Source organism: Homalodisca vitripennis, chromosome 3, assembly GCF_021130785.1.
Source record: "Homalodisca vitripennis isolate AUS2020 chromosome 3, UT_GWSS_2.1, whole genome shotgun sequence".
NCBI classification, from domain to species: Eukaryota; Metazoa; Arthropoda; class Insecta; order Hemiptera; family Cicadellidae; genus Homalodisca; species Homalodisca vitripennis.
In genome coordinates this window covers 193,952,753-194,209,167 of record NC_060209.1, presented here as the reverse complement: position 1 = coordinate 194,209,167, position 256,415 = coordinate 193,952,753, and the positions used below count along the sequence as shown (strand labels likewise).

Here is a 256,415-nt window from a genome sequence, read left to right as displayed (position 1 = left end):
TACATCATGAATAGTTTGACTATTTGCATGTTCACAAGCAATATATTCTATACTCCTTCGTTGGAACTTTTAATTGCTTTTAGATGTGGTTCAAAAGTATTTAAAAAAAAATACTATTTTCAAGGAATGTACATAACAGTATATTTTTTTACTAATTTTTATCTGTTGGTAATTAGGTAAATGTGTTTTGTATTGTTCAGTTAGTGACTTACATTAGTGTGTGTGTGTGTTAGATGGCCACCTCGTTATTCAGTCTGTGATGGATTTGATTGCCTTGGCACCGAAATGATTATTTTACCTTTATACTACTCTACTATACATATACATATATATATTTTGTTGTAAATCAGTCCTATTTAGTATATACATAATATTTTAAGTGTACATAAACTGTTATTAAAATGAAATATGTAAGTATGTTATATTTTGTATGTTTAACCGATGTTTGTATTCATGACAATATTTTGTGTGATTTCAAATTCACTGAATAAATTGTATATTTTATTGTGTTCTTGATATTGTACATTAGATGAGTAATAGATATTTTCATTACGTTTCTTTGTGATGCTTTATTTACCAAAGTTGTTGGGGTGGGGGGGGGGGGGGGTGGGGGGGGGGGGGGGTGGGGGGGGGGGGGGGTGGGGGGGGGGGGGGGTGGGGGGGGGGGGGGGTGGGGGGGGGGGGGGATAATAAATAACATATTACTTTAATATGATTATTTTACAAAAATGCCATTCCTTTAAGTTATAATCATTAAACAGATGTCATTTTACAAAGTTGCCAGTCACACACATACTGAAGACAATAACACTTATCTAGAGCTTGGTTAAAGAACTGCCTACTTCAAATTCCTAGTGGAGCGATAGCATTTTATCGTATTCAAGATAGTACAAGCGTCAAACTGAAATTGCAAAATACACAACCAAAGATTTCATCACATTAAAAGTTCCAGTTCTGGTGACACGTCTCCTAAAATCTTCGAACTCCCAAGTTCTTTTTAACACACCCCGTCGTTCAACGAATAACTAAATTATACGTCACAGACTGACTGGAGATGTGTGGAAAAACACCGGGTAGAATAAAGTGAAACATCTGCACAAAACCAATAGAGCGCTCAGACGTGACACCGGCTAGAGATATCTCTGCTCCCTAGAAGCCGATAAGAAGAACAAACGGGAGAATTTAAATAGAACAAAGAGTACTTGTGAAATATTGTTTACACTGTGACTGACAGACGCTGTACAGTAGACTGCACGGTGATCTGACGTCTAGGGCACATCTCTCGGTTCCTCAATATTTGTACAGCAGACGCGACTTATTCACTGTGTAAATGTTTCACTATGTGTTTCAATCGTAGCGATTTCCCTCAAATAGTCATCAAACAATCTTCAAAGCCAACGTATCTCGTACAGATGCGGCGCTCAGATAAGAACAACAAAGTTATACAGTGGTTTTTTTTTTTAACCTGAACCTTTATAAATAAATAAATAAGTTCTTTATTTAGTAAGCGTTCATCAGTACAAAGTGTTTGTCCACACAAGTGTTTTTATGACGAATCTTGTCAGACGAAAATTCAAATAAAGCATGAAATCATAACACAAATGAAAAATAATAAATCAACATAAAAATAACAATGTATATACATAGGTTAAATAAACCTTTCTTCGCACTTTCTTTAAATTTCCGACAGCTACAAATGGGTTGAAAGCATGGTACCAATTTGGACCAAAGTAACTAAAACCCTTTTTTCCAGCTTTCTCTTTGGCAGATGCTATAAATAGGTTGTCCTGTAGGGCACTGAGCACATTTGTTTCATGCCTAAACACCAGCTTTTTTCCTGAGGCATGCATTTATTCCCGCCTGAAGAATTTCATAGAACAAATCGACGGTCTGTAAATCGGAAAAACCCATACTTGACACCGAATACTTGTACTCGCTAATGCGGGTCAAACATCTTCAGATCGGAATCTTAGCGTTCTATTCTGCACCCGGGTAAGGGTCATCAGATTTTCCTGCCAGACAACAAGCAAAAGCTGGAAGAGCATAATGTATTGCAGGGTTGAACGAACAACTTCCAGTTGGGAAGGTTCTGGCACAATTGTGCTTAATCTGCAAAGATACGTAATATAGATACAAACAATGAATCACAAAAAGTACTTGCTCGCCGGGACCAAAAGATATCAAAATTCTAATGTTTGTGTAAACATATACTTCCCTGGGAGGGGGGAGGCATTTTTGTATCAAAAGTTCACCCCCTTCTCAAAATTGAAAAATTCAAATAGCACTCCCATGCGAAAAGTCGAATTAGAGGAAATTAAGAGAGAAACTTCTGGTTACAACTTCAATATAACAAATACGTCAAAAACGACCTGGTTAAATTTGTGTTTCTTTTTGAATCCCCTTTAATTTGATACATCACATGGGGCACTTTGCTATTTTAATTTTTCAATGTTTGGATCGAGGAGAATGGGGTGTTGACTTATAATATAAAACATTTTCGTTGTGGAAGAAGATATTTGCCACAAACTGCATGTTTCTATCTCTAAAAATTTAAACAAACAATCTGTTTAAATACGGGGTTTTTATTCAATTCGTGCGAGACTATATTAGACACAATAATTTTATTTTTTGCATTTTTAATTATAGCGTTAATGATACAGATAAAAAGCTACTTTTCTCGCAATTACAAACTGTACGACTTTAACACGTTCACTGATCGACAGGCGGGGAGGGGGGGGGAGCGACAGGCGTGATATGTCACAACCCGCGCGCGTTCGCCCGCCCGCCCAAATAGCTCAATTAAACCGTTCACAATAAAAACTGCGCTGTAACTGAGTGTACCGGTAACCTTTCCCGCGAGCAGCGACGGAAACTGTGCACGTTACAATCTGCAGTGTCTAACAAAGAGTTTTAACAGTTGTGGTTCTACTGATGAGTGACAACTGTGGCACTGAAATACCGACAACAGAATAGAACATCTCGCTCTTCTGCAGCACACGCTGTAACTGAGTGTACCGGTAACCTTTCCCGCGAGCAGCGACGGAAATTGTGCACGTTACAATCTGCAGTGTCTAACAAAGAGTTTTAACAGTTGTGGTTCTACTGATGAGTGACAACTGTGGCACTGAAATACCGACAACAGAATAGAACATCTCGCTCTTCTGCAGCACACGCTGTAACTGAGTGTACCGGTAACCTTTCCCGCGAGCAGCGACGGAAACTGTGCACGTTACAATCTGCAGTGTCTAACAAAGAGTTTTAACAGTTGTGGTTCTACTGATGAGTGACAACTGTGGCACTGAAATACCGACAACAGAATAGAACATCTCGCTCTTCTGCAGCACACGCTGTAACTGAGTGTACCGGTAACCTTTCCCGCGAGCAGCGACGGAAATTGTGCACGTTACAATCTGCAGTGTCTAACAAAGAGTTTTAAACAGTTGTGGTTCTACTGATGAGTGACAACTGTGGCACTGAAATACCGACAACAGAATAGAACATCGCGCTCTTCTGCAGCACACGCTGTAACTGAGTGTACCGGTAACCTTTCCCGCGAGCAGCGACGGAAATTGTGCACGTTACATTCTGCAGTGTCTAACAAAGAGTTTTAACAGTTGTGGTTCTACTGATGAGTGACAACTGTGGCACTGAAATACCGACAACAGAATAGAACATCTCGCTCTTCTGCAGCACACGCTGTAACTGAGTGTACCGGTAACCTTTCCCGCGAGCAGCGACGGAAATTGTGCACGTTACATTCTGCAGTGTCTAACAAAGAGTTTTAACAGTTGTGGTTCTACTGATGAGTGACAACTGTGGCACTGAAATACCGACAACAGAATAGAACATCTCGCTCTTCTGCAGCACACGCTGTAAACTGAGTGTACCGGTAACCTTTCCCGCGAGCAGCGACGGAAATTGTGCACGTTACATTCTGCAGTGTCTAACAAAGAGTTTTTAACAGTTGTGGTTCTACTGATGAGTGACAACTGTGGCACTGAAATACCGACAACAGAATAGAACATCTCGCTCTTCTGCAGCACACGCTGTAACTAAGTGTACCGGTACCGGTAACCTTTCCCGCGAGCAGCGACGGAAACTGTGCACGTTACAATCTGCAGTGTCTAACAAAGAGTTTTAACAGTTGTGGTTCTACTGATGAGTGACAACTGTGGCACTGAAATACCGACAACAGAATAGAACATCTCGCTCTTCTGCAGCACACGCTGTAACTGAGTGTACCGGTAACCTTTCCCGCGAGCAGCGACGGAAACTGTGCACGTTACAATCTGCAGTGTCTAACAAAGAGTTTTAACAGTTGTGGTTCTACTGATGAGTGACAACTGTGGCACTGAAATACCGACAACAGAATAGAACATCTCGCTCTTCTGCAGCACACGCTGTAACTGAGTGTACCGGTAACCTTTCCCGCGAGCAGCGACGGAAATTGTGCACGTTACATTCTGCAGTGTCTAACAAAGAGTTTTAACAGTTGTGGTTCTACTGATGAGTGACAACTGTGGCACTGAAATACCGACAACAGAATAGAACATCTCGCTCTTCTGCAGCACACGCTGTAACTGAGTGTACCGGTAACCTTTCCCGCGAGCAGCGACGGAAACTGTGCACGTTACAATCTGCAGTGTCTAACAAAGAGTTTTAACAGTTGTGGTTCTACTGATGAGTGACAACTGTGGCACTGAAATACCGACAACAGAATAGAACATCTCGCTCTTCTGCAGCACACGCTGTAACTGAGTGTACCGGTAACCTTTCCCGCGAGCAGCGACGGAAACTGTGCACGTTACAATCTGCAGTGTCTAACAAAGAGTTTTAACAGTTGTGGTTCTACTGATGAGTGACAACTGTGGCACTGAAATACCGACAACAGAATAGAACATCTCGCTCTTCTGCAGCACACGCTGTAACTGAGTGTACCGGTAACCTTTCCCGCGAGCAGCGACGGAAATTGTGCACGTTACAATCTGCAGTGTCTAACAAAGAGTTTTAACAGTTGTGGTTCTACTGATGAGTGACAACTGTGGCACTGAAATACCGACAACAGAATAGAACATCTCGCTCTTCTGTGTTTTCCAGTTTAGAACGTTCTATTGTGAAATAAAATGATAAACAAAATGTAACAAGCAAGTTCTTATATACATTTCATATGTTTGTCCTACAGTCTTGTAATTTTTACATTAATTAATAAAGATTTTATGTCCTGTTTTATCCTGAATCAACAACTGGTCATTAAATTTGAATATTTAAGTAATTGTTTTCTATTGCTTTTTACTTCATACCCACTTTTTCCTTTTACTATTTATTGATAGTCTTTTTACACTACACTTTTTTACTGTGTATTTAAATGTTTTAAACAAATTCGTTCCATCACATTGGAGGAGAAGTTAAAAATTTATTTCAAATTAAACACAACGAAATATATATACAAATACATTCAATATTTGTGTTTTAATATTCAATCTTGGCCTTATTTTTGACTTCATTCCTACTAGTTTTGCATGAACACATAAAGCATTGAGTTTAAAGTACCATATGTGTTAAAGACATTAAATTTGGTTCACCTGAAAATATCGGGGTGGACACAACAGAAAACGTATAAAATGCGTGTTTCATAATCATCCACAAATTGTATGCACCAATGACAAAAATCTAACATCCGAATATATACAATTTAAAACGGAGATACACTATAATCTAGAAGGTTATCTAACTATGAATTTTCTTTCTGATTCTTAATGTACCATTGGGCTTTAGAAAGTTACTTAAAATATCTAAATTAATTTCCAATACATAAAACATTTAAAAAGACTTTAAAATTAAAATTATTTCCTAATGAATTTAAAATCCAGCTTGTTTTTACGACAAAATATATGTATTTTTACCCGTAAAAGATCAATGTAAATTCACATGCACTTTACGCTCTTATTTTAGGCAGTAGCGTTATAAGAGATGTCTCATTTTGAAGAGAGTATTAGTACACATCCAAATGCTTTTTTAGTTTACACTTTTTTATTATTTAAATAAAGAAGAAATCTGATTATTTTCTGAATAACAAATAAAAATATCTAAAAACCTAAAATCACATTTGGATCCGTGTTAACTATATCTATAAAATGAGACATCCATGGTAATACGACTAAAATTAAGTTCTAAAAATTACATGAGTTTATAAACATAGTTCGAGTCTGCAGCCAGTACTATCAGATGGAGCAACCCACACTCGTGTAAACACGCGTATCACAACATTCAATAAATGCACTCACGTTCTGCAAGAAGAATCCGTACACAGCGTGCATATACGTACCTAGAACAAGAAAATATGAGTCAATATAGTGCCACAATAAGCAATATATTTATAACCACCATTGCCTTACATCACGGTGTTACTGACGAAAACATTTAGTTTAACTAATGTTATTTCTCACCTGTATTCTACCTTTATTGTTTCTGTGGTTTCCATTCAAATAAACTAGACAAAAAGAGGTGTACAATATTTCTTTTTTTGACTGCTATCAACCAGAAATTATAGCTAGTCTCCTGATAGTTAAACTGCGGTGACAGCAACCAGAAAGTATAACTGGTCTCCTAATAGTTAAACTGCGGTGACAGCCACCAGAAAGTATAACTGGTCTCCTAATAGTTAAACTGCGGTGACAGCAACCAGAAAGTATAACTGGTCTCCTAATAGTTAAACTGCGGTGACAGCAACCAGAAAGTATAACTGGTCTCCTAATAGTTAAACTGCGGTGACAGCAACCAGAAAGTATAACTGGTCTCCTAATAGTTAAACTGTGGTGACAGCAACCAGAAAGTATAACTCGTCTCCTAATAGTTAAACTGCGGTGACAGCAACCAGAAAGTATAATTGGTCTCCTAATAGTTAAACTGCGGTGACAGCAACCAGAAAGTATAACTCGTCTCCTAATAGTTAAACTGCGGTGACAGCAACCAGAAAGTATAACTGGTCTCCTAATAGTTAAACTGCGGTGACAGCAACCAGAAAGTATAACTGGTCTCCTAATAGTTAAACTGCGGTGACAGCAACCAGAAAGTATAACTGGTCTCCTAATAGTTAAACTGCGGTGACAGCAACCAGAAAGTATAATTGGTCTCCTAATAGTTAAACTGCGGTGACAGCCACCAGAAAGTATAACTGGTCTCCTAATAGTTAAACTGTGGTGACAGCAACCAGAAAGTATAACTCGTCTCCTAATAGTTAAACTACAACATTATAAAATGAGAGCAATTAACTGTGAAGGTACAAACGACCTTTCTGTGGTCGCCACTTAATGCAATGTGAAGACTGTTTTATCTTCTGAACAGTGCCAGCTGACTATCTGCACTATTTATAAACCTATGAGATCCTCGTGGTTTTAACTGTTTGGATGAAAAGCAATAGGCACAGTACAAACAAGTGTGTAACTCTTCTTCTTGGACGATTAACACACTGATTTGGTTTCTACTTGAAATGACTTTGATGGTGTTGACTGACATTTAGGTTTGGCCGTTACTGTGTTTCTCTAGCAGCTAGTGACGTTATTGACTTACTAATAAATATTGACGCCCTGCAAGAATCACACCACCGCTAAACTATTTGTGGAGTATTCTCCAAACTCGCTAGTTCCACAACACAGGCTAGAGCGGCGCAGGCCAGGACATCTGGCGGCTGCGGCGTAACGGGATGGAAATGGCAGAAACGTGAACGCTGACATTCCACTGTGGAGAGCAGCATTTGCATAAACAGCGGTGGGGCCGAGACCTCGGGCTGGCAGCCTGCACTCTGTGTTACAATGTTGCTGTGTAACAAGAAATTGTCATATAGCGGTGATGTAAGTCCGATTCATCCTTTAGCAAATGTTTGAGTACAACAAAATTGCGTTCTATAATAAAAACGAGGGGTAGAATTGGGTATCATGGCAACAAAGTTAAGCTTTACATAGAAGAAATGCTGTGTACTAGAGGCAAAGACAAACGTTCAATCACCAATCAGACACTAATGTAGTTTAAGAGTGCAGATTGCGTATTATGAAAATATAATACGAGCACAAAAAGAATATACTTGTTACCATAATTTTGTTTAACATTTGTAAAATTTAAATAGAGAGAAAGACGAAGTTTCTGTAAACTTCTAGTGATAGAAATAAATAACGTCTATGTTCAGCAAGCGTTCTTCCAAGTTGCGTGTACAGACTCTGATTTACAAGACAAACTCTTGTCATGACATACAGATAAATAATCACCATTCAAATCTAAAACTAAATAAAATTACATAAACATCTTTTTGACATGATTTTTAAACGAACGGTAACTAAGGCTCTTCACAGCAGTGGGTAAAGTATTGTATATTCCCTTGTCCATTGTATCCGGTAAAAGCTTTCTTGCCGATTTCTAGACGGACTCTTGGCAAATGAAGTAGGCTGTCCTGTCGAGTACTGCGAGTGTGTATTTCATGCCTGAAAATAAGCTTATTCCTGAGATATTCAGGCTTGCCGGTCTGAATAACTTTGTAAATAAGTTAAAACAATCTTTAATTGATAACACCTTAGAACTTAACCTAAATTCACTGATGTGATCAAATTCTTTTGAGACTGTAGACAAATCTCAGAACTCTGTTTTGCAATCTAGTGAGAACCATCACATTTTCCCGAGTAAAGCAACGAGTGAAGATCAAAGAGCACAGTACACAGTAGGAAGAATTGTTGAGCGGACAATTTCCAACTTAGCAGACACTGGCGGTATTTTATACAAGAAGCCGAGCACCTGAGGTTGGTGGTGTCCTCGGCAGACGGCAGAGGTCACAGCCAGGGCGAGGGCACTCATGCGGACTGAGGCCCGGCCTTGGCAACGCTCTGGTGGCCGGCTCACGGTTCACCTCTGCTCCCCGACCGCCTCACTCGGTACTTCACGTCCATCAGGGGAAGATCAGAAACTTTTCCGACTCGGCCTTGGCAACGCTCTGGTGGCCGGCTCACGGTTCACCTCTGCTCCCCAACCGCCTCACTCGGTACTTCACGTCCATCAGGGGAAGATCAGAAACTTTTCCGACTCGGCCTTGGCAACGCTCTGGTGGCCGGCTCACGGTTCACCTCTGCTCCCCAACCGCCTCACTCGGTACTTCACGTCCATCAGGGGAAGATCAGAAACTTTCCGACTCGGCCTTGGCAACGCTCTGGTGGCCGGCTCACGGTTCACCTCTGCTCCCCAACCGCCTCACTCGGTACTTCACGTCCATCAGGGGAAGATCAGAAACTTTTCCGACTCGGCCTTGGCAACGCTCTGGTGGCCGGCTCACGGTTCACCTCTGCTCCCCAACCGCCTCACTCGGTACTTCACGTCCATCAGGGGAAGATCAGAAACTTTTCCGACTCGGCCTTGGCAACGCTCTGGTGGCCGGCTCACGGTTCACCTCTGCTCCCCAACCGCCTCACTCGGTACTTCACGTCCATCAGGGGAAGATCAGAAACTTTCCGACTCGGCCTTGGCAACGCTCTGGTGGCCGGCTCACGGTTCACCTCTGCTCCCCAACCGCCTCACTCGGTACTTCACGTCCATCAGGGGAAGATCAGAAACTTTCCGACTCGGCCTTGGCAACGCTCTGGTGGCCGGCTCACGGTTCACTCCTCTGCTCCCCAACCGCCTCACTCGGTACTTCACGTTCATCAGGGGAAGATCAGAAACTTTCCGACTCGGCCTTGGCAACGCTCTGGTGGCCGGCTCACGGTTCACCTCTGCTCCCCAACCGCCTCACTCGGTACTTCACGTTCATCAGGGGAAGATCAGAAACTTTCCGACTCGGCCTTGGCAACGCTCTGGTGGATGGCTCACGGTTCACCTCTGCTCCCCAACCGCCCTCACTCGGTACTTCACGTTCATCAGGGGAAGATCAGAAACTTTCCGACTCGGCCTTGGCAACGCTCTGGTGGCCGGCTCACGGTTCACCTCTGCTCCCCAACCACCTCACTCGGTACTTCACGTTCATCAGGGGAAGATCAGAAACTTTCCGACTCGGCCTTGGCAACGCTCTGGTGGCCGGCTCACGGTTCACCTCTGCTCCCCAACCACCTCACTCGGTACTTCACGTTTCATCAGGGGAAGATCAGAAACTTTCCGAATCGGCCTTCAACTCGCATTGAACCTCTCCACACCTGCATGTCCGGGGCCCCAGCGAGGATAACAGGTCGGTATCCCAAGGGAAACGACAAGTTGACTTTGGGTGAGTTCGCGGAATAATAACGTGCAAGGTACAGACCTACTTCAGGTGACAACGAACACACCGGTATCAACACCTGTGCGTGTGACAAACAGCCACTTACGTCACAGTTGACACGCCTACTTTGTGTCACGCTGTGTATGTTTGTATTAGACAAATATACACGGCCGTTAGTAAGGCATTTGTAATGTGTAAAGTTTTTATTTTCTAACATTTATACATAAGGAAAGTCAGTAAATTATCCACTTTCCTTTCTCATAAAATTGGTATCCTGAAAGAAAGAAAATACTGTTTAGTAGTAAATAATCGCTTTGACATTATTTGTAATTACTGTATGACACACTTACCTTGACAGAATTTCTAAATACAATGAGATGAACTGTGTTATAAATCATGACTTTTAAGAGATTCGCAAGCTCCTAAAATTAAATACAATACTGGTCAGTTTTGTAGCTAATGAAACCTGATAACTTCTATTTTCATCCTTTGTTTCTCTCTAAGACCTAGCGAGCACTGCTAAGATTGTTGTAGTGCTTTGACTGAGATGGGATATTCAATGTACTGGCCAGTTTTTGAGAACCACACACGACTTGGTGCAACTGAAATCCCTACTCTGGCAGTACAGTCCATTGGCCAGCCCAACTGGATGTGGATGGCGGTTTCATCCTGAAAAGGAATTTCTAGAATGCTCTGGTGGAGGAGTCGCAACAGCCACTGATTGTTTACCAGTTAGAAATTAAATTTATGATGGCTGTACTATGTCGAACACTGAAGACGTGCTGGACCTCTTAATCCACCATCCACTAATAACAGATTCAAAATAAATTAAGCTCTTGAACTTACAATTCTCTTTTATTTAGAAACAACGAAATTCCTTATACGGCATTACATCGCATCGCCATAAACTGAGGTTGCCACCTCTCATCACCCATGACGAACCCTTGCGTAATCGGTCTGGACAGACCCCGGTGTCGAGGGACTGTTGATGTGTCCACCGCGAACTTGAACCGTGGAACCTGGAAAGTGAGTTTGGCGGCGGTATGATGTAACCGCGCCAACACTGCGGCGGCAAGGAATGTTGTGATTCACGTGGCCGAAATACCGCCGGCCGTCACTCTCGTACCAGCCTCCGCCTAGCCATTGATCGCGGGTCTGGATACCAGGGAAGTGGCTGAAGGCATTAAAAGGTTCTAATAAAGACAATAAATAGATAAGGGATTCCTCCTGATGATAAATCCATATACATCAAATGATAACAACAGCCACTGACTGTTCACCAGTTGGGATTTTTATTTTATGGTGGTCATAAGAAGACCAACCAACATTGGTGATGTACCGGCCCTTATGATCTACCTGAACCCAACATAACATAATTTTCAACCGACAAAGATATCGATATACTGGGTATACTAGCTAGAGTAGAGCAGAATAACAGTACTAAAAGCAAAGGATATATATCCACCACGGCTTCCTAGATGTAATCAACAGTAACACACCAAACATCAGAGACCCGTCTGACTGAGAGCATGGAAATTAACGTGTTGTGCCACACAAGGGCAGTGAAAGCGAGCAGTAAAAATCGCCATTAGCAGCTCAAGGTCGGCCAACACGGCTTCCTAGATGTATTCAATAGTAACACACTAAACATCAGAGACCCGTCTGACTGAGAGCATGGAAATTAACGTGTTGTGCCACACGAGGGCAGTGAAAGCGAACAGTAAAAATCGCCATTAGCAGCTCAAGGTCGGCCAACACGGCTTCCTAGATGTATTCAATAGTAACACACTAAACATCAGAGACCCGTCTGACTGAGAGCATGGAAATTAACGTGTTGTGCCACACGAGGGCAGTGAAATCGAGCAGTAAAAATCGCCATTAGCAGCTCAAGGTCGGCCAACACGGCTTCCTAGATGTATTCAATAGTAACACACTAAACATCAGAGACCCGTCTGACTGAGAGCATGGAAATTAACGTGTTGTGCCACACGAGGGCAGTGAAAGCGAGCAGTAAAATCGCCATTAGCAGCTCAAGGTCGGCCACTACACGGCTTCCTAGATGTATTCAAATAGTAACACACTAAACATCAGAGACCCGTCTGACTGAGAGCATGGAAATTAACGTGTTGTGCCACACGAGGGCAGTGAAAGCGAGCAGTAAAATCGCCATTAGCAGCTCAAGGTCACTACTCCACGGCTTCCTAGATGTAATCAATAGTAACACACCAAACATCAGAGACCCGTCTGACTGAGAGCATGGAAATTAACGTGTTGTGCCACACGAGGGCAGTGAAAGCGAGCAGTAAAATCGCCATTAGCAGCTCAAGGTCGGCCAACACGGCTTCCTAGATGTATTCAATAGTAACACACCAAACATCAGAGACCCGTCTGACTGAGAGCATGGAAATTAACGTGTTGTGCCACACGAGGGCAGTGAAAGCGAGCAGTAAAATCGCCATTAGCAGCTCAAGGTCGGCCACCACGACTTCCTAGATGTATTCAATAGTAACACACCAAACATCAGAGACCCGTCTGACTGAGAGCATGGAAATTAACGTGTTGTGCCACACGAGGGCAGTGAAAGCGAGCAGTAAAATCGCCATTAGCAGCTCAAGGTCACTACTCCACGGCTTCCTAGATATATTCCTGGCGTCACGCTTGTTACTTCACTGCTCATATATATTTATCATTACAGACACACCCATTAGACTATACCCACTCTTAGTGACATCGGTAAGTGTTCACTGTAAATGCGCCGAACGCTGTTTTATAAAGAATTGATGTCTGTACTAGTGCAATGGCAACTATTATCATTATCTGTGCTTGTCAATTTCATCAATGTCATTCAATTATTTTGCACCTGGGATCATATCTGATTCTTGCCTACGTGTCAGTTGCAGTAAACAGATATTATTTTACAATACTGGGTACTTTTGTAGGTAACGAGACTTGACAACTTTAATTCTCTTCCTTTGTTTCTCAAAGACCTAGCGTGCACTCCAAGGTTTTGCTGTAGAACCTTGAATTAGATGAGTTATCTAATATAGTGGGCAGTTTTTGAGAACCACACATGCCTTGTGGCACATGGTGCAGATGAAATCCCTACTCTGGCAAAGCAGACCATTGGCCAGCCCGTCTGGATGTGGAAGGCAGGTTCATGGCTCTGAAAAAGAATTCCTAGAATGCTCTGAAGGAGGCGTCTTTCAGTAGGCATGGGTGGTGATGCGGGCACCATCCATTGACCTTCTGACCTCACCTATTGTGAGTGTGGCTCAAGTGGTCAAAACGGCCACTGATTGTTAACCAATGGTTAGGGATTACATTTCTGATGGCTGTATTATATCCAACACTAGAAATGCTGTATCTCTTAATCCACCATCGACTAAAAACAGATTCAAAGTTAATGTAATTCTTGAACTTTCATATACCATAATTGTAATTTCTTAGTTATAAACTAAACATACAACACTCAAATTTAGTAACTGCCTTCAGCTCTTAACAAGAGCATCTCGTAAGGTGTAGTGGGCCTTACAAATCATATAACCCTCCATAGCTCTTTACAAGTATTTGATATTTCCAAGGTGTAACATCATAGGGTAAAATATTGAAGTATTTTACATAGAAGAGCAATATTTTTAATGTCGAAACATTATAACAAATCTGTCTTGTTCGGCGATATGATTTGGAGTTCTGAAAAGTGTGGAAACCCCAAGTGAAAAGTTAGAACGCACGGAGTGTAGTGGGTGTTGGGCCGGGGGAAGCAGTGTGAGTGACCTTGACAAGTGTAACAGGCGGGGTGAGATAGCGAGTCGCTGTGTTGCCGAACTGTGGAAACCCCAAGTGAAAAGTTAGAACGCTCGAGTGTAGTGGGTGTTGGGCCGGGGAAGCAGTGTGAGTGACCTTGACAAGTGTAACAGGCGGGGTGAGATAGCGAGTCGCTGTGTTACCAAACTGTGGAAAACCCCAAGTGAAAAGTTAGAACGAACGGAGTGTAGTGGGTGTTGGGCCGGGGGAAGCAGTGTGAGTGACCTTGACAAGTGTAACAGGCGGGGTGAGATAGCGAGTCGCTGTGTTACCAAACTGTGGAAACCCCAAGTGAAAAGTTAGAACGCACGGAGTGTAGTGGGTGTTGGGCCGGGGGAAGCAGTGTGAGTCGACCTTGACAAGTGTAACAGGCGGGGTGAGATAGCGAGTCGCTGTGTTACCAAACTGTGGAAAACCCAAGTGAAAAGTTAGAACGCACGGAGTGTAGTGGGTGTTGGGCCGGGGGAAGCAGTGTGAGCGACCTTGACAAGTGTAACAGGCGGGGTGAGATAGCGAGTCGCTGTGTTACCAAACTGTGGAAACCCCATGTGAAAAGTTAGAAACGCACGGAGTGTAGTGGGTGTTGGGCCGGGGGAAGCAGTGTGAGTGACCTTGACAAGTGTAACAGGCGGGGTGAGATAGCGAGCCGCTGTGTTACCAAACTGTGGAAACCCCAAGTGAAAAGTTAGAACGCACGGAGTGTAGTGGGTGTTGGGCCGGGGAAGCAGTGTGAGCGACCTTGACAAGTGTAACAGGCGGGGTGAGATAGCGAGTCGCTGTGTTACCAAACTGTGGAAACCCCAAGTGAAAAGTTAGAACGCACGGAGTGTAGTGGGTGTTGGGCCGGGGGAAGCAGTGTGAGCGACCTTGACAAGTGTAACAGGCGGGGTGAGATAGCGAGTCGCTGTGTTACCAAACTGTGGAAACCCCAAGTGAAAAGTTAGAACGCACGGAGTGTAGTGGGTGTTGGGCCGGGGGAAGCAGTGTGAGTGACCTTGACAAGTGTAACAGGCGGGGTGAGATAGCGAGTCGCTGTGTTACCAAACTGTGGAAACCCCAAGTGAAAAGTTAGAACGCACGGAGTGTAGTGGGTGTTGGGCCGGGGGAAGCAGTGTGAGCGACCTTGACAAGTGTAACAGGCGGGGTGAGATAGCGAGTCGCTGTGTTGCCGAACTGTGGAAACCCCATGTGAAAAGTTAGAACGCACGGAGTGTAGTGGGTGTTGGGCCGGGGGAAGCAGTGTGAGTGACCTTGACAAGTGTAACAGGCGGGGTGAGATAGCGAGTCGCTGTGTTACCGAACTGTGGAAACCCCAAGTGAAAAGTTAGAACGCACGGAGTGTAGTGGGTGTTGGGCCGGGGGAAGCAGTGTGAGTGACCTTGACACGACTTGTAAAACCTGTTGCTGGCAGCAGCCAGGCACAACATTGACCACATTCGCTCAGTCCACCGTCGCTGCATGTCAAACGTTTACACAATATTGAGAACTACACCAAAATGCTACAATTCACAATAGATTTCCAATATAGTCTTCGTAAAAATGTGGTTATAGTCATTGCTCAATAGGCAAGCTGGGTTAAGATCATTTCCGTCGCTTCCGTTAAGATGGCATTAGATTTAGACAAGAATTCCATACCGGACGGGTTAATAAGTAACCATTATGTAATCCTAGTCTTCCGCATAGTCTTCAGTTATAGCCTGGATAAAAGAAACACGTAATTGAAATTAATGACAAAAATCATAAGAACATTTGTTGCTCACATTTGAGATTAAAAATCCCAATTAAAGAATAAAAGCACTGCATGTATGACGTCTAATTTGTGTAGTTTTGAATTCAATTAAACTTCTTGGTCATTTAACTAAACATGTTTAAGGTCGAGTGGGAGCAACGACAAATCTGTTTAATGGCGTGTCGCATTGTTACGCAAATTCTGCAAACTTTTCCTCAATCAACGACGGCTGACGATGTACTCGTATATTTGCCACAGCAAGAAAGTACACAGTAACTCGACTGGCCTGTGTTCCTAACAGAATGCCCCGCAAGCTCGGTACGTAAGCGGATTACGTCGATAACAAGCACCGAACATTGTGCACTACGCCGCACCAATCCCTCTGTGCTTTGTCGGCCGTGCTTTTTGTCGTGCTTGTTTATTCAAAACTTTTTTACTTACATCGAGAACAATGGGGATTATTTTTCGCCATAAATGAGGGGGGAAATGCTAACAGTAAGAGATTATGTAAGTTCACCCTCACCTTGCAGTACTTGTACTGTACAATAATTTGGATGTCTTGAATAAAATTATTTCTTTTTCAAATTATTGTTTTCTTCAAGTTGTTATGGAATTTATAATTTGAATCAACATCTCGGTGATAAATAAGACTTAGGGAATACAGTGGACATAACGAAACGTTCGTAGGACGAGAGTGAGAACAGAGGTATCGCGCTTCATTTAGAATTTTTGTAAACAATCTACAGGTCCTTTGTTTAAAGTTCGTTACTGACGATGGAAGGTTTAAAAGGTTTAACAGGATTTCGGACGGACATTTAGGCCATCGTTATAGGTTACAAAACAACACAAAGTGTCGAGGATTGGAATCTATCATCTTCGTCAGCAGCCTCCCTCACCTGAGGAAGAGGATAGATTTCAATCCTCGAAACGTTGGGTTACACTTTTTATAACCTATAACTATGGCAGATGTCCGAAATCCTGTTATCCTTTCAATCTACAAGTGTAAGAATTCGTAAACTGTGAAGATTATCATTTTCAAAACACTACCAGTTGAGTAGTCTATGAGTAAAAAAATCGTATCAATGAAAAACCGGCATAAGGTGAAAGAAAAATTGACAAACACCTTTGTTTCTATAACAATAAAGAAAACCTAATATTAGCCTGATAGCATATTGTCGTTAGTAGGCGGTTCTCAGTAAATCCTTACGTCAGAGAATAACTAGAACCGATCGGTCGGCCATGGGAACAAGGGTTATATCAAGTAAGGCGGGCCACAAAAGGTAGGAAGGAAAGATCGAGGGGCCCAGAGCGCATACCTGCGGTAGTCCCAGCGGCGCGGCGACGGTGGCGCAACCTGCAGCTGTACCAAACCAAATTGATTGCAGCTTCCGGCAGTCAGTAGGGGACACGCCCGATCCGTTCCGGCCGCCTCAGACACTGATACTAGCCCACATTATATTGTTACATGGTCCGCTGCCCCGATATTCTATTGAGATACAATCATACTTCTCGCCACGGAGACCCGAGCGCTATCTACTTGCGATATTTTTGTAAATCGCGATTACGACACGGTTGTTCGATTTCTTCTCCACTGTGTTAACCTAAGACACTGCCGAGATCGGCTCGAATCTACGATTATTACTCGATTATGTACGGTAGGTACACAAGTAGCCCGATCTTGCCAATAGGTGGGCAATCTTGAAACAGAACGACCGATCATCTGAATAAGTAGTAACCAGAAGGCAACACCGGATGAATTCCTAAGCACACCAATGGTATTGACACATTAATAAGTAACGTGTGTAACAAAACAAAACAAGGAAAGGAAATACTCGTGCAGGAAGAATACTGATCCATTTCATAGGTGAATCGTGAGTCTTCCTCCTGTGTACGACGTCACACGTATTTGTGACGTAACCCTGAGCTTACAGCAGTCCTCCTTGACTTTTCACTTACGGCGAACCAATCAGCTGTGTGCCAATATCGCTGTCAGCTGATAACTAACAATATTGTACTTTTAAACTACAAACATTAATTCTGTTTTGTAGTTACCGTATAATAACGTTGGTAGGTAGGACGACGTATTGTTTGTGCTGTCTTTATCACTCATTACAGAGGGTATAGTCCATGTCGTTAGTTATATCACACAGAGGATTAGTCATAAATAATTTAATCACACAAAAGAACATGCACGTTTTATGCGTGTGTTAACAGTTGTTATCCATTAAATCCCTAAACCAACTTAAAATCACAAAACAAATATTTGACATTATATCATGACAGATTTATCGTAAACAAAGTGTGAAATGTAGACAATGACTAATGTTTGTACTGCTGAGATCACACTGTCAACTCAGATGACCCTAGCAGATTGCAGAAAGCGCTTCCAACCATGTAGCTCTTGACTTTCCCATGCTAGCGAACACGCGCCCACTAGCCTGAACTTTACGGTACTTCGGTAGCCGACCATTAAAAAGTCTGGATATCAACAATAAGTCACAGAGTAATCATAGAAGATCCAAGACAGACAAGGCGATGTGACCAGAACCCTACAGTAACTGTGGTAGAGGGTCCACCAATCAGAGCATGAAACTGCACCGATGCTAGCGAACACGCGCCCACCAGCCTGAACTTTGCGGTACTTCGGCAGCCGACCATTAAAAAGTCTGGATATCAACAATAAGTCACAGAGTAATCATAGAAGATCCAAGACAGACAAGGCGATGTGACCAGAACCCTACAGTAACTGTGGTAGAGGGTCCACCAATCAGAGCATGAAACTGCACCGATGCTAGCGAACACGCGCCCACCAGCCTGAACTTTGCGGTACTTCGGCAGCCGACCATTACAAAGCCTGGATCTCAGTGGCAGGGTAATCATAGAAACTCCAACTTTCCAACAACTCCAGAATTCTATTTATATCTCTTAAAGAGGCTGGGTCTAAGCATTAACTTTTTATATGATTTGTATTTGAATGAAATTGTCCGGTATGATAATGTGTCTGAAGTCTACAAATTATTTCACATAAACTTATTATTTATAGATATTTTGTAATAATCTATGGTTTTTTTCTATATAAATCAAATTATTGGGATATTATAACTATTTTCGAGTCAAGTTGTTTGTTTTTTATGGTTGAATTTTGAGTGAATGCGCATTAATTTTAAAACAGTTGCCAAAATCTGAACTTTAAATGTTACTCGGCGTACAAATAAAGAAAGGCCTTTTCTTGGTACGTAAAAATGTAAATCCTCATGAAGTAATAGAATTTGTTATCTATCTCAAACCACTGGATTGAGTAAGTAGTTCAGTGAAGGCTGAATAAAAGTGAATTCATTAGAATTTGGTTCTGATTTGACACAAAATATTTTTATGGATTAACAGTTCGACATTACCATGCCACGAAATCAAACTGTTTAAATACGGCGAATTCTGTCAATGTTTACAAGAAAGACACACTTGATCGTAATCTGACAAAGTATCCCTGATAAAAAGATATTCCTCAAAACTGAGCTGAGACACTAACACGTTATCACCATTATCGAGGAGGGGAATGCCATACAACACCTGAGCATCAGTATACTGATAAAGCACAAAGAAGTCGTTACACTGATAAGAACTATCAGTGTCAGTGCCGATGATAACGTTTCCCCGCGGGACCCCCCTGCGGCCACGCCACTTCTACTGAACTGAACGTACTCTGCAACGTCCAGGACGTGTAGATCGTATTGTAAAACTATACTGTGGCCTTGTGTACGGCAAAATCTGGACCATACGAGTATACTAAAATATTTAGTTTCGGAAATTGAATCTTGAAACTCAACATAATTTGCTTTGTGGAAGCTAGGCCTACAAAATAGCAGATTCCATACGCTTCAACAAGTTCAGTTTCTTGTGAATTTTAATAATTTTACTATTCGTTTTGGTAGGAATTTGAATTACTCGTGTAACTGGTACAACACATTAATTCTTCAATATATTTGCACGTATGGTAATTAATATAATATATCATTAGGTGGTTGTTAGACGAATGCAGACGTATTGTAATCTGTATTTAGTTCGGTTGTAGTAATTAGTGTTGTGTTTAGGTTGGTTATTTACCTGAAGAAGACATCAGATTGCAGATATAGAAACGTAGTGTTACTGATTTTTTTATTTCACTGAACGATCGAAATGTCCGGAAAATTCTGTTTCCTTCAATATTCAGTTCTTGTGAATTCTAATAATTTTACTATTCACTTTAAGGAATTTGAAATAGCCTACCCATGTAACTGGTACATCACATTAATTCTTTATTATATCTGCACACAGGGTAAGTAACATAATATATATTTTCAATACCGTACAAAGAGGATCGCAGTAGATTGAACGTCTTATACCATTTTACATTGCCAATGCCATAACTATGTAAACTTTAACTACGTATATACCAGCCGCTCAATTACAAGACCCAGTGGTCTTAGGTAATCAAGACGCGGCGAGACCTTTTTCCTCTGAGCATAATGCCAACTCAATTTCCGAGACAACAACACTTAATTTGAAAGGCCAGAGTCGGAGACAGCTGTCTTAATACCGGTACAGCATTGTGTACATGCTAATCTAATGCAGGTACACGCGTTGTAATGGTCTTTACGTAAGTCTTGAGTCACAACACAATAACAAGCTGGCTTTGCAACTAATCCACTGGAAGAACATTCTTCTGAAAGCAACTTCAACTACCACTCAAAAAATCGCTTTCACGATCAATTCACACGCAATATTTCCGTATTTCAAAACGTATTTACAACCCAAGGAACACTCGGAGGGTGGGGAAGGGGGGGCATCGACTTGCACGTCACCATAGCAGATTGGAAGATATCGGAAATAACGACAGTTGAGATTTTATCTTTTAAAAACTATAATTTGATCAAACCGGTTGCGGGATGAAATAAAGTGGCCGGCAACGTCCTCGAGGCGGAGATTCGCGGAGCAAATTGCCGCCGGATGTTGCCCGTAATTGGCGAGAGTTATTGGCCTTATTAAAACCCGGCCGACTAAAAAAACTAACCGTTGCACCAGACTTCCTCGGTCTCGCCATGGCAATGACGTCAGCACTGGGCGCTTCGTGCGGACCAGAAATGAAGTCCCCACAGAAGTCTGATCCAATATTCTTGTGAGTGCAAAGCGTCCTCATTTGTGATTAGCAGCTAGACTAAACCTGAGCAGCGTGCAAACACAGACCACTCACTATACCTAAGTGCCAAAAGCACACACTATTTGCTGCTACATAGACGTCCCTTTAGGAGTGCGACAGTGGAGCATCCGTGGCCTATGCAGCATCACGACCACGGCAGTCGTTGACTCACTTTGCATTACACGAACAGCAGTAACACAGATAGTATTATAATATCATACGCGGGCACTGCATTCGACATCTAAATTTAATATTCATTTGATGTGCGTAATAATGACAATTTAACCTCGCATATACTTGAAGAAAGAGTTACGTTCAAAAGTGCAAAGATAAATTCCCAAAAGAATGTACACACACATCAAAATACTCCACACAAGACATGGAAATATGACAAAATGTTGTCATCCCAAACTAGCCATACGTCACAGTTTATTAATTACTCAGATTAAATCTTGTTTACAAGCACGTTTCGCATGGATGGACTTCTAGACTCCTGTATTCTCGGTTAGTTTTACTTCAAAATAACATATTAGACATTTTTAATGCGATTTTGGAAAAACTAGAAGGAGCGACATAGGTCGAAAGTTTACCGGTACCCACTCCATTACATTTTTATGGTGACAGCTTTTTTCGGCATTGGCAAGGTGAGGGGGAACTAGGAAGGCTGCGGATGGCGATGGAGGCTAACCACTATCCAGTCCTGACTGTAGAAGGCAGTGGTCTCCGAGTCTCCGGTTACAGTTACCGTTATTGGCCACTTGTCATGCCGAGAGAGTCAGACTGGACCGCTAACCGCAGCCCGCCTCCACACCCTGTACTTCCCCAACTTTTGTCAACTTCTCGGCGTGATGTAACAGCAATTACTACACCAACACAGAATCCTATTTCACAGCCCACCTCCACACCCTGTACTTCCCCAACTTTTGTCAACTTCTCGGCGTGATGTAACAGCAATTACTACAACAACACAGAATCCTATTTCACAGCCCACCTCCACACCCTGTACTTTCCCCAACTTTTGTCAACTTCTCGGCGTTAAGTAACAGCAATTACTACAACAACACACAGAATCCTATTTCAAGTAACAGCCTACACCACAGCCCACCTCCACACCCTGTACTTCCCCAACTTTTGTCAACTTCTCGGCGTTAAGTAACAGCAATTACTACACCAACACAGAATCCTATTTCACAGCCCACCTCCACACCCTGTACTTCCCCAACTTTTGTCAACTTCTCGGTGTGAAGTAACAGGAATTAACTACACCAACACAGAATCCTATTTCACAGCCCACCTCCACACCCTGTACTTCCCCAACTTTTGTCAACTTCTCGGTGTGATGTAACAGCAATTACTACACCAACACAGAATCTTATTTCACAGCCCACCTCCACACCCTGTACTTCCCCAACTTTTGTCAACTTCTCGGCGTTAAGTAACAGGAATTACTACATCAACACAGAATCCTATTTCACAGCCCACCTCCACACCCTATACTTTCCCCAACTTTTGTCAACTTCTCGGCGTTAAGTAACAGCAATTACTACACCAACACAGAATCCTATTTCACAGCCCACCTCCACACCCTGTACTTCCCCAACTTTTGTCAACTTCTCGGCGTTAAGTAACAGCAATTACTACACCAACACAGAATCCTATTTCACAGCCCACCTCCACACCCTGTACTTCCCCAACTTTTGTCAACTTCTCGGCGTTAAGTAACAGCAATTACTACATCAACACAGCCCACCTCCACACCCTGTACTTTCCCCAACTTTTGTCAACTTCTCGGCGTTAAGTAACAGCAATTACTACACCAACACAGAATCCTATTTCACAGCCCACCTCCACACCCTGTACTTCCCCAACTTTTGTCAACTTCTCGGCGTTAAGTAACAGCAATTACTACACCAACACAGAATCCTATTTCACAGCCCACCTCCACACCCTGTACTTCCCCAACTTTTGTCAACTTCTCGGCGTGATGTAACAGCAATTACTACAACAACACAGAATCCTATTTCACAGCCCACCTCCACACCCTGTACTTCCCCAACTTTTGTCAACTTCTCGGCGTTAAGTAACAGGAATTACTACATCAACACAGCCCACCTCCACACCCTATACTTTCCCAACTTTTGTCAACTTCCCGGCGTTAAGTAACAGCAATTACTACACCAACACAGAATCCTATTTCACAGCCCACCTCCACACCCTGTACTTCCCCAACTTTTGTCAACTTCTCGGCGTTAAGTAACAGCAATTACTACACCAACACAGAATCCTATTTCACAGCCCACCTCCACACCCTGTACTTCCCCAACTTTTGTCAACTTCTCGGCGTTAAGTAACAGGAATTACTACACCAACACAGCCCACCTCCACACCCTGTACTTCCCCAACTTTTGTCAACTTCTCGGCGTTAAGTAACAGGAATTACTACACCAACACAGAATCCTATTTCACAGCCCACCTCCACACCCTATACTTTCCCAACTTTTGTCAACTTCTCGGCGTTAAGTAACAGCAATTACTACACCAACAAAAAATCCTATTTCACATCCCACCTCAAATTATGTGAAATTCATCAAACAGCAGCTCGTGCTGTTTTTCGCTCAAAAATAATTTCATTTAACCAGCTCTTCATTTAAAATCCCTTTTGTGCATAAAATACTAATCAAGTCCTTTTTAATGAACCGCAAAGATTGATGAACTATAACTTTAGTGAAATTCTCGTTTCGTGGTGTATTCCTATTTAATGAACCGGAAAGACTGATGAACTGTAACTATAGTGACATTCTCGTTTCGTGGTGTATTCCTATTTAATGAACCGGAAAGACTGATGAACTATAAATTTAGTGAAATTCTCGTTTCGTGGTGTATTCCTATTTAATGAACCGGAAAGATTGACGAACTACAACTTTAGTGAAATTCTCGTTCTACCGAACCAATCAACAGAGTAGTAGAGCTAACAACAGACCACATAGCTCGTGTGTGGCAGTTGAAGCCTAGCCCTAGCAGACAATAAAGCCATAACCTCGCAACCTTCACATTCCGTTCCGTTCACCGTATAACAGTAAAGTTGTCTCTCGACTCGGTTATCTGGTTGTGGTTGACATTGCTAGCACAATGTTTACGTGTACTTGTTCTAACTGAACATGTTCATTCGATCTGTTCACTTCCTGTTGATGTTCCTGGTACTTTTGGTGTTATCCGTAGACCATTGTTTTCTAAAAGTTTTTCTTGTTGGGGACCTAAAAATACTAAATTATTAGAAATAGTAGACTTTATTTGACTTACTGTGAAAACCACGTCATTATGAGGATCGGATCTTGATTTCTGCCTTCCGAAAGGAAGCTATGTCGGCGAGGAGTGCACTTTGTGGCCTCCGGAAAATACTCTTTTCGCTTTCAAGAAAAAGCTACAGATATAACTGTCCTGTCCACATAATACCGGAATGTAACGAGTGCATACGCTATCTCCCGGTATACCACAGTGGGAATACGACACATCAAAAACACAAACTAAAATGAGTTTTAAAGATTTCTGACCTCTAAATTAACCGGTTTCAAGTGTAGAAGATGGAGGTTTTGACAAGAAGCGTCACAAAAGTTTACACCCCACGCAAGTTATTACAAGCTGATCCAAGGTTAAGTCCTGAGTTGTTCTACTAAAAGCACTCTAGTAACCTTGGTGTGTACTACAAATACAGCAGCTACTGTCCAGGTCATTAATATTAATAAACTTGCGCCCATGTAAGTGATAAAGTGCTACTGTGAATAGTAATGAGAAATGGACCTAAAGCAGAAGTCGATGCAGGATGCAGGAAATTTGCAGCAGATCCCCAATATTAAGAGTGCATTTGAATCTGTTTCAACTAAATTAATAGAACTTCCGGTTCTTGGATATGTTTCAGGTTCTTTACTAGTTGCAAAACTAACCAAACTTAAAACAATTGTAATAGAGATAAACACATATTTGCAAAATTAATTTTTAATCAGTATTAACTTACTAATGTTTTGAAGCTCATCTGATGGCTTCCATTTTAAAGTTCTATACATTAATTGTTGTTAAAACCAATTTTATTTGCTCAGCTTATATAAAGCTTTTCCTACAGGTTAACCTTGTAAATTCGACATCAGCTTGTTTCCCTATATGTATGTCTAATGACTAACAAATCTTCACACATAGAAAATACATTGTTTACTTTACTACAATCAAACTGCTTGCATAAAAAAGCCTCCGGATAGCATATTTTTTGATAAGAAGTGCATTAATTGGATGGAGTGACAAAAATACTATTTTTACCAAATTTGGGGGGGGCTCTGTAAGGATACATTTTTTAAATTGAGAAGTATTATTTTTATTCCTGGAATACATCCTTTAATTTCTTTGACATCAATGTTAGAACACGCCAGAGAAGAAACTCACCTTTTGAATCCAAAACAATGACAAAATGATTCAGAAAGGACTTTGACATGAAAGTCAAACAAATCTTGTTGGGTTATAAGACACCTACCTGCCCATATACAGAGGGAGCAAGGTGATAACCGCTAACGGTCAGGGGATTCCTGGTAAACTTCAAGCTACTGTAGCCCAACATGAATTACAAATAGAACAATAATCTCAAAATGATGAGTCAGCTGACTATGAAGGAAATCCTATATGTCCTTCAGGTGATTTTTTAGATCCTGCCCTTGCAAGCGGCCAGCCTGCCTGGCCATTGGTGGTGGTTCGGAAGTCACCTTTAAGCCGTTGGTCCCCAGGTTAAGTGTTAGAGAGGGCTTCTTAGCCCTAACTTCGCCTGGTAAAATAAGACATTCTTTATTTTACTTTTTTACATAGGCTGGCATTTTTGAATACAAACACCACCGGATTAGGACTTGCACAGTTGGTATTCGTGTAAGATTGCAAGGTGTATTGCAGTGCCAACCAAGCCTCCCACGCTGACGTTAAGTCTGGCAAGAGCTTATTTTGTTGATAAACAAACGTTTGCAGCACAGCAACTGTTCTGAGTCACTAAATTAATAAAATACATAACATCATTATTGTGAGAAGCTAAAAAAGGAAAACAGCAGATACTAACACTCCTGTAAACAGCTGTTACGTCCTCACAGAACGATGTAGACCCATTAAATTCAGATTCATATATGTGGAAATATTAAGGGATTTACTTGATTTTAATAGTCACAGGAGTTTTGAGTCCCGATATATTTAGACCTGTCCTTGAATGAATGCCAAGTCTTTCATTTCTGGGTCTGTTCTATTGGTTTTATGTTGAAAATAAGTGCTTCCTTCACTATAGCCACCAGTGCAGAGTAAAATATGAGTTTAGTATTCCTCTGATGTACAAATAATGTTTTACGATTAAATTTGTATTATTTTACAATCAGCTAGATTCACAGTGAATAAAAATCACATGAATATAAAATTAACACGAAATAAATAACTATTAACTAACTGTATCAACAAATACACAAAAGGTTTTCTTTTTTCAGTTTAACACTTGTTGACTGAAAATTGTTCTCTATTTTTATGTTAAACTGAAGATATTTTACAAGCAATGTTTCAAATCAGTGTGAACCAGAAGATTTGATGTGAGTTATATTTACCAACAAGTCCATCGAGTACAAAAACTTTTATGTTTGATGCTCAAAACTCATATTTTGACCACTGTCACTTTTATTGAAGGTATAAATCAATTGATATGTCTAGTTTGCTGCGGAGAATGTACACTGGAGTTAATAGAGTTACATAAAGGTACATAACAAAACCTGGGTTATAACATTTTTGCCAAATACATAAATGAAATGTTTGGATTGAATATAATTTAACAACAGCATTCAAATTTTTAACAATGACCCCTTATTTATATATTTAGCCAGAAATGTACGACAGTACTGTAAATATTTTAATCTTGTCACAGTTATATACTTTTTTTGAAAACCTCAAAAAATACCTAATTTTTCAGTAGATAGGTAGTTACTATTAAGTCAACACAGGCTACTTGAAAAAAAAACTTTAAACACCAAAAACCCATTTAAGTGTTAATTAGAAAAATAAAAAATTAGTTCCAAATAAAACAATATTTTAAAAGTCACAATTTATTAAAAGTATTGACTAGGTAGTATTACTGATTTTCTACAATTTTTTTAACCCTATGTATGCCTCGGTGAGTTTAAAACATATTTGTAATGCAGGAAGATTACTGAAAAAGTTTTAGAAACACTGGCAAATAATAATTTTTAGGTATTTAAATATATGAAAAAAATTTATTACACAGCCTTCATATTAATATTTTATAAAATATAAAAAATCATGAAATTTTTAAATTGCATTGTAGTACAAGTACTAACTTAAATTTCAGATGTATAATTAAAGTAAAGTATGTTTCAATTCCTTCCCTAATTTAAACAATCAAATAAACAGGGGCAGGTATACAAAATAATGTGTAGCTACACAGTACAGAAAGCAAACAAAACCTGTCCCTTGATATATAAAGTGAAGTGATGATTGTAAAATGTTGCCATAGCCTGCACTTGATCTAGGCCTTGGGATTTTTATGTTAGTCTAACACATACCGTACTATTTCATGGGATGTTTTGTGAAATCATACAATAATTAGGCTAGCGTATACATTAAAAATAATGTCTAAAATGATTAGTTACTAATTTAAAAAATGAAAAATTTAATTACTTAACCCTTTGAATCCTGTGAATTCACCAGCAGTAACACTCCTGGCCCAGGTACTTTTCCAAAAAAATGTAAATTTTTCTTAATATAACTTAGATATAGAAATAATAGATTGGAAGAATCGGGTTCTGGTTCCTTCAGCTGTCCAGAACTACTTTTTTTTTGCCATGAGATTCTAAGCAACCTAGCACTCGTACCACAGCGCAGCGGCACGCCTGCATCACTTGGTGAATAGGCTACCTTACCACTTGGACAATGTTTGCGATGTCTGAGATGGTTTTTAAGGAAAAACTTACTGAATTCTTTTCATAATGGAGTTTGTGTTACTGTAAAGTACATATTGTGTGCTAAGGGTACGGTCCAATAAGCGGACCCGGTTTTTTTATATCGAAGAATATAATCATCGATACCTAATATTCGCATATCGAATCATAGACTATCAATCGATATAAAAGTAATAACAATCATATGTTTAAATTAAAATGTGAATTTAATGATAACAAATAATAAATGAACATAACCAAAATCAGGGAAACTCATAACTTTAACTAAATGAAACAGAACGAAAACGTTTTTACTAAAGTTGTGTCCACCATTACCTTCTTTTTTTGCATCTGAAGACGACCATGTTAGCTCCTCTGACAGTTACATTTGTTACCTTTCCACAAATATCACATAATGGATTCTTAGGTACTAACCCAACATCCTGAAGCCATAAAAAACACATTTTATCGTCTTTTAAAGCAATTTCGTGAAGCTTCCTAAGATTGACGGCCATTTTAATACACAATGTTACGTGAAATTTAAAATATTACCTTAATTGTATTATTTGAAAGTGTTTACAGCTGTTCATATAGATTATTTAAGTTGTTAAAAATAATTCATCAGTATCGATTGATTATATTGATGGTTATGATTAAGTAATATCGTTTTGCCAATTTCGATATAAAAAAACCGGGTCCGCTTATTGGACCCTACCCTGTGCTAAAACATCCACATGTATGCACACACTTACGCACAAACTTAGGCACACACTGGGTTGATGAGTAATGCCATCAGTACTGTACGGGACAGCACTGAAGGCGATGAATGAAAAACATCCCTCGATATAGTACTGATCAGTAGAATACAAAAACTCACCCAACGATATTATTCTAAGTAGCAGGATAATTGACTATACTATTAAATTTCACAAAGATTAAAATCCCCGTTACAATGCAAGAGAAAACAACATGTATTTCTTGCTCATTTTGATACAATAACTTAATAATAGTCTCCTTTTAAGTGCACTAACCAAACCAACTTTTAAATTGAATTATGCAGGAACACATTGCTCACTAGCACTACGAAATAGAAAGAACATCCGTTTCTTTAAATTTAACTACACAACCAAATTCAACCCATGAAGAAATGCAACACTAAGACGTCCACAGAAGTTGTTCAATGGCAAACAAAACTGTAATAATAAAGGAAAAATAATAAATAAATTTCACCATAGAGGTGACCAAAACGATGAAAAAACAGGGAAAAGTAGGCTACTGACAAACTTCCTCAAACATACTAAAGAAAAACCCTGAAACACAGTTTGTAGACTTAATTTCCCCGCTCAAATTCCTACCCTTTCCTCGTGTGAATTTTGATAACCCTTTTATCACCTCCTCTTATACCTATCATCTTGGTTCCCTAAACCGATGGACTTATAGTAGTATAACCTACATTCAAAAGCGTTTATAATTTTTGTGCAATATATGGTTTGTCAGTGCATACAAATTCTTTATGGAAATAAGAGTATATACTCTTTAAGATATTGTTAAGAGTTTTAGATATTAGATGGTTTTAGGTTAAGTGGCTAAAGGGGTAGACAATAAGTGGCCTAAACTTGTTATTTAGTTGTTTTTATCAAATATTTTCAGTTGTTTTTATGAAATAAATAATTTGATAGGCCTACTACAATTTATTTAACTACACATATGATTTCAACTTCTTAATTATAGAATGTTTAATGTAAACAATAAACTACAAGAAGAATAAACTAAATTATGAAGAATTTACGTGATGAATATGAGTATATTGTGTGAGATAAGCAACTAAAAGTTGTTGACGAGCAGTTAAGAGAAGTTTGGAGGAGTGGAATACCAGCACACTGTCTAGCAGACGATCTTTATGAATTTTTTCACAGCAGAGAAGTGCATCTGTCTGGGGAGAATCTTTTCCTCCATTTCACAAAAGCGGTTACTAACTGATATTTGGGCAAGCTATAAATACTGTAATCCTCTGAAACGTAGGTCTATGGAAAAGTTAGTTTTTGTTATTTTAAATTTTATTGTTAATTTATTTTCTCAAAAAATGTATCCTATCATTTTTTTTGTTAAAGGTTGAATGTGATTACATATTACAAAATATAAAGTTGAATAATTTAACAAATCGTTCAATAACAATCTACTAACAAATGTAGGCCGATTATTATTTAAGTCTTTATTAAAGTTTCTCCCCGGCTAAAGTACAGTAAACATTATCTATAAGTAGGCTAGTGAGGAATGCACGCCCCCGAATCATTGGCCATCAGCCACCTTTTGGTGCCACCCACACTGCTGTTAAAAAACGAAAAACATTCCCTCAGATAGTACTAATCATTAACATATTAAAATTCCAGAATGTCTGATCACGAATGCTTCCTGACATAATAGTTGATTGCAACAGCTTGCCCTGCTGTTGCCACTTTCTTGAGATACTATCAAAAAATACATCAAAATTCCATGGGATTTGATCACATAGCAATAAGAATTATAAATTCAAATTTAAGCAATGCAATGGTAATTCTTTCCATAGCTGCATGATCATTTTCCATATTTAAAAAACAAAAGTAGGCCTAGCTGTATGATCATTTTCCATATTAGGGAAAAAAAGTTTTAGGCCTAAAATTCGTTTTTTGCAAACACAAAAATGTATCTCATTATTATGAAATGGGAGTAAGTTAGTAGTTGGTAAATTAAATACTAACCAATGATTGTTATCTAAAAGTTTGAAATTGTTTGTTTTATTAAATAGCCTAATAAACAGCAGCCTGCAATAAATCCACCATTAAATTACAAATTAGCTTACTCATAAACAAGTGGATTAGAATCTTAACTAATTATGAAATATAGTTGATAATACCAAGCACTTTGATATAGATTGTTATGTACCCGGCTACTTTACTAGGTTAGGAAACAACTATTTAATAACTTACCAATTGTAAATAGTAATCGCTATTTGTAAGCAATAAATCCGGTACTCATGCGTCCCACTACACTAATTTCAAATCGGAGATGTGAATCACAAAACGTTACAGCATAAACACGAATTCAAGTTCACACAGTGATACGCTATGCCTAACTAGCCACAGCAACAGGTCCACAACACCAGAATTTTATTTGCGTTTTAAAATATAACCGCACAAAATAATAACAGCAAATATTAGGACACGTTTCTCGAAACTTAAACCATGTCTTTAAGATTTACGGTTGATATTACATTTAGATTAGCACAAGTCACCGCCGTCAAACAACCCAGACACAATCATGACAGTTGACACGACAACAAACTGCGCCCGACCGACGTCAACAGTACAATATTCTGCTTTAACCTAACAACGGAGTCCCCCACCACCACAGCCACTGGAATAGAATCTCTTACAGCTTCCATCAGTGCTGAAAACAGTGATGCTTGAGAAACGGTAAATTCCCTTCATCTAGATGCGTTCTAAATATATTATGTTATAAACATTACTTTTTGATATATTATTATCATGTCGTTGTTAGTTATTTGTAATGCATTATTTAATGCTCACAACATGTTATATATTATAGTTTTCTTGTCAAACATATTGTTGACATCTTTTGACTATCTTATTGAAGCTTGACATTACTCTTTTGGCGTAATTATTATAGTAAAGTAAGAACGTATTAAACATGTCTTAATGCCTTAAGAAAAGAGGGCAACAATTAAAAATAAAATTTGAACGACTACATAACAGTACAATTTTTAAAGCAATAACAAGAGATAAACTTGAAAACAAACTATAACAATATGATAAAAATTTAAAAAATAACAAAATTAAATTTCCTAAAGAAATAACAAAAGATAAACCTAGAACAAACTTCAACAATCAAGACAATAACAAACAAGCATTAAGTTAGGCAAACAGAAAGTAACAAAAGAGTGTAAAAAATTTTACCCTAATCAGAAATTGCCATACTTATGATACTGCCACAACAAAAGCCTAACTAGGGTTTCTTATAAATAATTTGAAACAGTTCATTTCTGAATCCAGTTGTCCTCATGAAGAAGTCAATCAGTGGGGCCACGTCACTGCCACTGTGGAGGAGTCTTGGGACTGACGAGTTGTACGCATAGTATGAGGGCATGGATCTTCTCTGGAAGATTGTCTTCGATCTAGTACCTCTTGGGATGGAGATGTCGATGTAGCTTAAGATGACCGGGCAATCCAGCACACCACTCACGATCTTGTTCAAAAACACAAGGTCGAGGAACTTCCTTCGGAGAGAGAGGGACTGCAAGCCAAACATGTCCTCCACTTCAGCCACTGGAGTGCCCAGAAAGGTATATCCAAGTCGTATTCCGAGGAGATGCACAAAACGTACCTGAACCCTGTTCAGCAACTCATTGTGGCCAATTTGATAGGGTAACCAAATTACAGAACCGTATTCCAAACAGGCCGTACTAGGGTCTTTTATAGTTTGACCATGGTGACTGGGGATCTAAAGTCTCTAGTAGATCTTACAATGAAACCGATGAGAGCATTGGCTCTAGGAGTGACGTTCAAAATATGGTCATTGTAACTTAGGGAAGAGTTCAGAATAACAGCATCCTGAACACTCTTTCAAGCTGTTTGCCATTGATACTGTAGTTGAAATGACGACAGCTCTTGCCACGATTGAATGTCATTACCCTGCACTTGGAAATATTTAATACCATGGAGTTGTTGTTGTACCAATCACTTATGCTGATCAATGATGGTTGCAGATCGAGTTGATTTTCCTCACTAAGCACACAGGTATAAACTTTGATGTCATCGGCAAACATGGAAAATTTAGTGGTAATAACACCTCCAATGTAATTTATAAATAGATTCGTATCTAACTGAGCTGTCGTTATGTGGATGTAGACGTTGAAGTAATGCAAAAGTTTATCATCTATCGTTGAATGGCATATTATACAAAATAATATATACTATCCAAAGAACCAAAGGAATATCAATTTCTTTCGAACCAGCTTTTATGTTCTTAATTGGAGAGCACTCTCCTTCTTACTCCAACATCTCAGGTCAACATGACTAGTGATCATAATACTGATCACCAGTTGTGTATTTACATTTTGCTTCATATATTATAATAGGTTGTTTATAATTTTGTATGATTTATTTTTTTTATTGACAGTTTTCTTCAAGTTATCGATCTCACTAATCGATCTCACTTGATATTTGATAAGTGTTGAAATAGGACCACATAGAACTTATTATTCATATAACAGTATAATATATGTTGTGTCCTTTTCTGTGTTACTTTTTTAATCAAATTATTATTCAAGAGTTTTGTTTAATTTTTGACTCACCGATATTTCAAAAATGCTGTTGTTGCAGAGAAATTGTCATTGTTATTACCAACTCTTTATTTAATTTGATCTCTCTTATTACTGCTAGTTTTGCTTTGATCATAAAAATGTTATGATCTAGTACACAATGCTTCTAACCGTGTAATAAATTAAAGAAAATGTTCTCAACAAATCTCAATGATCTCTGTAAAGTTTTCAGAGCTGTATATCTAAAATTGATTGATCCTGGTTACTTGTATTGTAAGATATTCCACATATTTTCATATGCTTGCTTTTAATTCCATTAAAAATAACCATGTACTCGTAGTTTAAAATCTAAAATTGTCTCTTAAATTTTAAAACATGCCTAAGAAGTCACATATAATAATATTTTAAAACTTACCAATCTGATTTATTTAAAGCGATTAGCACTTGTCACAAATTTTTCATCCGTGTAAGTATAACCACATTTTACATAGTTAAACTATAACTCTTTAAAATTTAAAATTTTGAATACGGACCCACGCAGGACGTATTATGAGACACAAGATGTTTGAAGAACAGAGAATATATTATGGATATATTACTAGAAGTTCAATTTTCATTCAGATATGCATAACTGTATAATAATTTTGGAAATGTTTCACAGACCAAGGGGGGATAAAATATAAATCGTGTGTTCCTTAAAATAAAGGAGTATGTTTGTTCCTTAAAACAAACAACAGATGTTTGTTTAACAAATCTTTACCAAATACCAAGTAACATAAAAGTTACAAAAAGGCATGTAGGTCTTAAATGGTGAATACCTGTAGCCTAATATTTAAAAAATTCCAGATTTTATTGTTTTTTATAATTTTTACAAATTGGGAACCAGTAATTGGGATCACTAATTGGCAGTGAACGTTCCAGGGATGTGTCCAAACTGTAAAATAAGGAATCCAATGCCAACAGAATTTGTCAAATCCGTAAATTATTAATTTAAGGTGGTGTAATAGGCTCGCGTAAAGAGGTAAACTAGCTCCACTTAATTTTTAATGAAAAATCCCTAAGAAAAGTGATTAGTTAAATAATGGTGTGTAGTGAAGGAGTGCAAGCAGCGGCGAACTCCTGGGAAGAAGAATTTTCCCGATTATACACAATTCAAAGTTTCTTCAATCTTTCCTTAGATTATTCAGACTGTTACTAACTAATTAAACATAGTACATACATACAAATAGTACATAATTTTATAGATATAACATTTATATTTGTGACTAACAATAAAAATGTTTTTAATGCCCTTTATATTAAATAAAACATGCAATTTATTTCAATGATCCAGCGTGAAATAATTACACGTTAGAGAAGAACAAAGTTGCATGGTTTGAAATTGTAGCTTGCCACCAAATTGACAAATGAGTAAAAAGACTGGAGTGTAGTAGCAGAAGCCGTAGCCCTATTCTTACTTCATCGGTTTGACTTACTTAGTTACTTATAGGTTATGGGGATTGATTTAATTTTCTAACGACCGATAACTTTGTCTTATTCAGTTGTGTCAAACTCTTATTAACTGTTCACTTTATTGTGTTTATCGTATAGACAATTTAAAATGGTATTTCTGGATGTTGCTAAATGTGCCCGCAGAGTGCTTAAATATGCAGATCCTAATAAAGGTCCAGATGAATTTTATAGAAAGAGGAACATTTTGAGATTGTCTGCAGTAAGTATTTTATTGATCTATTTTCGATCATGTCGTACAAAATAATTGACCTTAGAGCAAGACACTAAAATAATAATAAAATAATTTCACATTTGATAGTATATTTTTACTCACGATACCTAAAACGATCTTTAAAACTAGCCTACTTTTAACAATTTTAAGTTCCATTTCCACAATGATAGCCTACATTTAGGCAGCACTTACAAACTATAGGCCTAAATGCAAAAATTAAAAAGATTTGAGAGAGTGTTTCTGTCTAGGACATAAGATGACATAATAATTAGTTGAGTTTATAATATTTTTAGTACTTGATTTATCACACTCATGAATTTCGATCAGTAGGCTACCTGATAGTTACTATCTCAGGGGATATTTTTTACTTATAACTTACAAGGCTTCTTTCTCGTTATTTGTTGCTTATTTGTCGTTATTTAAGTGGAAAATACTCCAACATTGCTCAGAACACCAAATATGGAAGATAGATTTTGAAATGGGTATTGTAGACTAGGACATGGTTAGGTACAACTGAACCATGTGGCTCAAAGCACAGCCAACACATATGTACACAATCCACTCTCGGGTAGGGTACGATAAGCGGACCCGGTTTTTTATATCGAAGAATGTAATCATCGATACCTAATATTCGCATCTCAAATCCTAGACTATGAATCGATATAAAAGTATCTATAGTCCTCAATAACAATCATATATTTTAAATTAAAATATGAATTTAATATTTACAGTGATCAAACAAATTATTATAACCAAAATTAGGAAAACTGAAGACGACCATATCCTAAGCATATATTCTGTACATAATTAATTCAGTACTTTGTGATTAAACAGAGGCCACCGATAAAAAACAAGATTTAGCAGCTTTGGGTGGGCAGTTACACAATAAATACTAATGGCTAGGTTAGGTTAGTAAACATAAATCACTTAAACACAACAGCCACAGCTATAAAATGCTTTGAAATGGTAGCCTCTGTTTAATCAGAAAGTACCATTAATCCTGGACAGTTTAGTTTAAAAAAGCCTAGCTCTAAGGTTTTCAGTTTTATGACTGAAATAAATTGAAAATTTACTGTCCGCAAAATGTTTATTTAGAAATAGATAATATAACTAGAGTAAGTTATGTTTTTCACTTTTTGTTTTATTTATATTTCTTTCTAAATTGCTACATGTTCACTTTTAACAGTTTTGTTATTTATAAGATCAATTAGGTTATTGTATCTCACATAAGAAGTATCGCTATAGATTGTATCACTATATTTCATGTATGTTGTATGAAACTAGACTTTGAATTATTGTCATACTGAATTTTGATAATGTTATTCACAGCATTTCTACGGTCGAGCGCGGAACTGCTACAGCATAGCCGTGAGGAAAGTCCATAGAGCTCTTGTGTACTCAACGAAAGGGAGAAAACTGAGGAGAGAAGATATGAGAGATGTAAGTTAGTCATACACTGAATTTTGATGCTTTAATTTTTCAGTGTCATTTAAAAAAACCGTTGACATTTTCTCCTACAGTCCGTCACTTTCAAAATTTATGTTTATTTAATTACTGACAAGTAAATTATTAACGTTTAAACATGTGTGTAGCATATAAGGCAAATGAGCAAAGTGGGTGTCTTTTTATCAACTGAAGGTGTAGTTGTTTTTGTTTGTCATTTTAAGATTCAGGGCAATTTTTATGATTTCGCTAACCTTATTTTAATCTTCTCATAGTTTATTACTAATTTATTAATCTAATATAATGGTCAATGTTTGTAATTTTTAGTAAAGAAAGCAACTCCCGTTTATGCATGAATTTTGTTTGAAAGTATTTTGTTACCTATAATTTATAGAAACATTTTTCTTAAGTAATGATCAAATTGTCCCTAGGATGGCATTCACTGAGCTCAAAACCTTCTGTGCTGTCAGAAAATATTGCTTGTGCAGTTGACAACGACAAAACATTTCAGCTTATCTAAAGATGATTTTATATTTCTTTAGGATATCTCATCTTGTATTGTGTTGGTTTCTTGCATTACAGTAACTTTTGTTCAAATCAATTACTAGCACAGGCCTAATGATTGGGAATTATTTATGTTTGGGAATTGAGAGGCCTCTGGGAAAATTCATCATCAGTTGTGCAATTTTCAATTTCTTGAAACCAGAATAATAAGTGGTTGACCTCAAGTAAACCTTGGACCACCTCAAAGTCCAGCCATAGTTGTCTAATGGTATTCTACCTTTACTTCAGTTGATTCTGGTTGTTTAGAAGAAAAAATTAAAATATGGATTGAGATGCAACATTACTACCTCGTGTTGTGTGCACCAAGTTGTTGTCTAAGCTAGGGTGCACAGAGACAACGTTCAATTTTGGGCTTAATGCAGCCACAATGGGATGTAGACATTTCACAAAACCGTTAATACTGCGCTTACATTTGCTTCAAATCCTCTTGAAATTTAAACAAGAGTGTCTGTTACAATCTTTTGTAAATTCTATTATGGCACTTAAAACTTTGATTACAGATTAATTCATGCAAAATTTCAATAAGAACTATATTTTAAATGTCTTAACAGCATCTTCTGATAAGAAAGAAAAATTACATGAAATTATTGCAATAAGACACCTTAAGGTATGCCCAAATTAATAAATGATATATTGATATATTGACCTTTACTCTGCCTAATTCCATGACACACTCCAGACGCTACTGGCCAAAATTAATTAAACCGATCAACCACGGGAGATCACTAACTTGTGTACGTTTAGTTCTACTTATTCCATTTGAACATAATCTTTACATATTATAATATCGTAAAGTTTATTAATACCTTCACTATTGCTCTACCTTCTATCAGCCTTTATATAGGCCTACTGTGATGTGCCAAAGCTAGTGATAAGCGCAGCGCAGTAGTGCGTCCTAAGCAGTGTATGTGTTATATCCTTTCATTGTTATATTATAACCTGTCTAGCAAACATATTGGAAGAACAGTTTAGTGTAGTGATATTAAACAAAATGATCTACCCATAAATCACATGTGATGTACACAAGCACGCCTGAGTAAGTAAGTGGTCATTACAAGGAATCACCATCACTGTCACTCTCCGTCTTGATGCAATCAATATACCTTGAAATTTATGGACTAGAGCGAGAATGTCATTTTGAACCCATTCAAAAGTTTGTGTTCAGTGAATTTTCATGGTTTTAAACTTGATCAAAATTAGTTTAGTTTTTATGGTTTCAGATACTGTTACCAAAGTTTAAAGTTTCAATTTATAATAAAGAGAAAATCTTATGATTTGGAAAAGTCTGTGATATCTGACAGATTTTCACAGTTAGATTTTTAACATGACATGAGCAAATTTTGAATAGGTAAGATTAACCGATTTGTATATAAGTTTAATCTAAATCCATTCAGTGTTGCACAGATTTCGTAACACATCAGTAAGGGGTATTGAAATATTATGTACAGGGCATGTCAGAATCCTTACAAATTCTGCAGGTTTTGTTGAAAATGATAATTTTTCTTCAATAATAATAAAAAAATGTTTTTATTTAGAATTGGCCGTATTGAAGTTTGGAAAAGTTGTATTGTCTGTAGTTAAGGAAATTTCGTTTTATAGAAAAATTGAAATGGTTGCCGTAGAAGTGTTGAAAAAAGATGTACGTATTTTATTTTTTTTAATCATTTAGGTATTTTCACCAGACTTTCTTCTTTGTACAACAGCTATCACTAAAGCAATAATTTTGATAATTCAAATTGTTTTAAATTAAAAATAAAATAAAAATGGGAAATCTACCTCATTAGTGCTGTGGTACATTGAATAGTTTTACTTAGTGATGGAATAAACAAAAATGAATAGATGATGTGTTCAGAATTAATATAAACAAAAATGGTCAGCTGTTTTTATCAGTTACGCTTTTGTCAAAATAAATAGTTTGTATATAATAGTAACTTTTGTTTTGTAACTGTTCTGGGATAATGTCAAATAGTTTCAATTACATTTGCTCATTTTTATTTAAACTTTGCAGCTTTGGACGATCAGAACGACAGCAGCTACTGAAGAACTTGGGCTGCCATTTCCTCTGTTTCGCGCAGGTCTGCAATCCAGCAACGTTCTGTTGAACCGGAAATCTCTGGCTGATCTAGCAATTTGGGAACCTCGTACTTTCAAGGTATGTTCACTTCTGGTTTCTGTCACTGTGACAACACAGACTGTCTCAAAACGGGTGATAATACCATATTCATGAATAACAATGCTAAGATGTATTTTATCTGTATTATTGTGTATCAGTTGTAGTTTTTAACACTTTTGCGTGGAATTTTAAAACTAAGGGTGCAGATTCCACTCAGCTGTTTGATGTTCTATTGTTTCAACAATCAAACATTCAACACTTAATTGACATCCATTTCTAAGAAAGATATGATCAATAAAATAGATTTTTAATGCTGTTTAGCATACTATATACCACCAGTGAAACCCAGAGAAACATGTTTAATTGATTTGGTAAAAGTTAGCTTCTATGCCATTATAAAATTCTCTACCACCAATTTTTCGCAGTCCAAATCATTATTTTATTACAGTTCCCCCATCCATGTTGAAGCTTTATTTTGTTCAGAAACGTTTAGTGATAGATCCTATATCAACAAATAATCGGTTTTCAATTTGTTTGACTCGAAAAATGCAGGAGTATGATGGGCCTATTCTTTCCCTTACTTTAGTATGGTTTGTGATTTGATGGAAGAAATTTTTTATTTAGTAATTATTTGATTTCAAAACAAAATATACATTTTATTAGTTTTTCTAAAACTGTTTTATTTAAAAAAAGTTTTCAATAAACTAATTGCTTTTTGTTTTATTAATCTTTTTCTCCAAATATTAGGATAGTTAAATTCTTGTATTAAAAATGTTTTTATATATTCTTGGTTGCAAGAATACTAATTGTTTCCACACTGAACTTCCAACCACTGTTTCCATCTTTATAATCACAACACAATATCATGTTTAGTTGTTTTTTATTTTGTTTTTGAAAAACTTTTGGAAACATTTAAATCTGGCACAAGTACATATTATTGTGAGTCATTACGCTAAAGGAGCTTGCTACAAGTACGTACATGTACTTCAACAACTCTCTCTTTGGTATTGTGATTAAGAATAGATATTGCACTGTTATGGTAAAATTTTTAAGTACAGAATTAAATCATTATACAATTTTATATTTTGAGCTTAAAAAATTATCTTAATACAAAATTTCTAAATTTAATTTATATAGAATTTTGCAAGCCTAAAGCTCTTAAGGTTACAGGTTTTGTTTATCTTTACATTTACGTGTTATTTGCATAGGGAGTGATGCAATATTCTTTGTTAACATTTTATGTGGTCTTGTATTAAAACATAGTATTTTCTCTATCTTATGGGAAACTAGGTAAAACTTTCCTCATGTATGTTACAGGCACTAACAGACTTTGCGTGGTCCAGAGCAGTGGAAGATGGCCTGACCAATGTCGACAAACTCAAGTCCGACCCGCCAGAACATGTTGTCACCAGAGAAATGCTCAAGGCAAAGAAAAAATTTTAGAAATGTATTTATATCAGTTTTCACTTTAGTTTTGTATTAAAAATTGTTGTTCATAATGCATTTCATTCTTCTTTCATATGAATTATGTATTCATTCTGCAGTAGTTTTCAACTCTGTGTCCGAGATTCCTAGAGGTTAAAAGACAGAGAGCACTTTTTAGTCCCTATTTCAAATCTTTAATAAAAACTAGAGGATGAAATGGCTTATTTCAGCTTAATTTTTTAGATGAGCTTTTAAGAACTGTCGTGTTGTCACAGAGTTAATGAAAATTTTAACATTGGCGTTTGCAAATGCAATGTAAAATTGTTTGAAAGCAATAAAAATATTATTATGATTACAGGTAGGACAAAATTTAGAGAGTGTTACTGTCGTGGATATAAAATTAGTATTGATGAAAACACAGTAGGCTTCAAAGGAAATATCATTTTTAAAGTATACAAGGACAAGCCCCAACAGTGGGGTGTAAAAGTGTACATCCTCACTGATTCTGCAAGTTTTGTTGTTGTTCTCTTAGAACAAGAAGCTTATAAATTGCACTTAGTACTATAAAAACCTTAGCGCTGCTTACTGAGTAACAGGATATTCAGGATGGGTAAGGTTAGGGGGTAGGGGCCGCCTTCTATCGAGATCCAAGAAAAAGAATTAGGGCACTAATCATGTCATGTCCCCCGGAAGAAGGGGAGGCCAGCTCTGAACCAGCCTCTCCAGTCAAAGCAGGCAGGGAGTGGCACACCCTTGTTGAGGTTAGCATGAACCTCTGAGGTTAGGGAAAGAACCCCACCAACTCAGTCATCTCCCACTAGACCTATCGAATTGCCCTTGTACCCCAGAATCTTGATGTGCTGCTCCTGGACATCCATGAGGTGCCCAGATTTAAGTGACACATCGGTTTTTGCTGTGCCCAGTGTGGGTTCAACTGGAAGGTATAAACCAGCCAGAAGTGATCCCTGCTGGGTTCTGAAAATTGATACATTTCGCTCTTCAACCTTACTGGGGGACAACTACAACTAAATTTCTTGTCAACAAGCCTCAAAAACACATGGAAGTTTAGTGATTGATATTATTCTAGTGTTGAACTTGCCACAGTACTAATTAGAGAAAAGGTGCACCCGTAGATGTAAAAAAAGTACAAAATGTTAAAAGGGGCTATCACTGTTGACAGGAAAGGTGATATAATTTTTATCTTACAATGGAAAGACAAAAGAGAAGTTCTTATGATAAGTTAGTCTCTATGATTCATCTACAGAAGAAGTGAGAGAAACAGTTAAAAGCGGAGTTGAACTGTTGTGTCTGCTGTTGTCTGCAATGGGAGGTGTCTATCTTGTAGATAATTTTATCACCATATTCGTTCACAAGGAAAACAATTAAGTGGTGGCACAAAATTTTCTTTGGTTGTTGGAAGTGGGTGTTGTGAATGCCCTTATATTAAACAATAGCAACATCCCCTGGGATGAGAGCAATACACCAGGTTCATTTCAGAAAAGATTTGATAAAAATACTTGTAAGATAAAAAAGAAATCTGACAAAAAGAGGAAGACCTGCTAGTTTTGATGAAGATGGAAAGGCTTAGTGAAAAACTTCATATTCGTTATACAAGGGAATAGAAAGACTGCAGTGTGTAGCAATCGATCAGTACCAGGTGGGAGGAAACGGACAAGATGTTACTGCAAGACGTGCAGGTGGGTACCAGCACTACGCCCAGGTCTAGGTATCTTGAAATACCGAACAATGAAAACGTGAATATGAGCTGGAATAAAACTGTAAAATAGTAAATATTCAATATTGGTTAATTTTTTGAGCTTGTGTTGTTCATAGCCTTTTTATTGTTCATAAGGTACATATATGATTCCCTACTATTTTATTTATTTTCAATAATAAAACTCAATGTAAACAAAATTATTCGACTGAACTAGTAGATTATTTCTACATTTTATGCCATTCTCGTGGTGCCTTAGCCTCCTTACAGCCCTGTCATAGCTCCATGTGATTTTGTTTGTTCCCCCGACTGAAGAGAGCTGAAGGGAAAGCACCGAGTCAGTGGAGAACATCCAAGCTGAAGTTACAAGGTTCTTGAGAGGCATTCCAGTCGAGGAGTTCCAGAGTGCTTTCCAGGCATGGCAGAATCATCTCCGCAGGTGTATTGATGCAGGAGAAGACTACACTAATTAGTTTACAGCTACTTATTGACAATATTACCAACAAGTGCTGAAGCAGAGAGAGCATTTCCATCTTCAGCCTGTATGTGTAATAAACTAAGAAACTGTGTGGGAGGAAAAGGTTAGATGCACTAGATTTTTTCCACTCCCATGTAGGGAGCGCCGATGGCCGAGTGTTCTGAGACGTAGGATCTGAGTTAGAGATGGTGCAGATTCCAATCCTCAGTCCAACATATGTCTGTTTATACCTGACAATATTGTCAAAATTATATAGGCAAAACAATCCTTTTTTAAGATTAAGAATAACAATCACTGGTTTCTTTTTTTTTAAGTGCTAATAATTTAGAAACTTTTAAAACAAATTTTTTAAATCACTTTTTATACACTTGAGGAACAAACGACCTGAAGTCAGCAGGTCTCTTGCCTCTTGTGAATTTTTATTTATAATTTAGTGTATAAACTATTATGTATGATTTCATTTGTGTCATCGATAAAACTAGTAAAAATGCATATTGTGCGAATGCATATATTATTTTAATGATTATTGATGTGTATTTTTAATGTAATGACTTGCACCACAAACTGTAAAATTCCAACTGTGTAAATAAAGAAGTTAGTTTTATGTTGTGCACCAAAATTCTGAAAGACCATTATCTGCACAGTCGATTGCAAAAGATAATCAAAATCATTTCATAAATTGCTGAATCTAAACATTTATTGATTAGACTTAACCTTTTGGCTTTGTGTCACAGAACAGTTTCGTAACAGCTAGTCTGGAACCAAAAATTTTATCACGGAACCGTTCCATGACAAGTACAGTGCCATCTAAATGTTTTTTTAACTTGTTTGTCACCTAAATGTTTTAAAATATTAATATCATCAAAGAGAAAACTCTGAAATGTATGTAGAAAAATATTTTAAGCTGTTAAAGTAATCATATTATACTGATATATTACCTTGATTTCTGTCTAATTTTTTTTGTTGCAATATTTCCTATTGTTCTTAGGTTGAATTGTGTAACTTGTGGTGCGTAATATTATTGCTTTATATAACCTTGCTTTATATTGCAATGTCTGGTCTACCAGATAATGTATAACTTCTGACGTTTGTACAGCTCATTGTCTTTGCTTTGTGTTCGTAAACAAACATGCCCTGATCGTAAACATTCAATAAGTAAAACACATAAGTAAAAATTCAATCCTAAAATTAATTGAAATTGAAACAATTTCAAAAAATTCCAAAATATTTTGTCGTTTTTATGGCATTTTTTTGTTTAGGTAATATTGCCAAAATTATTACTATCTACTCATTACTAATGCCTATTTCAAAAAAATCAAAAAATTTAAATTGTTACCCGATAACATAAAAAAATTAATTTCTTATAAACATTTAAAAAACCCTAACATTTTCAGCATTTTTAAAAGGATAACTCCTTATGTTGAGTATAAAATGGGTGTAAGCCAATGGGCTAATTCTAATAAATTTAAGGAACTTTGGAATTGCACAACAGCTAATTTTAAAATTTAAGAAACCAGATGGTTTAATTATAAAATCCATTAATTTATGCGGTTTTTAAAATGAGAGATCCAACTACACTAATGCAAAAACAATACTTTTCAATATTCATATATTCACACAGTTTTGAATTTTTGTAAAGTGTAATGACTAATTTTTGTCATCATTTTTGCCAAAGTTTGAACTTGTTTCAACTTTTCTTTCACCAGTTCTTGACCAGTTGAATTTTATCACGACTGTATATCAATTCCTTTAAAAGTTGCACAGCATGAAATATGTGAGTGTGATCATATGCGATGCAACATTGTCAGGGCTGGAAACTGTATCTAATAGGTAATGTGGTAACCTCAGTTATCTGCGGAGGAGGGCGAGGGTTCAAAGAATAAACAAGAGATCGGTATAAGACTCGCTCTTGGGAGCAGAGCTGCATTTATTTACTGACGCACACAACAATCGACGCGTGCCTTAATTGGCGGTATACAGCCTTATACGTGCTAACCCACAAAACTGAACAAAATTTAAGAAACACAAACACACAGTCAGACTATCAATGGTTTATATTGCACAGGAGTTCATGCTGCAGTACAGTTTCAAGATTGTGTCCCCAGAAACAAGCTGGGGCTAATTTTAATCATAATTAAATACCAATAGGAAATCGCCATAAATAAAATATCTGACCATAATAATATTCTAAAAACTCCAACAAGACAATTTTAATAACTTTTCAATATCTACAAAACTGTAAGTATCTATGTTTACGATACTCTTTTAATTACAGTAGTTCTTTTCCGTTTATCACAAATATATAAAAAAGTGAAGCCTATTAATTATTGATGTTAACAACTAAGACATGACTGGAAATTAAAAAACACAAAATCTACAAACAAACCGATCTAAACTAAGGAAAAGCACTTAAGACACAACCAAAAACTATGAACTTCATATTAAATGCTGTCAATAGTACCAACATAATAATTGCACAAGTTAAAAATTAATTACAAAATAATTTGGTACTGTAAATCTAAACTCTATGGTATGACAAATATTTACAAAAGACAATATAGATTTGCTGGCTTACACAAACTGTTCACAGTGTACGAGTTTAACTACGCGATAAAATGTGTTTAAACAATAGTTATACAAATTTTAAAATGTTTTATTATTTATTTAGTAATAAGTTTAATGAACACATAATTTTAATTCAATCATTAGCTAGCTTTCACAACACTTTGATAAAAATATTTTATTAACATAAAAAATGTATATTACAAACATAACAACGTTGATAAACAATTAAGTTATTTTGAACAAAACTTGTAGACATTTACGATTCCAATGCAAAGTTTCTGTAAAATAAACAGAAAACAAATTGTTTGTTCTGAATTAAAAGACAAATTGAAATTTATGAAAATAATAATAATAATGTTAATGTTTTAAATATATTTTAAATGGAATTTAAAAACTAGTTTAGTTCACACTAGAGACTTTTTTGTCTAGTTTTATAATTTTTAAAGGTTATCAATGGGGAAAATTAAAACTATTATACTGAGCTTAAAAAACCATTACAGACAATATTGTAAAATCATTTTCACAGGTTTTAAAAATATATTTGTTATACCTTTTAATTTAACTCATTAACAAATTATTTTGTTAATAAGCTCCGTTATTGTTGAGGACTAAAACATAACTGTGGAAGCTAGTAATTATAACTCAAAAAATGGACTTCAAAGCTCAAAAGACTAAAAAGATTATGCTTGTATCAGAGCAAGCCCTTCCCAAAATAATAAAACATTGTATTTCTTTGCCCATTAGTTTGTTTTCCATAATTATAAACATTTTAAAATCAGTTGAATTTTAGTTTTTCAAACCTGAAAATTTCAAGTTAATACAAATTAAGTGTAATTTTCTCTGCATTGACTTTCACAATGATTGTTATGCTATGAAGCTTATGCAGTTTTAAGTACTATACTTTCACAACTTCAGTATAAGCTGTTATTAAAAAGTTTTTATAAGCCAGCAAAAGAATTAAATTCTTACAAAAATACTAAGCTTTTGATTAAGCCCCTAAAACTGATGACTTTGGAATATATTTGACTTTAACAGAATGTTAACACGGAATGTAAGTCAGGGGAAAATAAACAGACACTTATTACAGACTGGAAGTAGATCCTGAAGTGTAGAATATTCAGAAGTGAATATTCAAATAATTAATATTTTATAGTAAATACAAGATACGCAAACTGAATAAACTATTACATTGTATTGGTGATATAAACCAATTCAAGGAAATCAAATAAAGCATATTACAAAATGTACAGACACGGAAATAAATCAGTTATCTATTTATAATTATGGAAATGTAGGTTGAGGTAAAGGTTTCAAGTCACATTACAATTCTAATGGTGTATAGAACCTATTTTCAATGCACTGTACAAACTTATCTGTTCACAAAGCACAAGACTTATCAAAAAACATTAATATAATGTACTTTAATATAGTAGGACACATTTTCCATTGTGAAACACTCGATAATGTATAAAATAAATGGTGTTACTATTGTCTAAAGCACTGAAATATATATAAATATAAAGTGTCAAAAATCTCTTTTGCTAGTAAAAAATAAGTCACTTATTTGGATGTAGAATTAAATACAGTGCCTTGGATTTCTGTTACATTATAATTGCATTGGTTATTCTGATTAAATTTAACAATTTGAGGTTTATAATATAAAACAATTTCGTCCACTATACTTCCTTTGTTTTTGGTAGACATATTAATATGTTTAATTTTAAGTCACAATTTTATGCATCCAAACTCTTTTGAGTTTTTGTGTGGTGTGTAAATTGAAAATAATAAAATATTTCATTATGAGGGCACGATAGTTAGCTGCTGACCCACGCATTGATACTCCAATTTTCACATTAGAATGAATTTAATATAGAGTTTCTAATGAGAAAATCTAAACGGAATTTCAATTATAAATCAATAATATTAATAATAATCATTTGTTTAACATATTTGATTTGCCATTTACAAATCAACCGCCAAATCGTTTCGTGTACTTGTGTTTTACTTATCATAGTGTATTATTAGTGTAATAGCGTATATATATAAAATATTTTATTAGCAGTGAACGTGTTAACAATTCATTAGCATTGAGACACTAAAATTGAAGTTTCTAAATTGAAAAGTTTTTGGATTTGAGACGAGTTTCTACACATAACGCAGTTTAAATCATAACCCCATTTTAAAAGCGGAGTCTAAAACGTGGAGCCAACAGTTAACTAGCATTCTCTCTTATAAGGACTGGAAATTCTTTACTTAGGATTGTAATATCTTCAACACTGTAAATAATGGGATGCATATAGATAACGCTTTTAAAATGAGACAAAAATCACAAAAATTTATACGGTTAAAAAAGTAGTTTAACTATTTAAGCTTTAGAGTTGCTCTTATTTAAGGCAACTGTCACCAAAACTGGCACTTAACATTAGCTAGGCATTTCATTTAAAAAATGGATCAACCTGATTTTGGATGGAACCCTGATTTTTAGGAAAAGGAAGATTTTGGTTTGAATGTGGATTTACAATTAATACATTTGGGTATTACATTACCTAAATATGCAGCATAAACAAGGACAATTGTAGAAATTGTGTGGAGTACGAAATTTGGGCATTAGAGAGGAGGTTAGTATAACTGTTTTCGGAAAAGTGTGGGAACAACTGATCAAATGGTTAGGAATTTGAAAGGAATGAGTTCTAGCCAAGTTCACTGGAGAGTACTAGAAAGGATAATAGAATTATGGACATTTGCCATCATTAGGCATTATAACAGAAATGCAACGATGGTAAGTGTTCATGATCCTTGTATCCTTTCAAATCATCTGTCGTCAATAATTTGAAGAAAGACTACAGAGTGTGGGATGGAAAAATAAAAGAAGAGCTTTAATCAGAGAGTAGTTCAGGAATGATGATACATACTGTTGCCAGGATACAGTTTACCAGACTTTGCACATTTGACTTTACAGGATAAAACCATAAAACTCACTCCACATCCACTCAAACCTCCTATTTCCTTTATCATTACCATCTCAGGATTCAGAGTATTCCCATCATGTATTTCAGAAAAGCAACTGTTGATTTAAAACTTATAACATTTTGCCAAATAAAATTTAAAAAATTAAAAATTAAATTCATTTTAAAATTATACAAATTTTTATGTTACTGGTATTCAGATTTTTATGTTATTGGCTAAACATTTTTTCGCTAAAAAGCGGAATAATTGTCTTTTAGTTTTAACAGTAACAGTACTTCAGAAGTTAAATGTGAAATTAAAAATTTGTAAAACATTGCCTGCTTGAAAGAAAATGTTAAAAACTGATGTTTTGTACACAGGAAAATTAACACCAGCTAGCTAAAGCAAGGCACAGATCAGTACAACCACAAAACAGGCATGTTAAGACACTGCAGTGGAAACTTTTAAATCAATGAATTAATAACAGTGACTATCATAACAATATAAAACAATAACTAATTGTTGGTCATATTGTTAGTTATACGGAATTTTGGATTTTAGAAGATATTGAGTAATGAAACATTTTACCTAATCCCATATTTTAAACTGCAATTAAGCCAATAATTTCTTTATAACCTAGTGTATACTTCCAGAGATCCTAGTGTATACCTAAGATATCCTAGTGTATACCTAAGATATCCTAGTGTATACCTCAGATATCCTAGTGTATACCTCAGATATCCTAGTGTATATCCCAGACATTCTAGTGTATACCTCAGATATCCTAGTGTATACCTCAGATATCCTAGTGTATACCTCAGATATCCTAGTGTATATCCCAGATATCCTAGTTTATACTTCAGATATCCTAGTGTATACTTCAGATATCCTAGTGTATACTCCAGGAACCTAGTACATATATCACAAACCTGAGTTCAAAACCAGGCAAGGTAAATGATCCACTAATACATTATCAGAGCCTATCCGAACTGAACTAACAAGTTCAAGAGATTAGATAAAACCAGACCATTTCATTAAGAACCTCACAGGATTTCAGTGAAGTATACAAATTATTGTCTATGTAGTACCCTTCAACAGAAATTCCACAAGAGTTTGAAGAAATGGACTTTCCCACCTTGAATTTTTAAAATCACTAAGGATTGCGTAATAGAGTACAATGTGTCTACTTGAGGAAGATAAAACGATTAACATTCCATTTTCTCTACATCAAGTCGTTTCAGCAAATGGCTCTAAACATGAACCTAGCATTATAAGTGGAGTTATTCTAGTGGAACTCGAGCTTTTTCATTTAAACTCCTGCCCGACAATTAACTCAAGTCAAATTTAGACACACCTCTAGATTAAGCGTAATCCACAATTTCCACTAATAATTTTCAATTAGCAAGTTTCTCTATCTTTCATCTAAATATACAACACCTAGAGTAAAAAGAAAGAATTATTAGAAATATTGGACAAAATAAAACTAAACATTATTGTATTTACAGAACATAATATGAGATATGTAATAGAGATATTTAATTTAAATAAATTTATTGTAACGGCCGAGTACAGCCACACCACTACTTGTGGAGAGAGGCTTGAAGTCGAACCTTAAGAAACATTATTTCTTTGAGTCATTGGAATTGTATATTTTAATGTATTTAAAAAATGTATATATTGACACTTTTTGTATGTATGTACAAAACAAAATAAATATGTTTGATTCTGATTCTGGCCTCAGACAGATTAAACACAAAAAATAACAATTTAAATAAATGGGATTAAAAATTGCACTTTAAAAAAATAAAATTGAAATAATTATTGCAACACCAATAAAAACATCACTTACTCAACGCATACAAGCTGCATAACTGGCATAATAAATTATACAATACAACTGAACTTTGTATTTAACTGCAAATACAAAGGAGTTGTACGATACATTAAAGTCGCCAAGTAGATCTACTTAGCATATTGTCCACATACCAGTGGTGCCAACTTTTTTTGTAAAATTCTATATATGGGAATAGATAAAATGTTGCAGGTAATAAATCTCTGTAAAAGGTCGTTATATAATTAGTTTACTTACATGTAATAAAAAATCGCTAGTTTCATAACTACTCTAAACGTAGAAGCTTTGAAAATAATTATATTTATGCCTTTAACTGACTCAACTATGTAGATAATTAATTTAATAAATAATTATTAATTACTAATTTAATACACAGCCAACAATTGGTTATTGCATTAATTAAAAAATACTTAATATAGCTTTTAAATATAAATTAAAATTTTTGCTAAATATTGTTGAGCAATCTTTAAAGAATTAATCTAACAAACATAACATACAAATTTCACAAAAATGTATAGATCTTTAAAAAATACACATTTCTTTAATAAAATCTCTAATGGTCCAATGAAATAAATAAAACACAGAGTTCTCCTTGTAAGTCACTTGACTCGTTTCTACTACACTATGATCAATATCCCAAAAAATATATCATATTTGGAATATAAATATATATTATCTGTTCAATTATTAACAATATATAAGAAACATTTTCTTAAAATATATAATCAATATATTAAAATTCGACTACACTACATAAACGATCTCGGATGGAAAATTTAAGTTGTGTCCAGAACAGTTCTCTGATCATCACAATCACAAACACTAAACGTAGGCACCAACGTTTCTCCTTCCTGCAACAATAACAAGTTCTCAGTTAATCTTATCCCTGTGCATAATGACAATATATAAACATATTTAAGTTGTGTCCAGAACAGTTCTCTGATCATCACAATCACAAACACTAAACGTAGGCACCAACGTTTCTCCTTCCTGCAACAATAACAAGTTCTCAGTTAATCTTATCCCTGTGCATAATGACAATATATAAACATATTTAAGTTGTGTCCAGAACAGTTCTCTGATCATCACAATCACAAACACTAAACGTAGGCACCAACGCTTCTCCTTCCTGCAACAATAACAAGTTCTCAGTTAATCTTATCCTGTGCATAATGACAATATATAAACATATTTAAGTTGTGTCCAGAACAGTTCTCTGATCATCACAATCACAAAACACTAAACGTAGGCACCAAACGCTTCTCCTTCCTGCAACAATAACAAGTTCTCAGTTAATCTTATCCCTGTGCATAATGACAATATATAAACAAATTTTAAGTTGTGTCCAGAACAGTCCTCTGATCATCACAATCACAAACACTAAACGTAGGCACCAACGTTTCTCCTTCCTGCAACAATAACAAGTTCTCAGTTAATCTTATCCCTGTGCATAATGACAATATATAAACATATTTAAGTTATGTCCAGAACAGTTCTCTGATCATTCACAATCACAAACACTAAACGTAGGCACCAACGTTTCTCCTTCCTGCAAACAATAACAAGTTCTCAGTTAATCTTATCCCTGTGCATAATGACAATATATAAAACAAATTTAAGTTGTGTCCAGAACAGTCCTCTGATCATCACAATCACAAACACTAAACGTAGGCACCAACGTTTCTCCTTCCTGCAACAATAACAAGTTCTCAGTTAATCTTATCCCTGTGCATAATGACAATATATAAAACATATTTAAGTTGTGTCCAGAACAGTTCTCTGATCATCACAATCACAAAACACTAAACGTAGGCACCAACGTTTCTCCTTCCTGCAACAATAACAAGTTCTCAGTTAATCTTATCCCTGTGCATAATGACAATATATAAACATATTTAAGTTTGTGTCCAGAACAGTTCTCTGATCATCACAATCACAAACACTAAACGTAGGCACCAAACGTTTCTCCTTCCTGCAACAATAACAAGTTCTCAGTTAATCTTATTCCCTGTGCATAATGACAATATATAAACATATTTAAGTTGTGTCCAGAACAGTTCTCTGATCATCACAATCACAAACACTAAACGTAGGCACCAACGTTTCTCCTTCCTGCAACAATAACAAGTTCTCAGTTAATCTTATCCCTGTGCATAATGACAATATATAAACATATTTAAGTTGTGTCCAGAACAGTTCTCTGATCATCACAATCACAAACACTAAACGTAGGCACCAACGTTTCTCCTTCCTGCAACAATAACAAGTTCTCAGTTAATCTTATCCCTGTGCATAATGACAATATATAAACATATTTAAGTTTGTGTCCAGAACAGTTCTCTGATCATCACAATCACAAACACTAAACGTAGGCACCAACGTTTCTCCTTCCTGCAACAATAACAAGTTCTCAGTTAATCTTATCCCTGTGCATAATGACAATATATAAACATATTTAAGTTGTGTCCAGAACAGTTCTCTGATCATCACAATCACAAACACTAAACGTAGGCACCAACTTTTCTCCTTCCTGCAACAATAACAAGTTCTCAGTTAATCTTATCCCTGTGCATAATGACAATATATAAACAAATTTATTAAGTTGTGTCCAGAACAGTTCTCTGATCATCACAATCACAAACACTAAACGTAGGCACCAACGTTTCTCCTTCCTGCAAACAATAACAAGTTCTCAGTTAATCTTATCCCTCGTGCATAATGACAATATATAAACATATTTAAGTTGTGTCCAGAACAGTTCTCTGATCATCACAATCACAAAAACACTAAACGTAGGCACCAACGTTTCTCCTTCTTGCAACAATAAACAAGTTCTCAGTTAATCTTATCCCTGTGCATAATGACAATATATAAACAAATTTAAGTTGTGTCCAGAACAGTCCTCTGATCATCACAATCACAAACACTAAACGTAGGCACCAACGTTTCTCCTTCCTGCAACAATAACAAGTTCTCAGTTAATCTTATCCCTGTGCATAATGGACAATATATAAACATATTTAAGTTGTGTCCAGAACAGTTCTCTGATCATCACAATCACAAACACTAAACGTAGGCACCAACGTTTCTCCTTCCTGCAACAATAACAAGTTCTCAGTTAATCTTATCCCTGTGCATAATGACAATATATAAACAAATGTAACAAATATCAATTTATGTTTCACAATACTAAACATAGGCACCTATGCTTCTCCTTCATGTAACAATATCAATTTCTGCTCCACAATACTAAACGTAGGCACCTACGCTTTTCATTCATGTAACAATATCTAGTTCTGTTTCACAATACTAAACATAGGCACCTACGCTTCTCCTTCATGTAACAATATCTAGTTCTGTTTCACAAACACTAAACGTAGGCACCTACGCTTCTCCTTTATGGAAAAATAAATCACCTTTTCAGTTAGTCTTTATTCCTGTATGTAATGACAAAAAATAAACTAACAGAATCTTTAGTATAGCTAAACAAAATTAATAATAGGTGATCATATAGCAACATAATTATACAGTGGGGCTAAATTTTGTGATAAAATTCACATATCAACTAACATTAAATTAAAACTTACTCCCAAAGTATAGTATATGTATTAAACAAATATATTTGTAAGATTTACATATAAAATCAGCAGTACCATGAAAAATCATGTTTTTCCTCTATTGATTCTCCCACCAAATATGAATTGAGGAGCTTTATTCATTTCCTGCAAGCAGAAGGGAATAGTTTTGCTAATGCTAGTGATGGCGTTGTTTGTGAATCATGTCAAAAGTTTAAAGATGGCCGAATGTCAAATTCAAGGATCAATTCGAGAAATATGAAAGCTGAGGCCATTTGTCGATTTTTGTGGGTGTCAGTCAACACCTTTGGCTTTCTACACCACTCATGTTACAACACCATCATTCATAATGTTTTCTCCGTAAACACAGGAACATTCTCCGATAGATTGCTGCTGCACTTGTCCCTTCTGCTTACAGGAAATGAATAAAACTCTTCAGTTCACATTTGGCAGGAGAATCAATAGAAGCGGCCTTGTTTACGTGACATCTGCTTAGTGCAAACTAGCTACTTGAATTGGGCAGTGACAAATGTTGTAGCGGGGAATATGCGCGATCGACTACTGTGCACACCGCGGACCTGTCACGTGTCTGGCCGTCATGGCGAGATCGGAAGTTGAAATAAACGGCCTTTGTAATATGTAAAACAATCATTTTCGTGTTATGGTTGTTATGGATTCTAGGAACCATGATTGGCACAAATGAAAAAGATCTCTCAGAAATTTTGTCATGAAAGTGATTACAATATGCTGATTTCAATTAAATCAACTTAAAATTATGCCAACTGACAAGCTGTGATAAAATGGGCATAAACGCTATAAAATACCCAAGAAATACTGCTTTTGAATTATTCTTCTTTATTGCAGTGGTCAGTTCGTTCATAGAGCTCATTTACAAAATCAGCTACACGCACTAAATTCCAATGGTATCGTTGGCGTATTTGACTTTATTGGTGGACCAAAAATAATGATTCTACAGTGTAATTATTAGGAAGCTTCCTTAGGAAGTGATATCTCGTTCACTAATTATGGTGAAATAATATTTTGTTCATTATCCCTATTTCAATAAAACACAGATATTTTGTATACATGTATTATAAACATTCTAAAACTTTTTATGTGTTCCAGAGAGAAGCTTTTGCTTTTATAATTTAATTTAGTCCAGTTAAACAACACGATATCTGAACTGTGTAACATCACAGTTTTCAATCGTTCTTGATTATGTACGGAAATAAACAGTCCTAGAATATTCAGTATAACACTAAAGCGTACCTGTAGGCCAGGCAAAGATGTCCCTGCTTTGTACATTGTTGCGGGTGGAAGACTACCGGCTTATCCTCCCTGTGAACACCACATACTGGGCTCAGTAACAGAATTATCCATTTTAATTTTAGTAATATAGTATATACATCATACGATAACAGGTAATTACGAGAGACTGTAAGTGAATAGTAAAATTTCCCTTTTGTATATTTGTTACACAAGTGCTAATAACAGATTTGAGAAGGAGAACTGTTTACTAGTGTTGGGTTAAACGACTAGTCGACTACCTGTTTATTCTACTAGTGCCAAAAGTAGTCGACTAGTTGGTTGATTTGATTTGACTAGTCTTAGTTGAACTACTAGTTATTAGTAATATGAGTTACATTGTGTTTTCAATGTACTGTAGCGTTTACTTGAAACATTGACGACTACTAAATTTAGTCAACTGACAGCTAGTTATTTATACAGTAAAGATGTAAACTTGTTCAATTTCATAGTAATGAAAACCCTAAGATATCACAATTAATCGACTAGTTTAATTCAGTATAAATTTAGTCATTAGTTTTTCTACCTACCAAAGTTTACTCTCATAATTAAAAATATAAATTGGGTATATTAAAGAAAATGCTCAAGTTTTGTAACGCGGTACTTGTATTTGTCAATATTAAATTACAAAATTCCTTTGTATTCACTTTACAGTACGCTACATCATTGGTGTGAATTATATTATTTTTATTTTGTATTAGAATGTAAAAACAATATTCTATGAACATTTTTTGGGACAAGTCTTCTCCTTCAATCATTTGCTACTTGTTCGGCAATTGAAAAAGTTGTTTAGAAGGGACTGGCATTGCTAGCACATATATTTACTTTTTTCCAAATAATACGTATCTGAAAATACATTTTTAAAATTTCTCACAGAAGGGGAGAGAGGTTTTTTAGCTATCAGCTAAAGATAGTTCCAAATAGTGTTGCTCTATAAGGGCGATTATGACTGATGACTAGAATTAATTATCATTGACAACAGTAGACTTCTTTTCAAGTCAAGACAAGAAAAACTAGTCAACTAGTTTTTACGAATAGTCTAGGCAGTTTTTGAATGTAGCCGACTAGTCACTAGTCGGTCATAAAACATAGTCAATAGTCCCATCACTACTGTATACATTTTCGATTTGGCCCCGTCTAGACTATTGTTTTGAAATATAGATAAAAAAGACATCTAGTGTTAAGATTTACGCTCTCATCAAAACTGTTGTGTTTTTAGTAACTCCAAACAAAGAACACTTGCACTTTTATGTGAAGAATTATTCAATAATTTCCTTAAAAACTGTCATTCTCTATAAGAATACAGCTTCTGAATAAAATTGCTGTTAAACCTCACATGAGAATGGACTTACACGGTTATATGTACGATCCTGATATTGTTATATGAAAGCATTCTAATATGCAGTTGTGTTTGGACTCACCTATATTTACAAATGGTTGTGAGACACATCTCAGATTCTATACTACTTGGCACTCCTTGAATGTGACGTCAGATTCTGGAACACAGATACAAACAAAACATTTAATGATTTTAGCAAAAGTCAATGTATTTTTCGTATTCTAGCTGTCCTCACGTGTGTTTTGTGTGGAGGTTCTCTGTAATAGAATGTAGGAAATAGTAAGAGGTGAACAGTAAGTAGCGATAAAGTTAAAGTTACAATTTTGTTTCCATCCTACCTTCAGCTTATAATCAATGCAATGCTTTGAATCCATTGTAAAATAATTTTTATAAACGTAGCTTAACACAAAAGAATTGGTAATCAGAATACAATTAATACTGCATTGAACCAATTGTGGCAGATATTAGACTAAATCATCCATTAGTGATAAAAAAATATGCAAATACAACATTAGGATAACAAGATGGCTCACTGGTAACAATATTATGTATTGTTGTGTTTTTTATCGCAAGAAATTCGAGTTGTAAGCATGTAGTTATCCACCTCTATTTGTGTTTATGTAAGATTTTTCCGGCTTCTGCAAATCACGTTTCTCTCAATGAATCAAAAACACGACAGTATCAGCTAACAGGTTGTGTTGGCTACAGTAACAATAGAACAATAATAACTGTGCCTTGTTACCGCTACAATCCACCGCAGACTTTGTGTCACTTCTAACTATGAGGTCTATATTTTCTAAGATACAACCTTTCTCCACGTCTGAATCTGTAAGTGGTTTGTTAATATGTCCCTGTTACACTTTTAAGTACCTGAAAACTTTGTTGTGTAAGTAAAAACAAGCTGAAATAATGTTTTGCCACTAGGCTAAAGCATTGTGTAAAATGTCTTGAAAATGATATTGCATTGAAATATTTTAGTTTGTAAAGTTTTGACTTTGTATTTAGTCAGTCTTTGATTGAGAAATTGCAATTTATCTGAGCTGATTGTTCACTGATTGCCGCAGACAGCTGTATTTCGCTATGTTGTGAATATTCTACCCTGCTTCACACTTTAAGGTTAAAACGGTATAAAGTACGGCAGTTAAATTTTAGTTTGCTATTTATTATATTTGAAAATGAGTAAAAGGAATCGTTCAAAGTCCCCCGTAATAAAAAATACACCGATTAGTAACTTAGTTGTAAGTGGCGTGGATGTGGGCAGTGACGACGGTTTGAGTGACAGCTATATTGACATTTCCGAAAACAGTTTTCTACTGATGTAAATATTGTATTTAAAAAGTCTTTTAGTTTTATTAATATGTGCTATAAACAGTTTTAATTATTTTATCAGAAACAACTGTGCCTTTATGTTTTATGTTTAGTAGTATGAATTTCAAAGCTTGTATTAAATTTTATTGCATAGAAATGACAAAAAGGAGAAATGACACGTCCTTACAAAAATTTATGTTACTCCACTTGTAAATAAAGTAGTCCTACAGTTTTTGTTTCCTTAGATAAGGAATTAAATATAACATGTAATGAAGATGTATTTTTGTATCAAAGGTTTTTTCATCTCCAAACTTATATTTTTTAAATGTTTAATTATTTTATATATTATATAAATATATAAAAAAAACAATAATTTTCAAGATATTATAATATATTTAGTTCTTTTATATTTCTGCAAACTAAATTTAATAAGAAGTAAAACAAAAAAGAATTAGCTTGATAACTTTAAAAATAGTCTAGTTATGGAGTTGTTGTTTACGAAACTCATACATTTTGTCTAAAATGGCTTGTAATTAAAAAGGTTAACATTAAATCTAATAATAAACATTTGTCCATTTACAAGTTATTTATGATTGTTAATAATGATTAACAAGCCTGTGATAAAGATAGCTAATAGTTTTAATTTCTTACACTGTATACCATTAATATACTATTTTTTATAACTATTTGCTGAGGGGTAGTGACATTGTGTTACAAAAAATGTAACATTGTAATTGTGCATTTATAACTGTAATTTATCTAGTTTTGAGTTGCAACCTTCAATATTCATTTCAATAGTAAAAGAAAACAACAAGCTTGTGTAGCTTTGTTCCTCAATTTCATTACAAGCTGCAAGCCTACACTGTAGCCCATATCTCGTGTAAGACACAAAGAACGCGACTCCTTGTTGACAAAACTATCTCCCGCCAAGAACCAACTGAGGGGAAGGTAGCCTTTATCACAGCCGATAAGGTTTCACTACAAATTTACAACATTCACAATCACAACCATAAACATCTGTTATCATCCCAATGGAGAATCTGTCAATTCAAAGTATGTGAAATCCTCAGCAAACGTTGCTCCCGTTCCAGAACCTCTAAATAGGCTGAGGATGTTACACTGAACACTAAATAACACAAATACACCTTGAAGACTCTTGGAGCAATTGGAAAAACTTTAAATAGTATTAAATTTGAATAAAACAAAACTTTCCAATACAGTTTATTTTTTGGATGAGGCATTTTGAAACCAAAGGTTTCATCATCAAGTGACTCCAAATATGTTTTTGTGGAGTTGCCTGATGATGAAACCTTTGTTTTCAAAAGGCCTCATCCAAAAAATAAACCATATTGGAAAGTTTTGTTTTATTAACATTTAATACTATTTACAAATACACCTGTTTATATTTCCCATGGTTGAAGTACTTCCTTGGTGTTCAAAAAATGTTCAGAGCATAATTATTTTGCTCAAATTTGTTTTCCTTGTTCCTAATATTTTTTAAAACCAATGGTGTTCTTTAAAGGAATTGTTCAAACTTCTTGAAATCAAACTAAGCAGTAGTTTAAATTATTTAAAAAGTTCACACAATTTAATTGACAAATGAAAACTATAGATGAATCAAAACATCAACTACGAAGATGCCAAACATTTTATACGTCCTTTGTTTGAAGTTTATTTTTAGATGGTTTATTTTATACGTGATATCACAAAAGTTCATCACGGGCAAATTCTGTGTGAATCCAGTTCTTAGCAGTCTGACCTTTACAAGAGTCAAGTTGATATTCTGGTTTACTGAGTTAGTAGTTTTTGAACCACAGCCTATATGGTAAGCTGCTGGTGTCAGGCTTTTTGGTGGTGTGACCACTTTTTCCTTGACTGATCCCAACAAGGAAATCCCCACAGGGATGAATTTTTACAGATTGAAGTGACTCGAATCCTCTGTAATCAAGACTATCTTGACTAATAAATACATTTTTTTGCAGATCTTGTTTATTTTTAACAAATGTGTCAAAGTTTATCTATCTTGGTTTATTTCTGGAAGGAGGTAGTGTTAATGTATCAAAGGCATATCTTTTTTTGTTTCTTTAAGAAAGAAGAAAACAGCAGTACACTCTGAAGTGTTAGTGTGATACCACAAAAGTTTTGCAGAATTGTGCACATGTTCAATTTAAGCTGCAATCTACCAATTCTGACATCTTCTGTACAATTCAACACAAAAGTGGAATTTAGCTTTACTGCCACTGAACAATTTACAGAATTCTGATTTTACATTCCTTCCGGCATATTCTCACACTAAGAAAGTCTTCGCAGATATTCATTTGATTTTAGTGCTTGAAGAAGTTGAACTTTGTAAGGTTTGGGTTTGGGTTTGAGACATTTAGGTAAACTGTTTTCTATATCATTCCAAGCTCTTTATTATATCTGATAATAGAATTTGCGATTTAAGTGGTAAAACACTTTTTTCAATTTAAGACCTACCGATGTTGATTTCTTGCTACAAATCCACCCATTTCTCTTGAAATTCAAGTACCACTTGCGAATAGAATGATTACTAGAAGGTTCTTCCTAATCTTGTTCTAACATGTATCGTGTACTTGCTATTGATTGATGAGCGTAAAACCTAAGACACAAAACGCTTTCTTGTCTTAAAAGGCATGACACAGATTAGCTTGTTGGGTTTACCAAACTGCTGATTTATGAACGAATCAGTATTAATAAAACTTTCCAATGATACTAACTTGTTGTACCTAAGAGATTCGAATCTAGCAATACATCTGTTTTAAATTGATTGTATAATTTAGATCATGTATACAACTCAATTTATAGTAAGAAAAATTATGCAAAAATCTACAAAACCATCTTAACACGTTCATGACAAAGGCTTATTTCCGGACTTTTTTATTTGTCGCCGATTTTTTTTCATTAATAATGGCAAATACCGTAATAGTATTTTTATGTTAAATGTATTAATTAAAGTATGTAGACTTCACAATTTTACAAAAAAAATTATTTCAAATGTTTTTTCAATGTTTATGTACTCCAAGGAGTATCTAAAAATTAATTTACCCTACAAATTAAGCAATTGTGCGCCGGACGTGGTGTGCGATAGCCTGAGATATTTATTAAATCATCTTCAGTAGTACTAACACTTTGATCATGACCAAATAACATTATTGTAGATGAAATGTTACATTTTACATAAAAAGTTTTTTTTTAAGGGTTACTTTCAAACCAGTCGCATATTGTTCATGTATAATTTGTACACAAAGGGAACTTGTAACGTTATCCAACTTCACACGAATGGAAGAGTAGACTGTGACGAAACCGAGTGAGAGTTGTGGCAGTGAACCATTACGACTTACTGGCATCACCGGCTGTGGCTTCAAGTGAAATTACCCAACAATCAATTGCTCTCTATTGGTGACCAGCGACTATCAAGCAGTACACCTACCTGGTCAATCATTTGTTTCAAAGTGAACGCCGTAATCCTGGCGACACTAACAGCTCTTTTGTAAAGCAGTTAAAATATACACGATAAGGTCATTTAAAAATTATAGTTACAGGATTTACGCTATTAGTGATGACTATTAGAATCTTCCACTTGTGTGTACGTTGTGGACACAACAATTATTCCCCCCCCATGTTTTCTCCTGTATCAAAAGATCAGCTGATACTCACGTGTGTGCGTGCGACCAGAGCTTGAAGCTTGTGCAGCTGACTCATCAGCGAACAGTTGGTGTCCTCCAGGTTTGTTATTTTCTTGCGGAACTCCGAGTTCTCGGATGATAAGAGCTCCACTTTCCTCTCCAGTGCATCCATGTACTCTTTCTTCTTGCGCCGGCTCTCTTGTGCACTTATCTACGACAACCAGGCAGTCAGGAGGGTGGCTAATGTACCATGGATATTAGCACCATTAAATCCCTATTTTTTAATAATATTTTTTACTGCCTGGCTAACCATACACAACTTAATATTTTAACTCTTAAAATTTGAAATTTAGGAGTCTTAAACCTTTTAATGATCTATTATAAGTTTTATTACCTACCTGATACCTGAACCATATAGACATTTCCACCATATATCTGTTTTTGAACAAATTTTAGTCTATTTATCAGTAGCTTTGTGAGCTTTGAAATAAAATAGATCTATGAGGAGAAAATTCAAACTAGATGTCTGACTGAGATTGGACCAAACAACAGAATCCTCCAGTGTTCTCAATTTTAATACTAGCTAGACTTGTCTATCAGACTGTGCCAAGGACAGTTGTGCATATTTTCTGTGGTCTGCAACCTAGTAAGATAAACTAGATGTCTGACTGAGATTGGACCAAACAACAGAATCCTCCAGTGTTCTCAATTTTAATACTAGCTAGACTTGTCTATCAGACTGTGCCAAGGACAGTTGTGCATAGCCTATTTTCTGTGGTCTGCAACCTAGTAAGATAAACTAGATGTCTGACTGAGATCGGACCAATCAACAGAATCCACCAGAGTAGTCAACTGTAATACTAGCTAGACTTGTCTATCAGACTGTGTCAAGGACAGTTGTGCATAGCCTATTTTCTGTGGTCTGCAACGTACTAAGATAAACTAGATGTCTGACCGAGATTAGACCAATCAACAGAATCCACCAGAGTGGTCAATTGTAATACTAGCTGGGCTTATCTATCGGACAATTTCTTTTATAGAACATGGTTGCACATACCATGAGGATATTTTTCACCCAAAATTAAAATCTTTACTTTAATTTTGGGTTCTTTACACTTAAACACCACAAAATCTCTATATGAATTATGTTAAAAGTTAAAATAATAATAATTTATACATCTTTGCTTAGAGATAAACATACTTTATTTTTTATTTTTCTCCTAATTTTCTTGAGAGACTTCTCCTCAGCTTTGGTGAGGGGTAGCCGCGTAGGGATGGGGTAACCTTCCGCGAGCAGTGTCCTCTTCTCCTCCTCTGTCAACATCAGCACCCCTGTTGACCCTTTCTGTAACATACCAGGATTGTCTCTCTATTATCTACACCAGGGTTCTTCTCGAAATACAGAGTTAACCTACTGATGTGTAATTACTTTTTTCAATCAAATAATTACGTTACATTGCTGTATTTACTGAAAGGTCAATGTTTTACAAGTACCTTAACCTGGCATTAGTGTACATCAGTTTTATGCGATTTTATGCATTTTAGTAAGAATAACAGAAAAGCAACAGTACTATTGGTTGATTTAATGAATAGTTTGGAGAGAGATCAAATCAAATCAAATCAAAATCTTTATTGTCTTTAGGCATATAGCAATCGACATGGTCATCATTTTATGTTACAAATCATAACTTGTCATAGTTAATGTTTATACTACTTAGGTAGGACTAACTAGTGTAAATTGATAATATAAAACATCATTTTTGCTATACCTAATTCTTGAATTAAAATAACATTGATAAATATCAAATAAAATCTTAAACTAAATAATAAACTAAAATAAATAGTCAATAAATAAAATAAATAAATCTTACATATATAACAAACTTACAAAACATTAATTTCAGAATTTGGCATGTTTAAAAATTCATCGATACTATAGAAGGGATGAGCAGCCAGCCATCTATGTAACTTACATTTAAAGAGACTAAAAGATAAATCTTTGGTTGAGAGTGGTAACTTATTATATAGTCTAATACACATTATAGTATGGCTAGATCTAATTTTTTCCAATCTTGTGAAGGGTACATCAAGACGATTACCATGCCTTGTAAATACTAGAGAGATCCGATAAGACGTCAGACTTTGGAATCTTGTCCGTAGCCAAAGCACTTTTTATCAGAACTATCGACCATTGCTAGTGTTGATGGCCTTGAACAAAATATATGAAAATGAAACTGGGACCCACCGGTTGACTGCTGATGAGGGGTGTCTGTATGGGCTGCCGGGTGGAGGCAGGGCTGTGACTGGCTGGGGACAGAAACAGTCTGCGAGCCGGAGCTGGCACGGGAGACGATGGGTGAGAGGGTGACACGTTGCCTTCGCTGTCGCTGGACGTTGACGATGGTGGGGTAGGTGGTAACGTGAATCCTGCAAAATACACAGTTTGGTTAATTTTAGCTTCTACAAACAGTCATGAGGTAATACTGATGTTGAAACCAGTTCTCTTAAACATCCGAGTGACAAATATCCACTTATATTACAGTAGTTCTTTTAATCTCAAATGTTAAACTCTCTTCGCTGTGGGCACGTAGTCACATTGGTAAATTTACAGATGTATGGCATAATATAACAACCAGTTTCATTTCTTGATTGATTATTTTTTATACATTAACTTTATTTAAATCTGTGCAAATGGTAATAGTGTAATTTAATTTCAATAAAGATTGATCCACAAAAAGTAATTGCTCTTCTGGGACTCAAATTAAGATATTTCACTTGTGGACGAGCGTGCTACCACTACAACACAGGCTTTATTTTTTGTGATACAATTATTTGAATATGGCCATTTCTGTCACATTTGCATTTAGATAACCAAACCAACATGTTATCAGAAGATCAGTTCATGAATTTTTTGCTAACCTATTTCTTTGAAGACCCTTGGAGCAATTGGAAAAATTTTGAAATAGTACTAAATGTTAATAAAACAATACTCAAAATTTGTGTAGTTGCCTGATGATGAAACCTTTGGTTTCGAAATGCCTCGTCCAAAAAATAAACCATTCGGAAAAGTATTGTTTTATTAACGTTTATTACTATTGTAACCTATTTCTTCTTTGTATGAGAAAATACAAGGGACGAGACTCATACTATGATTAATTGAACAAAAAAATACTAAAAGGACAAGAGTTACAAATAACGTAGCCATGGTGGGAAGGATTGATTTAAAATGATTGTTGATTATCTCCAGTTCACCTTCCTCTTAGTGTAGCATATGGAATCTGACACTGTCTCAGACTTGACTCCTGGAATCTGGAGCCATGTTCGTCTGAAGAGATTCAAAAAATGAAGAAACTCAAAACAAACAATTTACATTGTTTTGATATCAGAGAGACCTAGATTACAAAATATAAAGTATAGTGTAAGCCAGGTGAATTGGCATTCTCATTGTCTCATCAGGTGCACAATTCCACAAAACATTCATAGTTATAAATAGTTAAAAAAAAACTAAAATTAGTGCTCATTTATTAAAAATCAATGCATATATATCTTATAGCAATACTTGAGTAGAAAGAAGAGTTTTTACATTAATACAAGGGAAATCCTGCCAAAAAATGTACTCAATCTAAGATGGCTTTATTATATAAGGAAGATTGATTCGCATTCTTAACACTGAAGAAGAGTTCTGTGATTGCATTATGGATTTAAATACAATGTTACAAACTTCCCAATGGTTAAGTAAGTGATCATACCACTCATAGCACGTCAGAAATGATAAATTACTTCTCACGCATTCGTTCGGTGAAGTGGAATAGTGACAGAACTTAAAAATTAACCACATATTACATCACTTAAACTTGTAATTATACATACTTTAACACTAACTCCAGAATACATCTTCCCGACAAATGTATTGATAAGCTGCAGTATGTTTATGTAATGTAATACCTTACATGTAAATAAGTACACTGTAAGTAGAAAGAAAAGTGATTCCTCTTGTCCATTTAACGATGTAATGGGGGTTTACAAAATAACTTTTTGGAAGTCCTCGTGTAGGTTTTGTGCGTGGTTTTAATTTCAAAGTTTAAATAATTGAATTTGTTTAGTGCTGCAAATTAAAAATCAAATAATGCCATAAAAACGCTATTTTTGGAGATGGTCATAATTTTTAAATGATTCGGAATTACACGGTTAGCGGTTTGGAAATTTACGAAGAGCGAATACGGTTAGTAATTTGTAGCAGTTGTCACGGCGTTGAAGAGTCGTGTTTAGGAATGAGTTAACACGACTGCCCGTCACTTGTCATCCGTCAGCTGTCATTTGCATCTCACAACAACACAACATGAACATTACCTTCAAGCCTCGTGTTTACACGTGTTTTACACAACTAGTCTACATTCTGTCACTCATTTATGCTCTGCACAGTTCGTGCTGTGATGTAATTGTCCAATACAGTTGGAAGATTTTCTTGGTGTACCGTAGGGTACATGTATATATATTAAGAACAGAAAAAAAAGAACGTAAATCTATAAGATTACTGTGAAAGTTATAGTCATTAATTTTATAAGAACGTGATAACTCTTATAACATTTCTTCCAAATATCAATAATAAAAATACCATATGTAATGGAGGACTTATTGTTGACTGAAATTGAAAAGTCAGCGATAGCATATGTAAAATGTTTTAATACAGTGGTCAAAAGCGATGTACCAATTTCCTAACTGGTATATTGTACTCATAGCTCACATAGTAATTACTCAATTAATAAATTTCTTTATAAGCTCTTTAAGAAATGGTCTGTAAAATACTTAAATATTTGTTAAAAATATAAAAAATCAGTTTTTAAAATGTGAAGTATTAAAATATTGTTCCATTTTACTCTACTGTTTTTATTACAGTATATTACATGATGTCTTTCAAGCTCTTATTCTGCGGAGAGTGCTAATAACATAAATGACTTACTAAGTTTGTTAAATTACTTGTAGAATGATGTAAAGGAGGATTGGTGCCATCATAAAAAAATAAATGACTATATTCGATGACTAAAAAACAACAGTTGGTAACACTGGTCTGCAACTCACCAGAGGACTGAGATTCCAGCTTGATGCTGAGACTGGGCATGACGACATGGTGGCCGAGGCTGGACCTGGTCATCAGCACAGCGGTCGGCTGCTTTAGCAGGCTCTGCCCTGACTGTCACAGCAATCAATTATAAGACCACACTTAATCTTGTGATTAGTCTTCACAATTAATAATTAATAGTTGATATATGATTCATATCTTCCTACTTCATCATACGTAGGTATTTTATAAAGCCCATGTCATTTGTAAAAGTATAAACTTTTGTGATTAGAAAACAATGTTATTGTGGACCTATACTATGAGTCACAACGTTTCACACATCTAAAACATTAATATCATTAATGATATTAAAATTTTGTTATTTACACTTGACGTTACTATGAGTAACAACGTTTCACTCATCTAAAACATTAATATCATTCATAAGATTAAAATTTTGTTATTTATACTTGACGTTACTATGAGTAACAACGTTTCACTCATCTAAAACATTAATATCATTAATAAGATTAAAATATTTTATTTATACGTGACGGAGCAGCCTCAATGCCCAGGATGTTTAAAAACTGCCTGGCGTCAAATGCTTTTTACAGTGTTGATGAGTTTCTGGCATTCAACTGGGAGACCATGCGATGAAGAAACTGCCTCCAGCGCTGGAATTGGGCATAATTGGAATGGAATGAATGGAGTGTGAATGTTTGAATGTTGTTAGTTTGAATGTGGCCTTGATGTGGGATGAATACAAAAAAATGTTGCTATGCAATATATATTCTTATCCACAATTAAATGATTTTATTTGATCTTAAACTAATGAAGCTAGTGGCAAATTATCCTTCTTTGGAACCTTATGAAATTAATGATATCGGCGATCCCTTAAAAAAATTCAGTGCCAGTTTTTTTTTTTATTGAATATATATATATTAATGATTTTAAGAGATTATTCAAATGTTTACCAGCTATGAATAAATGGTGGATGTACGGTGCTTGTAATAAACATGATAAAACATTGCTGTAATCTCCTTGTGTTTGGGAATCAATGTTGGAGATTAACTATTGTAATGGTAATCAACTACGGGTAAAACTTCATCGCTTGAATGCGAATAAAACTAACCATCAAAATGAAATGAGGAGCAAATAGTTTGGAAACAGTATTTGTGCTGAATAATTAATGACATGGGAAATACCAGAAAAATTGTTTCTATTAAGTTTACGTTGATCTATCAGCCCTACATCTAAATTACCACAAGAGTTGGTTGTAAACCCAAGTCTTAACACCTTCACTAAGACACAAGTCAGTGTTTGAACATTAGGAGATCCTGGATAGTACTAATATGCAACCCACTGTGGCCAACATGTTAAACTATGATACATCTCTAGCTACAGAAGACGTTAGCACTTCCACCGTGGATCAATATGTTACTACAGCTGGATCTTCATTGCTAGTTTAGCTGACGTTTTCCTGTTTGTTGTGTAAATTACGAAACCCAACTAGAAAGGTCATTATAATTTTTACATACTTAAGTGCACGGTTTACGCTTCCAACGGTTTACATTTCAAGTGTTTTGGAGCTGAAGAGGAAGCACTTGTAAAGGACTGATAACAATATCTGACACTTCATCATTTACAGCCGTGTCAGTGAGTGACTCTAGTCTGAAATCTAACTTACTGCTCACTATCTTCAAGCGTGAATACATAACCGTCTGTTTGATTTTGGGATTTTTCACTATTAATTATTTAAAATTGTAGACAGATCTGCGGTGAATCTCTATAGGAGAGCTTGAAAATATTGAATTACACTGGGATTACGGATATGGTTATAAAGAACAGAATTATTCTACGGTTCTAGCAGAAATTAGACTAATTGTATAGATTAATGTCCTTCAGAAAGTCCCAAATATAAAAAGGTGGATTCTCCAATTAAATACTGCGTTTTAATATTCATAAAATATACTTATTTGGAGTAGGCTGAAATGTTCTTTATTAATAATGATATTGCAAGGACTGTGCAAGTACTGCAAGTATTTGTATTAACTAACATCAGTCAATCAATCACTATTAACTTACGAATACATACTTTGCACATTAAATAAACTCGTTAATACATGCAAGATGAATTTACTCATTTATCTGAAGCATATTACAACTTAGATGCATGAATAAAAAATACTACTCACTTTAAGCTTGTGTTCATATTTGAAGTCTGCAAACGACCGGGCTGTCGGTTCTGGTGAGGGGGGAGGTGAAGGAGAGGGTGGACACGAAGACATCGGAGACTCTGGCTCGCTGAGAGGCTCGTCCTTCACTACCACCTCTGGAGACTCTGGCCTCGGCCTGCTGCCTGTCCTCTGGAGCCTCACGACTGGCGGAAAGTCATCTTCAATGTCTGTAACACACCTTCGAGTTGAGGACACCAGAGACTCTGGTTCGCTAAGAGGCATGTCCTTCACTAACTAACACCTCTGGAGACTCTGGCCTCAGCTTACTGCGTGTCTGGAGCCTCACGACTGGCAGGAAGTCATCTTCAATGTCTGTAACACACCTTCGAGTTGAGGACACCAGAGACTCTGGTTCGCTAAGAGGCATGTCCTTCACTAACTAAAACCTCTGGAGACTCTGGCCTCAACCTGCTGCCTGTCCTCTGGAACCTCATGACTGGCAGGAAGTCATCTTCAATGTCTGTAACACACCTTCGAGTTGAGGACACCAGAGACTCTGGTTCGCTAAGAGGCATGTCCTTCACTAACTACCACCTCTGGAGACTCTGGCCTCAGCTTACTGCGTGTCTGGAGCCTCATGACTGGCAGGAAGTCATCTTCAATGTCTGTAACACACCTTCGAGTTGAGGACACCAGAGACTCTGGTTCGCTAAGAGGCATGTCCTTCACTAACTAAAACCTCTGGAGACTCTGGCCTCAACCTGCTGCCTGTCCTCTGGAGCCTCACGACTGGCGGGAAGTCATCTTCAATGTCTGTAACACACCTTCGAGTTGAGGACACCAGAGACTCTGGCGCGCTAAGAAGCTCGTCCTTCACTACCACCTCTGAGGATTCAGGCCTGGGTTTTTTTCCTTCAAGTAAGCAACACATGTATTGTTTATGGCTAAATGCAAGATCATAACATTAGTTATACATCTAATATGTTGTATACCTTAGTCGAAGTGTACTTCCTGCCTATCTAAGTTTGGTATGTATATGTATATACATAACACCTTAGACCGTGCATCACATTAAAATCCTATGAAGGGTTTCTATTGGCAACCATCTGCAGCATTTTAATAATATACGGTCAAATCATTGCAGATAAATAAATCAAACAAAGGTTTCTGAAAATTTCACTTCTCTATGTTTAGTCATTCTTAGTATATCGATGATACCGTTCTGACCTGTCAACCTGTCCACTAACTAACAAAGTGGTGAAGTTGCTTGACTCTCCCCTATTCAAAAATTAAGTCGCTTCACATTAGAATTATTCAAGAATCTGCGTAAAAATATCCTTCGTTACAATTTTTAGAAGGACCTCTATGTAAAAATTATTCAAAATGACTTCTATTTTACAATTCCCTAAAGACAAAAAAGTATTGAATTCCATAGCCAGGCTTCTAGAGAGAATAAAAATTAGAAAAAAAGATTTGCTGCAAATGACACATAAACACATTGCAGAGAATTCTGATACCTGAGTCTACATCTTAAGAGGGTTGTTCGTGAACAATATGCTCTTTGAAAAAAGGCCATAACTCCACCTGATGCCTTCACTAGGGCAGACAATAGTGACATATAGCTTCAAATAGGGTCCCAAGACAAAGTCAGGGCTAGAAAATGTCAATTTGTCAAATCAAAGTACACAACAATACTTATTCCCTCAGAATCACTATTTGGAGATCTATTTTTCGGATTAGCAATATAAGATGCATTTCACCACCCCTCCATGTTCACAAAACTGGTTTTACAAGATTTCTGAAATGTCCCGACATCCTCTGAGATCGTGGTTTCAATGTTCGTAACAACACTGAGGTAAAATTAAATCGGCGCATCATCAAGAACAGGAAATTGGCAACGGAAAAATGAAAGAATTGAGAAACCAGAAACATTAATTATTCCCTTTACGGGGTTTTCCACTAAAGGCTTTGGGTTTACAAGACAACAAACATGAGCTATCGGATGAACATGGAAGTTGAAACGACTTCGCTAGCGCATTAAGAACTACAGTTGTAGAAAGAGCAGCATAACGACTCTCGGTGCAGCATGGCGTCAATTCACGGGATGCGGCATTGCGTCAGAGTAAGAGGAATAAACAAGTGCGCGCGTGCGTCATCACGTTCTCTGTCAAACACTTTGACATTACGTTACTTCATGACTCCGATCACCGAGCACCCGAGTCAGGACGTTGACTCCACTTGTCAATTGACTCGGTTTGGCCCATATTGAGAACGCCCACCTAGCAGAGGTTGGAAAATGATAGCAAATCTGTCTTTCGTACAGGTCTGAATTTCAGAGGTGTGTTCGAAGCAATTTGAAGACCAAAAAATGAGAAGAAACGGTCCAGGAGTCCAGAGCCAATTTGGATTGTATAAGCACACAACCTTTTTCTATAAATCGATAGAGGAAATCTTTTAAAGAAAGTACCGGATTGTCAGTTGTGTTACTTTTGGTGGAGGGCAAATTATAAGGGTAGCAAAAGGGATAGCAAAATTAAATGATAACATTTTTCTTGACACACCTAAAACTAACCGTCATACACATAAATACATTTTAAATCGGTGTCAGGTAATTGTGTAACGACTTCCAATCTCTTCGCCTAGTTGTCTTGACCGCGATATAACTGTTATTTATGTGTCAAACATTAGGTTTTAAGTTGGTAGAGAAAATATAATTTGAAAAAAAAAAAAACTATTGTTTGATACTTCAACCCTTTGGGAACCTTATAACTTCGACCCCACTAATACTAACACGGTTGGCGATTGATTTATTTCTTAGAAACAATCCTCGGCCGATTTCTAAAACATCAAGTTATATGCTTATACAACGAAAAGTGGCCTTTGCTCAGTTGTGTGCACATCTTTACTCAACACTATTATTGATTGAACAACAGGGTGACTATTACAGACCTTGGGCTAATTAGGTTATTTCAGTCCTGGAGCGGGACACCTGTGCCTATTATTCGGGACGCTAAGGACGCCTATCGTGGCGGAAGCGAGCGTAGACCGTTAGCAGATCTGGAAAGGGCAGGCTCGGCTAATTGTGGTGTGGAGTGGAAAGCTTTTAGCCGGTCATTCACTTGAAGCGCGAGGATCCGCAGACAACAATAGAGAGTGGTCTACAAGTGCGCTACAACGTCAACACTGGCTTGTGCAGTACGCAGATCACACGGCTGCAAAGTTCGGAATTACAGGCCTTTGTCGATCTGAACCATTATGTCCAACATTCCAAAACAACGTCAACACTGGCTTGTGCAGTACGCAGATCACACGGCTGCAAAGTTCGGAATTACAGGTCTTTGTCGACCTTAACGATTGTGTCCAACATTCCAAAACAACGTCAACACTGGCTTGTGCAGTACGCAGATCACACGGCTGCAAAGTTCGGAATTACAGGTCTTTGTCGACCTTAACGATTGTGTCCAACATTCCAAAACAACGTCAACACTGGCTTGTGCAGTACGCAGATCACACGGCTGCAAAGTTCGGAATTACAGGCCTTTGTCGACCTTAACGATTGTGTCCAACATTCCAACACAACGTCAACACTGGCTTGTGCAGTACGCAGATCACACGGCTGCAAAGTTCGGAATTACAGGCCTTTGTCGACCTTAGCAATTGTGTCCAACATTCCAATAGCCTCATCTTTATAAAAATCAAATTTCTAGAAATTTTCAATGCGCTCTACAGACATTGAAAGATGTCCTGCTGTTATGGTTCCAGATACATTATTGGAGGAAGTCTGTTCTTCAATCTTCCTTGGAATACACGTTGATCGAGGGTTGACATGGAAAAATCACATTGATCATGTTTGTGCCAAATTATCCTAAGGAGTTTATGTCTCAAGGTCTTTGGCCAAATACAGCCCTAGTCACGTACTGATTACAAATTAATTTATCCTCACCTTTCGTATAGAATCGTTTTGTGGGGAGCCTGTGCAAATAACCATATTATGAGAGTTATCAAATTACCAAAAGTAGCATTCCACATTATCGCTAATTTGAACTTCAGAGAGTCGTGCAGGACAGCGTTCAAGAATTTGCAACTGTTGACTTTGCCATGTCTCTACATCTTTGAAACCACCTTATTTTGTTCGTCTAAATTTGCCTTAACCAAAGGACGAGACATAAATGAATATGAGACAATAGGGAGAGATAATTACCGTTCGGGAATGCACAGAACGGTGGTTTATGAACACTTACCCTCGCAGACAGGTGTTCATTTTAAAAACAGATTTTCAAACTCGATTAAAAATGCCTCAACGCCCAAGGTGTTAAAAACGTATACCGCACTCTGCCTGGCGTCAAACTCTTTTTACAGTGCTGTCATCTTTGATAACAGATTTACATGCGTTTAGTTTAGAAATTGTTCTACTCCTGGAATCCAAGAGAGAACTGCCGTATGATTAGGGGTTATAGATATGCTAGTTAACACTATTCATTGAAACGTACTAGATACAGACATAATGCTTGCTGTGAAGTGGTAAACAAAAAAATCTGTATTTTCAAAAAACGAATTATTTCTTTGTGCCACTGAGGTTCTTCCATTTTAAGAGGCCAAACTAGATTATACGAGAGAAAATTAAAATCAATTAATCTGTTTGTAACCAAACTTTACAATGCATCCAGAGCCAAGTAGGTGAACGAAGACGAGTAATCTACCGAGTATTGAAAATGGCAGGAAGAAAAATGTCGTGCTCATAACAAAAGTCTGCGCTGTGAAAGTAAGTAACTAGGACAACGAGAAGATATGAAGAGTGCAACAAATAATGCAGTGATGGGGTTACGTGAGGTTATCGGGGAGAATAGCGCATGTGGCGCGTGCAGTTTACTGTGGCTGATTGAGCAGTTCTAGATAACAGCTGTTATCTTTGCCTCTTGCCTTGCCTCATTCTGCGAGAACACAGCACTACAACACAAGTACAGAGTTGTCTCAATACGTGTATCTGGTGGGTAATGAGTAACAGCTCAGCGAAATGTGAGGTTGCAGTGCAAGTGATGGAGTTACGTGAGGTTATCGAGGAGAATAGCGCATGTGGCGCGTGCAGTTTACTGTGGCTGATTGAGCAGTTCTAGATAACAGCTGTTATCTTTGCCTCTTGCCTTGCCTCATTCTGCGAGAACACAGCACTACAACACAAGTACAGAGTTGTCTCAATACGTGTATCTGGTGGGTAATGAGTAACAGCTCAGCGAAATGTGAGGTTGCAGTGCAAGTGATGGAGTTACGTGAGGTTATCGAGGAGAATAGCGCATGTGGCGCGTGCAGTTTACTGTGGCTGATTGAGCAGTTCTAGATAACAGCTGTTATCTTTGCCTCTTGCCTTGCCTCATTCTGCGAGAACACAGCACTACAACACAAGTACAGAGTTGTCTCAATACGTGTATCTGGTGGGTAATGAGTAACAGCTCAGCGAAATGTGAGGTTGCAGTGCAAGTGATGGAGTTACGTGAGGTTATCGAGGTGAATAGCGCATGTGGCGCGTGCAGTTTACTGTGGCTGATTGAGCAGTTCTAGATAACAGCTGTTATCTTTGCCTCTTGCCTTGCCTCATTCTGCGAGAACACAGCACTACAACACAAGTACAGAGTTGTCTCAATACGTGTATCTGGTGGGTAATGAGTAACAGCTCAGCGAAATGTGAGGTTGCAGTGCAAGTGATGGAGTTACGTGAGGTTATCGAGGAGAATAGCGCATGTGGCGCGTGCAGTTTACTGTGGCTGATTGAGCAGTTCTAGATAACAGCTGTTATCTTTGCCTCTTGCCTTGCCTCATTCTGCGAGAACACAGCACTACAACACAAGTACAGAGTTGTCTCAATACGTGTATCTGGTGGGTAATGAGTAACAGCTCAGCGAAATGTGAGGTTGCAGTGCAAGTGATGGAGTTACGTGAGGTTATCGAGGTGAATAGCGCATGTGGCGCGTGCAGTTTACTGTGGCTGATTGAGCAGTTCTAGATAACAGCTGTTATCTTTGCCTCTTGCCTTGCCTCATTCTGCGAGAACACAGCACTACAACACAAGTACAGAGTTGTCTCAATACGTGTATCTGGTGGGTAATGAGTAACAGCTCAGCGAAATGTGAGGTTGCAGTGCAAGTGATGGAGTTACGTGAGGTTATCGAGGAGAATAGCGCATGTGGCGCGTGCAGTTTACTGTGGCTGATTGAGCAGTTCTAGATAACAGCTGTTATCTTTGCCTTGCCTAATTCTGTAAGGTTGGCAAGGGTATTACTCACATTTAGAACTGTGTCTTCTTCACTTTTCAATATCCGCCGTTTTAGGAGCAAAGAACACATACGAAATGAACCTTTCAAATTCTTTTTATTAACTATAATAAATATTGGAATGGATCGAAAAACTGTGATCCTTTCTTGCAACCCATAAGACTATCCAAAGTTATAAGAGTGGTCTAGCAAATGTGAGTAAGATTTGTGAAAACAGAAAAAAAGACTACGTTGAATAAAATCTTTTGGCCCACAGATTGGGTCTGCCTATAAGTTTGTACTATACAAGAGAGATCATGGAAGAACTGAACAATATATATTATTTCGTCTATAGCAAGCTTGTTAAATAATAGAATGAACACACATAGGCGAGACGAGTCAAGCCCATTACAGTTAACTTATCTAAATGTGACCAGCAGTGGTCGAGCGCATGTCTTATCTCCATCTAGGAAGCTATTCGCTCCCATGACGTGTCAATCCACAATGTGTGGCGTGTGGGGACTGACATTCTACTTAGTTACTCAGAAAAACTAGAACAACAAAAATGTTGGGACCCTGATCGTCAGTGAATGAGAGACAGGGTGGAACAAATAAGGAAACAATACAACAAATCTTATCCTTTGGCCAACGCAGCAAGTGGAGTGATTTGGGTGAAGTTAGAGGGTTTCAATTTACTTTAGATTTTATCTAACAAAATCCTTGTGTAAGGTTAGATTTCACCTCACAGAATTATTTAATTAGTATATCACAAAAGCGTATTCGGAAACACAAAATAATGCAAAGTACCTGTTTATTACTTATCAAATTTGTCAGTAACCAGCCACTAAAGGAACCTGCGATATACTCCTGCAGTAGTACAGTATTATTGTTTACTGTTGTCCAGATAGCAGATAGAAGAATGGGAGGACAGAAATGGCGAGGGGGGAGGAGGGGGGAGAAAGTGGTTTGCACCAAACATGTTTGTATCTGATAGGGGTGATTTCGACACCGGAGTTATGTAGTACAGGTCGCCTCGCCCCTCGCCCTAGTGCTTGTCTGAACCCTTCAAGGCCACCCGTACCCGACACACGACCTTAGTCCTGATTTGTGCCCTACTCCCGAGGACTCCAAGTTAATCGGGAAGTAATTAAGGAATAAGTGAATGAAACATGATTATACCGGACATTTACCATCGATCAGTAACACTACGTTTCGAGATCTGCAATCTATTCTCTTCTTCAAATAAATGACTAAGCTAATGCATGAATACAATCAAAGTTAAAAGTAAACAAAACGTACCAGAGCTTTGTGACACACGTAAGTCAGGAACCACAACACCTAGATAATCTAGATTGTAGTCGTGCATTAGTTTAGTTATTTACCTGAAGAAGAGATCAGATTGCAGATCACGAAACGTTGTGTTGCTGATTGTGTGTACCACTGAACGGTGTCAAATGTCCGAAAAATCCTTTTTGCCATAGTTATAGGATATAAAAGGTATAACACAACGTTTCGAGGATTGGAATGTATCTTCTTCGTCAGGTGGGGGAGGTGTTAAAAATTGTATGTACTAATACCCCCCCCCCCACCTGACGAAGAGGACAGATTCCAATCCTCGAAACGTTGTGTTATACCATTTACAACCTATAACGATGGCAAATGTCCGAAATTCTGTTATCCTTCACAATCTGTCTATCGTCAAAAACAAACATTAAACAAAGTAAGGAATAAGGATGCCACATCGTTACTCTCGTAGCAGAGAAGAACGAAACACTCTCTGGTGGAAACAGACAGGAAAATATCGGTTTTGCAGTTATCCAAAAATGCAAAAGAAAAAAGATGATAATATATTTATACTGTGGGGAGAAAAGATATTGGAGCTTAACTCTTCCCACCATAGCTACTTTATGTATAAAAAACTCGGTTACTCCACCGTGCTTAGAGATCGTGTCTGCCACATCGTAGTGCACTCAATTGTGCACCTGATGAGACAATGAGAATACCTCTTCCCCTATATAACACTATATCTTGTGGTCTAGGTGTCTCAGATGTCGACACAATGTAATTATACATCAGAGTAATTACCGTCGTTCATTTTGAGCTTCCTCGCCGCCGACTCTGTTTGGATCTCTTCAGACGATCTTGACTCCAGATTTCAGGAGTCAAGTCTGTGATAGCGTCAGATTCCAGACGCTGCACCAAGAGGAAGGTGAATAAGAGCTTGGCCCAACATTCACGTGGAATCAACCCTTCCTACCGTAGCTACTTTATGAGTAAAATCTACCCGTATGTCTCAAGCACGATGATATCCATTGTTCAGTTGCACAATGCTGGTTGACAAGCACAAGTAGGCTAAGCTGGGTCAGCTGCTGACGCCACAGCCTAGGTATGATTGCTGACGGAGTTCGCCGCACCTCTGCCCCCTTGTTACGGGTGCCACAGTGACTGTTGACCCCAGAATGTAACTGCACACACGCGCACACACACGCACATTCTACATTCCACATAGTGGTCCTAGTTTTTGCTACTCTTTGGGAATTGGGACAACGGCCTGTGCTCGCCTCTCGCACCAGTTTCTTACCGCACATTCCTCACTGTGTGATCTGGAAGAGCATAAATCGTCAACATCTTAACGGAACACGCTTGTCATAGTGGTTACGATAGAAAGCAACAAGGGAGTAGGACTTTCATTCAGCACCTTCCGTGAAGTTTTAGGATAAATAATAATTGATACCCGGAAGCGGGAATTTGATTGTTTGGAAAACTCTTCGGAATAGTACAGTATTGTTTAATAATTATCTATGAATACAGTACTAACAAATAGAGATTTCTGTTGAAGGTCAGGTAGTTATCTCGCACGCACGCGCCCCCATACTCACGAGCGCAGAAGGTAGGGTTCAGCCCAACACCTACCGTTGTCAGTCCCGGGTTATTCGCTGATATCTTAGACTTAGACACAATACTCTGTGACAATTTCAATGTATTGTACGTTGTTGTGTTTCATTTTTCTTGTTACAATGTATATACAGGGTGTCCCGTAACTCTCTGTACAAAGGTATACCACGTTATTGCTCAGGTCAAGACTAACATATTTCACCATATGAACATGGATGGGTCTCTCTGATGCTTAGTTCCCATCTGCACACGTAGTATACCAATACGAATATGAAGGAATTCAGATCAAGAATAATCTCCCATTACGGGATGTAAAAACAGTAAAATAAACAAATCTTCTATAACTCGTGATCTGTTTAAGAATTACTATGATATGATCAATCAACTATTTTAATATCAAAGTAATTTTGTATGAATACTTCACAGATTTCTCACTCCCCTGGGTTCTGTTTCGCTTATCTCTCGAGACAGAACTTCAAAACGTGTGAGTGATACTACGGGGGCGAGCGATAATGTTCGGTTTACAGCTGTTCGCGCGTGTCTTTGACCTGTCTACGAACAATGTTTGTAACATACACTCTTGTAACCTGGCCGGACAGGGCTACAACCTGCACCTGCTCCGTAATCGTTAATTTGACTATCGCGAGACCAGTGTATCGGTGACACTACTCCGGCCACAAGACATGGTAATGTGGAGATTGGCAAATGAGAGCCGGAGAGGGCATAGAGGGCAACGTTCCTTGATAAAGTTATCAGCTTCCTGCGGACACAGAGAGCGCCGCCTACGGCAGTGCTTCCACAGTCTGGGCCACGATAGAGTCCACAGTCCTGGAGTCTATAGCCGGGTTGCTCACTCTGCCCACGTTGTTGTAAAGATACAAATCTTTAACTTTGATAATGTTCAAACCTTCACAGTTACTAGTACAGTTTAGTCTCCTTCACTGGCTGGGAAGGTCCTAGAAGAGAGATCAGAGCTCTCAAGCTTCAATTAGTACACTGTACCAAGTTTTCGACATTAGTCTCCTACACTGGCTGGGAAGGTCCTAGAAGAGAGATCAGAGCTCTCAAGCTTCAATTAGTACACTGTACCAAGTTTTCGACTTTGGTCCCCTACACTGGCTGGGAAGGTCCTAGAAGAGAGATCAGAGCTCTCAAGCTTCAATTAGTACACTGTACCAAGTTTTCGACATTAGTCTCCTACACTGGCTGGGAAGGTCCTAGAAGAGAGATCAGAGCTCTCAAGCTTCAATTAGTACACTGTACCAAGTTTTCGACATTAGTCTCCTACACTGGCTGGGAAGGTCCTAGAAGAGAGATCAGAGCTCTCAAGCTTCAATTAGTACACTGTACCAAGTTTTCGACTTTGGTCCCCTACACTGGCTGGGAAGGTCCTAGAAGAGAGATCAGAGCTCTCAAGCTTCAATTAGTACACTGTACCAAGTTTTCGACATTAGTCTCCTTCACTGGCTGGGAAGGTCCTAGAAGAGAGATCAGAGCTCTCAAGCTTCAATTAGTACACTGTACCAAGTTTTTCGACTTTGGTCCCCTACACTGGCTGGGAAGGTCCTAGAAGAGAGATCAGAGCTCTCAAGCTTCAATTAGTACACTGTACCAAGTTTTCGACTTTGGTCCGTTACACTGGCTGGGAAGGTCCTAGAAAAGAGATCAGAGCTCTCAAGCTTCAATTAGTACACTGTACCAAGTTTTCGACTTTGGTCCCCTTACACTGGCTGGGAAGGTCCTAGAAGAGAGATCAGAGCTCTCAAGCTTTAATTAGTACACTGTATCAAGTTTTCGACTTTGGTCCCCTACACTGGCTGGGAAGGTCCTAGAAGAGAGCGTAAACTTCAGTAAACTCTACTACTGAAACTTCCTGGATAAGACGATCTGATAGACTACAACTCGTCTATTTCATCACGGAATTTATTTAGTTTTTACACATTTGTTTCACATTTTGGCCCTTTACAAAAATTGGAGAAGTGGAAGAGACAATTCAAAACCCGTAAAAGGACTTTTAATTTTATGATACGATAGATGACTTAGTGACCTACCAAAAGCTAACTCCACGTTACTACCAAAAGCTGGGTGTCCATACGTTATCTTTGGGATGATTAATACATTTCATTGTAAATGAACATAAGTTATTGTTTGGAAAGAATGTACTGACAAACTTTGAAAATTAAAAGTCTGATATATCATGTCCAGGTGTGCCACTCATGTGTGTTCCAGTATCAAAGCTATATTCCATGTTAACATAGAGAGAGAGACAACGCACACAAGAAACCACAAAGCACAGACATTGGCTGAGCGTTAGCAAAGTTTATCCCTCGGACTGGAAAATTCGTTTCTCTCTGCCTGTCCGAGAACGAACCGTTACGCGACACATATTCATACTATACACTATTGAGTAGCTTGTTTATTAAACGTTTCCTGAAGCATTTGGATTCACATTGATGAGGTGGGTAAAAGATAGGATACCCTTATATGGTATTTTTTTACTACGACAGACATAGTCGTATTTTGCAAAACAATGTCCCACTTAAATCCAAGTGATATTTATAGGAAATACTACGTACGCATTTATTTTTATGTGAATACTACGTACGTTTATAGCTTCCAGCGGGAAATGCTGCATCATGGACTGCCTACTATATTACCGCAGCGATATCGCACTGCGGTAGAGTATGTCTAGTCATTGTCCCAAGCCTCCGTGTTGCCTCGGTCAACTGTGGAGGCAGTGGTGGCCCTAATAGAATTTCTAACGTGGAAACCCCTTTTGGCTGAGCGTTAGCGAAGCCTATTACTCCAGGAATTGGAAACGTTTCGTTTCTGTGTGTCTATCCGCAAGATGGTTTGAAAATGAACTGACTTATAGACGTGAAATGTTACCTGGAACTTCATTTATATATAGGCACCAGCGAGTTCGATGGGATTTGGCTGAGCGTTAGTGAGGATTTTAAAATTGGTCTTATGGGTACCCGTGACAAAATCGCGGAATAAGTAATTTTATAAACGGAGTATAAACATGACAAGTGGCATAGTGACAAATGTAGTTGTAGTCTTGACATTTTGAATGCAGACTGTTACTAGATATGTGGCGTGGAATATTCTTATCTTTGTTTAGAGAATAATATTGTTTATTGCAATCTAGAACCGAAATAAATGTATTTTATAATGAAGGTATCCGAGAAGAACATCGTTATAAACCAATATATTGCTATGAACTCGTTTCTTGCATTAAGTTGTTTTACAACTAAAGAACAGGTTAGATTACAATTATGGAATTGGGTGTATTAGCTTTATAATGTGCTATGACGGCAAATGTCCGAAATCGTGTTATTCTTTTAATTTGGTTGTTATTTTGTTGCTATTATCAAAGGCTGGCGAAACGAGTATGATAAAAAGCGCTCACTAAATATTCTGATATTTTTATCACAGTTATAATCACTGTAATTCTCATTTGACGATGTTATATTCTCCCAGACATATTTAAGGCTTTACATCTCTTAGTTTTCTACATAAATTCTTTCCAATTATACAAAAACAAGAATTAATTATGTAGGCACTATGTTATTTAATTCCTTGTATTTAATAGTTTACATAATTTCTATATTAACTGATCGCTGAGATTAGCAATAATAAGAATTGTCCTAAATAATGTTTTGACATTTTAATTTTAACATAGACCTACATTAAAAAAACTATTCCTACAGCTTTTTCTTGCGACCACTTACTTTTTTCATCTACTAGTGAAGTTGCTGTCGTTCAGTATTAATGTATGCAAACAGAAAAAGAGAATATCTTAATTTGAACAGGTCTCCTAAAATTCTAGTCCAGCTTTCTCCGTATGTAGGTTAGAGATAGATTTCCAACCGACGGACGTCAGTGTGATGATTGTCCTCATTCGTCAGATACTATTGTTCCTCAGAAGTGTTTGAATATCGGCTAAACAACAGAATGAATCACGTTTGCCAAGGATGAGCGAAGGATGGCCAGGAAGACAGGACATTGCCTAGCGCCATAGTGACGGACACACCTGACTGACGGACACGCCTGACTGACGGACACGCCTGACTGGAGGACACGACTGACTGGAGGAAATTACTGACTGGAGGACACGACTGACTGGAGGAAATTACTGACTGGAGGACACGACTGACTGGAGTAAATGACCGACTGGAGGACACGACTGACTGGAGGACACGACTGACTGGAGGAAATTACTGACTGGAGGACACGACTGACTGGAGGAAATGACCGACTGGAGGACACGACTGACTGGAGGAAATGACCGACTGGAGGACAAGACTGCCTGGAGGACACGACTGACTGGAGGAAATGACTGACTGAAGGAAATGACTGACTGGAGGACACGACTGACTGGAGGAAATGACCGACTGGAGGACACGACTGACTGATGGACACGACTGACTGATGGACACGACTAACTGAAGGACACGACTGACTGGAGGACACGACTGACTGGAGGAAATGACCGACTGGAGGACACGACTGACTGATGGACACGACTAACTGAAGGACACGACTGACTGGAGGACACGACTGACTGGAGGAAATGACTGACTGGAGGAAACGACTGACTGAAGGACACGACTGACTGACGGACACTTGACAGGTAAGGACAGTTGCCATTATCCTTTTCATTGTCTACCCCACGGCATGCTGCGATGAAATGTTTCTCTTTTAACTACGGTACTTCCTATGTACCGGTAGATTCTGCAGGGATCAAACTCGTTAACTCAGAGATCCTGGTTCGTTAATTTCGTCTCAAGAATAATATACAATGCAGTGCTAACGAAATACTTTACACCAAATATATCTCAGAGCTAACCTAAGGACCTAAACCTTGACTACCAATACCCCATTTTACCCCATAGCAAAACATAAAGCAAGGAACAACAAAACATATCTTTATCTGATATTAAGGGATGTAAATCTCCACTAAACTGAAAAACAGTAAAGAGCAGATAGCCTAACTCAAACCTCGTCCTCAGTAAAGAGAATTTTCTATGATTTATTGAATTTAAACGATGGTATGAAAGTAATGTTTCACTGACTTCTTGTTGCCCCATGTTCTGTTACGCCAACACCTCTTCAAGGTACTCAAACGTCGAGATGGCAATTCAAAACGCTCTCCGGAATCCAGTAAATAAACAACACAGTCGCTTGTGAGTATTGTTTCTGGGACGCATTTCGGTAGGTATTTGTAACAATAAGGCAGCATGGTAGCTATCAGCTAGCAAATTAGCGGTATTCCCCTCACATATTGTCACAGGTGTCCCGCAGGTGTGGCGCTTGTTGTAGATCTGCGCAGTATCATACATTCAGTCTACCTGTCCTACCGTGACATTCTGTCACATCGCGAACATAGAACACCCTCCCAACAATTCGTCTGCAACGAACACGTGAACATCGGTTGAGACTAAGTTTGAAACATAGTCTTGAACATGGTTGTGAACATCGAGGAACTTCAGTTCTGAACCCAACAATTAGTGGAGTTACTAGGCGCAAAAGCGCGTCCTTGCTGGACACATAACAGTCAGTTCATAAGGAATTCATTGTTGAACAACCCACCTGAGCATATATGATGCTGATGAAAAGGTGGATTTGGTATATGGTAACAAACAGGTAGCTAACCGGAAGTCGAATATCACCATTATTAACAACAGGGTTTGTCAAGTCAAGGATGCCAATTCTCAAATGAACCTTAAACCTTGATTTGGCTCATCTAGTTTAGTTTACACTGTGATCACTTCTAAAGTAAGTATTCATCATAAAAGTCAATGCACTTGGTCCAGCACTGTCGCCAAGTCCCAAAAGTGGTTTCAAAATTAGTTTCTAGAAGACTAAGGCCCTTTTCAGTTCTTTTTAAATTTCCTCGATTAAGGTAAAGCGTCTTCTTTTCAAATAGCACTTGATTTTTGGGGATAGGGCAAAGATTGGGGAACAAGACGAATGCGGCACAATAGTCACATGGTTATTTGCTAGGAACTCGGAATGTTTTGACATCAGTGTGGCTGATGCATTGTCGTTGTGCAAAAGTCAATTTTGATCACTCCACAGGACCGCCTCAGCACTCATAACCCCCTTAAACCCCTTAACCGCTGCAAAACACCGCAATAGAATTCATCATTGACAGTAGATCCTTGAGGGGCAAAGAATTATTCCTTTGAAGTCAACAAAAACGATGAACATTGAATTTTCGCTCTATTGGATTGTCCCGTTGTTTTTTCTCGAGGTCATAGGCGGAAATCCAAGGCCTCATCATCTGTTATGCCTTTAGAAATGAAAGCCGGATCTTCATTGGCTATACGAAGGAGCTCTTGACAATCAACTCTCCGTTTTGAGCACCTTGGAAGAGTTCATTTGCCATAAACGCGTTGCATGCCAATATTTTCTGTCAACATGTCTAGGCATCGGCCATAACCTAAGGTCATTTCCTCACAAATCTACTGAATTGGCTGTCGACAATCTTCTGAATTGATTAGATGAATCTTTCTACATTTTGCTACTGTTGTGTTGGTCTTAGGCCCTCCTGATCGCTCATCTTTTCAACTGTCTCTCTGCCGGCAGTGGACATTTCACTCTGAGACGGACTTGTGGCCCCAAGAGTCCTCACCAAAAGTCCGCTTGATCATTCCTAAAGACTCACTGCCTGACTTTTCGAGTTTAACACACAAACCCCGTTGATCACTTTAGGATCAATTTTAAAAATAGAAGAAAAACTTCAAAGCACTCGCACAAAACAAACTCAAAAGTCCAAGCCGATAGGTAATCAGTGCATCAGTGCACACTGATTAGCGATAATAGGATAGATAGATTATCGCCGGCCGATTATCTTTTTCCGTGAAATCTCTGCCGATAACGTTATCTTACGGAACTATTGGATAAGTCTTCTGCTATACAGGCTTCTCAGCTACTACTGTACCACAATAGTATCATAACGTATGTAGGGACACGTTTCTATGGTGTTTCTTTTATGTTTTACCGATGACAAACGTACTCAATCCTCTCCTATCATCCCTTCAAATCATCCATCACCAATAATAAATTTTTATACGTCATTGGGCCGGATGTATATATAAATTTTAGTACAAGCTGGTGGTTCAGTTTGTATTAAGTTAAAATCTGCTCAATGTTTGTAAAAACTTTGATGAATGTTGTTTAACTTTGTAACAATTTTTAATTTGACTTTGTTACGTTCCACGGCATAATTCGCAAAACGACCAGTCTCTTGAGTTAATTTAAGAGTTTTTGTTACAAGTAATTAGGACGGTGGACTTGTTTACCAACTTTCTAATCAATCGCCGCTTGAATGGAAACTCCACCGGCAGCATAAACAAAGTGCAGAGAGTTCGTGGGTTATCGCCGTGGATTCGCTGCCACAGCACGGCACGAGTACGGAGCCCGGCCCGGTTAATTACTTATCTGCCCGCATGGATAGTCGAACAGCGCGTGTCGAGAAGATACGGGCGCTGGAGTGCGTGAGCTAGTAGTTGTGGCCGCCGTCCACAGGTAGCGCTGGTGTCCACTGCCGCTGCCGCTGCCGCACAGACATGACACAACATGCTAATAATGAGATAACGAGAAGTTAGTCCGACATCCGGCGAAAACATCACCTGTAAATATGTCTCGAGGATAAACAAACCCTCAACAAACAAGCGACTGACTCACTCGTGAGGGCTTTGAACTTTGGTTGTTACAACACACCGGGTGCTGCAGGTATCTTTGAGTGTTTACTGCACTGCACTCTCTATCTACACGAAACCCACATACAGTCGTAAAACAAAATCATTTGATTTTAAAACGCTCTTCCCTTTCAGTGCCAGACCATTCTTCTAGGTTACTTTGCTAAAGGTGCCAAGGTATATGCCTTATGCTGTATCTGGAAGAGCTAGTCCAAACTCTTTGGACTAAAACACTAATTGTTCTTTAATTACAGTTATTGCAAAAACAATATTGCAGAAATTAGACCTTATTTTGATTTTCGACGATTTTTTTATAGACGTCCCGTTAAACAGACGCTGGCACTGAAAGGGTGCTACACGTTATTGTGACGCACATTTTTTATTGTTATGCATGTAGTAGCTGGCACTGAAAGGGTGCTACACGTTATTGTGACGCACATTTTTTATTGTTATGCATGTAGTAGCTGGCACTGAAAGGGTGCTACACGTTATTGTGACGCACATTTTTTTTATTGTTATACATGTAGTAGTTTCATAAAATAAAGATTCACTGTGTAAAGACGATAAATTAAATACAAGAAGGAATTGAACGAGTAGATTCCTAAAGGAAAACCTATAATAAAATACCACAGCAAACTGTAAAAGGACGACATGGTAAAAGGAACTGAGACTTTAAAGGAGTTCTCCTAAGAATTAAAACTATTGTCAATTTTGATGGAGATTGAAAAGGAAGGCAAAATGTATCAAACGACATTTTTCTCAGATACTTCCTTGACACACTTAAAACAGACTACACACTTAAGTCAGATACGTACATAATACTTACATAGCTGCTATACAACCAGGTATTGGAAGTCTTCACTTTTGGCTAAATTGTTGGTATAGTTACGTAACGCTGATTTAACATTTGTTTACGGGCCTAACGGTAGGTTTAAAGTGTTTTTGACGAGGTATTTTGAAGGAAACAGGATTTTCCGGGTATTTGCCATCGTTCAGTGATACAAAAAATCAGTTTCGAGGTCTGCAATCTGATCTCTTCTTCAGGTAAAATTACTAACCTAACACACACAAACTGGTTAAATAAACAAATCATAATAATAATAAAGGCAAACCCCTGCTCCCTTCTTTTTGGCCGCCATATTGTTTCTGCCGTGAAGATTGCCATTTACTATTGGCCTCTGGTCAGTCGTAAGTGGTTGGTCAGCGAATGCAGATAGATGTATTCTGTAGTTCAGTTAGAATAATCAGTGTGTGTATTTTTTTTTTATTATTTGCATGTTTTGGAGTTAGTGAAGTTAACACACGACATGGTTGTTGTGATCCCTGACTTATGCGTGTCACAATGCTCTGGCATGGTTCGTTTATATAACCTAGATTGTAGTAATGGGTTGGGTTAGTTATTTACCTGAAGAAGAGATCGGATTGGAGTCTCGAAACGTAGTGTTATTGCTTTTTGGATCACTGGACGATGGCAAATAAATATAATATAAGGACAATATTGCCAGCGTTCCTTATTTGATCCCTTTTGGTACCCACCTTTTCGACCTCCACCATAACAAGCGCGGCTGACAATTAGTTTCTTTACTTGATTTGAAAGAACACTTTCTCTATAAATTTAACGAACACCTAGGTTTTAAGTCGTGTGCTAGTCACTAAAACGTTACCACCGCTACTCGGTGCCTCTACACGGGACCTCTCACCTTCCATCTTGAGGGGTGAGTCTGGGGGACTGTCAGTGCCGGCTGTCAGGCTGCAGTACGAGTGTTCTGACTTGATGGGGACCGTGCCGAGGGCGGCGTCTGTCATGAGGCGGTCATGGAGTATAACCTGGGGCTTGACGTCCAGCAGGGCGGAGCTCCAGTCCTCGTCCCCCGTGCACTTGCCCCACACCTCCGACATCTGCAACAGTTCACACTTCGTTACTACTTTACCATGACTCAGTTGTAATGGGCGTTAGATGTCACAACAAGGATTCTGTTGACATTGGAAGATGCCATGAAATCGCTGGTGGCTGCTAAAGTTGTAAAATTAAAAACGAACTAGAACTAAAGTGCACCTGGCAGTAAGCGTGAGGATTTGTATAAACTTTACAGCAACGCATTGGCGAGCGTCCCTCTGTCATATCGCAGGTTCAAAGAACCACATATTTAATTTTGTTTCTGTTGCAAAAAGTGTTTATGTTAATTAACGCAATATTATTGAGCTTCTATTGACTATAACAAAAATCTAAAATTAATTTGATAGAATAATATTAAGTTTATTTTTACAAACTTAATATAACGTAACTTAATATATTTTATGTTCTTAATGATAAGAACATCGTCTTTGATTCGTGTTTGTAGTAAAATTTTGAAGACAGTAACGTTGTGGGATGTGGTAGCGAGCTCACTTTGTTCCCAAACTCTTGCAAGTTCCCAATACCAAATCCCAAATACCAAGTAAGGGTGCCCAACTATGACCCAGAATGCGGATATTCAGCAAATGATATGAGTATAATATAAAAGAAGGTAAAAGCGTTCGCTTGCGCACACACGCAACATTAAAGTGGCGGGAAGGATACCACAATGGAGAAGGAAAAGTCTGATAAAAAAACCAACATCCTCGGTGTAAAATTAACTCTGGCGCTTGGCGGTCATGATATAATTACTCCGTGCGAAGACAATGCCGGGGGATTAAGCAGGACTTCTCATGAGAAGCTGCTGGTGTGCCGATTCCGAAATAGCTCGCTCACGAGAGACAGTCACGGTGCAGAGTCGAGGCGTCGCCCACGAGTCCCATATACCTTCCTGTCTCTGATGGCGTGGAGCATCCGTCATCCAGATACCGTATCTTAGTAGGGCGAGATGCGATGTCGAACCAGATACAGAGGACACGAGAATACTGTCGATAGTGTTGATGTCTCTACAGTCTGCAGTGTCTCTTGGGGATCTGAAGAACGGTAAATCTTGTATACGGTGCAGAGTCGAGGCGTCGCCCACGAGTCCCATATACCTTCCTGTCTCTGGTGGCGTGGAGCATCCGTCATCCAGATACCGTATCTTAGTAGGGCGAGATGCGATGTCGAACCAGATACAGAGGACACGAGAATATTGTCGATAGTGTTGATGTCTCTACAGTCTCCAGTACCTCTTGGGGATCTGAAGAACGGTAAATCTTGTATACGGTGCAGAGTCGAGGCGTCGCCCACGAGTCCCATATACCTTCCTGTCTCTGGTGGCGTGGAGCATCCGTCATCCAGATACCGTATCTTAGTAGGGCGAGATGCGATGTCGAACCAGATACAGAGGACACGAGAATATTGTCGATAGTGTTGATGTCTCTACAGTCTCCAGTACCTCTTGGGGATCTGAAGAACGGTAAATCTTGTATACGGTGCAGAGTCGAGGCGTCGCCCACGAGTCCCATATACCTTCCTGTCTCTGGTGGCGTGGAGCATCCGTCATCCAGATACCGTATCTTAGTAGGGCGAGATGCGATGTCGAACCAGATACAGAGGACACGAGAATACTGTCGATAGTGTTGATGTCTCTACAGTCTCCAGTCCCTCTTGGGGATCCGAAGAACGGCAAATCTTGTACACTATGCAGAATCGAGGCGTCGCCCACGAGTCCCTGAAAGATTGTTCTCAACATTGAAACGGGCCAAGAACTATTTAAGGAACAAAATGGGGAATGAGAGGTGGTCTTGAACACCCCCCCCCATCCAAATGTTTTCCAGCCTACGCTCTTGGGTCATAGCAGTGCCATTTCTTAAATTTTATTGCCCACATACACTGGAAGCTGTGGTCCGTATGTTTCCTTACTTTATTTTGTGGTTGAGACCTTTCCCTATAGTTTTTTTTTTATGTACACAATTATGGAAATACATTCTAATATAATTATTATAAGACTAAACGCACATCAGACTACGGGTCGGCGTGGGGAACTTCGCATTTGTCCCACAGCAAACAACATCCTGGCTCGGGAGCAAACCTTAAGGTACCATCGGTATGATTATAGACGGAGTTAAAGTGGAGTTTTTAAATTTTCACCCTCCAAGTTAAATCACTTAAAGATACCGTGTATAGAGGCGGACACACACGGACAGAATCTGTTCATCAAACGACAGGAGAGATTGCGCTAAACGCTCAGGCAATCAAACCTCGTTGTGGCTAATTTTACATATTTGAATACGCTTCAAGGACACAAACCTAGATCTAACAGTTGATAAACTGATTGTAAAGGTTCCTTGTACAACTGCTATTCGCATATAGACACAAAGCGAGTTTCCTTGCACCTGCAAAACTACGCAAGTCAATAAAAACTACATTAATTTAGTAACTGACACCTATTGATTCATTTTTAAGTTTGTTACTAACGATGGAAGGTTAGGAAAGATTTTGGTCATTCGCCGTTATTATATGTCAACAAATTTTATAACACTACGTTTCGAGGATTGGTATCTACCCTCTTCATCAGGTTTAATTAAAACTTACAACTTATGGCAATGAACTGCCACTAAAAAATTAAAGAGTATCATATCCGACTACAGACCGAAGTACAGTCAAAGAACAGAGCAAATGAACACAGGCGTTAGTAACACCACAGGATATAATTCAAGAGCACAACCCATGAGCACAACCCATGAGCACAACCCATGAGCACAACCCAAGAGCACAACCCATGAGCACAACCCATGAGCACAACCCATGAGCACAAGCCAAGAGCACAACCCATGAGCACAAGCCAAGAGCACAACCCATGAGCACAACCCATGAGCACAACCCATGAGCACATCCCATGAGCACAACCCATGAGCACAACCCATGAGCACAAGCCAAGAGCACAACCCATGAGCACAATTCACAAGCACGAGAAGTCAAGAGCACTATCGCACGTCACACCAGCACAGGCGAATGTGGAAAGTGTTTTTTTTAATATTTTTACTGGCAGTCCGTTGCCACGAGTTTTACGTTTTAAGCACCTTTTCATGCAATACATTTCTTACGCCTGACGAAGAGGGTAGATATCAATCCTCGAAACGTAGTGTTACACACTGTTGTAATATACAACGATGGCAAATGTCCAACTTGTATAATACTACGTCAAGTAATAAGTTGCAGACAGGAGAAACTTTCGAACTAGCGTACGTACCATACATGATATCCATGGTCCGACCATCCAATTACCATACATGATGTCCATGGTCCGACCATCCAATTACCATACATGATATCCATGGTCGGACCATCCAATTACCATACATGATATCCATGGTCGGACCATCCAATTACCATACATGATATCCATGGTCCGACCATCCAATTACCATACATGATATCCATGGTCCGACCATCCAATTACCATACATGATATCCATGGTCCGACCATCCAATTACCATACATGATATCCATGGTCGGACCATCCAATTACCATACATGATATCCATGGTCCGACCATCCAATTACCATACATGATATCCATGGTCGGACCATCCAATTACCATACATGATATCCATGGTCCGACCATTCAATTACCATACATGATATCCATGGTCCGACCATCCAATTACCATACATGATATCCATGGTCGGACCATCCAATTACCATACATGATATCCATGGTCCGACCATCCAATTACCATACATGATATCCATGGTCCGACCATTCAATTACCATACATGATATCCATGGTCCGACCATCCAATTACCATACATGATATCCATGGTCCGACCATCCAATTTTTAAGTCCCAATCAACAAAACACACCAAAAGAGATTCCTTTACCTCTTTCTGTAAAGATAGCATTGCAGATTTAAGCCTTGTATGTGGCCAACACATCCACCAAAGTATCTTCGTCACATCTTATGATAAATAGCAGATGATTTATCTTCTCAATATACCCTGTATGCTATTGTTTATTTTGTGTTTTTCCCATTGCCAACATAAGACAGATGTCAAGACCCCTAATGTACCAGTACTTATTATTCCAATAGTGATGTTGAGGTAGTAAAAGCAGAGTTCCACACCAAAATTCTATCTTCTATATCAACTCATTCGACAGTTATCCTGTGTACAGTCACCTTCAATTTGGATTTTGTTCATCACCAACTTCTAGAAGAGGCTTCGCTAACGCTCAGCCAATAGGGAGCATTCGGTTAGCTACTAAATGGGTGGGATTAAAATGGAATATAAAATAATAAAGCCACGAACTATACTTGCAATGAAATATTTCAATCTCAGCTTTGAAAATAGATGATTTATTTATTGTGATGATACACATTTATATACTGGAAGTTTTGAAACAAAACAAACATAATGAAGAGTTAATCTTTTCCTAGAAAGCTGTCTCCCTGAGCCATTTGAATAATTAAAAAACCTTTAAATGTTTTCCTCAAACACAACATTACTCTAGTCGTCTAGATGAAATTTGATAATAGCGTCTACCCGGTGTGTAATTTTCTGGGAAACTGTAATCATTCTGTTAATGCCAGAATTAATATTTCTAAGGAGGTCGGCGATAAAATCCTCCTTAGGTAATCAGATTATTATATTTGTCTACACCGCTATCAGTGGAAATGCTGCTATCTGTTGAATGAACACGACATTTCCTTATTCCGAATACCGCATTGGTTACAGTACACGGTTCTGAGAAATGTGCTCAGCAATAGCAACTAGTTCATGATTCAGGATAATAGGTGTTGAAAGTTATGCTAATGCTCATTCGACTCTTTCTGTTGAATCAAAATTATTAACACTTATTCATACTCTTCAAAATTACCACGCCAGACCAAAGGATTTGTTAGATCATGGAAATAAATATTAGCGTTATTCTCATACAACGAGGAATACTTCAAATTTTCAAAACTAATTTCATTCAGTCGCCGTTCACGTAATGGTAAATTGCACACACTTTACAATCACACTTAGACATCCTTACACACGCACACACATCCTCACACACAAACACGCACCCACTACCAACAAGTTCCGCGCTTCCTTTCATCTATTCTGTAACACAATGTAAGATTGGCTTGACCAGCTCCGATTATTCTGACAGTACTTATACTCTCTCATAGTTTTTGGATTAAATCTCTTTAATTTCAATTATTACTAAAATAACGTAGAATACGCTAGATGTATACAATTTTTAGTTTATATTTATATCACACAAAGCAGTTCATTTATTTATTATTATTGTTAATGTATGCTAATAATGTTCAAATAAAATTATGTTTATTAGTGCTGCTGGACTGACTTAAGAACTCTAATCCTGCACACAGACGTGGGTTTCTGCAGGAATTATTCCAATTTTCTTTTCACATTTTTTTAAGTCAAATGTATTTATGCATTGTTTGGAAATAAATAAATGAAATAAGTAAATTATTAGAACTTCAAATTTGTGTAGCTGTTTCAAACAATGTATTACTGTCCTGTACTACTTCCCACGAGGTTGATGAATGCCTTCAGAAGAAACTGAGAACTGAGTGCGAAGTGATACAGAAGGTCTGGTTGGTGTCAGTGCCTAAATAGGGTGTATTGACCTTGAGGCGCTGCCCGCAGCCCAGGCCGACATTGAGCGAGGCCCCTGGGTCATCGTCCTCCCGACGTAAACAAACCCACCTTACCTCACTTGAGTATGCATTCCACACGGCCACCTCGCCATACTACGGTCTCCCGATGTGCGTCACTCTTCTCCCAACCGAATACCGCACTGATATGTCCCGGTACATGATCCATCCTACTTCCATTGTAACAAACCCACCTTACCTCACTTGAGCATGCATTCCACACGGCCACCTCGCCATACTACGGTCTCCCGATGTGCGTCACTCTTCTCCCAACCGAATACCGCACTGATATGTCCCGGTACATGATCCATCCTACTTCCATTGTAACAAACCCACCTTACCTCACTTGAGTATGCATTCCACACGGCCACCTCGCCATACTACGGTCTCCCGATGTGCGTCACTCTTCTCCCAACCGAATACCGCACTGATATGTCCCGGTACATGATCCATCCTACTTCCATTGTAACAAACCCACCTTACCTCATTTGAGCATGCATTCCACACGGCCACCTCGCCATACTACGGTCTCCCAATGTGCGTCACTCTTCTCCCAACCGAACTCCGTACTGATATGTCCCGGTACATGATCCATCCTACTTCCATTGTAACAAACCCACCTTACCTCACTTGAGTATGCATTCCACACGGCCACCTCGCCATACTACGGTCTCCCGATGTGCGTCACTCTTCTCCCAACCGAATACCGCACTAATATGTCCCGGTACATGATCCATCCTACTTCCATTGTAACAAACCCACCTTACCTCACTTGAGTATGCATTTCCACACGGCCACCTCGCCATACTACGGTCTCCCGATGTGCGTCACGATGTGCGTCACTCTTCTCCCATCAGAACTCCGCACTGATATGTCCCGGTACATGATCCATCCTACTTCCATTGTAACAAACCCACCTTACCTCACTTGAGTATGCATTCCACACGGCCACCTCGCCATACTACGGTCTCCCGATGTGCGTCACTCTTCTCCCATCCGAACTCCGCACTGATATGTCCCGGTACATGATCCATCCTACTTCCATTGTAACAAACCCAGCTTACCTTACTTGAGTATGCATTCCACACGGCCACCTCGCCATACTACGGTCTCCCGATGTGCGTCACTCGTCTCCCAACCGAACTCCGTACTGATATGTCCCGGTACATGATCCATCCTACTTCCATTGTAACAAACCCACCTTACCTCATTTGAGTATGCATTCCACACGGCCACCTCGCCATACTACGGTCTCCCGATGTGCGTCACTCGTCTCCCAACCGAACTCCGTACTGATATGTCCCGGTACATGATCCAACCTACTTCCATTGTAACAAACCCACCTTACCTCACTTGAGTATGCATTCCACACGGCCACCTCGCCATACTACGGTCTCCCAATGTGCGTCACTCGTCTCCCAACCGAACTCCGTACTGATATGTCCCGGTACATGATCCATCCTACTTCCATTGTAACAAACCTACCTTATGCCTACTTCCACACGGCCATTACTGTTCATGATCTATCCTAACTGCATCTGTAAGAAACCTACATTGTGATTACATTCCACGCGATCATCTCACCATGTTTGTACTACGGTCTTCCGTTGTGCGTCACTCCTTCCGGCGCCTAGATACCTCACGGTTCATGATTCATATTGAATGCCTTCGTAACAAACCCACCTTATCTCACTCCGCATGCATTCCTCGCACTCATAGTCATGCAAGCAAATATAAATTCTCAACCAAACTGTTCCCTAAAATAGCAAAACAATGAGTAGCAGCTAACTGAGAAAAGTAAATCGCTAAATCGTAAACACTGTCACATATGAACGACAGTAAACGTGTCCAGAAAAGGTGAAATGTAATTTTTTTAACTGATTATAGACTTAGAAACTGGAAAAAATTTATCAACTGCACGCAGTGACCAGCCTAAGAAGTTCCTTAAAAGGTAAAATGATTTTGGTTTGCTTATACAATCGTCATGTACGAAACAATTAAATCTAGGTTTTTGGAGTCATCCTTATTTTTACGTCCAATATGTGAGGAGACCCGACTTTGGCCGCATCACAGAGTGTACAACGTCAATTTAAAGTAACAATCAAACGTTTTCCGAACAAATCTAGATTCCGATTTAAAAGCGCCCCTATCTGGAACCAACCGATGACCAAACCGGTTGGCCTGACGGAACTGGTTTCGACATTCCGACACGTCGTCCACGAAAAGTTCACCTATTGGCTGTGGAAGAATGAAATTTCATTTGAATTCTGGGTAACGGTGACGAGCACGTTATGGGATATATTAACAGTCGGGCCATGTTTGCTGGAAGCGGTGCGCCGGGCCGGGTCTAGACACAAATAGAAGAGAGCTGAAGCACCAGGTGTTAGCGAAGCTCAAGAAACTCCGAGGTTTTACGGCCCATTGTGCGGTCTCAGACCAGGAAAAACTGAATGGTAATTACTGGCGATTACAAGCCATCGACGTCCTGGGCTAGGGCAGAGGCGACGACTGCTAGCAACTCCTTAGGCGCAGATAAATCTGTTCAGGCATCAAACAGTCCTTGGAAACTACTGGCGATTACAAGCCGTCGACGTCCTGGGCTAGGGCAGAGGCGACGACTGCCAGCAACTCCTTAGGTGCACATAAATCTTTTCAGGCATCAAACAGTCCTTGGAAACTACTGGCGATTACAAGCCGTCGACGTCCTGGGCTAGGGCAGAGGCGACGACTGCTAGCACCTCCTTAGGTGCACATAAATCTTTTCAGGCATCAAACAGTCCTTGGAAACTACTGGCGATTACAAGCCGTCGACGTCCTGGGCTAGGGCAGAGGCGACGACTGCCAGCAACTCCTTAGGTGCACATAAATCTTTTCAGGCATCAAACAGTCCTTGGAAACTACTGGCGATTACAAGCCGTCGACGTCCTGGGCTAGGGCAGAGGCGACGACTGCCAGCAACTCCTTAGGTGCACATAAATCTGTTCAGGCATCAAACAGTCCTTGGAAACTACTGGCGATTACAAGCCGTCGACGTCCTGGGCTAGGGCAGAGGCGACGACTGCCAGCAACTCCTTAGGTGCAGATAAATCTGTTCAGGCATCAAACAGTCCTTGGAAACTACAGGCGATTACAAGCCGTCGACGTCCTGGGCTAGGGCAGAGGCGACGACTGCCAGCAACTCCTTAGGTGCAGATAAATCTGTTCAGGCATCAAACAGTCCTTGGAAACTACTGGCGATTACAAGCCGTCGACGTCCTGGGCTAGGGCAGAGGCGACGACTGCCAGCAACTGCTTAGGTGCAGATAAATCTGTTCAGGCATCAAACAGTCCTTGGAAACTACAGGTGATTACAAGACGTCGACGTCCTGGGCTAGGGCAGAGGCGACGACTGCCAGCAACTCCTTAGGTGCACATAAATCTGTTCAGGCATCAAACAGTCCTTGGAAACTACTGGCGATTACAAGCCGTCGACGTCCTGGGCTAGGGCAGAGGCGACGACTGCCAGCAACTCCTTAGGTGCACATAAATCTGTTCAGGCATCAAACTACTGGCGATTACAAGCTAAATAAATGGGTCGGTCGTGGAGGTTCTTTGTAACTAGCCACCCAAGTCACCAAATCATACGCCGTTGGATTTTCGTTTTATTGACAAAAGACAATCACAAACTGTAAACCATTGCTGTTCTTACAATTCGTGATTCATTGATTGTGTATAGTTTTCATGTTTGAAAGTCGTTACAAATGTACATTTGGAATATCATATCCTGCCTCTTTAGACCTTTTAAGAAGTCTATGGATTGAACTTGTTGTATTTTAGGACAATTTAACTCTTTAACATGATTTCCTTCTTTATGATTCTCTGCTTAGTATCATTTACCAATCTATACGCTTCAGTTGTTTGAACATTAATTGAATTGCGCTATGGTGCGCTTTACAAAGAAATATGTTGTTCTTTATTTCAGCCCATTAATTTTATCGAGTTAGACCGCTCATTACACGTATGGGAAGAAGGGAAATAATTATCCCCAGAGAGAGTGTTGGTAACACTGCATAACTACCGGAACCACCCATATTCCTGTACCGTTAACTAGCGTGAGAGAACAGTGTAAATCCTGGTCGATCGACAGTTAGGTTTCGCTATAGGTACAAACTGTACACCGCTGGTGTGTCTAGGCATAGGTGTGCCGCATTGCATCATGCTGACTGAATGCTGGAGCATTCCTCTAGTCAGCTGTTCTGTAGTAGCTTCTAAACACATTTTGATATGTATTTTACAATGTTAGGTATAAATTAATTTCTTGACACAATTTTAGTTTTTGATAAAGCTCAATGTTGATCTATCGTATTTTCCTGCTTCAAACTGTGAAATTATCACAGCTTTTACAGCTCATTATATTTTACAGCAATGACGTTCTTTTACGGCACAACGATCAATCAACACAGCAACACAACAACAAGAATATCGAGATTAAAAAAGACCTCTTAGTATTAAATATTGTAGCTTTTTCATTCTGCACGTGACGGGATTTTCTCTTTACCTGGTATTTTTACTTACTTTTTGACTCGTTAGTTTCTAATTTAAAATAAACCTCAGCGTTTCTGTTTCTAATGCGCTTCTTCTGATACTTCTCGATACCAGTGACCGTTTACAATAACAGAACTTTTCTGTAACAAGAATTTTGAAGTTTGTGGGAGATTAAACATTGATTTTATTAATTTTTTTCTTTTTTACAATTCACTATTTTTATCTAAGACAAATATTGGGTTGACTAGCCTTAATTTTTAAGAAATACATATACGTAAATACCACCCATAACGGAGAAAGAGCAATAATTGACGAAGGTAGGACTACGAAGGTACATAAAAACTTACGTAACTGATGCACCTTGTTAGGTTACAAGTGGAGACAGGAAAGAAGGAAGCCACAAGAAAGAGCTGGAAATAGTTGATTAAAGGAAGAGTAGGAATGAGGGGATAAATACGAGAGGAATTGCTGATGTTCTTGAGGACACAGCGAAAGGTATATCGTAGCAAATTCCCAGTGACCTATTAGACCTGTGAGGGAGATACTGGAAACTGGCAAGGATCACGAATGACATGCCCTAGTCAGCTAGAACAGTTGTGTGAGTACCAGTGTGCTACTCGGACTGTACAATGCTAAGTCGCTTGTTGTGACCGGGACGAGGAGCGGAAAGGTGACGGCTGGAAGGAAGCAGTAAACCGACATCGCTGCTCGCTTCCCACGGCCACAGAGTGTGACTGTCGCTGTCGAGGCCATGACCCTAGGGGACTCGCACTCGTGATATATGCACTTTGTACGGTGTAACAGAACTCCTTCAATTCACGATGTAACAGAACTCCAAAACTACTAATATTGTTTTGTTTCAATTACTTGGAAAAAAGCCTTTGTGAAGATAAAGTCAAGGTTCTATCTCTAGTACACTACCCGGAAGTCTCTCGGGAAGCCCGAGGACCGGGTTGGCGGTAGTAGAGTGAGCGTGGGCCAGAGATCGTGCCGGCACAGTCGCCATCGTGGTCCATTGATTGGGCTGGCGAAAGTCTTGTCCAATTAGCGGGATGATCTCACTTCATCTTCTGCTGATGTGCGTCTGATTGCAGCCTGTTCATGCAGACTGTCTCCACAGCATGCTGCAACAAGTCTGATGTTGCTCACCTTGTGAATCTCTTCATCTTCTCGTCTGATTGCAGTCTGTTCATGCAGACCGTCGCCACAGCATGCTGCAACATCTGATGTTGCTCACCTTGTGACTTTCTTCATCTTCTCGTCTGATTGCAGTCTGTTCACGCAGACCGTCGCCACAGCATGCTGCAACATCTGATGTTGCTCACCTTGTGACTCTCTTCATCTTCTCGTCTGATTGCAGTCTGTTCATGCAGACCGTCGCCACAGCATGCTGCAACATCTGATGTTGCTCACCTTGTGACTCTCTTCATCTTCTCGTCTGATTGCAGCCTGTTCATTGTATGATTGCAGTCTGTTCATGCAGACCGTCGCCACAGCATGCTGCAATATCTGATGTTGCTCACCTTGTGAATCTCTTCATCTTCTCGTCTGATTGCAGTCTGTTCATGCAGACTGTCGTCCACAGCTTGCTGCAACAAGTCTGATGTTGCTCACCTTGTGAATCTCTTCATCTTCTCGTCTGATTGCAGCCTGTTCATGCAGACCGTCGCCACAGCATGCTGCAATATCTGATGTTGCTCACCTTGTGAATCTCTTCATCTTCTCGTCCGATTGCAGCCTGTTCATGCAGACCGTCGCCACAGCATGCTGCAACAAGTCTGATGTTGCTCACCTTGTGACTTTCTTCATCTTCTCGTCTGATTGCAGTCTGTTCATGCAGACCGTCGCCACAGCATGCTGCAACAAGTCTGATGTTGCTCACCTTGTGAATCTCTTCATCTTCTCGTCTGATTGCAGTCTGTTCATGCAGACCGTCGCCACAGCTTGCTGCAACAAGTCTGATGTTGCTCACCTTGTGATTGACCTTCTTGTGCAATCTGATGTAACTATTGTCAATATAATCTTCTGCAGTAACCGGCCATCAACGCGGCATATGCCAATGGACGCGTGGTTGTCAAATTTATTATAGACCAGGTACATTGTGATAAGGTCGAGAATCGCTTGTCTTTCAGCACTGTGTGGCAACTGTGCTCAGTATCGGCTATTCCAAGCGCCGAACACTTATCTCGATCCTTTCCAATGTTAACCTTTCTAAAGTAATATATTTGCAACTGGTCCTTGATTCTCAAACACAAAATATTTCTTTAAGGATACTAATACTGATATATTAGTATACTTCAAGTAAACTACTACTTAAACATTTGAGTCTTAACTACCCTAAATGCATTTTATTATTTATTGATCATAAGAAGCACTCCATATTCAATACAGCCTTCGTTTTACACAGAACGGCTTCTACATTATTTGGTTAAACTGAATCAACTTAAAATAGTATAAACTTATAAACATTAAAATGCAATATTGAGGTTTACACATGCACATAAGTGACGGCTATTCTATGTGGGACTACACAATCCGCCATATTTTCGGATGCACATAAGAAATTCTGAAAGAACACGACGCTTTTTCAAAAATAATCTATTTATGTTTTCACTACAAAGGGTAGACCCTACGGTAGTGAGGAACGTATTCTACATCCTTATAATTAAGACTCCAGAGAGCAATAGCATTAAATAGAACCTCAAATCATGAACAAGGTATGCAGAACAAACCTGTTTAGAAATTTTCCTTGATGCTCTTCCGGACATCATTTAGTAATTGTCGGCGACCCCAAACCAGTCATATTGTAGTCTTTTAAATGCATATTCAATTTGCATACGCTGTGGATTATGTTCATCAATAATGGGCAGAATTACCTCCTTGCATCATGAATATGTCCATCAAAATTCCAAGCAAGTCAGAAAACTCGCGCTGAGGCTGAGATAAGCCCGACAAAAGTGCCGGGCGAGGCCTGTAAGTTATTCATATTTATGTAAACCGCCACCAGAGAGGAGGCAGATACATTAGGGACTCCACTAAGATCGCATTATGGATGGCAGAGGACCGAGTGGCCAGGCCCGCCGCCTAAATGTTTGTCCGGTGACGCAGACCTGGAGGTCAACGTTTCCGACACGCCAGCGACAGCGGGAGCTCTACAAGGCTCTATGACTCAGTCTGAGGCTGGCACGACACTCTACCGGTACCGCCATTCAGTCATTCTGTACGACAATAGCAGCTCGGAAAGGCTATATGATCAGTCTGAGGCTGGCACGACACTGTACCGGTACCGCCATTCAGTCCTTCTGTACGACAATAGCAGCTCGAAAAGGTTATATGACTCAGTCTGAGGCTGGCACGACACTGTACCGGTACCGCTATTCAGTCCTTATGTACGACAGTAGCAGCTCTACAAGGCTCTATGACTCAGTCTGAGGCTGGCACGACACTGTACCGGTACCGCCATTCAGTCCTTCTGTACGACAATAGCAGCTCGAAAAGGTTATATGACTCAGTCTGAGGCTTGCACTACACTCTACCGGTACCGCCATTCAGTCATTCTGTACGACAATAGCAGCTCGGAAAGGCTATATGACAGTCTGAGGCTGGCACGGCACTGTACCGGTACCGCCATTCAGTCCTTCTGTACGACAATAGCAGCTCGAAAAGGTTATATGACTCAGTCTGAGGCTGGCACGGCACTGTACCGGTACCGCCATTCAGTCCTTCTGTACGACAATAGCAGCTCGAAAAGGTTATATGACTCAGTCTGAGGCTTGCACGACACTCTACCGGTACCGCCATTCAGTCATTCTGTACGACAATAGCAGCTCGAAAAGGTTATATGACTCAGTCTGAGGCTTGCACGACACTCTACCGGTACCGCCATTCAGTCATTCTGTACGACAATAGCAGCTCGAAAAGGTTATATGACTCAGTCTGAGGCTTGCACGACACTCTACCGGTACCGCCATTCAGTCATTCTGTACGACAATAGCAGCTCGAAAAGGTTATATGACTCAGTCTGAGGCTGGCACGGCACTGTACCGGTACCGCCATTCAGTCCTTCTGTACGACAATAGCAGCTCGAAAAGGTTATATGACTCAGTCTGAGGCTTGCACGACACTCTACCGGTACCGCCATTCAGTCATTCTGTACGACAATAGCAGCTCGAAAAGGTTATATGACTCAGTCTGAGGCTTGCACGACACTCTACCGGTACCGCCATTCAGTCATTCTGTACGACAATAGCAGCTCGGAAAGGCTATATGACAGTCTGAGGCTGGCACGGCACTGTACCGGTACCGCCATTCAGTCCTTCTGTACGACAATAGCAGCTCGAAAAGGTTATATGACTCAGTCTGAGGCTGGCACGGCACTGTACCGGTACCGCCATTCAGTCCTTCTGTACGACAATAGCAGCTCGAAAAGGTTATATGACTCAGTCTGAGGCTGGCACGACACGACACTGTACCGGTACCGCTATTCAGTCCTTCTGTACGACAGTAGCAGCTCTACAAGGCTCCATGACTCAGTCTGAGGCTGGCACGACACTGTACCGGTACCGCAATTCAGTCCTTCTGTACGACAGTAGCAGCTCTACAAGGCTCCATGACTCAGTCTGAGGCTGGCACGACACTGTACCGGTACCGCCATTCAGTCCTTCTGTACGACAGTAGCAGCTCTACAAGGCTCTGTGACTCAGTGTGAGGCTAGCACGACACTGTACCGGTACCGCAATACTGTCCTTCTGTACGACAGTAGCAGCTCTACAAGGCTCCATGACTCAGTCTGAGGCTGGCACGACACTGTACCGGTACCGCCGCCATTCAGTGGAGAGTGTGGTAAATTTTACATACCATTCTTAATATTCTACTTGAAAATGTGTGAAATTTTAAAATGATCGGCCAGTAAATGAGCACGCCATGGCAGTTAAACATGTAAACCTGTTCGTGGGACACACTGTATATACTGATAATTGAATATGACATACACAAATAAAATAGAATATTACAAAAAAAATTCAAAATGATATGTAAGCTTAGAAATGAAATACGTTTATATAAAACATTTTTATTATTTTTCAAAATATAAGGTTCGGGGATTTATAATTAAATATTTCACGTGATTTACTAAATAATACACATCAAAATCTAACGACAAACATATATTACAGGAAACAACTGGTTGGATCTCAATCAAAAGACATTAAACGGGCTGCAGATCGTCAGAGCCATTAGGGTCACGTCGGATCGTGCACGACCAGAATTAGAGGATTGACCCGGAGTGGAATGAAAAGATTAGCTTAATGGCGACACAGTCAGTTGATAGCTTGAGAGTGGAGTGGAGTAGAGAGCAGACGGAATGAATGAGAGGATCAATGGACCCCCTCCCCCTCCGCCACTCCAGTACAGGCTGTCCCGCTATATGGTCACGTGACCACGGAACGGTCCGCTACAATCATGCAAGGATCACTGATAGGTCTAATGCTAGCCGGCCGACTCCAGAATGAACGGTAGGCCACTAACCTACATCTACAGAGCTCGCATTATCACATCCTTCATTCCGATACAGATTAACGCCGGTTTAGGTCCTGTAATGTCCTTTATTTCCTCCAATCCTCTGTTATTGCTTCCTTTACAGCCGAAGCTAATCCGTTCTTCAACATTAATACACCATTCTGTTTGAGGAAGTGTTTGATGTTATTATCACAAACCCAATCACCAATTCTGCTGCTACCCAAAAAAACTTTAAGTTAAGTTTGATATGGAAACCAATTGTTGACACCAATGTAAAGTTAAGTAGGGTCGGTGGATTTTGAAAGCTTCTTCTAAAGCAAATCATAAACGAAATTTTGTCTTGACACACAAAACAGCCTCGAAATCCATTTCCAATACACACTAAATCTACCTAAATCTAACTAAATCTACTTTACTTTTTACATTAGAAAAGGTAAAAGCCCGGATGAACCCGTACAGCCTCCATGCTCACGTACACCTATCGTACTTCCCGAATGGATGTCAAGCTCTTGCCAGCCTGAGGATAATCGCCACTATTAAAGACATCTTTAGGTTAACTCTATAAAGTTCCATAGATCTTCATTATTGATATGACTCAATGTTTTAACTTTACCACAGTTAAAAATCGATCTCCTATCTAAATGTTCCTCACAAAATAGCTTTAGCTTCATGGACTGTAGTTAAGCAGTCCTATCCTCGGCATCCTGGGCAAACAAAGTTGTGCAATACCAAATGGTCACATAGCGAAGCAACGAGTAACGTTAGTTCCTCCAGTTCCAACCACAGCTGCAAGCAAAGTACTTCCAATTCACACGTAGTCAAGCACTCCCAGCCGAGGCATGAGAGCTGAAGCGGACTTGGAAGTTGTCCTGTACTTAGTAGTCACAGTGTGACGCTGCAAGCAAAGTACCTCCAATTCACAAGTAGTCAAGCACTCCCAGCCAGGCATGAGAGCTGAAGCGGACTTGGAAGTTGTCCTGTACTTAGTAGTCACAGTGTGACGCTGCAAGCAAAGTACTTCCAATTCACAAGTAGTCAAGCACTCCCAGCCAGGCATGAGAGCTGAAGCGGACTTGGAAGTTGTCCTGTACTTAGTAGTCACAGCGTGACGCTGCAAGCAAAGTACCTCCAATTCACCCATAGTCAAGCACTCCCAGCCGAGGCATGAGAGCTGAAGCGGACTTGGAAGTGGTCCTGTACTTAGTAGTCACAGCGTGACGCTGCAAGCAAAGTACCTCCAATTCACAAGTAGTTAAGCACTCCCAGCCGAGGCATGAGAGCTGAAGCGGACTTGGAAGTTGTGCAATATCAAGTGGCCACAGTGCGGCGCGGCGCGGCAGGTAAAGGTTATGAGACCGGAGAGAAAGTAAGGGCGTGTCCGGGTCGGCTTTCCAAACCTTATCTTGCGTCCACCCTCGCCTTGGTGTCCACCGCGCTGGACTGTAGTCAACAACCTTCAAAGTTGGGCCAAAAATGAACGATTGCAATGAAGAATATTCTGTAATATTCTTCTGCGTAATATGCTAGGATAAGGATACTAGGACACACGTGACGTCTACTGTTTCATCCGAAAAATATATTTATGAAGAACCCACTTCGACTCAGCATACAAGAGCGTAATCTCTAAGCATGATACAAAATACACTAATCGAGGCAAAACACTCAGGTGTTACTGTTGAAACTCATGTATTATTCCTAACCCCACCAAGTCTTCGGTGTTGGTAATGAGGCTTCCACTTTCTAACAATTTTAAGACATCCTTATTGGACAATCGATTCCGCTTCCGGCAAGAACAATATGACGGCGAGACGGTGACCGGCCAAGCAATGCTGGCGCAAGTCGATCAAGTCCATCGCCTGAAGCTGGGCTAATACCTAATGAAGATTCCTGACGAGTTAAATGAACGCAGAAACATCGTGTGAAAAAGGAGTGACACGGTTGAACGCAATTAGGATCGAGGGCCAGGACAAAGCCGGTGTTATTTAATTGTGGAAGTAATGATTGCGAGGCTGACGATAATAGGGACCGCTGCAGCGGTAATTACAGTCGACAATAGCGAACAGCGAACGGGAGAAATAGTGGCGGCGCCAAGGCAGAACCTTGGGGCACTCCTCACTTCTCTGCCTGAGCGCACTTCGGTTATTTGATACAGCAGTGCATGTGTAAAACAATGGTGTGTGTAGAGAGGAGGAAATATGGCTGGGCATGAATAGAGAAAGGAAAAAGTAAAACGACGTCCTTTCCAACGTTCAGTACCCTATCTTAAGTTCAAAAGTACATTGACCGCAACTAGCTGATGGTTACTCCATTTCCAATTTTGTAAGTTGCAATGGCTTCCTGGAAAAATTCTAGTTGATATACTTCTAGGAAACATATTTACCAAAGCAACTCCCCTCCTAAGCAATAAAGACGATAGACTAATCAATAAACAAAACGAGACGCTTGATTGAAACTGTTTGCTTGAGACAAGATTGTGCACGACCAGAAGATTATGCGAACGGTGTACACAATTGTTTTTATCAAGTAGATTAAATTTTTATTCTACTTGATATTGGATTACATTTCCAAAGGCGAACTTAAGAATGATATCTCACGATAAATAAAAAGATAAGCGATAAATAAAGAGATAAGCGAGGGTAATGTCGACCTTTTCAATCTAATCGAATACCATCCATACCATGGGTGTAGATTATGGCATAGTGGCCAAACCCTACGAACTTTCTATAACCCATCTATGTATCGTAAATAGTGCTGTTTCCTCTTTAAAAGATTTAGAATCTAATAATTGCTTTACATAATTGTGAATTTTGTTACATTTCCTTCAACTTACAATATCGATTGAGGAATAGTGTAAAAAAGTGCAGAAAAAATATATATATATATATAATCGGCTATAAACCTCCATCTGACAAATCCAATTAAATTTTTTTTAATTTGCATCTGAATAAGCAGCTCTATTTGGTATGGAAATTGATATATACTACAGTAAAATTAGTTTCGGATCTTATTAAGGTAGGCCTACCTTTATAATATTACATAATGTTTTAAAGGGGGTTTTTTGGTTGCATATTATAACGTAATTTTCTAATTTTGATTATAATCTGAAGCTAGAATTCAGTAACAAAAGTTTTACGTTCTACAATTGAACATTGTACGTCTTAACTGAGAATCAGATTTTCGAGTCTTCCAGTTTACGTTTGGAAACGGCAACCGTTCATTAAAATTACGTACTTTCGAAACTGCTGGAACTGAGAATATATCAGTTCAGATTAAACAAATATTGGTACATTCTGAGTGTAATACAGAATGAATGTACATACGTACAAGAATGTGGGCCACTCGTGAGTGCAATCTAATCTCAACGATTGGCTAGGAGTGGCGGAAAGAGCGGTGGCGCCAATCTCGCTCCCTGGGGTAGTCCCGGAGTGGCGCACCCCCCCGCGCCCCCCGCGTGTCGCCGCGCCTTAGGTGAGCGGCCTAATGGCTAATGGTCGTGTTTACTGTTCTAACTGTTGCTGCACTTGCAATAAATACCGGAACATTACAAATGGCGGCTACAATGACAGGGACTGTAGAATGGCCTCGACCCCCGGTCTGAGAACTCGGTCATTACTTGTCATTCTGCGGACATGAACCACAGCGGGCTCACTCGGCTTCAAGGCAATTGTGGTGCACTCACAATTTAGATGATACATAATATTAAGCATAAACTTTTCAGGACAGAATGTTTTAAATAATTAAAATGATAATAATATGTTTTATTGCTGTCAGACAATTACATGAATTGTATAGCAAATGTCAATTAATAATTTAAAATAAGCTAAAACTTATCAATTACTCATCCGGTCAGACATACACAGTAGCATTCATTCAGCTTCCATCTGCTCGCCAATTATTTCCCTCTTCGACACCAGGTTATTATCGTTCTCCGAAGTCATTGGTCTCCGAGTTATATGCCAGGAACTCGCCCACGCTACAAAAAGCCTTTGAGGCTAGCATTCGTTTGAGGCGAGTCTTAGATACTCTCTCTGGGCATTTCTTGAATTTTTAGTGAGTTTGGCAGATTATTGAATAGTACAACACCTGCTTGCGAGGGCAAGTGTTCGAAGGCTACCGTCCTGTGCCTGCCAGTACGGAGATTATTCCTGCGTCTGGTGTTGTGACTGTGAATGTCTCGACCTCGAGGTTATATTATAAAGAAAATAAAAGCATGAAGGTAAAGAGAACTCAAATGTAAAGTAGATCAAGATTAATGCAATAATTAAATTAATTGCCAAGAGTGATAATTAACATGCTCAAATACATAAAAGTGCGTTGATAAAAAGTATTAACGCTCCAATCAATAACTTTTATTCCCCTAAAAATATGGAATACAATCTGACATGGACTAATCAGGTAGATTCTGAACATAGAAGAACGCAAGGGAGACAGCCGCCTCTGCACCACGGAGACAAGAAGGTGACGCAAAAATGGCGAGGAATGCTGCTGATATTGTCACGCGGAAAAAACAAATGTCACGAAGAGGCTTTCGCCGCTGAGCGTTACATAAGGGTGGGATAGTTACGCTGACGATAATGTTGCTGACATTGCATCAGGAAGTGAGAGGCTGATGCTCCTCCAACAAATTAAACTAAACGAGCCCCTGACGCATTTGAAAGTTGTTTGGTCTTTAGGCAGTGTATGGATGTGATCATGTGGAAGCCTATCAATGTTGTCAGGTGGAAAGATCAGAGGCGCCAAGGCTACGACTTGGGGTGTACCACAATGTTAAGCACAATTAACTAATTAGCTAATCGGAGTAACTTCTAACAGTGCTCACCGTTATTAATTGCAATTAGGTGATGGAGTTGATCATGAAATGCGTATGTTGATATTGCTTCTCATTTTGTAATGAGTATGAGTCATTGTCCTTGCCATTTCCTTGTGTTCCAACCGGCCAGACTGTAACACATAACTCTACCGTTCCGCTTCACGTGTCGCCACCTTTATATAAAGGTTAGGAATACAGTCATTTTGGTTATCATTTTCTCTTTTTACCAATTTTCTGCTCCTTCTTATCAGTCCGCTTGCCGCCTGCAGTCACGGAAGTCCTGAAAAAGGCTGAATATGGAATCAGGCATGGTCTTTAATAAAGGAAGTGGAAAAATAAATATGTGATGAGAGAATAATAAAAACAAATAACAAATCAAAGTAAAGTGTATTTATTACCTTTCGTTCTCTGACAATCAATAATTTACATACTGGCTACTATATATATAGTAGTATATATATATATATATATATATAATTTTTGAATCGAATCGTCTTTTAACTAGCCACTGTGATTAAAGATCAATTTATAACAGTGCTGCTAATTAAGTGTATATTTTCAATACTTAATAACTGGGTTTTAAAAGGCGAATACAATATTATAGTAATTAATATCACTAATTACTAAGTTGTATAAAATTGACAAAACATAGTCAGTTGAAAATAAATTGAGTGATACGGAATGTTTCAAAATTAGGGATAAAGTTTTATATTTTACCTTAAAAATAAAAAAGGGCACAATTAACCATGAACATGTAACTGCATACCAAATATTTGGACATCATGGCATTCATGAGTGTTTCTTATATTGTGAATAATGGTATATTATGCTAATCAGTAACATAACCTAATTTTACTACAAAGGTTTTACAATAACGGTAAGGCGCTGTGATATATACGTCCCGCCATCTCCCTGGTGGAGGAATTTCATTTAAGATAATCACATCATTGGATCGATCTCCTGTATTGAATTATGTTATGTGTTTTGAAAACTAAAGGTTCCACTTTGTTGTAAATGTATCCGATCTGTTCTTTAGTCAAAGATATGTGTATTGGAGGAAAGCTAACTATCAGTTCGTGCTCAATACTTGATAGAATTGCAAAGAAATCAGCACATCATCGCATCTTTCCGAGCGGCCGATTCTGAACGAAAGATAAATGTTCGCAAATGACTGTACGATTGCTGTGGAAACAGGTCGACCGATCTGGAGCGCGCACCGAAGAAAGTGTCGAAAGCCGGTAGACCGTCGTGTTGCCTTGAACAACGAAACGATATTATTTATGCCATTGACCATGAACACGTTCACTTTTACGATACCATTCATAACAGTGGCGTAGTAGGCGAGTCCACCCGCACTCTCACCGACAGGCAACCTTGCGTGCCTTCGGTGTCGCAGGCCACTCTGCTGGGTTCGGCATCGATTTCCCATCAGGAATAAATTTTAGATGACCGCCACAGTGAAAACAAATCCAGTTTGAGGAAGATTTACAATAAGACCTTCTAGAATCATTTTAATTTACTTAAAGGAACTCAGTTCAATGGGTAACCCAGAATAGCTTCGTGCCATTCACCTATCGGAACGAGCTAGATGCGATAACAACTGGTGGTGGTATAATTTATCTCAAAAATCAATCTGCGAGGCCGAGATAACGAGCCCAAAGGTAGAATTAAGTGATAAAGAAGACCGTAATCGTTCGGTACGCGGCAGTGGTTGAGCGGGACTGGACGCCAACAGAGAGATAGGTCGATAATTCTATAGTCGTGACTGACCAAGGAAACATTGCATAACTGTGGCCTTCCCTCGTCCGTGTTCCGGTCAGTCGGGCGTCATCTTCCTAGCGAGAGGATAGATCAGAGGTCCGACCCCGGGAGTAGTCATTGCTACCTCTCAGGTCCTAGGCTGGAGAAATCAGGACAAAATTATGTAACAAGGATACAACCAGATAACATTCAAAGTACCCAACTTCAAGATTCAGGAACTTCACCTTGTTATTTTAGAGACGTGTATCACTTTTTTCTCGAACAGAATAAAGAGACAATATTGATTCGAAAAATCAAAAGGACTTATATCGGTTGAACGTACCCCTTAAGCAATGCAAGTTTCTTAGAAGTGAAAAGATAAGCAAGTATCACTTGTCAACACAGATAATATATAACTGTGGGTCTACTGCCACATAATCAAATAGATATAGGTCAGATGTATTTTAGTCTAGTAATTCTTAGTCTACTGATATTGAGATTAAGCATACTTTCTGTTCCCAGAAGTATATCTAAATAAACAAGAAGTTTTAGTGATTAGAATAAACGGTTATTTTAGTCTGAACAGTGTGTTTACTTTTTTAAAGTAGACAATGCTATCGATTATCTTATCTACTAGAAATAACTAACTAAATCGCAACAAATTGCACCTTTCTAGTTTGAAGAGTGCATTTTAGTTTTTTTAAGACAATTATATCGATTGTCTACCGAAATAAACAATTCTAGTCTGAGAAGGATGGACTCGCGTCTACATTTTTAATTCTATCGATTGTCTACCGAAACTTTTAGTCATTTTAAACCGCAATAATTTATCGAACAACAAAATGTCAAAATAAAACAAATAAACAAGGATGTTCGATAAGAGCAATATCGTGTTCAGGAATTCAAGTGACGGAATTTCAAATTTATCTGATTTTGAATCCTTCCATGTTATACTATAAAAACCGAGTTGTCACAATAGTCATAGTTTATTTCGACTCCAATTAATCACCATCAGTTAAACTGAAATGAGGTGTTAGATATTATTGTGCGTAATAAGGTGGTTAACTTATAACAAATATAAAGTGTTAATTGTTTATCTTTTTGTATTAATTGTATGATCATAATAATGAAAAAAACATTGTGAATGGACGAATTAGTTGACTTTAAAACATCATCGTACATAATTTCGTATTGGTTAGGCGTACTCTACCGGCGAGTAACACAGGTTCGAATCCATGCGGAGTGTGTTGTTTCTCTAGGAGTGTATAAACCGAAGAAATTGATATAGTAACTATCATTACACAGCCGTCAGAGGATGTCTTCTTCGATCTCGATGATTGCTGAGTCACGCGAGTTAAAGTTGTTCAGTGAATGTTGTCAAGGCCGTGATAAAGTAGCATCACAACAAGAAGGAGGAAAAAAGAACTTCTTGCTACATCGTTTGGTTTACCAATGACGAGGTTAGTGCAACTGGTTTGAACCCTTCTTATGAAATTTTAATTATCATAATACCTATTTGTAATTTCCTGTCAAGCTTGAAGCTCAGTTTTGCAATAGGAACCGAAAGGTTCCTGGTGCTAATCCTAGAGAATTGGGATCGTCTCTCACACTTGAAGCCCAGTTTTGCAATAGGAACCGAAAGGTTCCTGGTGCTAATCCTGGAGAATTGGGATCGTCTCTCACACTTGAAGCTCAGTTTTGCAATAGGAACCGAAAGGTTTCCTGGTGCTAATCCTAGAGAATTGGGATCGTCTCTCACACTTGAAGCCCAGTTTTGCAATAGGAACCGAAAGGTTCCTGGTGCTAATCCTAGGAGAATTGGGATCGTCTCTCACACTTGATGCCCAGTTTTGCAATAGCAACCGAAAGGTTCCTGGTTGTAATCCAGGAAAATTGGGATCCTCTTTCACGCGAACATTATGGTGGAGATATCCGCAAACACAAAAAGTGTATAATTCATACAGAATGGGCAGTTTCCGGCATCCACTAGGTGTTCTGAACCGTTAAGAGCGGCTGTGGATGGCGCACCGGCGATCAGTGGGTACCGCCTCCATGGTGTGTAGCTACGGGCCGAGAGCATCTCGGGAGAGAAGGTTTATGGGAGAAAGGAAATGGCCCGCTAGAGGAATCCAGAAAGAAAGGAACGCCGCAGCCTCTTCGCCGAGTAACCGGCGAGCGATTATCTGCAGGATTGGCCGCTCGGATACATTCTCCTGTCTCTGGAGTCAGATGCTATCGGAGGTCTTCAGCTCCTCAGGAGAGGCAACCACTTTTCAGTGTTCAGAGGAAGAACTTGATTAAGGCTAGATGTTCATTAAATCCCTTCCAGCTCGTTCTGAGGAAAAATATAGATCACAAAAGAAAATGTCATCTTAAAATATCATGTGGAAGATGAGTTATTAGTTTTTATAATTAATAAGCCTATTGAGTTTCTACTAATACAACTCTTACTTGGGTAATGATTTCAGCAATAAACTGGCATGCCTCTATGGTGTGCTTCCGGGGTGCACAAATGGCCCTAGAGGCTTAACTGCATGGCAATAGGCTACCCCATAAAAAAGAAGAAGAATTTAAAGCCCCACAATCTTGTATTTCTAAGAAATCTAAATAAGACCCACCATTTTTTATAGCGGCGTACAATAGTTTTACTCTAAAAGGATTTGTATTTCTTAAATAAAAGTTGTACGAATGTAAAAGTTCACCATTTTCGGTCCTTCATTTGAATATTTTATACTGTGAAATAACCGAGAAGTACGTGATACACGTTAATATAAAAGGCAATCGGATTCAATGTAATTGTCAGAAATTACGGTCTTGTTTACTTACATTGCTGCTATGTTATCATGTATGCTATGTTCAAATAAAATATGGTACCAATATTGAAACATTACAAGATATCGAATACCGCATGTGAGCATCACACTCTCGAACGAAAGCTGCTAGGAGTTATTTGAGCGAAAATGGTCCATAGTCTTTCATTTTTGTCAAGTTAAGAGCAATTCTGAGGAGTTACATTCTGGATCAAAAGAAACAAATTTCTCCCTGGGGTCCATATCACAAGTGAGGTGGTAAAGAGGTAATCCTCATTATATAACCTAAAAGAAGAGGCTTTCGCCAATAAGTGCTGATTATAATAATTATTGTAAGAAGATCTTGCCATGTACACGTCAGTTCCCTTCTTATTTACAGAATGGACACTTCCGTGAAGGCGTAATATTATTATAATCACTTGAGACGCTTGGGCGTTTTTCTGCCACCGCCAAATTATGCAAGTGATATCTGCAGTGTTGCCAGATAGAGACAGTGTTGCCAAATCAAACAACTAATTAGACACACTTTCACCGTAATCTCGCCACTTGTCACTGCCCTTAATTCATTTTGCATGTTGGCAATCGTTCGCGGCGCAGTTGCCCACCTGATGTGGGATGACCTCACCTCGTTAGTTGACCAGTGACCGGTGACCACGTGACTGCCCATCTCCAACTTGGGTCAGTTCAGAGGATCTCGTTAGTAGCCAGTTTGGAATCTGTGCCAGTATCCAAATTTCAAACGGTTCAAATACAATTGTACATCATAATAGATTCTACAATTTATCTCTATTTTCCATTTGATCCAGATTACGGATTGAGTAAATTCCTCACTAAAAGAAATCCTTGCATTCCATCCGGCAGCCCATTTCTAAGAGGTGGAGTTCCTCGCATTTTTTGAGATTATTATCACAATTCATAGTATGATCATTCTTAATTTTATTCCACACGCCATCCAAAATAGGCTCATAATCAAATTTAGGACTTGTCTACAACGAACGCACAGTCGTAAAACTTATGTAAAATACCGCAATGTTACGTGGTTTATCAGTTACAAGTGGATGAAAATAAAGATGCTATGCCACGGTGACGAATTATAGTTGTCATCTTAGAATTTAAACGTCGTTTTAACACATCTAAAACCTTTAGGCAAATTAATTTACGGGAAATGGCTACCCCTGGCTACTCAAGAGAATCTGGAGACTATGAAAAGTTCCTTTGCATTGGAGATAAGCATCGTCATGATCAATTGACGTTTGTCTTGTAATGAGACATTTTAGCAAAGTTGCAGGTTGCAGCTTTATGCTTACGTCGTAATCTTGAGTCGCAAGGACACAAACAGGGAATTAAAATCTTTCGACCAATCTACGAGTGAGAACTCGCTAAGGTCACCCAAGAATTTCCCAATTATTTGGAGCAAAACACGGCCATTCTCGTTATCTTGCACTGCGGGTCGGGTCGGCGGTGATGTCGCAACAACACCAGGAAACAGCGACGGTGGCGCTGTTTTCGATGATTTGACGTGGCATAATTGTTTGCAAAACAAGGTTGGCCCTTGCAACACCCTGTTGCCCAACTGCCTGATGCAGGCCCCTCCCCCCCGCCATCGGTGTCGTTGTGTGCCGATGTTGCAGACTGTCCAAAACTGCAACGCAGCAAAATTGGGTCATCAACCATCAAGTGACTTGCGGAAAACATGTCTGCCTTTCGCGGAGATTCGTTCAGTGCACCTCTCGTCAATCTGGCTCAGCAGCCCAAGATATTGCAATCCATCCAATATCGTTGTTGGGTAGTTTCAGTGAAGAGTCCAATTAGTAGGCGTTATCACTTAACACAGTTCGAGCAAGTTTTCCTCTCAATATGAACGTAACTTTGAAAGCGCTCAATCACAAACATGCATGACGTCATAGTACTTTTTAAGCAAAAGGTCAAAGGACTGCACACAGGAAAGTACCAACTTATGAAACATGAACAGTCTCATTGATTACTTCTGAAACGTTACATTACCGTTTAGAAATCTCGAATCTGTACACGTCGTGCGTCACTGGTGTCGCGAAAGTCAAGTGACCTTTGACCTTGCGATGGGACCTCCAACAGACTGCACCCGTCTGCGTTGACGCTGGGTCTTTGGTAAGGAAATTATCCAAAATTGAAGACCGCCGGGTCGGAAAGTATTCATTATGAAGTTTCTACATACACGGGGTTCAGATCGTGCATGTGCTTAATAACGAGGGGGTATAATTGTTGCCCAAACTAAGTGCCCGGGTCGAACACGAGTGACAGTGGTGAGTGGGTCGGGGGGGGGGGAGAATTTAAACAAGGAAGAGAGACGAACGAAATAAAGAAAGATAGACGATATCTGTGAAGGAAACAGGATTTTTCTGGACATTTTTCATCGTTCAGTGAAACAAAAAAAACAGTAACACTACGTTTCAAGATCTGCAATTTGATCTCTTTCTTCTTCAGGTAAATAACTAACCTAAAACATAATTACAAACTAGGTTAAAATAAACAAATCATATCGTTGTGACATGTTTATTTTAACCTAGTTTGCAATTATGTGTTAGGTTAGTTATTTATCTGAAGAAGAGATCACATTGCAGATCTCGGAACGTAGTGTTAGTGATTTTTCGTTTCACTGAACGATGGCAAATGTCCGGAAAATCCTGTTTCCTTCACAAACCTTCCACCGTTAAAAATAAACTTCAAACAAAGACGGTATCTAATTTGCACTCGTGCTACAAAAATTGAATTGTATTAGGAATAAATGATAGGATACTTAATAAACCAGACCAAGGTTAGAAAAACTACGACTAAAAAATAATGAGCAGAATACACCTGCAATCAGGCTGTCATCAAATGCAGGACGAGAGCAAAGGATCAAAAGCATTCAGAGATGTCCTTCCGGCTCCAGAACTAGTTCTTGTGCTCATTAGTATTACACTATACCTGCACCGTTATTACCTTAATGTAGCGACCGGGACATAAATGCGTAATTCATTAAAGTGCTCGAAAAGATCGACCTGTTTTGAAGATGCCCGACCTCGATCTGAAGAGAGCTAACTCAAGCAGATTGTAGTTCGTTATCTGTCTATTCAGCCGTTGTTTTCATGGAAAACGCGGTATGTACAAGATAATCATTCGGTGAGATAGCGCGCTTGTTTACATTTGTCCCTACAATAATTATACGTGTTTACAAGCTGTTAGCGATTAAAAGTCAACACTTGCAATACTTGCATTTTCGCAAAGTTAAGCCGTATTTTATACTAAAGTTGATATTGAATAAATAGGTAACTTTGTAGAAGTAATCGTACTTATCAATGTATACCAGTGGTGGTTAGTACACTACATCACTGAAGAGATTTACTTGTTGGAATCTATTTATAGTTATAGTTTCTTGGAATAAAAGTACACGAAGAAGATTCTTCATACAACTGGCTGAAAGACAAACTGGTATAAGCAAACAAAAGCCGAGCTGCATGCCTTTTTGACGATCCTAATAAAGACGAAATTGTTTGACAGTAAACAATTGGTGCCTTTACTGTATTTTGGTTGAGGCCTGAATACTAAATTACCTAAATCGATTAATACTTAGTTTGTATACCAAATAATATGTTATTATTTCAAAGAAAGTGGAATATTCATGTATTTATTTTTTATTTATCTTCTATAAATCCATAAAAATGCTATCAGCTAACGAATCAATCCTAAATTGTGTATTCTAATACAAACTTTATTGTCATATTAAAACGTATTCAATACAATTTTTTTGTAATATACAAATTTAATATTTATATATTACTGAAAGAATGCATATTTCGTTCAAAATAGCGTATCCAGCGACAACAAAAGACGTTATTTATGCAACATATAAACTCCTAGCGACAAACCGACTCATTTCCCCACCTCTTTCCACTAGATTGCAAAACAATAAAACAAGCAGGATAAACAACTTCCAGTTTCTGCTATATGACGTTGTTGACTCATGTGTTTTATAGTAAGTATTGCTAGGTGAATGTATTAAGGTCGGAACTACAGACTAAAGGTTCGGAACTACAGTCAACTAAGGTCGGTACAAACTAAGGTCGGAACTACGGAGGTACAGACTAATGCATCGTTACGATTTTTTAGTGTGGGGGTTAACTTAGCAGAGAAGTGACTTGTACATACGTCGTAACCGTGCCTAGCACGTCAAGATAGAGGCAGCGTACCTGGACTGGAGGAATACCGGCCGGTCTGGACTCCAAGCAAACCACGTTGTACCCACCTGTAACAGATAATGGAGATGAGATCGGGAACTAACACGCCATGACAATTAGTGAGTTCGTTAGTCCACTTGCGGGCTGCACGCTAACTGCGTCTAGGCTGGAGATCTGTGCGCTCACTCAGCGGGGTGAATGTAACACTCTAATCTGACTAGGAATGTCCGTCAGAATCTTCTCGACGTGACGTCACGAGGAAGCTGAGCTGCAACAATAGCTGGGAACTACGAATGGTGTACATGCATTACAATTTGGACGAAGCACATCTAAGAAACAATAATTAAGATCTCCACAAAGGGTTCCTTGATATTTATTTAAAACTAAAAATACTAAGTCTGTCAGTGTTTCTGATAGTTTTAAGCCTCTCTGTTAGAACTGAGTCTGTTAATTCGATTCTGTTCATCATAAAATCATCACAACCTTAACTCTTTGAATGGTCTAAGTTCTGCAATTCTTTGCAGATTCAATCCTACATCTCTTGTTTGGTAGATCAGAGGTGTTCTATGGGACTGGCGCTAGAATGAAGGATCTGTAAGGGTTAGATCTTTCTCTCAAGCATGACAATAGCACTGCAGCCATCCACCTTGTATTGCACTCAGACATTTCCTATGAGTCCTCCGGCGAAGGACGAGAAGCAGATGAAGGCTTATAAGAAGATAACCTTGTTCCAAAAAGGATATTTAGACTGTTTGTTTGATCTCATGCTTGCCATTCATTTTAGATTCTGAGCCTCTACAAACTACTATTAAGCGCTTCGAGTGAGACATCCTGAGCTATTTGTGGAACACACTTGCTGCTGAGCGCCGAGCGAACCCTACTTCAGATCCACCGGCAGGACTTCACAGCCTCCGAGTCTTACACGTATGAAAGCCTCTCATTGATGAGCTGCTCGTGACTGACGTGTCGGTATAAAGCACACGGTATAAAGCACAATTAAGCGGGAGAAAGCGAACCCTTGACATCGCCCGTCAGTCAAGCAGTGAGCGGGTCGTGTAGCAAGTGCTCCGCTATGATGACGCAGATCTCTCTCGGGTTATATCTATTTATCAGCTGCAATACCAGTTGCAGGTGGCTGACACCTCCTTCCCGCAATTTATCAATAGCTGAACGGAACACACCTTGTCAGTTAATATTCAGCCATAAAACTAACGGAACAAGCAGAACAAGTGTGGACATCTCACGCTTCGTGGTGTTTCTGCCTTAAGAAGAGAAATTAGAGGATTAGATTCTGATCAAAGCCTGGTCCGTGAATTTGATACTGACGACAATTAATAAATTGAAATCCACACTATTTCTAACTTCACTGAGTGTCCAGTATTATCAACGAAAGTCGACAAAAGTTATAGGGAATTTGGAATTGATCGTGCAGATTCTTCAGTGATGTGACTGAATTCTCAAGAATTCGCTTAAAACACTGACAACGTCTAAGAGATATTGTGAGTGACCAAACATATATAAATACTGTTCATGTATGATCTTTGAACGCAGTACCAATTTAAGCAGCATTTGTGAGCGACATAACCGACGAAAAGAACACATTCCGACTTGTTGCGGGTTGCAGACAAAACTTGAAGGAAGAAAGCCTTGTTGGTTGTTACATAAAAGATGTAGTTGTGCACTTATACAACCTCAGGCTATTGTAATAATGACAAGCGGTCAGCTGGCCACTTAGTGTGACGTAGAGAGTACAAGATCCAATTTTAAAATGTACCGTTCGCGGTAAGAACCGTTCCGTACACGAGAGTTACTCCCACGCTTCTCACGGCGTGCATAACAGTTCTGCAGAAACCACGAGCAGTTCCAGGCAGTGCACTGAGCCGCAATTGCACATGCAACGCGCTGCAGTAGAATGATAACTAATTGGCTATTCACTTCGACATGTGCTCAACTTTCTCGCTAACTACTAGATAAAGCGAACAAAGCGCCACGGCACTATCTGGCCGTTCCTCGTCAACAACCACTTGCCCCCGACTTGTTCTCTTTTCAAGCGCCGACCTCGGAGGAACATATTGACTCTGGAGTCCAGTTCGCTGTGGAAGTAAAGACCCTGGACGGTTGCTCGTGTCGATGATGGGGTATATACAGAGTATAACGGTTTGCAGGCCGATGTGATCGATGAGTTCAACGCACGGCCCCCCGAGTACTGCAAGGTGGCCGGAGTCACTAACCTAACCTACGCAGTTGATGGTGTTGTGCTAGTATTCGGGCCATGGAAGTATACAAAGGGGGACCTGGGGGGCTCAAGTCACCCCCTCAAAATTTTTGGAAAAATTACATTGTATTTGCATCTAGTAGTTTGTTTAAGGTAAAAACACAATTACGAGGTCTTACAGGAAATTTCCTGGGGAGGAATTGTTAGAGCCACTATTTTTTGAAGGTATTTTATTCTTCCTATACGACTTAGTGTGTCAAATCAAATAAAATTAAATCAATTTTATTTCAGAATTTACAAGCAAACATAGTGCACTTGGTATAGACGAAATTAGTCCCACATGGGCCACAGAGGCTTGTGCGTGGTGACGAGTCTGTTTCTTGTTGCTGTGCACAGCGGTATTATAATAGTTTACATATTAATAATAATTAACAATTTTGTATATTGTTAAAACAATTACTATTGCTATAATTCGTTGGCCACAGACTTCATAAATTATGGCTCAACACTGAATAGTCTAATTATTTTGATATAAAATCATAAAAAAAACAAAATAAAGTATGTTACTTGCTATAGAATAAATCATTGAAATGGACGAAATTAATTACTAACGTTAATTAAAGTTAAATTCATGTTATTAGAGGTGTTAAAACCATTGGAGATGGGAGGCGAAACGTCATAAGACGGCCAAAGCAACAGTACAACAGTTTGTTACGTGTAATAATGAAAGTCAGTCCAGTAGATAATTAAAGTGTCAGCCTTCTTCGAAATAATTTTCTAAATATGCCACTGATTCGGGTTGGCCTAAATGGCACCGTAGCCACTCAAGGTGAAAACAAAACGGATTCTATACGTTATCCGTAAGGAAAAACGACTCTATCGATATTTCCGCAGCTTCAGATTCTTCAAATAAGTGATCACACCAAATTAAAACCTGTATTTGTGCAAATTCAACGAAAAGATATGCGTAAACTGCTAGACTATAATGGAAGTTCCAGGCTTCAAATGCAATGTCAATTAAATATCAGAGATTTACGACATCGATACAAAATTGCACCACAAAAACGAGTATCCTACGTAACAGATTCCTTGTAGGATAGGAAAACCGGTAAATATTAGTCGATGATTAGTTGTTGGAGTCTTTTTACGTCGCACCGGTTACAGTTCTTAACTAAAATAAAGGATGAAATAACATTCAGCAGAGTCTAACTAGACGAAGATCAAGTCAGCGTCCTCCTTAGATGGGCGAGGTGTAGATAGATACTAGTCGTGGTCACAGAGACCAACTTCTGAGGTACCAAAACCTGCTGGTGTAGAGGGTCATTCACTTGACTCTCTGCCGAGGTCAGACCCCTGTCCTGCGGGTCAGGACCTTACGTCTCCAAATATGTGGGAATCCTCTCTAACAGGTTCCTCTTCACGGCCACGGCCACGGCTTACTGCCTTGCATTTCGACGCTTCACTATGAATGCCCCGTGAATATTTCCGAGACTACTGTAAAATTTACAGGATCCAATCCGATATGATTGGAAATTTTGGTCCTGTACATTTATTACACTCCATTCCCCAAATAAAATTTGCTTAGATTACCATACATGTAGAAAACACACATTTAAATCCAACTATTCTAAATTAATTTATGTATCTGTTTTTTTTTATAAACATAGATTCAAAGTTCTAAGGCCCACTTATCTTTACAAAATATTAAAATGTTTTTATGACTATAATTTCACTAGAGCCATCGAAACCATTGTTTCCGTCTTCTTCTGCAAGATATTTACACAAATTCGACAACTCTCCTTTCGCAACACTCAATATTTTCTTGGATCTCTATGGACGACCACGACAGATATTAAGACTTTCATCAGTCCATAGCTCGTGAAAGATCTTTAGTGAAAGTGTATACATAATCAGAATACGTGCACACGACTGTTTGTTAACACAATAGGTAATTTACTTATTCAATGGGGAATTAATAAAATTAAAGCACGTAATTGAAAACAGAGTACGCCAGTAGAAGAGGCAAAAGTGAGGTTATGTTTGGGCAGCTGCGGCGCGGCGCGGCGGAGCAACAAGTGTTACGGAACGCGTAATTCACAGGTGATCAATATTGACGGAGTGATCAGCTGTTGCACACAGCCCAGCTGTAAACTGGGTCACCAGGGGCGCAACACTTGGGCCAACTACTTGCGTCATCTTGTATGGTTTCTGCGAGGAAGCCATCCCCGTCACAGTTAGCCGGTGCACGCTTGTAAGCAACTCAACTGTGCAACCCTGAGTGATGCAGATTACAACACTGTACAACTCCTGTAATAGTGTAATACGTAATTTATCTCATTTGTCTCTTCTATCTGTTTACAACTCATCACTTGCGTTTGGTGTGACTTTCTTTAACAGTACCTACCTGATCTCTGTTATTTTTATTTTTTTATTTAGCACGTAAATATTGCGCTGCGGTGGATAGTAACAAGTAGTAGATAGGGAAAGAGTAATAGTATATTACTATAGTATTATATAGTGTAGTACTATAGTATCTGTTACAAAAGTACGAAATTAATACGCTACGAATCCCAAGGGAAAAATCAGATTAGAGACAAAGTTCTTGCTGGAATCTAATGAAATATTCTCACAAAAGGTACGGACGGCAGTATTGTATTCATCTGAAAGAAATGTTACGTTTCAGATTGGTTTTCTTATTGGAATATTTATATTGAGACATCACAACTAATAATGTAAATTTTTAAGCATTTGGAATCTTCGTGAAAGTAATATAAAATTTTATACGAGGCAATCGTCTGTGTTTATTTGCTTTATATAATATGACTTCCACGCGTTTAAATATCTTTGTGTGCTAATGTGTTTCAATAATTTTTATACAGTTCAAAGTTTTTATTTTCATACGGCGCGTAAAGTAAAAATACAATGTTCTGCAAACTGCACGTTTGCTTTCTTTGGCAGAAACGTTTTCAGAACTGACACTTTAAAAACATCCTGATCATTAAACATGTCACACGACTTTAAAATCAATAGAAATACAAATTAGCTTAGAAGTGAATTCTGTTTCGTCAGACAATTATTATTCTTTTATCTTTCATGGAAACGATATCTAAGTGCTTTGTTTAAATCTTGTTATTGACGATGGAAGGTTTGAAAGGATAACAGGATTTCAGACATTTTCCATCATTATAAAGGTGTTATACCTTTTGTAACCTATAACGATGGCAAATGTCCGAAATCCTGATAACTAAGTGATAACTATTACACATATTTTTCAAGAGTGCACTTTATTTTCTTCCTGTTTGATGATCACATGACGAAAACCCTAAAGGGTTGAACCCAAAGAACTAGCAGCACTTTCGGACCAGAAAGGGCACGTAAGGGCCAGTGTGACGGGATGAACTTCCTGGCATTTGAGACGAGGTTTCTCTTCAACACCACCGCCAAGCTATTTACCGCTAATTCATCAATTCTACGGTTGGAAAGTTCAACCCGTCTCACAGACAATATTTTCTCCTCGAAACATTTTTAAAGCGCCTCCCGGAGACTGCGGTGGTTGTAACCTTTAGAGCTGGAAGCGGAGTCACTGTTTCTTCACGCATTTTGAACTGTTAACATCCTTACCTCTGCTAGAAAGTAGAAGCCGTTATTATTTAATTTCACACTTAAAGACATAAACGTTGCCACTTTCTTCTGAGTATCATTTTACAGCAGTTCCCGCAACGGCTTCGAGTAAGTGAAAGGATAATGCAACTTCAATAAACTTTAGCTGCCGTGGAGAAATAAGCAGACGCATTCGGAGAAGTGGAACACAGTAAAGGGGCGTTATATAATGTTATCTTTACTAAACCAGAAGACTCTCATATTTATTCTATCCTTACAGGGTTTATTTATTTCCCCTGTATTGTGTACACAGATTTTCAACTCTCATAAAGATCTTAAAGTTTCTTTTGAGAAGGTCTCTGGAGAACTTCTTCCGATAGAGCAGTACATGAATTCTACACTGGATATTTTACACATATTATTTATATTTCTCCACATCTAAGAAAAATTATTTGTGAGTAGTAACAAAATTAGTTAATTATCCTTCATTAATCTACAAGTAAGATTATCGACTAATACGAAGGGTTTCTTGAGACGTTACTTGAAGATGTGCCAAAGTTAAATTTCTCATTTCCCTTTTAAACTCGGCTATAAATTAGTTGACAGCCGAAAAGTCACAGAACTACTCCTCGATGACCGCATGATAAGGTTAGAAATCCAATCAGAGGAGACGAAGGACCACACTCCAGGTGAAAGGCGACCGGAGAGGTCTGCAGTGAGCGAGTAACATTTCGTGGAGACAAGTCCGGCCCAGTGAAAGTTGGGAACAATTTAATTTTAGATATGATCGGGAGATCGCAATAAACGAAGTGTCCTTGAGTAACTGCGGGCGCGCCAGTGCTGACCTACATACAGACCTTCCTGGGCCTTTCTGCGCAGTAGAGGGCGGCACGGCGCAGGCGCAGGCGCAGGCGTAGTACATCTACAGATCTGCGCAGTGGAGGACGATACGGCGTAGGCGTAGTACATCTACAGATCTACGCAGTGGAGGACGATACGGCACAGGGATAGTAAATATATAAATCTGCGCAGTGGAGGACGATACGGCGAAGGCGTAGTAAATCTAAAGATATGCGCAGTGGAGGACGATACGGCGTAGGCGTAGTACATCTACAGATCTGCGGAGTGGAGGACGATACGGCACAGGGATAGTAAATATATAAATCTGCGCAGTGGAGGACGATACGGCGTAGGCGTAGTACATCTACAGATCTGCGGAGTGGAGGACGATACGTGAGTGGAGGACGATACGGCGTAGGCGTAGTACATCTACAGATCTGCGCAGTGGAGGACGATACGGCGTAGGCGTAGTACATCTACAGATCTGCGGAGTGGAGGACGATACGGCAGCGTAGGCGTAGTAGTAACATCTACAGATCTGCGCAGTGGAGGACGATACGGCACAGGCGTAGTACATCTACAGATCTGCGCAGTGGAGGACGATACGGCGTAGGCGTAGTACATCTACAGATCTGCGCAGTGGAGGACGATACGGCGTAGGCGTAGTACATCTACAGATCTGCGCAGTGGAGGACGATACGGCGTAGGCGTAGTAAATCTAAAGATCTGCGCAGTGGAGGACGATACGGCGTAGGCGTAGTACATCTACAGATATGCGCAGTGGAGGACGGTACGGCGTAGGCGTAGTAAATCTACAGATCTGCGCAGTGGAGGGCGATACGGTGTAGGCGTAGTAAATATATAAATCTGCGCAGTGGAGGACGATACGGCGCGGCGCATGCGTAGTTAATCTACTGATCTGCGCAGTCGCAGTTTTGGATTGTATTTTAGTGATTCTGCCTATCAAGGTTTTTGAGATGATACAAAATCAAAATGTTTATTAATTCTTTGTTGATAAGAAGGATAGAAAAACAGAACATAGCACGAACAAGGCACAAAACCGCAGCGGAGTACACTTAGTGTAGTGTGTTACACAGTGCGTGGGCTACATACAATGCAAGATCGCTTCACAAGAGTATGAATACTACGACACAAAAAACGAATCATAACTCTTATATTACTAAAACTATTAAAGTCAAACAAGAAGTTTCCAATACATGATGTTTTGTCACGCTTCCAAAGTAGTATTATACTAATATATTCTAAAAAAAACCTGACTAGAGTGAAATTTCTGGTAAAGAAAAGTAATATTTTATAATCTACCGATCATTTACCATTCCATAACTTATCTCCAAGGAACATACATTGTTCTTATTTGTTTGATGTAATTAACTTCGTTCTGTTCTCTTTACACGTATACCTTTTTATGATATTAGCCATTATAATTTCAAGCTCCAGAGGAATAAATTGTCTCTTTTTAAAGCAGAAACATTTGTATTCACTTTCAGACATTTATATTAATTTACAAAAACTGCCAATCAAACAATTTGTCTCTTAAACGTTAACTCTGAATACAAAAAGGTTTATCTTGTATGATATAGAAATGTTAGGTTAAAATGGGGGGAGGGGAGTTCATAATGCAATAATTACCTCAGCTACATAAAAAACAAATCAAAATACCGTGACAATTTAATAAAAAATGTTTCGTTATTTTGGAAACATGAAAAATGTAGATAAACCAGTATATCGACTTCATTTAATTAAGAAGAACAAATTAATGATGGAAGAGATCACTTGTTACAGATCAGAAATTTGTCTCTGAGTGAATTTGTGCTTGAATGAAAACAACTAAATGTAAACATTACTTTATAGTTTTAAAAGGCAAGTTATAATTCAACCACACGTAGTGGGTGGAATAAGGAATTGATATTATGCCATTGCAATGCATAAACCACAATCATTACACTTTTTCATTCCTTATCGAAAGGCCACCACCCACTGAGGATGTGGACTGTATCACGTCTGGAACAACGTAACCTCTGAAAGATAGCGGTATTGCTAAATTTAATTTGAAGATTTGGAATTGCATGCAGTTAAAACTACCGTTTTCATCAGATAGCGACTAAAACATAGTTAAACAAGCGAAACAGAATTCTCAACAAATCCAAAAAAGGCGCTGAACATACCGCAATCAAAATCAAAGCCGTATAATTATTGTGTCAAATTCGCCACTTAAAAATAACCAAGATTAAGCATGGAACAAAACATAATGAAAGTACACAGCACAAACTAGATTTAAATTTCCATCGGATAGTCGATGACAGAGTTGGGCTCTCGGAACTTCAGACATAATCAATTGTTAAACATATTGATGGAAAAGCAAATTTCGTTTCTACCGTCAATAATAAACTTTAAACTTTAAAATAATCCACGAAAAATAAATATTTTAAGGTTACAGCCTCAAATTGTAAAATACACTAACAATTTCGAAACCAAATCGTTATTTTGTATTCTTTCTTTGCCCTTTCACATCGTTGGCTTCACGCTGACATGATAAGATACTCTTGTACGTGTCAGACCCTGTAATGTTTATTCATTCCAGGACTACAATACCCTGAAGGTGGAGTCGATAATTCTGTCGATGACAGCGAGTTCAACACAGGTCAACAAAATGGCGGCCCAATACTTCCAGCCATCACTCCATCCGTCATGTGTTGACATGTCTTATTTGAGAGGCAGAAGCTGAGGCGTACAATTGTGGTAAGAAGACACAAGGAGGAGAAATTCTCTTCGATCAAACGCTGGTATCATTGTCTTTGCAAATTAGTGACAAAGAGGTGGAAGACGATGTCAATCGTCAGGGGATTCACGTTCCTGTGGACGAAGATTTTGAATTGGCTCACGGGATTGCAGTAGGTGAGGATGACGTCATACCGGATCGGCCTAGACCACGGCCACGGCAAGGATTACTTCAGATCCTGGAGTGACCTTGGGTATCCACATACCAGGAGGCTTTCTCTGGTTCGCATCGCTACCCGGGCAATCCCAATGTCAATCGTCAGCGAATCCGCGGCGTGTAGACACCTAAAGACGCGTCTGCCTGGTACGCAATTCATTATTCTGCTTTATGTCGATAGTTTAAATGTTCATTCAAACGTAAATATTTAGAAATTTCTCTGATGTGCGAGTCCATTTTAAACGGGCTTCTAGAGCAAGGAAGCTCCCAGGATTTTGACATTTTATGGCAAATTCTTAGATACTTTAACATCTTCGGATTAGCACATAATACAGTCAACCAACTCTAGAATTCTAATTTATTCACACTAGGGTTTTAACAATCCTAATTAACGCTAATTGTTCATCATATATTATATTATAACAACGGAATGCAAAAACAGATCCATGAGAACTCACAAGAACAGATAAAAGCTAGAAACAAACGAAGTGGGTAAAGGGATTAGTGGAGGTCTAACGGTCTGCAGCGGCAGACTTCTTGACCTTCTCCATGAATTAGACCGTAACCGGGCAGACGAGCCTTACTGGTCGAGCCGGCATCTGGGTATCTGGCAGCAGCTTCCCGGCAACGTGCTGCTCGGTACAAGAACTGATGGAGGGTGGCTGTCACGTATTAGATCTCCGTAATGTACATTATTATTATTTAAAGATTAGTGAATTTATACATGAATTACATCTGCTGGATAGTACCAGTCGTTATTATTTAATTTCATATTTAAAGACATAAACGTTAGCACTTTCTTCTGCGTATCATTTTACAGTTTAGTTTAGCTACCATGATGAGACAAGCAGATGCATTCGGAGAAGTTGAACACTGCAAAGGAGTGTCAAATACGGTACACTATATAATGTTATCAGTCCTTAAAGGATTTACTTTATTTCCTGTATTTTGTGGTACGGATTTGGTACTCTCTTTCATAAGGGTCTTAAAGTGCCTTTTGAGAAAGCCTCTGGAGAATCAAGGTAAGAACAGATTAGTCGGCTCACCCGGTTCACCTTGTTCACATTTCTTCAGCCTTCGGCCCAGATTCGCCACTTTGCACCTTTTGTCTTTGAGATTGTGGAATACGTTTCGGGCCAAAATTTTCCCGCTTCATAAGCCGATCTGGCTAATTATGCTCGAGTAATCTCGGAGACTAAGTCACTTCACGCCCGGTTGAAGCCAGTTTTGCGCACCCTCAATGAAGTATAAACAATGTGTTGGCTATTCTGCGGTAGTTGAATTATCTCCACCAATAACGACAACCAAGAAATGGTGGCATGGTGGTGTCAACCCTTCCCACCCTGGCTGCGTTATTTGTAGAAGATGCTGCACGTAAGATGAAGGTGAACTGGAGCAAAACTCAACATTCACAAGATTTATGCAGTAATACTTGTTATGTATGCAAGAATTTAAATACTCCGTAAGCAGATACAACCAAAATTATATGTTGTTTTGGACAATCAGTACAGTTCTCCCTAATTGTTCACACATTTAAAACACAATTTAGAATATCTTTAGATGTAATTCAAGAAACTGTAGTGAATGAGCTGTTTAAATTATTTCTTTTTAAAAGTTCAATAATGGTTTTACATTTTAAACAATAATTCAGTATTTTTCTACTGTATTGAAATGTTTGAATTGTACGCATTATGATAAATTTGAATAAAAATTCATGAAAAATGTCTTTAAATAAAACCCAATGTTGGGTACCGTCCTTCCCAATTCCCTATTCTTGTTCAGGTCCAGACTACAAGTTCCTAGAGCGAAAAGAAGATGGTTTATGGCGACTGATACTGTTAAGGCATTTAAGTGTTGGAGAACAAGAAACATCACTGCGCCAATATTCACTACTCCTTGACGGACAATCAACGTGAACTCATCTGTTGCAGCACTGAGCCGGCAACGTTGCACAACTCCAGCGTAGTCTCGAGTGTGTTCCCTCTCGAGCCGCAGATGAGGTGGCGGCATCAAACAAACAGCTGCCACAGAGGTGTTCTGCATATCATTAAGAGCTGTTTCATGGCAGGCTGAAAGCTGTTGAACTTGCCTTACATCCGCGTTACCAGTGAGGTCACAACGGTTGAGCCTGATGTGTCCACAATTTCCAGAAAGATAATTAACGTCAGACAATCCCGGGGGTCGCTGATGTCTGTGACAGTGACAGTGATCTCGGCCTCACCTCAGACCATGAGTGATGGAATGGTATATATATGTATCACGAGCTGTCGATAGTGTGGGTGACTCGTGACTGTGAGGCAAGCTCTCTCTACGCCCTCACGTGATCACGACCCTCCTCTCGCCGGCGTACCTCTCACTCTCAGTGACGGATGTGGGGTATTCCTGAGGACTTTATCCTACAACACATTCTGAGAGAAAATTCAAAGTCTTGTTTGCAGCCTTCTTCTGAAATGTCATGACTGGAGCAATTCAGTCAAGAATTCGAAGGATCATCAACACATTCATAAAATAAACTAGAGGATTTGATATGACCACTGTTTGACTTGAAGTTATAGATTAGGGTCTTGCAAATGTGGCTTATTTATTTGCAGAAGCAACTTGATCTGGTCTAGAGCCATGTGTTACGAAGTTCGATTAAATCCTGCTGAAATCAAACGGTCCATGACAAAATTGCTATTAGATCCCTTCATAAAATAAACTATAGGATTTGATATGACCACTGTTTGACTTGAAGTTGAAGATTAGGGTCTTGCAAATGTGGCTTATTTATTTGCAGAAGCAACTTGATCTGGTTTCGAACCATGTATTAAGAAGTTCGATTAAAACGTGCTGAAATCAAACAATCCATAACAAAATTGCTATAAGATCCCAACCGACGAATCTCTTCTTTGACGGGCTACGGGCATTTAAGGCAAGAATCACAACTTGCAATCGAGAAAATTTAAAAGGAAGTTTTACAGATTATTTGATAAACAAACGCAAGGCGCCTCCATGCAGTCCCACCGTCTCCTTGCCAAGTCAGATTCTTATGTCTAGTCCGTCCACGTAACCCTGCTTAATGTTCGGAGCACGGACACTCCTCTCTCCGCTCCACCAATTAGAATTACAACCAGATAACCTGGCCGTAGAGGTGATGCCTTCCTGAAGATACTGTGAATATGCCATCGTGAATGCCAAATCCCAATGGGAACAGTGGTGGATTGGAGGAGGGTGAATTATACCCCATCAACTTTTAGTACTAGTACACGTTATCGAGTGTTCACATTACCATACGTCTTCGACTGATACATTCGTTCTATTTCCATTACGTACGGTTGGAAGAGTTAAATATGCGATTAAATGATGTGAATTATTATTCCAGATTGAGGATTCAAGTGAGGTACACTTAAACAAATAAAATCAACGCATATCGTTCAAAAATAAAGGCAGAGGGGTATTATACGAAACTGTAGAATCCTTCTCGATTCCCTAGAAAAGAAAACGAAGAAACGTAATTTTCTTTTGCGTCTTCGTACAAGTTACCAAAAAAACCTTTGTCTATCCTGTTGACTGTGATTTAAAATTAGAAATTCTTGCTTGAGATATTGTTCTATCCTGTCACTCTACTGATGAATCGAACATTCGCGTGCCGCAATGTAGCAAAGTCTACAGAGTGTTACCAACAACCAGTTCCTTGATTGAGAAGAAGACGACGGCCACGTCCTTTCTCTCTCATCCTTGAGTAACGGTTATGGACCAATCTGATCAACCATCTCAGTTAATTGTCCCAGGAATGCTCCAGAGATAACTACCCAGCCACGACCGGTCATCGGCAAGCTCTTGTGATCGGCATTCAGGTTCTAAAGGACTACTGAAAATATTACTGGTCGTTTAGTCAGACCATGCGTAACGCCGGTGTTGAGGAAACGCTGACATTGGGTCGATGGCGATGTGGCTTATACTTTAAAGGAGTTTCTTCTACGTTGACGTAATCCTTAAATAAAATGTTGCTTCTGTGATGAGATAGATACAATATAGCCTGAAACCTACAACTCGATCGTCTTTGAGGTCCAGTCTAGAGTCTAGACTATTGAAAGGGCAAATCTTTTCCGAGAAGCCAACACGGCCAAGCTCCTTTAACTGCGTAACAATAAGTTCTAATCGCAGGCTGTCCTGAAACACTCAAGTTTCTTGCCATATTAATGGCTTGTACTATCCACTGCAGCAAGTTTTCCGTAATAGCATAAAAGGACGAGCACACCTGCTTTATTGGCCACTAAATCGTTTAAACAAGCTTCAGGTGATGTTCCTTACGACATGCAAGCGAACAGTTCAGTTCATAAATCAAAATCATCTCATCCTACAAGTGCAACAAAAAATCGCAACATGTAGATCTTATTTGGGGGCTTTGCTACTAAAAATGGAGAAGGTGATTTAATCTTATGGAGTTTCAAACGAGATCTCAAGAGCATTTGTGTGATTAGCGGAGACTATCTTGATGTGACAATGTTGCCCACTCTAAAACATTCTAATAATAATAAATTATGTATTGCAAAAAAAAAAAAAAAAAAAAAAAAAAAAAAAAAAAAAAAAAAAAAAAAAAAAAAAAAAAAACTGGTTGACATGTTATGGAAATAGTCACATTTGTTGTAGCTAAAACTTTTCATTCATTCTGACATCGAAGTCCCCTTCGCACTTACAGTTTATCCATTCACTCAGTTCTCATACACTCGAATAAATTCCACTTAAGCCTCATTGTCAGTCGGTATGTAAAGCATTCTCTCAGTTGTGTGCTGTAAACTCGTCAATGCTACACAATGTTTCTGCGATAACATTTTTTTCAGGCGAGTTTTAAAAGCTTTCAGCGTTGGAGCACTTATAATTGGATTTTGCAATTTGTTAACGAGTTGAACAGATTGAACTGTGAACTCCTGCCTGTGAAGGCAACCGCTTATGAGCTGCCGTCTTGTGACTCACAGTTCGGTAGTCAGCCCTGCCTCTAGTTTCATAAGAGTGAATGTGTCTTCAGTTATAGGACTTCTTAAGGACATATAAACATCGAATGTAAACGCTATGTGTAAATGCAATACATTGAGACGAAATCATCAAAATAAATAAATTATACAACGCAACGAAGTACTGCTTAAATAGAGAACGAGCGGGATCGTTTGATGATAATGAATGTTTGAATAAATATCGTCGATGGTGTTTTCAAAATTTGTTGAGATTTGAGTTGTTCTTGTGTTCCGGATCCATGGTCGTACAATGTACGTAATCATTCTTTCCACAGGTAGAGAAGATGTAAAGAAGATAAAGAGAAGATGTAGAGAATATGAAGAGAAGATATAAAGTAGATAAAGAGAAGATGTAGAGAATATGAAGAGAAGATGTAAAGAAGATGAAGAGCAGATGTAAAGTAATAAATAGAAGATGTAGAGAATATGAAGAGAAGATGTAGAGAAAATGAAGAGCAGATGTAAAGAATATGAATAGAAGACGAAGAGGAGGTGTAGAGAAAATGAAGAGAAGATGTAAGGAAGGCGAAGAGAAGACGAAGAGAAGATGTAGAGAAGATGAAGAGAAGATTTAAAGAAAATGAAGAGAAGATGAAAACAAGATGAAGAGAAGATGTAGAGAAGATGAAGAGAAGATGAAAGAAGATGAAGAGAAGTTGAAAACAAATTGAAGAGAAGATGAAGAGAAGATGTAGAGAAGATGAAGAGAAGATGTAAAGAAGATGAAGAGAAGTTGAAAACAAATTGAAGAGAAGATGAAGAGAAGACGTAGAGAAGATAAAGAGGAGATGTAAAGAAGACGAAGAGAAGATGTAGGGTGTACAATGTAGGAACAGTAGTGACCGTGTGGTGAGCGCTGGCTGGCTCAGGACCTGTCGGTACAAAAACCGTAGACTCAGAGTGGCGATGGCGACCCACGTAATGCGATTTCATGGTCCCGGGCGCCGCGGCGAGCGGACATACCTCGCAGGACGGACATTGCTGGCAGGCCAGGCCCACTGGTCGAGCGTACCCGTACCACCGGAGTATACTTCGACTTGCGCAGTGGCGCTGTACTCGGTGCGTTATGCCGACAGTAACATGATCCTACTGCGCTGTGCCCGTACAACACAGTGTTAAGTGCGCTTGGAGGCTCTCTACGGAGTAACAGTATTAAAACAGTTTCAGTTATTAAACCTTTCAAAATATTTAACTTTGAGGATTCTGGTGTAATTGGAGAGATCGTTGTTATTGTCGCTATTAACAACGCATTTCCAGTGATATTTTTTAGGACTTAGGCTATAAAAAATATAAATAAAATAGACAATAAAATATTTTAATTTCGAATTTATTTTATTAAGTACTAAAAATACATATATTATAGGAAATGCGGTGTTGTAACGATTAGGGATTAAAGTAATACTTAACGTAGTAACATTGTTGTTTCTAGTATGTTAAAACGTAATTATTTTTTTTATATAAAAAAGGAAAACTAAAAATATTTCAGTTTAAATGTTCTGTTACATTTAATTTTTTATTCTTAAATTGTCTTAAAGTGTAATTTTACAGGACCTTTATTATACAATGCCTTATTAAAAGCTATTTGTTGTGTAATTAATGAGCCCCGATACGTAAATCTAGGTAACTTATATATTTAACCTCGTATTAAGTTGCCTTATACAACCTACTTTCTTCGTTTTAATAGGGGGCATTTTTGTAAGTTTTTCAAATGTAAAATTAGGTCGAGCTGTACCTCATTTTAAAGATACAAGTATTTTAAAGGTTCACTGATCATTAAAAAAAACATTTTAGTTTATTTCGGTTCTTCTATACAGGGTGGTCCAAAATGTCAGTTTCACACTTTTTTACTGCCACATCGTAAAAAGTTTTAGCAAATCCGAATTTTTATCCAAAGGGTGGTCTGCTTCATCCTGCGTAAGTAAAACCTACTTTTAGGGTATAATATCATAAACAGAACGCTTTAGGGGATGGTCCACAGGAGGTTGTGTAGACTTTGCCTAGTGGTCGGTTTTTGATAATCTAGAGTCAATTTAACTTCGAAAAACAGCCAAAATGCAGTTAGTACAATTTATTAACTGTGGTTTTTTACAAACCATAAATTTTCCAAACAAAAAACTGAAACTACCACCTTGAAGGAACTGAAATAAAAATAGTGAAACGATGTAGTAAGTAGCTTTAAGCGATTTAGGTGACTCGCAAATATAACTGAAAGGAAAACTCTAATCACAAAAAACGTGGGAAAAATTACAATGTCAAACGGTTTAATTAAATTGTGCTTTAATCAGACGCGTTTACAGTATCTCCTATAGAGGTCAATAAGTCACTGCTAATAATAACAAGGGCTAAAGTCACCACGAGATTCTGCTTTGGTATTTACATAATATAATTGCCGCCAAGCGGGAGAGCGGGGGCGGAGATTGGGGGCGGTGATTGGGGGTGGGGTTACTCGACCTGACGTGTTCATTCACCAACCTATTTTAGACTGTCAGTATTAAAATATAATGTCATTACTCTTTATTTGCTGGAACAAATAACATTTCCACAGGCTTAAGAAAATTTACAAAATTAAATAACATAACTATTTTTTTGTTTTACATTTCCTAAGTTTTATTTTACAATATAATTTATAGTAATTTTCTTTTTTGATGTATTTTTAACGAAAACAATATTGTTGCGTTATAAATGAATTACTTACGTTAATACAATTGATAATTTATTGTATAAAATTGTTCCTGTGTCAAAAAGTTTTATTTTATACATATTTTGATTTATGACGTTATTTTTATTCAAATATTATAGTTATTTGCCAACTTGATACTTCATTAGAAAGAGAAAGTAGTTTTGTCAACAAATATTATTTCTTCTAATGCAAAAATACTATGACATGCCGGTTTTTTAAGTACTTTTTACATGGCAGCAGTTCATTGTTTAAAACGTTGTCAGTTATTAAAATAGTGTTAAACAATCTCCATTATGCTTCAATAGTTTTTATTTAGAATTATATTTACCTCTCTATCCAGGAACCATTAGTTGTCTTACATCAGGCTCGTCTCTGACTTCATTATCAGTGTTCACCCAAACCAGGATTCGAATCCGAAACCAGGGATCGGAAAACAGAAGTAGCAAATCGCCTGTATGATGTAATGACCCAACAGACCTGAACATTATCGTAAACAGGAAATTGCCATAATATATAAGCTGTTGCGATGAAATCACACATTACGTAAACATCTCAAATGCCTGAAACTCGGTCATTTTTATTGGACTATGTTAAAAAAAGGAATGACTTTGCTAAATTAGGAAATTATGCACGCAAACTTTGCGCATAAGTAGTCTAATGACATTCGCAAATTACCAACAATTATAATACGGTAAATCTTGACAGCACAGTAAGGTAAATCGATATGTCAGAATTTGAATTGTACAGATGCAAACATGCTAGAAAATGCTATTAAATTTAATTTACACTTTATAACCTACATTGGACCACTTTAGTCAATTTATGGTTTAGGTCTTTCTTCTTTCTTTCAGCCGAATATTTCTTCAGCCTCTTCGAGCGTAAAATTATCTTTCCTCATTTGGAAACACTCTTTCCATTCTCTGCTTGTTCTTCTTCGACTGTAACGTACAATGTTTATCTTTCAAAATTTTGAGTTTGTATTTCTTGTGTTTTAAATCTTCTATTGAACTTTGTAACTCTCTCCTGTGCCGTGATCTATCTAATGTTACTCTTACTATTTGACAATGTTTCTATTATATTTCCAGGTGTTTAACAAATGCCCCAATATATTGGTGCTTTATTGTAATTTTTATTGGTTCTATCCTTTTGGGGTAGACTTTAAAAAGCGATCTACACTCGTGATTCGGTTGTTTTTATTGAATTGTTCGATGTTTTTATCCGAAGTAATAATTCGATATTACAATTTATTTAACTCAGCATATGTTTCAACTTATTAGTTATAGTAATTGTAATATAAACAACAAGAAGTAACTAATATTTTGAGACTTTGAAAATGGAAAATGGCGATGATTATGAAGAGAATATGTGAGAAATTTCTCACAAGTGACGAGATTAGTTTAAGTAGCTTCATCATGTGGGTTTGGCTCCTGGTAACCCGTGGGAAGAATGCCTTCCTCCATTTAGCAAAAGTGGTTACTCATTGATATCAAGCTGGGGAAGTTTCTTTCATATTCAAGACTAGGCAATTCTTGGTTTAATTGTTTTGTAACGTCAGTGTTAAATCTGTTTTAAAAATTGTAAGGTACGAGATTCATCTAGCTACGGTAATTTATGATAGCTCTTATTGTGTACAAATTTAAATATCAAAGTTGGATAATATATCGATTTGTTCAAAAACAACCGAATAGCGAGTGTAGGCCGCTTATAAAACTGTATTATTTTTATACAGATTTATTGGAAGCTAGTCTCCATACACAGTCTACTTCATAATTCTTGTCCAGACAAGTTCTGACTATTCTTGTTTTAGTACCGTGTCCCTTATCTATTGCAATAGTGTTCATAATAGGGTTTGACGTGTGAGTAACATGTAATAAAAGAAACAGTTTTCAAGGCGTGTATACAATACTTGTTCAGTGCTTTGTTACAAGCACGCCATAAACCTTCCACATGCTCCAGAAGTTCAGGGACGGACGCTCCGAGGCTGCTAAACACGCGGCCACGGTCTGCTCATACATTCAGTACGCGAGGCGCTTATATCGCGTTCCGCCGCGTCCAGCGCGTGGGATCTGCGGCGGGCCGGGCCGAGCTGGCCACTCCTCGGGCGTGTGACTCGCATTCGCGTAGCGGCGTCTTATCAGCTTATCTACATCTGTCTCGGCGACTATCTATCTAGGTCTGCCCGGAATACAGACCAGTGTTCCTGCACTTGGACTGACAACAGCGCCGCGTGGGATCTGCGGCGGGCCGGGCCGAGCTGGCCACTCCTCGGGCGTGTGACTCGCATTCGCGTAGCGGCGTCTTATCAGCTTATCTACATCTGTCTCGGCGACTATCTATCTAGGTCTGCCCGGAATACAGACCAGTGTTCCTGCACTTGGACTGACAACAGCGCCGCGTGGGATCTGCGGCGGGCCGGGCCGAGCTGGCCACTCCTCGGGCGTGTGACTCGCATTCGTGTAGCGGCGTCTTATCAGCTTATCTACATCTGTCTCGGCGACTATCTATCTAGGTCTGCCCGGAATACAGACCAGTGTTCCTGCACTTGGACTGACAACAGCGCCGCGCGGGATCTGCGGCGGGCCGGGCCGAGCTGGCCACTCCTCGGGCGTGTGACTCGCATTCGTGTAGCGGCGTCTTATCAGCTTATCTACATCTGTCTCGGCGACTATCTATCTAGGTCTGCCCGGAATACAGACCAGTGTTCCTGCACTTGGACTGACAACAGCGCCGCGCGGGATCTGCGGCGGGCCGGGCCGAGCTGGCCACTCCTCGGGCGTGTGACTCGCATTCGCGTAGCGGCGTCTTATCAGCTTATCTACATCTGTCTCGGCGACTATCTATCTAGGTCTGCCCGGAATACAGACCAGTGTTCCTGCACTTGGACTGACAACAGCGCCGCGCGGGATCTGCGGCGGGCCGGGCCGAGCTGGCCACTCCTCGGGCGTGTGACTCGCATTCGTGTAGCGGCGTCTTATCAGCTTATCTACATCTGTCTCGGCGACTATCTATCTAGGTCTGCCCGGAATACAGACCAGTGTTCCTGCACTTGGACTGACAACAGCGCCGCGCTAGGTAGGGTATTGCAACGCAATAGGGTCTAAAATCAAATTTTTGCGTCTAAACATTTTTGTCTTTATTCTAGGAATAAAATTATATATGTCAAATCCATAGGATTGCCCACAGTATAAAAAATGATTCTGTATTTTCTAGTTGCCATCATGGTTACCCTTAAGACCAATATAAAAATATTCGCTAACGCTCAGCCAAATCCCTTTGGAGTGACATACACCATCATCGAACTCAATGCTTCACGCAAAATTTAAAATCAATAGATCAGTTCGTTTTCAAAATATCGCGCGAAGATAGAATGAATAGACACAGAAATGAATTTCTTCCAGCTTCTCGAGTGGTAAGTTTCGCTATGCTCTGCCAATCAGAACAGTGCTGGTTCAAATCTCCAAAGAAACGGTTAGGTACTCATTTCCAAGTTCGCCCTGGAGAGTCAGCTGTGTTATCTTATCTCTAAAATCCCCCGCAGGACAGAGATTGTTATATCCAGACCTCCACGGGGAGGGGCGGGCGCCACACATGTACAGTTTCCGGTCAGTTTTTACAAGAACTCCGCCCTCCCCGTCTGTGGGACAGTCAGCCCGTCCCCGTCCCCGGACAACGCCCACTCACTCCCTCGGGAATGTTTTTGCTGGTTATGTGGACCCGTGGCAAATTAGTTCTGCAACTCATCCAAAACATCCCATTCATTTGATATCACGTTTCTTTCTCGGTTATCAAGCGGTTGGTTATCACAATACACCTGAGAGACTTATGCACGTGTTTTAGCCTCTTATAGCTTATGAAACTATTATGTTTCAGAAATGTTTACTATAGGTCTAAGAAGCTTTTTGTTAAGCAATACAAGTTTTCTTACAATAGCGCTGTACGTAAAACGTACATCTAAAGAGGTTGAAAAGAAAATGTGTAAAAAGGGCGTCCATATTTACATAATATTCGTAATAATTATTACCGGAAGAAAGAAACAGAGCATGATTTTCGTAACACTTAACCCCGTACAACAAGTTGTTTATGCGGGAAAGTCACATTTTTCTGATCACATGCAAAAGTTGTGCACAATTTTAAAAATCAATACATATTGTCACTAATGCTGTTATTTGATTATACAGATCTAGTATAAACAGCTAGATATACTTGAGACTTCGTTCGACAGTATTTGAGCTAAAACAAACGTCAACTCTACTTTCCGACTATATCTTTATTTTTGCTAATGCATATCGGTATAATGTCTCTTTTGGAGAAAAAAGAACAGAGGCAAACTAAATCCTGAGAACCCTCAGCAGTGTAACTGTGCGAGGATCCTGAGGGTGTACTGCTGGACACGAGAACCAATATCCATATTCCGGCTCTCAGATCTAGACTATAGAGATACTATATAGGGACCGCTACTAGGCTCTCAGATACTAGACGTTAACCGGCTCTCAGATACTAGACTACTATATAACCATATTCCGGCTCTCAGATACTAGACTACTATCTCAGATACTAGACTATACTATAGGGACCGCTGTTAACCATATTCCGGCTCTCAGATACTAGACTACACTATAGGGACCGCTGTTAACCATATTCCGGCTCTCAGATACTAGACTATACTATAGGGACCGCTGTTAACCATATTCCGGCTCTCAGATACTAGACTATACTATAGGGACCGCTGTTAACCATATTCCGGCTCTCAGATACTAGACTATACTATAGGGACCGCTGTTAACCATATTCCGGCTCTCAGATACTAGACTATACTATAGGGACCGCTGTTAACCATTATTCCGGCTCTCAGATACTAGACTATACTATAGGGACCGCTGTTAACCATATTCCGGCTCTCAGATACTAGACTACACTATAGGGACCGCTGTTAACCATATTCCGGCTCTCAGATACTAGACTATACTATAGGGACCGCTGTTAACCATATTCCGGCTCTCAGATACTAGACTATACTATAGTGACCGCTGTTAACCATATTCCGGCTCTCAGATACTAGACTACACTATAGGGACCGCTGTTAACCATATTCCGGCTCTCAGATACTAGACTACACTATAGGGACCGCTGTTAACCATATTCCGGCTCTCAGATACTAGACTACACTATAGGGACCGCTGTTAACCATATTCCGGCTCTCAGATACTAGACTACACTATAGGGACCGCTGTTAACCATATTCCGGCTCTCAGATACTAGACTATACTATAGGGACCGCTGTTAACCATATTCCGGCTCTCAGATACTAGACTACACTATAGTGACCGCTGTTAACCATATTCCGGCTCTCAGATACTAGACTACACTATAGGGACCGCTGTTAACCATATTCCGGCTCTCAGATACTAGACTACACTATAGGGACCGCTGTTAACCATATTCCGGCTCTCAGATACTAGACTACACTATAGTGACCGCTGTTAACCATATTCCGGCTCTCAGTACTAGACTACACTATAGGGGACGCTGTTAACTTATTCCGGCTCTCAGTTACTTAGACTACAATATAGTGTACCGCTGTTAACCATATTCCGGCTCTCAGATACTAGACTACTCTATAGGGACCGATGTTAACCATATTCCGGCTCTCAGATACTAGACTAAACTATAGGGACCGCTGTTAACCATTTTCCGCTCTCAGATACTAGACTATACTATAGGGACCGCTGTTAACCATATTACGGCTCTCAGTTACTGGACCTATACTATAGTGACCGATGTAACCATATTCCGGCTCTCAGATACTAGACTTTACTATAGGGACGCTGTTAACATATTCCGGTCTCTCAGATACTAGACTATACTATAGTAAATGACCGCTGCTGGTTAACCATTATTCCGGCTCTTCAGATACTAGACTACACTATAGGGATCCGCCTGTTAACCATTTATTCCGGCTATCAGATACTTGACTATACTATTAGTGACCGCTGCTAACCATATTCCGGCTCTCAGATACTAGACTACACTATAGGGAACGTGTTAACCATATTCCGGCTATCTGATACTGCTACACTTTAGGGGACCGCTGTTTAACCATATTCCGGCTCTAGTTATAGACCTTACACTATAGGGACCGCTGTTAACATATTCCGGCTCTCAGATACTAGACTACTATAGGGACCGTGTTAACCATATTCCGGCTCTCAGATACTAGTCTACACTATAGGCGACCGCTGTTAACCATATTCCGGCTCTCAGATACTAGGGACTACTCTATAGTGACCGCTGTTAACCATATTCGGCTCTTCAGATACTAGAATACACTATAGGACCGCTGTTAACCATATTATTCCGGCTCTCAGTTACTGACTACACGTTATGGACCGCTGTTAACCATATTCCGGCTCTCTGATACTAGTAACTACACTTAGGGACCGCTGTTAAACCATTATTCCGGCTGCTCAGGTATGAGGATACACTTTAGGGACCGCTGTTAACCATATTCCGGCGCTCATGATTCTTGACTATACGATAGGGACCGCGGTTAACCCATTATCCGGAGCTCAGATAAAGATACACTTGAAGGACCGCTGTTATCCATTTTCCCGGCTATCAGATACTGATTCACTATAGGGACCGCTTGTTAACCATATTCCGGCTCTCTTCAGATACCTAGGACTATACTGATAGGGAAACGCTGTTAACCATATTCCGGGCTTCAGATACTAGACGTATATAGGGACGCTGTTAACCATTATTCCGGCTCTCAGATACTAGACTATACGATAGGGACCGCTGTTAAACCATATTCGGCTCTCAGATACTAGACTTACTATGAGGGACCGCTGTTAACCATATTCCGGCTATCAGTTTACAAGGATCGTATACGATAGTGACGGCACTGTTAACAATATTCCGGCTCTCTGATACTAGTCTATAATATAGGGCCGAGGGTTGAACATGTTTCCGGCTCTCAGATACTACGACTATACTATAGGGACCGCTGTTAACCATATGTTCCGGCTCTCAGATATCGTAGGATATACTATAGGACCGCTGTTAACCATATTCCGGCTATCAGATACTAGACTACTACTCATAGGGGACCGACTCGTTAACCATATTCCGGCTCTCAGATACTAGTACTATACTATAGTGACCGCTGTTAACCATATTCCGGGCTTCAGGGATACATTAGACTATACTATAGGGGACCGCTTGTTAACCATATTCCCGAGCTCTCTGATACTAGACTATACTATAGGGATCCGCTGTTAACCATATTTTTTCCGCTCTACAGATACTAGGGGACATATACTATAGGGACCGCTGTTAACCATATTCCGTGCTCTCAGATACTTAAGACTATTCTATAGGGACCGCGGTGGTAACCATTATTCCGGCTCTCAGATCCTAGACTACAATTATAGGGACCGCTGTTAAACCATATTACCGGCTCTCAGATACTAGACTTACACTATAGGGACCGCTGTTAACCATATTCCGGCTCTCAGATACTAGACTAGACTATAGGGGACCGCTGTTAACCATTATTCCGGCTCTCAGATACTAGACTATACTATAGGTGACGCTGTTAACCAGTATTCGGCTCTCAGATACTAGATTTATCTATAGCGGACGCTGTTAACAATATCCGGCTCCAGAATCCTAGACTACACTATAGGGACCGCTGTTAACATATTCCGGGCTGTCAGATACTAGCCTGTACACTATAGGGACCGCTGTTAACCTATTCCGGACTCTCAGATACTAGACTATATATAGGGACCGCTGTTAACCCATATTCCTGCTCTCAGATACTAGACCTACACTATAGGGACCGCGGTTAACCATATTCGGCTCTCAGATACTAGACTATACTAAAGTGACGTGTTAACATTTTCCGGCTCTCAGATACTAGACTAACTATCGGGACCGCGTTAACCATATTCGGCTCTCAGATACTAGATACCAATATAGTGCGCGGATAAACCATTATTACGGATCTCAGATACTAGGGACTTACACTATAGGGAACCGTCTGTTAACCATATTCCGGCTCTCAGATACTAGACTAATATAGGGACCGCTGTTAAACCATATCAGGCTCTCAGATACTAGACTCATACTATAGTGGACCGCTGTCTGTTAACCATATTCCGGCTCTCAGATACTAGACTATACTATAGGGACCGTGTTAACCTATTCCGGCTCTCAGATACTAGACTATACTATAGGGGACCGCTGTTAACCATATTACCGGCTCTCAGCTACTAGACTTTTACTAAAGGGACCGCTGTTACATATTCCGGCTCTCAGATACTAGACTACACTTATAGGGCCGCTGTTATACCCTATTCCGGCTGCTCCAGATACTAGACTAGTACTATAGGGACCGCTGTTAACCATATTCCGGCTCTCAGATACTAGGATATACTATAGTGGACCGCTGTTAACTATATTCCGGCATTCTTTTCCCAGCATACTAGACTACAACGATAGGGGACCGCTGGTTAACCACTATTGCCGGCTCTCAGATTCCTAGACTAACCTATAGGACCGATGTTAAACCATATTCCGGCTCTCAGGATACTAGGACTACACTATAGTGGACCGCTGTTTAACCATTTTCCGGCTCTCTGATACTAGACTACCTATAGTGACCGCTGGTTAACCATATTCCGGCACTCTGATACTAGACTACACTATAGGGACGCTTGTTATCCATATTCCGCTCTCAGATACTTAGACTACACTATGGGACCGCTTGTTCTAACCATTTTCGGCTCTCAAGATACTTAGAGCTTCACTATAGGGACCGCTGTTAACCATATCCGGCCTCTCAGATACTAGGACTCACCCATTAGGGACCGCTGTTAAACCATTTTCCGGCTCTTCAGATAACTAGACTATACTAATATGGACGCTGTTAACCATATTCCGGCTCGCAGATACTAGACTACACTATAGGGACCGCTAGTTAACCATATTCCGGCTCTCAGATACTAGACTACACTATAGGGACCGCTGTTAACCATATTCCGGCTCTCAGATACTAGACTACACTATAGGGACCGCTGTTAACCATATTCCGGCTCTCAGATACTAGACTATACTATAGTGACCGCTGTTAACCATATTCCGGCTCTCAGATACTAGACTATACTATAGGGACCGCTGTTAACCATATTCCGGCTCTCAGATACTAGACTATACTATAGGGACCGCTGTTAACCATATTCCGGCTCTCAGATACTAGACTATACTATAGGGACCGCTGTTAACCATATTCCGGCTCTCAGATACTAGACTACACTATAGGGACCGCTGTTAACCATATTCCGGCTCTCAGATACTAGACTATACTATAGGGACCGCTGTTAACCATATTCCGGCTCTCAGATACTAGACTATACTATAGGGACCGCTGTTAACCATATTCCGGCTCTCAGATACTAGACTACACTATAGGGACCGCTGTTAACCATATTCCGGCTCTCAGATACTAGACTATACTATAGGGACCGCTGTTAACCATATTCCGGCTCTCAGATACTAGACTATACTATAGGGACCGCTGTTAACCATATTCCGGCTCTCAGATACTAGACTACACTATAGTGACCGCTGTTAACCATATTCCGGCTCTCAGATACTAGACTATACTATAGGGACCGCTGTTAACCATATTCCGGCTCTCAGATACTAGACTATACTATAGGGACCGCTGTTAACCATATTCCGGCTCTCAGATACTAGACTAGACTGTTAACCATATTCCGGCTCTCAGATACTAGACTACACTATAGGGACCGCTGTTAACCATATTCCGGCTCTCAGATACTAGACTACACTATAGGGACCGCTGTTAACCATATTCCGGCTCTCAGATACTAGACTATACTATAGGGACCGCTGTTAACCATATTCCGGCTCTCAGATACTAGACTACACTATAGTGACCGCTGTTAACCATATTCCGGCTCTCAGATACTAGACTACACTATAGGGACCGCTGTTAACCATATTCCGGCTCTCAGATACTAGACTACACTATAGGGACCGCTGTTAACCATATTCCGGCTCTCAGATACTAGACTATACTATAGGGACCGCTGTTTAACCATATTCCGGCTCTCAGATACTAGACTACACTATAGGGACCGCTGTTAACCATATTCCGGCTCTCAGATACTAGACTATACTATAGGGACCGCTGTTAACCATATTCCGGCTCTCAGATACTAGACTACACTATAGGGACCGCTGTTAACCATATTCCGGCTCTCAGATACTAGACTACACTATAGGGACCGCTGTTAACCATATTCCGGCTCTCAGATACTAGACTACACTATAGTGACCGCTGTTAACCATATTCCGGCTCTCAGATACTAGACTATACTATAGGGACCGCTGTTAACCATATTCCGGCTCTCAGATACTAGACTACACTATAGTGACCGCTGTTAACCATATTCCGGCTCTCAGATACTAGACTACACTATAGTGACCGCTGTTAACCATATTCCGGCTCTCAGATACTAGACTACACTATAGGGACCGCTGTTAACCATATTCCGGCTCTCAGATACTAGACTATACTATAGGGACCGCTGTTAACCATATTCCGGCTCTCAGATACTAGACTACACTATAGGGACCGCTGTTAACCATATTCCGGCTCTCAGATACTAGACTATACTATAGGGACCGCTGTTAACCATATTCCGGCTCTCAGATACTAGACTATACTATAGGGACCGCTGTTAACCATATTCCGGCTCTCAGATACTAGACTATACTATAGGGACCGCTGTTAACCATATTCCGGCTCTCAGATACTAGACTATACTATAGGGACCGCTGTTAACCATATTCCGGCTCTCAGATACTAGACTACACTATAGTGACCGCTGTTAACCATATTCCGGCTCTCAGATACTAGACTACACTATAGTGACCGCTGTTAACCATATTCCGGCTCTCAGATACTAGACTATACTATAGTGACCGCTGTTAACCATATTCCGGCTCTCAGATACTAGACTATACTATAGGGACCGCTGTTAACCATATTCCGGCTCTCAGATACTAGACTATACTATAGTGACCGCTGTTAACCATATTCCGGCTCTCAGATACTAGACTATACTATAGTGACCGCTGTTAACCAAAGAAAGGGCGAAAAGTAAGCATTTAGATCATTTCATAAATTGCGGAAGAGTGGAGGGATACAGTATTCAGCATTTATATAATATAATTATGAATTATTTTCATGCGTACGTACGCGTTTGTATTACTGAGCCAACATTTATAAACGGTGTTTTAAAATTGTATTCAACTCCTAGAAGTAGTAGTATTTGCTCTATTTAGCTTTGTTTGGTGTCTCTCTTTCTGCGTTTTTAATTTCAACGTGCATCACAGATAATCATTTTACCACATAACTTGTATAACTTGGCAAAACATTTAGTATCAACCTTGTGCTAAAGCACTACCGTAAGAATAAAAGCGTACAGAAAATGAAACATAGAAATGGACGGATAATGAAACACTGTCGTAACTATATTATCGTTGTGAATCGATAAAATAATTGAGAAAGGTTTGCTTAGCGTTCTTCTGCTAAACAAAGTAGATTGAAATGACGTTTATCTGTAGCTGTTGTACTTTTAAAATATAAATAAACCGCGAAAGTCCCTACATAACTTGTAAATACTGCTGTGAAAACTGTCTTGTAAATCTGTATTTACATTAAAACGGTTTCTTTACTTGATCCTCGCCAGTTTCACGTTCACAAAAGCTTTTCTCAAAAATACATTATGGACATAAATTCTTTTTAATTTAACGATTGGAAAATAAAGGGGGGGAGGTTAATGTACTAAAATGTAATTTAATTCCTTTTTAACTACTTTTTTAATGAAGCAGAAACTGGATTAATTTATAAATCTGACCCATTTTAAGTCATGCTTGAAGGAAATAGATACGAAAAAAATTAAATTGAAGCATTTCTATTTACCCGCTTTCTGTACATTCTACGGACTTTACGTGTTAGAGAGTATACTGGAGAAATGTACACTAAAGCCACCAGTGTTTTTGACTGGAGACTGGTGACTCCATCCCCACACCAACCCTGAAGGCCACAAACAGGCGTTAACGACTTTATTTGTGGCCCCGGAATGTTCCCGACTCTGATTCAGAGTGATCTTGTTGTTGATCTGCAGTCATTATCTGGTACTGAGTGATGTTTGTTGTTTGGAAGCTTGTTTGTCTTTCTTCCTAGCCGCGACTCATTCTGGCACCCTGGCAACGCCACACTACACAGGCGACTCTCTATGGCAGGGGTTGAATAATTGTTTACAGGGCCACTCTGAGAGTGTACATTTGGAAAAAAGACCTCATTTAAAAATTAGGAACAGAAAAGGGTTTAAAGCTAATCCTTGAGGAACACCACACTTAGCTATTCTCAGTTGGGAAGATGTTGAGTACGATTCTGTGAATACACGCCCACGCGATAAGGCGATTGCGGGGGAGAGGAAATGTTTGGTGTGGAAAGAGAAACTGGTTGACTCAGGAGTGATTCAGGGACTCCACAGAGGCCGGTGACAGGTGACAAATGGAAGAGTACTGTCCTGAGTGGCCGGGTCACGGGTCCGCTACTGCTACCGGAGTGACGTCACGAGGAGACTTGAACTGTGTCGGTACTGAAGTCGCTCCTGTCCCGGCCACTCGTCTACTTTATCAACACTCACTGTCAACTGTAATGGTAGCCTACGAGACTTGAACTGTGTCGGTACTGAAGTCGCTCCTGTCCCGGCCACTCGTCTACTTTATCAACACTCACTGTCAACTGTAATGCTAGCCTACGAGACTTGAACTGTGTCGGTACTGAAGTCGCTCCTGTCCCGGCCACTCGTCTACTTTATCAACACTCACTGTCAACTGTAATTGTAGCCTACGAGACTTGAACTGTGTCGGTACTGAAGTCGCTCCTGTCCCGGCCACTCGTCTAGTTTATCAACACCCACTGTCAACTGTAATGGTAGCCTACGAGACTTGAACTGTGTCGGTACTGAAGTCGCTCCTGTCCCGGCCACTCGTCTACTTTATCAACACTCACTGTCAACTGTAATTGTAGCCTACGAGACTTGAACTGTGTCGGTACTGAAGTCGCTCCTGTCCCGGCCACTCGTCTAGTTTATCAACACTCACTGTCAACTGTAATGGAAGTCTACGAGACTTGAACTGTGTCGGTACTGAAGTCGCTCCTGTCCCGGCCACTCGTCTACTTTATCAACACCCACTGGCAACTGTAATTGTAGCCTACGAGACTTGAACTGTGTCGGTACTGAAGTCGCTCCTGTCCCGGCCACTCGTCTAGTTTATCAACACTCACTGTCAACTGTAATGGTAGCCTACGAGACTTGAACTGTGTCGGTACTGAAGTCGCTCCTGTCCCGGCCACTCGTCTACTTTATCAACACTCACTGTCAACTGTAATGCTAGCCTACGAGACTTGAACTGTGTCGGTACTGAAGTCGCTCCTGTCCCGGCCACTCGTCTAGTTTATCAACACTCACTGTCATCTAATTGGAAGTCTACGAGCAATTTTGTTGTTTTTTCATGATATGTTCTTGTTTGGGAAACAAGTCTCGATCACAATTAAGCAATCACACTTTGAAACCTTTCTTACACAATTTACTGCTTTTAATAAAAAACGTTTAAATCTAATTGGAAAAGGTCACGGAACAATAATTATTGTTTGAATGGTGAAGCTACTAAAAATACCTTGCAAAGATTCAGTTACAGAAGAATATCTACAATTATACCCACTTGCACACCTCTATATAAACAATCAAAGTATTGAGGTGATTTTGTTGTTAACTTCATTTTATTGCGAGGTCGGGCCAATCCTGACCTTTTCAAAAGTCTACTACCGGTCAGTTTCGAGTCCTTCATATTCCACTGGCCGTGAGTTACATACACAACCCCCACAGGGCTCACGGGTAGGCGTTCACCAAGGCCGCTGCTTCGAACAACTATTATTACTCACTTAATTACCAAACAATAATAAACCAGTTAATAATGTACTCGAATATCCTGTTTCAGAATCTCCCCCAGAGAATTTGTAGCCGTGTTGAGGTCTTTTTCTTGCAGCGGAGCCCGACAGGTATTAATTTTCATCGGATGCACAAAAACCGGTTACAAGAAAAGTATCTTGCATCACCTCACGGACAAGGGAAGATTAACGGCGACCGTAAAGTCTTCTGATGAAATCCAATCTTGAGTCCTTCAGCGCCTCCTGGTAGTGTTCGCTGTTCGGTGTGATGTGATCAGAGTCGAGTGTAATGCCACAGTAACCTTTCCGTGTCCTTGACTGGAGTGCGTGCGAGTAGGAGTGAGGCCTTCAGCGCCTCCTGGTAGCGTTCGCTGTTCGGTGTGATGTGATCAGAGTCGAGTGTAATGCCACAGTAACCTTTCCGTGTCCTTGACTGGAGTGCGTGCGAGTAGGAGTGAGGCCTTCAGCGCCTCCTGGTAGTGTTCACTGTTCGGTGTGATGTGATCAGAGTCGAGTGTAATGCCACAGTAACCTTTCCGTGTCCTTGACTGGAGTGCGTGCGAGTGAGGGAGGCAAGGACGTCTCCGTCTCGAGGACTGAAAGATGATCCTGCCGTACCGGCAAGGCGATGTCAGGTCCTGTGTGCTGATCTGCCGGCAGTTCATCTACAGTTTCACACCCGATCTTTATTACCTGGCAAACCTGATTCTGCTCGGGCGCTGAGAGTCCACCCTCCCTCTCCGCTGCAACGAACGCTGATGGAGAAACGCTCTCGCTTTGTAAATTGACCATTTCACCTCAATTCCACGTCGCTAAATCTGCTTATTTTAAATTTTATAAAGCGTGTAAAAGTCCTTTATGCAAATCTTTACGTGACTCAAACAATGTATGGAGTTGAAAAGTTCATTACACAAACCTCATAGCATTTTTGGTGCATAAACATTCATTCATTCTTCAAATACTTAAGATATCCGGTCACGTCTATTGCGCCATGTAGTAGTGCTCTTTGAGTTCTGTCGGTCGATTCGATTTGTATGAATGTTCTTTAATGATATTTTAACTTCTGATTCTTTGATGTTTTCTTTGTAAAAGAGTACATTGCCTAGAAAAACACATTCGTCTCCCAAAAATACTTCCACCGAACATACAAACGTATACATACAATTGTGACAAACCGATTTTCAATTGGCTTTCTAATGACAACAAAGGGGCCACTTTATTTATGTTGTCAACAATTTTTAAATTGTACTTTATAGTATTAAACAATATTTCTATAATCTTAGCAAGAACGGAAAAAGTTGCGTTTGTATTGTTGTATTGTTGCAGTCACCGCTGTACTACGCAGAACCGGTTTTGTGGTATAGTGATCAGTGAGTTAACACCTCTAAATACAACCTTTACTCTGAACCGTTACCATTGTAGTTGCTTGGCAACAAAGTTGCAGACACCATATAGTATATAGCGCTTTACTGCGCAGAACCGGTTAGAATCGGTTGACAGATTCACCCCCCCCCCCTCCCACTCTGAGAATACATCGGTATTGATTACAAAACCGATGGCTGATCTGTAATTAATCAGCATTAAATTACTTTCTTTTCGTTACTTGATATGAATTGTGGATTTTTAGGTGTTTTCTTCAATTATTACAATCATACTTAACGAGTTTTACAATTTATTTCGTGGCAAACATTATTGACATTTGTAACATCGATTAGGTAGGTTATAGGCAAATGGACCTGCACCAAATACACTATGGCCGCCATCAATGACGGAAGGTCACCTCATATTAATGTGACACATCATACAACCGGCAATTTGGAATATTGCGACACAAGCGCCGGAAGTTTGTGGTTCTATTGTCGACTACTTCCCGTACGCGACAACAGCAACAAGCACACCAGTGGCCGCTGGTAATTAGTGACAATGCGACACCAGTACCATCGGGCGCTGGGAGCGAAGTCTTCGGCGATCTGGCAAGGCGTGATGTGATTATCGGGCTGAGGAGTGCCTAAGGTGTCAGGACCAAGACGTGCCTTTCATGACATAGAACTCTAATTGAACATTTGGGATTACTTTCAACTCTATTTTTCTGCGAAATAATCCATTATTAGCACAATCTAGTTGATTTTGTATTTCAAGGTGAAGTCAAAATTACGAATTGCTGAGCTACACTGATGTGGTGGAAAATTACTTATTTAAGGTTAAAATAAACAAAGTATACGCATGAGTCAGGGATTACAACATATGTATTGTGGTCCAATCCATGCACACTACGTAGTTTTACGACATAGAGAATGCAGGTCACAATGTATTTGCACGCAATAACCAATCACTGACAACAAACCATCGACCGGTTGTTTGTGGTTGGTTACTGCGTGCAGACTTATTATGATTTGTATTGCTTAGTTTAATTCATAATACTTAGTATTTTCTTTATTACGTGCATGTCTTAGAGGTTGCGTGCATGGATAGTCATGTTTGTTGTGTTCCTGACTTGTAATAAATGCTAGGTTAAGTATCCATTTGAGGAAGAGATCAGATTGCAGATCTCGGTAAACACTGTTATCAACTTTTTTAAACCATTAAACGATGACAAATGTCAAAAATCATCTTTTAATCTTCACAATCCTCCCATTGCTAAAAACAAATGCATACTGAATACAATAAATACACGAGTATCATGTATTTCTTAACGGAAAAGACAAATCAGATCTTTCTACATTTAAGAATACGAAGAAGATTACAAAGTAATTGCTCTGTAATCACGACTTAAACGACGAGGCATAGCGTAGATAACTCGACGAAATCAAGAAACCAAACAGAGCGTGCAGTACACTACACGCCCACCAAAAAACAAGCTATTGTAGTAGCGATAGTGTACGGTTACACTCGACTTGCACGTGTGTGAAGCAGATGGTGGCAGGTAGATGGCGTGGGGTTTTTTATTCCCTTGAGGAGCTCTACTGGTGAAAAGTTATGCACTACTACTTTACAATGTTTACGATCTTGTGTCTTCAAGGAAATACGAGAAACCTCTCTTAAACTAGGAAAACAAAATTGATATGAATGCTTTTATGGAAAGGATTGTCATTTTATTTTACAATGCAACAAGCCCATGGTCCGATTTACTCTTCACATGTACAGTCCGGTTCTGAGCCATTCTGGCCGGGTATTCCTCAGCTGTTTCCACATGTACAGTCCGGTTCTGAGCCATTCTGGCCGGGTATTCCTCAGCTGTTTCCACATGTACAGTCCGGTTCTGAGCCATTCTGGCCGGGTATTCCTAAGCTGTTTCCACATGTACAGTCCGGTTCTGAGCCATTCTGGCCGGGTATTTCTCAGCTTTTTCCACATGTACAGTCCGGTTCTGAGCCATTCTGGCCGGGTATTCCTAAGCTGTTTCCACATGTACAGTCCGGTTCTGAGCCATTCTGGCCGGGTATTTCTCAGCTTTTTCCACATGTACAGTCCGGTTCTGAGCCATTCTGGCCGGGTATTCCTCAGCTGTTTCCACATGTACAGTCCGGTTCTGAGCCATTCTGGCCGGGTATTCCTAAGCTGTTTCCACATGTACAGTCCGGTTCTGAGCCATTCTGGCCGGGTATTTCTCAGCTTTTTCCACATGTACAGTCCTGATCTGAACCATTCTTGCTGGGTATTCCTCAGCTGTTTCCACATGTACAGTCCGGTTCTAAGCCATTCTGACCGGGTATTCCTCAGCTGTTTCCACATGTACAGTCCGGTTCTGAGCCATTCTGGCCGGGTATTCTTCAGCTGTTTCCACATGTACAGTCTTGCTAGGTACGCTCGCTCACTGCCCACGGTAGAACCCCAGCGAGTACGCCTGCGCCACGGTTGGCCGCCTCGTGCTCGCGTGCAGGAGGCTTCCTCATTAGCGGCAGTCGCAGCCCAAACCGCCCAAAAGTCTTCTGGCTACAGTGAGCACCGGAGACGTTGACCTTTCCTGTCAGCCGTTTTTGTCCTTGGGAGAGACTCCCCTTCAACATCAACAAACACGTGGAGTATCACAATTCCGTATTTTCTGTAAACATTTCCTCCTCAAGAACCTCGGAGGGATGCCGTGCGTGTAACGACGTACGCCAACCCATGTTGAATTATGGAAGCCATTAAATTGTTTAGGCCATTCACCCCGTCCATTCTTTCCATTTTTTCCTCGGGCCTAAAAAAATTTATAAAAATCTACAAAGAAAAAAAAGAAGCTACAAAGAATTCTATAAATAAATTATTTCTCACCCTTCGTGTAAATCCGACAGTTATAAGTAAAATAATAAAGGCTCAATGTTTAGACGAGTTTTTATTTATTTATTTCCAACGGACATACTTCTCCATTTTTCCATACAATTAACTTATAATAACTTAACCTAAAGAAGAATTTCTACGACAAAACATGTGAAAGGCTGAAAAATAATATTAACATAATAAACTATGGCAAGGCGTGATATATATATATATATATATATATATATATATATATATATATATATATAATATATATATATATATATATATATATATATAAAACTATATATATATATAAATAAAACTATATATATATATATATATATATATATATATATATATATATAGTTTTAAATTGATAATCAACAAATAAACATTTCTTGATTTGATTTGATTCGATTGATTGATTAGTGGGAAGTTATTGAGATTAATGAACTTTCTAAGTAACTAAAAGTCTCTAAAAATTCGATGGAAAATCCCTACCAAAAATATATATTTTCCTAAGAAATGTGTCTTTTGTTATTTTAAAACCCCTACAATTTTCAGTAAAATTAGGAAGACGAGGATTAAATAATTGAATTAAATGTAGTGTGTAATTAACGATATTTATTTTTATTGTTTTAGTTAATGCTGGTCTCAGTTTTATAACAGAACGATAGCTAATGTTCATAATCTTGATAGCGTAGATCACATTAACATAAGTTGTTTTCCACGGCTGTACTAATGTAACACATTAAAAATCTAATTAGACAACCACACTACAACAGGAATCTGGTATAGACTAATTAGAAAATTAACTTAAGATGTACATTTAGATACTGGCAGACCTTTACGAATTCAAAAAACAACGTAAATTTGGGGCGAACTTTCAGTGTGGCACACGAGTTCCCGCGTTTTGTGTTATTTATGGTGAACATAACCTCTCTTTCTACTGGTCTCACATTTGTCAGACAGCTAATCTGCTATAGTCCTGATCCTCGCAAGCTCTGATACATAATTCATGATATTTGCATATTTTAGAAGAATCAAGACAGTACACAAATTATCTAATGTTATATGTGTACGTTTAAAATGTAAATATATTATTAAACCGATCGCTGAGTCTTGGACTTCAAAAGTTGATTAAATTATAACACGCATCATAATTGTGTCCGTAAACATTTTGTAGGAATCCCGTTAGATTAAGCTACCGTACACGCCCAAAACATTGTGCGTTAGCGAAGTCATTAATTGTGGAAAGGTATCTATGAACACACTAAAGCAATTTTCGGAGGCATTCACGTGCTAAACTTCAAACTGTCGCACACAAATAATAATGGCCACAATAAGTAATAATAGCATTAGAATTTTAAATATTTTAATAGTAATTAAAATAATGGTATTTATTTACAATACCGTGACCATGAAAAATGGACTTTTTTTTCATGGGTTGGGCATTTATAGCCAAGTGTTATTATCACAGGTGCATATAAACTGGGGGAAAGTATATCATTGTATTATATTGATGCCTTTCGGGCATTATTGCATTAAAGATGGAAAATAACCGACAAAATTTTGTCGAACAACACTTGAAGGGTTAAGGATCAGGGGCATCACGTGATCTGGGATTCGACTTTTGCAAGCTCGAGTTAATTTTTTTTCTAAAAGAGCAAGCAGTGCGCAGCACTGCGCAGCGGGCAGGCATCGTTGACAGGATTAACGTCATCATTTCAGTAAAATTGCCAGAGGTACTGTCAAAAACAGAGTTTTCAGAGGATTTCAAAAAATCGTAACTCCTTTGATTTTCGTTGCCGACGAATTTTTTCTTCACTATTGTTTTCAGGAAAAATTGTAGTTTTCAGGAAAAAAAAAATGAACGTACCTTTCCATGGTCACGATTTTGTAAATTGATACCAAAATAATAGTTTAGCAACGTTTAATATGTGAGGTTAAATGTGAAAAGGCCATTGGGCCACAATATCGCGTCTAAAGAATGTACAAATAAGGAAATTAATAATTAATGCCGATCTTGGAAAACGTGTAATCAACAATAATTAATGTTCGTACAGAAACTACACAGACGAGAAAAACAAATAAATAATGTAGTGGTTACATTATCCGTAACCCCTACACGATTAATTAAATTTGGGAACAAGTGTAGTGGGTCGATGGGTAATATCCCGTTAAAACACAATAAAAACAATTTCCAACTATGCTAAATTACTCCTAGCGAATTCAGTTCCTATAAGACACGGTGTGTACAACGTATCAGTATTGTATCGTTCACTGCGCGTATTTTTCAATCGGAGTGTACTTGAACAGTTCGAATTGCCGAGTTGACAAAGCCTAATCAGCGCAGAAGATCTCGTAATAAATGAAGCGGGGAATAAAATAGTTTTCCAGTCAATAAACGTTTAACAAACGCGAACAAAGCCTCGTTATTGTTAAAGGACGCTCCAAGGTCATCAGTAGACGGTAACTGCACGAGCGAGAGGAACTTTCTCACCTCTCACACCAGACCCTAGCGAGACTAGCGAGATCTGAATATTTACCTTGAATACTTGGAAAAGTGAAATTCAGAATTGAAATAACTACTCACAACTTGCCGCAGTTCGGTATTCTTTGATTTTCACATATATATATACCTGAAACAATACAAAAAGAATTATAATCACAACAGTTTTAAGAATATTTTTAACTAGTTGCTTGCGGTTTCCGCACGCAGATCCGTAGGTTTTGCATCTGTATGAGCACTGCTGGTTCGAGTGAATTATATTTCCAACGTTGATGTTGAGTTTGCTTTGTAGCCACGATCAAGAAAACAGCCAAAAAGTGTATATTTATGGCAATTGTAATTTTATTCGTTTTTAATTTTGTTATTGTTTTATAGTTGATTTTGCCTTGTTTCGTCATCAAGGAAATATATATTGCAGATAAGAGAAGCCAACGTCTGACAAAACACAACTAAGATGGGTTTTATAACATTAATGAAATTTATAGTAAAACTTGTTACTTTATCTTTTATATATAATACTTAAAATTTGCTAAAAATGTACACTTAAAAGTATTCTTACATTAAAAATGAGTACTTACGTGTTTTTCTTTATAGACTGAAAAATAATTTTACTATTTTAGAACATTTAGAACTGGAATTGACACATTAGCTCAAAAGCACAGTTCAGCGAACTTTCATCTAGCATAGTTCTTGCCGACTGCTTCAAAGGGAGTCTTCGGAGTCAAATTCTGACCAACTTATGTTTTAGGACATTTTCTAACGTAGATGAGTACTACTTACCTAATCACTGAACAATAAAACAAAGCGTGAAAACTAATTAGAAAATTTACTTAGTACTATAAATGTAACAAACTGAAAATAGTGGTTAAATTAATCAAAGATATGGTTGTGCTGTCATAAAACAATGTTTACACAGAACAGTTGATTACATTTGACAGGCTGTCAATTAATATTTCACAACTTTTGAGGCCAAGGTGAGATTTTTCACTACTTTACAAAACAAACAAACATAGGCATTTACGGATATTAGGATGATTAGTGCTGAAGATTGTTTTATTAAATAAATTTATTATATCTAAATTAAAAGCTATCATAGGCAAAGTCTTGCTACCAATCGTAAGCTTAAAACGGAAATATAAGATAAAGAATTTACATAGAAGCATCTGCAGGTATACATACTTATTATTTAGCATACACCTTTGCCATTATGTTTTTGGCCAATTAAGAGTTAGCTGTAATTTCGTAGCAGTATAAGAGACAAGCGGTTATTACGAGATGCTACATTTAATTGTCCGTACAACAAAGAGTTGCTGCAAGTGACGATAGCGCTCGGGAGACGCGAGTTGTGATTAGCTTCAGCAATAAAACTGCGCACATGAGATAGAATCTTCGTCCTCATGGGTTCATACTCTAGCATTTCGTTTTTTACATAATAATAATTGCGTTGACTGTCATTCTGCAAATAAAATATTTATCACCGAATACTTAAACTACAATACGTTTCATGGAAGAACGTGTTTCATGGCAGTAGGCGATCAAGTTGTTTGTACACAGGTGCCTGCAAAGAACACGGCTTCAGGTTTCACACACCAATATAGACAGTAACAGAACGTCAGAGGTCAAACAATATCTACCTTTTTGCTTACGGTAGATTTTGGTTGTGGTTCATAGAAGATTTGGCGTGTTGAAACTGTTGAGAACCGCCTGACCTTGAGAGCTCGTCTGAGGTCTGAGATGCAGTACATCTCTTCTAGAGCATCCTAATGTTTAGAGGGATCTCTGGGATTCCCCGCTTCTAGGAATTCTCAGCATCTTGGAAATCACGAACTACTAAACCTACTTGTTTCAAAATCTTCCAGCTTCTTAGAACCTGTTAGCATAGCCTCTGGGAAATTAACCAAGCTTCTGGGAATCCTTATGCTATCGGAACTCCATGTTTTCAAAGAGCTCGCTACTACAGAGTTTCCGATTCCCCCTGCCTCCTAACCTCTGTGAGATAACAATCCCTAGTAGCTGTTGAGTATTCAGTGTGGGTATTGTTGTGGAGAAATGTGGTTATGTAAGTGTAGCAGTCACTGAACAACTGCGACTGTGTCTGCCACGGTTGTTGAGTATTCGGTGAGGGTATGGTTGTGGGGGAAATGTTGTGGTTGTTTAAGTGTAGCAGTCACTGAACAACTGCGACTGTGTCTGCCACGGTTGTTGAGTATTCGGTGAGGGTATGGTTGTGGGGGAAATGTTGTGGTTGAGTAAGTGTAGCAGACACTGGACAACTGCGACTGTGTCTGCCACGGTTGTTGAGTATTCGGTGAGGGTATGGTTGTGGGAGAAATGTTGTGGTTGTGTAAGTGTAGCACTCACTGAACAACTGCGACTGTGTCTGCCACGGTTGTTCAGTATTCGGTGAGGGTATGGTCGTGGGAGAAATGTTGTGGTTGTGTAAGTGTAGCAGTCACTGAACAACTGCGACTGGGTCTGCCACGGTTGTTGAGTATTCGGTGAGGGTATGGTTGTGGGAGAAATGTTGTGGTTGTGTAAGTGTAGCAGTCACTGAACAACTGCGACTGTGTCTGCCACGGTTGTTCAGTATTCGGTGAGGGTATGGTTGTGGGGGAAATGTTGTGGTTGTGTAAGTGTAGCAGTCACTGAACAACTGCGACTGTGTCTGCCAGGGTTGTTGAGTATTCGGTGAGGGTATGGTTGTGGGGGAAATGTTGTGGTTGAGAAAGTGTAGCAATCACTGAACAACTGCGACTGTGTCTGCCACGGTTGTTGATTATTCGGTGAGGGTATGGTTGTGGGGGAAATGTTGTGGTTGAGTAAGTGTAGCAATCACTGAACAACTGCGACTGTGTCTGCCACGGTTGTTGAGTATTCGGTGAGGGTATGGTTGTGGGGGAAATGTTGTGGTTGAGTAAGTGTAGCAATCACTGAACAACTGCGACTGTGTCTGCCACGGTTGTTGAGTATTCGGTGAGGGTATGGTTGTGGGGGAAATGTTGTGGTTGAGTAAGTGTAGCAGACACTGGACAACTGCGACTGTGTCTGCCACGGTTGTTGAGTATTCGGTGAGGGTATGGTTGTGGGGGAAGTGTTGTGGTTGAGTAAGTGTAGCAGACACTGGACAACTACGACTGTGTCTGACACGGTTGTTGAGTTTTCGGTGAGGGTATGGTTGTGGGGGAAATGTTGTGGTTGAGTAAGTGTAGCAGTCACTGAACAACTGCGACTGTGTCTGCCACGGTTGTTCAGTATTCGGTGAGGGTATGGTTGTGGAGGAAATGTTGTGGTTGTGTAAGTGTAGCAGTCACTGAACAACTGCGACTGTGTCTGCCACGGTTGTTGAGTATTCGGTGAGGGTATGGTTGTGGGGGAAATGTTGTGGTTGTGTAAGTGTAGCAGTCACTGAACATCTGCGACTGTGTCTGCCACGGTTGTTGATTATTCGGTGAGGGTATGGTTGTGGGGGAAATGTTGTGGTTGTGTAAGTGTAGCAGTCACTGAACAAATGCGACTGGGTCTGCCACGGTTGTTGAGTATTCGGTGAGGGTATGGTTGTGGGGGAAATGTTGTGATTGTGTAAGTGTAGCAGTCACTGAACAACTGCGACTGTGTCTGCCACGGTTGTTGAATATTCGGTGAGGGTATAGTTGTGGGGGAAATGTTGTGGTTGTGTAAGTGTAGCAGTCACTGAACAACTGCGACTGTGTCTGCCACGGTTGTTGAGTATTCGGTGAGGGTATGGTTGTGGGAGAAATGTTGTGGTTGTGTAAGTGTAGCAATCACTGAACAACTGCGACTGGGTCTGCCACGGTTGTTCAGTATTCGGTGAGGGTATGGTCGTGGGAGAAATGTTGTGGTTGTGTAAGTGTAGCAGTCACTGAACAACTGCGACTGGGTCTGCCACGGTTGTTGAGTATTCGGTGAGGGTATGGTTGTGGGGGAAATGTTGTGGTTGAGTAAGTGTAGCAATCACTGAACAACTGCGACTGTGTCTGCCACGGTTGTTGAGTATTCGGTGAGGGTATGGTTGTGGGGGAAATGTTGTGGTTGTGTAAGTGTAGCAGGCACTGAATAACTGCGACTGTGTCTGCCACGGTTGTTGAGTATTCGGTGAGGGTATGGTTGTGGGGGAAATGTTGTGGTTGTGTAAGTGTAGCAGTCACTGCCACGGTTTGGGTATAAACAGGTTAGAAAGTGCAGCTTTCGCATTCTTGTTATACCTGGCAAGGTCGCCCAAGGTTGTCTAGACTAGAGAGTCGACTGTCACTGGACTCCGCTCAACGTCTACATAAAACGTGCTCTTGGCGGAAACACGGATTTTCTTCACTCTTGTGTATAAATTGACAATACTTTTCGTGTATTCAACGACGTAATTTGACTAAACATTAATCATCCTTCTGTGTTTTAATTCAAACCCTCCTTGAGAAGCCACTCGGTGACAACGCATATGTAATTTCCGTGATAAGGTCGCTACTACCGTGACTCTAGTCTGTCAGCTTAGGAAACATGAAGTTTGGTGTTTATGATGCACGATTGTAATGCAAGAAATGAAACCAGGAGTGTACTTTTTAGACTATTAGAAATGAGTATTAGTATAAACACAACGTCAGTGCTCAATATGACAAAATCCTGATGCGAAGAGATGAGCGGATGCTGACGAGTTTTTTTTTTTATTTTAAAGCGTAGAAAGTACCAAAAGGAATGGGGAAAAAACTTTTTTGAAAACTAAATCTTAGAACAGCCTTCCTATAGTGATGCTATGTTATGCTATTTCCTATAATGATTGAATCATCTTTATAAAGCAGTTTTATTATAATTGTAAACTTTAAGTACATTTTAATTTCTTTAACAAAAAAAAATGTTTTTGTTCATGAATAACAAAATACTATCGATAGAGCCTCGTAATTTGTATCACTTGTTCTTTTCGTACATTTACGTTTTATGTAAGCTTTTATAGTTTTATGCTTTTTATTTTTTCCTTCTAAAAATTACAACGGAAAAAACTGTTAAGATATATATATTTTGTATTAACTCATAAAAGTATTAAAGGTCCAAAGGAAAAATTAACCAAATTTTTTTTTTAGTTTACAAGTAACCTGGTCATATTTGTGTGTATTTTATTAGGGCTAATACAGTGCTTACATCTTAGTTCAACTGAGGAACGAAAAATAAGACAATCATATGTATACAAAATTAGTTACGCCGTTCGCTCGTTGCGCCCATAAAACTGTTTTTGCCGACAATTTCTACACCGTAATAAGTTTTTTATATGGACTCCGCATAAACATTTAATTAATTTTCATATAAGCATAATAATAAACGTGTAGTTACTCATTTAAGCCATAATTTAATTTAGAGAATTGTTGTCTTGTTTAAATCTTTATGATTGTTATGCGGCCGATACATTGCTCTTCTGAGGGTAAGTTCTATCCCAAGATGAAATTAGATAAGTACTTGCTATAAGAAAGATACGAGCCCGAGCAGGAAAGAGTTGGAAGGTACCTCGTGATCGCAACTATTAGATTAAACTTACGGTGAGAAATCTCGGGTAACAAGGGAACGGAGAAAGGTCATGTGAAGTGGGACAGAGACAGAATGAGAGGAAATCTAAATAATGCATCCTTCCGTGGTCGGCGACCGGCAGGAAACTGCAAAGCTGACTGGAATATCTCCGAAGAGATAACAGTCTGTAGGCGTCACAGTGCGATGAATTAACAACTAGCTGGAGCCTTCCTCCTTGTCCACTGGAGTCATTTACTTCCGGTATCTCAGGAGTACCGAAGGTAGAGTTCACTGGAATTACACTCTAGAGTAAAACTGCAAAGCTGACTGGAATATCTTGGAAGAGATCAGTCTGTAAGCGTCACAGTGCGATGAATTAACAACTAGCTGGAGCCTTCCTCCTTGTCTACTGGAGTCATTTACATCCGGTATCTTAGGAGTACCGAAGGTAGAGTTCACTGGAATTAGACTCTAGAGTAAAACTGCAAAGCTGATTGGAATATCTTGGAAGAGATCAGTCTGTAAGCGTCACAGTGCGATGAATTAACAACTAGCTGGAGCCTTCCTCCTTGTCCACTGGAGTCATTTACTTCCGGTATCTCAGGAGTACCGAAGGTAGAGTTCCCTGGAATTAGACTCTAGGGTGAAACTACAAAGCTGACTGGAATATCTTGGAAGAGATCAGCCTGTAGGCGTCACAGTGCGATGAATTAACAACTAGCTGGAGCCTTCCTCCTTTTCTACTGGAGTCATTTACTTCCGGTATCTCAGGAGTACCGAAGGTAGAGTTCCCTGGAATTAGACTCTAGGGTGAAAACTACAAAGCTGACTGGAATATCTTGGAAGAGATCAGTCTGTAGGCGTCACAGTGCGATGAATTAACAACTAGCTGGAGCCTTCCTCCTTGTCCACTGGAGTCATTTACTTCCGGTATCTCAGGAGTACCGAAGGTAGAGTTCTCTGGAATTAGACTCTAGGGTGAAGCTACCAAGCTGACTGGAATATCTTGGAAGAGATCAGTCTGTAAGCGTCACAGTGCGATGAATTAACAACTAGCTGGAGCCTTCCTCCTTTTCTACTGGAGTCATTTACATCAGGTATCTCAGGAGTACCGAAGGTAGAGTTCTCTGGAATTAGACTCTAGGGTGAAACTACAAAGCTGACTGGAATATCTTGGAAGAGATCAGTCTGTAAGCGTCACAGTGCGATGAATTAACAACTAGCTGGAGCCTTCCTCCTTTTCTACTGGAGTCATTTACATCAGGTATCTCAGGAGTACCGAAGGTAGAGTTCTCTGGAATTAGACTCTAGGGTGAAACTACAAAGCTGACTGGAATATCTTGGAAGAGATCAGTCTGTAGGCGTCACAGTGCGATGAATTAACAACTAGCTGGAGCCTTCCTCCTTGTCCACTGGAGTCATTTACTTCCGGTATCTCAGGAGTACCGAAGGTAGAGTTCTCTGGAATTAGACTCTAGGGTGAAACTACCAAGCTGACTGGAATATCTTGGAAGAGATCAGTCTGTAAGCGTCACAGTACGATGAATTAACAACTAGCTGGAGCCTTCCTCCTTGTCCACTGGAGTCATTTACTTCCGGTATCTCAGGAGTACCGAAGGTAGAGTTCTCTGGAATTAGACTCTAGGGTGAAACTACCAAAGCTGACTGGAATATCTTGGAAGAGATCAGTCTGTAAGCGTCACAGTGCGATGAATTAACAACTAGCTGGAGCCTTCCTCCTTTTCTACTGGAGTCATTTACATCCGGTATCTCAGGAGTACCGAAGGTAGAGTTCCCTGGAATTAGACTCTAGAGTAAAACTGAAAAGCTGACTGGAATACCTTGGAAGAGATAACATTCTGTAGGCGTCACAGTGTGATGAATTAGCAACTAGCTGGAGCCTTCCTCCATGTCCTCTGCAGTCATTTACTTCCGGTATCTCAGGATTACCGAAGGTAGAGTTCACTGGAGTTGGAATCTGCGGTAGCTGTGCAAAACACAAGTTGGAACGGGTCTTCAGACTCCAAAAAAAGCCGTGAGTGATTTTGGGTTTGAGAGCCAGAGAGTCGTGCAGAGATGCTTTTAGAGAGCTGAGGTTACTAACTTTGCCCTGTCTTTACATTCTTGAGGCGATCATTTACTCCAGATCAAAGTGCGCTTTGGTTCGAGGCGGGGGTGTTCATCATCATTAGACTAGAGGCAGGGACAACTTTCGAGTCTAACAACACAGAATACATGCTTTCAGAAATTTGCCTTCTCAAGTTGGTGTCAGACAAATCAACAGTCTCTATGAAGGTATTAAACAACAAAATAAAAACAAATTAAATGCTCAGTTGAAAACCATTCTGGTGTCAAAGGCATTTTATCCTGTTGACGAGTTTATGATGAATCGCTGGGACAATCAAGATTGTAGTATTTATATATTATGTAGTAAGATTGAGTATCTTTTCCTGAATATTAACCTAATTAGTTTTCTGTAGGACAATCCATTGAAATATATCCACAAATCAATTGTATTAAACTAACTTAGGCAAGATAAAGATTAAGTATGGGGTCTGAACATTACGTAGCTATGGTGTGAAGGGTTGATTCAATGTGAATGTTGAGTTTAGCTCCAGTTCACCTTCCTCTTACGTGCAGCATCTAAGATCTGATGCTGCCGTAGTAGCGTTGTGTATAGAAGACTCGGTTGTTTCACCATGGTTTGGGATCGCGTCATTTAACATTGTAGTGCACTCGACCTGCATTGTGTACCTGATGAGACAATGAGACTGCCTATTCACCTACATTACACTACATCCTCCTACATAGTCTGGGTGTCCTCGATGTGAAAACGATGCAAAGAGTTCGTTTTGAGCTTCGTCGTTCTTCTTAGCCGACTATTTTTGGATTCCTTCGGACGAACATGACTCCAGATTTCAGGAGTCAAGTCTCCGACAGCTTCAGATTACAGATGTTGCACGTAAGAGGAGGTGAGCTGGAGTAACCAACATTCTCGCTTTTGGGCCTAAGTTATGCAAAAGTGGCCCAATAATGAAAGGATGTGGATTTTGAGTTCACAGTTCTTCTGAAAAATTATTTCAAACATGTTTTTGGGTTTCAGATAATTTACAGTAACTACAACACATCATTCAGTTGGATATAACAGACGAGCAACGTAGAAGTAGTAGAAGAACAAAAATATCAGCACCCGAGAAAATGACAAAGTTACGCTTCTTAAAAACACTCGTCTGGAAAGAGAATGATAAATTTACGACATGACGTCTCCTACGCGACGCTAAGCAATGTATATAAAGAGGCAAACGTGTGGAAGAGGGCGGTGGAGGCGGTGGGGGCGGCATATGGGGGCGGCTCTGACGTCAGGGGTGCAACAGCTGCTCTGGTCTGGCTGTAACAGCTGATTACGTAAATAGAGTCTTTCTTTAGCTGCCCGACACAGGGTAATATCCATTTATACGCTTGATTGCCCATTGAAAACGCATATATTCGTCAACAAATTCTTGCAAATAATATAATTGTAATATGCTTAACAACGTCAATTGAGCAAAATTGTAACTTTATTAGATGATGTTGACCCCATTCCTGATCCTTATTACGTCGTGATCTTGGTAATTCGAGATCGAACCACTCGGATGAAACCAAGAAATCGAGCTACACCCAGCATACGGCATGCATTCTCCTTGTACATGAATGTGTTACAAGGTACAGTGTCTCAGGCACAGATTTGTAAGTAAAGTATACAATAATAGCGATGTGTTCTAACTTATCGTTGACCGATGATGAAAACGACAGCTAAAACAACATTGATTACACATATTGACACTATTAAACCAATTGATTTACGATCCCTTAACTCAGCATTCCTCAATCACTCTGAACTGTGATCTTCATTCTTCATTAATTGAACGTCCTGTAAACTGACATTTATTCTCTTAATATTGACTATTAGAGCTATAAATTAATAACTATACAGTATTAATAATTGCATTCGAAATATTTTTAATTCACTTACACAATAAATTTTTATTGCAAAGAGATAGATGTTTGAGAACAGGGAAATGTGTTCAAATAAGTGCTCTCAAACTTATGTACTAAATCAAGATTTTAATGCAAAGTAAATATAAAATATGAAACTTTCATTTTATGCTTCTTTATTAAAATATCAAAGTTGTTTAACCTGGAAGGAGATTTAATTTATAAACTAACATTAATAATTAATATTAACCGAGCATTCTTAAGACCAGGTTAAAAATTAGGAAAAGGGTAAATTTTTCTTCCAGTAGTAAGGATTTGGATGTGAAGTATTAATTGATAAATATAGCACTAATAAGGAGGTTTACCCACCACCAGCCCCTTCCAAACACACAAACACACACACACACACACACGCACACACACGCGCGCGCGCGCGCGCGTTTTGGATAAACTAATTTCTACGCACCATTATGACCCCAAAAACAACTGATATTAAGAGACAAAATATATGGTCTAAAAATTTGGCAACTTTCAGTGTACAAAATTAATTTTGTAGACTAATCTACAATGTTGTCCACAATACCGTCTTAAGTGTTAACAAAGAAACAAATTCAGAAAGTGAGACCCGAACAATTGTACAGAACACTAATATTGGTATAAACAAACGTACACATTTTGTATAATGTTCGGAGCAGATACCTTTTATGTGACGCATTAATTTTAGCTTTGTATTTATCATCAAGACAATAATTTGTCTAATAATGCGAAGAATGAAGATGACAGTTCAGAACGATTTTGGAACGCTGAGATAAGAGATCGTAAGTCAATTCGTTTAAGTTTTGTTCACAAATTAATCTTACATGTCTAGTCTAGGGCAACGTTTTATTCACAAATTAATCTTACATGTCTACTCTAGGGCAACGTTTTATTCACAAATTAATCTTACATGTCTACTCTAGGGCAACGTTTTATTCACAAATTAATCTTACATGTCTACTCTAGGGCAACGTTTTATTCACAAATTAATCTTACATGTCTACTCTAGGGCAACGTTTTATTCACAAATTAATCTTACATGTCTAGTCTAGGGCAACGTTTTATTCACAAATTAGTCTTACATGTCTACTCTAGGGCAACGTTTGGTTCACAAATTAGTCTTACATTTCTACTCTAGGGCAACGTTTGATTTACAAATTAATCTGACATGTCTACTCAAGGACAACGTTTGATTTACACATTAATCTGACATGTCTACTCCAGGGCAAAGTTTGATTCACAAATTAATCTGACATGTCTACTCCAGGGCAACGTTTGATTCACAAATTAATCTGACATGTCTACTCCAGGGCAACGTTTGATTCACAAATTAATCTGACATGTCTACTCCAGGGCAACGTTTGATTCACAAATTAATCTGACATGTCTACTCCAGGGCAACGTTTGATTCACAAATTAATCTGACATGTCTACTCCAGGGCAAAGTTTGATTCACAAAGTAATCTGACATGTCTACTCCAGGGCAAAGTTTGAATTCACAAATTAATCTGACATGTCCTACTCCAGGGCAACGTTTGATTCACAAATTAATCTGACATGTCTACTATAGGGCAACGTTTGGTTTACAAATTAATCTGACAATGTCTACTCCAGGGCAAAGTTTGATTCACAAATTAATCTGACATGTCCACTCCAGGGCGAGTATCAGTGTCAGTACCGTGACCTTGACGAGTACTGGTGTACAGCCCACAGTGTAACGTCGCGCCAACGGGAACGTACAGTAACTGTACATCAACGTACCGCTACGTGGGATAAATCATTACGTATGTGTACACGGCACGAGGCCGTAAACATCGCGGGTTGTGTCACTGGCGGAATGTTGAGTCCACGACTTATCGAGCGCGTGTCACTTTAAAGTGAGTTCGGAGAAAAGTGAGCTGCAGAGGGCAATAGTGTTTTCCAAATATCCAAAGCACACAGAGAACTGAACCAGCTCAGAGCAAACTAAAATGTTTGATAATGCTCTGTGAGATAGGAAAACAGGAAATCGCATTTTCACTGTGAGGACTGTACCAAGCCTTTCCTACGATTCCCGCAAGAGCAATAACGTGAACAAGGTTTATTGAAAGTATTCATGAATTTGCTCTCTACATCTTCGATGGCGCCTGGTTCTCCTACGTCAGCACACGAGCCGTGACAGACCGAGCGGATGCTACCCACCAATGTTATAATGGTCACGAGCCACCAGACTGCAGATTCCCAGGAAGACGGGACGTCAGGTTGCGGTGAAGGCGAGGAGAACCTGAGAACCTCCGCGAGAGACTCTGGGAACCGAGACGGAGCTGATGAAGAAAGCAGCGTCTGACGTCACGGTGAACTCACTGTTTGCCTCACCACGATCCGAGCTCGGCTCAGTCCGCAGCTATAAACTGTGTATATGTACTGTTCAGCCCTTCAGACCACCTCTTCGTCATGTTCAAGACAGTTACTACTCTATCATTGACGTCACTGTTGCCTCACCACGATCCGAGCTCGGCTCAGTCCGCAGCTATAAACTGTGTATATGTACTGTTCAGTCCTTCAGACCACCTCTTCGTCATGTTCAAGACAGTTACTACTCTAATCATTGACGTCACTGTTGCCTCACCACGATCCGAGCTCGGCTCAGTCCGCAGCTATAAACTGTGTATATGTACTGTTCAGTCCCTTCAGACCACCTCTTCGTCATGTCAAGACAGTTACTACTCTATCATTGACGTCACTGTTGCCTCACCACGATCCGAGCTCGGCTCAGTCCGCAGCTATAAACTGTGTATATGTACTGTTCAGTCCAATAAAACTGCGCACATGAGATAGAATCTTCGTCCTCATGGGTTCATACTCTAGCAATTTCGGTTTTTACATAATAATAATTGCGTTGACTGTCATTCCTGCAAATAAAATATTTATCACCGAATACTTCAACTATAATACGTTTCGTGGAAGAACGTGTTTCATGGCAGTAGGCGATCAAGTCGTTTGTACACAGGTGCCTGCAAAGAACACGGCTTCAGGTTTCACACACCAATATAGACAGTAACAGAACGTCAGAGGTCAAACAATATCTACCCTTTTTGCTTACGGTAGATTTTGGTTGTGGTTCGTAGAAGATTTGGCGTGTTGAAACTGTTGAGAACCGCCTGACCTTGAGAACACGTCTGAGGTCCTGAGATGCAGTACATCTCTTCTAGAGCATCCTAATGTTTAGAGGGATCTCTGGGATTCCCCGCTTCTAGGAATTCTCAGCATCTTGGAAATCACGAACTAACTGAAACCTACTTGCTTCAAAATCATCCAGTTTCTTAGAACCTTTAGCATAGCCTCTGGAACCTAACCAAGCTTCTGGGAATCCTTATGCTATTGGAACTCCATGTTTTCAAAGAGCTCGCTGCTACAGAGTTTCCGATTCTCCCTGCCTCCTAACCCCTGGAGATAGCAATCCCTAGTAGCTGTTGACTATTCAGTGTGGGTATGGTTGTGGAGAAATGTGGTTATGTAAGTGTAGCAGTCACTGAACAACAACGACTGGGTCTGATAGAGTTTGTTGAGTATTCGGTGTGGGTAAGGTTGTGGGGGAAATATTGTGGTTGTGTAAGTGTAGCAGTCACTGAACAACTGCGACTGTGTCTGCCACGGTTGTTGAGTATTCGGTGAGGGTATGGTTGTGGGGAAATGTTGTGGTTGTGTAAGTGTAGCAGTCACTGAACAACTGCGACTGTGTCTGCCACGGTTGTTGAGTATTCGGTGAGGGTATGGTTGTGGGAAATGTTGTGGTTGTGTAAGTGTAGCAGTCACTGCCACGGTTTGGGTATAAACAGGTTAGAAAGTGCAGCTTTTCGCATTCTTGTTATACCTGGCAAGGTCGCCCAAGGTTGTCTAGACTAGAGAGTCGACTGTCACTGGACTCCGCTCAACGTCTACACAAAACGTGCTCTTGCGGAAACCTAGATTTTCTTCACTCTTGTGTATAAATTAACAATAATTTTCGTGTAATCAACGAGATCATTTAAATAAACACTAATCGCCCTTCTGTGTTTTAATTCAAACCCTCCTTGAGAAGCCACACGGTGACAACGCATATGTAATAAGGTCGCTACTACCGTGACTCTAGTCTGTCAGCTTAGGAAACATGAAGTTTTTGGTGTTTATGATGCAACGATTGTAATGCAAGAAATGAAACCAGGATGTACTTTTTAGACTATTAGGAATGAGTATTAGTAGAAAACACAACGTCAGTGCTCAATATGACAAAATCCTGATGCGAAGAGGATGAGCGGATGCTGACGAGTTTTTTTTAAAAAAAAGCGTAGAAAGTACCAAAAGGAAGGGGAAAAAAAGCTTTTTTGAAAACTAAATCCTAGAACATCCTTCCTATAGTGATGCTATGCTATGCTATTTCCTATAATGATTGAATCATCTTTATAAGGCAGTTTTATTGTAATGTAAACTTTAAGTACATTTTAATTCCTTTAAAAAAAAAAATGTTTTTGTTCATGGATAAAAAAAATACTATCGATAGAGCCTCGTAATTTGTATCACTGGTTCTTTTCATACATTTACGTTTTATGCTTTTTTAATTTTTCCTTCTAAAAATTACAACAGAAAAAACTGTTAAGATATATATTTTGTATTAACTCATAAAAGTATTAAAGGTCCAAAGGAAAAATTAAACCAAAATCTCTTTTTTTTAGTTTACAAGTAACCTGGTCATATTTGTGTGTATTTTATTAGGGCTAATACAGTGCTTACATCTTAGTTCAACTGAGGAACGAAAAATAAGACAATCATATGTATACAAAATTAGTTACGCCGTTCGCTCGTTGCGCCCATAAAACTGTTTTTGCCGACAATTTCTACACCGTAATAAGTTTTTTATATGGACTTCCGCATAAACATTTAATTAATTTTTCATATAAGCTTGATAATAAACGTGTAGTTACTCATTTAAGCCATAAATTTAAGTGTGAGAATTGTTGTCTTGTTTAAATCTTTATGATTGTTATGCGGCCGATACATTGCTCTTCTGAGGGGTAAGTTCTATCCCAAGATGAAATTAGATAAGTACTTGCTATAAGAAAGATACGAGCCCGATCAGGAAAGAGTTGGAAGGTACCTCGTGATCGCAACTATTAGATTAAACTTACGGTGAGAAATCTCGGGTAACAAGGGAACGGAGAAAGGTCATGTGAAAGTGGGACAGAGACAGAATGAGAGGAAATCTAAATAATGCATCCTTCCGTGTCCGGCGACCGGCAGGAAACTGCAAAGCTGACTGGAATATCTCCGAAGAGATAACAGTCCTGTAGGCGTCACAGTGCGATGAATTAACAACTAGCTGGAGCCTTCCTCCTTGTCCACTGGAGTCATTTTACATCCGGTATCTCAGGAGTACCGAAGGTAGAGTTCCCTGGAATTAGACTCTAGGGTAAAACTACAAAGCTGACTGGAATATCTTAACAGTCTGTAGGCGTCACAGTGCGATGAATTAACAACTAGCTGGAGCCTTCCTCCTTGTCCACTGGAGTCATTTACATCCGGTATCTCAGGAGTACCGAAGGTAGAGTTCCCTGGAATTAGACTCTAGGGTAAAACTACAAAGCTGACTGGAATATCTTGGAAGAGATCAGTCTGTAGGCGTCACAGTGCGATGAATTAACAACTAGCTGGAGCCTTCCTCCTTGTCTACTGGAGTCATTTACATCAGGTATGTCAGGAGTACCGAAGGTAGAGTTCCCTGGAATTAGACTCTAGGGTAAAAACTACAAAGCTGACTGGAATATCTTGGAAGAGATCAGTCTGTAGCGTCGTCACAGTGCGATGAATTAACAACTAGCTGGAGCCTTCCTCCTTGTCTACTGGAGTCCATTTACATCAGGTATGTCAGGAGTACCGAAAGGTAGAGTTCCCTGGAATTAGACTCTAGGGTAAAACTACAAAGCTGACTGGAATATCTTAAAGAGATCTGTCCTGTAGGCGTCACAGTGCGATGAAATTAACAACTAGCTGGAGCCTTCCTCCTTGTCCACTGGAGTCATTTACATCAGTATGTCAGGAGTACCGAAGGTAGAGTTCCCTGGAATTAGACTCTAGGGTAAAACTACAAAGCTGACTGAAATATCTTGGAAGAGATCAGTCTGTAGCGTCACAGTGCGATGAATTTAACAACTAGCTGGAGCCTTCCTCCTTGTCTACTGGAGTCATTTACATCAGGTATGTCAGGAGTACCGAAAGGTAGAGTTCTCTGGAATAGACTCTAGGGTGAAAACTACAAAGCTGACTGGAAATATCTTTGGAAGAGATCAGTCTGTAAGCGTCACAGTGCGATGAATTAAACAACTAGCTGGAGCCTTCCTCCTTGTCTACTGGAGTCATTTACATCAGGTATTTCAGGAGTACCGAAGGTAAGAGTTTCCCTGGAATTAGACCCTAGAGTAAAACTGCAAAGCTGACTGGAAATACCTTGGAAGAGATAACATTCTGTAGGCATCACAGTGCGATGAATTAGCAACTAGCTGGAGCCTTCCTCCCTTGTCCTCTGCAGTCCATTTACTTCCGGTATCTTCAGGATTGCCAAAGGTAGAGTTCACTGGAGTTGGAATCTGCGGTAGCTGTTGCAAAACACAAGTTGGAACGGGTCTTCAGACTCCAAAAAAAGCCGTGAGTGATTTTGGTTTTTGAGAGCCAGAGAGTCGTGCAGAGATGCTTTTAGAGAGCTGAGTTACTAACTTTGCCCTGTCTCTACATTCTTGAGGCATCATTTACTCCAGATCAAAGTGCGCTTTGGTTCGAGGCGGGGTGTTTCATCCATCATGAGACTAGAGGCAGGGACAACTTTCGAGTCTAACAACACAGAATACATGCTTTCAGAAATTTGCCTTCTCAAGTTGGTGTCAGACAAAATCAACAGTCTCTATGAAGGTATTAAAACAAAAAAATAAAAACAAATTAAATGCTCAGTTGAAAACCATTCTGGTGTCAAAGACATTTTATCCTGTTGACGAGTTTATGATGAATCGCTGGGACAATCAAGATTGTAGTATTTATAAATAATGTAGTAAGATTGAGTATCTTTTCCTGAATATTAACCTAATTAGTTTTTTCTGTAGGACAATCCATTGAAATATATCCACAAATCAATTGTAATTAAAACTAACTTAGGCAAGATAAAGATTAAGTATGGGGTCTGAACATTACTAGCTTATGGTGTGAAGGGTTGATTTAATGAATGTTGAGTTTTAGCTCCAGTTCACCTTCCTCTTACGTGCAGCATCTAAGATCTGATGCTGCCGTAGTAGCATTGTGTATAGAAACTCGGTTGTTTCACCATGGTTTGGGATCGCGTCATTTAACATCGTAGTGCACTCGACCTGCATTGTGTACCTGATGAGACAATGAGACTGCCTATTCACCTACATTACACTACATCCTCCTACATAGTCTGGGTGTCCCTCGATGTGAAAACGATGCAAAGAGTTCGTTTTGAGCTTCGTCGTTCTTCTTAGCCGACTATTTTTTGATTCCTTCGACGAACATGACTCCAGATTTCAGGAGTCAAGTCTCCGACAGCTTCAAGTTACAGATGTTGCACGTAAGAGGTGAGCTTGAAGTAACATTCGCTTTTGGGCCTAAGTTATGCAAAAGTGGCCCAATAATGAAAGGATGTGGATTTTGAGTTCACAGTTTCTGAAAAATTATTTCAAACATGTTTTTTGGGTTTCAGATAATTTACAGTAACTACAACACACCATTCGGTTGGATATAACAGACGAGCAACGTAGAAGTAAGTAGAAGAACAAAAATATCAGCACCCGAGAAAATGACAAAGTTACGCTTCTTAAAAACACTCGTCTGGAAAGAGAATGATAAATTTACGACATGACATCTCCTACGCGACGCTAAGCAATGTATTAAAGAGGCAAACGTGGTGGAAGAGGGCGGTGGAGGCGGTGGGGCGGCATATGGGGGCGGCTCTGACGTCAGGGGTGCAACAGCTGCTCTGGTCTGGCTGTAACAGCTGATTACGTAAATAGAGTCTTTCTTTAGCTGCCCGACACAGGGTAATATCCATTTATACGCTTGATTGCCCATTGAAAACGCATATATTCGTCAACAAATTCTTGCAAATAATATAATTGTAATATGCTTAACAACGTCAATTGAGCAAAATTGTAACTTTATTAGATGATGTTGACACCCATTCCTGATCCTTAATTACGTCGTGATCTTAGTAATTCGAGATCGAACCACTCGGATGAAACCAAGAAATCGAGCTACACCCAGCATACGGCATGCATTCTCCTTGTACATGAATTGTGTTTACAAGGTACAGTGTCTCAGGCACAGATTTGTAAGTAAAGTATACAATAATAGCGATGTGTTCTAACTTATCGTTGACCGATGATGAAAACGACAGCTAAAACAACATTGATTACACATATTGACACTATTAAACCAATTGATTTACGATCCCTTAACTCAGCATTCCTCAATCACTCTGAACTGTGATCTTCATTCTTCATTAATTGAACGTCCTGTAAACTGACATTTATTCTCTAATATTGACTATTAGAGCTATAAATTAATAACTATACAGTATTAATAATTGCATTCGAAATATTTTTAATTCACTACACAATAAATTTTTATTGCAAAGAGATAGATGTTTTGAGAACAGGGAAATGTTGTTCAATAAGTGCTCTCAAACTTATGTACGAAATCAAGATTTTAATGCAAAATAAATATAAAATATGAAACTTTTATTGTATGCTTCTTTATTAAAATATCACAGTTGTTTAACCCTGGAAGGAGATTTAATTTATAAACTAACATTAATAATTAATATTAACCGAGCATTCTTAAGACCAGGTTAAAAATTAGGAAAGGGTAAATTTTTTCTTCCAGTAGTAAGGATTTGGATGTGAAGTATTAATTGATAAATATAGCACTAATAAGGAGGTTTAACCCACCCACCAGCCCCTTCCAAACACACAAACACACACACACACACACACACCCGCACACACACGCGCGCGCGCGCGCGCGCGTTTTGGGATAAACTAATTTCTACGCACCATTATGACCCCAAAAAACAACTGATATTAAGAGACAAAATATATGGTCTAAAAATTTGGCAACTTTCAGTGTACAAAATTAATTTTGTAGACTAATCTACAATGTTGTCTACAATAACGTCTTAAGTGTTAACAAAGAAACAAATTCAGAAAGTGAGACCCGAACAATTGTTTCAGATAAACAAACGTACACATTTTGTATAATGTTCGGAGCAGATACCTTTTATGTGACGCATTAATTTTAGCTTTGTTATTTATCATCAAGACAATAATTTTGTCTAATAATGCGAAGAATGAAGATGACAGTTCAGAACGATTTTGAACGGAAGAGATCGTAAGTCAATTCGTTTAAGTTTTGTTTACAAATTAATCTTACATGTCTAGTCCTAGGGCAACGTTTTATTCACAAATTAATCTTACATGTCTACTCTAAGGCAAACGTTTTATTCACAAATTAAACTTACATGTCTACTCTAGGGGCAACGTTTTATTCACAAATTAATCTTACATGTCTAGTCTAGGGCAACGTTTTATTCACAAATTAATCTTACATGTCTACTCTAGGGCAACGTTTTATTCACAAATTAATCTTACATGTCTAGTCTAGGGCAACGTTTTATTCACAAATTAATCTTACATGTCTACTCTAGGGCAACGTTTGATTCACAAATTAATCTGACATGTCTACTCCAGGGCAACGTTTGATTCACAAATTAATCTGACATGTCTACTCCAGGGCAAAGTTTGATTCACAAATTAGTCTTACATTTCTACTCCAGGGCAACGTTTGATTCACAAATTAATCTGACATGTCTACTCCAGGGCAACGTTTGATTCACAAATTAATCTGACATGTCTACTCCAGGGCAACGTTTGATTCACAAATTAATCTGACATGTCTACTCCAGGGCAAAGTTTGATTCACAAATTAGTCTTACATTTCTACTCCAGGGCAACGTTTGATTCACAAATTAATCTGACATGTCTACTCCAGGGCAAAGTTTGATTCACAAATTAATCTGACATGTCTACTCCAGGGCAACGTTTGATTCACAAATTAATCTGACATGTCTACTCCAGGGCAAAGTTTGATTCACAAATTAGTCTTACATTTCTACTCCAGGGCAACGTTTGATTCACAAATTAATCTGACATGTCTACTCCAGGGCAACGTTTGATTCACAAATTAATCTGACATGTCTACTCCAGGGCAAAGTTTGATTCACAAATTAATCTGACATGTCCACTCCAGGGCGAGTATCAGTGTCAGTACCGTGACCTTGACGAGTACTGGTGTACAGCCCACAGTGTAACGTCGCGCCAACGGGAACGTACAGTAACTGTACATCAACGTACCGCTACGTGGGATAAATCATTACGTATGTGTACACGGCACGAGGCCGTAACATCGCGGGTTGTGTCACTGGCGGAATGTTGAGTCACGACTTATCGAGCGCGTGTCACTTTAAAGTGAGTTCGGAGAAAGTGAGCTGCAGAGGGCAATAGTGTTTCCAAATATCCAAAGCACACAGAGAACTGAACCAGCTCAGTGCAAACTCAAATGTTTGATAATGCTCTATGAGATAGGAAAACAGGAAATCGCATTTTCACTGTGGACTGTACCAATCCTTTCCTACGATTCACGCAAGAGCAATAACGTGAACAAGGTTTATTGAAAGTATTCATGAATTTGCTCTCTACATCTTCGATGACGCCTGGTCTCCTACGTCAGCACACGGAGCCGTGACAGACCGAGCGGATGCTACCCACCAATGTTATAATGGTCACGAACCACCAGACTGCAGATTCCCAGGAAGACGGGACGTCAGGTTGCGGTGAAGGCGAGGAGAACCTGAGAACCTCCGCGAGAGACTCTGGGAACCGAGACGGAGCTGATGAAGAAAGCAGCGTCTGACGTCACGGTGAACTCACTGTTGCCTCACCACGATCCGAGCTCGGCTCAGTCCGCAGCTATAAACTGTGTATATGTACTGTTCAGTCCTTCAGACCACCTCTTCGTCATGTTCAAGACAGTTACTGCTTTATAGTTGACGTCACTGTTGCCTCACCACGATCCGAGCTCGGCTCAGTCCGCAGCTATAAACTGTGTATATGTACTGTTCAGTCCTTCAGACCACCTCTTCGTCATGTTCAAGACAGTTACTACTCTATCATTGACGTCACTGTTGCCTCACCACGATCCGAGCTCGGCTCAGTCCGCAGCTATAAACTGTGTATATGTACTGTTCAGTCCTTCAGACCACCTCTTCGTCATGTTCAAGACAGTTACTACTCTATCATTGACGTCACTGTTGCCTCACCACGATTCGAGCTCGGCTCAGTCCGCAGCTATAAACTGTGTATATGTACTGTTCAGTCCTTCAGACCACCTCTTCGTCATGTTCAAGACAGTTACTACTCTATCATTGACGTCACTGTTGCCTCACCACGATCCGAGCTCGGCTCAGTCCGCAGCTATAAACTGTGTATATGTACTGTTCAGTCCTTCAGACCACCTCTTCGTCATGTTCAAGACAGTTACTACTCTATCATTGACGTCACTGTTACCTCACCACGATTCGAGCTCAGCTCAATCCGCAGCTATAAACTGTGTGTATGAGCTGTTCAGTCCTACAGACCATCTCTTCATCGTGAACAAATCAGTTACTGTCCTATCGTTAACGTCACGGTGTATTTTCTTATTTACGCTGAGCGTAATACGTTGTTATATTGATCTTCCAGTATACAGAGATGCAGATTCATAATAGAATCGATGGCAGTTAAAACGCGATAAAGATTTATTGGTTGCGGATGATCATGGGAAAATTGCATTGTTCTTTAGAATTTAATGGAACAGTACAGAGTCCCTCTGGTTTTATATCGTACACTTTAAGTTAAACACTGCATGTTTAATCATTTGAAGTGATTCTGGAGTGAAAGTCGTAATACAGATTGCCTTTTACATAGAGTATGCAGATTTGTCAAGTATATTTGAGCAGTTTATCTAAAAATACTCGACGAGACATAGCTTGCTGTTTAGATCAAGTAGAAAGCAATGGACAATTACTACTCAATGGCAAAGTACGCTTTCCATAAATTCCGATCAGTAACGTGCTCCAGAAGACTATCTTCCGTTGGAAAGATGGTTGCAAAGTTGAGAACTACACAGGAACGTTGAGTGACCTTGAAGTGGCAAACGACTTTGGAACTGCAGTACCCCCGATTACTGCAGGAACTCTGAGGTCGGAGAAAGATCGTCTAGAAAGGAACGGAGGAGAGAGGTTCGGACCAGTAGTAGGGCGCGGAGGGTCGTCCCTTTCACGACCCACGGCCACTGGACCGGGCGCGGCGGCGACTTTCCTCCGACCTTCAGAGTTGACCCATCAGCGCTCGCCAAGTAATTACAGCATCCAGAGGGTTCAAGTCAGAAGGTCCACTCGACGCGATCTTTACAACTGTTTCAGATCGGTTTACGGCCTGAAGTCGTCTCAATAAAAAGAAGACCAGCGTCAGAAACGGTCTCGCGGAGTGAAGGCCACGACAGGACGGGGAATTGAAATGTCAGAAGAACAGTAAAGTCGTAGCACTGGTCGAGGTGTTCAAGGACTGCGGCGAGGTGGGGTGAACCGTTAACAGCCGAAATACCAGCGGCAGCGGCAGAACCAGTAAGAGTGGCCGGGCGGCCCTGGTATTTACATAAAGAGTTGATCGTTGACATTACCCCCAGTGGCCCCGGTCCCCGCACATCGGCGGCCACTTATTGTGACATTAGCTTATCTCGAGGAAGAAGCCGCTAGACGTTTTAACGACTAGCGATGAGCACTATCGACCGTGTTATAATATTATTGCTCTTGGGAAGGTTCCCCGATTTGTATAACGTGTTTACCGAATTAATACAGATAGGAGATCGCCAGCACAGTGCTCCTGGGGCAGGGCAATGGTCCAAGTATGGTTCATATATTGTTCGATGCAAATCTTATAAACTGTCCAGGAACCTCCATTTAGTTATATGAAGAGTTTATTATTGCATTTCAAAAACACAGTTATTCCAGAAATTGTAATAAATGGCTCAAATAATATATAAAAAATTGAAACACATCATATAAGTATGATCTTAAATTAATTAATTATCCTCTTGATTCTGATTGAGTTTAGTATAGTTAAATGGTTTTTAGTAAGAACTTTCGTAATGTTTTTTAAATTTAAAATAAATACGATATCTAGATAAACAATATGTGCACTTTCACACATTAATATGTATATACTAAATGTGTTGGCCACTAAAACGGTTTTCCACAATGTTAACGCCTACGTTAAAGTTGTAACTTTGGTTTAGTTTCATGTTTCTGATATTTAATTTTACTCTCGTTACTCTACAACCATCCGAACTCTTTTCAATTTCTCGATTTTTTTATATTCACATAAAATCTCGGATTTTCTTTTGTATTTCACCGTTTTAACGTTTAAAAAGTGTTAACTCTAGGAGAAAAACTAAAATTCGCATTTATTACACAATTTAAATCACACAACTCTCATAATTATATCACGAAAAATAAGGGGGCACAAGGGTTAGAGGGTCAACATTTTTCGAACAATGTACGCCAAGGCACCAGAATTCAAACACAAAAACGACGGTTCATAAATTCGGCAAATACACGTCTGCCTAACATAATGTCGGTGTAGCTATAGTAAGAAGAGTTGATTCAATCTGAATTTGAGTTTAACCAGTTAACCTTCCTCTTGCTGCAGCCCAGACATGTACAAGGCATCTGAACTTCAGACCGTCCGCCAAATAAGCCTGGACTCCGGCGTGAAAGCGAGCACAGCACTCTGTATGACGGCATGTCCCGGATGACTACGAGCGAGGCGAGGTAGAGGGAATGTCAAGGCAGTTGCGGGCCTTGGCATTCTGACGGCACGGGCTCTCGCTGCTGCCGCACCGTTATACAGCATGGCTCGGCCTGTCTGTCTGTCTTCCTACTGCTTCCACTGCTGTGTCTGTGGCTTCTGGGTCTCTTCATTGCTATTTACTTATTTAACACAGTAATTGTAATATGTAACAAGGCAGTTGCGGGCCTTGGCATTCTGACGGCACGGGCTCTCGCTGCTGCCGCACCGTTATACAGCATGGCTCGGCCTGTCTGTCTGTCTTCCTACTGCTTCCACTGCTGTGTCTGTGGCTTCTGGGTCTCTTCATTGCTATTTACTTATTTAACACAGTAATTGTAATATGTAACAAGGCAGTTGCGGGCCTTGGCATTCTGACGGCACGGGCTCTCGCTGCTGCCGCACCGTTATACAGCATGGCTCGGCCTGTCTGTCTGTCTTCCTACTGCTTCCACTGCTGTGTCTGTGGCTTCTGGGTCTCTTCATTGCTATTTACTTATTTAACACAGTAATTGTAATATGTAACAAGGCAGTTGCGGGCCTTGGCATTCTGACGGCACGGGCTCTCGCTGCTGCCGCACCGTTATACAGCATGGCTCGGCCTGTCTGTCTGTCTTCCTACTGCTTCCACTGCTGTGTCTGTGGCTTCTGGGTCTCTTCATTGCTATTTACTTATTTAACACAGTAATTGTAATATGTAACAAGGCAGTTGCGGGCCTTGGCATTCTGACGGCACGGGCTCTCGCTGCTGCCGCACCGTTATACAGCATGGCTCGGCCTGTCTGTCTGTCTTCCTACTGCTTCCACTGCTGTGTCTGTGGCTTCTGGGTCTCTTCATTGCTATTTACTTATTTAACACAGTAATTGTAATATGTAACAAGGCAGTTGCGGGCCTTGGCATTCTGACGGCACGGGCTCTGCTGCGTCGCTGTTACACCGTTACACACATGGCTCGGCCTGTCTGTCTGTCTTCCTACTGCTTCCACTGCTGTGTCTGTGGCTTCTGGGTCTCTTCATTGCTATTTACTTATTTAACACAGTAATTGTAATATGTAACAAGGCAGTTGCGGGCCTTGGCATTCTGACGGCACGGGCTCTCGCTGCTGCCGCACCGTTACACAGCATGGCTCGGCCTGTCTGTCTGTCTTCCTACTGCTTCCACTGCTGTGTCTGTGGCTTCTGGGTCTCTTCATTGCTATTTACTTATTTAACACAGTAATTGTAATATGTAACAAGGCAGTTTGCGGGCCTTGGCATTCTGACGGCACGGGCTCTCGCTGCTGCCGCACCGTTACACAGCATGGCTCGGCCTGTCTGTCTGTCTTCCTACTGCTTCCACTGCTGTGTCTGTGGCTTCTGGGTCTCTTCATTTCTATTTACTTATTTAACACAGTAATTGTAATATGTAACAAGACAGTTGCGGGCCTTGGCATTCTGACGGCACGGGCTCTCGCTGCTGCCGCACCGTTATACAGCATGGCTCGGCCTGTCTGTCTGTCTTCCTACTGCTTCCACTGCTGTGTCTGTGGCTTCTGGGTCTCTTCATTTCTATTTACTTATTTAACACAGTAATTGTAATATGTAACAAGACAGTTGCGGGCCTTGGCATTCTGACGGCACGGGCTCTCGCTGCTGCCGCACCGTTATACAGCATGGCTCCGCCTGTCTGTCTGTCTTCCTACTGCTTCCACTGCTGTGTCTGTGGCTTCTGGGTCTCTTCATTTCTATTTACTTATTTAACACGGTAATTGTAATATGTAACAAGACAGTTGCGGGCCTTGGCATTCTGACGGCACGGGCTCTCGCTGCTGCCGCACCGTTATACAGCATGGCTCCGCCTGTCTGTCTGTCTTCCTACTGCTTCCACTGCTGTGTCTGTGGCTTCTGGGTCTCTTCATTGCTATTTACTTATTTAACACAGTAATTGTAATATGTAACAAGACAGTTGCGGGCCTTGGCATTCTGACGGCACGGGCTCTCGCTGCTGCCGCACCGTTATACAGCCTGTCTGTCTGTCTTCCTACTGCTTCCACTGCTGTGTCTGTGGCTTCTGTGCTCTTTCGCATAACATACCTACCTATCTCTGACAAATGCTTGTGCAGTCTTCTCAAAACTACATACACACTTACAAATACAAGACGTATAACATTTTCAACATTAAATGTGTGATATTCGTAGAGCGAACAAAATAAACTAAATATCTAATACAGGCATTGCCTTCCAGTCATTTATCGTAGGTATTTTATTAAATATACAATCTTACACTTCCACTGATTATAAATAGCTTAACATTTACATAGGCCCACCTTTAATAGAAGATGATTAACGTTTGTTAGGCTCAGGAGCTTTTATTTTTTTTTTTCAAAGTGCATAACAGTTTTCCATTTATATACTTCACACACGACTATGTTAACAAAGGTTTTCAAGTTCGCGTATATACTGGAAATTAATGACAGAGAGTTCCCACTGGAAAAGTAATAAAGTGGTAATGAACAAATCTCTAAGAAGATTTTTAAGCATGCTAAAACTACATTTACCGGGATCAAAACAGGAAAACATTTGCGGGTGAGGCGTTGGACTAAATCAGTTTCCTCTCACATGCCTGTCTTATAATGCCTCCGTTGGATTTTAGAGATTGGACGGCCATGTTGGATTCGAGAAATGAGTGTTTAGTTCTGGGAAAGCTGTTAGATAGGATCTTTGTTTGAAACCTAAGCATGTTTATGTGACGGCCAGTGGAGTAGGCCTGGAACCTGAAACACATGGGGTTTCCAGAGCTATAACTCTTCGGGTCAGGTAACATTATTTGTACCTGTTATTGATAGATATTCCTGGAATATCTAGGCCTTGAGAAAGTCCGGAGATACCGCTGTGGCGAAAGGTTGCACACTGCTGTCTTCGAGCATCGTTTATTTACTATTTTGGAATTAAATCACACGATATTTGTAGTTACAGTAAAATATGGAGCCCCGATTTCGTTTTTGACTGGCTTGCATTTAGGTTGGAACCCACCCAATACCCGTTTCCCCATCGTGCGTCAGAGCAGACGTTCAATAACGACCTACATAACCTCAAAATCGAATTGTTCACGACTCCGGTCTTAAAACCCGTTTCCTCCTCGTGCGTCAGAGCAGACGTTCAATAGTCGATCTACATAACCTCAAAATCGAATTGTTCGCAACTCCGGTCTTAAAACCCGTTTCCTCCTCGTGCGTCAGAGCAGACGTTCAATAGTCGATCTACATAACCTCAAAATCGAATTGTTCACGACTCCGGTCTTAAAACCCGTTTCCTCCTCGTGCGTCAGAGCAGACGTTCAATAGTCGATCTACATAACCTCAAAATCGAATTGTTCGCAACTCCGGTCTTAAAACCCGTTTCCTCCTCCTCGTGCGTCAGAGCAGACGTTCAATAATCGACTACATAACCTCAAAATCGAATTGTTCGCAACTCCGGTCTTAAAACCCGTTTCCTGCTCGTGCGTCAGAGCAGACGTTCAATAGTCGACCTACATAACCTCAAAATCGAATTGTTCAACTCCGGTCTTAAAACCCGTTTCCTCCTCGTGCGTCAGAGCAGACGTTCAATAGTCGATCTACATAACCTCAAAATCGAATTGTTCGCAACTCCGGTCTTAAAACCCGTTTCCTCCTCGTGCGTCAGAGCAGACGTTCAATAACGACCTACATAACCTCAAAATCGAATTGTTCACGACTCCGGTCTTAAAACCCGTTTCCTCCTCGTGCGTCAGAGCAGACGTTCAATAGTCGATCTACATAACCTCAAAATCGAATTGTTCACGACTCCGGTCTTAAAACCCGTTTCCTCCTCGTGCGTCAGAGCAGACGTTCAATAACGACCTACATAACCTCAAAATCGAATTGTTCACGACTCCGGTCTTAAAACCCGTTTCCTCCTCGTGCGTCAGAGCAGACGTTCAATAGTCGATCTACATAACCTCAAAATCGAATTGTTCGCAACTCCGGTCTTAAAACCCGTTTCCTCCTCGTGCGTCAGAGCAGACGTTCAATAATCGACCTACATAACCTCAAAATCGAATTGTTCGCAACTCCGGTCTTAAAACCCGTTTCCTCCTCGTGCGTCAGAGCAGACGTTCAATAATCGACCTACATAACCTCAAAATCGAATTGTTCGCAACTCCGGTCTTAAAACCCGTTTCCTCATCGTGCGTCAGAGCAGACGTTCAATAATCGACCTACATAACCTTAAAATCGAATTGTTCACGACTCCGCTCCAATCAATTTTGTGCCGCGCGCCGCGGAGGGGAAATCTAATTGCATCTCGTACATCGACTGGGTAAATAAAACTAAATGAACTGCAACCCACTTCCTGGGGGAAAACAATTACAAGGCTGCCAGAGTGGGTGGTTATTTCTCCCACTCCCCCGAGACTGGGGCGTGGGTGGCCGACGTCACTAGAGGTGACGTAGCGTTGCAACAGTTACATTACGTTACTGTAACAGATTCTCTCTCCTTTCAGGTCACAGCGGGGCGTTTGACATTTTAGACAAGGGTTATGTGAACTAGATAACAACTTCGTCACTGCCTTGGCAATTTCTTAATTGAAGTAATAAAGTTTTAAAAACTAATGAAAATGTCAGTATGTTGTATGCAAAAGAACTAAATGTATAGAGTACTTCAGTTCAGTTATGAAAACTTGTGCACAATATTCTCTCGAAACCTCCCAACATACGCTTTGTAACAATTTTACATTGATACAGCTTGGTTGATGGCTATACATTATTACATATTGATGTGCAATAAAATGTTATCGGCTAGTTTTATATCGATTCTGATAAACTGTGGGTATTCGTATTATTTCAACATAGAGATACCAACATTACAGTGGAAAAAGTTTTAAAATTAATTTTAACTCTTTTTGCAGATATGAGAATTATTAGCTTAAAAAGAGTTTGCCGAGTGTAATATTTAACGTTAAGTTTCATACTTTACAGACAGCATTGCGAAAACTAAACACGACGTTTCGAAAAAAGTATCTGATTTCTTTTTCAAGTTCAGTATTGCGGTTCTACCAGTGTACGCGCATCGTTCTGCTCAGGTTATGTATGACTTCGGGCGCTCTTGCTTCTATTTACTTCAATTCATGCTTGGCGGTACGTTTTATGGTTCTCAGTCATACTTGAGTAATGCAACTGTGACAATGTCGTTAGTCATTTAATCTTTTCAAATCAGCCTTTTTCAATAACGAACTTGAAACATTAACTTTTTGTAGGGTACAAATAACAATTCAGACATAAAGTCAAGTCTGTGGTCGATTGGAGTTTTTCAGTCTTCTAGAAGGTCAAAAATCGAGGGCTGAGTTAAAACTCTCCATTGGTAACATTTATCGGAGGGATCATACCATTTATAATTAGTATCTAGCGAAGAATACAGGAAAAACCGAAATAAAAACGTTGGAGAAGCGAATAAGTGATTGGGAAAATCGGAATGGAAAGTTCTCTTCCCATTCAAAAAGATTCCTAGTAAACGCCTCCTGAATTAATGAACGTTGCAGGTAACACTAGAAGACTCAAACACGACAGTTCAAGGTTATTCTTTTACTAAGTTCTAGCTTTAAGTCTGCTTGGGAACACTTTAATAAGAGGCCTACACTCGTTTTATTCGATTGCTATTGTCGAACAATTCGATATATTATCCAACTTCGATGTATGTAAAAATCGAACACAATAAGTTATACATTACCGTAACAAGAAGAATCTCGTACATTACAATTTTAAACACACAAATGTTACAGTAACATTACAAAACACCAAAACCATAGACTTAGATATGAAAGAAACCTTACAATATTTATAACTTGCCCAGCTTGATATCAATGAGTAACCGCTTTTGTGAAATGGGGAAAAGAATTCTCCCCATGGGTTACCAGGAGCCAAACCCACATGTTGAAGCCACTTAAAAAAATCTCGTCACTTGTGAGAAATATCTTACATAATATATTCACTCATATCCATCCCCATTTTCAAAATCTCAAAATATCAGTTACTTCTTATTGTTTATTATTTACATTAAAATAATTACTATAAGTTTAAATCATTTGATAAGTTAAATAAATTGTAATATCGAATTATCCTTCGGATAAAAACAATCGAACCATTCGATAATAGCAATCGAATAACGAGTGTAGGCCGCTTATTAAATTCTACCCCACTGCTTTCTGATGGTTTGAATAATGTATGTCACAAATACAGATTGCACCTAGAATTTCTGAAAAAGGTTAAATTTTGTATGAGAATAATAAAAAACATCAGTTTAAGGCGAGGAAGAAAGATAGTCCGGACTGTATTTCTGCAGTGTTGCCAAATACTAGGACTGAGGTAAATTTAGGACTGTTCTGGTTGCAATCACAATCGAGTGATCAACCGACCATCGACCATTGACGTATTTCAGTGACTACCTTGGCGGATAAAGAAGTGAGGACTCATCTCTTGATGAGGTCGGTTCGGGAAATAATCAGGAGATAGGTCATCAACGCGTTCGCGTGTACGTCAGCGTTGAAATCGCGGAGTTTGCTGAACACGTGTGTGGGCCTCCACCGCGTGCGAACGTCTGTGATAACGATACAGATACAGTGGACGCGTTATACTCCCGATATCGTGTTATATACACCGTCGAATGACGTGTTAAACACATTGTTACACGATTACGTTAATAAACATATACGTATTACACATGTTAACAAATGCGTGGCAATGTTAATATTTATTAGAAATGGTAGACTGAAAAAGTACAGGAATTGCAAAACTGCCTACATTTTCTTGTAGTAGAAACTATTAAAAACGCCAATATTGAAAGATAAAACAAAACACGGGTTAGTTTTTTGACTAGACAAGTTACTTTTTTATCCACACAAGAAGCTCTTCCCGTTCTATATTGAATTCTTAAACACATTGTCGTTTCCGAACTGTCCAATGTCTCTACCAGAACATCGAAACGGAAATTGACCAATGGCTTTATTACTGAATAAAACACAATATTTACAAGTTAAACTAACTAAAAATTCTTTGTAAGAATAAAACAACGAAAATTTGTAACATTTTACATAAACAAACCGATTGTACTCGGTATCGATAGGTTCGACAGAACATATCGAATACGATATCACACAAACTTGCGGACTATCCTTTGTGCTTTTGGCCCAAAAATTGACTCTTAATTTTGGACAAAAAAGCGGTTTTAAGAATGTCCTGTTGTGTCTTTAATAACATTTTCCCGACACCACCACGTATGAAGAACCACTCTTTTAAATACAGCAAGCATGTGTTGTCGTCTTACAAATTCTTGCTGCACGTTTTTTAACTGAGAACATATTTTATTGGTCTACAGTTTCTTAAACACACTGTAGCAATCCGATTGACAACAGTGCAAGACCCTGTTGTGTTTAACAGATCCAAATATACCCTAGGATAAAGACCATCCTTTCGAATCTTGTGGCAGAAATAATTTGGAAAGAGGAAGGTGAGTTGGAAAAGTACAACAGGTTACAAGTAGAGTGTGATTCCCGTATGTTCTGGCACACCCTGTACTCGTACACTGCTGTTATCTTGTTTGGTTGAAAGTACCAGCAGGTACAGTCCGGGGAGAAAGTAACACCGTTCACCCGTATCTGCCACTGTCGCCGCCAGGGGCCTTCATTACTCATTTGAAGTTTAAATTAAACTCAGACAATGTGGAACCTTCACATGGACTATAGACACACAGACACATATATACAGTGGTCTATAGTCTATAGGGATTTAGTTGTGGTCTACTAACTGCTTCTGAAGCAAATTTCGGTTAGCAGAATCCGTTTCATTTAAAGGTTAACAAAAGAAGGCCATCTTATGCAAGTTCATGCCATTTCAAGTTGATCATCATCAAATGTTTCCGGTTCATATCATCTCGAAATCAGGCTGGATTTATATATGGGCTGAATGGGCTATAGCCCAGGGTGGCAGAATTCAGGGGGCGGCCCATTTTTGTAAAAAATAAATTATTTCAAAAGTTAAAAATTTGTGAAAATATTCCTTGTAATAAATTTGTAGACATAGCACAACTTGTAAATTGGAATTGTTTAAACAATCATTCGCTTCATATATTCTATTTATTTATTCGTAGTCCTAACATTAGTGAGGTATGTTCCGGGACGCGACAGCATTCGCCCGCAAGTAGTCAGTCAGCCGATATCTTTGGGCCTCTGGGACTTAAAGATATCGTTTGAAGATGCCGAGCCTGCCAGAGTCAAGTTATTGTATTGTAATTCCTAAATAGCCTATATCTTATTTTCATTTGATCGTCCTTAATCCATCAGAAATTTTTCGACTTTCTTTTCATCATTTTTTAGTAATTTGCCAGTTGATAAATGTTGTGGCATCTCATGTTTTATGCTAAAAACAATAACTGAAACTATAAGAAGCGTAACTTCATTGTTGACAATTCAACCTATTTTATTTCAGTTTTATTACAAGCTTAGCGTGGCCGCCTCGCTGCCGCCGACGTCGCGTTGGCCCACCGCGGTACCAAGCCTACATGGTTGGGGGGGGGGAAGGTGGAAAATTGTGGATAGCCCAGGGGCGGCAAATCTCCAAATCCGCCCCTGATCATTAAGCCAAATGGCGAACGAAATGGAGTGCCAAGTTGGCTGAAATATTTATAGGACCGTACAGGTTTCCACTTAACAGGCGGCATTATTGAGCGCTATATTGTTGGTAATACTGATCGGCCCGAGTAGATATCACAAACAATTTCCATGTAAAAACCGAGGAAATGATAGGCCACTTGGAGTGACGCGAGTGCAGCCACTGAGAAGTGACGCGTGGACAATGCAGTGGCCAATCGATTCTTCCTCCATGGCCGTCAAGAGCAGGAATAATACGAGCCACCGGACAGAAGAAAGCGCGCCTTTTGTGATAGTGAATTTTTATTTTCTTTTCCTCCTCCCCCACTGAATGGCGTCTCGTCATTCGAGCCATAAATAGACTCGGAGTCGACGTTAAGAACGTTTTCTACCACAGCGGATCAGCAATTCATCACGTTTTTAAACCAGTTAAATGCCCACAAATAAAATGAAAAAGCCCTTAATTGTTAGAGTCGGCGCTTCTTATAAAGGGCATAAAGCCCTCTCTCTGCCACTCGACCTTTAAGGGATGGGAGTGCCGATTACCGAGTGGTCTAAGACATAGGACTTTGGGTCTGAGTTAGAAACAGCGTAGGTTCAAATCCTGTCTGTGACCGTTGCACTTCTTATCAGTACCATCGACCTCGTACTGTATCGACTCTCCCCTTGTACTCTTTGATAAGATCCTCGCACAGGCCAGTGGCCCATGAGGACGGATAGAATAAGCCTTAGAAGAAATAGGCCTTTAAACAAAATTGAATTGAATCTGAACAAAGTGCAATTATAATACGTAAATATAATACGTTACTATATTGTTATAAAAAGTAGTAACAATTGCTTACTTATATACAGTACAACACAGCGGGTAAAATGCTGTAAAAATAGTACAAATCCCATTAAAACAGTCAGGAGTACAGTTTGAAATTAACATTGGGTGTATGGGACTAAACTTACTATCGTCTAGAGATACTGCGCCCTCTTAACGATGTAAAATGAGGAGAAAAAAGAAACACACCTTTCCAACACATCTTTCCAACACTCCGCTTGACCTACACGAGCCGCTGGTTACCAGTACAGTCCCTGACCCTCGCCTGCATCGAGTACGACCCTCAATACTCCAAATATCACGAGTACAGCACTCAATACTCCCAATATCACGAGTACTACCCTCAATAATCCCAATATCACGAGTACAGCACTCAATACTCCCAATATCACGAGTACTACCCTCAATAATCCCAATATCACGAGTACAGCACTCAATATCCCAATATCACGAGTACGACCCTCAATACTCCAAATATCACGAGTACAGCACTCAATACTCCCAATATCACGAGTACGACCCTCAATAATCCCAATATCACGAGTACAGCACTCAATAATCCCAATATCACGAGTACAGCACTCAATAATCCCAATATCACGAGTACGACCCTCAATAATCCCAATATCACGAGTACAGCACTCAATATCCCAATATCACGAGTACGGCACTCAATAATCCCAATATCACGAGTACGACCCTCAATAATCCAATATCACGAGTACGACCCTCAATACTCCAAATATCACGAGTACGACCCTCAATAATCCCAATATCACGAGTACGACCCTCAATAATCCCAATATCACGAGTACAGCACTCAATACTCCAAATATCACGAGTACAGCACTCAATAATACTCCCAATATCACGAGTACGACCCTCAATAATCCCAATATCACGAGTACAGCACTCAATAATCCCAATATCACGAGTACGACCCTCAATAATCCCAATATCACGAGTACGGCACTCAATAATCCAATATCATGAGTACGACCCTCAATAATCCCAATATCACGAGTACGATCCTCAATAATCCCAATATCACGAGTACGGTACTCAATACTCCTAATATCATCGAGGAGAGCGTTCCAAAGCCGCCATTCCCGGACAGTACAAACCCCGTTATAATTGTCCATTAATGAGCTGGAATTGACAGTAAAGTGGCTCGACATAGGTCACCAATATCGGAGGCAACATTGCATTGGCCTGACAGGCTAATAGGAGATTGAAATGATGTTAACTTGATTGCACTGTACTATGTATCGGAGATGGCCGGATAATGTTTTGTGTTAATATTACATTACGTGTAAAACAGTCACCTCACGTATTCATGTGCAGTCAGCTAGTTATACATTTGTAAAATTGTAAGGAGATTCTTGATTGGAGACTGACGTTTTTGAGAATTAATAACTGGCGTTTAAATTGATAATGTTGCTTAACCCACTGTAGGATTTGGCTGAGTGTCAGTGCAGCCTAACTTCCTGCAGGGTATCCCGAGATCCGATAGAGTTATAAACTTGAAACGTTGTATATTTTGCTATCAATTAAGCTATTTTGCTATCAGTCAAGAAGCTATTTGCTATCAATCAAGAAACTATTTTTTTAGCGGTGTCATCTGTTTTCCGCGGGGTATGTGAAAAACAAATTGAGCTATAGCCAGGGACGTAGCCAGCAAGGGGGTCCAAGGGGCCCGGAGCCCCCCAAATTTTCAATTATATTTTAGTAAACAATTATTATTACTTAAATAATTCAGTACTCACTGACATACTTCTGAAAGATCGTTCTCAGCATAGAAACGGCTCAAGAACTTTTTAAGGAACAAAATGGGGCCATACTTTCTGTCCACTTCGGGAAAATATCAGTTGTCTTGACCCCCCCAATTTTTTTTCTAGATACGTTCTTGGCTATAGCATCGAAATTTCGAAGACTGAAAATCACTGAAACTTGTTCCGCACAACACGGTCTGGCGTACTACCTTGTTTCCCACACGTGATACAACATAATGTTACAGTTTTCGATGAAAAGAAAAAAAAACTTGTTTCACTAATACGTATGTTGTAAACCTGGCAACGGCTGCATATAAAAGGGTTTTGCGCCAATACTAATTTATCAGACATAACCTGTAATGGTTCCATCAATGTTATCATAATACGCTTTATATAAATAAATGTATTGGAACAGTCTCCCATGGTGTATAAGTTGTAAACTATACAGAAATAATCTCCTAGATATAGGCTATAACACGGCTGATCTATGCACTGGAATCAAATATGTACTGCAAGTAAAGTTTATAGCCCGTCAAGAGAAAAAGACGAAAGATGGCGTGAACACATTCACTGCAATAGTTATGTTTATGTACTATATTGAAATGGCATGCATTCCTTTGTCACGGATTAAACCGATACTCCATCGTTATCCACACTTAAGGATGGAAACATTATCCAACGCTCTTACCTCAGCCTGCTATAGCTTGATGATTGAGCACAATATACTGTGATACTGACTGTACTAGGTGTGTGACAATAACTATATCTAAGCACAAGAGCCACAGAATAAACGAAGTTTAGAAACAAAACTGTTGGCTGCCCTATATCAAGTTATGAGCTACACACAGATGTGTTTTTACTGATAAACAAAACCTTTTAATAAACATATATTTGGTTTTTTTAATTCGTTGAAATGTAGTTTTTTTTGATAAAAACAGCAATCGAGAAGAGAGTTATCTCCCTTTTTCGTAAAGAAGTGTTTCAAAACTTGTATATGAAGGTTGAGTTTAGCTCCAGTTCACCTCCCTCTTAGTGCAGCGTCTGGAACCTGACGCTATCACAGACTTGACTCCTGAAATCTGGAGTCATGATCGTCTGAAGAGATCCAAAAAGAGTCGGCGGCGAGGAAGCTCAAAATGAACGACGGTAATTACTCTGATGTATAATTACATTGTGTCGACATCAGAGACACCTAGACCACAAGATATAGTGTTATATAGTGGAAGAGGTATTCTCATTGTCTCATCAGGTGCACAATTGAGTGCACTACGATGTGACAGACACGATCTCTAAGCACGGTAGAGTAACCGAGTTTTTTATACATAAAGTAGCTCCAATGCAACTTCCTCTTAATGTTGCGGCCTTAAATCTGACGCTGTCACAGACTTGACTCCTGGAATCTGGAGACATGTTCGTCTGAAGAGATCCATTAAGATCTCCTGATGAGATATAATGAGAGTACCTTTACTCCTAGATTACACTATATTTTGTTATCTAGGTGTATCTGATTTCGAAACGATGTAAAGAGTTCATTTTGAGTTTTTTCGTCGCCGACTATTTTTACCCCTTCAGACGATCATGACTCCAGATTTCAGGAGTCAAGTCCGTGACAGCGTCAGATTGCAGACGCAGCACTGAGAGGAAGGATTAAAGCCAAACTCAACATTCACATTGAATCAAACCTTCCCACCATAGCTACATTATGTGTATACGAATGGTTTTACCTACAATGTTGTTATTCAACGTCCAAATTAAGATATAACCTATATTATTTTTCAATTTCCCTTCCCACCATAGCTACATTATGTGTATACGAATGGTTTACCTACAATGTTGTCATTCAACGTCCAAACTAAGATATAACCTATATTATTTTTCAATTTCCCTTCCCACCATAGCTACATTATGTGTATACGAATGGTTTACCTACAATGTTGTCATTCAACATCCAAACTAAGGATATAACCTATATTATTTTTCAATTTCCCTTCCCACCATAGCTACATTATGTGTATACGAATGGTTTACCTACAATGTTGTAATTCAACGTCCAAACTAAGATATAACCTATATTATTTTTCAATTTCCCTTCCCACCATAGCTACATTATGTGTATACGAATGGTTTACCTACAATGTTGTTATTCAACGTCCAAACTAAGATATAACCTATATTATTTTTCAATTTCCCTTCCCACCATAGCTACATTATGTGTATACGAATGGTTTACCTACAATGTTGTAATTCAACGTCCAAACTAAGATATAACTCACATTATTTTTCAATGTAAATTCAATAAAATGTAAAAAAACCATTTCTATTATTTTGAAGGTTTAATAAGACAGTACATTTGGTAATATACCCCTAGCAGTGATATGATTTGTTTTCATTTCCGCTTTAGTACTACATTAAGTAAATGTATACGTAAATTTAACACTCATACAAATATTTATTACAGATTTCGTACTTCTAAGTTATCTTTGTAATTTAAAATGTACAAAGTCTATGTTATTTTGTATGCCAACTAGTATAACTGTGCATTCATCGTTAAAATGCGTTAGTTCCAGAACAAGCGTACAGAATCATCGATCACATTATGTCACATGTCACAATCGCCATTGATAAGATTGAAACGTTATTTTTATAGATTTCATTGAATAAACACAGAGTATTTTTATATGGAGTAGTAATAAAGCCACATTAACTTGTTGCTCTTCAAACGATAGAAACATCATTCTGCTAGTACGTATTCACGGAGTTACTAAACGAAAGGCAATAGGCTAGGATAATTATCATTTTCACAATGTTTATTACGATTATAATTTTTTACGTCATTTTATACCTGAATTTTCTCAAATATTTTCAATTTTAATTACGTATGATAGATAGTTTACGTTAGGCAAGGAACACTTTTTCGATCCAAGAAAGTAAATTTATAATACTCAGCATGAACTGGTGAAAATATTGTAAATAATAGGAATAGTACTTCCCACAGCTAAAATGTGTATTTTTGGCTGAGCGTTAGCAAAGCCGATCACTCAAGGGGCTGGAAAAATCTCTCGTCTGCCAGCACAAAATTTCAAGAAAGTACTAAAATTTTGTACGAAGCTTCAGTTCTATATAAACTACATCTAGTTCGATGATTGTACATGTTGTTCCGTGTAATTTGGCTGAGCGTTACCGAAGCCGATCACTTTAGGGGCTGGAAAAATCCCTCGTCTGCCTACACGAAATTTGGAGAACGTACTAAAATTTTGTACGAAGCATCAGTTCTATATAAACTTCATAGAGTTCGATGATTGTACATGTTGCTCCGTGGAATTTAGCTGAGCGTTAGCGAATCATTTTACATTGGTCTTACTTGTAACCATGATGACAAAGAAAGAAAATCATTGAATACATAAATTTGCGAACAAACTCAGTACATTGTCGCTTTAATTTGGGACATAATAATACATGTGGCCTACGGGAATGAATTGTAAACCTCAAAGTTTGCACACAGCCTGGTAAGCGACCCATGGTATATGTATGAAGGCAGTGTTACTATACTATTATAACAAACAGGGTGTAATCTCCCTTACACCCTATACATTTTGATAATTGTGTAAAAAGCATACACTTATTAAAGTTTGTTCCCTGAACGCAAAGAGCTTTCATTAGGATTTGAAAAAAGTGTAAATCACTTAGTTTACTATTGATTGACGATAATTGTTATCATTTTAAAACAACCACTCGAAAGAACCTTTTCCCTTTTTCATTACTTTAGCTGTTTTCAACAAATTAATAGAAGTACTTAATTACTGTCAAGTAAACATCTCGAGTAGCCTAAACCTTCAGAGTAATAATCCAAGACCAAACACAACAGAGTAAACGAGCTCAAAACAAAACAGCTGTATTCGAAAGGAACTTTGATAGCTACATCATTAGGTCTGCTATTTATAAACACGACTAGCGTTGTTCAAGGAATGCGGAGGTTGAAAAGCAAGACCCGCCTGCAGGTACAACAGCATTAGTACACGAACTTAGAGTTCGGCCCACCAATGTCAGATACAGTGATTGAATGTCAGATACAGCAGGGCAGAAGGAAAGTGGGCTAAAGATAACATCGAGTGGTTTACTTGGCGGGAAACTAATACATCAGCTGTTTCATAATATAATGTTCTTACATTATCGGAAGATGTAGCTTGTGACATCATCATTTGGTTTGGCATCGATTATGCAATCATATTATTCTTCATCTATTAGTTTTGATCACTGTCTTAGTTGAATAAAGGGTACTCTGGTATTATACGGACATTTTTTCGGAACAGATTTTCTTACCGGGGACCTAAAAAACTACATTATTACAAAGAACATACTTTAATTAACTTAATATGAAAAGCACGTGTCATTATGAAGATGGGTTTAGGTTTTCTGCCTCCCGAAACGAAGACATGTCGGCGAGAAGGAGGTCACTCTGTCCCTATCTACTACTTGTTATTACGCGATATAAGTAGGTTTGGATTAGGGCATCATAAATGTGTTATTAGTAGTACCAAAGTTAAATATAACCTTTACGAGGGCTCACGTGATCTGAGCTTGAATTTGGGTTCTATCTCGAGGGGTGATTTCCATGTTTAGCCAGAAGGGAGGTTGGAAAAGTTCTAGGATGTAAAAAAATATACTCAAATGAATAAAAAAAATGGAATGTCCGCAATTCAATCTCCAAGATAAAACTAACTTCTTGAAATGAAACAATTAGACATTTATAAAAACTTCTAGCAATTTCCACTAGAAGTCTGCAGTGTGACTAGCAAGACTGAGAAATAAGATTATACGTTTACCCACTAAGATGTAATTACCCATTTTTCAGTACAACCCAAGCTCTCGGTAGTTTACAGCCGGCTTGCTCAATACAAGACGTCGGGGTTTTCCGGTGACACAAGAAACAACTGTAGGAGGGCACTCTACTAGCGGATACCAGGAACCGAGTTATTTATAGGTTAATTGGACGTGATAAACAAAGTACTAGTGATTCTCTGAATGGCGGTTATCTAACAGCATATTCATCGTATTACGATCTAGCGCTTGACCTTGCCAGACTGCGATAGTGCGCTATCGCATCTACCATCGTTAGTACACTGGCCCACTATCGCTTCCAATTCTAGCGGTTTGAGATACGAGAATGTTACTTTTACAGCTTTAAATACAGTCTTCACTTACTTTGTGCACACAGATCTACTACGATTTTCAATACATGTGCGGTGATGACAGTTTTAAACAAACGATTAATCTCCAGTGTTGGTCACATTCAATATCATACAACATTTTGGTTTTCTCTATATAATAAGTCATAGTTATCAAAGAGGCATTTAATTCCAACAAGAGCACACACAATTATCTCTACATGTTTTATTATTCCATTTTTTTATTTTTGGGGGGCTTGGTATTGATACCATGAGGCCGCAAAAACTTTTATTTTAAACATTTAATTATTAATTTCAGTAGTTGAAATGTTTAACATTAACTTTTAGTCCATAAATTATATTTTGTTAAGGAAACATATTTTCAGGCTATTTTAATTTATGTGTTATATATATATATAATTTAATATTATTATTTTTGCGTTCATTAGAAATTCAAGATGTTTTCCAAAGATGGCAATGACTCATTTAAAGAAGGGTTGGTAAATGTCGTGGAGTTGCAAAACGTTCTTTCCTCAAGTTTTGAAACGTATTTTTTCTCATTAACAATTGTGATAGCTTCGTGGAGCACATTCTTGGAATAATCGTGTAATTAATAACAGCTTTAGTGTTTTCCCCGAAATAATTCGATACTTATCAGCAATACTGAAATTCAAATTGATTATAAATAACTTGACTTCTACTCTTTATTATTTGGACGGATTGCGACAAAACTAAGTGTTGTTTACACCATAATTTACCAACTCGAAGAAGCCTGTATACATTAGAACCTATTATCTACAGAACATGAATGAAAATGCAGTGTGATGAATGGAGGCAACCTAGGACTTCCTACCATGGGGTTTCATGTGAAATTCGTTGCAACAGGATTCCGATCTTTGCTGTAATGGTAGGCTGCTAAGTACATATTTGGCATTGCTTCAAATTCCAAATGTAGATAGTTTTCAAGACTCCATAAGTTTACATATATTCTCCAGGAGTATTCATCTTTGTCTGTTTTATACCTATCCTGGACAGAGCGAAACGTCACGACAACAAAATGGAATTTTAGGAGTGGCACATCTCGAAGCATATGGTTTAAGTGGACTGAGCTTAAGTGGTCCATAGTTCTCGACAGGAGGCGAAGCCATTGTGAGACATCAGTCATCCCGGAAGATGCGCAGGAAACTCTTAAGGTTTAAGTTGTTAAGTTCAGTGGCTTCCCCAACATCGTGTTTCTGGAGAGAGTTTTCCTCTCGAGGACAAGATGTCGAGGAGACCACTAACTTAACAACTGAAACCTGAAAGGTCTCCTTCGCATCTTCCGCAGGATAAAGACACATGACAAAGTGTCATGTTGGATGATTGGTAGATGTAGAAAGACAGAGATATGTACAGCCTCAAATCATCATCTGGATTAAAGGAAATGCTGAAGTTTTAGTCCTAGAAATCTCTGTGAAAGGTAGATCTAACGATAACCTGAAGCTTTCTGATGTTATCTACGATTACGTAATAAATTGATTTTTTAATCAATTTCCATACTGATATTTAAACGTCTTGTTGAATGCATCGTATACGAAATTGGAAATCTAGTAAACACTTGAAGGCCGATAGGATATTTATTTATAATTACAATAATTCATTGTTACACGAGTAGAGAGTAGAGTTATCTTGGCACTTCTTTTAAAAATCACCGAGTCTTTCGTGACCTTCAAGAACTGTTCAAATATTAGGTAACTGTTTTGAAAAGCTTTAACAGATAACAGTACGCGTTTTTTTTATCCTCAGTTGAAAAGTATTCTTATATAAGCTTTGACTTATGTAAGCTTATTCATTCTAATAGTTTCTAAACGGTTTGAGATAGAAACATCATCGTACTTCTAAGTACTGTTTGACGTTTTAAACATGGTGTAAACAAGTCCTCACACCGTATAATCTTTAAATGAACACCAATCGGTTGTAAAGAGGCGGAAATAAAGATGTTAAACACAAACAGGTAAAATTTACTTAGCTTTAATCACTTTCTAGATATTCAAGGTTAAAATTTTATTTAGACACGAGTAAAATGCTATTTAAATATTTGGTACATTGTTATATATGAGAGAAAGCATTATAGAGTTCAACATGTAGAACAACCTCCACTAAATAATTTCAAACTATGGATAAAAAGTAAATATTTACATATTTTCTAGGAATATTAACAAAGATTGCATCCCCATCGCGGTGAGGTTGTATTGTACTGTTATGCTAAACGTTCTTGCAAAGCTGGACATTATCACTCATAGTTTAGTACTTTCGGAAATCTCTTCTCCTCATTTTAGGAATGTTAATGATATCAACAACTCTCCAATACTTGTAAACCATCCAGACGCTGAGTAAAAGAAGTCCAGTTTTACGAACGACCGTACAGACTGTAGCCGCTGATACATACTCGTACTCGTATGGCATGTGAAGGCGGAAAGTGATTTAACAATAACATAGGTTGATGCTGAAGGAGAAATGCCAGTTCTGTGATGGAATGCCATACCGGAACTGGTCACATCATTAGAGCTGTCGTCATTACATCATTGGATAACTGATAAGAGACGATGGGGGACCAGCGGACCACAATATATGGCCTTCATCGACTGTAGCCCAGCGAGCGTAATTTCTTTATTTATTATTATGAAAATAAAATGATAAATCGTCGTAAGGAACAATTAATTTCATTCGCAGAATTCTTTTCTTTTCTCGCTGTTAAACAAAAAAATGTACGTTTTTCAAAATGAAATTTCTAAAAATATCACAATTTACAAATATTTAATTGGATACATTAAAATTTTGTGCTAATTGGTATTTTTGAGATAGAAAATAGCGGTTAAAAACATACCACGGTACACGATTCCCCTACATTCGTGGTAAAAAAATTAAATAGGAGTACCCCTTATTTAGGGTTCATGAGCACCCCTTAAAATGTCATACAATGACATTTTAATCACTGGAGAGTTTGATATTAAATATTTAAAAAAAGCAACAAATTAAAATTATGTAAACGCATACATTTTATTTAAAAGTCACAATTGATTAATTAATTAAATTATGGATACAAACAACACTTGAGTGAATCCTTGAATAGTACATACCCGAAAAAACCAATAATCAATAAATAACGTATTTTTATTAGTTTGATTACACAAGAAACAATTTAAATACAAGTTCCTTAACATTATTAACCAAATACATGTAAAATGTTTGGTTTACATAAATTGTATCGACTTACTAAATATGTTACTATTTATATTTTGGATTTAATATTGACTTGAACAAATGAGCTTTGACGAAATAGATCAAATTTAATCAATTTTGTATACAAACGTTGTAAAACATCAATAAATTGTGCTGTATGGTTGTAGAGGCACAGATACCAACGGCAAGAGACTTTCCCGCACAAATTGATGTCCAGCCAATGGTCACACGCCACAAAGAGCTGCGAACCACGCAATTCGTCAATTATGTCACAAATTATTCATGTCCTGCAATTTGCCCTGTAATTTAAGCCCTTCGAGGTTACCCACTGACATACAGAGATTAAATTACAATGACATCATAATTTAGCATCGTATTTTTAGAATGATCTTATTATCCTAACGTAATTACGGTTTAAACATTCAATGATATTTTAAACACATTTAAAACACTGATAGGTCTAATTATAGTTAATCGAAATGTTGTTTCGGATTTCAAACAAGCCTGGATGAATTCACATTTTTAAAGCATATCTGAAAACTTGAAATGTTCTGTTATCTCTTCTGCAAAAATATTACAGATACGTATTTAAAATACTAATAAATACCCTTTACGTGAGTTAAAAAAAAATGTTTGACAACAATTATATCATTAAATTTATTTAATTAAATGTAGTTAAACGGTTTAAAGCCATTTAACAGCTACAAATGCTGAAGACATGATACAATTCTGACTATTTCAAGTTTCAATTTCAATCTTTTTATTGCCGTAGATAAGTATTACATGTTATCACAAACGTCAGTAGCACATTATTGTAACTTAGAATTTAAAAATACAAAATTTTTTATGAAAGTCAAGAAGAATAAAAAACTAAACATACATTAAATAATAAAAACAATACAAATGATTCGTGGTGCTTCGTTGAACTTCAAACTTTAAACCATAAATTAATTTTGTTATATAAAATTCTTCCATGACGTTTAATTAAAAACTGCTATGCTAATTTAGTATATTTAAAGTTGAGATTCGATGAAGCCTTTTAATAGTAAAACATTCAAATCAATGTTTTCTCACGTTCAAGGATAAAGTATATATGGTAAATATTAATGTTGCTATCTTTTAAGACCTTAGGTTCAAACCGTTGACATGTGAGTGAACTTACGACATATTTCGGTCTCGCTATAGAGCGTCGTAAAAAAAATGTGGACAAAGTGATTTTCAGTTTAACATCTTCATCAACCATCCTTAGTCGTGGAAAATGTCGCTCCACCGCGATTTTACTTGTGATAGCTAGGTTTCGTGGCGGTGTGAAGAGAAAAACTGAGATGATAACACTGAACGCATAAACCTGAGGAGTTAGATGTTATTTGGTTACACAATTTATAAAAGGAAATTCTGCACCGAAACATGCTCGCAACATCATGCATGAACACTTAAAAATTAAAAAAAACCGCAGTATAATAAGTGGCCACCATGTCAGAATTAATATTGCTGTCGAATTAATCAGTAAGATTAGTTACCGCATAGAACGATCCTCCAAAATATAGTACTGGATTTCCATTTAATGCTAACTAATGTATTTATAATCATATACTATCTAAAACTACAATACGATAAGATAGGAAGTGAATCAAATGTTGGAGGGTGGCCCTAGCGGCGCGGCTGATAGCAACAATAGCGAGCGTGAAGCATTAACGATAACAGCTGGTGGCCCTAGCAGGAGCAGCGCAGACTGCAGAGCGGCGCGGCTGATAGCAACAATAGCGAGCGTGAAGCATTAACGATAACAGCTGGTGGCCCTAGCAGGAGCAGCGCAGACTGCAGAGCGTCGCGGCTGATAGCAACAATAGCGAGCGTGAAGCATTAACGATAACAGCTGGTGGCCCTAGCAGGAGCAGTGCAGACTGCAGAGCGGTGCGGCTGATAGCAACAATAGCGAGCGTGAAGCATTAGCGATAACAGCTGGTGGCCCTAGAAGGAGCAGCGCAGACTGCAGAGCGGCGCGGCTGATGGTAACAATAGCGAGCGTGAAGCATTAGCGATAACAGCTGGTGGCCCTAGCAGGAGCAGTGCAGACTGCAGAGCGGTGCGGCTGATAGCAACAATAGCGAGCGTGAAGCATTAGCGATAACAGCTGGTGGCCCTAGCAGGAGCAGTGCAGACTGCAGAGCGGCGCGGCTGATGGTAACAATAGCGAGCGTGAAGCATTAGCGATAACAGCTGGTGGCCCTAGCAGGAGCAGCGCAGATTGCAGAGCGGCGCGGCTGATAGCAACAATAGCGAGCGTGAAGCATTAGCGATAACAGCTGGTGGCCCTAGCAGGAGCAGTGCAGACTGCAGAGCGGCGCGGCTGATAGCAACAATAGCGAGCGTGAAGCATTAGCGATAACAGCTGGTGGCCCTAGCAGGAGCAGCGCAGACTGCAGAGCGGCGCGGCTGATAGCAACAATAGCGAGCGTGAAACATTAGCGATAACAGCTGGTGGCCCTAGCAGGAGCAGCGCAGACTGCAGAGCGGCGCGGCTGATAGCAACAATAGCGAGCGTGAAGCATTAGCGATAACAGCTGGTGGCCCTAGCAGGAGCAGTGCAGACTGCAGAGCGGCGCGGCTGATAGCAACAATAGCGAGCGTGAAACATTAGCGATAACAGCTGGTGGCCCTAGCAGGAGCAGCGCAGACTGCAGAGCGGCGCGGCTGATAGCAACAATAGCGAGCGTGAAGCATTAGCGATAACAGCTGGTGGCCCTAGCAGGAGCAGCGCAGACTGCAGAGCGGCGCGGCTGATAGCAACAATAGCGAGCGTGAAGCATTAGCGATAACAGCTGGTGGCCCTAGCAGGAGCAGCGCAGACTGCAGAGCGGCGCGGCTGATAGCAACAATAGCGAGCGTGAAGCATTAGCGATAACAGCTGGTGGCCCTAGCAGGAGCAGTGCAGACTGCAGAGCGGCGCGGCTGATAGCAACAATAGCGAGCGTGAAGCATTAGCGATAACAGCTGGTGGCCCTAGCAGGAGCAGCGCAGACTGCAGAGCGGCGCGGCTGATAGCAACAATAGCGAGCGTGAAGCATTAGCGATAACAGCTGGTGGCCCTAGCAGGAGCAGTGCAGACTGCAGAGCGGCGCGGCTGATAGCAACAATAGCGAGCGTGAAGCATTAGCGATAACAGCTGGTGGCCCTAGCAGGAGCAGCGCAGACTGCAGAGCGGCGCGGCTGATAGCAACAATAGCGAGCGTGAAGCATTAGCGATAACAGACGGATAGATAATACACTGACAGACCTTGAGCGTGACTCTGATCTCACTCTTGCTCTGGCACCCACCTGCAACACATGTTTATGTTTTACTAGAAGGTTATCACACACAATTTCTACATATCTGAATAAAAACCAATAAAATAGGGGATACTGCAAATGGCAGTCTTCATCATATAGTAATTTCTTACACGTATTAAATCATGTGGATAAATGTATTACTTTCCTTCTATATGTGTAGGGAAGCTGCTAAGCAGGGAGGCAAACATAATGGTCAATTAGCACGCCCTCCTCACTTCATTTCGCGTCAGTTTATCGTCTTTAAAAGTTGGTAATATTTCTCAAATATTTTCAACTTTATTAGAACCTAGTTTATAGTAAAAATTTAGTAAAAATTAAAAAAAAATATTTTCGCTACTTTCAAATTGTGGCCAATTATATCCGTTTTGTCAAGAATTCATGAAAAACCGACATAATGAAAAATTTACATTAAACATAATTAATTGGCCAATTAAAAATAAAGACCATGTAGGTAGTTCCTCATGAACTCAAATCGGGAAAGTAACTAAAAAATGAATAAGTTACTGCTAAATATACACTCTATTTTGTTTAGTAATTTCGCTTTTATTTGTTAAATATGAAATCATTAATTGAAATTAGTACACATATCTATGTTTTAATGCTGATTTAGCCCTTTAGGGAAATATGTGCAAAATAATAAGATTAGCAACAGAATTATAGATGTTAGAATTAAAAAAAAAACATATAAAGTGTAAAAATATAACTATTTAGTAATAATTTTGAACATATTTCAAAACGTTGTAGAAATATTTCTTCAGCAAGGCGTAAACTGTTTTTACAATCACTTTATTGGTTAAAACCATCATGTATAGTTGAATAGTTACAGATTTTTAAAATAAAAAAAAAACACATAGACACAAATTACGAGTACATAACTTCGATTACTGTAGATGTTACCTACCAAATACTTAGACTAAATAGAGTCCAAAAACTCTGCAATTTGAAATCTTTCTTTAGTAAGTTGTAACATATTTTACGTACTGTGTTTAGCAGTTAAGATATCATATATAGTTTAAGAATGGATAAAAACACAACAACAAACGACAACTCACTGCATAGACCTTTTTAGATGCTAACATTATCAAAGATTTGAAAAGATTATAAACAATTTGAGATGAATTTCTTAAGCAAGGAACCAAATCTTTACACACTCTTAACCGGTTAAAACCAATATTTTATAGCTTTTAGTGCGAAGCAATAAAATAAAAGTTAAGAGCTGCATGGGAGCTTTTGTAACTGTAAAGATTACTTTTTTACGGAATATCGTTCGTTTCTTTATCTAGTAATGGTCTTACTCGTGCCTACCGTAACGATAAAACAATCTCAAATCATAAAATGAGAACAACCTGTTGCGAAATGTTTACCACACGGAAACATTTGTTGCTGGAGCAAAAACTCAGGTTGGAAGTCAGTGGTTTGATAATTTCCATCAAAGAATACTGTGTGATTGAATATTAAAAGATGTTATCACAACAAGTGTAGTGCAGCATGGACTGTGGGGTTCCCCAAGGTAAAGCAATTTACCCACTTTTCTTTATTTTTGATTTTTATTCTCACACCGTTTAACGGTAAACGATAGCTGATAGATGGACGTTTTCATTCTCTGTGCGTACTTACTGTTCCTGATACTAATTCTTCTTTGAGTGTTTACATGAAGGACTTTTATACTATATGACAATAGTGTGATTTGGGGATTACTGAAATTAATTAAAATACTATTTTCCACGAAGAAATGCAAATTTACAGCATAAATTATATATGGATGGCACCTGAGTTACTTGCACCTGAGTCCCATGTTATTAAAAAATTGACACTGGAATGAATTATATTTATAGTTGGATTTTTTTAGTACAAACTTTATTATTTAGTATATTTAGTACAAAACCGAACATGGAACAGAATTCAAAGAAACAAAAGTACTTGCAATTATTTCATATATTAATCCACCTGTTTTGAGAGACGTCTTATATATAATTCAGAAAGAAAATAACCTCCAACATAGCGTCAAAATTTAAACAATCTGGCCGTTTGTGATGAAGAAGCCATTGATATCGCTATTGCCAATACTGCTCGTTGATTGGTTGTTTGCAGCCAGTTACAATACAACTCCAGCCCCTTCAATTCATCTGTATAAGCGGATATGTTTACTACAAATTTCGGTTTCACAACTGTGTCTTTACAGCGAGAATGTTTCAGGAATTGATTGTGTTCACAGTTTTGCCATGGACTAAAGTGGAAAACAGTTGATGTTCGGAAGAAATCTTTCGAAGTTGTTCTGTTCCTTGTAATCTGGAAGTATGACATTGAGTGAGACAATGAAGTACGCTGAAATACGTGTGCCATATTTTGCAACTTTTTAAACAGAAAAGGCCTAACATTCATGTTATACCATGTAACAGAATAATCCTTAGCCTAGTAGTTAGTCCTACATCCTGTTCCATTTCTTTTGAAACAATATACACACGAATATGAATGTGAAAGCTTCTCCAGTTCATTGTTCCGTTGCTAACAAATCGGTTGGCCGAAGGGGACGGCAGGCCTTATTACGCTGATTGAAGAAATTCTCGAGGCGATCAGACAAGAAGGGTGACAAAAAATTGGCAAACCACCAGCAATGGCAGGTTTGACGAATCACAAACCCACGACGAGACGCACGGAAAGGCGAACGCACAAAAACGCCTGAGAAAAACAAAAGCTACTTTCACAGTGGAAAGCTGGTTGCAACTGTTGGGTGGAGTTGCACTCTGAATACCTCTGTGGACTTTGCTGCATATGTGTGGATTAACTGCTGGATAGCAGCACTAACATGTGGAACCTTCCAATTGACTTTGGCACTATTTCATTGTTACTTTATCTGATACTCTTTAGCTATAGATTAATATCTCAACATTCCTTAAAATAGAATGTACCATTACAGAGGTCACCCAGCACTTTTTTTACTTATTTATTTTTAGTTATTTACCTGAAGAAGAGATCAGATTGCAGATCTCGAAACGTAGTGTTACTGAATTTTTTGTTTCAATGAACGATGGCAAATGTTTTTTTTTTATTGATTATGTATTCTTGTCATTGAAATTATTACCTATAACTTTTTAAGAGTACTTTTGACTTAAAAACGCAACGTTTTCTTACTGAGTTCCAAAGCATTTTAAGTAAAAGTTACATACATCAAACATTTATAAAGGGAGTTTATTATCAACTGAATTTATCTGGTACTCTTTGATAGATTAAAATCTCAACATTCCCTAAATTAGAATGTACGATTAGAGAGGTCATCCACCACGTTTTTTTACAGTGATATGCATTCTCGTCATTGGAATTTTTAAAATTCTGATCTATAGTTTTTACAGAGTATTTTTGACTAATAAAACGCAACGTTCTCTTACTGATCATTTTAAGTAAGTTACCTACACAAAACATTTATGAAGGGAGTTTATTATCTACTGAATCATCTTGTCCTTGTCTGTACTATTAACTGATACCAATATCCGCCCTTACATAAACTTGGAGATTTAAAACCGTTTAAAAAACCTGTTGACATTCACAAACAAGTTCCATTACAGTTTCATGAAAGCATTGCATTTTTATGTTCGAAAACGATTTCAGATACGTAGAATTGAAATTATATTAAATTTTGCGAAAAAACATTGATTGGTGCGATAATCGAATATGACAATAGCCTGAGTTTCCAGTGTCTATTTACATTTTAAAATTTAGCTCGTTATTCTAAACGGCTATTTGACGAGTTTTAGAAGAAATCGGTTTCTTTTCTGACGAGCTAAAACCATTGCTTCGTCTACAATAAACCTTAAGAGGTTTCACCCATTGACAAACTGCCACAGTTGCACTCCATTGATGAGTTGTATTAGTGTGAAAACGTTTCTTCCTTTGCTACTGATAAAAATAATAGAAATGACTATAGGGATGTGAGAGAGTAATCGCAAAGTGCCAAGTTTTAGAACCCATCTTAATTTCTCCAAATCTCATGTGAAAGATGTGGATAACATGATCCTGTGTAGCCCCTGAAGCTCTGGCAGACTAGAGCTGTAACACGCCTTGGGGACCCCATAGTATTTATTCCTGGAAGTCGCAAAGCTACCTACGCCTAGGTCCTCCATCGGTTCGACACCGAAGCCGACATGAGTTCTGCTGAAGACCCACCCTACTTACAACTTGTGCCCGATTGTACGCTTGAACAAGCGTATCCCGTAAGCGTTATCCCAGACCAATAACCTGGAGGTGGAACTAAACTGGGTACTCCGGCACGAGATTGTGTAATTCCTACAACAGTTAACTTGCGCGTAAGTAGGCGTAAAATATATCTGCATTATACCCCTAAACAACATAAGTATTTATTTATTTCAATTATATATACAATAGCCACAGAGGCAATATCCTATAGCTATTTTGACATTTTATAAAACTAATAAAATACAATACATTTCAGTACAAAGAAAAAATACTTTAAATAATTTTACAGAAGAAAATATTAGGCTAAGCAACAATTAATACATTAAAATAATAATGCTGTATAAGTTCAGACACTTGATATACCTAACTAGACAAAAGAATAATATTTATAACAATACAAAATTGAATGGTTTGCTTTATAATATGTTAACAAACTTTGTCAATTTAGGATTTTAACTCACCAACTATATTATTGAACACATCTACCTCCCGCTTGAATAAATTTAAAAATCTTGAAGCTTTAAAAAATAAAAAAAAATATAGTGTAGGACTGTGTTACATCTGGGGACAAAAAACTATTGATGGACGCAAGTTAATTAGAATTGTTGTTTCATTAGCAAAATAATTAAATCATAAAAATTATAAAAAATAAATATTAATATTAACACTATTTTAAGTTTAATTAGATTGTGGCCATCTATACAAATTTAATTAATGTAAAACAAAGTAGTTTGACCACGTATTTGGTCTTCTGATCATATGTTTTGGTTGGTTATTTAAACACACATATAACAGAAATGGCCAAATACAAAGTAATTCAATAGTCGCTCTGTGGTGTAGTGGTAGCAAGTGAAAGACCCGGGTTCGAGTCCCGGCGGAGCAAGTATTTTTAGTGATTCAATGTTTATTGAAATGTATATATTGCTTCAACTAGAAGACCAATTCTAAACGGACCAATGTCATTCTAAAGATAGAACACTCACAGCCTTTTGTATTTCGGTGAGCTATGTTTAAAACTTTTGCGAGAACACAAAAGCCGCGGGTTTTACTCGTCTTGTTGAACTTTTTTATTGCCCACTAAGTCCAATGCGGTGAAGAGCAGGAAGCGGAAGAGGTCTGTAGAAACGGATATTAAGTTATAAAGATAATTATGGAAATAATATCGCTATTTCAATCAATGACGAATGGCTATGCATTTCTGTAAAAATGAGAGTAAACAAATGTCTATAAGATATTATTGTGAATTTACTGCGAGTTTACCTGTCTCACTAAAATTCACTTTTGCCCCTTGTGAAGATTTCCAAGTACGATACGTTTGCAACTGGCAGATTCACAGCCTGAGAACGTGATTCCTCTCTTTATCTAATGGGATAACTGAACTTGTATTTAGAGCAGAAAGATAACTGTTGGTCAAAAACTGTTATATTGAATAAGTTTTACAGCGTTATCAGTGAACCTATCAAATATCTTATCGTTGTAAAGATAACTGAACTTGTATTTAGAGCAGAAAGATAACTGTTGGTCAAAAACTGTTATATTGAATAAGTTTTACTGCGTTATCAGTGAACCTATCAAATATCTTATCGCTGTAAAGATAACTGAACTTGTATTTAGAGCAGAAAGATAACTGTTGGTCAAAAACTGATATATTGAATAAGTTTTACAGCGTTATCAGTGAACCTATCAAATATCTTATCGTTGTAAAGATAACTGAACTTGTATTTAGAGCAGAAAGATAACTGTTGGTCAAAAACTGTTATATTGAATAAGTTTTACTGCGTTATCAGTGAACCTATCAAATATCTTATCGCTGTAAAGATAACGAACTTGGAACTGGTCAGTCTGGCATTAAACTCCTGCTTTTTTATCGAATACATCTTTGCAAATGGGACTTTATTTATACCTCTCTAACATTTCTCATCGAATCCTCTGGAATTTTCTCTGTTGCGTGATTAGGCATTATTTCAATGAATGCTTTTTTTTGGTCGTTGCCATCAGAAATGTCACTAAAACCAAGGAACAGTCATTATGATTATTAAACAAGACTAAGAACGAAAACACCTCTCGAGATAGAATCACACAACAGAATAAAATTCTAGAGAGCCAATCACAAGTATCTGAAAAACGTCGTATTATAGTGTTTAGTGTCTGTAAATACTTTAAGAGTTGCAGGCATATTACAGACTTTGACGTAACTGTTTATTACCATTTGCCCAATTTCGACTATAACAAGTAATGTTGGTTGAATATTGCAAGTTGTACTCGTACTACACACAATCTCTCGGAAGAACGAGTGTGGTATGATTTTCCCGTCTACTATAATATACCATATCGTGTATTTTATGGTTTAAACCAAAATAATGAAATGTTGCTGCTTCACAACAATACATGTAAACAGTGTATATTAGGGTCAGCTATAAAAGGAACAAATATCAACAAAATAATACATTTTTTCATAGTACTTTTCTAAATGAATAATTTGAGTGGTCATCAGGATTTAATTGTTCAATAAATTGGATATTCAGATCCGAGCCGAACCATCTTGGTGCCTAATTCTTGTACGGCATGAATTAATCATCTATTTGTGCCACAGTGTTTGAACTGAACCCTGCAAGAACAGTATCGTCTGTCTGGACACTGTAGTATAAAACCCACGCGAATGACCTGTTACTTGATGAGTTCTATTTTAGACCGTGAATGCTCAGTGATAACAGCCGAGATGGCTCTGGTCAGTAGAAGGGGACGCGGTCCACAATAAGCGCCAGAGACTGTACACAGTTGACCTATGGAACTGTACAGTTCACATGTGCCTTATTTGGACCACTTCCCACTGACAACCAGCGTCCGACCGTCTATCTGTCTGTCTGTCGCCCAGACAAAGCTTTGTCCACTTCCCACATGTGATGCTGATAAGGTTACCGCAATCTGGAAAACTCCTTAATCTTCTTGGAGGTTTCTGAGTGTTCGAGGACATGGCCGCGCTGAGGCATTTTTGTGGGATAATCAATAGATTAAATTGCTTCATTATTACTCATACATCTCATTATTCGCACATCTCATTACTCGTACATCTCATTACTCGTACGTCTCATTACTCGCACATCTCATTACTCGCACATCTCATTGATCGCACATCTCATTACTCGCACATCTCATTACTCGTACATCTCATTACTCGTACATCTCATTACTCGTACATCTCATTACTCTTACGTCTCATTACTCATACGACTCATTACTCGCACATCTCATTGATCGCACATCTCATTACTCGTACATCTCATTACTCGTATAAATTTAAAAACAATACAATTCGATTCGTCTGCTTTATTAGAACAATTTAGAAATTAAATTCCCGACTTTTTAGGATATAAATATAGAGATCAATTAAAAGTTTGATCTCCATTGATTCAAGGCTAGGACAAAACAATTGAGGGGGAAATTAGGACTTTCAAAGATTATCCAACAGGATAAATGAGCACATAAATGGGTGTCCAATAAAGGATATCGAATAATAATACAATGAGGGATTTCTCTATGCAGAAATTAATTATAGTTATTTCTAAGAAAGGCGTGTAAATATTTAGGTATGTATGAGTATTTACGTCAAAACAGAATGATTTTATTAACACATGACAGTAAGATATGGCAGTAATAAAATCAGCTATCTGCTTCAATGATATCCAGCATCGCTACTAAATAAATAATTTATTATAATTACTAAATTGTTTGACAAGACAAAGCATAAAAACTGTAAGATGTTGTTATTGTGTAATGTACTAGTTATTTCATTTATATTATTCAAAACAATTTCACGACATTAAAATTTATCTTGAAGTGAAAATAATTCAGGTCCAGCACACAAATAATGAGTGAGTACTGCAGTATGAATGTACTGTGATGGGTTTATTTTAAACAAATTATGAGAAGCAAAAATACTAAATTTAATATTAAGGGATATCCTGGCGTATTTCGTAGAAATTGATTTGTTATCGTAAGATAACAAATTCAGTACGATGCATTCAGTCGGTTTTTTGGAAACTATCGGTTAGCTCTATTTCATTTAACGTTATATTTTCACAAAATGATATTTATTTTAACCACCTAATAATAAACATTTTAAAAATAATGATAGACTACTTAAAATATTGAACTTTAATGTTGAAGATAACATAAAATCTAAAAACAGACTTTTCCTTAGCCATCTCTCGGACACATAATAAGTTATATCATGGTTAGACAACTGGACTGAAACCAAATTTTCCAATCATTTTATATTTTAAACCCTTTTGATACAATTTTTACCTCCACAAAAACTAGTTTGACAGGCGATAGTTTTCCTTCTTAAGGGAAATTTCTCCATCAATTTCAAGAAAGCAAGGTTTCGTGCTGATAAAATGGATTTTGAATAGAGTTTGTCAACATTAAGATATTCAAGAAAACATTTAAAAAAGTTCCTTACGATCGAATTCCTTTAGTCTGGTCTAAATATCCGCCTGTTTCCATAAACTGACTAGAGATTAACTTTATTGCAGAATGAGGACACTGTCACAAGTTCAGACTGTACCGATGCACTTGGCCGTCTGCTGCCCGAGATTTAATTAGTGTACTGTCTGTTCCTCTACAACTAGACTAACTCCTAGCAAACATTCATTGTGTTGACTTTCTCCACACGCTGCATTTCAATATACAAAATGAATTTGCGTACTACATTTATTAAGAAAAAACTGGTAGCAAAAACTGGGGAAAACTTTTTTGCTGTTTGAATAAAAGCCAGATCGTATCTAAATTTAGAATTAGGGGATCAAGATTTTGCCTAAGGCTCGCCCTCCATCGGGAATGGAATTTTGTTTTTCTCTACAGATCAACTAATTGGAAGAATATAAGGCAAGCGTGAGAATATTCTTCAGGTAAATTTCAAATTGGTGGATCTAGGTTTACCTGAGAAATTTTCATAAGGACAGGCCGTGGGAAAGGAGTTTTACTATGATTTAGATATGAATTTAACTTGTTTTCTATACAGATCAACTAATTGGAAGGACACAATAAACTATTCGACTGTTTCCGATAAGGTCATCGTTATCTTATCTGGACATCAAATAGTACAGATTTTTGAAGCAAATTTGAACTTATTACTAATTACTAATTTGTTAGGTTGCGATTAAGATAAGGGTGAAAATAATTTTTACTGATAAGATTAAACCATCAGAAGGATTTAGAATTACTAAAAATGTATTTTATCACTTGATTTATTTGTGTGTATTAAAATAAAATGTTACGTTTTATTTTTATGAACCAGTTTTTCAATTTGATATTAGTTATCTTTGGAGTTAAATAGATCATGATAAGAATATAATAAATGAGAATTACAATCTACAACACACATTAACACAGTCAGTGTGTGTGAATGACTTAAACATTTTGTAACTTATTTTTTACAAGAAACAACCATAGAATTACATTGCAAGTGAGATAGACCATCTGGGCAAAGGATTTTCCTCTTTATTCTAATACAAAAATAACATTAGTTTTTGCCGTGTTTTTAATTGTCGTTTTTATTCCTTGATTTTGCAACAAAAATTCGTTTAAATTCAGTAAATGCATTTTGAATACCCCTGTATGCGAAAACCATTGAATTTGTGTATATATTTGATACTGATATGCTTACTTTAATTTCAGTAAATCATATTAACTTACCCCACTTTAAACTTGCTCTTAAACCCTTTCCTTTTGTATTGTAATGCCAGAAGATCGTCAGCTATAAATTCCGACACCACATTTTAGTGATTCATTTATTAAATGTAGAAGTATATCCTGTGTTAGCTTAGTTCCCATTACTCAAAATGCGACGCTATTTTTACGATTTTGTGAAAGTGAATTTCAATTGCAATATACATATCCATATCCAGCTATGTACATCGATCAATTGTGACAGGTATAAGTTGGATGTTATTTTTAAATTTCCTGGACATTTCCTGGCTTTTCAATTCGGTATCATAACATTTAACAAAGACCAAACAAAGAAGTGCTTTTTCTATTGAATTGACGCCCTTGAAAGCGACGATTGCACGTCAATAGCTGGTGGGTTGGGCGCTGTCAAGATTTTATAATCTGCAATAATTCAGAGGCGAGACTGTGTTGACACGACGTTAAGTGAATTGTCAAATATGTCTTTTGGATTTTCCGACGGATCTTAGGTTTTCCGCGAAAACTTGAAATTTTAGAATGAGATCTTGTTGCGTTAAAATGAGAGGGAAGTTGGCTCTTAACAGTTTGTGTCACTTAGAGATAAGATGGTTTCAACCAGAATAACCGGCTAATGGCTTGTTCAAGTGATTCAAGTGACAACAGAGTGGAATCATACGAGGTATACATCTTTATGTATCTATAATAAGGAAAACATAGGTTTAGTAGTACAAAAATGAATCAGCACAAGAATAATCTTAATCTTGTCAGTTAGGTGTGACTAAGAATGTAATGGACTGTTTATTACTACGTTTTTTACTTTACGCATCTTAAACTCCTCAACAGTGATATTGGTAGCTAAACCTGCAAGGTTGTGAACGATGTCATTTCCAAGTTAATTGTTTTATAAACCAATTTGAATACCACAATGTAATTGAGTGGTACATAATTTTATGATCTAAAACAAAAATCCTTAATTCAATCCCAAAATCTGTTGTGTATACCCAACACAATTTAGCGCCGTTGCACTAAGAAAGCGGCAATCTCAAAGAAGCATATCGTTTATACGTAATATACACTTTTGAAAAAGCATTTGTCCAAAAACTGGTAAAGAATCGATAAACCAGATGGTAAATCTTAACGGTCGTTCTTACTTAAAGATATTAGCGAGTAATTGACAATAGCTAAAGTGAAATAAAGTTTCAACAAGCATAGGCCAGAAAAATATTTCTTTTATACATAACAATGGAAATAGAACGGTATCGTTTGCAGTTTATTGAAAACTATTATTGTAGTGTACAAATGATTGGGTGTTGTGTAAAATTGGTTTTAGACTAACGGTTTTGTGTTTATGGGTAGTACACGTACACTCATCTATCCGTTTCAGTGCGGAAAAAATTAAGGCGGAAAACTGATTCTACAACAATGAATGTAAAGTTGAGGAAGGGAGGATATCCATTGTTTCCCTCTGACCTCTCGGATATTACAACAGATTCGACAAACTCCAACCTCGGTCTCAATTACCTGACTCTCAAATCTGTGCAACAAACTTCCATCTTCTTTGAAAATGGCAAAACAAGAGTCAGTTGAAATATACATTATTTATGAAAGTAATACAAGTTTTAGGAGTAAAAATATGGTATTTGTGGAAACCTTACTTACTGCAGCCTAGCTTCTTAACTCTTGCTCACATGCAACAAGAAACTCAGAAAGCTCTTTGAAATTTGTCCTAAAAGGATCTTTGCTCTTGCAACTGGAGTGACGGGATATTCAAGATGGGAAAGTTCTCAGCTCTTACTGTGTAAGAACCATGTAATACTATTAAGCCATGTACAGACCCACCTGGTTGACCCCCCCCCCCCCATCAAAATGATTTCTGGTTATGAGAGTTGTAAACTCATGGAAGCCTCTGTGTTATTAGCCTCCAGTAACTTGGTTGAAAGACCAAAACATTCTCCAACTTTGCAACATTTTGGAACCACTTTTCCTTTCAGATCAGTCTCTCACGGAAGTATTCGAGCTCTCCTCCAGGGTTGCAGCTCTAAGTACCACTCCACTTCCCTTCCTCGGCCAGTCCAATGTTACGAGCCAAGTCTCATAGTCTCAGTAGGGCAGCTCTCATTGGTGAAATGAAAGTCTAAAATAAAGCTCTACCTAGGATTTTTTCGAATGCTCTGTAGGATAAACGAGCGACTAACTTGCTTAGCAAAGTAGTTGCTTCAAGTTGCTTGTTTTACCGAAGAAACGTTTTAGTGAATGACTCAAATCGTAGAATGCTACTAAGGGATAGGAGAAAGTCCACAACAGAAATTGGTGGAATGTAAAAGTGTTGTTTCAGCATTACCAACACCAAAAACTAATTACTCAACAGGGATCACTTCTGGCTGGTTTATACCTTCCAGTTGAACCTACCACTGGGCACAGAAAAAACCGATGTGTCACTTCCAGGAGTGGCACATCACTAACTGTAAATGTCGAGATTCTGGGGTCCAAGGGTAATTCGATAGGTCTAGTCTACTACGGGAGATGACCGTTGGAGTTGGTGGGGATCGTTCCCAAAGTATCAGAGGTTCTTGCTAGGCTCAACAAGAATGTGCCACCCCCTACCTGCTTTGACTGGAGAGGCTGGTTCACAGCTGGGCTGCTCTTTTCCGGGGAGACATGACTTTGTGATTAGTGCCCTGATTCTTCCTCATGGATCTTGGTAGGAGGCGGCCACCTTCAACCTTACCCATCCTGAATATCCTGCCACTCCGGAAGCAGCGTTAAGGTTCTTATAGGATGAAGTGCAATTTATAAGCTTCTTGTGCTAAGATAAAAATAAACACCAAAAACTATTACCCCAACATTTCATTTCAGACTCCAAGGCTACGCTTCTTGTCACGGTTATCAGGTAGCAAATGACAAACGTACTCCGCGAGCGCCATGATGCTGACGTAGATTTGCTCAGGTGTCGTCTCTTCACTGCAATATTCAGCTGGTGTAATGGCAACAATCGTTGCCTTTGACAAGTCTCTGTTGGTTCAGCTGACTTCAACTTGTCAATACCAAATTACACGGTGTTCAGCCACCATCTGATTGTGGCAATGTCAAAGTCAATAGTTGCGGACATATTTTTAGCTCAACAAATTATTCGCTGGAAGGTTATTTGTGACGCAAACAAGAGCGACATATTCTCCACAATGCTCTGTCTCAGCCTATTACAAATTCTAATCTCGGAATCGTCATATTTTGAACTTAGTATCTGATAAAATGTTTTGGTGATTTTACTTTGCAATCAACTCAAAATGAATTTCTACTAAACTTATGTTTAAGAAGTCAATTATATTTACGGAATTATTATTAAGCATATTTATACATTTTACGAGTACGACATACCAGAATTTCATGTCTGTAGCTCATTTCATTGATAGAACGTCAGAAAATAATACTGAAAAGAAATTTGTATATCCCATGATTTCTTCTTCGGTAGGGTCAGAGCAATTATCAATTAATTCTTTTTATTAACGTACTTCCGGATATATGCACTTATAAAGCATTTGGAATTAAAAGTATCAGTGAAATACACTAATAAAAATCTGTTGAGGCGATTGAAACAATTTAAATGTAATTAAATTATTAAAACGAATCATCCGTCATCATTTTTGATGTTCGTTTATGAGAGACAAAACCATATCGGACCATTCCTAGCTCATGTCCAAGATGGCGCGTTATTGAAGCTTTCCAACAATTTACTTCTACTGCTTAAGGACGACTTGTCAATACTTCTTATCGTGTAAGCAATCTGTAGAGTAATGTATCCTTGACTCAGACAATAGTCTGCGGTGCCAAAGGCCAAACGATGACTTGGGATGACGCATCAAACCCGGGTTAATCATTTCATATCCGATGATATACAACTGGTCGGGACAGAGTGACTTATAGCAGGAATGGGCTTGTCGTGACAGTCATGTTTTCAAATTGTCCAGAATAGCTCTCATGAAATACGGCATCAAGTCGGCGAGTTTATCTTTATATCTGCAATTATGTCTGCCTCGATTGCTTATGTCAGAACTTGAGTCTTGTTTGTCGAAATTGATTAATATCTGTCCGGCGGTGATGAGTAAACAACGAATTAAAAATGCATCCTCTTCAAAGGAATGGAGGTGATAGGGTGAAAGGGTAAGCTATTAAAAGAAGAAATAAGCATGTCCAAATGAACAATGTTATTATTTAATTATGGTTTAAAGTTACAACATAATGATTTTTGGTTGTAACAGTTGTAAACACAGGGAAGCATCACTGTGTTACTAGCTCTAGGAGGCACAGAGAGCCTCTGGTAACTTGGTTTGAAAGACCAAAACATTCTCTAATTTTGCAACACTTTGGAACCACTTTTCCTTTCAGGTCAGTCTCTCACGGAAGTATTCAAGTTCCCTCCAGGGTTGCAGCACTAATGCACCACTCCACTTCCCTTCCTCAGACAGTCCATGTTACAAGCCCAGTCTCACTAAGGCAGCTCTCATTGGTAAATGTAAGTCTTGCACTGTTGGAGAACATTGTGGATTTCACTCGACGGTAACAGCCAAACTAAAGCTCTACCTAGGATTTTCCCGAATGCTCTGCATGACAGGTATAAATAAACGGGCGAGGAACATGCTTAGCATAGTAGTCACTTCAAGTTGCTTGTTTTAACGAAGAAACGTTTTAATGAGAAACTCAAGTCGTTGAATGCCACTAAGGGATAGGAGCAAAGTCCACAACAGACATTGGCGGAATGAAAGAAATAAATAAATAACGTCTGTATTCAGCAAGCGTTCTTCAAAGTTACAGACTCTGATTTACAAGACAACTCTTGTCATAACATACAGAAAAATAATCATTCCAATCTAAAACTAAATAAAATTACATAAACATCTTTTTTGGCATGATTTTTAAACGAACGGTGACTGAGGCTCTTCAAAGTAGGGGGCACAGCGTTGTATATTTCCTGTCCAAAGTATCTAAAAGCTTTCTTGCCGATTTCTAGACGGACCCTTGGCAAATGAAGTAGACCGTCCTGTCGAGTACTGTGAGTGTTTATTTCTTGCCTGAAAATAAGCTTTTGCCTGAGATGTTCAGGCTTGCCGGTCTGAATAACTTTGTAAATAAGTTGAACAGTTTGCAAGTCACAGCAATCTTTAATCGATAACACCTTAGAACTTGATCTAATTTCACTGATGTAATCAAATTTTATATACTAGAGACTATATACAAATCTCAGAGCTCTGTTTTGCAATATAGTGAGATACATTACATTTTCCCATAAGGTGTCGACAACGGTAATTTAACCATTGGTCGTCACACTCCAACAAAATTTACCTTGCCTGGGAGAAAGTGAGAGCACTGGAAGAGAAATGTGGCGGAAGACTCATTGCAGTCGGAAGTGTGAGCGGATGACTCATGTTCCTTCCTCAACAGTTCTGGGAGGGTGTGAAGTGAAGGGTGATAACGGTGAGGGGCGTTGTTATTGCCGGATTGGAGGAGCCCCGGGGTCTCCGGACCGGTCCTGCCCGACCGGGCACTTATCATTCCTCCGACACTACTGAACTAGCCGCCAGAGTCGGCTGGGCTACCTTCACCTACCGCAGGATCGTCTTTATGTCCAGGCGTGGCGGCGGCGCGGCTGTGATACAATGTCAACTCCGTTACCGCGGCCAGCGTCCCTCAGCTAATCCGTCTCCTTGACCGATTGTACCGAAACACACGGGGTTGGATACCGCTGAGGTCGTAGTAATGAATAATCGATTTTCAAAGTTTACTTATATGTTTAATTGTGGCAAATAAACACAAAAACACCGCTTCTTGATGTTAAAAATAAATAATGTATTGCCACGTTGTTGCCAAAAAGAGTGATAATTAACTAAATTATATCATAGCGGTAGGCCTAATGGTTCCAATGTTCTATTTAAAATTTGTATACGGGCGCAATAATAATTAAAACTTTAAAATTGGCTTCCCTTCACGTTGGTGTCGACTCACAAACTCGGGCTTTAGCATCTTGGCTTGACATTGCAGCGCAGTAGTCGGCAAAACTGAAGATTAGTAGACTAGAAGTCTAAAAGCACTCTGAGTTGTATCCGACTCGAAGTTAAAGTCATAGACCGGTTGATCTCGCTTAAAACAAAATCACGATGGTATTAACCATTTATCGAGACAACTTAAGATTCATGACAGCGTGGTTTCGTCAGAAGGACATCACCACACTATTATCAATATTAATCCGCCAAATAAAACATCAACCAAGGTAAGTTACTTTACTATTTACAAATTTACTTTATATTACATTCAAAATTGGATGTCTCGCATGAAAGGGCTAATTTATAATACGAAAATGTAAATTTTACTTACGGACAAGGCGCGCGAGATGTTGCTCGGCAGCAGGAACGGCAGCTACAAGTTCACGAGAGAAACAATTAATACGCGTGCCAATTAGGTTATTAACCTGCCAAGAATTTACTTCCAAGAACATCGGATGTAACTTGTAACTAATAACAGGGTTGCGAAAATATGTATTATATAAAATACAACTAAATAACGGTACACGGTCATCGAGTTCTTCCTGCGATCCTATTAATTAGACCCAACACATTGTTAGTGATGAAAATTCCCGAGAATCTTAAATCGAGCAATATTTCCAACATTCGTAAATTCCCGGGAAACTATGATTAATTTTCAATATAGCTCAAAAACGAAAAATAATAGGTAAACGCATTAGTTACATGGTTAATTAAAACTCTAAAACTGAAATATATTTTAAAATAAAATAAAACTGGTACTATAAAAATGGGAATATTGACAATTATTGGCTTAACGATTATAAATTGTAATGCTGAAAATATAAAGAACAGTGAATTTATAAAATTAGGTAGTTTTGAATATTTTAGATCTAGGATGTTTGAACATGAGTTCCAAGATGAAATGATTTCTTAAAAATGCTTGAGTTTTTAATAATGATTCAGGAATCGAAATCCGTTTAGTTTTATAAATTCCTAGGATATTGTCTATAGCAATATCCTAGGACTGTCTTTAATAACAGTTTTACCCTTGCACTGAAAGTTTACATTTGCGTTGGAAACCGCAGAGCTGATCCTTATTTTCACTGATATTTTAAAACGTTATAGTTAATACTGTACCAGCTAAGATGCATTTATTCCAGTATATAATGCGAGATTAAGCTATTGGAGTATGTTCAAAAGTCTTAGCAGAATTACCATTTAAGGGTTTTCGATCTTCTTCGACCGCGCGAAATATTGAATGGGCCACAATTTTTAAGTTACTCCTCCGTTAGGGTGGTTTTGTAAACAATTATAATCGGTAATTTACATCATTTATGGTTGTATGACGAATCACTTGACAGGTCGGGCCGCCAGTTTTATGTTCTGCAGGACGTGGACGCGCCAAGTCATGAACCGGCGGGTGGTGAGTCCGCGCGACACGCAGGCTTGGCAGCACATCTGCAGTAAGCCACAACAAAGGCCGGCTAAACGGCCGCATCTGCAGTTCTCGGAGCATTGTTCCGGCAGCACGACCGCGGCGGGACCGGGACCGGGAATCATGCCGTGCCAAAATTGCACCTCCCCTCTCCCGCGGGAGTGAAAGGCGGTTTGCACAATCCACAAATATTTAACGGGACTCGAGCGGCTGGAATGTCCGCTATGCGGGGCTCCGGCGCGGCCCTGGCCTTACATTGTCAGGGACCGGGGCGTGCTTTGGTTCACAACCAGAAAATCGTTACATCTCATCCTGCAATAGTGACAATCTTCCTGTAATCTGTATCAGCCAGGACGTGCTTAGGTTCACAACAAGAAAATCGTCACATTTCATCCTTTAATAGTGACAATCTTCCAATAATCTGTATCAGGCAGGATGTGCTTTGGTTCACAACCATAATATTGTTATATTTCATCCTGCAATAGTAACAATCTTCCTGTAATCTGTATCAGGCAGGATGTGCTTTGGTTCACAACCATAATATTGTTACATTTCATCCTGCAATAGTAACAATCTTCCTGTAATCTGTATCAGGCAGGACGTAGTTACGTTTACAACCAGAAAATCGTTACATTTCATCCTTTAGTAGTGACAATCTTCCTGTAATCTGTATCAGTCAGGACATGCTTAGGTTCACAATCAGAAAATCGTCACATTTAATTCTTTAATAGTGACAATCTTCCTGTAATCTGTATCAGGCAGGACGTGCTTAGGTTTACAACCAGAAAAGCATCACATTTCATCCTTCAATAGTGACAATCTTTCTGTAATCTGTATCAGGCAGGACGTGCTTAGGTTCACAACCAGAAAAGCGTCACATTTCATCCTTCAATAGTGACAATCTTCTTATAATCTTTATTTGTTGAAAATTGTAGGATGATAGGTCAAGTAGTTAAAGCTACCGGTATCTTACTATCTGGTAAATTCCCCATTTAAAAAGAGTTGAGCGCGAGTCTCCTCCCTTTTACGATACCTCTACGTCAGCTGAAGACGATTTGGACAGTTGTATGCCACCTCATTCGTATTAAACTGAATGTCCCTTCAATGTAATGTTACAGGCGAGTATTCTTGAGTCTCGCTCTCACTCACATCGTGTTTTCTCAAGCGTACGGTGGATTCCCAGCGATACACATCGAATGAGACAGGGCCCCTATCGAACATTGAAGCCAGCAATCAATAAGCCACAATTCTGAGCGCTAATTCACGCTGCGGGTCGTGACCCAAAGGTCGTTTCGTTCCCAAACATCCGACTTCTCACCCGACCTCACACTCATAAATCCCTCTCAACCTTACAGCACTCGGATTCAACCTATTTTGGCGTCCAAACCGTGCGAAGTCACGTTTGTGTTCATGGATGTGAAATTATTCAACACTTTTCTCCAGACGGATGACGGTTGTAAATTCTTCAGTGGATTTCTAAAGAAGACACAGCATATAATCGTTACGTTAACCTATTCTTGTTCAGCTAATAACTGCTCTCCTCTTCTGGGTTCCTGGACCCATCCACTATTTAAAATTCTTCAATGGTTTCACAAAATAGCGCAGCACTTAATCATTACATGAATCTTTTCTTGTTCCACTAGTTACTACTCTGATCTGCGCTCCTGATCCATTCCATTACTTGTAAATTCTTCACTGGATTTCTGAAAATGATACAGCATTCAATTATTACGTGGACCTATTGTTGTTCCGCTAGTAACTATTCTCATTTCCTGTGCTCCTGATCTCATCCATTATTTACTCCATTAAGTGGCAAACCTCTTAGCGGGGATCTCTCTTCTTGTTCTCTGCTTCATCCTTTATTCTCACTAACTGCAGTTTAACCTAAATACCCCCCTGTTGCGAGACTGAATGTAATTTAATCGATGTTTTACCAGACGTTGAGCGGTTAGAGTTGCATAATTTACATTAAATGGAAGACTTTTATTATTAAATAAAAACTTCCAAAATGAAATGTATGCCAATATCGTCTTTAACTCAATGGCTCCCAAACATCGCTTTTGTGTTGTTAAAAGCTGCCAAAGATAGGTACCAAACATGGCATCAATACCTTATAAAAATAGTAATTAAATTATATTTAAATACATTATTTGATAAATTTCAAGTGTAAAGTAATACGACTCTAAAAATTAAATTGTTAGGGACCATCAATATAAATAAAATTAATTTGGAATAATAATTAGATATTATTATGAGATTTGTTAGCTTGCGACAATATTAAAGTTTTAAAACTTTACAAGTTACTTTTATTACATTTTCTTTTGAAAACAGGAGTTGATAAATAATTAACGTTTTAATTTTATTTTGACATTAAATATAATATACCTTACTCTCTTGTATAGTAGGTAAGATTATATATCCTTCATGGGCTCAGCAAGCTAATAGTTAAACAAAATACTAGGGCAGAGAAAAACATATAATTGGTTTAAATGCTTGGCTATGATCGTCCCAACTGAACGTGAACTATCAGAGACAATAAAGACACGCCATGAAAACGTAATGCCGGATCCAATTGTTTCACTACACTAGCGTTATCTTGAGTTACCTACAGTACTTAACTTGATTAAGGCGAACCAGAACACTCGCTCAGGGCATATCGACCTACGTAAACACTGATAGTAGTGCTGGCGGTAACAGGGAACTAGAATACGAACAGTTTCAACGTTATCTCTTAAACAATACAGTCAATGTTTATCTCCTTAGCTTGGATACACCGATAAGCGAGTTCAGACAATAAAACAGAGTCAATGAATTGATGCCAGCGATAGTAACAACGCTTTAACAAACGAAAAATGAACCTTTTTATTTATTGGTTAGATTGAAAGTAATGAAGGTTTTTACTATTTATTCCACTAAAAAAAAAAAGACATTTCGGTCCAAAATAAAAGATGCCGGAAATAGACGAAAAATGAAGTATTGTCTAGGGCCTAAAACATCGCTATTTATAAACATCATATATAATACCTTGCTGCATTAATACACAATAACATACTTCAGTGGCGTAACTACGACTTGGCTTTTTGGCAGGGGGGAGGTAATGAATCTAATGGTAGAGGCCACCACACCGGCAAGTCTGGAATTAATTGGAACCCATTTTAATTGAATTTATATTAATTATATAGGCCTAATTAGACTCAAAACATTTAACTGCTGCATTTCAGACAAGTTGGATTGCTGTTATATGGATATTTTATATATTTTAGGGCGCTTTGGAAGGGGGATCTATCACATTCAACCATGATTACGCCACTGACATAAATAGGAAATATTTTTGTTCCATTTCAAAATTGGTATATCCAGTAACATATGCTATCCAAACAAGTAAATAAAATATGTAACTTTTCCTCAATACAGAGAAACAAAAAACAGTGAATTAACCATTTCTTAGATTGAGTTCCACTGGTGATTTTGTTTGAAAGGCAATACTTTGGCTTGCCCATCCATGTCTTTGCAGCAATAAGTGGGTGTAATATTTATTTTCATGATTTAGAAATTCCTCGATCCCAAATATTCAAATGATGTTGCACAGCATGCGTAGAAACGGGTCTGAGTAAATTTTAAGGTTGAACATCGACGCGATGATTGTTCATCCTTAACCTGAGTGATGTTGATGTTCCTTCGTTGCAGTCCTTAGGGCAATGTTGACATGATGTTTGTAAACTACATTCCCAATGTTACAAGTAATTTCTTCCGTAATAGAAATTTTTACAACAGGCTGGTTCAGATGATTATATTAGCGAAAACACCATGCTTAAATCAGAATTCGAACCCGGGTCTACTGGGTGATTACTTTCATTAATATTAAAATATAAAAATCAGAAAAAGAAATAATTTAATAGTTCATTGAGAGGTCGACGATACAGACATGTTATTTCATAAAAATTAAAAATCGCCACAAGCGAAGGACCGCAGTTCATTATCCGCTCTCAGGTTGGAGGTTATCACGTCTGGGCGACAACAGGCGCAGAGGTCAAGTTGAAGGTCAAGCCCAATCCGTAGTGTACCTTGTATTATTATACAGCGCTGAGCGTACACAGTCGCGTACAGCTATATATCTCATTTTACGCTGTACGCCACGTGTCTTATCACAATAAAGGGCTTCCCTAATAATTATAAAGATATTAAAATAATTAAGTGCAAATCTCAGATTTGTTAGTACAAAAGGCAGCATTTTTTTAGTTTCAAGTGGTCAGCGGTGGAGTCCAGGGTATCTTAATTACTTACATTTTACGAAATGAGATAATACTTGGACAGAGAATCCATTTATTAAATAACAAGAACGTTGCCCATTGTATGAAATCCCGGAAACTTATAGACTTATTTCGCTAACTAAGCGATTTCCTAGATCCAGCATTTAAAAATACTATTTTTTCCGGCATCGTGTTGGGGTGTTGCCAAAGTGTGCGGAATAACTGTTATCATTCTGTGAAGTGATTTCTTTAATACACGCAATATTGAAATTCGAGTGAAATACAGTTCTCAATAATTTACAGAATGTACTGTAAATTATAACCGTAAACAGTTTTAAAACACGTAAATGTTTAAGATTGTCACTGTTTTTTACGTTTACAGGAGAAGTAGCACCAGACATGGATGGTATCGTGATTATACTTGTGAATGAAAATAAGTAATGCTATTAAAAGTCACTATATGTTAATTCTATACTAAAATAATATTTTTTAATTATCTGTTATTATTTCCTAATAGAAATGAACTTTATATTTTGTATTTACTTAGTTACTACTTGATATTGATGTTCCTAGGATATACTGGTGTGATAGTAAACTGATTGTCCAGTACGGCAGAAGTACAATGTTTATGTAATGATTAATAGTAATCTGACACGACTGTTATGCTCCTGTAATAAATTATTCTTGTACGCACACTTTTTAAATTAACATAATTGATTGATGCAACCATGGTGGGAAGGGTTGATTTAATATGAATGTTGAGTTTAGCTCCAGTTTCCCTTTCTCTTAGTGCAGCGTCAGGAATCTGATGCTGTCAGACTTGACTCCTGGAATCTGTAGCCATGTTCGTCTGAAGAGGTCGTAAAGAACGTTGTGTTTTCTACGATCCGCGTAAAAAACTCGGTTGCTCCACCGTCCTTAGCGATCGTGTCTGTCACATCGAAGTGCACTCAATTGTGTACCTGATGAGACAATGAGACCACTTCACCTAGATTGCACTACTTTTTGGTGTCTAGTTGACTCTGATGCCAAAACGATGCCAAGAGTTCATTTTGAGCTTCTTCGTCGCCGATTTTCTTTCAGACGAACATAGCTCCACAGTTCAGGAGTCAGGTCTGAGACAGTGTCAGATTGCAGCAGACGCTGTACTAAGAGAAAAGTGAACTGGAGCTAAATTCATCATTCACATTGTATCAACCCTTCCTACCACAGCTATGAAAAAGGAGTACTGCCTCATAATATTATAGGTGTGTTATAACGAAAATGGTGTTATAGAGTGAAACTTGTTTCGTACAGAGAGACAGTTTGGACATTTTTAAAGCTAATTACGTAAACTTTGGAGTACTGTATTTAATATGCAATACTCTAAAGAAGGGAACGAATTCCTACCTTTCTCCTGACATGTAGGCAATAATTTGATAGATGGGGTTGAAGGACGATACAGAAGCAAAACTAATATAACTCAAAAACTTACTCTGTGACGTCATTAACTTACTACTAAAACCATTTGAGATGCATAAAGTTCCTCCCCAAGAACGGAAATTAACTCGAGTATTATCAATTTCAATCTTTCATTCATCTATAAAGGGTGAATGGTACAATTCGTTTCTCACCTGCATGAAACCCTCTATCTCAGAAATCAGAAAGGCTTTATTTGTTAATCAATCACACATTACAAAATGAATATAAAGAGCCACATGGGACGAATCCTGTGCGTGGCTCTGAGTTCCATTAAAAAAAACTGTGCGCTTACTACGTAAATATATAAAAAAAACAGAAAGAAACATAAAAAAGAAACACATTACACTAAAGAACTAATAAATTTAGAAATATATGTACAGTTTTTACGTTAATAAAAATAAGTGCAAACTAAGACTGCTACAGAATAGTTGTAACTACACTTAATGCATCAACCACCGTATTTGACTAGCACTACAGAAATACTTTTCTTCCTCATGTAGGTTCAAAGATGTTTTTAACCATTTTACTTTATGAAAAATATTTACGAAAAAAGTAATCATTAAAAACAATTAATGAATTAAAACATAAAAACAAAGTATGAACTAATAATAAAACCCTCTACTTCAATTAATTTTAAAATAGGACAAAAAGTTCAATTTAAAATAAATTCAATTAAAATTAAAAAATTGAGTGCTTTGCAAAAAAATTTAGAACTTTAATATTTCAATACACGCATGGACGAGGGAAGACCAGCTCAGACACAGTGCTTGTGTAGATGGTGTCAGTCAGCAATTTGACATATTCATTGTATACTCAGGGCAGATTAGCAGCTCCGCGTAGTCAGCCCCCCACCTCCACCAGCCAGGCGGTGATCAGTTTTTTGTATAAACTAAGTGAAACCTGCAGATCCCTTACATGGGCAGGTATTGTTCTGTAGAGAAAATTTGCGACATAGTGAAAGAATTTGTGCAATTAGCAGATGTTACTACTCTGGGGACCTGCATACCAACATGTTGTGCATGTCTGGTGAAATGTTGGTGTGTAACCTCAGTTATCACTGAGTCACGATGCGTGAAGGTGTAGACCAAATCCGATTTTTATATACAGCTGCCTTACTGTAAGTATTTTTGTTTTCCTGAAAAAGCTGATTTGAGGGTTAGCGTTTTTTCGGTTTTTTAAACCCCGGCTTTTATTACTGATTTTTGTAAAATGTAAAGAGGGTAAAATTATGTTTTTACGAGCGCCCCTAGCGCCTCCCCAAGCAACTATTCCATACAACAGGATAGATTGCGCATAAGCAAAATATACACGCTTGATTTCATCACAATTTTAGTATCCGATTCAGCTGATAAAAAACATATATTAATTTTTCTAAGGTTGTTCTTAATTTTCTCGATGTGGTTGTCAAATTTCAATTTCGAATCCAAAATTACTCCCAAATACTTATACTGGTCTACCCTTTTCAATGACGTTACAGGAACAGCACTGATTTTACTGCGTTACCACAAGAGTGGAGCATCAATCTGAGATCAGCGGGCGGCCCACCCGCGGCACGAAGGCAATTGGCAAACATTTAGTTTTGCCTACGTTCATGGTTAGCACATTATCATTAAACCATTTATGTATTAATGTTATTTCCCTTGATGCAATTTGATACACTTCATTCCAGTTCCTACCTTTTAATATTTATTGCCGTGTCATCTGCAAATAGAAAAAAGTCTTCCTGTTTAAATTCAGTTTGTCAATATTATTTATATAAATATTAAGAATAGTAAAGGTCCGAGTGTACTGCCTTGAACTACACCATACTCCTACACTGAGGACATCACTAGTTTGATTATTAATTGATACTACTTGTTTTCCTATCACTCAAATAACTCTTAAACCAGTTCAAGGCCACACCCCTCACTCCAACACATTTCTAATTTTGAAAATAGGATTTGTCTATCAATTGAGGTCAAAGGCTTTCGCCAAGTCAATAAAAATAACTAACACTTTTTTCATTAGCATTGATTGACTCCATGATCACTTTGTTTAGCAGGAAAAGAGCGTCTGTCGTATTTTTTCCACTTCTAAATCCAAATTGGTTTTCTGATAAAATATTATTAAGTTCCAAATACGATTGCAATTGATATTTAACACACTTCTCCAATACTTTAGATAGTACACTAAGTAATGAGATCGGCCTATAATTGTTTAAATCGGTTTTACTGTTTTGCTTTGAATATTGGAATGACCTTTGCAACCCTGAACTGATCTGGAAAGATTCCAGAAGTTAGACTTTGATTAATGATGTGGGTCAAGGGTAAAAGTAAATACTCAATACAATTTTTGAGAATAGCGGCCGGAAAAGCATCCATGCCGGGGGCCGAACCGCCACGCATCTCCCCGACACACCTCAACACCTGGCTGGCGGAGACTGGCTCCAGATGAAACTCGTGCTCGACTCTGTACGCGGAATCATCGATCAACGGCGGGGCCCAATGGCGGAGGCAGCTCAGTGGCCAACTTATTCCCTACATTTGAAAAAAATGTATTAAAGGATTGTGCCACCCGCCGGCACGCCCCCACCACCGACATCCGAGCCCCCCATAAATGATGCTATTGGATGCTATTTAGCATATTACATACATTGAATTTTATATACAAAGTGGAGATTTCAAGACGTTTTATTTTGAACTACAAGAATAAAAATAATCTATCTAGAACGCCTTGACATATACTCGTATCATTCAAAATATATAAATACATCAGTGAAAATGAACACTTATAAATTCGAACCAACACAAAATATAGTAAGAAAATTCGAATACTATTAAAATTGTACAATATTGTGATTGTACCTAATTTATGTTATCAACATTTTGTGTAATTCATATTTTAAATTAGCATTAAAAATATTCTAACACGTTATTCCCTATTTTTCATGGATGCGATATATTTGTTATGCGTACATCTGTGTACCCAAAAATGTTCTGATTTAAAACTGACTTATTCGCTGCTGGACTCCTTTTTAAAAACGTTTTTGAGCGTGTAAAACATTTTTATTTATATACAAAACATATTTTGTGTTTGTAAAATTGCTTTAAGTTGTTTCACATGTGTGTATTTTTTAATATTGTACCATTCTAGTATCAAAGTGTAAAAACAAGACGAACTTGCTTAAATATGAGTCAGTTCCTAAGTAAATATTTAGAATCTGTGACAGTTTAAACGTTTGTTTTAAAAGTTCACTTGTAATCTATTAGTTTAAATAAACGTAACGAAAACGCGTGTTTCACCTACTCCTAGATCATGAGTGCCCTTAGAGATCGTATTATCTGAGATTGGAAAGGAATTTAGTAGTATTTGCTTTGTGAACAATTAACTAAGGGTAATCCCTACTAATTAACTGACAGCGGACTGATAGGCCCTACTAATTAACTGACAACAGACAGGTAGGGCTTACTAATTGAATAACCATGCATTGATAGGCCCTACTAATTAACTAACCGCGAACAGCTAGGTCCTAATAAATAACTGTCATCGTACTGGTAGGCCCTACTAATTAACTAACAGAGTACTGGTAGGCCCTACTAATTAACGGACAACAGACAGGTAGGGCCTACTAATTGAATAACCATGCATTGATAGACCCTATTAATTAACTAACCGCGAACAGCTAGGTCCTAATAAATAACTGACATCGTATTGGTAGGCCCTACTAATTAACTAACAGAGTACTGGTAGGCCCTACTAATTAACTGACAGCGGACAGATAGAACCTACTAATTAAAAACCATGCATTGATAGGCCCTACTAATTAACTAACCGCGAACTGCTAGGCCCTAATAAATAACTGACATCGGACTGGTAGACCCTACTAATTAACTGACAACGGACCGGTAGACCCTACTAATTAACTGACAACGGACCGGTAGACCCTACTAATTAACTGACAACGGACCGGTAGACCCTACTAATTAACTGACAAGAGTACTGGTAGGCCCTACTAATTAAGGACCCGAAATACTCTTCTTACTAGGCAAAACCGTGTCATAGTTTGTCTACCTGTCCGTCAGTGCAATAATACTTGTCAGAGAGACTCTAGAGACTTGAAACTTTGTATATTGATTCGTCTATGTCTAAGGAAGACCTCTATTGATTTTGGGATCAAAAGGTCTAAAGCCACGAATTTGTGTAAAAATTAGACTGATCTGTAGAGATTTTTATCAAGTTCCGTTAGTTCCTTAGCAACTTCTTCATTAAAAAAAGCACAAAACTTGCTTAATCAAAGCAACATTTTTACCCTGCTAGTAGTGGTTATTTTATCCTGTACTTTCAGACCAGTTTGGAGTTTCCCACAAGGGTTTTTTTTAATCACAAAAATATGAAGCAATGTATATGATGTCAGAAAAAATGGAGGGTTATGCGTGAATTAAAAAAGTATTACATTTTTTAAAAAGAAATGCAATATTTTTGGAAATTTTTAGAATTTTAAATTTTAAATCTTGTCAAACATGTGATTGTGAGAAAATTAAAAAATTGAACTAATTCATTTGGTTTCAAATTTCAATAGCTATCAGAAAAAATTGTTATTGTATGTAACCGAAATAATGCTACGTACCAAAAACCAGTTATAGGCTTAAATATCAAAAACTGTTTTACACCACAGAATTTAGAAAAAAATTAGAAATTAGATTGAACACGTTATAAACAGCATATACCGTTCGATAGCTTAATTTTTTCCGAACCAGTGGTGCCGAAATAACGCTGTTCCGTTAACGAAGTTTATTATAAGAAGTTGCTATGCGAGGGCATGTCTGGTCGACAGAAATGTCGATTAACACTGGTAGAGAAAAGGCTGAGAAAGAATTGAGATTATTAATAATATATTCATGCTCGTGTGATCGGGAGAGAGAATACACGCCCCGCGGCGTACCATGGCGCGCCATCACAGTCGCTGTCTCAAGTGCGGTCGTGATATCGTATCTGTTGACAATTACGATACAAGCGTTCAACATTAACATTGTACACAATTATTGCTTGTCGTTCTGTAGAAGTGAGCGCCAACTCTCGCAGCCAACCAACTAGTCTCAACACGGCATTCATGCTCGAGAGAGAATACACGCCCCGCGGCGTACCATGGCGCGCCATCACAGTCGCTGTCTCAAGTGCGGTCGTGATATCGTATCTGTTGACAATTACGATACAAGCGTTCAACATTAACATTGTACACAATTATTGCTTGTCGTTCTGTAGAAGTGAGCGCCAACTCTCGCAGCCAACTATCAAGTCTCAACACGGCATTCATGCTCGTGTGATCGGGAGAGAGAATACACGCCCCGCGGCGTACCATGGCGCGCCATCACAGTCGCTGTCTCAAGTGCGGTCGTGATATCGTATCTGTTGACAATTACGATACAAGCGTTCAACATTAACATTGTACACAATTATTGCTTGTCGTTCTGTAGAAGTGAGCGCCAACTCTCGCAGCCAACCAACTAGTCTCAACACGGCATTCATGCTCGAGAGAGAATACACGCCCCGCGGCGTACCATGGCGCGCCATCACAGTCGCTGTCTCAAGTGCGGTCGTGATATCGTATCTGTTGACAATTACGATACAAGCGTTCAACATTAACATTGTACACAATTATTGCTTGTCGTTCTGTAGAAGTGAGCGCCAACTCTCGCAGCCAACCAACACGGACTCTACCTTCCATTAAACAAATTAAAAAGTTGCATAATTCATCGATAAAACTGGAATATTGCGGAAACTACTTCCTACGTCAAAACGGCAAACCTGTTTTATGTCCAAAGAGATTGTGTTGCATTGAGAATATTTTATAGGACAGATGCAAGATATTAACTGCCTTATAGACGTCTGTAACTGTAAATGTGGTATTTTGCATGTAAATTGTTAAATAAAACGCTAAAGGTTAAGGTCCATTCGGTAAGAATATATCAGCCGTGCAAACCCAAGAACTACTCTGATCTGTCGATTAATATTTTACCAATAGAAGAAGTATCAGTCAAATACCTTTAAATTATACATCAATCGAAAGCATATGAACTGTTTTTAATGTTTAAGAGGCTTTGATGTTCTTTCTCCTGTTTCTAGTTGACAATCTGTGTGTATTTCCCAGATGTGATTTTGTTAGTCTCTGAGCAGCGGAGATTGTTGTTAGTCTCTGAGCAGCGAAGGTTGTTGTTAAGTCTCTGATAAGCGGAGATTGTTGTTAGTCTCTGAGCAGCGGAGATTGTTGTTAGTCTCTGAGCAGCGGAGATTGTTGTTAGTCTCTGAGTAGCGGAGATTGTTGTTAGTCTCTGAGCAGCGGAGATTGTTGTTAGTCTCTGAGTAGCGGAGATTGTTGTTAGTCTCTGAGCAGCGGAGATTGTTGTTAGTCTCTGAGCAGCGGAGATTGTTGTTAGTCTCTGAGCAGCTGAGATTGTTTTTAAACAAATAATCTTTTTTTGTTCTTTGTTCGGAAGTATTTTACTCAAATTGAGCAAAGTTTGATTATACACTGTTGGTTATAATACTACAGAATGGGTAGATCAAGTTTTGTTTGCGACATTCAAGTGGAATCTAACATTACTGACTTGGTTGAGCCTAAAGTAGAATTATTGCATCTTTTTTGTTTTTTGCTTGATTTTGAAGTAAAAAAACTTACATATACACTGTTCTAAATCAGCTAACTTCACAAACGGGTAGAAAAAACATATTTACTTGAAAAAGAACATACTTGTATGTAATGTATTGTTTGCCATGTCAAATAATAAATACAATACGAGGATGTAAAAATTAGATATATTTTATTTTAGCTTCAAAATGATGTGCATTTATTCTCCGATCCTTAACAAGAAAAATGATATACTGTATAACACTCTATACATACACTACCTACTTAGAAGATGTTTTAATGAAATTTACAAAGGGATCCTGCAGAGCCTTCAAAATTCAGTGCACACTTTGGAATTGTTAATAGACGTTTCCAGCGTTAAAGAACATGAACATCAAAGATGCGATAAATAGTGGTCACGGTTTTAATCAGTTATATTAATAGATCAATATATCGCAACACTATAACAGATTGTATTCTTGGAAAGAAAAGCTCGGCAGGGTTGGGTTACAGCTATATTTACTTTAACTTCTCGGTAATGCAAACAGATTAGCCTGAGGTATTGCTTACTTTCAGAACAAAGAGATAATTTTGTTTATTAATATCATACTCGCCAATTCATTAAAAGTGGGTAAAATCATTTTAGGGGAAATCTAAATGAAATGAACAAATTCCCAGTAAATTTCAAGATTCAGTAATGTAGCCTTGAAAAGTGTTTATTATAATTTAACAGAATACACCTTTTAAAACTTTTGTAGTTTTTATTTCCCCACTGTGTACATTTTGGATTCGAAGAATCCACCTTCAAGCACTGTAGTTTAACGTAATTAAACGAAGTAAAGAAATAATTGAGCGAAATAATTTTACCTTAACCTTAACCTAATTTACAGCACTTGAAAATGGATTCTTCGAATCCGAAATGTACAAAATGAAATTGAAAATCTAACCATAGAAAGAAAGTTCCTTTTATCACAGAAGAGTACTAAGAGATATTTCGTATATCACAAAATAAACATGTTGCAATGATCTCACGTACCATTTGTTTTCAGTAACTACTGTATTGCCAACAGCACAAAGATATTTTACAAAGATACATTATTTTTAACGTGTTTTAGATAACAAAGAGCCATTGTATTATCTTACAAAAAAGTAACCAATCATTACCTGAAAGTAGATGACTTGTTATGAAGAAAACTTTGCCGATGCAATGTTTTCGGTTTCGATTTCTCGTCAAGTTTGTTTTTTGTGATTGACGTTCATGTATATGTTATTTGAAAAACGTTACAACAATGTTGGTCAAAAAAATCAACTTTCTTTTTTCTTACACGGAAATAAAATGAAATATATACTTAAATCTTAGTTAGTAAATTGAAATATTAACGTCTGGACGTACAAACCACATCAATAAGCCTATTCTAGAACAATCAGTTGCTTTATATTTTTAAACATTATAGATTCATTTGATTATTTTTATAAATTTTTTGCTATTGAGTGAAGAAAATGACAAAACATATTTTTACATAAAATGGCAAGAACAACTTAATGGAGTGAATAAATTATAGTTTTACTACGAATTTTAATATTCACTATTTCATTACTAATTATCTTAAAGAATTCTTTTATTGTAAGAGCTTTTATGATAGGATAATACAAATTCCAATTATTATTTACACATAAATTGTATTTTTGCATACATTATAATTTATAAGGACCATTGATATGGTTTACGGTCTCAGAAAGTATTCATATTCAATATTTTTTATATACCAATGGCAATAATAATCCAGCAACAAGCAAGAACAATTCCAATAACAGTATACTGCCGTGATGACCAGTAAAAATCAATAACTAATCGCTAATATAGTGTAACAACATCAATAACTGTTAACTCAGACATGGCAGTAACAGTATTGATTCACACTCTCAGCTCCACGTGGGCCTATGTTTACACTTGATGTACAGCAACACAGACGCTTGGTGCTTACAGTGTTAAATAGCAATAGATGACAAGCTAATGTACACGGTGTGAAACAAACCAATCTATTCCAATAATAGTGCAGATTATATATTATTTATATAATATATATATATATATATATTATTATAGAGAGAGAGATATGGAGAGAGGGGGGAGGGGAGGGAGGGATAGAGAGAGAGAGAGGGAGGGAGGGAGGGATATGGGGAGAAAGGGAGGGGAACTGGACTTCAAGTTACATCAACGAGTATGTGCAGGAACTATAGAAACATCACAGACAGAGTTGGCTATCTTATCAGCCGTGGAATTGTTCTCTCAAGTTCATTAGTTGCGGGGTGAAACTTTCCAGGGAATTATTGCAGACGAGTACTTTGGAGATGAGACATTTTTTGTCTGCGAGATCTCAGGCCAGTCAATCTAAGCGTTCATATTCATCACATTTGGCACTTTAAACGAGAAATTCCCACGTGAGAAGTCCTGGGGTGTTTAGTAGGTCGACCTGCCTCTGCTGAAGTCAAATGGACACTTCACCTCGCACGTGGAAAGTGGTAAATACAAAAACGCCGAGCATGTCTTGGTTTCACGAGTGCATCAGATAATGAAATTCCTCAGCTAGAGAATATTGATTACGTATATTATTGACAATATTACATAACAAGCATCTCATACCTAGTGCATATTGAGAGTTAGGTGGAAAATTGCATTCGATAGATAGTTCAATCGGTCGAATCGTCCACTTGTGTAAGATGTGGGTGGACGAATGATAGGTAGTTTTACCTTGCTAAGACAAAACCCGTTATATGCAAGCATTTGCGGGGGAAGGGAAAGATTGTGGTGGGCAGAATCAATCATGTCATCGCCAGTTACAATTGTAGCTTGAGTGTGTTCCCCGCCATTAAACCTTGGCGTAGTCTAATGGGGAATCAAGATAAACCATTAAAAAAGACAACTTGTTAGGTTGGTATTCTACTTAATCTTCGAACAGGGTAAAATGCTCTGTTATGTTGGTAGTAAATAATGCGCGCGAAGTTTGAATGTCATCAAACATTAGATTGAGGAAAGTAGTTGTGAAACTGCTGAGCAAATACATAACACAGTTTGAAAAGATCTTAGTTTATTACTAGACGTACAATATTTATTTGTGTAACCCCGTCTGCGTATTTGTATGCACGGGTATAAACGCGATGGATGTTGAGACTATACCCAGTCTAGCCGGCCTGTTAGTGAAACTGACGAATATTTTATGCCGCACAGTTGGCAGCAGTTCATAAGAGGACAACGGCATCACAACTGATAACGTCTATTATTGACTCAATATAACATAACAAGAAACTCCTGCCCCGCGTCGTCTTCAGAGAGTCTACATTGCACTAAATTGTCTCTACTGTATTTCTAATATTCTATACTTGACTGCTATTACTCCTTAACTTTTATTGAACTCAATCCGTATATCTGTTTAAATATAAACTAAAATTTGCCGAGCCCTAACTCATGAAATATTACTCTAATAATAAAAACGCACATTTAGTTCAAATCTAACCAACACATCGATCTGTCTAAAAAAAATAAACTATTCGAAATATGTACGTAGTTTTAAACATCAGTTTGAGTACTTAATGTAAACGAGGAAAATTGTACAGTAATGTTAGATAAGCAGACAGTTATTGTTCCATGTGTGTCAGAATGTACTTGCTGTTACAGTCTGTTCTGACAGTTTAGAATACATTATTGCTATATTATTTCTAACTAATTTTTCTAACTAAACATGGAAGTTTCTATGTTTGTCCTTCATAATGCATAAACTTCTGAATTGATAGGGACTTAGAGTTTGGCATTGGTATAAACAATAGGCATTTTGTTATTCCTACGGATTTCATCCTAGATGTGAAATATTACAAATGTAGTTTTTGAATATTATTTCAGCTCACGCAAAACCTACTTTGCATGATTGAAACTTTGCACTGACTCGGTTTAAGAGTAAAATAATATCTGAATTAATTATTCACATCTAAATTTTTAAATTTATTATAGGGCTCCAGAATATTACATCTTAGGTGGTCAGTAATAAAGAGATTCGACTCCGACCTCAAAGCTGGTTTGAAACGATTAAAAAACTACGACTAAATTCGTAGAGAGTGTAACGCAATGGAATTTAGAGCTCATAAAAAACAGTTTTGTCAAATTGAGATAAAAACCTCTATATGGAAAACATTTTTACAACCTACCTGAGAAAATCTACCACCTTCCAGCATCAGATCACAAATGAAAAGTGAGTACTTGGAAAGTCCCAAACCAGATGTATTAGTTCGAGAAAGAACAATTTTAATTGGTTGTTATTGCAGACAATTATGTCAAATGCCCTAATATCACAACAAAAACAACAGGAAGTGGAAATCAAATCGAAGAAATCAACGTGTGAGAGAGATATTGAAAATTGTACACAATTGACCAAAACCATAAGAGATAACAGCGCAGCCGCCTTACCGAGATATTCTGCGTTAGATAACAATATAATCAGCACTGTACACTGTGTATTGTTCTAGATCCCAACCTCTAAATCACTTAAGATTGTGTAAGATGCAATAACTGTTTACATTAGGTCTACCAAAATATTCTGCGTTAGATAACAATATAATCAGCACTGTACACTGTGTATTGTTCTACATCTCAACCTCAACTGTTTAAATTAGGTTTACCGAGATATTCTGAGTTAGATAACAAGATAATCAGCACTGTACACTGTGTATTGTTCTACATCTCAACCTCAACTGTTTAAATTAGGTTTACCGAGATATTCTGAGTTAGATAACAAGATAATCAGCACTGTACACTGTGTCACTGTGTATTGTTCTACATCTCAACCTCCAAATCACTTAAGACTGTGTAAGATCCAAGACTGTTTACATTAGGTCAACAGCTAAAGATCAACTTCAATCACTTTTAGTGTTCACATTCGCATCTGATTGCTCCTCGAGTCGAGCAAATTCTTTCTCCGATTGAGATGGGATTTACTCTTGAATGACCTAGAGTGGAAGCAGACCGCCATTATAGTTTAGGTTATTCCCGTTACAGCCGAAGTTATAGTCTACGTCAAGACTCGAATATCGGGTTGAACATTTTCCTTTCAATGTACGGTTCCAACACCTTTCTAATCTATCCTCCGGTCTTTAACGTAAACTATACTTAAGGCTAAGCTGGTAGGTAAATCTTTTTGGAGCATCAAAATGAGTAATGTTTGGTAATGGGGCACTCGGTTTCATCTGCAAAGGAATACTTTTTTTCGACCAACAGCTATTAAAACTTCTAGCAACATTTTTGCAAGTTCTGATTCCAATATGTAAGTATTTAACAAGCTAATTATGCATAATTTCGAGTAAGAATGTAGTATATTCGTATTATCAATAACAACACGAGAGCAAATTATTAACTTAAAATTTCGACCAATGATTTAAATAGTTTCGTCTGCTTTCTTCTTAATTTTTAGAGCGCTACACTTATGTTTTTCTTTTTTTTAGACCAAGTCAGTCATATTTTGCATTTTGAGTGCATCATATTGCATTTAAAAGCTCTTCAATAAAAATGACAAAAAATGTTAAAGGATGGCTCTCAACAAACCACCTAAGAACCCTCCCCCTCCCAATACCTTATACCTTATCTACGAATAAGGGAAATTTTTTCAAGACCCTTCTTAAAGAGTTGTGACCATTTGTTGTGTTTATACATGATTTCGAGGAACAATTACGAATACAGACCCCATTTGAAATATTTACATTGCCGCTATTTCTAAACATACAATTATAATATGTAAATTTTGGACACTATCCACGTCTTTGTAAAAAAACGATCTTACACTGCAGAAATAGAGTTGGACATAGCTTTATTTACAATCAACTAACCTATTCTAAAAGTATCTACCTTTAATTCCAAAATGCCCTTTATAATGTGTCATAAGGAATAAGCAGGTCCATCTCAGCATTCAGGAATGTCTACTGTTGTCACCAGTCCAAAGATGTTTGGTCAGATCCACCAGAATGTCTTCCACTACTATTGGAACATCTCAAGGTACTTATGAGTTGAATAATTATGAGCAGAATGAGTATATTCTTACTAGTCTGGTGTGAACTACTCTTTAAAAAGAGAGTATTAACTGGACATTCGGTGACTGAAGACCAAAGGTGTGGACATTGACATATATATATATATATATATATATATATATATATATATATATATATATATATATATATATATAAAAGAAAGGTATTGATTGGATTTTGTCTATTAAAATGGCGACCTTCAACTTCCAACCCGGAACACCGGACTTGTACAGTTAGCCAGATGACGCGGAATTCTGCCAAGCGCCGTCGCGGGAATACCAGTAAGGCTTGCCAACCGTCCGAAGTATAACCGAACTGAGAATTGGGCGGAATCCAAATCCATTTCTTTATCCAGTTCTAATCACATTTCCACTATTGGCTGATCTGCTTTCCACAGGTAAATAAGGTTACTCTTCAACTGCATTACTTAGTAAAAACTCTCAGGACACCATCAGCTCTCGTTATTCATGAGTCTCGCAAAAGCAACGAACACGCACTGACAACTGAGTCAACTTTTATAGTGACTCGATGATCAAGTGCAGGTTTGACTCTCTTGCACTTTTTAATCGTAGTGTTCAGAGTTTATTGGTAGTGTGCTCGTTCACTTCGGCTTTTAAATTTACAGCTAGAGAAGGTTTTAAAACAATTGAAGAGAGTTTAAGTACAGTTTAAAAACTACTTAAATGTTGTTTTGCCACTGATATCTTGGATGAAAACAAACCACAACAACATTTGATACTACATCTTTGATGAATGAGTCACGTACCAATAGAGATAAAGACAGTAAATTGAAACTAAATACATTCGTAGTCATCACATATTTGGAAAGTTGCAGACATCTTGAAAGCCTTGAGTACCGGATCAATTTATAAATAATCTCTTGTGGTAAAATGACAAAAGATGGGGTATTTTCGAGGTGACAATGAAGCCGGTGGATCACTGTTGCGGCAAATATTGAGGGGAGGGTGAGTGGGAGGGGGAGGGGGACATATGAGGGCAGTTTAATGTCGGATAATTACGACTCCCCCGCGCTAGTGAAAGGGTGTTCTCTTGTGAAGGGCTTTCATTCATTTGTCGATAGAAGAACCAACCTTGCTAGCTTACCGATTGAGGTAAAAACCAAGAAGAGTGTATATCTCAACAGTAAGTTTAATAGTAACAGGCTATACTGCCCGATTAAGCTCTCTATTAATTTACTCACTGACGTGAGCCCAAAACCCTTTGGGTTCAACTCAAAATACTTGCAATATGACCATAGACATATAAAAACTGAAAACTTCATACTTCCCAAAGAAAAGTTTTAAACCAATTACAATGAATGAGAAAATAAATTTTAATGTTGTAAAAGTACCAATTTGATCTTAAACGAAGCATTGATTTTAGACGAATTTATAAGGATAAATTATAGTTAGAAATTATGGTTTCTTCAGGTCAGGTCATCTTTAAGAGTGATTCCTGAGTACGTATCAGAGATTAAGAAAATCAAGTATGTGAAACTCATACATAACAAAATTGATTTGGTGAACACAGAAACAAGATTCTGAGGGTTTTGGAGAATGTACATTTCAAAGCCAGAAAATTACAATCGTAGAGATAAGACCCAGCGAGCATAAATAACATACATCTTTGCTTTTAGTGAATTTTATAGGATCCAGAGAGCTTTGACATCAAAAGGTTAATGGGCCACGAGATGAGTAAATTGGAAGTCAAATAGTGTGGGATATTTGGGTGCCTTAGATAACAGAAAAGGCGATTAAGAAGGCCAAAGAGCAAGAAGATGCTTGATTTTGAAATTGCAAAGCAAGGATTGATTTTGGGCTTTGGCTTGTATTGAGCCAAAGGCCAAGATCGAGTTTAGGGAATCCACCAACCCATGGTTGAGACCATTGTTCTTGAAATGACAAGTTTACAAGGGTTGTACGTCCTCGAGGGATTAGAAGATCCCCGGAAGTGAAAGTTCCCAGGCCATATTTAGGGCAACTGTCTTCAGATATGGAGCTTTCAGAAAATGTACAATTTTAGTGACTTATATAAAGTATATTCAAACCCGTCTGTGAAACCAAATGCATCTATGGAAAAAACCTAGAAAGGGGCCTCGGGCATTTTAAGACTGTTTTCTGAGTAACTTACGTACCAAAATAGAGATTATCTGAGACTAAGAAAATTAAGTATGTGAAACTCAAACAAAACACCAAATTGATTGGGTAAAAATAGAAAAAAACTCCTGAGGTTTTGGAGAATTTACATTTCAAAGCCAAACTGAGGAAAACGTAAAACAGATTGCACTCTAAAACTAATCTGAATGGGGAACGTGTCTGACTATTCTTAATAATTTAACGAACAAACCTTTTTTGTGTCGTCGTTAAGTTTTAATTAGTACAAAACCACTACACAAATTAATTAGTGTCTACTGACTATAATTGGACAGCCAGTATAATTACTGAACTATAAATCCATGTGTACTTTGGTTCACTGATATGCAAGCTTACTTTGATGGAGGTTTTAGCCACCCTAGGCTTAATTACAACTAACAAATTTCCTTGTAAGTTAGCAAAACCCATAATTTAATCTTGTTTGTAGTTTTTTCCTTGGTAAGACTTTTTTTATACAGCAGGAAATATTTAGAAAGCAACAATTGTGTACACTTAGCTTGCATAAGATAAGGTATCGCTAGAAAGTCCTGGCTATCTAACCGTTGATGAGATACTGTAGAAGAGGTTTCTTCAGTCACGGCGGAAATTCAGATATTTACTCGTATACCAAGACGGTCTAATTATTAAACTCATGTACAAGAGTACTAGTTTATTTTTCAGTGAAAGAGTTCAATGATAACATATTTCAAATGAGAAAGTTTCATGGGTATTTTATGAAGTTAATTGTACATAAACGAAATCGCATACATGCGATTTACTTATGTCCTTAAGTAGTGCCTACAACGAAAATGAAGATTGTCTTCTGTCACTGTTATTGAAACCTAATGGTTAAAATTAAGAGTTTAATCCTCGATCTCAGGGATAATAAACCTTTAGTGAGGAACCAAACTCTAACTTTCCTTCTTTCTCCCTACGGCTCTCTCAACCAGAGCTTATCCGCCGGTAACATCAGAACTGCCACTCACCTGATCTAAATCCGAGTCACCCCACAGGTCGCCCAGGTCGTTGGCTGTCACGTCGTAGGAGAACGTTTCCATGTTGAACATCTGTAAACTATCCCACACAGATCCGCTGCCGAGCGCGCGGTGGTCACGGTCCGAGAGGCCTTTCAGATCCTGAACCATTTATAACCGCTAGAGGCCATTGTGAACGAGAAGATCGAAAGGCGAACGGAACAGTTTCACTTGCACGGCGCGCACTCACAAGTTAGTCGGCAGCAGACGACGGATTAGCGCGGATTCCAGTGTTTCGACGGACGACAACCTGTTGACTGCGACAGCCGGCTGGCGCGCGTGGCGAGAGGCGACGGTGGCGCTGCGGCGGACGTTCACCGCACTATCTTGGGGAGCGCCCAAATCCAGTCCTGGCTTCCAACCTTTCCCCGAAGCGTTTTTCACCCGGACTTTGAACTTGTCTACGTCAAAATATAATGAGTTTTTAAATCGACGATGTAAATAACGTTCTTAATCAGGTTGTACTTCACAAACTTGCTGGGATTTACCATTCGTATGCTGCATTTTGGCTTCAGATAATGTATTCCTTTAAATAGAACAACTTTTACCACACCTTAATCTACAACTTATTACCATCGATGCGACGATAGGGATGTTGCGATATTATCGATATCAATATATATCGATATTATCGTTTCGATATTTCCTATATTGATATCGATATAAATTATCCGATATTATCGTAATATCGGAAGAAATATACGAATATCGGGGTTTTGATATAATATTGAATAAAAAGTTGTAATTATTTATTATTTTTGCTTTATTAGTTTTACAAAAGGAACACTCAAAGAACTTGCTTTGTTCAGTTGTTAAATGCAACGCCAGCAAAGAAATTAACTTTGCAAATTAAGTAAAACGTAACCAGATGATGCTTGGTTCAGTTAAGCATATAAAATATAGTTACTTTTTAAAATGTAATTGTGTTCTTAAAACGCAATTTAGATTCTTATAGATTTATATTGAAATGTAAAATTGTAATTTTTATTCTTACTTTGACAATTGTTTTTTAATAATTGTGCTTCAAATGGTTCTTAGTTAAAAAATGTTAAATAGAATAATTTAAGGAATTTCTTTTTTATCTTTAAATAATGGTTTTTTTTATGTATTTAGTTGTACTTGTATTAAAACATTATTTTGGAAATGAACTCGTAAGTTGTATCTTTGATTAAACTAGTTACACACACTGATACAATCAAAGTTTGTATACACCAATTCAATCATTCCCCTTCCCTTATTTATCGATATCGGTCGATATTAAGAATATCGATATTTTGATTCGATAATATCGGTATATCGATATTCAAGCTTAATATTGATATCGATAACAAATATCGGAATTAGCCTCATATTGCAACAACCCTATGCGACGGTGACAACCGAGAGGCTATATACTAGTTTACAAATTAACTAATGGTTATTTTTGTAAACATAAACAAAGGTATCGCAATTTCGAAAATTATATTAATTCTAACTTAATTACGGTATGTTTGTATTTTATAATATAATTATATATCAACATTCACAATTTTTTATCATGATGAATATGTGTAGTACAAAACAACACACAGTTTAAAACCGATTCCAGGCAAGAGAGATTGTGCTAGCGAACATACATGACGAAATGAAATGTTTTACTGGTATAAATTAATGCCACAAGATTATAGTCATGAATGCTTAGGCCTAGAGTTAATTAAACTGCACCACATTCAACCACATCGAAATCAAGAAAAGTTGCTAAATGCTTTAAAACGAATTTTATGCTTTAGACATTTGTAATAACCACTTTTACTTGTGCAAGCTGCTTCACAGTCGATTTCTGATAAGATAGACACTTCAGGTCAGTAAGCATTACCTATTTAAGGGACCTACTTTTCCTGAAACTCCTTCCCTACATTAGGAGCATTAATTTTCTCCCCTTTACTTTACTATTTTAGCAAAACCCACTCTCATACGAGTATATAGGGTAGCCTACTGAAATAATTTAGAACGAACAAGTTTAAACTATAAAGTATGTATGTAATGTGTATAAAAGTCCTATCTGTTTGTAATGTTATAACTGTACTGCATCAAACAATTAAATTAATACTCGTATCAGTTTGTAGTTTTTTTAACTAGAAAAGCAAATAGTTTCAATCAGAGCCGTACACGACTTCAACGGGCCCTGGAAAGGTATTCACCGCTTCACCCCCTCCCCTTGTCATCCATTGACATCTTATTTTGTTTAATAAAACAAGCTCTAAAAATGCATAATATTTAGTCTATTAGTTGCCAGACTGAAATCATTTTTAGATATTAATGAGTGTGAGAAAAAACCTTAAAAGCTTTTAATTTTATTTTTATCCTAAATTGAAGACAATTTGTCTTCTTTATCGACATGCCAGTTATGATTCATCGAGTCAGACCGGACGCAAGTGTTGAGGTATTTGTTGTCTGATCCCAGAAACTATTATTGACTTTTCTGCTTGAATGCATGTTGTAAATAAACACGATCGAGACTGTTAAATCAAAAGCTAAATTATTATTCTTAAAGTAATAATCACAGTTTCTTGGAAATTGTAATGACCTATATTATTATAATAGCGCTACAGTAATTAGATTGAGCTATCTCGTCCGTCGACACTGTCCCTTCAGACGTGTGGCGGGGCCCGGCCCCTGGCCCCCTAAGAGCCCGGGCCCCGCTAAAATTTTCCTAAAAACCGATCTGAGCACGGCCCTAGTTTCAATCACTCTAACTAATAACCCAATATCAACCCAAATCCAATGTAATATAAAGTGCACGTGTTTAATTCATGGCCGTAGCCAGCGAGAGGGATCCAAGGGGTCCGGACTCCCCCCCAATTTTTAATTGTTTCAATTACTTTTTTAGTAAACGATTATTTTTTTAATAAGTCACTATTACTGACATGCACTGCTGAAAGAACGTTCTCAACACAGATACGGGTCAAGAACTTTTCAAGGAACAAAATTATGCCTTACTTTCTGTCCACTTTGGGAAAATATTAGCTTTCTTGAACCCCCCTCCTAACTATTTCCTGGCTACGCTCTTGGTGTAATTGCATAAAAACAGTAGAACAAGATTAATTCTAAAGAAACATGGTTTAAAAACTAATCTACACGATTTCTACAAAGTTATATCACACTTCTAATTGATTATAGCTACCCTATTATTGATCACAGGTTTATGAAACGTATGTACGTTAAAACTGTTTTTATAAAGGTTTTTTTTAATTAGCTTAGTTACTGTTCCCGTCTGTGGCTAACGTTTTCACGAAAACAGCCGTAATGGCAATTTTGTAAAAAAGACAATTTGTGTATATTTTGTGTCTAATAAAGTTTTATCCTGTAATTACAGTGCAGCGTAAAGCGTAAGTATCGTCCAGTGCTTCATGAACATCCCTCTGAAATACGCAGAATTTATTGGTGGGATAAGATCAAACTTCGAAAACATCCAAACCCGTTTTGTAAGAGGTCCAAAAAAGTCTGAGCAGAGTGACGTGAGCTGAATGTCCTAAGTATACAGTTCACAAAGTTTTGTACAAAAGACTTAAATGTAATGGTTAAACATCTCATCTATTGCATACTTTGAAGCCAGATGAGAAATCATAGAGGTATGATTTTGTAGTTGCTATTCTGTATGAAAACGGACTGGATCAAAAGTTAATAAACGGAATGGATTTAAATTATGAGGCTACATTTCACTTGTCCAGAAATCTGCATCGTCTTAACGTTCTATATTGTGCACTTAAAACGAATCAGAGCTGCGATTGAGTCAGTTACCGCAGAGGTCCTGAACAAAATATGGGAGGAGATTCATGGTGCTCATGTCGAGCTCAGATACACTGACAAACACTGTTTAAAGTACTCTTTAATCCTACATTAATCTCATTCTTGTGCGGTACATTTTAAAATTACGTACTTTTAAAGTAATTTTTAAATTACGTTATTTAAAAGTGTGACATGACTTTGTGAACACACTGTAAACTGTAAATTAATTTATCATATTTATTAGTAAAAATGGCCACTATATCTAACTAGAGTTCGCCTAATAGGAGATAATCAAATATCAAGTGTATTAGGTAAAATATCGGTGAAATTAGTACTTTATTAGTTCCAATTTTTTTTTAATTTCTAAAAACTCTTATAATATTTTGTAGTCAATTTACGCAATTAAATAGCAAAAATTGGGTGTTAAAACTAACAGTTAATATTTCACTGAGAAATTCCACACAAATTTCAAATCTATAGTTGCTTTGCACTTTTACTTCTTTCCTTTACGACAGAGATAACGCAGAGTAAGAGTTAACTATCTGAACACTCACGTCAACAAACTCGTAGTAATGATACGTCATTAGCACATACGTAAATACCTTGTAGAGAGGCCTACAATACTGCACAACGTGGTTACAACTACTTCTTTCCTTTACGACAGAGATAACGCAGAGTAAGAGTTAACTATCTGAACACTCACGTCAACAAACTCGTAGTAATGATACGTCATTAGCACATACGTAAATACCTTGTAGAGAGGCCTACAATACTGCACACCGTGGTTACAACTACTTCTTTCCTTTACGACAGAGATAACGCAGAGTAAGAGTTAACTATCTGAACACTCACGTCAACAAACTCGTAGTAATGATACGTCATTAGCACATACGTAAATACCTTGTAGAGAGGCCTACAATACTGCACACCGTGGTTACAACTACTTCTTTCCTTTACGACAGAGATAACGCAGAGTAAGAGTTAACTATCTGAACACTCACGTCAACAAACTCGTAGTAATGATACGTCATTAGCACATACGTAAATACCTTGTAGAGAGGCCTACAATACTGCACACCGTGGTTACAACTACTTCTTTCCTTTACGACAGAGATAACGCAGAGTAAGAGTTAACTATCTGAACACTCACGTCAACAAACTCGTAGTAATGATACGTCATTAGCACATACGTAAATACCTTGTAGAGAGGCCTACAATACTGCACACCGTGGTTACAACTACTTCTTTCCTTTACGACAGAGATAACGCAGAGTAAGAGTTAACTATCTGAACACTCACGTCAACAAACTCGTAGTAATGATACGTCATTAGCACATACGTAAATACCTTGTAGAGAGGCCTACAATACTGCACACCGTGGTTACAACTACTTCTTTCCTTTACGACAGAGATAACGCAGAGTAAGAGTTAACTATCTGAACACTCACGTCAACAAACTCGTAGTAATGATACGTCATTAGCACATACGTAAATACCTTGTAGAGAGGCCTACAATACTGCACACCGTGGTTACAACTACTTCTTTCCTTTACGACAGAGATAACGCAGAGTAAGAGTTAACTATCTGAACACTCACGTCAACAAACTCGTAGTAATGATACGTCATTAGCACATACGTAAATACCTTGTAGAGAGGCCTACAATACTGCACACCGTGGTTACAACTACTTCTTTCCTTTACGACAGAGATAACGCAGAGTAAGAGTTAACTATCTGAACACTCACGTCAACAAACTCGTAGTAATGATACGTCATTAGCACATACGTAAATACCTTGTAGAGAGGCCTACAATACTGCACACCGTGGTTACAACTACTTCTTTCCTTTACGACAGAGATAACGCAGAGTAAGAGTTAACTATCTGAACACTCACGTCAACAAACTCGTAGTAATGATACGTCATTAGCACATACGTAAATACCTTGTAGAGAGGCCTACAATACTGCACACCGTGGTTACAACTACTTCTTTCCTTTACGACAGAGATAACGCAGAGTAAGAGTTAACTATCTGAACACTCACGTCAACAAACTCGTAGTAATGATACGTCATTAGCACATACGTAAATACCTTGTAGAGAGGCCTACAATACTGCACACCGTGGTTACAACTACTTCTTTCCTTTACGACAGAGATAACGCAGAGTAAGAGTTAACTATCTGAACACTCACGTCAACAAACTCTTAGTAATGATACGTCATTAGCACATACGTAAATACCTTGTAGAGGCCTACAATACTGCACACCGTGGTTACAACTACTTCTTTCCTTTACGACAGAGATAACGCAGAGTAAGAGTTAACTATCTGAACACTCACGTCAACAAACTCGTAGTAATGATACGTCATTAGCACATACGTAAATACCTTGTAGAGGCCTACAATACTGCACACCGTGGTTACAACTACTTCTTTCCTTTACGACAGAGATAACGCAGAGTAAGAGTTAACTATCTGAACACTCACGTCAACAAACTCTTAGTAATGATACGTTTTTCTAACTGACTCTATATCCAGAAAGTTTCGTCATATAAATATCATTCATAGTTTAATTGCAATATTTTATATTTTTAGACACAATGCTTTCTACATCTTCAAATTATTGGAACTTTGTAACAAAATGTTGGTCTGTTGTTTACAAAACAGTCAGTAGAATAGTTAGTTTGTGTCAGAATTCACTTAGTAATGATGACTGAATATGACTCAACACGGTGTGGGTTGGAATCTACAACATCCAATTTCCAGTGTAGAGGATGTACGCATCGTGCGAGAGCGGAGTTCTATAATCGACTTTTAACATCGGATTCTAATAAATCATATATTTTGTATTATACAATCATTTAAATAATATTAAATATTATAGTACTCTCACTTGTTACACGGTGAGAAAAACAATATAAATATTTTCAGTCCTCGTTATTTATTCTTAATTCAGTCCTAATAAACATTTATACTTAACCCTATAAAAAATCGAAAATTTGATGAATGTTTTGTACGCTGACAAGGCAAACGATTGACACAAAACCATCGGAATAGATTCGGTGTTTTACCCATCGATTCGTTCGATATTATGTGGCTGAATACTGGCTATAACCGGTTATGCAGTATTGTACAGTAGATTCATTTTAGCCACTGTAATGACTGTTAGCATTCAACACGTGAGGTAAACAAAAACAAGAGCGTCCGAGAGATAGCCTTTGCTGAATGTAAACTACGGCCAGCCAGACACAACAGCTGCAGCAATTGTGTTTGTCTGCAGGTACGATTGTTTCAATTACTCGTTCGGGCGGAGCGACCGTTTATTCCTTTCACCGATGATTGCTCTCTATCGATGTTGTATCTCGATGTAATGATGGCTAGCTCACGTTTACTCGATTTTGTTTTTTTTTTTTCAAGATTTGATTTTAAGGCTTCAAATACAGTGTGTCCACAAAGTCATGTCTCACTTTTAAATAACTGTATTTACACAAGTATATACAGCACAAGAATGATATTAACGTAAGATTAAATAGTACTTTAACATTTTTACGTCAGTGTATCTGAGCTCGACATGAGCACCATGAATCTTTTCCCACACTTTGATCAGGACTTCTGCGGTAACTGATTCAACCGCAGCTCTGATTCGTTGCTTTAAGTGTTCAATATACAAACTTTATGACGATGCACATTTCCTGGTAGCCCCACTACCACTAAAAGCAATGCCATTTATAATATTTTGATCCAGTTAATTTTCATACATAATAACAACAGCAGAGTCATCCCTCCTTAATTTATCATTAGGCTTAAAAGCACGCAATAGTTCAGGTTTGTAACCTTAAATTTATGTATTTTTCAAAACCTTTGCAAACTGTAGACTTGGAAACATTCAACTCACGACCACGTTTCCATACAAAATTATTTTGACTTCTTACAAAAATGTTTTGAATGTTTCTTTGCAAAGTTGACATGATGACTGTTTCCGTTATAACGTTAACCTAACATTACTACATGACAACGATGGGTAATTTAACCAATGAATACAAAACCTTTTAAACAGCTGTTTTCATTTACGTATGTCTCATAGACCTGGATCAATGATAGAGTAGCTATAAACCATTAAATGTGCGACATGACTTTGTGGACACATTGTATAACGTCTAAAAAGTAACAGTTTAAATTTACTGTTTTGTTTAATTTCGCACTTAAAAATAATTGTGTGCTCGGTACATAAACCTAATGACCTCGGTGACCTTGAATTAATTGCCGTGTCCCGTAACAGGCTTCCCCGAAGCTACATGACAAATTTCAACCATATATCTGTATCCTACATGTTAAATGTCATATGATTGTACTCAGTTTATTTTACACAATTTTTCTATTCTGCGATTTCCTCGTTGTTATCATGGTTATCCATAAGATATATACATATACAAATGTTCGCTTACGCTCAGCCAAAACCCACTAAGTGTATAATACACCATAATCGAATTCAATGTCGCTTATGTAGGAATGTAGCTTATGTAGGAATGTCGCTTATGTAGGAATGTAGCTTATGTAGGAATGAAGCTTCTTGCAAAGTTCGAGTCTATGGGTCGGTTCGTTTCCGATATATGTGCGTACAAAAAGACACGAAATGGAATTTTCCAGCTTTTGAAGTGATAGGCTTCGCTAACACTCAGCAAATAAACATGAGAAACAACACACATATAATGTAAATATACTGATCGTGTTCACAACTGGTGGCGGAGAGACACGCTTACTACTACAACATATTGTTATTCTTCTTCAACAAAAGTGTCTACGTCATAGACGGAAGTTTATTAGTTTAATTACAGTTGAAACAACTAATTATTAAAAATTTTTAAAGCAAAATTTAATGTCTGCGTAACAAAGTCATTAGTTTTTTAGAATTTACTTAGTATCGATAAATTTGAAGATAGAGACTATAACATCCAGTTTACAGTAAACTAGGGTGTGTACCTAAACCCGGGTACTACAGAGACAGTCTATGGATATAGTGTTCTAAAGTTTAAAAAACATAAATACCAAAATTAGTAAAAACGCCGCCTTGTAATAGTAAAAAAAACTAAAATACCATACTTCACTAATTTAATAGTTACCATAGAGTAGGAAATTTAGTAAATAATAAGTATACATTTAAGTATGCTCTACACATGTTAAAAATACGATAATTATCAGTAAATTTCGATAATTCCCTAATTATGAGGACAGATGCATTAGGTTAACTGTACAGTTAACAACTAAAGTGACACTCTCAAGTTCAATTAGGCACATGATCACAGTGCGGTCAATGAGGTGACACTGGGGTAGGCAGGAACTATGTTGAGGGGTGTGGAATAATATAACGACATATTTTTAGAATCGTCAATTCCAGGAATTCACTAGAATCTACCCCGCTCCCCCACGTACCCCTCGCTACACCAAACGTGGGCTCCTTACAGTAGAGGATGGTAGATCTGTAATAAAATCTTGGAGAATTGATACGGCTGCTAAAATATTTGGTAAACTACACCACCAAATCTAACTCGAAGACGTAGCCAGCGAGGGGGTCCAAGGGATCCGGACCTCCCTCAAATTTTCAATTACTCTTTTAGTCAACGATTATTATTATTTAAATAATTCAGTACTACTGACATTTACTGCTGAAAGATCGCTCTTAACAAAGAAACGGGTTAGGAACTTTTTAAGGAACAAAATGGAGCCTTACTCTCTGTCCACTACGGGAAAATATCAGTTAACTGGACTCCCCCCCAAATGTTTTATTGGGGTGAGAATACAGTAATGTAATTCACAAGAGATGAGTCGCCTCGTTCGACTCCTAGAGACTGCGTTCTTGATCTAACTGGATTAAAACTAAGATACACTTAGATAAACCAAGTCACGCTTGGCAACAGAATTAATAGTAGTGAAGAATTCGAACAACAACAATAAATCGTAATTCAACATCGATCCGCAGTCTGACTGTATTAACTGTCAACCATTCCCGCCCAACTGAGCATCCCACACATCTCGCTGCCGGATCAAATCCATCTCTTCCAGAAAAAACGATGGTCCCGAAATCGTAATTTCGAGGATAAGTAAATATGCGTAAACTTGACAGAACAGGAATACATGCAAGTAAACTCGGTTTACAACTGTGGAACAAATTAATACATGTCATAAATATTTGGAATGGAAAGACATACTTTTCTTTATAGTAAATTTGCGCCTCAAACTGTTTTTATTTCTAACGAAAAATAATATACATCATTATATTTCATAATTCACATAGATAGATTTGTTGTGTATATTAAGTTTAGATTTACAATTCTAGAATATTGACTACCGACTCTGGTAACTTTTTTTTCGTAGAAGTGAATTTTAATCATAGAGACGAAATCAAATAATTAAAAATATTCAATCAATCCTGGACACCGACTATATTTATAATTGTAGTTCCTATATAGTTCGGTATATAATCCGTAAGACCACATACTCAGCCTAAATTGTTGAGTCAATTGAAAATTATGCAACAGAAGCTTGATGAATATATGAAGCCAAAAAGAGCTGACATTTTTTTTATTTGCTTAAGCATATCTGCGACCGATCGCCGTCATTTCATTTTAAGATAAAAATTAGCTTAGACAAATTTTTGAAATCTATGTTACTGCTTATTGTATGTACGTGTCCGATATCCGAACTAGGACGGAATCCCTAGACAGTAGCTGAAACTATCTTTAAACTCGGCAACAAATGCCATTGTTATAGGTTATAAAAGTTACAACACAACGTTTCGAGGATTGAAATCTATCCTCTTCGTCATGTAGGGAGGGGTGGCATTAATACATTCGTAATACATTCACATATATTAATACATATTAATATTCTCGTTCTCGTGACTTGTGCTCGGGACTTGCATCCTGTGCAGTGATAACGCTCGGACTGGACTCCAAGCAGCTTTTGGATAAGTTTGAACCCTTTCTTTCCCTTCTCTTTATTTATTGATAAATCCCCCTCCTCACCTGACGAAGAGGATAGATTGCAATCCTTGAAACGTTGTGTTATACCTTTTGTACCATAACGATAGCAGTATTTCATCCAGTGCGTTCAGACATCCACAACTGGTTTTAATATTTTTACGGTTTGAACATCAATAAATCAGAATAAAGAGAACTATATCGAAATAAAAATGTATTTATTGATAAAGAAGTTAAGAACAAGCACCGTTAGAATGTTGGGGTTTTGCCTATTCTGGTAGGTACTATAACATGTAAACTACGAGAGAGGTTTTTAAATAATACACTTTAGGGTCTTTAAACACAACTCATTTGCTAAACGAGAACATTTACTACTATGAATTGTTTGATTAGAGCAATAATTCGTTAAGTAGATAATTTCAGGAAACCGATTAGGTTTCCAACAAGTATATCTACAAGTGCTGCCATTTCTAGCGGCGATAATGTCGAAAAGGAAATGGCGCCATTAGGAGACTGAATATCGACGCATGCGCACGAGGGACGTGGGTACGCTCAGGACTGTTTCCGAGATTAGTAATAATTGGCTGAGCGTTAGCGAAGCCTATTATTCGAAGGGCTGAAAACTTTCTCTTCGGTCCGCACAGTATCTGGAAAACGAACTGATCTGTAGGCTTGAAATGTTGCTAAAAAAATAAAACTCATTTTTTACATTTATTAGCCTGCATTTAATAATTGGTATATATATATATATATATATATATATTAACGTGAATAATTGGCTGGGCGTTAGCGAAATTTATTATTGAGAGGGTGGAAATTGTCATTTCTGTATTTTCAGTCTGCCGAACTAACCTACAGACTTGAGATTTCATTAAGCTTCACTTCTATATTAACAACCGGAGTTTGATGATTATCAAGCCCATACTCAGACCGGTTTTTTCGGAAAAGATTTTACCGGGGCCCGGGCTCTCAGGGGCCCGGCCGGGCCCCGCCACAGATCTATTTGATGGGACCGTATCGACAGACGAGATACCTCAATCTAATAACTAATAGGCTACATTTGTAGTATCGTTCATTACAATTTCGAAGAAACTGTGACTATTACTTTAAAATAATAACCTTACTTTAGTTTTATGACCTCGATCGTGTTTATTTACATCTTGCATTCAAACGGAAAAGCTAGTAATAGTTACTGCGATCAAACGACAAATACCTCATCACTTGCGTCCGGTCTGGCTCGATGAATCATAACGGGAATGCCCATACAAAAGACAAATTATCTTCAATTGACGATAAAATAATATTAAAAAGTACGTCTCTTAAAGATTTTTCTACAATCATTAATATCTAAAAAATAACTTCAATCGAACAACTAATAGACTAATTTTATTATTATACATTTTTAGAGTTAACTAAAGTAATTTAAAACATTGCTTAAAATGGCCCAATTAATAAGATTTTTCACACGTATTTTTAGCAACGTATATTGATTCTTACTATCAGTAGCAGAATGATAAGATGTCAATGGGATAACGGTGTAGGGTGGGAGGAGGTGAAAGCGGTGTGAGGGGGCAGGGGGCGGAACATGGCGGGGCCCGCTAAAGACAGCTGCGGCCCTGATGAGAATGCTTGTACACTTATTATAAGATATAATGGTAACCCATAGTTAGCTACTTACAACTACCTGAACTGACTATATCTCGAGTACACTGTACAAAAACACTATTGATTTTTTAACATTAAGAAAAATAATATTCAAACGTATTTTACTCTTTGAATTGTTCGTCGTAAAACTTTGTGATAGGCCACATTTTAAAGATTTGTTAAGTTTTCTGATTTAAAGAACCAATACTTATCGGCTGTTACCAATTTCTCATTATATATAGTAATATTTGTAGTCCAGAGATATATTGTATTTTCTTATCAACTTTTCTTGAAAAAGTATGAAGGTGAACCTGTGTGTGGGTAAACAATAAAATTCGGAATACCATTTTTATTGCGAATTAATGTTACTGCTAGTTTAATGGGACCATTTCCCAGAATATTCTGCCAGACTTTTGTTCACAGAATTTGATATACTCGTACAGTGTAATGGTGTGTTTTCCAAGATTATCACAGCTACAAAATGGCGCCGTGACAGTCTGACTATGCAACTTGCAATACATCCTAGTCAAACACGAGCTTCACATTTGAATGTAGGCGCAGTCAACTGTCAAAATATGGTGTCAGAACTATAGGCAATACAAAATCTTATATTGTATCCCATTTTATAATTCAACAAATTGTAAAAATAAAGCAGTAGGTCTGTGCTTCGTAGTAGATAATCCAGAAATAAGTCGTATTTCCCTAAACACACTGTTGGTGGACTCATGTTTTAATTTAACTGAACGTGTTATAAAAGCGAAACAATTACTGTACGCTATATTTTTGTGTTTTTAAATTTTGTTGTACATTTATTTGTCTAGCGCTCAGAAGGAAACGACAAGAAGCTTTGTTCACAAAGTATATACGGTATTTAGACCGATAGGCCGCAGGTTTAAAAATTAAGATTTTTCAATTTAATATGAAATTTCAAATATTATAAAAGTTAATTAATCACAACTTAATTTTTGACTACTACACACAGTTTTTTAATGCATAACGACACAGGTTGTCTTGGACTCCCAAAGCTACTACGTAGAATAAAAGAAAAAATACTTTATTAAATTAAAGGTTTACAGCATCTGCAATCTACATAGAGACTTCCTGATAAAATTAAAACAAACACCTTACGACTAGGGCCAAAATAGGCCGTCAGCTGTGTCAGCAACTTATAGAAAAATTCAAAGAACCCCTTTACAAGCACTTTAAGCTCTTTTACTAAAACAAGCGCAGATAACAATATTGTACCAATTAAAATTACGTAGTATATAAAATATATATAGAACTTTGATCAGAGCTAAACGGAGAATAAGAGAACAACCAGAGAAACAATAAGTAATAATTTTATAAAATTGCTTTGCTTTATGCTAAATAAGATACAGTTTATTTAGAAAATAGAATTAACATTTCTGTCACTATTAAACGAAACCGTACTTTGGTTTTGAATAATGAATAAATTAAACAAATCAGCTGATAAATAGAAAAATTTGTGACAAATTTTCAATTATTATTGCAGTCCATAAATCTGCTCTTTAAAGGCCTTTAAATTACATACATAAAATATTTCCGATATGATACACCATAGGCTAAATATACAGCTGAGCACTACCCGTTTACAAATTTATCTTACACTTTCTGAGATTTAAATATATACTTTGGTTGTTTTTCTGTGTTTTTATTTACTACAACTACTATACATTGTGACTGCTTAGCAATATAACAAATAAGAATTTATTACATCTCTGACTTCCAAGGGAGGTTGCTAAGACCTACAAATATTAATATTGTGCGTTTTATAACAAGTACGATTCAGAATAAATGTGACTAAGGTTTGTTCGGGTGGACCAGCAGTACACTCAGAGTTGCAGGGTTTACAGCGAATTCACACATTACAGCGTAAAATGTTGATTTGGAAACTGCCATTACTTTGAGTAGAAGAAACGGTACTTTTTATGTGACTAGGAAATATAGTCGGTCCAATAATACCTGTAATTTAGCGCGGCATACAAATACAATACATTCTCGGGCCTTGATGCAAAAGCGTTATCAGCGGACACTGTTATATTATTACTCACCAATCAATGGGGTAGAATCATATTCACTGATATGAGCGGAAGGTGAACTGGAGCTAAACTCAACATTACATGTAACCAACCCTTCACACCATAGCTAGGTTATGTGTAGAAAACTCGGTTGCCCCACCGCGCTTAGATCGTGTCTAAACCACCGTAGTGCACTCAATTGTGAACCTGATGAGACAATGAGAGTGATCATTTATCTAGATTACAACTATATTTTGTAATCTAGGTGTCTCTGATATCAAAACAATGTGAAGAGTTCATTTTGAGGTTCTTCGTCAACGGTTTTATTTGTCTCTTCAGACGAACATGACTCCCATATTCCAGGAGTAAAGTCTGTGATGTCAGATTTAAGATGCCACACTAAAAGGAAGGTAAACTGGAGCTAAACTCAACATCCGCACAGAAATTGTATTATTGATTAGAAATGGTACCTGATAGAAGAAAGCCAATGTAAAACAGTCCAGTATCCAAGCCTGGGAGGAAACACACATTGACACATATTGTGGCTGGTCTTCTTTGTTTTATCAGCTGGTGGCTTTTCTCACCATCTGTAATTCCTCTTGTGCTTAATATTGAATATATAGTTTAGTTAAACAAGATGAATAAATATGAATAAATGATTAAATAGATGATTTTTTCTTTCCAATATTTTATAATTTGAAAACATATTATTACTGTTTGTAAATTTACCCTGGTTACGTTTACAAATAGTGTAAACCAAGGGAGTCCAGTCCATCGCTTAAACTACACTTGTGATGAACTCCAAAGCGTCTACAATAAAACAAAATTAAATATCAAACTCCCAATACTAGGTACTCATCTTACAACTAACAATACTACTCTTAAAGAAACAGTAATTTATTACCAATGTGTCAAAAACTAACAATTTATATAGATTTATATTTTATTTTGTATTATATTTATATTATACTATATTTATAAATTATAAAAATTTATAAACAGTACAATGGTAAACAAAGATTTCTGTTACAACACTTCTACTTTTCTTACCCCTCTCGTGTCACTAAAACAAACTAACGCTCAGCCAACTAATGTCAGGCTGCGTATACAACCAACATAAAAACAACTGCAATCTATCACAGTTCTTTATTTCAGCCGGTTAAACTTGTAAAATATTTAGGTCCTACATACTGAAAAGATTGTCTAAAAACAATTTGTTTACTTTAGGTAACGAAAAGTATTCTTTTGTGTACTTCTAGTTCTATAAAATAGATTTTCTGTTCCTTCATTCCAATTGTACGGTAAAATAATTGAAGAACTTTATAAACATATGTTGCTGTATTGGTAATATTTTCATTTGGAGAAAGAGTGGAAACGAGCTTAATTAAATGCTGAAAATGTTGTAATTTGTACTTTTTATTGTATTAAATTCCTGTCATTGATTTTTACTTCAATCTGTTTCAATAGGCGAGAATCTGAAAGAAAGAAACACTTCTTTATTGAGGGGAAATTAACACACTCTAGCAATGATAAGATCTCGACCGCAATAGTGTGGTTCCGCGATAAATAATCCAAGCATGTAGAAATTGGAGAGGATATATAAGGCACTTGTATAATATCAAATATCCTATACTATTAGTTCTTAAACTAAGGAAACTAAAAAAATATGAGTATCACAAAACTTCACGAAGATAATAGAGGAGTAAAATGTATTGAAATTTTGTTGTTTGATTAAAAATCAATATTTTTGTCAATATAATAAAGTTAATTTCAAATATGTAGTTACGTGATTGAAATGCGGTGCATTTTCTTGCATGAAGTCTAAATATCACCGATTTTATGAAACACAAGACCAAGGACGTAGCCAGTGAGGGGTCTAAGGGGTCCGGATTCCGCCTGGATTTTCAATTTTTTAAATTACTCTTTTAGCAAACTATTATTAATATTTAAATAATTTAGTACTACTGACATGTACTGCTGAAATATCGTTCTCAACATTGAAACAGGCCAAGAACTTTTTAAGAAACAAAATGGCGAATCACTTACTGACTTTACTTTCTGCCCACTACGGGAAAATATCAGTTTCTAGTACTAGATACGATGGCTTAGAAGTTAGAAGAATTTTTCTTTTGTAAAAACTCTT

At 38.4% G+C, this 256,415-nt stretch overlaps 2 protein-coding genes across 4 annotated transcripts; one reads left to right on the top strand and one right to left on the bottom strand.

The window, feature by feature from the left end:
• Window positions 1–34,642: 34,642 nt before the first annotated feature.
• LOC124358780 (39S ribosomal protein L20, mitochondrial) lies at window positions 34,643–40,553 on the top strand. The gene is made up of 4 exons (XM_046811076.1): window positions 34,643–34,918; window positions 36,260–36,370; window positions 38,946–39,089; window positions 40,368–40,553. Exons 1-4 carry the CDS (start codon window positions 34,808–34,810, stop codon window positions 40,491–40,493), a joined length of 492 nt encoding a protein of 163 aa, XP_046667032.1. The 5' UTR covers window positions 34,643–34,807; the 3' UTR covers window positions 40,494–40,553.
• A 7,772-nt stretch (window positions 40,554–48,325) lies between these two features.
• LOC124357958 (cyclic AMP response element-binding protein A-like) lies at window positions 48,326–240,127 on the bottom strand. 3 transcript variants are annotated; one of them, XM_046810127.1, is made up of 11 exons: window positions 154,622–154,783; window positions 116,452–116,507; window positions 86,990–87,188; window positions 68,459–68,667; window positions 66,284–66,395; window positions 63,450–63,631; window positions 62,406–62,549; window positions 61,236–61,415; window positions 56,332–56,406; window positions 54,875–54,943; window positions 53,042–53,125 (listed from the first exon to the last, which is right to left on the bottom strand). In XM_046810127.1, the coding sequence occupies exons 3-9, from the start codon at window positions 87,186–87,188 to the stop codon at window positions 56,374–56,376; spliced, it is 1,059 nt and encodes a 352-aa protein (XP_046666083.1). In that variant the 5' UTR covers window positions 116,452–116,507; window positions 154,622–154,783; the 3' UTR covers window positions 53,042–53,125; window positions 54,875–54,943; window positions 56,332–56,373. The 3 variants fall into 3 exon arrangements, with proteins under 3 accessions (XP_046666082.1, XP_046666083.1, XP_046666081.1); XM_046810126.1 differs by lacking the exons at window positions 53,042–53,125; window positions 116,452–116,507; window positions 154,622–154,783 and adding exons at window positions 48,326–50,881; window positions 239,797–240,127; XM_046810125.1 differs by lacking the exons at window positions 116,452–116,507; window positions 154,622–154,783 and adding an exon at window positions 239,797–240,127.
• Between the last annotated feature and the right edge of the window lie 16,288 nt (window positions 240,128–256,415).

Bases quoted from the DNA above. Each gene is read 5' to 3' on its own strand.
- LOC124358780 (XM_046811076.1), top strand. From the start codon at position 34,808: ATGGTATTTCTGGATGTTGCTAAATGTGCCCGCAGAGTGCTTAAATAT. The intron at 34,919-36,259 runs GTAAGTATTTTA...TGTTATTCACAG, and splicing joins ACATTTTGAGATTGTCTGCA to CATTTCTACGGTCGAGCGCG. The intron at 36,371-38,945 runs GTAAGTTAGTCA...TAAACTTTGCAG, and splicing joins GGAGAGAAGATATGAGAGAT to CTTTGGACGATCAGAACGAC.
- LOC124357958 (XM_046810126.1), bottom strand. From the start codon at position 239,955: ATGGTTCAGGATCTGAAAGGCCTCTCGGACCGTGACCACCGCGCGCTC. The intron at 62,550-63,449 runs GTGGGTCCCAGT...GGTATGTTACAG, and splicing joins CCCTCATCAGCAGTCAACCG to AAAGGGTCAACAGGGGTGCT. The intron at 56,407-61,235 runs GTGAGTATCAGC...TCTGTGTTCCAG, and splicing joins CTCTGGTCGCACGCACACAC to AATCTGACGTCACATTCAAG.